At 38.7% G+C, this 288,358-nt stretch overlaps 4 protein-coding genes and 5 non-coding genes across 12 annotated transcripts; 5 read left to right on the top strand and 4 right to left on the bottom strand.

Moving 5' to 3' along the window:
- Window positions 1-14,791: 14,791 nt before the first annotated feature.
- On the top strand, window positions 14,792-14,864 carry TRNAP-GGG (transfer RNA proline (anticodon GGG)). Its single transcript has one exon. It is a non-coding gene; the product is annotated as a tRNA-Pro (tRNA).
- Window positions 14,865-84,895: 70,031 nt separating this feature from the next.
- On the bottom strand, window positions 84,896-88,668 carry LOC139697939 (achaete-scute homolog 1-like). The gene is made up of 3 exons (XM_071596799.1): window positions 88,295-88,668; window positions 86,706-86,823; window positions 84,896-84,958 (listed from the first exon to the last, which is right to left on the bottom strand). The coding sequence occupies exons 1-3, from the start codon at window positions 88,666-88,668 to the stop codon at window positions 84,896-84,898; spliced, it is 555 nt and encodes a 184-aa protein (XP_071452900.1).
- Window positions 88,669-94,123: 5,455 nt separating this feature from the next.
- On the top strand, window positions 94,124-115,847 carry LOC139697937 (regulator of telomere elongation helicase 1 homolog). The gene is made up of 14 exons (XM_071596798.1): window positions 94,124-94,303; window positions 94,380-94,596; window positions 94,709-94,910; window positions 95,026-95,248; window positions 95,324-95,437; window positions 95,841-96,281; window positions 97,628-97,752; window positions 101,992-102,198; window positions 103,802-103,964; window positions 105,328-105,447; window positions 113,446-113,589; window positions 113,733-113,981; window positions 115,183-115,698; window positions 115,842-115,847. Exons 1-14 carry the CDS (start codon window positions 94,202-94,204, stop codon window positions 115,845-115,847), a joined length of 2,829 nt encoding a protein of 942 aa, XP_071452899.1. The 5' UTR covers window positions 94,124-94,201.
- A 4,328-nt stretch (window positions 115,848-120,175) lies between these two features.
- LOC139697572 (T-complex protein 11-like protein 1) lies at window positions 120,176-154,791 on the bottom strand. Of its 3 annotated transcripts, none has more exons than XM_071596332.1 (11): window positions 154,667-154,791; window positions 137,093-137,332; window positions 134,991-135,194; window positions 133,554-133,674; window positions 132,360-132,473; window positions 132,146-132,265; window positions 131,855-131,978; window positions 131,605-131,762; window positions 129,324-129,496; window positions 127,252-127,418; window positions 120,176-121,356 (listed from the first exon to the last, which is right to left on the bottom strand). In XM_071596332.1, exons 1-11 carry the CDS (start codon window positions 154,675-154,677, stop codon window positions 121,157-121,159), a joined length of 1,632 nt encoding a protein of 543 aa, XP_071452433.1. In that variant the 5' UTR covers window positions 154,678-154,791; the 3' UTR covers window positions 120,176-121,156. The 3 variants fall into 3 exon arrangements, with proteins under 3 accessions (XP_071452433.1, XP_071452432.1, XP_071452431.1); XM_071596331.1 differs by lacking the exon at window positions 154,667-154,791 and adding an exon at window positions 138,935-138,978; XM_071596330.1 differs by lacking the exon at window positions 154,667-154,791 and adding an exon at window positions 137,634-137,715.
- On the top strand, window positions 125,868-126,022 carry LOC139698197 (U12 minor spliceosomal RNA). Its single transcript, XR_011702875.1, has one exon. It is a non-coding gene; the product is annotated as a U12 minor spliceosomal RNA (small nuclear RNA).
- A 1,544-nt stretch (window positions 154,792-156,335) lies between the features above and the next one.
- Window positions 156,336-214,299, bottom strand: LOC139697966 (ciliary microtubule associated protein 1A). Of its 2 annotated transcripts, none has more exons than XM_071596821.1 (6): window positions 214,135-214,299; window positions 171,411-171,570; window positions 169,144-169,263; window positions 166,079-166,255; window positions 161,861-162,123; window positions 156,336-156,990 (listed from the first exon to the last, which is right to left on the bottom strand). In XM_071596821.1, the coding sequence occupies exons 2-6, from the start codon at window positions 171,532-171,534 to the stop codon at window positions 156,907-156,909; spliced, it is 768 nt and encodes a 255-aa protein (XP_071452922.1). In that variant the 5' UTR covers window positions 171,535-171,570; window positions 214,135-214,299; the 3' UTR covers window positions 156,336-156,906. The 2 variants fall into 2 exon arrangements, with proteins under 2 accessions (XP_071452922.1, XP_071452923.1); XM_071596822.1 differs by having other exon boundaries at window positions 171,426-171,570.
- A 48,555-nt stretch (window positions 214,300-262,854) lies between these two features.
- Window positions 262,855-262,928, top strand: TRNAN-GUU (transfer RNA asparagine (anticodon GUU)). The gene has a single exon. It is a non-coding gene; the product is annotated as a tRNA-Asn (tRNA).
- A 4,171-nt stretch (window positions 262,929-267,099) lies between these two features.
- TRNAN-GUU (transfer RNA asparagine (anticodon GUU)) lies at window positions 267,100-267,173 on the top strand. Its single transcript has one exon. It is a non-coding gene; the product is annotated as a tRNA-Asn (tRNA).
- Window positions 267,174-269,002: 1,829 nt separating this feature from the next.
- Window positions 269,003-269,076, bottom strand: TRNAN-GUU (transfer RNA asparagine (anticodon GUU)). Its single transcript has one exon. It is a non-coding gene; the product is annotated as a tRNA-Asn (tRNA).
- Between the last annotated feature and the right edge of the window lie 19,282 nt (window positions 269,077-288,358).

Genomic DNA, 288,358 nt, shown 5'->3' with positions numbered 1-288,358 from the left:
ATTATTTTGCCTCATGCCTGCGAAATAGGTCGTTTTTTATCAATTCCACGTCAACCTACCCTCTTTCTTGAGAAAACGCTCGGACGAAGTGCATACATGTCAACGGATCGAGCATTCTAGACGCGTTTCATCTAGTGATCTTCGAGTGGAAACGCTCGCCTCATCCTTTAAGGGGATCTCTGCTACGAGAATGTGGTTGAGGACTGTATTGGTGTGGACGAAAAACATCGCAACAACTCTGAGAGGAAGGGAGCAAGCGAGAGGTAGGGAGAGAGTGGGTACATCGGCAGATAGCAGGGGAGAGATGGAGCGTGAGAGGTGCGATATTTGAGAGGCTGGCGCGTAGAATGAGGTCGCGAGTCAGCAGCGCCTGGGGAATTATGGGAAGGCCGACCCACGTCTTTCTCTCGCTCGCAGGAAAAGGCCGATAGAGCGAGAGAGAAAGAGAGAGGTCGCCTACTGGCTACGAACCTGTGCGCCAGCGTACGTACGAGTCTCTCTGTACGCGGCCCTACATCTTTTTAAAAAAGGCGATTGGGGAGGGAAGCTGGCGAGGTTGGCCCCGAAACTCATAACCATTTTCAACTGCCAACCCCTTCCAGCTCTTTCGATAAAAAAACAAAGAATCCGACTATCCGAAGTTCCCTTTCGGCCTCCCCCTTGAAAGAAGTTTCTCTCTCGGCGTCTCTCGCCTTTTCTCTTGTCTGCAGCCGAAGTACCTGAATCCCCGGCCGTCTGCCGTTCTCCCCTCCACACACGTGGCCCCCAACCCGGAAGAGAACCCACGGTCGCCTGGGAGACCACTTTCCCTTGTTGCGCAATTCGGCCCTCCATCTACCGGGTCGCTCTGCATCTCCCCCTTCCCACCCACAATCCTCCCCTTTCTTACCGCTGGCTTCGGGGCTGCGGATGAATTCCAGGTTAGGGAGGAAGGGGATAACCGGGGAGGAGGTCTGTGTTGCAGATCTCATTCAAACGGAAACGGCATGGCAAGTGGACGCCTAATGATCGTTTTCCACATTGGGGGTCGCAACATTACTTTTTTGGGCTATGGAGACATAGTTCACTTCCTACCTGCACTGCGACTCTGGAGCGAACATTATTTTCCCTTAATCTGGACCCAGATTTCAGTTAACCTCACTATTTAAGGCTTCCTCTAAGGAAAAAAAATTTGAACCAATTGTGGACATACATTCATGCCGTATTACGTTTCCTTTGAACAGTTTGAAATACTAGCAGAGTGAAATGTTTTCCAAGCAAGACGTATAACTGAGCCTATATATATCCTACGGGGAGATGGGAAGATCGCACGAGAATACTGAGTGGAATGATAACTCTTTTAAACATATTTATCTAAAGTTAAAAACCTTTTTAAATATAGAAAACCATATTTACAATTTAAATGACTACAAATTAGAGTGCATAGTTAACGGAATACTGGAGAAGAGCGGATATATAGCACCAATTTTGGTGCGTTGGATAGCTTCGATATATTTTGAGCAACCTCTTTTATTATTGCGAAGAGAAAATTTGGCCCTGAAATATTCATGTGAATAAAATCGATATAGTGAGGGGGATGATGTGTATAATGAGGAGTAAAAAAGATACACAAGAAAAGCTACAAAAGAAGTAAGAAATAATGGGACGAACGCGAGAGTGCGAGGTTATGGTCGCAGCCTCGTTGAAGAATCTTTTCCGACACTTTCGCTCGCAAGACTAAAGTTGTGCATCGAAACTTGCATCAGATGAAGCTGAAGTAATGGAACAGGATTTATATGCGTATGCAAGAGGGGGGGGTTTATGACCCTCCAGTTAATCCTCCTCCAAATGAACCCGCTCAAATTCACTCCGCGTTGGGCACATTGCCCTGGAACTCGAGTTCATTTTGTAAAGTTTTGTTCGTTTAGTGTTTTCTCTTGCATGCACCGAATAAATATTTCGCAATTTCGGTCTGGAACACGTGCAATTTCTGTATTTTACATCCCCCGTTTTCACGGGCTAACCACACCTTCCAAATTGGTGACTTAATGCGTGGATGGTGAAATGGTGATGATGACGTCAATTCTATGAGACAGAATCAGCAAAGAACCCTTACTACCACAAAGTATACCAAAGAACGAAAATGCAAACTTACATGAGGCAGCATAATATTCATCTCGAGTACCAACCGACAGTGAAAATTGTATATTTTTTAATAAAAACATCCTGTTTTTGTAACTTTTTCATCCTTAAAATGGCGAGAGACCACAAAATCCGTATCTAACTAGTGCTCTCAGTTATTACTATACTCTTTCCCACCTATCTTCCTCCCTTACCATTATGATTCGAACCACGCTGTTTAGTAAAAAATGTGTGGGTGACTTTGGATACCCAATTTTGTTGAAAACAATCGCATATCCTGCTAAGGGCATTTGAAATGTATCAAGCCAAAGTTCAGTCTTTTAATAGACAAATACAGTGAACGATATTTCTCAACTTCCGTTCATCAAGTTAAGTGCCTTTGAATGTTTTAACATTCCTCCAGGATCTCGTTGCCAATAGGTTCATTCTCCACCCTCCGTCTACTCAAAATTGCAGATTGAAACTATTAATAATGGCTGTTGTAAAGTGGCGTGTCTGGTGTCTGACCGCGGCTTTTGGTTGGGATGGAGGTAATTAGGGCAAGGGTGGGCTGATGGAGAAAGTGAAGGGTGGGAAGAAGAACACGTCGCTGGCATTTGCCTAATCTCAGCCGAAGGCTCAAAGGGCCCAACATTTTAACGCCCTCTGGAATACACCTTTAGCTGAGATTTTATCTATGTTCTTAAGACAGTAGGGAAATGATAGCACACGATTTATGCCGGGAATAATTCCAAAGCCGTATACTAGTAACTGCAGTTAAACACCTCATCATACGTACCATGCCAAGGTAACACATGTTTCCATTGTCATATTAATTGATCTGCCATTGAGACATTTGAGTGGCTCTGATACTTCAACTTTCTAAGCTATACTTTTGACTCGCTACGAGCCACGACATATTTCCGTACACGAAAATTCACTTTTTGTAGAAAATACTATAACCCGGTTTTTGGAGAATCGTTTTAGATTTGAGTCAATTTTTCAAAGATCCTGAACAAATGGCAAACATCTTGCTCATTCAAATTTCTTGGTTCTTTGAAACACCCTTTAGTATTTCATATTGTAAAAGAAAAATTTCTTTTCAATATAACTCATTTTCGCACTGTGATAATCATTGATTAATTCGGCTCTAATTGCTCTTCAACTTCTTAAATAGATAAATGACATTAAAGTGATAATACTAATTGATGTTTATAATACATACATAATATAATTTATTTCAATGCCACTTTCTCACTAAATATTGCCGATAACCATTGCATAACTATCTCTGTTTTCCACTAGTCAAGTCACGTTTTTAACACTTAATTTTGTTCAATCACTGAAATTCTTCATCCATGAGAGCAGTTTTGGCATAATCTTTCCTCCAATTTTCCCTTAATATTTAGCTGAATATGTAATATTTGTTTCGTAAAATGTATCCAAGATATTTTTTTTTAAGGTAATCTACCGGTTAAGGTAGGTTTTTCGATGGACACAACCACCAAACAAATATTTTATTACTCCTAACAAAACACAAAATCCATCATCCTACTCTATATCAGGTCCCTCTTCATCTCTGAGTACTTTCTTCCTCCCTTCATCCCGTCCAACATCCCTATCCTGTTCCTTCCCTTTCCTCTTTTGCCCAACATTCTACCCTCTATCACAGTCTTCAACATCCCACTGCCGGTCAACACCCCCTTCATCCACTTTTCCTGCCTCCATAGGATTGCTCCCAACAAACCCCTCTCTTCGCCCACCATACCAAGTACTTCCTCATTTGTTTTCTTCTCTGTCCATTTCACCTTCTCCATTCTTCTCCACACCCACATTTCAAAAGCCTCCAGTCTACGTCTATCCTCCTGCTTCAATGACCACGTTTCCGCGCCGTACATAGCTACGCTCCATATCAAAGTTTTTACGAATCTTTTCTTAACATCCTTACTCAAAGTACCCGTCATCAACTCCCTCCTCCTTGTGAAAGCCTCTTTGCCTAGCGCAATTCTTCTCCTTACGTCCCTACTACTTTGACCGTGTTGGTCCAAAACACTACCGAGATACGTAAACTGTTCTACCAGCTCTAGTTTTTGTCCTCCTATTTTAATGTTAAGCTTGACCTTTTTCTTTCTAGAAATTCGCATAACCTTTGTTTTATTAATATTGATTCTCATCCCATACCTGGCGCACTGAATTTCCAATTCACTCAGCAATGCTTGCAGCCCCTTGGCTGACTGACAAACTAAAGCTTGGTCATCAGCAAACCTAACTGATTTTACGAATCCCCCGCCCACTTTCATTCCTACCTCGAGTTCTTCCCATGCCTCTTTGATCATTTCCTCTGCATACAGGCTGAACAGCAACGGTGATAATGGGCAACCCTGCCTTACACCCCTTCCTAACACTGCCCATCCTGACTCCCCGTTTCCCACCTGCACCTGAGCAGTCTGAGACATGTACAGGTTGCGGATTAACCTCCTTTCCCTCCAATCTATTCCTATTTTCTGCAATATACTCATTAGTTTTTCCCAATTCACTCTATCAAACGCTTTTTCGAAATCTACGAAACAGGCAAATACCTCCTGGTTGTGTTCTATATTCCTCTCGATTAATAATCTCATTACTGCAATGGCATCACGCGTACCTCTCCCCTTCCTAAACCCAAACTGATCATCCCCTAAGTAATCATTGGTCCTACTCTCTATCCTTTTGTTTAAAATCCTGAGAACAACTTTAGTTGCGTGGGATATCAAACTAATTGTCCTATAGTCCTCACATGACGTGGCCTTTACCTTTTTCGGAATCGGAACTAAAACTGATCTCACAAAGTCTTCCGGCCAGATTCCCTCCTCATAAATACTACGGATCAGCCCATATAGCCTCTTCCTCCCACATTTTCCTAAGCATTTTAAAAGTTCCACGGGAATGTTATCTACCCCCACGGCCTTATTTAGTTTCATCTCCCTTAATGCCCTTTCTATCTCATTGTCTAGTATGCCTGGACCTAAGCTGTCTTCCTCTACGTCATTTTCTTTTTCAATGTCTAACTTTGTTGGTCTGAGTTCTTTACTATACAGTTCTTCCATATATTCCTTCCATCTCTCTTGGATCTTCCCTGCCTCAACTATTACCTTACCCGCCTTATCCCTAACTGCTATCGTTGATCTCCCTTTCTTACTTCCCGATAAAGATTTAACTTTGCTGTACAGCGCACCGATTTCACCCTTCCTCTGCAGACTTTCCATATCCTCGCACTGCGTCTTCCTCCATGCGTCTTTTGCCTTATTTGTTGCCCGCCTCAATTTATTGTTCAATTCTTTGTACTTCATTTTGCCTAATTCTGTATTTATATTCTTCCATTTTCGCCGCTCATCCATCTTTGAAATCATCTCATCCGTGATCCATGGTTTCCTAGTCCTTTTAGCGTTAACGGTTCCAATAGTGTCTTTTGCGGCTTTAGACAACCCTTTTTTGATCATTTCCCATTTTTCTTCGATAGTTATAAGCCCTTTACCCTCCTCCATGATTTTCTCTACCGCCTGTTTGTATTCCTTCCTTTTCAACCCATTTAATGCTTCTACATTCCATTTTCTAACTCGCCGCCCCTGCCTTATCTTTTTGAAACGTACGCTACATGTCCTAACAACTAAATTGTGGTCTGAGTCCGCATCCGCTCCCGGGAAGCTGTGCGAATTTATCACACTGTTCCTAAACCTGTGTCTAACCAGGATATAATCTAGCTGATACTTTCTGAGTCACCTGGCATTTTTTATGTATACCTGCGTCTTTTGTGGTGTCTAAACCAAGTGTTGGTGATGACTAACCCCTGTCTCCTGCAGAACTCAACTGCTTTCTCCCCGCGGTCATTCCTCGTGCCTAAACCGTAGTCCCCCACCTCATCACCATCTCTTCCTTCGCCTACCGTCGCATTCCAATCCCCCATCACTATCAAATGTTTCCCTGCATGAACACACGCGATCATGTCCTCTAACTGATCGTATATCCTATCGACCTCTTCTTCCTTATGGTTGCTCGGTGCCTGTATACCTGAATAATAACTAAGTTCGTCGGTTCTGCTTTTATCTCCACTAGTAGTATTCTATCCGTTACCTGCTCTATGTTGACTACGCTTCTTCCTACCTCTTCATTTAATACAATGGCAACCCCTCGTTGGCTCTCGTCCCCACCGCTGTATATTATTCTATACTCATCACTCCAGTAATCCCCGCTATCTTTCCATCTCACCTCGCATAGACCTAAAATATCTATATTTCCCCTTTCCATCTCTCGCTTAACATTCTCCAATTTCCCTGTCCGCATCATTGTCCTAACATTCCACGTTCCTATTCTAACTAATTTGGTTTTCTTCTCCTGCGTCCTCTGTCCTGCTGCTGCTGGTTTTCCCTTGCAAGGGTTTCGTGGGATTACGACCGCGGAAGCCTTGCCTCCCCCGCTGCCGGGCACGACACACGGCCGATTGGGCCGAGCCCCGAGGTTGCCAGGACTCAAAATATCTCTATTGTCCATCATATTTTTCTAGGGAATGATAATTGAGGTGGTTTCCCGTTGCCTTCCTCAATAGTGTTTTTAACGTGACACCATCACTTACTGGCCGCCCCACTGGGGTCAGACGCCATTGCAGCCGCCTCACTAAGGAACAGACGCTGCGTGGACTACCTTTCGTCTGGCTCCTAAGCTTCGACCTATCTGGCATGGGTGACCCTACCAGGAGCAATTTTTATTACTCCCGCCAGCACAGCTCTAGGGGTCATCGGAACGCACAAGCCCTTCCACCACGTCAAGGTTGTAGTCCGGGGAGGGATCCAAGATATATGGTTTTGAATACGAGGAATGTCTACTTCTAGATCTAAGGTTTTGGCGATTTAGCATTTTAAATATTTTAATTTTAACGCTTCGATCCACTTATCTTTCATTTAGAGTGTTTCTTGGAATACTTATCGTTCTTGGGAACGTCATGGCTGAAGTTTGACGACTGATCAATATTCTTGGCTCTTATAGGATATTTTTTGCCGCAATTTTGATTTACTATATTACCTAGATTTTTATTGGTATTTTGAATGGTATTTAAAGTACAATGTACATTACTGGAACGCGCTTTTTAGTTCACCACGTCTACTTTCATTCAAGGTATAATACTCGTACGTCTTAATTGGTATTTCATTGGTCCACTTCTTTTCAAAATGGTTTCCTATACATTCCTAGTATTTATTCGTCCTGATGGTTTTCTTTCTCAAAACCATTTTCATTATCTTTACTTTGTATTTAACAGCCGACCCACCAACATAATTATGTTCCTGAAAACCACATTGGTTCTCGGGAAGTACCCAATTTGTACATATATCAGCATTTATTTCCAAACACATATACTAAAAACAACACCGTAGTGTTTTCTAAAAATATCGACATAGGCCTCGGTTCCTAATAATTACTCCATATCAAGATATTTTAAATAAAGTCTTATCCCTATTTAATTGCAGTATATAAAAATCCGTGAATCAGGAAGCTCTAAGGCCAAACCAAAACTTTGATTCCGTCGCGAAATGAACTAAAACACTAATACGGTCGTATAGCTCTGAGTGCAAACAGATTTTAATCTTTAATTACGTACAATTCCCTTTGCTTAACTTAACGTTGATGTATTCACTCCTCCAATATGTTTTTCAGGGGCCAGTACTGAAAATATGTTGAAAGAAGGCCATTTAATGACTTAACAGCGGTTGGTCCGTACCATGATCCGGAGACAGGAAAAGTGTAACTATTGTATAACAGGGAAGCCTTCGGAGTTGGTATTTAAGACAGTTTTCACTTAATCAATGCCAACCTAGCTACCTTTCGTCGAAACTTGTTGCTATTTCGAATTGAACCTTTCTCACCTTGAGTCCGTACACTTGACGTGCTCTGTATATGGTGTTCCGCAGGTCAGATATTCATGTTCTCAAACACTAATATTCCTATGAACAAAATTTGAGCCCATTAATTGTGGTACGTAATTAAACGTCCAGAAATTAAATCGCAATAATATTGTAATCTGGGCATAAAATCACTTTCTCTCAACACTTTTGGTATTCCTATTTCAAAATGTATCCCTAAGCAATTTTGGACCGAAATTGATTGAAACTAGGTATCCATTATCATAAGACAAACAATAATTATATCTGTTGGGAAAGACCCAAAAGATTAGCAGATAGTATATCTATCTGAAGAAGTAATACTTTATCATTCTTGCTGGGTGGGTTAACTGTTCCAGTCTTAAATTTTTCACTCTTCATGACGATCTCCGAAATATCATATTCGTTCCACAAAAAGAGGAAAAATTCAAAATATTGGCATAAACGATTTGTATACAGGAAAGGTTTGTAAAACAGAACCTGAACAAACATTTTTAAAATGCAATATTTAATAGTAACTTTTTACTCCACATCCCAAAACAGTAATTTTTGGCCTTAATGTCGGACTTTTTAACAATGAAACAGCATTACAAACACCCAAACCACGAAGTATACCCATTCAAGCAGGAATCGACCCCGAGACTTGTCTGTTGGTGAGGCGAAGACGTTACCCCGCTACCACCGGCGCCAGCTATTAACGTAACATCGGTAAAGTGCTAAATAACTCAGAATAAGGTGCTAATTCCAACGATAGAGATTCAAATTCTTCAAACCTTTTAATAATAATGTTAGATGATAAATTTCTCTTCGCTAACATTAACTATTTCGGGGTTATCATGCTGATATAATTCCAATTAATGCATACGAGACGCATTTACACACATATGCATACATTAACATGCATGTAGATACGTATTCTCTCTCTGCCACTGACACAAGTACTCACAGTTATCGTCGTTAAAATATTTAAGATGCGTAAAGATAACTCAAGACATATTATTCCCATTGAAACCCTGACTTTGAGTTTTTTATGTCGGCTTCGGAACAATTTTTACTATGAGATAAGAAATAACATATTGATTTGCATTGCTTTTATGTATCTCGGTTGCTATTGTGTTGATTTCTGTAAATCTACACCATTAAATTAAGGTGTAGGATAAGTAAGATTACTCTAAAACCTCCATCTGACTTCAGGAGGAATGACCTGATGATCCTTATTGCTTATGACAAGAAAAAGAATGTGATGATGTCCACTTATTAATACTTTTGTACCTATTAACGATTTTGGGAAAATTTAATTGGTCATTAATAATTTGGTGAATTTCATGCTCATGGAGGACTCCAAGCTGAGTTGTTAGAAGCAGTTACCATGCTCAGTTGTAAGAAGCTGTTAAAATGATTTTTCGAAGAAGAAATTGCTTAGCTAGAAAATGTAAGATGCCAATACGGCCATTTTCCTACTGATTATACGAGGGTAATCACAGAAGTACCCGACCTATCAAAGAAAACACAAATATTTTGGAAAATAATGTATTTATTTTCAACATTATCTCCTTCCAGCTCTTTAAACTTTTCCCAGCGAGGTTCAATAAGTTCTATACCCTTTTTATAATAAGAACTGCCTTGCTCCTCAAAATAGCCATTACCTACCGACATCACTTCTTCATGATTGGAAAATCTTTGGCCACCGAGCCATTTTTTCAAGTTTACGAACAGAAAATAATCTGAGGGGGCTAAATCTGGCGGTTAGAGTGCATGAGTAAGCAATTCAAACTTTATTCATGAATTTTGGCCATTGCAATAACAGATTTTTGAGCTGGTACATTTTCTTGATGAAACAACACATTCTTCTTAGCCAAATTCGGCCGATTTTACTTGATTTCTTCGGTTAAACGTTGTAATAAGTTGGCATAATATTCGCCGTTGATAGTTTTTCCTTTTCCAAGATTGTCAATAAAAATTATCTATTGTTTTGATTGCTCTTTTGTCTCGGTTGTGAAGTAATGGACCCATGTTTCCTCCATGGTTATGAAACGGCGCGAAATCTGATTTGTTGGGGTGAAACTTTGCTAAACTCTTAATTTTAACGTCTCCACGGCACTGGAGACGTGAGCAAACGCGAGTACCCATCTTGCACACAGTTTTCTCATGTCCAAATGTTTCCTTAATATGCGATTCTCCGCACTTTTTCGAATTCCCACTATACGTGCTAGCTCGCGTACTCTCAGTCGACGATCATCCAGTATCATTTCGTGGATTTTCTTCACCATTATTGAAGTCGTCACCTCATTTCGTCGACCAATGCGATGCTCGTCTTGACAGCTAGTACGGCCTCATTTTACCTCTGCTACCCAATATTATACCCCTGTAAACAAAGGAGCAGACTCACCCAGAATAAAATCCAGTTCAATTTTTATATTGGTTGGGCTAAGGCCTTTCAAATAAAAGTATTGTATCACATAACAAAGACCAATTTTCTCCATTTTCACAAATTCACCGAAAGTGTTCACTATTGATGCCTGCCAAACAAATACTAAACAACGTGGCGTCTTCAAACTTGAAACATATGCTTTATACATTGCATGCTTTCTAATGAAGTGATATTTTTCAAACAACTACCGCCATCTCTAGGTCAGGCCGGGTACTTCTGGGCCTTCCCATGTTATTGCATGTGTCAATTTCTCACAATTCAAACAGCACTGTATTACCGAGTCGATTTCATGAAGTTTATCAATTACGTTGCTTACCATTTACTAGAAAGTACGCGTAATAATTTAAAAACGGGCTGTTAAATATGACAGCACAAGCCCAGCATAAATTTTTTACAGTAATTTAAGGCCAGCTCCAAGACGAATAATTCCACGTTGGAGTTAGTCATAAACTGGAATTCATCCTTTTTTTAAGTCTATCCCGGCTTCCCGTCCGCCAGAGCATTGCCCAAAAACCTTTTTGGACACTTGAATAGTAGGTAGCCGGTTCGCTAATTGAGAGAGATGAATATTTTGGTTTAATTACTAGTGAGACAAATTCGCTGACCAAGGTGATATTATTACGGAGCCGTAGGGGAACGAACAGTGAGCAAAGAAAAAACTTTAGCATGCACGTGTTGTTTGGTCAGGCATTAAATCCGGAAAGTATATAGAGAGAGCCATGCCCACCATAAAAAGCTTCGCACTTGAATTCAAAATACTCGCACCTCCACCTGCTCAAAAAAAGTGCTGAAATGTATTGCCACCATGGAATTAAATGGTTGGCTACTCAAAAATTCCATTTCCCCCAGAATAGACATGCAAGTAGGTTTAAATATACTGGAATAATTATTTCTAATTTACACGGTTCCAAATGTATTTAGTTAGCCTTAGGTCGGTCAAAAACAAAAACCTCTCCGTCAATCATAAGATTGACAATTATAAGAACTTTGTCAATTAAAGGAAATTTTCTAACTAGACGATCATAAGAAGTTTTCCAGCTGATTGCATCAAGGGAGGGATTGCAAATCTTACCGCCACAAATAACCACTTTTCCCAAACCTACGTACTTAAAACTCTCTTCCAAAGTGGGCTCAAGTCTTTCCCCGACTACATCAAGTGCCCATCCAAACACGGCGAGAAGGAGCAATAAATTACGCCGGACGACGGATTAACCTCTTCCCTTCCATACGCATCCTCGATTCACGAAGCCAATATAATGACAATTTTGAAAAAAGTCAAAAGCGGCAAAATCGAAAAAGAAGAAACTCCTCGAGGGGCTGGAAAGGAGGCTCGGAGGCGCGCGTGCCGATGTGGCAACCGCCCCCCGGGATGGCGAGGCGACCCACAGACCGACGGGGCGGACACGTCGAACGGGGAAGGGAGTCGGCGCTTCATCCTCCCGCCCGCTGCTCCTTTCTCCTCCCCGGAGCGGGATGGAGGCCGACCGGGGAAAGGGAAACGTCTTCAGACGCGCACTACTCCGGGCGATGCGTGGGAACCCGGCGGCAGCGGGACTTATCGGTGGGAAGGTGGGGGGGTTGGTGGTGGTGTTAAGATGGGGAAGGGAGAGCGAGGAGGTTTATGTGGGAGTTAAAGAGGAGCTGGCCGGGGAGAGAAGGATAAAAAAAAGACGATTGCGATCCGGTTGCTTAGCGAGGGATGGCAAAATGAAAGGTGTTCTATGCCTACTCCGGAGGGATGGGGGTGGGAGGAGAGGAGGAGGGAAATTAAAAGAAGTCTTGCAATCTCTGTTCAATCCGTCGGACGGGGCCTTATTGGCCTCTTCTCCTCAGATCTCCTTCCCATCCGAGTCCGCATGGAGAACTTCCTCATTGCTCAAGTAACGCGAAATATGCCATCAATGTATCAAAGGTCGACCGACGGGTCGACTCTTCCCAAATGAATGATTCCGAAAGGCGAGTGGTTTTTTTTGTGACTCTCTTTCCCCATTGCATCCCTCGGCTCCTTCGACTCAAAGACGTGCGAACGCGGGAGAAAGGCGTGCGTGATCCGTATCTTCCGTAATTGATTTCTTGTACCAACGGCTAACAAGTGATTTGTACATTTTTTTGTATTTTTCTACATGTTTCGCGGAAATGATTTTTTTTTCATTCCAAAGAAACACTCATTTTCACGCCGCAAAATTATTTACTCCACCTAAGTGCGATATAAATTTAAAAACTGGTCAATATCGCTGTAATAATCTAAAAGAGAATTACAATAATATAACCTTCCTAAAACCGATGTAAAGATTCCATTTCTCTACCTTGGAACAGAATCATCACTGCATGCATGCAGCGGCACGAATTTAGATAAAACATTCGGTGCATGCAATGCAATTAATAATTGAAGAAATTAGGATTGGTAAAAGTGATTTAAAGAATTTAATTTGGAGTGCGGACCAAAATTTCGCGATTCAATCTGAACAGTAATAATTATTGCTCACGAATGAATTGTCACACAACACATTTCACGAATAGTCGTTAATTTATTTAGCCTCGTCGAGTGATTAGTAAATATACGCTATGCCACGAAAAATTGGTCTAAAGGTAATGCGCTGGTTAGGTCATATTGAGATATTTGATGACAAGCTCATCATCGAACAGAAAAATGTGGGAAGATTACATAAATGATTTGAGAGGAAGAAGTAGACCGAATGCGTAATGGGAGAATTTGGTTGAAGCAACTTTCAAGAGGATGAATATTAGAAGTCTTGGAAAATAATTAATGTGCAAGAAACAATGCAACAATGCAATATTATAGATGCAACGGAGGTATTAATGGAAATGGCAGATGGAAATAAATTAGATAAAGGAATTAATTTACATGAAATAACTTAATACGAAGGTTTCCTTATTTAACCACTCCAAAAGAAAACGAAATGAAAGTTATTTATATATGTGAGAATAATTAATTAATATCCAAATGAAGCAGACCTCTAAATTTCTAAATTATTTCAAAATAGCGTCAAATTCTTTCCCGGATGATTCTCAAACCAACATTCATGACAATAACAAATTTCCTTTCTTCGAAATCATTACCGAATGTGTCAGGATTTTCTGATTTTTATCTATTTTCGGTATCACGTCCGAAAAAAAGCAAAGTGAAGAATGGAGCCAAGAAAGCCAAGAAAGAAGCCAAGAAAGAAGCCAACAATCGTACTATTTAAAAAATACAATTTTCACTCATATGATCTGCGCAAAAATTTGAAATATTTTTATGGTGTTAGATTTATTGGAATATATTGCCTGCTAATTGAAAAAAATATCCCTGTCACTGATAACTCCTGAGAAAAATAAATGGAGGAAAGAAGGAAAAGTACTAATCTTTTAAATCCTGTTACGAAATATTTTGTATCACATTGCTCCCGTTGCTAAGACAAGGAATATTCAGCCTCGTTCCTTTTTAAGTTAATGTCTCCCACTCTAGGATACTTCAACTCCCCTTCCATCATTGACCAGTGAGTCGCTTCTGAAGTCGCTTTCGGAAAATTAAAGTTTGTCGGATTTATACCAGTTTTATACTGGAATGGTAAGAATTGTCTCCCATGATTCGAATGTGCAAAAAAATCCGTTTATTTATCTTTTACTTTTATTATCCCAATCTTTAACTGCATATAGTTTTAATTAATTGGCGATATGGAGCCTCGTATTTATTTTTTTAAATCGTTTGTTGACTTGAAGACTGGTTCTCGTGTCACAAATTTGAAGCTGATTTCACATTTGCGTAGGCACGCCCATCGTAAATGTGGTGGAAAGATTTTTTTGCCGGAAGAGATTAGCAGACCTGACTTTTTCCCTATCAAATATCTGATTCAATTCCGTCTCGTTGGATGACGTCAGAAGAAAGTTTACGGCATAGCTGTGTGACACTGATAAATATCTGTTCCTTGGAGGGATAGCTTGAAGACTTGAAAAAGCTGAATCGAGCAATTTTGCGTACTTGACTCGACGAAAAGGCTACAATAAATGTCAGTTGAGTTCTAGGTGCAAAAAATGGCGTAAAAGATGCAGCAGTTCGTATCTCTTGTAGTTTCCTGAGAGTTTTTGGACATCCCTTATCTGCGTGCACCCGCGAAATTTAAAAAAATAATACCGTTTGCATATACTAACTACAAAGAAACTGCGAGAGAAGACGCAACAATTACTTTTAACTGAGTCATCCGCTAATTTGCACTTCAATGCAACAATTTCAGTGTAAGAATCATTCACCTTAACCGGGATTCGAACCCGGATCCTTCAATATCCGGTCGAATACTTTAGCCAGTTAAGCTATCGAGGCGCCCTCTTAAAGTTCAGATTTTAAGAGTACGCCTGGATAGCTTAATTGGCTAAAGCACTCGACCGGGTATTGAGGGACCCGGGTTCGAATCCCGGTCAAGGCATTTGCATTGAAATTCATTCGCATGTGTTTGATGAAATTCTAAACCTATTCCAAATTCACCGTACGATAGATAAGCCATGTAGAACGCGTTGAAGATTCGATAAATATAGCCATAACTGAGTAATTACCAAAAAATCTCGATTCTAACAGCTCTGTGTTGGTCATAACGAGTATCTGACCCAATTATATGACTGGCATATTAAAAAGCACAGTTTTCACACCCATTCTACAATTACAAATAAACATCAGAATTTTTATTTTATATTATTTTAAAACATTATTCACATGTAGCAGTGGCGCCAATTTACAGTGAAAAATATAAAAAACATGAAAGAGGCCAAAATACAATAACAGCATAACAATAAACAACGAGAACCGAACATGGAACGGGGAAAAATTTAGTTTGTTGAGAGGTGGGATAAGGCTTTGGTGGTGAAATTGTTGCTTGATAAATTAAAAGGATCGACAGTGTGAGGGAGTGAATTTAGAAGGGAGGAGAGGCAGAATAAAGGGGAGTGCTTGGTGAGAGATATCCTAGGAATAGGCAGATTGAGTGGGGAGTGGGTGAATTGAGTTGGTATCTTGAAGTTGAAGAGAGAGTGCATTTTAGGGGAATCAATAGTCGACTTTAGGGTGTCGTGGAGGAGTTTTAAATCAGCTTAAAGTCTGCAGTTTTGGGGACTAGAAATGGACAAAGAAGAGAGAACAGCATTTGAGGACATATTGCGGAAATGTGGGACTCGGGTGTTTGACTATTTTGGCAAAGTAGTGAGAGATACAATCGAGGGATTTAAGATTAGTTGGGGATGAGGTGGACCAAATTGGGGAGCAATATGATACTATGCGAAGGACGATTAATGATAAGTACGTATGAAGTGCTATTGGATCTTTAATTTCTGTGAAGCGGTAAAGAAGGCCTAGTAGGGACATTGCTTCATTTTTTACAGTCTGTATGTGGTCGAAGTAATTTAGTGTATGGTCAGTAAAGGTCTTTCATGGTTGTTACTCTATTAAAAGGAGTTGAGTTAATTGAGTAGTTGAACATCAGGGGTTTTTGTCCAGAGCAAGAGTCATGATGTTGCATTTTCCAGGGTTTAAGTTTAGCTTCCAGGTATCACACCATAAGGAAATTTGATGTAAGGCAAGTTGAAGGTGGATACAGTCAGAAGTGTTATTAATTTGCTTGTAAATCTTGCAATCATCAGCATAGAGAAGGTTATGGACCTGGAATGAAAAGAGTCGGGAAGGAAGATCATTAACAAATAAATTGAAAAGATATGGCACAAGTACACTGCCCTGGGGAAAACCAAAGGTCACAGGAGACCAAGAGGAAGAAGCATCCGAGAGTATTTAATGCTGGGTTCTGTGGGTGAGAAAGCTGGAAAGAACGCTTAGGAACATACCATGCATGCCGAACTATTGACTGAGTTAATGAAGGAGGAGTTTATGATGCAGGGCGTCAAACCCAAAAATCAAGGCAGATGGCATCAAGTTGACATGATTTGTCTATTGCCATGACGACGTGGTGCTGAAAGACAGCAAGATTTGTCAGGCATGATCTGCCTGGGAGGAAACCATACTGCTGGGAAGATAAAAAGGGAGAGGTGAAATAATAAATCACGTTGAGAATAATACGTACATAAACGGAAGACAGAATTGGAAGCAATGAGATGGTGCGATAGTTTGAAAATATGGACAAAAATCCCCTGAGATCCATTTTTGTTTTCATAAATCGGTAATTAATATCACCTCCCAGTCTTTCATGGCAGTTTTGATAATAAAAGTTAATAATTACATTAGTTTTCCTAATTTATTTAAAAACGCTTATTTTATTTCATATATTTTAATAATATTTTTATGAATGAATCCATTTTCTAGTACCAGATTTTCCTTGAAAGCCACCAGGACAGCTAGGGAGCAAAGGAAAAAGAACTAGGCCACCTATCCAAATGTGTGTATGTCACACGCCATTAAGCTTAAAGAGAAGTTAGTTTAGCTCTATTTTCACCAACAAAACCAATCAATCGTATTGATTAACGTAGTTTAAATAACTCTATAATTAGAAATTCTGAGATGAGACGGTTTATTTCTTCAATAAACAGTCTCATGAGAGGACTGCAGTCCTGCACTAGATGGATAAATGAAACTTCAGATTTATGAGAAACAATGACGAATAACATTAAAACTAAATGTTTAGATTGAGGAAAAAGGATGTTATAGTGTTATCGAGAATTAGATATAAATCCGCATTCTTTAATTCTTTACACTTTGACTCTCTATCCATTATGTTTGGGCAACGAGGAAGATTTTCTAACCTTCCTGCAATCCCTATTTTGGTCAGGTTAGTAACGTGGAAAGATCCGCGGGTAGATCCATAGTTGCTGTTTACTAAAGAGTTATGAATTTCGTTGTAGGCATGAATGTTTTTTGGTCCTGGTTTGGTTTAGGTCTCCCATCACGTGTCGCTGCCTCTAAGGGGAAAACCAAACCGAGCCAATTATTACAGCGAGAGGAAAAAGCATAAAGGTTGCCAAACCAATCCGACTTTTCACAGTCTACTATTCGGCAAAAATGCTACGTCACCAAGGCTCTTTATTATAAATTTCTCATGACATGCATGAGGAAATGAACTGCTCTCATTTTTTTAAATGTCATATAACTACATATCCTTGCAGAAGGTAATTGGTTGACTAGTTAAACAGTCCAATGAAATTATTACTGTAAGCTAAGAGGTTTTTTAGATAATATTAGACAGACCTGAATTCTTTCAAATAACAACACAGGCGTGAAATCACCCATTCAGGTTTGACCAAAAGCTTTTAAAATGCCAAAAATTGCCTTGAATATTCGAATATTCAGTAATCCTCCCAGCTTTTTGGTTTCTGCATGCAGCCCTGAGGTCGTAAGCCAATTGCGTACAACGTTTAACCGGTTTACGCACACATAATGTTAATCCGTTAAGCATTGCCAAGACAATGCATGCTTTCTATACATGACTAAAAGTGCCCTCCGCTTGGGCTATTTTGATCTATGTGAAAACGCTCAATTGTATTATTTGAATCTGCTTTATAGCAATAATAATTCACTTAGAGGACTTGAATATTTGAAAAAATTGTTTACTTTATCTAGCAACAAGTTTGTTTTGGTATCTATTCAATGTTCTCAATGTATTTGATTAAACGAAACACACTAATTAAAACCTGATTCGGAACCATCATTTCAAAAAACGTGTGAGTATTTCATTTCACCCATGAAGCGGTATAAAATGTGATGGAAGAAATCCTATGGATACGAAGCTTCGACCCGTCGAGAAGGCCTTTAACTGAATGAGTCCACTACTTTTCCTAGGAAGAAACGATTGCAAACGAGGAATCAGTCTGTGCAAACATGTAGAAACATGCAAAGACATGGTGGAGTGTCAAACTCTGAAGATACTAGTGACTTGGATCTTTAGGAAAGTAAACCAGGCAAGAGGAGAGGCCTTAGAAACCTGATGCTGGAGGCGGTTGCAGATGATGAAATGGACAGATAAGGTGAGAAACGAGGAAGTATACATCAAAGCAAAAAGAGAGTATGGAGCATGACCAGGAAGAGAAAGGCGATATGAGTATGGCGTGCATTTAGAGACAAAAATAGATTATTTAGGGACAAGGAAAAGGAAATATCCAATGAAGAAGACCACGTAGACCAAATTAAATAGGGGTGTAAGACGGAGATCAGGAATAAAGAGAGCTGGCAGTCTCTAGGGAATAATAGAGACTTGCGGTCGAAAAATATTTACAATGAAGTACTAATTAATGACTAAATTTGTTTCAAAAACCAATTAGTTTTCATCAAGAAATGAAATAAACCTTCGCTAACCTACTCGACCTTCCTACAAAGGCAAAGAGGTCCTTGAGCTCTGAAAACCTGCAGAAATTATATTTGGCTAACTTGCCAACCTAGGGCTCAAAGCAACTGTGAATAAATGTAGCGATAAGTTTTTGTTTTGTTTTTGATTTAGACTAATTAAATAAATTTAAAAAATAAAACAAAACGATGGTTGAAGACAATATAAAATACTTATTCCATGTTCATCCACTCAATTTATTATATAATATGAGCACTGCATCATAGAATTATCGTATTACACGGAAATGCAAACGACATTATTTATTATCAATTCCGATAGCTGACCAATTAAAATATATATAGTATTCATGAAAATACGCATGCAGATAATTTTAAGTTGTATACAAATATTTTATCACGCACATGAATTAAAAAACGAAATGAGCTTCACCAATTATTATTTGTTTAGATGTAATCTTTAAATCATCGTCATTATCAGCCGTAGTCTATCGGTTCTGCGTAGATTTTTTGATAAATCTTTGAGTTCCTCAATATTATATACTTGTATTCCTAATCTGTCACTAACAAGACACTGTCCATGCCCATCTATTAATCTCGTATTATACATTACAATAATTAATTCTTTAGTATTGCATAAGTTCTACCTCCCTTGATTAAATCCAAATAGCTATTCATTTCCTCTCTCCATCTCTGTTAGCGTTCTCTCTCTATAACCGTCTTCAGTATTTTATCGCCTCTGTCTCTCCTTCATCCACTCGTCTCGCCTTCGTCGAAGTTCTCCCAACAACCTTAATTCCCCTACTTTTCCCAGAAATTCGTCATTGGTTTTCCTTTCCACCCATTTTATATTGACCGTACTTCACCGCACCCACATCTAGTAAGCCGCCAATCCATGCTGATTCTCTTGCATCAACGACCAAGTTTCCTAGCCATACAAAACCACGCTGTACAATTAAGTTTTCACTAATCTTTTCGTTACGTCTTAAGTGAAAGTGCCTGCCACTAAATCCAACTCTTTAAAAATGATTCCAAACCTAATGCATTCTTCTTTGAATATCACTAATACTCTTCCCACCCTCCTCCAAAAAACATAGAAAATAACTGAAATGTTTCACCTGCTCCACGTAGTTTATACCCTTCAACTGTGATGTTTACCTTAGCTCTCCTACTTCTTGAGCATCTCATTACTTTAGTTTTCTATGATTTATTCTCATCCCATACCTATCACACTGCTTCTAAAAAAAGTTGAGTATAAGCCGAAGAATCTCCTTCTTTGGTGATAATCAATTAAGGTCTCTTAAAGAAGCTACAGAGCCGGCAAATACCATCATTCGGGCGAATTCCCCTCAAAGTAGAATAAAGTGATCGAACTCTCTCCTTATCGCGGCAGTGGCTCCTCTCAGAAATTCTCGATTTCCCTCTCAAATGGGAGTGTCACTCGCCACTTGTCCCCTCTCTTTCAATCATTCATCTTAATCGCCGGCTTAGAGAGCAGTCAACAGGCATTTCCTTCGCCTCGTCTCGGCTTCCCGATGTCGCCTTCGCGAAGAGGGGGAATGGTGAAAGGGGAACGGTGCCAGAAGTGGCAAAGGGGAGGAGGACACTCGTGAGGAAGTAAGGGGAAGGAGTGGGAGGTGGTAATTGACCACCCTCCCGCCCCGGTCGAAGTGTGGGTGGGTGGATGGGGGGGTGGGGTGGAAGAGCGTAGAAGTCCGGCGGAAGTGGGCGGGAGAGGTGCAAGGGGGTATAGTCAGAAGAGAGAGGCGGGAGGATCTAGGAGGGGATGCGGGGGACACGGGACGAGGCGATGCTAGGAAGGGATGAGGTCACACAACACTCTCCGCTGAAAGAGAGGGGCTAGGGGGGTCAATTAAGGACAAGCCGGCCAAGACGCCTCGTATCTGAGAGAGAGGGTGGGGGGGGGGAATGGCGTAGCGGAAGAAATCGTGAGAGACGGGGATCTAAAATAATTCATGACCCTCATTGACCGATCGGGCACCAGATACAACAAATGCATTCAAAAATCAGAGGATGCCGAGAACCGATTTCGTATTTGCACGATTGCTGGTGGTGCTCTATTGATATTTATTGTGAGAATAACGTTTGCAAAACAGCAGAAGGGTTACGACTAGTGTCTCTATACCTTAGCCATCATAAGCAGCCGGCCCCGGTAGCGGCGGGGTAACTTCCTCACCTACCAATCCAGAGATCGCGGGTTCGATCGACTAGGTGAGTTTTCCAAGTCTCAATTTCGTCCCATTGAATACCACAAATAACCATAGGCACAGTAATCAACCCGAAGGTCGGTTTAGTAAGTGATGGTAGAGTTCACCCAGTACTAAGCCCTATACGGCGTGTGAAATTCACGCATCAGGGTAGGGGGGGCCAGTTCCTTTCCCTGTGATGGGTTATGGTTTCCCAGAAAGATCTGGTACCCGAAAAATCACATAGCTTGGGTGGAGCATTGAATACGTTATATAAAATAAAATACGAGTGTGAATCAAGTGAAACCCTTGAAAGTGCACTAAAATTACGAAATGGTGTCCCGCTGTCCTGTCAGTTGGCGATAGTGATAGCCATGATTTGATGATTGGTCCACAGTTAGCACCAAGATGCAAGAAAGCAACCAAATGGTGAAACATTTGTGTAAAAATGGCAGCTGCATTTGCAACATGCATCGCAAAGGGAGAGCATACTCTCATTTTTTTTTTGAGTTGTTAGGAGAAGAAACATAGAAATTCATCAATGAATGAAAATTGTTGATTCATCTCTGTCACTTTAACAAGTTTACATGTGAACTATACAGTTTCTTAACTGTATTACTCCTCTAAGAGACTCCCCTTGATCAGGTCAGGCACACCAAGTATTAAAAATGCTGACATAAGTAGCATTTAAAGCCATGTTATTTATCGAGTAATCGTGAACTTTCAAGTGCTGGAAAATTTCTATTGCGCACCATGGAGAGGACATGTGAAAATAATACTGAACTGAGGCTCTTTTGTGCAGAGGAAATTACGAGGCTAAAAATATATGTTTCAAGGTTTTCATTTGACTCTTTCTAATAAAAAAGTCATCAGGCCTGAATAATTGTAACCTGTACAGCAAAAAGATATTTTTGTCATTCTTTGAGCGTTATTCTGGACATCAATTTAATTCTGAAAGACCAAAAAGTTATCCGAGAACAAGTTTCATTTACTGTGTTCGTTTCCCTCTCCTTAGATTCGACTCCAGGTGGCGGTGGGTTTCTCAATCGTTTTTATCATCGGCGTGAGGCATAATGTACCAACAGGACACGCCACTGTCCACCGGCATGGGATGCTAAGACGTGACCGTACCAGTGCATATACATTTATGGTAAAGAGTGGTTGGTGTCGACATTAGTCTCCGCTCTTTCTTCCCAGGACAACTTCGACCCGACCTTAAATAACTCTAATGGTCCTTAATCACTCGTCGGTCTCGTGTTTGTCGCCCACAACCATCAACTATGACCGTAAATTGATGAATTCGAGGAACCGTGAGGCATTTCTCAGTGAAAAAATAACAACTTACCCGTAAGCCTTGTGGACACTTTTTTTTGCCTTGTAATCTGGAAATTTTGTTGAATCATCATGAATGTGCGAAGGCCTCCCGCTTATAGGCGTAGGTGGAATTTTTGAGCCCATTTGTGGAGCTTAGTAATGGGCACCTTCAATGAACAGGCACAGAGCCCAGAGTTCTGGTTAGCAATGAAAGAGGACGATGCCAAAGCAGTGCCGTGTGTATCGAAGAGAATTATCGCTCATAGCGAATATGTATTCAATAGTCGATCTAAATTTGGATTCGTATTTAATGTAACACCAGAGTTTGATTTGTAGGTAAAATTTTACTAATATATTCCTATTCTAGGGCCGTAGATTTAATAAAGAAACACAATCTGGTTAACGATAAACGTCTTTGCCCTGAAAGATATTGGTTGTAAAGAGCAGAAAATCGCATCATCGATCGATCTCACGCTTATAGTGTCGATCTGCAGAATCTCGATTGCATCAGATCGTTTGCGGAGTAAAGACTGCTGAATTTTGGCAGAAGAAGAAGTTATGGTAACACAAATTTAGTACACTTTATCAATGAAGAAATCGGACAGTTATAAAATTGCCAGACCGATTTTTCGAATCGGCGATCAAGAGCGTGACATGGATTGAAACAAGGAACAAAAGGGAGTCTTTTAGAAAGGAAGCCTCTAGGGTAACTGCGGGCAATGAACTATGGAAAATGATATCTCGCATCGTAAAAAAATGACTTTGTCGACGCCTTTAGGAGAGGATAAGACCTGATTGTATCAAAATGCTGTAATCGAGTTGAGATGAATTTTTTTTTCTTACCGAGAGGAACGAACCAGTCAAATAAAGAGAGAGTTCAGAAGAGAAATAATCAACAATGACTACAAGAGGCATGCATTGGTAATTTATTTCGAAAATCTCCCGTAATAGCTCATTATAATGACATTAAGAGCTAATTTTTCTTACTCTCATTGTTTCGGTATTCGCCTGACGTGCACTCAGCAATTTTGAATTCATGTAGACATCCATTAAACTTTTTCATTTTCCAATACCATATTTGTCTTTCAACTAATGTCGAAAAACAGTTGACTAATATACGTCGCGAGAATCAAATGTATCATGAAATTCTAACATTTTATTGAAATACTTAATTTGTAAAATTAGATATTTCAAAGCAGCCAGCAACTATGTTTAACTTTCTAAAGAACTTTACGGCTATCATAGCTAACAGCGTCGAAGAATGAAAATGTTCCCCCAATTCAAGGTACAAATTACGAGTAGATAAAAAATAGAAAAAAATGAATACTCTATTTCACGGTTGTGATGGACTACGAATTCTCAATTCTGAAGAGGGCAAAGATCGCTAGAAAGACTAAGAGGTTAAATGTAATTGAAGTGTACGGGAAAGAAAATACTCGTAGCTGCGAACGTGGTATATTGGTATATACAATGAGCTGTTTGCTGTTTGCAATACTGTTTAAGTCGCGACCTTATGATTTATTGCATTCTGAGACAAGAGTTTGACATATTGACCACCCAAGGCAGCCTTCACGCCGAAAATAGGATGGATAGTAAGGAGTAAAAGTAGAGTGCAAAAGATTAATTTGATGAAACCGTTACATTATTGAAGAATGCATAGTAAACTTGGTTTAGTTCCCTAAAATGTAGTGCTTAAAACTGTACGACAAGTTTCACCTCAGGTGTGTGCATACGATCGAGATAATGCTAGCCAACAAAAACAGAGATAAACATATACAAAAGGATTCTCACACGCATTCCAAATTTTCGGTGGCCAAACCACCTTCCTCTGTGGAAAAAAGGAACAGTTGGAGTTACTTCTTTCCCCAGAGGAAGTTGGTTTTGCCACCGAATATTTTGACGTATGGGTGCACTTTTGTGGCTCCTTTTAAATTATTATTCACATCCGTGAGACTTGCGTACAAGACACAGTCATACACACGTAACACACACACGCACACATGTGTGTGAGTATATATATATATATATATATATATATATATATATATATATATATATATATATATATATATATGTATATATACACACACATGCATATAAATTGACTAATAATAAGTACTTCACAATCAATACGTACATTTGACCTGTTACTAAAATTAATGTACAAAGACTCGTGAAAGATTCGGATGTTTCGGGGCCAGGAGGCGGCCCCTTCAACCACAAAGGAAGAATTAATTGAAAGCGTACTATTCTATTGGGGCTGGTGCATGGAGGGTGGGGAGTGCAGGTTAGGAGAGGAGAACGGCAATAGTGAAAAAAGGGGTTTGCTACGACGAAATGGGGAGGAGCGAGATATAATTTGGATATGAGGAAAGAGTAATTACCTAAGTAAGAATTAGGCCAATGCTGGGGAAGGGGAGTCATGTTATTTTGATTAAAATTAATATGTATGGGTGTATGCGTATATGAGCATGCACACAGTGATGAATTCGTGTGTGTGAATGCTTGACTGAGTTTAACTTTGTTTACCTTTTCAACTGACGATAGAAGTTGATGGCTAACCTTATGGCGTGTGAAAATAGGTACTTAACAGGGACTTTCTTTCCCAGGGCGGCATTTGTTTTTCAAGTAAACTGATTCGCCGTGAAAAACATGGTTTTTGCTTGTAATGGCCAGAAATGATACACGAATGTGTACCCGGACCATTTGGTATGTAGCCCACCGCTTTCCAGACCGGTCTGTTTGATTTGCTATTAGCTAACTCGACATAAATTGATCTTTTTGAAAAACGCTCGCCAGTCTTCGCGAAATTATTTTAAGAAAACGACAGTCGAGGAGCTCAGGGAGAATGGAAACGCTGCTGGGTGGAGAAAGGGAGGAGGATCGGTCGGAGGTTTGGATACGGTGGAAACGGGCAGAACCCCTTTCCTGGACCAGTTTCTACTTCATCATTGACGCATTTGATTGGGAGTGATTGCGTCATTCACCGAGTGAGAGAAATATAGTAAAGAGGGTGTAGGGAGGTAGATCGAGGGAGGGGCCGTGGAGATTGGAGGGTGAGATTCATGGGAAACACCAAGAGGATTGGTAGCTGGTGGACGAAGGGGACAGCAACGTTTGATAGATGCGTACGTACTTCGATGCGGAACTAGCGCACACTTCAAAAAAATCAAGAGAAGACATTTAAGTAGGGCAGATAAAAATAGCATTCCAAGATATTTAGGTATTAGAACTTACAGAAAATAATGATATAGATTTCACAAAGAGATGTTGGGAAGAAACCGTAAGTATGAATTCCGTTGCATGGTTACCATCCTAACGTTGGAAATACGCGGGGACTAATCAAATGTAGGGTGGTGTGAGGATAGCCCTGACAATTGGAGGTGGATGGTGATTGGAGGAAGGAAGGGTGGACTAAGGGATTGAGACAAGGCGCATGGGATGTAGGGGAGGAAGGAAGTCGTGAGTGGGCACCCCGGGAGGTGCATTTGAGAGAGGTGGGGGAGGAGGGGAGTGGTGCGAGACGGGAGGCGAGGGACGGACGATCGAGAGTGGACTGCACGGATAGGCAGTGCGCGTCCTTACTCTATCGGTCATCGCATCGTGCACTCATTCTCTCTTTTGTGATTTGTTGTAATGCACTGTGATGCTCCCAATTGAAGATTCCTGTGAATCGATTCGGTTAAATTTTACTCCCTCCCGATTAATTTAATTTTACTAATCTTAATTAAAAAATAAATTAATAACATTGGTATGCCGGTTAATACAGGTTTTTGACTGGCCCAAATGAAAAGCACTGTCTCATAAACTTGATTTCGGTACTTCGGCAGAAACATACGATATAATGTCAGTTTTTAACGTTTTTATTATTTCCTCGCCATTCGCTGCGTAGACACTTGTGTTTATTGTTGTAATAAGTGGTTCATATGGCTAGTGATAGGTGTTAGATACACCTTGAAAGCCATACACAGTGAAGTACTACCATTTACTGCTTTATTAGCGTTTCTATGACATGCTGTAAGTAACTGCTTATTCTCCAACCCTTTCCCCCCCCCTAATCTATTAAATCGGCTCTTCTACTAAGTCCTTTTCCTTCAATTATATGCTCGATTTCCTTCGATTGTATTATATTAACGTCGATGGTATCATGCACTCTGACTAATAACGTATCTCTCTTCTGTTTAACTCAGGCTTCCGAATTCTTCGACATTACGTTATTTGCTTTCTTAAGATTCACACTTTTACCCTAAATTCATCTCTGTTTCAGCATGAAACGTTCTTAATACATTCAAAAATCATTGTAACGCCTTGGCTGACTGGATAACGAAAGGTTTACTTCACGAAAATCTAACCAATCATATCCCAACTTAGTTGCAATCCTATCTTCAGCACTCCTCATGCCATTCAGTATTTCCATGGATTAAAAGTGGAAAACCATTGCCGATAATTGAAAATCCTGTCACAATATCCTTCACTTCACTCTTCATTTCGTTTCCTCACCCAATGGTTATGCGTACGTATATTGACTGAATGAATGAAAAGGTTTCGGGAATACAGATTGCTCACCGGCCTACTTCATCGTTATGCTCTCCTAACTAATGTCGTCACACGCCACCCTCTCTTTCAGAATATAATCTTATCTTCACTTAGGTACTCGATTCCACCGTTGAAAAAGTACTTCGCAATAGTATTACCTTTGTCGTGTAAGCAAGTAAAATTTTAAACCCAATCTTCATTACCGCTCACGGTAATTCTTACCTCACAAATACTTCGAATAATCAAAAAATATTCTTTCCTCCATGTTTCCCTTTCTCTTTATATCGTTTTTGTTGCCACATGGCTCTATGTCGATGAAGTTCAATAATCCACTGCCATTTTGCTATACTCCATAACTACTCTGCAGTGGTTGGATCCACGAACAAGTTGGTGGATCAATCAATGCAAGTCTCCTCCCGCAGTAAATTGGGCAATGGACAACCTAGCATCGTTGACTGGGAAATCGACAAAAAAATCGGGATAAAGATTTTCAATGTATGAAAATATGCAAGCGTTAATTCTAAATATGGGAATGTTCTCACACAAGTTTAACGAGATTCGAAGTGTATGTATCGGTTAAAAAAATATATATATTATTCGGATTGTTTCACTCAGGTACTATTTTACGTCCAATACATAAATATATGCATAAATTTAAAAGAAACTTCGCTAGCTGGAACAGACTAACGACACAAAAAACCGGATTTCCGCAATTTATACGTCACGTTCTAAAATGATGATGAGGACGATAAATCAATGAGCACTTGCGAGAAATCGGACCCAATTTCTACCTGCTTGGATATAAATTCTATAAAAACAAGCACACAACGACTGAGTTCTACAAACCTTTTGTAGTACACACCGAGTAAACGTCTAGGTGTATCAAAAAACACCAAATGTTCACTTAATTAGAGAAAATGGCAGTCCAGCAACAGCATTTGGTGTCTTTAAAATGTGTGGCAGAGAAGACCATGGTTACATTACACCATGATAAATTTTCAAAAAAGAATTAATTTTATTTCCTTATATCAAATGTTTCTAATTCAGTTGATGTGCATTCAAGGGGCATGAGTTTGATCAAAAGCTTCTTAGATATGTATTCACAAAAGAACGATATTTTCAAGTTCCTTCCCTGGCTCCTGATTCTCTGGCTACTATGGTGATTAAACATTGCCGCACCTCGTCAAATTTTATTCTTCACACAGTAATACTCCAGATAAAATAAAATCCTATGACCCTGAAAAGTTACCTCAGAAATTTATACGAAGCAGATTTCTCAAGGATATAGAGCTAAGTTTTGAAACTAAGTTTTAGTACCTATCTTCTGAAAAAGAAGAAGGTTTTATCGCATACGTGGGTGATGAGAAAACTTTCCGACCTACACAGGAAGATAGCAACAATATTCGGGGAATATTTTTGCGCATGTGTTGAAAATTACACACCAAACATCTAACCATTTTGGACAATCAGTTGTGGTTTGACACTCGTTTGAGTGAGTCGTTGAGAGGGTTTTTGTGAAAATGGAAAAAATTGAGCTTCCAGCAGACATTAAATGCTTGTTTTTGAAAGGCAATACGCGCGCGAAAATCAAGGAAGAGTTGGACGCTGTGTACGGAAACTCTGCATCATCATTAATGAGCGAGAAATTTGTGATAGCTAAATGTAAACATGGCCGCACCAGCTTGGCTGTTGATGAGCGTTTGGGATGGCCAAAAACTGCGTAAACCACCGATAATATCGAAATCATTTCTCCAAATGTTACTGGATGATCGTCAGATTATGGTTTGAGAGGTTGGCAGAGGCTACGTACATATCAAAAGGAACGCGTTTGTCATATATTAACTGAATAATTGGACATGCACAAGCTATACGCGCGTTTACTCACTTTGGACCAAAAACGCATTCGAATGAACATTTCCAAGGAAGCAGCGGAAAGTTTTAGCGGTTTCAGCGAAGGTAGTCAGATTTTTTTGCATCGATTCATAATTGCAGAAAAAATTTGGAACCACCGCTACACCCCTGAGATGACAGAACAGTCCAAACAGAGGACGTCAAAGGATGAACCTGCCCTGAAAAAGGCGAAGCTGGCTCCATCAGCCGAAGGGGTGACGGCGACTATTTTTTGGAATAGTCACGGAACCGTGTTTATCGATTATCTTCAAAAAGGTAAAATGATTACGGGAGAGTATTACGCATTAATTATTGACAACCTGAAGGCAGATATTGCAAAAAAACGACCGGCATCTGAAGAAGAAGAAAATACTTTTCCATTAGGGCAACGCACCTGCTCACACTTTGGCGGTCACCATGGCTACAATTCAAGAATCGCACTTCCGAGTTGGTTGACCACTAGGCGAATACAACAGATATGACTCCGACGACGTTTTTCAGTTTCCTAACCTTAAATATTCCTTGGAGGACAGAGATTTTCATCTGACGAAGAGGTTATCGCGTACTTAAACGCCTGTTTTGCGGAGAAAGACACATACTACTATTTGGAAGAGTTGGTATGAGTTAAAAGCATCTCTGGAAAAAGCGTTTCCACTTAAAAGGAGACTGCGTTGACAGTAAAAATAAATTTGAAGAAAATAGTTAGGTGTGAAATTATACGTTACTTCACGTAAGCGAATTCTTCAACCACCACTGATTCTACGATTTGTTTTATCAGTAACCATTTTGACTTAAATTATACACTTAAAGATTTATATATATTTATATATGAATATACAAAATTTTTATCAGGAAAATTGATAATGATTGTTACATTTTACATGGGAATCATCATTTCATATGGGTGCGCATTCTCACTTCGTCAGTTAAAACTGTTTAACTACTAGACTTTTATATGGATTTTCTCATGGTCATTTCTACCGATGGTTAGTTGTCGTTATGAATCAATTTAAGTAATTCAAAAATATGGTGAACAAAGCACTGCAATCCTTTTTATCCAGCCTACGCATATTTTATGATAAATATTTGTAACCAGTGGAATTTTGTCGTTCCTTTTATCAATTAATACGAGGGTCATCCGGAAAGTAGTACCCGTTCGTGCCGCATGAAGTGCTGACGACGCGAGTAGCCGCTGGACGAGGTCAGATAGCTTCAGTGGCTTGTCTGCCTTCTCTGAGCCAAGTTGCGTGACGCTAGCATTGCCTGTGTTGTTTTTGTGATTGTTTACAATGTTTAAAAAAATTGAGAACGCCGCCAGTTGTGAAGTGAGGGCAGTGATTAAATTCCTCAATGCAAGAAACGTTCGCCCATGTGATATTCATCGCCAATTAAAGGAGGTGTATGGAGACAATGTAATGGACGAGTCGTCTGTTCGGCGGTGGTGTCGCAACTTCAACATGGGGAGGGGGAACACACACGACGATGAGCGTTCGGGGAGACCGTCTGTCATTACAGACCAACTGGTGAGCTCAGTTGACGAATTCGTGAGGAACGATCGGCGCGTCACAATTGATGACATCTGTGAGCATTTTCCCAATGTTTCTCGAACAATTGTTCATGAAATTGTTAAACACCATCTGCATTATGCAAAAATTTGTGCAAGATGGGTCCCTCGCGTATCTCAATGAGCTGGCGGCGAAGGACTATGCAGCAGGAATACAGAAACTTGTCACACGTTATGACAAATGCCTTAATTTGCTTGGAGATTATGTTGAGAAGTAGTTTAAAGTATCCTCTTTCAAATAAAATTTTTTATGTTTGTTAATATTTACTTTTGTGTCTTTATTTCACGAACGGGTACTACTTTCCGGATGACCCTCGTATTATCACTGCCGTGGTAATAATTAATAACATTTGCCGAAACGCTGACGACGTGAGTGATTTCCACGCCAAATCTTCGATAAATTTCCATAGGCCCACCACTACTTGTGAGTCTATCAAAGCATTCTTTTACCAATCTAGCTGCTCTTCGCTGGGCCAAAGTTTAATTCTGAATTCAATCCTAGTCCATGTTTGAGAATCCCTTATACTAAGAGCAAATTATAATAAAGATATCTATTAAATGGAAAATAGCAATGCCCTTTTATCTTCTCACAACATTTTACCGCTTTTGACACATCCTAATTCCTGATCGTTCCTGTCTTAGTTCCGCTCGATGGTTAATTCGAAATTTACCGCTTTTCAGTTGACTATACCAATAGATACGTGTTGAAGGAACCCAGAGGTAAACCCTTCCGGTTCGTAGGATAATCTGCATTAGTGGAATTTCAACATCTGCCGTAATCACAGGAAGTGTTATTTTCAGCTTGGTCCCAGATTTTCCAGAAAAGGTCATAACTGGAAATGTGTCATAGGTATAAGGATATGACCCTGAAACAAAAACCCAGTTTTCCCAACAGTTGGTTGACGAGATAAAAGAGAATACGACGATGCAGATGATGGCCATTCTGAAAAACGACTTTGCCAATTGTTTTGAAAAGTGGAAGAGACGCTGGGATGTGTGTGAGGTCCCAAGGGGAGTATTTCGAGGGGAACTTTTGGGTTATTGTTCTAGCCAGGCTATCTTTCTCAAAACATTGTATTACTGGATCCATTCCGGACAGACTTCGTATATGAACACACGCATATATTTATAATTATACCTATTCTCATATTTATGAATGACCGAGTGATGTCCTAACACCCCACGCGAAAACCCTTTGCGGCGGATTGCGGGTTGTATATGTAATTATGCGCAATGTTGTGCTAATGAAATACGAATGAGGCTAAATGGCACCGACATATTATCATTTATAAGTGTTGGAGAGCGGGAGAGGAATAAATCCGAAAGAAAAACACTACGGTTTAAATTAAGGGTCGATGGAAAAGCTTGTTCCTTAGAAGTTAGTGTAGTAACAACACCGAAGGTGGGATGATTTTGGAGAAGGATATCAATTGGACGGAAAGAAGGGATTAATGGGGAAGCGGTACGAGAGGAATAAGGGAGGCAAAGGTTATGGAGGACGAGGAAGATATGTGAGGTGAGGTGTAAAGAGAGTATATATTTTTTCGAATGCGTGGGACTCAGATGCATCCGGAGCCCCTCGTCCTCAACGCGGATGGAAGGGGGGCGGTGAGGGTGGAAGGAAGCGGAGTGGGAGGGTTAATAAGAGAGAGAATGGAGTTAAGCGCGCAGAGGAGAGGAAGAAGAAGTGTATTATATTTCTAAAATTTTCAAATCCCTATATCACAAACTTCGCGGAAAATTTTGCCCGAGACTTCTCCTTGAGCATTATTTTTTCTGACTTCCATCCCACTCAGAGAGTGAAGAACATCTCAACCGTAAAAATGATAAGAGTAAAAGCCAAAAATAATACCCAAAGGTGGAAGACTAGAGTGACACGACAGATTAGCCTTCCAACCTGATCTAAAATGAGAATATTTCTTTTCGAAACTTTTGGTATAAACATTCTACGTACCTTTAAAATATATTGTCTTTTATAGCTGCAGTTATTACTCTCTTGAGCTGTGGAGGAGCTACGTTCATAGATACCTTACTAAAAGCAATGTTTACAGCTCCAACCGCAACTTTTTGTCACTTGGCTTTATGGACTATCGCTACAAATACGAGTGGATTTTTGTGTTATTTTTTATCGATTACCGAGTTACCGTGTTTTTTCCAATTCCAAGTAGTGATTTTATTTATTAAATTATGAATAAATAGAGATCCCATTGAAATTAATGGATTCCTTTCCAATAAGTACATCAAAGTTGATTCACTTCCAAAGAAAAACTTGAAAATATCAGAAAAAAGGAGTAATAAATATTACTTAAAAATTTATCTTATGCAAAAGCACTCACGAGATGTGTAATAACCTTTAATTTCAGGACTGTGTGATATTGTAGCCACATGAATTCGCCCTCAACAAGAGAACACACACATCAAGTCTACCGTTGCAATCTCGACCCTGAAGATGAGCTGTAATGCTGTTTACGTGAAATCAGATGATACGAATAATTATACAGTATAGTATTGATAGATAGCTTTCTTTACGTGCAAGGTGCCGGACAGCTTGGCAGAATTCTAATTAATCGGCAGAGATTTGTCAAAGTTGTTTCACCGTCTCGTAACATGTTGGCCTAGTGCCTATACTTTTCCCCGCTAGACTTACTCCTCGCCACGCCCTCGACTTTCGCCTTCGGGGTAACTTGTAGCCCCTAGAAGGCTCGTCCCCAGGTGACCATTATGGGATAGAGTCCCAGATAGAGGGGGTGGGGGATAAGGAAAATGAAATGCCTCCCGCGGACCAACAGGCGCTCGAAACTAGTGACCCACATTGGGCAGCTTGTAGGCAACGACTGTTCTCCTTGTTGGGAATAGCTGTTTAAGAAACATTCACAAGCTAAGTATAAACCACTGTATGGACTCTTCCACGAGAAAAAAGTTCTGGATGTAAGAATGAGTATTTTTTTTATTAACTGTGGCACTCGGAAGTCAAGATACGATATGCCTATGCCATAGACGAGGAGTGATCTCGCACCAGGGATGAAATGTTCACGAACTATTTTACTAAAAGCTTAGGAAAAGAATTAAAAGTTATGTATTCCAAACGATTGCTATAACTGAGGTTCCCTGCTGTTAATATTTCAGTAAGTTACTACAGTTTCCACTACTCCTCTGGGCATGCGAGACGAGATACAAGTCGATACTAGTAGATCACAGTATGTCAAAATGAATCATAGAAAATAATGACTAAAAACTGAACCATATATGGTAGTCTACAGTTATCATCATAATGATATACATGATCATATTACCATACGCATTGCTCGCACAAAAAAGAGATTTCATGTCCTGCAGTTCTACCTCTCTAGTCAAATCTGCATAGTAACTCCTGCTATAGTAGTCAGTAGGCGGTTATAATACATTTTAACATAGCCCAAAAGTAACTTTATTTACGTGATAATTTTAGCTTGTAGTTTAGCCTTCGATCTTATCAGCCTAGTTTTTCTAGCACTTAAGTGACAGCAATAAGTTAGTCAAAACACACATTCGAAGTAACGTACTGAATTTACACCAAGACGCAAGGGATCGATGAAACTAATGAATGCCTACCTATTTTATCTCCGTATACTGTTTGATTATTTTTAAAAGCCTTTTTCCGGGAGTCATTCTTTTTTATCCATATATCAAGAGTTACGAAGCTTTCTACAGTTTTGTCCTTGGATCTCCACTCGCAAAGGTCATCTCAGAGGTTTCGGGTTCGATTCCTGCAATTCGGATTTACCTCATTTTACGGCTCGCGTCTTTGTAAATGTCATAACCATTTTCATTTGATTTCGTCCGGCGAAATTGGCTCTGCGCTTCGATTGGACTGATTTAATAACAAAATAATGTTCAAATTCGAGATTACTACGTCGCCCATGCGCAATATACTCTCGAGATTTACCGATAAATGAGTATCATTTTTAACTTTCCCTGTAACAGCATTATCAATAACTATTTTTACAAAGGAGTACTTTCAGACTTCAACGCCTGTGGACAGGACGAGAGATCACCTGCAATTTGCTCAGTTGATCCGCACCATTCAGCTTGATTGTTAACCACCACACACAGGAATGGTACCTACTGTGGAGTCAATGATGATCAAACCTACGAACAGGGATTCAGGGTAACCCCAACCACACTCTCTTTGTTGGGCCAAAACACGACTATCACCTTATTCGCCAATGGTTTTATATTGTCATAACCTGGGATTTTATTGGTGATGGAACTGTTTTAGCGATATAACTATCAATTTCTTTCATAAATTTATCATTGTCAATCTAGATGAAATTTTAATTACTTATAAATGGATAAATATTTTAGAAAAATGTACAATTCAGCTAATGAGTTTGTCTTTGATTAAAGCAATTCTTTGATGAAGTGTTGAAAGCTGACGAAATCCTCCGCTGGCAGAAAACCGGAAAGCAAAAATAATAAAATTGATTCTCACTAATGGGTCAGCAATTCATGCTAATGAATTCCCTGATGATCACACCATTTCTCACTCTCATCTCAATGTTGAGAGAACTTCTTATGAATAATGCGGAAACGCCAAGTAAGGACGTTCCCATTGGATATTCAAACCTGTCTCCAACAAAAGACTTTCCCACAAGCTATTTTATAAAACTTCTAAACCTCACGGATTCACTATTAGTTATTTGAAACATATCTTCGCTGGTTATTATTTTTTTAGACATACTTAGATGCTGAAAAATTTTAGTCCACTACACGACCGTTTTTATAAGTAAAAGGTCAATCCGCAAGTCCGATTAAACAAAATTCAGAAAATGATATTGATTCATTTTCACTAGTGACCGCTGGTTGTGTAAACTACAGATACTAGGATAATAGTAAGAGCTGCAGACCTTAATACAGTAGTTCTTGTAACAGCAATCTTAAATTTTGAGAAGCTACCACGAGGATTAGAAAAGTTGAGTTACATGTCACTTGTTATTTACAACTTATAAATATTCTACAATTACCTGTGTTAACCTAATGGAGCTACTAAACGAAGCAAACCTTGTTGATGCCTCTGCAACCCTCAGCTAAACCATGTTACAAACTCTCCGAAATATTTCCGGGGGTGCAGGGTATTATTGTTATTTGTGAATTCATGCACCATAGGACTAATAACGAGATTAGTTTTACGCACATTTATCTAGCCTTTGACAGAAAACAGCAAATTTTGGCCTCTAAATCGGACTATTAACATTGAAAACAATGGAGACGATTACAAGCACCCTAACATCGATCGAATTGAGCTTCAGGATGAATACTTTGATTAGATTGTCTTCATCATTCCTTCCACTAGCGACCACATTTATCAAGCAGGAAGTTTTTTCTCCTGTTCCAAAGCTTTCTTAGGAAGTACTGGAAGAGAAAGTCGCAACAGTTGAAATATACGTATTAACCATAACAAATCCTCCTGGCCAGATTAAATATCAGCTCATATATTTAAGAAAACAGCGAAGGAAATTGCATTGTATCTAGAAATCATATTCAAGAAGTCTCCAGTAGACGACAAGGTTCCCAGTGACGGGAAAACGGCTAATGTAACACCAATATTTAAAAGCGGAGCAAGGAGGAAACGAGTAATTACTGACCTAGTTCTTTCACATCATATCTCGATAAGTCACGGAACATATTATTGTTACTTCGATAGTGAGACAACTAAATAGTTGAGATTTAATGACGAAAAATCAGCAGGGTAATTCCTGTTAGACACAACTTGTGTTTCTTGTTCATGAGATCTTTGGTTCGATAGAGAGGAAATTGTAAAGGCAAAAGCTCACATTCATTTCTTAAAAGGTTATGGAACATATGTAGAGTTGCTAGTTCGATCATGAGATACCTCGATAATCAGGAGTTATTAATGAAAAATCATCATGGCTTCCGAAAAGGTAGATCCTGCGAGACACAACTTGAGCTTTTTGTTCATGATATTCTTACTTCGGGAGAGAGCAATGTTCCAGTGGACGCGATTTTTCTAGATTTTAAGTGAGTCTTTGACTAAGTACTGTATAGTAAACTAGTAACAAAGCTAGAAGCATATGGCATAGATTAAAATATCCGGGGTTGGATTAAAGACTTTTTGAATGGTCGGGTACAAAGAGTAGTCATATGCAGTGCTAGCTCAAATGCAGTAAAAAGAGTCATCGGGCCTCTTTTATTTCCTTCTTTACGTTAACGACATTAACTTCGCGATCAATAGTGTGATACGTTTACTTGCCGACGATGCAGCGATTGACAGAGATATGCGTAGTCCTGAGGATAAAGTAGCTTTAGTAGATGAATTTTTGGAAAAGAGCTGTTCCCTACCGAACGCCTTATGCATCAGGAATACCGAAATGGAAAGTGTGGACTCGATCAAATACTTAGGCGTTACCCTCACTCACGAACTGTCCTGAGTAAAGCAAATATGGAGAATATGAAGACAAGCTAACATAAAATTGGGATTTATTCGACGAGTAAGGGAAAAATGTAACGAATGTAACGAAATTGTTGAAGAGCAATGTTATCTTTTGCTACTTTGGCCTCATTTAGAATATGTTGTCGGTATGATCAGTACAAAATGTTGTTATGATAAACTGAGAAGCTTACCAAAATTATTAAGGGAGCTAGGTTAGGAATCACTCACGGAGAGAAGGTTAGATTAAAGATTAAATATCTACCATAAATTGGAATCATATCTCTTTAGCAATTATGTTAAAAATATATTATTAGCCCCATCGTACTGCGGTAGAAGAGATCATGTAAATAAAATTAGAGGGAATATGTGTAAAACAGATTTTAAATGTAATACTTCCCTCGAACGAGAAGGGAACAGAAAAACGTTGTCCGGCCGCGGTATGGGTAAACTTATTCCGTGTCAAAAGTTGTCACTCCCTGCCACACTCCCCAGCGGTGGCTTATAGGGCACCATGCATGTACGAGGGTCATCCGGAAAGTAGTACCCGTTCGTGCCGCATGAAGTGCTGACGACGCGAGTAGCCGCTGGACGAGGTCAGATAGCTTCAGTGGCTTGTCTGCCTTCTCTGAGCCAAGTTGCGTGACGCTAGCATTGCCTGTGTTGTTTCTGTGATTGTTTACAATGTTTAAAAAAATTGAGAACGCCGCCAGTTGTGAAGTGAGGGCAGTGATTAAATTCCTCAATGCAAGAAACGTTCGCCCATGTGATATTCATCGCCAATTAAAGGAGGTGTATGGAGACAATGTAATGGACGAGTCGTCTGTTCGGCGGTGGTGTCGCAACTTCAACATGGGGAGGGGGAACACACACGACGATGAGCGTTCGGGGAGACCGTCTGTCATTACAGACCAACTGGTGAGCTCAGTTGACGAATTCGTGAGGAACGATCGGCGCGTCACAATTGATGACATCTGTGAGCATTTTCCCAATGTTTCTCGAACAATTGTTCATGAAATTGTTAAACACCATCTGCATTATGCAAAAATTTGTGCAAGATGGGTCCCTCGCGTATCTCAATGAGCTGGCGGCGAAGGACTATGCAGCAGGAATACAGAAACTTGTCACACGTTATGACAAATGCCTTAATTTGCTTGGAGATTATGTTGAGAAGTAGTTTAAAGTATCCTCTTTCAAATAAAATTTTTTATGTTTGTTAATATTTACTTTTGTGTCTTTATTTCACGAACGGGTACTGCTTTCCGGATGACCCTCGTATGTATGTATGTATGTATGCAACGCCTTAGCTGGGTTGTCCAATGCGGACACGGTACGCTTTGGTCAGTAGCTAACCGCTGTCCTTTCAGCTATAACGCCGCAGTCGTTTTAGTTATTGATCTACTAGTATAATAAAATAGTAAATATTTAAGAATTCCCCTCAAAGCCATGGTTGGAGATTTATGCAAATATAAAGGTGATATCCTCCAAAATAGCATCGAATCCATATTTGATGAACTGAAACCTCATACTTGGGCGCGATATTTATTGGATATTACCATTTGCGCATATTTGCACTTCAACAAAATTTGGCTTTTGAAATATGAATTTTATTCTCCGATATAAGTCGCGAAATGTTTCTGTGGAATTGGACCTAGGACCGCTTCAGTGGATTGGGACAGGAGATTTTAGGACGCCAGTCTTTAAAAAGGAAAGGGAAACATCCGAAAGAGGGAAATGTGTTTCGGTGAAAGTGTTTCCTTCTTTTCGCATTATTAACAAGGAATTTTTGAAAAAAAACTGATTTTTGAATACACCTGTTCCACATTCTATAGATGTTGAAACACTCAAATTTTGTCACAATTTCCTAACCTTCCATCATAGCGTGGAACTTGAATTACACATTAGGTATCTTAAGTACAGCCACTTGAAAAATAATTCTACCACTTCCCCTTGCAATCCGCTCCAACTTGCCTGATTCCTCAGGGATGTGACCGCCCTGTGGCCTCAGTCTACATAGTTTATTTTTCAGATGGTTTCAAGGACCAAGTTGATTCAGCATCTATAACTTAGGCGACTGTTCATTATTAGCAAAAACGAATGTTACCATTGCAGATTATCACTATCAATTAAAATTATTTTAATATTACGCAGATTAGTTCGTAACGATTTAACACGTACGAGTCATATGGAATCCTTGGAGGTAGTCATTTCGAGTACTGGTAATTAAGATATTTTTAGATATTTTAATACCCTTCAAGCGACCACTAGGGTGTGTGGCAGGGGGTGAATGCACAAAATACTAATTTCAACCCGAATATGAGCCTACCGCGGCCGGACAATTTTATTCTGATCCCTTATCGTTCGTGGAAAAAAAGACTTCTAAAATATATCAGTTCTACACTTTATCTCTCCAATTCTATTGACATGATCTCTCCTCCCGTAGTACGATGGGGATAATAATACATTTTCAACATCACTGCTAAATAGACGTATTTCCAATTTATGCAAGAGATTTAATCTGCAATTTAACCTTCGCTCCGTGAGTGATTCCTAGCCCAGCTCCTCTAATATTTTGGATTCGCTAATAAGTTTATAATAACAACATTTTGTGAAATCCAGCTCCTCAGCTCCGGTGCACGTGATCCGATTCGTCAATTAATCCAACTTCGTGAGGATCCCATATACTCGTAGTTGCAGCATGTTCTAAATGAGGCCTAACCAGCGAATGATAACATATCTCTTTAACATTTTTATCACATTTACCCACTACTATTCTAATAAATCCTTATTTTTTTTTTAGCTTGTCCACATATTCCCAGCAGTGGAAGTAAAACATGGTTTTCCTGAAATGGCTCGAAACTTCCGAGTGATACTCTTAACCAATAATCATTGGCTGAGAGACGATTCAATGCAAGATTGAAATTATTACATAAATTCAGATCCGCATGTTTCAGCACCGAGGTATCGCAAATTATTCGTACTCCTACATACATTGGTCGCTTGGATCATGCATATAAAATTCGGGAAATAGATGCCAGAACTAGCCGACTCAAGGACTCCTCCTTCCCACGGACAATACGGGATAGCAACTGCAGGGTTATAGATAGCAAAAATTCCACTTGCCACCCTCAGCGTCTAAAAAATAATTAGTTCTACTTAAATGCATGCTCTTCCACTAATCTTATGTGTTTTGTTATAATAACCCATTCTTTCCGAATGACCTCATTCGTGTTCTGTTCATCTGTTTATAAGTTTCCCTTTCAATCCCTCGTCCCTCTCCGCGGGGGGAAATTCCTGCTACCTGCAACGTTGGGTCGCATTCCCTGCCATTTAGAGACTCTTTGGGGGTAGAGTGTTTCGTGGTGCATTTTCATATGGTAGTGATGTTTCAATTTCTTGCTTGTTGTGTCCTGGCTTCCATGCTGTAGGATGGCTTTCGTGCTGCATCATGGGGTGCAGTTTTTTAGTTGTTTTGCGGTGTGTTTACATGAGTATTGGATGAAGGGGTTTTTGCATGAGTGTGTGCGCTGCTGTGGGTGTAACTTTCCGTGTTGTTTTTTTGCATGTGGTATTGTTCCTTTTTACGGTTGGTGACCTAACACCCCCCGCCACACGCCCTTGCGGCGGCTTGCGGGGTATTATGTAGATGTAGATGTAGATAATGACAGGAGTTCATTTTGAGCAGTGAGCAATGGGGTTTATTGAATAAATCGGCAAAGATTTATTCACGATTAGTTCAGTAGGTTTGTTGCATGCATTGACTCCGCCTTGATTCAAAAAGCTAAGAGCGGCGCTTGTTTCGTCAGTCCCTGTCGGGGGAGACGGGGTCCCATCTATACGTCATCACTTCCTCCTCGCCGGGTCAAAAAAGTATGCCATCTAAATGAGTCAGATGATTTACGAGATGCAGAGGAAACGACAGAAGGATGGGCTCTGAGTCAACGGAAGAGGGGGAGGAGATTTTGGTCGCCACTAGCAAACGGAAGGAAACTGAGAAGCAAAAAGGAATGCGGGAGAAATCATTCCATTTCCAATATTTGAAAGACGACTCCTAATGCAGTGAAAATCATTGGAAAAGAGCATGGTATATTGTAGAAATGAATCACTTCGCTTTAAACTTCACCCTCGACAGAATCAAGAGGCAACAAAGTTGACTGCTTCCATTTGTCACCCTAATGCTGGATACTTTTTCTCGCAAAAGGCATTCATTTTTGCTTTGTTATTACGATGCTTTATTAAGTTATGACATTAACGATGGGCCACAACTCAGAAGCATCGAAAGTAACAAAGAAATGTTAAGTTAGAGGATGATTCAGAGCAGCAGTTAGTGTGTACTTGGTCCTCTATGGGTGACGTGGTGGAAGGGCTTGTGAGTTTCGATGATCCCTAGAGCTGTGCTGGCGGGAGCAATGATAATTGCTCCTGGTCACCCATACCAGATAGGTTGAACATTAGGGGCCAGACGAAAGGTAGTCCACGTAGCGTCTGATCCTAAGTGAGGCGGCTGCAATGGCGTCTGACCCCAAAGGGGCGGCCAATAAGCAATGGTGTCACGTTAAAAACACTATTAAGGAAGGCAACGGGAAACCACCTCAATTATCATTCCCAAGAATACAATGATGGAAAATATGGAGAATATGAGTCCAGGCAACTACAGGACTCGGTCCAATCAGCCGTGTGTCGTGCCCGGCAGCGGGAGAGGCAAGGCTTCCACGGTCGTCATCCCTTGAAACCCTTGCAAAAGAAAATTGACTGCAGCAGGACAGAAGACGCAGAAACAGAAGACCACAGTAGTAAGAATAGGAACGTGGAATGTTAGGACAATGATGAGGACTGGAAAATTGGAGAATATTAAGCGAGAAATGGAAAGAAGAAATATAAATATTTTAGGCCTGTTTGTAGAACAGTTTACGTATCTCGGAAGTGTTTTGGACCAACACGGTCAAAGTAATAGGGACGTAAGGAGAAGAATTACACTAGGTAAAGAGGCTTTCACAAGGAGGAGGGAGTTGATGACGGGGACTTTGAGTAAGGATGTTAAGAAAAGACTCGTAAAAACTTAGATATGGAGCGTAGCTATGCACGGCGAGGAAACGTGGTAATTGAATCAGGAGGATAGACGTAGACTGGAGGCTTTTGAAATGTGGGTGTGGAGAAGAATGGAGAAGGTGAAATGGACAGAGAAGAAAACAAATGAGGAAGTACTTGGTATGGTGGGCGAAGAGAGGGGTTTGTTGGGAGAAATCCTTTGGAGGCAGGAAAAATGGATGAGTGGTGTATTGATCGGCGGCGGGATGTTGAAGACTGTTATAGAGGGGAGAATGCTAGGCAAACGAGGAAAGGGAAGAAGAAGGATAGGGATGTTGGATGGGATGAAGGGAGGAAGGAAGTACTCAGAGATGAAGAGGGACCTGATACAGGGTAGGATGCTGGATTTTGTGTTTTGTTAGGGGTAATAAAATAGTTATTTGGTAGTTGTGTCTATACAAAAACCTACCTTAGCCGGTAGATTACCTAAATCAATAATTCCTATTATTAAAATAACTATCAATAAAATACCTATCATTAAAATACCCTAGATATTGACGGTTAAATTGATTTATGAGAAGTAGTGAACGAATTCAATTTAAATTCAAGCCTATGGTGAAAGCTGATGACGGTATCCTAAGGCTAAAATAAGGTTTACAGTATAACCTTCCTTTCTTTAAGCTGAGATAGGACAAATTTTAGAAAATTGTTTCGTCTTTCGTCCACACATGATCGAGGAGGCTTTTCAAACATGGTGTAAAATGATTTCAAGCGAGGTAAAGATCAGACGTTTGGCATACGCCAATGAAATGGTAAGATAGGTTTTGGGAAGATTTATAGGGTAGGAATGAAAGTGAACGGGAGGCTGATTGAGTCAAATTTGCGTATGATTAAATTTCAGCCAGCCAGTCAACCAAAGAATCGCAATCATGGCTGAGTACTATATATGATTCCATCAGTGAGAGAATTAATGAATGAGAATCAATCATAAGCAAATTATGATAATGGGGTTGTCAAGAAATAGGAAAGCTAACTATAGCCTTAAATTTGGACGGCAAGAACTGTGGCAGATATTTCAAATTATTGGGAAACATTTTGAACGAAAGCGGAATGGGTAGGAAGGGCATTACAATCAAAACTTGGGTTAGCAAAATAATTATTGAAAACGAGGAGGAAATGGATAATCGGAACAGATAGCGTAGGTAAACATGGGAAATGCCTGAGGATTCATGAAGAGATCAGTTAGAATATATAATGGTCAGGCACAGATTTAAGAACAGCGTCATTAATCCGTACAGTTTTCCGGGAGCGGATGCCGACTCCTGACAAAAATTAGTAAAGATGAAGTGTAGCGTCCGATTCAAAAAGATAAAACAGGGAAGATGGTTTATGAAACGGTAGCATTAACAGGTACGACAAGGAAGGAGTATTAGTAGGATTTAGAGAAAATTATGAGTTCGGACACGGAGCTGGGTACTTGAGAGAAAAATTGGGAACACATCAAAAAAGGTATATCGAACGCAGAAAAGGTGTAGAATGAAATGATTTCTGCATGAACGTATGCGCCACTGTGGGTAATGTTTTGCATGTTTGTGTTGATTTTGCATGTGGTATCGCCCCTATTTACGGGTGGTGACCTAACACCCCCCGCCACATGCCCTTGCCGCGGCTTGCGGGGTATAATGTGGATGAAAACGAAACGATTGAAACATTTAATAGGACAAGAAAGCCATGGATCACGGAAGATATGATCAGCGATATAGACGGGGGATGAAAATGGAAAATGTAAATACAGAAATAGGTAAAAGGAAGTATTAAGAGTTAAATGATAAACTGAGGCGGGTCACAAGTACGTAGGTCGAATGAAGCGTGGTGGAAGACGCAGTGCGAGGACAAGGAAAGTTTGCAGAGGAAGGATGGAATTGGTGCGGTGCAATAAGGTTAAAACCCTATCAGTAAGTAAGCAGGGAAAGTCGTTGCAGACAATCAAATATAAGTTTGTAAAAATATTAGTTGAACCAGAAGAGAACCAAGGGAAATGGAAGGAATACATATAATAAGTGTTTAATAGAACCATTAGGACAGCAAGGTTAGACACAGAAAGATTGAATCACGTAGACGAGGATAGCTTAGTCCCAGACTCAAATGATGGTGAGATAGAAAGGGTATAAAGGGAATCAAAATCAAATAAGGCCTTGGGTGTGGACAACATTCCCGCGGAACTCTGTAAAAGGTAAGGAAAATGAGAGAAGAATAGTTCGAAGATTAGAAGAATAGAATCGAAGCATTTATTAGAGAGGAATTCGGCTGGAAGACTTTGTGAGATCAGTGTTAGTTCCTATTCTAAAAAAGGAAAAGGCATCCATAAGTGAGGACTACAGAGCAATAAGTTTGATTTTGTACGAAGCTAAAGTGGTTCTCAGGATCATCAAAAAGAGAATGGAGAACAGGGCAATTGATTCCTTAGGAGATGATCAATTTGGCTTTAGGAAGGGGATTGGTACGTGTGATGCCATAGCAGTCATGAGATCTCTGATCGAGAGGAATATAGAGTACAATCAGGACCTACGTATTTGCCTGTTTCGAATATTTCTAGGCGTTTGATAGAGTATATTTTGGTAGAATTGATGAATATATTGCTGGAAATATTAATAGATTGGAGGGGCAGGAGACCTAACGGCAACCTGTATAGTATGTCACAGACCGCTCAGGAGCGAGTGGGGAACGGAGAGTCCGGATGCTAGGAAGAGGTGTAAGGCTGGGGTGTCCATTATCAATAGTGCTATTCAACGTTAATGTGGAGGAAATGCTAAAAGTGTCATGGAAGGAACTGGAGGTAGGAATGAAAGCCGGTCGGAAATTCATAAAACCAGTTTGGTTTGCTGATGACTAAGCTCTAGTTTGTCATTCAGCCAATGGGTTTCAAGCAATGCTAAGCCCACTAAAAAGTCAGTACAATAAGTATGAGATGAGAAGAAATGTAAGCAAAGACGAAATTAAGCGATTTCCCAAAGAGAAAAGGCTGAGCTTAACATTAAAATAGGAGGGGAAAAAATAAAGAAAGTAGAACAGTTTACGTTCCTCGGAAGTATTTTGGACCAACATGGTCAAAGTAGTAGGGACGTAAGGAGAAGAATTCCGCTAGGCAAAGAGGCTTTCACAAGGAGGAGGGAGTCGGTGGCAGGGACGTTGAGTAATGATGTTGAGAAAAGGTTCGTCAAAGCTTTGATATGGAGCGTGCTTTTGCACCGCGCGAAAACATGGTCACTGAAGCTAGATGATAGACGTAGGTTAGAGGATTTTGAAACTTGGCTGTGCACAAGGATGGAGAAGGTGAAGTGGACTGAAAGGAAAAAAAAGCGAGGAAGTGCTTGGTATGGTTGGGGAGGAGAGGGGTTTGTTGGAAGAAATCATAAGGGGGCTGGAAAAATGGATGCAAAGCATATTGATTGGCAGTGAAATGTTGAAGACTGTGATATAGAGGGGAGAATGTTAGGCAAACGTGGAACTGGGAGGAATAGGATAGGCATTCTGGACGGGATGAAGGGATGAAGGAAGTAGATAGAGATGAAGAGGGACTTGTTGTATTGTTGGATGTCTGATTGTTTTCTCAAGAGAGAGACAAGGTAATTTTCGCAGTACCGTTTGGCACCTTGGGCCTATGCAAAATCCTGCCTTAACCGTTAGATTACCGATAGTAATAATCAAAATGTTAACAATTCAATTGAAATAATTCACTTCTACCAGTTTTCGTCCATGAACATATCGACAATTCAACAATCACATATAGGCAAGGCTGAGTACTCATTTGCAAACACACATTTGGTGTGCAAATGGCTCATGCTAAGCCGGTACACGCCACATAAACAGCGTGTAATCTTATCCTCACGCATCCTCGATCGTTTCCTATCCCTCGTGTTTAGGAGTTGTTTAGCAGTTGGTCCTCGGCGTCACCTTCCCACCACTGGGTTTTTATCGCCAATACCATTTCCCCCACCACAAGCTATCGAAGGTGCTGAAATCAGATTCTCCCTTGGCTTGCTTTCATCCCTTCTCCTCGCCCTTCCCCGCTCATCAACCGCCACGCGTTGGAGCTTCTTGTCACCCTCACCCTGGCATTACTCGAGTGTGCCTGCGTGCGTGTGTGTGGGGGGGGGAGGAGGGTGGCATGCGAACCCGTGTATAAATATCTGCATATAAATCCTCACAGCTCTTCGGGCGATCCTCCATAAATCTTACGGACGCGGGATCGCACAAACAAACGCCGCCTGAATCGGCTACCACTGCCGCAAACTTAATAGAAAACGGTGGCGCGGTGATACGTACTGCGGCAAAGGGAATGAGAATGGAAGAAACGCCGGGACGTAAATAAAAATAAAAAATGAGGAAGAAAGCGAGGAAGAAGTTATTGGCAATGTATAAATAAGAAAAAAACGAATCGTCGCGGTGTACCAAAATCAATCGCTTTTTTTGGAGAGATGAGAATTTGTCCGAAGGGGGGGGGGGCGGAGGGAACCGAGTCTCTTATGAATATTTCATGTATTGAGGCTTCTGATATCTTGCGCCTTTCGAAGGACGGAGTGGGGATACTTGAACACGTGTGTGTGTGAGGGAGAGTGAGGTGTCTCTTCGTTTTGTAATGCCGATCGGATTTTTCATCCTCTTAAAATGTAAGACTGGACGCTATCAAATTATAGAATAGTCTTTTTCGGTAACATCGTAGGAGCTGGGAAATGTTTTACCCTCAAAGGCAAGCTCTAAAAACAGGGAAAAAATTGGTTATCATAAAACTCCTTGCATTTTTTTTTCACCGTAAGGTTTTTATATGCATTGAGCGATTGTTGGCGTCTTCGTTAGTTTGATCATTTTAAAGAATTTAGAGGTTCTGTTTACGTAGATTTTATAGGACTTAGATTAACAGTGCACGTCCATCTGTTCTCCTCAAAGAAGTTTTTTGTTCGAGTATTGCTTTTATTCATTTCACGCAGTTTATTCTCATAAAAAAGTAAGATAATTAAAAGTAGGCTAGAGACGGCGAGAGCTTGCCAAATACGTACATTTGAAACATAAAATATGAAAACATTTTGTCAGCGAAACTGATTCTCAACATAGCTATCAACTTTCAAAATTGCATGAAAATTAAAAGTGCTAAGAACTCACATATTTGATTATTTGATTGAAGGGCCTCCGGGTTGATGGATTGTATTGTTTTAAAGTCTCCATTATTTCACAATAACAGATTGATAGTAAGAAAATCATGTGATCGTATTTTTTATTTTGATGAGAAAGAATGTAACGATTTATAAACTTTCGAGGTAGGTTCCAGGAAAATTATCTCAGGTATTTTTTTCAGGAAAAGTTCCATATGAGTCTTTTTTTCTAAAAGCAGTATCAATATTAATAAGATTATGAATGCAAGGACAGCACTCCATGTGATTGACCACACAAATTTCCACAAATGCTGAAAATTTTCTCACGTATATTGTGAATTGTCTACTTTTTTCTCCCTCCGAAAGTCACTTTTATTACACTTGTAACTCTAGTTTCATATATTTATCCAATCGAAAGCACATGTTTACTCAGCATTAGGCAGAATAAAAATTTCAAACAGAATCCACTCGTCTTTTCAACAGTATTAATGTGAGTATATAATAATCGTCATCTATACAATTCGGGAGAACCCTTTCTACTCTAAAACCGTTTCAATCCTAATCCAGTTAAAGCACTTTTACACTTAACTCGTGTGGGGAATTTTAACTTCACCCTGGGCTCTTTAAGAGGCAGAGACGAAATTTCATCTTCCCCATTGTTAGTTGCATCTGGGATACATGCGTAACATCCGATTGGTTCTCTTTAAAATTATAGAAATAGCATACATCTTTTAATAGATTTGAAATATACTTTTGTAATTTTGAAACGGCCGTCTTTATGATCACCATTTTAACAATCACTGCCAAAGAACTTTTTAATTGGTTCGAAATTAAATACAAAAATTCAGATTATCTGTATCATTGCAGTATCAATTCATCACAGACCAAAAATAAAAATACCACCATTACTCCAAATATTACTCGAAAATATTCACCCTCAATCAATTTCAACGAACTTGGCTCGGTTCATATAAAACGCTCATTCACATAGTTACTACGCCAATCATTTTAAAATGCACGCACAGATTTATTAAGTATAAAACTACACTCGTTTACGGATGTAAACATTTAATGCAGCCCGCGGAGGTATAGTAAGTAGTAGTCGTAGCAGTAACTCAGGCTGTGAGATTTTCTAGAAATATTAAACTGATAAAAAAATATGGTGTAGTTTCCAAATATCCTTTATGGAAGCGACTCAGAATTCAAACGAATAAACTCCGTATTAAAAACTAGAGCAGGTAGAACAGTTTACGTATCTCGGTAATGTTTTGGACCAACACGGTCAAAGTAGTAGGGACGTAAGGAGAAGAATTGCGCTAGGCAAAGAGGCTTTCACAAGGAGAAAGGAATTGATAAGAGGTACAATGAGAAAGGATGTTAATAAAAGACTCGTAAAAACTTTGATATGGAGCGTAGTTATGTACGGCGCGGAAACGTGGTCATTGGAGCAGGAGGATAGACGTAGATTGGAGGCTTTTGAAATGTGGGTGTGGAGAAGAATGGAGAAGGTGAAATGGACAGAGAAGAAAACAAACGAGGAAGTACTTGGTATGGTGGGCGAAGAGAGGGGTTTGCTGGGAGTAATCCTATGGAGGCAGGAAAAGTGGATGAAGGGGGTATTGACCGGCAGCGGGATGTTGAAGACTGTAATAGAGGGGAGAATGTTAGGCAAACGAGGAAAGGGCAGGAACAGGATAGGGATGTTAGACGGGATGAAGGGAGGAAGAAAGTACTCAGAGATGAAGAGGGAACTGATATAGAGTAGGATGATGGATTTTGTGTTTTTTTAGGAGTAAGAAAATGTTTGTTTGGTAGTTGTGTCCATCCAAAAACCTATCTTAACCGGTAGATTACCTAATAATAAACTCAACATATCGTATTTCAACATAAATTATATACTTTTAGACGAACTAGGTTTCAACTTGTAGCGCCATCATCAGGTTTATAATAAATTAATGATAAAACAAAGGAAAAGCATTGAACTGGATGAAGAAGGTGGTCCCTTTATGTGTAAGACCTGATGTCATCCGCAATTGAGTTAAATACGAGATGGCATGCGCCATTTCTCTTGATTCAATCTTCTCGTGGATGACTGAAATTGCGACTAAATCCCTCATGTCTTTTATTGTTTTAATAATTTTAAAACGGTTTTCATAATTATTATTTTCTTAGAATTATACGCACTGTATCCACGGCCGGTACACAACATAAAACGCTCTAGATCTTGACGAATGTTGAAAAATAAATTATCCTTTGATCTTTATCATTTGAATTTTATTGATTCATGAATTAATCACTACTAATCCATTTAAGGTCCAAATCTGTTGCGAAACCACAGCAAAGTTTTTCAACTGACACTAAAAGTAGAACGTTTATAAAGAGCTATAAATCCAAATTAACCTCGCACCCTCAAAGGGCTTACGTTTCCATGCAAATGTTTGTGTTGTTGTAAGTTAATGTGAAAATCTGTGTTGTTTGAAACCACAAGATTGGTTTCGGTTCTAATCAATTTACATCCCAGTCATCTCGCCTCGATACATCTGGTTAATTGCTATCGTGATGGAGTTCTATCCGCACACGAAGATACAATCAATGCGCCCGCCACCGAACAAAGGTCGTGGACGGTGCTGCCCTGTTACTAAGACGCCACAGCACAAACATATTCCCTAATTCGGCATGTAGGAAAGCATCGCAAACTTACTCACTCTAAGACTAATAACTTGATGTAGAGCAATTGGGAAGAGACTCCAGATAATATAATCACCTCCCTGGGCAGTGTCCAAAATTTCAATAGGTAGCAACATGAAACGAAAAGAGCAATAAAATGATACTTTTGCTGCATCCCGTCGGACAGTGAGCCTAAAAAAACATCGGATAAATGCTTCCAATTTAAAAGTTCAGGTTGAAAGTGGTTTAACCTTTTCGATAGAAAAGTATAGAGATAAAAAATATAGATAGTCAGCCATATTTTTTTCAGGTGAACTATTACACTCTGATTCGTTTTAAATTTAAAAAATTGCACTTGGAGCTATAACGCTGCCCTTTTGTCTTTAGATTCGATCCGAGAAGATATATTGGTGCTACAGTCGACTAAGTTTTTGAAATAAATGGGTTAAAGCACAGTTGGGCAAATCCCTCACATTATATAAACTCATTTAAATTGCTTCCTATTAAGTAACTTCGAAAAAGTGAAAATTCTAAATATTAATTGGGCAGGAGACACATTTGTAAAAGCAATAAACAGGAGAGGCTTGTACGTCGCGTTGGATGAAGGCTAAGGAGAGCTACCTATGGTTCGTGGACCACGTGTAGTAATTAACCATTCCGGTTTAATTTAGATAAATTCATTTGATAAGCGAACATAATTAAGACACATGGCAAGACTTGGTAGATGGTATGATGTGATCCATCCACGACAAGATCTCGTAAATCGCAACGCTTTAAAGGAGATCGTATCGGGAGAACGTTTCAGAAACCAACAAGATATTCAGGCTCTGTTCAACCAGGAAGTCAGATAGGAATGCTGAAACAAGTAACAGGGGGATGCCGAAGCATATAATTGACTAACGGAAGTTGACGATGACCTTTGTTCTCCGCACCATCTCATCCCGTACGCACACATAAGTATTTTCTTTCCTAAGGATCGAAAAAATATGCAGGTGTGAATTTGCTTATGCGATATAAATATATATATATAGTATATATGTGGGTCGCGGTAGTCTAGAGCGTTGGACTACTGACCGGAGGGGCCCGGGTTCAATTCCCGGGCAAGGCACTCTGGGCACCTGCAGCTCCACCCGAGCTAAGTGATTTTTCGGGTACCAGATCTTGCTGGGAAACCATAACCGGCACAGGGAAAGGAACTGGCCCCCCTACCCTGATGTGTGAATTTCACACGCCGTCGGGCTTAGTACCAAACCGACCTTCAGGTTGATTACTGTGTATATGGTTTATATATATATATATATATATATATTTAGTTATTTATATATATATATATATATATATATATATATATGTATATATATATATATATATATATATATATATATTTAGTTATTTATATATATATATATATATGTATATATATATATATATATTTAGTTATTTATATATATATATATATGTATATATATATATATATATATTTAGTTATTTATATATATATATATGTATATATATGTATATATGTATATATATATATATATATATATATATTTAGTTATTTATATATATATATGTATATTTATATATACATATATCCGGATATATATATATATATATATATATATATATATATATATATATATATATATATATATATATATATATATATATATATATATATCCGTTGGATGAAAATGGGGTCGCAGCGTGGTCTCCGATGCGAAATCTGCAACCGGTCTCCGTCGGAGGAGAGGAAAGACCACGAGGACTGAACCACGCCATAACTCATCGCCCGCGTTCTTTGTTTCGTGTTGGCGCGGGATAATGAAACAGGGAGAGTGGGTGTGGAGGGAAAATAGAAAAGGAAGCTTAGTCTCCCCGGTGATGTGTTCCTGTTTTGTTCTGTGTCCGTTCGGCGTATCGCGCAATAAAGTAAAAACGAGTCAGGTTGAGAGGGCGTGAATCGAGTGATGGGGCAAGAAGAAGAAAGTTTCACTTTCAGCCATCTTTTGTTCCGTCGAAGAAAATGATCGCCTTCATTAGTATTCCGGAAAACCAGTTCCGAGTGATTTAGTTCCGCGATATTCCCACGGCTGTTAAATAGTATTTGATATGTCTTTATTCCTGTGAGTCATCATATACAAGCTCTTGAGCGCTATGATTCGCTATGAAGCATTAATATTGTTTGTAGTCATTTTAGATTGAAGAAATCAAAATTATCTTGAAAAAAACCGGTGATTGAGTTAAGACAATTAAGTTTTAATCAATGGCCCTAGCAGCTAGCTGTCTACCCATATAATGAGGGAAATATTAATTGAAAACTTGTTGAAATAATTACTGATTGTGGTCGGAATTCCATTTAAATACGAATTAGGTGATATAAAGTGGTGAAATCAGAAAAAACTCTTGATTTAATTGTTCATGCAGCGTAATACATGGCCCTTGATAAAAACTTCAAATCTTTGATGAGTAATTGGAAATATTAAAACTGAGTGTCAAATAATAATGTCTGATCGTCAAATTCCTATTGGCATAAAATGACAGCGGAATCAACGTACAAATCAGAAAAATGCACAGATTCTCGGTTTCGAAAACTGGAAGAAAGATAAAAGAAATGGATCTTTTTTTAAGTCTTTTCTAATTACATATTTGAAAAAGGAAAGCTTTAAAATATGATGTATTTGTATAGTCAATATTTTTGGGCAAGACGATACTAAGAAATGTATTCTTTGAAATGAAAAATATTTCCAATAAATGCGCTTTCTACAAAGACAATTTATTATAACATTGAAGATTGAATGATATAAAATAACATTAGGTTTTTTCAAATCGATGGGTTTAGATGAAGATGGATACCATTACTGGGTAAGAAGACTGACCCTGGAAATCATTCATAATATCATCAATGAAGTACTGGTAGAACACGCAAGGATTTTGTTCCAATAATTTGCGGAGGAAACAGGAAATTCCTCTACATTCTTGAAACGGCATTTATCTGTCGATTTGAGAATCAAAATGATTGAATAAAGCATTAACGAAAATACTTTCAAAAGTAAAAATTGATGAAAAATTCATTTAATTTGAGTATGAATGAGTTTGAATTTATATATATATATATATATATATATATATATATAACTCTTTTTTCTTAATAATATTCATAAAAATAATCACTGCGGTAATAGCCCATATACAGGCCTGTATGTCCTTAATTCGGGACCAGGAATATGCCAGAAATTCGCACAAACGTTATTGAAACGATAAACCATTGTTACAGAAGTCCTATTTTTTCTTAATTTAGCATTTTAAGAATTCATAAAACAAAGGCGAGTTTAAGTCTTTAAATGCATGAAAAATACATGACCAAAAAGAGAGAACGATTAATATATTTGAAGTACGAAGGATAATTTTAACTAAATACATCTTAGAAGCGCCCACCTTGTGAAGAAGTAGGTAATTTGGTGAGCGCAATTATTTCTCGGCATTGTTACAATTACGTCGTAAATAAATAGTTAAACATGGAGTTGAGATGCTCTCCCTGTAAGGCATAATATCCCACCAAACTCCTACACCTTTAAAAACATTTTCCTAGACTTACGATCGCATCAATTTCAAATGCTTTTATCTTGGGGACCACGCACGTTAGTCCACGGAGACACGCTGAGGATGCTGGCGATTGGTTTTTCTCCTCGCTGTCAAAGAGATACAAATGGTTTCTTGGTCGAAATTCGTCCCGCTGCTAATGAGATCCAATCAAATCTTTCTCCCATGGAAAACTTTGAGACTGGATGGAATATGAAGAGTTCGACTATTCAAAAACAAAATAATAGACACAGACCTCTCTAAATTTAGTTAAGCTCGAACATTCGCTGCCCTCAGCGGTGTTCTTATCGAGGTGAACGCTAAAACTCAATGGCCCAGGGAAGTGGAGGGAGTGCTGCTGAAATTACTTGGCCGAGGTGTGGGTTCAATTTCAGCCGGGCGATCTTCTCACTCTCTTGGCCGTGGTTATCAGATGGATATCATAAAACGATATTATAGCCGTCATACGGGACGCCCGAAGTTCTTGATATCTTAATTTAATTTGTATCGAGGATTAAACCCAAGCCTCGCACTTCATCGCCTGGTGAGACAAAAGTGGGAACGCGGGGGAGATTGCCAACCAGATGGACTCAAAGAGTACGTTTTTATTTCTCACAGCTCACAAGCATCTAGGGAGGGTACCCGAATTATCTATCCCTTTGATAAAAATATCTCAATTTTCCTTCTAATTTCCTAGCTGGTTTTTTTTAACTTCCAACTCTAGTGTGCGCAAAACCCCTTATGGAGTATTAAATGTATTCAGGCTTCCATTATACATAATTAATGAATAATATGTAAGCTGGTGCTACAGTTTTTGTTGCCAAGCCCTTATTTTATTTCAATATCTTACCGACATCTCCAGGCAGTATCCCAGGGTGGCCAGGAATTGAAATTACTTTGATTAGAGGGTTCTTTTTTCAAATTTTCAAGTAAAAATATTTTTTGCAATTTAAATAAATAATTCCTGAGGATCAATAATACCTTTTCTTGGATGTTATGAAAACGATTACTCACCTCTAAACTGAATTAAAATAAGGATATGAACGGAGTGTGTATATATATATATATATATATATATATATATATATATATATATATATATATATATATATATATTTAACCAGAGGAAAATCGTGCAAAAAACGGGTTTTCTCGATCAGTTACCGGTAAGAAAATTAATTCGCTAAGTTTAAAAAGGTTGTAATAGAGCACCATGATTATTTTCCCTCTTTTCAAGATATCATCATGTCTGGCCACCTTGAGCCATGAACCCACACGTTGACTTGAGAGGTGAGAAAGGTCCACCCTTCACCCCGAGGCAATTGAAATTCACACTTGGCCGTAGATTGGAGACCATTTTCCAGTTCCGGGGTCGCCAGCTCAATTCCCAGAAAGTTCTCTTGATCAAAACATCGCACAATTATGCTTAAGCTGGGGGAGATCTAAAGGCATTACTAGGTTTTGAACCCGAGACCCACTTATAGTATATACAGCCGAGCGCCCGACACACCAGATCATCACGTCACATACTCAGGCGCATGCAACAATTACCACGTAAAATATACAGGGTTATTGAATTATAAACGCAAATCATATAATTAAACGTTTTTCACTAATTTCAAATAGTGTTATGTTTATTTTACTTGCATCGTGAATACATGCCACAAACTATTGAGCTTGAGTGAATTTACAGTTTTGAAAATTTCTCCTTGTATCTGAAGATGAGGCAAAAATGATGAATTCCGTAATGTTTGCCATCTTGAGTTGTTTTGAATTACTATTCCGCCACGTCTCACGACATTCCGTTTCCAGGGATCGTTTTCCTTTTCATGTAAAAGCGGAGGAATCGTTGAAATCAAGGATTTAGCGAGTGCACTAACGAGAAGCGAATTCCACGAGCTTTCTTTTCGCCGCGAGGGTTGCCATCCCAAGGGTTGCCATGTCGGGCGGGGTCCCTCTAACCTCAGAGTTAAATCCCCACCGCTGGAGGTATCACGTCTTTCCTTTATCGCGAATACTCCGCCGAGCAACAAGTCACGACAGCGGAAGTGGGGCTTAAAACCACTTCATAACTTCAGATGCAAAAAGCGACGGAGGTTTTTATGCAAATTATGAATGGGACTCGCGTCACAGATTGGAACGCGTCCAACAACTCGAGGTAAGAGGTTGAAAAAGAGTCGTGCTCGTTTTTTTTTCTTTCTCTCTCTCTCTCTCGACTTTGGGTGAGAACAGTTTGTGGCTTGACACTGAAGAGATATTCATTTTGAAAAGTACGTATCTCCTTAAACTACAATTAGAGGACTTCATTTTGCTCAAAACATGTCTCCATATGCTTGTACGGACATCCAATTGCTGGACAAAGTCCTCATTTACGTCAAAGGAAATATAATTTGCATAATAGCACCTACTGCATGATTTACGAATGTCATAGCTACGGTTTCAGAGATAAAAGAAGAAATTGCAAGAGGAAGAAGAAGAAGTACAACCTCAGCTTAAGATAATGATAAGAAGCCGAAGGGGGGAAGAAAAAGATCAAACATAAACAAGGTATGGACTTAAAAGAAAACTTTACGAATTTTTCTACTCAATTGGTAATAAAATCAGCGATGAAAGAAGAAAGAGGGAGATGGGAAGTAAAATTCTGTAAACGATCAAGCATTCCTTCACAATAAGCAATTAATAACGGTGAAAAAATCTGGCATACATATGAAGTAACGGTTCAATAAGAATGATATATGATTATCACTTTTTCCCGGCTGAAGTAGGCAATTCCAGCGGAGAAGAAAAGTAATTAGACGCAATGGGAATGCAGTGCTTCAGTAAAATTATTGAAACTTAAGTGCGCCAAGTTGCTATTTAAAATTTATTTGAATAATGGGAAAAAAGAACCCAGAGAAGATGCCTAAAAAATAAAAGAAACTAGTACGTTAAATGAATAACACAATGTATTTTTCCACGGTTCTTTATTTTGGTTCTACCAGTTTCAACGCTTGTGTCATCATCAGGTACAAATTGGTCAAGTTACGGTCCATTTATATACCGTTCTTGTGGTGCGGTGCGGTCCATTTGCACACCATTCTTGCAGTGGGGTCCATTCATGGACCATTCTTGTCAAAATAAAGAACAGTGGGAAAATACATTGTGTTCTTCATTTAATGAGTACGAACTTCCAAGAGTTGACCGAGAAACCATCGAATACATAAAATAATAGTTATATGTCCATTGAAATGTAGAATGACTCTTAATTCCGTATTTTACGGGACATTGCAGTGGCAGGAATCACCGAACAAAAAAATACCCATTGATGCAATTCAATTCATGAGGATAATAGTTCCTCGATAATCGCAAATTAAGTTAAAATAATTAAAGTTAAATTCACAAATTATTTTATGCATTGCTGGCATTTCAAACTTGTTTGAAATGGATGCATTACTGTATCCCTTCAAGCGAAAGCATTCTGAGAGTCAGCTTTGGAGAGAGAGGATGACAGGCAGTTCATCGGTTGTATTAAGTTTTGAGTGCTTAAGGAAGATCGAGTTTGTGAGTTGAATTTTCCACGCGGAGACATTAAGAGTTCCAAGCTGATTCTTTTTTGTCATTTCCAGGCTTTTAAGTACATGAATAGTTGTATAGAAAAGTGTTTCTTCTGAAAGTGTTCTTCTGATGATAGCGCGTCATAACTGATTTTTGCGCGTGGATTCCAAGTCAGATTTTGGTTTCACTATTGCTAATACTTCACACGTCCATTTCGTGATCAGGGTTATGATTGCTAGTGTTTCTTGCTATGCATGGCAAAAAGCTGGGGAACATATCCGGGGACATCCAGATGCTATGCTTACGCCTACGGTAACCAGACTTCGCGGCTTGGCTTAAAAGTTATATGGAGTATTTATTAAAACTATTGAATGTTTTTTTAATGTCTTAACAACTGGTAAATTCCTTCTTTATTTTCTTTAGTTTCTAACTTTCTTTAGTTACTTTCTTTTCTTTTAGGTTTCTAAAGAGGTTGGAATATGGTAATTATGGTGTTTGCTCGATACACTGCGGATTATCAAAAGAAGCATAAGTATATACTCGTGGATATGTTGGGCAGGCTGGAAGGAAAGGGAGTTTTTCAGAATGAATGAACATTTCAAATCTTTTTAATAATTGCAAAAATAAATCATGAATTACGAAAAATTTAATTGATACATCCCATTCGTAAGATTTTTGAGCTCAAGATTTTGCATTTGTGTGACAAAGGGATAAGACTAGATTTTTTAGGATAATTTTGAAACATTAACGTATTAAAATATTTTGGGTTCCAATCTGTGTAATGACTTCGTTCGTTTGAATCCATTGTTTCTCTTAACCGCTCGACTGTTCCCTCCAACTCCTGTCCTCCTTCCAAGATCTTTACCTGATCTTGAACATCGCACTTATTTTCACTTATAAATGCTTCTACGTCCCTTCTTTCCTTAACATATCTACTATGAATTTTCAAGACCAACGCCAGTGAAAAAACGTAAAACCTTTTGAAATTGACATTTCTGCTTTGAAACCGGCTGAGGTATTAAAATATGCATTATTACTAAAAGAATTTTCAACGCCACAATTCTATATTGTAAATTAGCCTACAATCGCTTGGAAACTGGTAACCTCATGTATATACAGGTATATAGTATATAATGTTGAGATACTCAAGAATACGTATGCACAAGAGGACTGTAATTCTAAAACATACTTTTTATGAAATTTAGAACTTTTTCATATTATTAAGAAAATAAACATTAAAAGGCAAAGAATATATTCAACAAAATCCATTATTTATTTTAAAATATTAATTAAATAAGATAACATTGGGTTCACTTTTTCCCTTTTCGGATTTTTTATCAAAAGAGGAAGAATTCATTTTTTTAGGTGATGCATGAATCAAATCACAATATGTTGTTGTTCATTTTTTAAATTTTTTTCTGTGTAGCCAATATGGGGCCAGAATACCAAGTTGGCAAGTCGACTCGCTGAATAAAACTATCATCCATACGTACTTTGTTCGTGATAGTGAAATGCTTGCTCAAAATCCGCAAATAGAGGAGGAAGTGACATAACTCCGAGTTAACATCGGTTTCAGTAATTCTGGAGCACGGGGTCCACCATTTCGAAGGCAATCCCTAAATCCTAACATGCATTCTTCACCTAAAACTAACTTTGAAAAGAAAAATAGGTGTTTAATTTGCAACGTCCTCTCGGTGCACCTCCAGAAAAGAGAAGAGGCTGGTTGGTCTAAACACAATAGAGTGCACGAGAAGATAGATTCATGTCCGACTCAAGACTACCTGTAACCAATTATGATACCATTTGGCTTAGGCGTTGCGACGCGTAACCTCACTCGGTGACTTCCGATCAAGTGGCCATGTTAGTATTACTGATATTACCTGGGTCTGGTATACAAATTACATTTCGTTCAGAGTACGTTTCTTTAAAATTACACCACTGAGATTCCGCCCCTTTGTATGAAGGGAGAAAGAAACATTACCTGTCCCATCCTTCGTGATGGATGTCTTCTTTTGGGTCTGGAACAATGAAACTCATTCAAAAGTTATCGGTGGAGAGGCAACGAATCTGGCGCTGGGCGAAAGACGAAACTCCAACTGGATGACTGAGTCACGTCCAGTGTGCACGGGAAGAGATAGATACCCAGTTTAGTTGTCACTTGCTATTTCTATAATCTTTTACCTCATTACATGCCAGTACGGCTCAATTTTTTTGCACTGCGGGACACCTAATTGCTTTTAAAAAGTACTCATTACGCATACGAACCAATAAAAAGTATTATTAAATTTTAAAATAAAACCTTTATCTCTTATTATTTCTAAATTTTACGCCTATAGCTTCGGAAATCATACGCTCTCAAAGAAATACAATTTCGTCCCTACTCTTCCCCCACAGTCTTTCAAGAACTAGACGGAAGGGCTTTTAACCGATCCTAAAAAGCCCCTTGGGCCTTATGTTACAGGGGTAACATTATCCTAGGGTCTCTTCACGCTAGGCAATTGAATAGACGAACTAGTAATCTGAGATAAGGGGTGTGATGTGCAGTTCCGCTCTCTTGAAGAAGAAAATCAGAAAATTTAGAACGTGATTTAAAGTTTCTTTTGACGTGGCCAGGTGAGGTCTACGAAGCGTTTTAGCCTCCTTGTAGTCCGGCTAAGGTGGGCCAGGTCCTGAATACAGATCTGACCCCAAGTTACTCACGTGTGTACCAAGACGGGAGCTGACATTTAGGATTAGCCAGCCAGTCACTGTGACTTGAGAAAACCTCTATCTCTGTTCCGAAAAAAAGCAAAGTGGACAATCTGTTTCTTCCTTAAGATAAAAGATTGGTTCCTCAGATGCGAGTTTAAAGTTTCCTTGCTGTCCGGAGATACAGCAATGATAAGGAGAGAAATTAAATTCTTATCCTAGCTTTCTGAGGAGGCCATCACGACAAGTGATATTTGCACAATAGTAATTTAAGATAGCACGTCAAATGAGTTAGGATTGACTTGGCTAGGAAATGAAATTTTAACTCGGTGCAAACACCAGTGGAGAGGGTTTAAAGGGGTTTCATTGGACGAGTGATTAGATTTGTGTGGATTAAGAAGGGGAAACTTGAAGTTGGTGTTATCACGCTTTCTCTTTATCAGTGAATAATCTCTTCGACTGCTAGTTCTGGAATTAGTCTCGAATTTATAGTTGTCCGACTGCCAGACTAGAGCTCCTAATAATTCAGTGCACTACCGATATGAACCTACCTATCATAATTTTAGCATATGGTTAAAGCTTATTTTTTTATATTATCTTTAACCCGTCTTCAAGCATCGCAGTGGCGCTTTTCATTTCATCATAACAGGTTTTACGGAACCAGGTTGCCCCGCGTTGAATCTTCTCCACGAATGAGACTTTTCTCTGTCCGTTCTTGTTATTGGGCGCTCACTCTAAGTGAGACCTGGAAAATATATGCGTGAAGATTTCGCAAGATTTAATTTTTTTAAGCCGGTAGACGCATCGAAATTAAAGCTATGTAATACGCACAAATTATGGAAGGAGGGTGAAACAAAATGGAAATAAAAAACTTTTCGAACTCATGCAACGATAGGGAAAATTGAACACAAGACCCTCTACGTGAGAGACCAGGGGCATAAGGAACTTCCCCATTCAATTCACCAGTGTGAGATGGAGATCTCGATTTGCACAAGATACAGCGAGTACTTGCATTCCAGATAGAACTATTCGCTGAATATACATCAGTGCAAACTTGGACTGCACAAAGACAGGCGAGATTTTTGTTGTATCCGAAGCCCTAAACATATGGAACCTACTGCTGAGCAAACGCGAGACTTGAGCGCTTGCGGAAGACACGAGGAAAATAAGATTGGAATCAATGGAAATTTACTTCAGTTGGATGAAGATGAAACGGATATCTTAAGTGATCAACGAAGAATTCACACGAAGACCGAAAGAATAAATAATTCTGTGGAAAACGCAGTAAAGTAGAAGGGACGAAGTCTCAGACCCAAGATACTTGCTGAAGATTTATGGAAATTATATTGAACGGGAAGGAATGCAGAGGAGGCCTCCGGATTGATACACGAAGCAAATAATAATGGCGGGCGTGAAGGCGAAGGTACATGAAGAGGTGGATCGACAGGGAAAATGATTGAAGAGTTAACTACAATCCATCCCATGGTTAATGATTATTGATGAGTCTATTCCGTCTCACATCCGGTTCGATTTATGGAGATGGGTGGTATTTCCTGTGCTTATCCCGTCATCCCGGGTAGGGCTGATATTTTGCAGAATTTTACGACCGCCAACCTCAAATTTTGGATTATTTCATCTTTCCAGATTAATAAAAATGGCCATTCGAAAGAAAATAAGAATGTTTGGACGGAATGCTTGAGAAATTGGTTCTTTCCACTTTTTAAGTCATACTTTTTTTAGAGATGTAGTGTAAACATGGGTTGTTTCAGTGCATTACTGACCAAAACCATATTTGCGAGTGAAACAAGTATTTAGAAGGGTTTATTCTTATGTTTGTTTAAATACTTTAACTCTTGTTCTAAATGAATGTAACTGTTCAATTAAAATATTATAATTAAAACAACTTTCCGCTAAATGGAAATCCAATAATTCTTCACAGGTGAGACTATTTTGGGAAGTTTAAGAGAATTTAAAGAGGCTGAATAATAAGATAGGTAATAAAACAATTATATGTTACTTAATTTTATCGACTACACTAACAACATAAAAGAAGGGAGCCTCAATATTTACTACGAGTCGACCTTAATTGAAAATTGCGAGAAGAAACGAGCCTAAAAGTTAAAGCGCTGCAAGGAACCTCAATAAAAACAATTTAACTCGATGTAAACTTTGAGAGAGAACAGAATAACATTTTTTAGGAGAAAATAGTATAACGAGGTATTATTTTCATATTCACCAGCAAAACAGTGGCCAAGGGTCAATTTTGCGATTGATAATGAACGGTAATATGAGCCAATTGATTGTATTACTGCGTTATGTTCTGCAAAAAATGTGCTTGAAGAAGAAATGCGGATACCTTTTAAAATCTTAAAAAGTTAGTACAATGATAACTCAAAGTCTTTCTTGAACCTTGATGTACTCCAAAAGGAAATCAGGACATTTTTCGAATAATTCTCTTTGATTTTTTTGTGAAATATATATTACAGAAAATGAAATCGAAGGTGATTATTCATCCTATATATTTCAGTCAGAACCAAAATCAAAGAAGTCAAACCAGTATTTTGCTTCTTTAATAAACTTGACGCGTTTAGGCGATTAAATGAAAATTTGCCATGACTTTTATTTCCTTGACTGGACACAATCTACCCAGTTCGGAGAAATTCAGGTTGTGATGAGGGAAAAGAGGTCACTTACTCATAAGGCTAATTACGTACTTTGTTACGTACATTTTTGTGTATTGTACACGAGGGAGGAGCTCAAGCTGTTAAAAACTGTGTTTATTAATGAGAAATAATTTGAAAAATATGACAAATTTTGCCAGTTTATCGAGCAAAAAATTCTCATATCAATGTAAAAGTTTCTTCCAAAATTGGAAATGTGTTTATTCGATATTTTGTTGCGAGAAATGAAATGGTGCGTTTTTCAAGCAAGGAAAATTAGGGATTGTAATGTTTAACAATTAAATAACATGCATGTTTAATACTTAGTGTAAGTTTATGAAACGTAGATCAGGTGACGTTGGTCGATTGCGATACGTTGCTCAATGGTCGATTCCATTTTTTTAGTGACACGGTCGGCGCGTAGAGGTTTACAATAACTGACGCCCTGCCGCTTCCACAGCTTGGAGAGCACTGAGACTGATTTCGCGGCAAAGCTAAGCGTCCATCCCCACCTACTCCAAGTCGTTTGATACTACTCCAATCAATAGGAGCGGCGCGGGAAATTCAACTGAACTACTTTCAGAACGCACCCTGTGTATAAATTTTTATTTGCTAGCTCGTCTAGTAAATTTAACAAACCAGTACGATAATAAAATAAATGAATTTTCCAGGTGGCTAATAAAAAATGGTTTAATTGCACCAGATAGATTCGATGTACGTATTATAAAGAAAAATTATATCGAACGCTGAGAATAACCAATTACCCTAATGGCTGGTGACTTTAATACCTGTTATCGCGGAGTTTGGGAGGGTGAGATGAAGAAGAGCATGTTATGAAAAACTTCCAAATTGAATGACTTGAATGGATAAGAGATCATTTTCCTTCCGAATTGGTGAACGGTCATATTTTAAGTAAGAGCAAGTGATACATTAAGTCATAAGATGTCTGCTTTACCGAGAGTCTACAATTCACATTCACGCGCAATCAGCTCGCGCCCGTTCTAGAACTTCTGTCGGTGACTACCGTCACTTTGGATGAACTGTAATAGTGATTTCTGCTAGGGCGAGGAAACTTCAGATCAAGGCTTTTAGAATTCGTTTCATTGATGAAATGGCAGGTTAAAGTTCATTTTCAATTTCTATTCTTAGGCAATCCTACGATGTCATGTTGGCTTCCAGTGGGAACTCCAATTTTCTCGCAAATATGAAGTTTCCAAGTAGGGACCTAAGTTTCCTTTTTCTAATAAAGCAGGGTAAAGCAGCTTTCGGCTTACAATATAAACTGAATAAATCGGCAGAGGTGTCATATACGTATTCAGATAACATTCTTCGCTTAAGGCTGAAAATGGAATATTTTCAAAAACTTGGCACGGTTGAAAATAAATCGAAACAGTTGACCTACCAGCATCCGACCCGAATTCCCGAACTTTGACAGCTATCATTTTGGTTCAAACAAAATAAACACCTAGCTAAATTTTAGATTGCAAAGAACCCCGAACATTTGTGGCAAACTCATTTGTGAAGTTCAAAAATATGAGATCACATCTTTTTTATTATAAGAAAGAAAATTTTCATATATTTAAAAATAGGATGGCTCATGTCATCGTTCATCTGTTTGATTAAATCTTCAAAACGCCAGTATGCCAATGTAAGCTATTAACATTCTCTAGTAAGAGGTTAAATGCACCTCTTAATGATCTGCATCTTCCAAAGAGCGGAAATAAAGTATTACAAATTTCTGCTGAAAATACAAAAAGATCTTCGTAACAAATCAGCGGCAAAAATCATTGATTTGCACATAAATTGATTGAAAAATAAAAATGGTGAATATTTTATAACAGTCCAAAAATATAAGTTTAACTCATTTCCTCTGTTTGTATCGTATTATATATTAAAAATATGATCTGGGAGTATCGATATAAAATCATTACTAAAAATGTTCATTAATGTGTAATGGTTCGCCATTTGGTGGGTTTACGCGCGCGCGTGTACTATCATTATTTAGTAATCTACCGGTCAAGTTAGGTTTTTGATGGTCACAAATGCCAAATAATCTCATCCATCTTTGTAATCATCTCATCCGTGATTCATGGTTTCCTAGTCATTTTAGCGTTAACGGTTCCAATAGTGCCTTTTGCGGCTTTAGAGAACCCTTCCCTGATACTTTCCCATTTTCCTTCGATAGTACGAGGGTCATCCGGAAAGTAGTACCCGTTCGTGAAATAAAGACACAAAAGTAAATATTAACAAACATAAAAAATTTTATTTGAAAGAGGATACTTTAAACTACTTCTCAACATAATCTCCAAGCAAATTAAGGCATTTGTCATAACGTGTGACAAGTTTCTGTATTCCTGCTGCATAGTCCTTCGCCGCCAGCTCATTGAGATACGCGAGGGACCCATCTTGCACAAACTTTTGCATAATGCAGATGGTGTTTAACAATTTCATGAACAATTGTTCGAGAAACATTGGGAAAATGCTCACAGATGTCATCAATTGTGACGCGCCGATCGTTCCTCACGAATTCGTCAACTGAGCTCACCAGTTGGTCTGTAATGACAGACGGTCTCTCCGAACGCTCATCGTCGTGTGTGTTCCCCCTCCCCATGTTGAAGTTGCGACACCACCGCCGAACAGACGACTCGTCCATTACATTGTCTCCATACACCTCCTTTAATTGGCGATGAATATCACATGGGCGAACGTTTCTTGCATTGAGGAATTTAATCACTGCCCTCACTTCACAACTGGCGGCGTTCTCAATTTTTTTAAACATTGTAAACAATCACAAAAACAACACAGGCAATGCTAGCGTCACGCAACTTGGCTCAGAGAAGGCAGACAAGCCACTGAAGCTATCTGACCTCGTCCAGCGGCTACTCGCGTCGTCAGCACTTCATGCGGCACGAACGGGTACTACTTTCCGGATGACCCTCGTACTTATCTCTTTACTATCCTCGATGATTTCCTCTACCGCCTGTTTGTACTCCTTCCTTTTAAAACCATTTAATGCTTCTACATTCCATTTTCTGACTCGCCTCCCCTGCCACATCTTTTTGAAACGGACGCTACATTTCATAACCACTAAATTGTGGTCAGAGTCCGCATCCACTCCCGGGAAGCTGTGCGAATTTATCACCCTGTTCCGAAACCTGTGTCTAACCAGGATATAATCTAGCTGATACTTTCTGAGTCACCTGGCATTTTCCATGTATACCTGAATAATAACCAAGTTCGTCAGTTCTGCTTTTATCTCTACTAGTAGTATTCTATCCGTTACCTGCTCTATGTTGACTACGCTTCTTCCTACCTCTTCATTAATTACTATGGCAACCCCTCGTTGGCTCTCGTCCCCGCCGCTATATATTATTCTATACTTATCACTCCAGTAATTCCCGCTATCTTTCCATCTCACCTCGCATAGACCTAAAATATCGATATTTCCCCTTTCCATCTCTCGCTTAACATTCTCCAATTTCCCTGTCCTCATCATTGTCCAAACATTCCACGCTCCTATTCTAACTAATTTGGTCTTCTTCTCCTGCGTCTTCTGTCCTGCTGCTGCTGTTTTTCCCTTGCAAGGGTTTCGTGGGATGACGACCGCGGAAGCCTTGCCTCCCCCGCTGCCGGGCACGACACACGGCCGATTGGGCCGAGCCGCGTAGTTGCCACGACTCAAACTCTGTGTATAGTCCATCATGTTAATCTTAGGAATGATAATTGAGGTGGTTTCCCGTTGCCTTCCTCAATAAGGTTTTTAACGTGACACCATCACTTACTGGCCGCCCCACTGGGGTCAGACGCCATTGCAGCCGCCTCACTGAGGAACAGACGCTACGTGGACTACCTTTCATCTGGCTCCTAACCTTCGACCTATCTGGCATGGGTGACCCTACCAGGAGCAATAACTATTACTCCCGCCAGCATAGCTCTAGGGGTCATCGGAACGCACAAGCCCTTCCACCACGTCAAGGTTGTAGTCCGAGGAGGGATATACAGGGTTCGTCAGGAAAATAAGTGTACTGAGCTCGGGAAAAAAAATTTATTACACTTTTACATATCTTAAGCTAATATTCCTCAAAATAGGACCCTTGTGAGTCGATACACTTGTTCCAGCGGCGTTCCCATTCCTGGAACGCTCCCGCGAAGGCATCATCGGGAACCTCTCGAAGACATGTCGTCACGGCCTCTTTGACGGCGTCCAAAGTCCCGTATCGCGTTCCTTTCAAACTCCTCTTTATCTTCGGGAACAGAAAGAAGTCCGGTGGTGCCAAGTCCGGGATGTAGGGCGAGTGCGGCAGCGTTGCCACGCCGTGCTTGGCCAAGAAGTCCGACACGACAAGCGTGGTGTGAGACGGCGCATTGTCGTGATGCAGCCGCCAGATGTTTTTGAACGTTGGCCGGACGCGGGCGACTCGTTTTCGACTTGTTTTAGCACTTGGACGTAAAATGCAGCATTTACAGTTTGTCGTTCAGGTACAAATTCGTAGTGGACGGCTCCCCTTTTGTCAAAAAAGACAATGAGCATCGCCTTGATCCGAGATTCGCTCATGCGAGCTTTCTTTTGACGGGGTGATGATGGGGTGTGCCACTCCGCACTTTGTCTCTTCGACTCCGGGTCATACTCAAAGATCCACGTCTCGTCACCCGAAACAACGTTCTCTAAAAAATGTGGATCATTTTTGCAGTGATCCGCAAGTTGTGTCGCGATTTCCAAATGATTGAGTCTTTGATCATCACTGAGCACTTTCGGCACCAACTTTGCACAAATTTTTCGCATCTGTAATTGCTCGCTAATAATCTCGTGCACTATTGTTTTTGGCACATTACACTGCTCTGCTATCATCCGAACACTAAGACGACGATCAGAGTTCAGTACATCGCGAACTTTTCGCACATTTTCGTCGGTGAGTGTCGTTGATGGGCGTCCAGGCCGTGGTTCGTCGTCGACCTCTTCTCTGCCCTCCACGAACATCTTGTGCCACCGAAAGATCATGTTTCTGGACATGGCTGACTCCCCGTAAGCCTGGTTAATCATACCGACAGTTTCGGTAGACGATTTCCCAAGCTTTACCGCAAATTTGATGGAATAACGCTGCTCCAAAAACTTCGGCATCGCGTTCCGTGACGTGGGTCGAGCGTGGAGGTTCGCGTTAACAGAGCTCCTCACTACACCACAGCTCAGAGCCGACTGCCTTTTTCAGTGTCGCTTGCCAACATACCCCCCTCCAATCGCAGCCCGTCAGAGCGGTGCTGGGCGCGTCTGGAGCGGCGGGAAAAAATCAGTACACTTATTTTCCGGACGCACCCTGTATATAGATCTTTGACAGCAACAAGCAATATAAGAACACATAAAAAGATCACTCACACGTTATTTCTTGATCATTTCGACGGATATCAACTCCGTCTTCATCGGAAGAAATAGAAGTAATGACTGCTCTTTGGAGTTGAATTCCGTCAAAATGATTAAGAAATAACGTGTGAGGGATTTTTTATGTTGTGTTCTTATATTGTTTGTTGCTGTCAAAGCTTGTTATTTAACACTATCGTTTTTCTTCGACGAAGTCATCTATATATATATATATATATATATATATATATATATATATATATATATATATATATATATATATATATATAGATATATATATATATATATATATATATATATATATATATATGTATATATATATATGTATATATATATATATTTATATGCATACATATTTGTTTAGTCCAAAGGTAGGGAGTTGATCACTGACCAGAGGCTTCGTGTTCGATTCCCTCAAGCTAGCAGGCAGCCTCTCTGAGCATCATCAGCTCATCCCAAGCTACGTGATTTTTCGGGTACCAGATCTTCCTGGGAAACCATAACCGGCCCACAAAAAGGATCGGGCCCCCCTTCCTGATATGTGAATTTCACACGCCATATAGGGCTTAGTACTGGGTGAACTCTCTACCGTCACCTACCAAACCGACCTTCAGGTTGATTACTGTGTTTGGGTTTATATATAATTTACAGCTTTAATATTTAGTTCATGGAATATTCTCGCATTGAACCTAATCACCTTATTTTAATTATTTTATATCCCTGAGCATAGCCTGCAAGACTAGGTTCTTAGAAAGAATTATTATAGTCTTCAAAAAAAAGATCCCAAAGACCGTACCAGGCTATGGCAGAAAAAGGAAATATATAGCGGAATGCGGGTAAAGTTCCTTTTATCCCCCAATTGATTTCGTCGTCTGCATCAAGTAATCAATTCTTACTTCCCCATTACCAATTGCTAGTGCTATGAAAAGTGGATAATTAATGCCTGGCGTAGAATCGCACCTTAGCAACTACCTGAAAGGATACATTGAGGATGTAAACGAAATGATGAGTGGCAATATTCGTGTGTTTCCCAATAGGAAAGAAGGACCTCAAACCGGGAGGGGATACAGGAAAGACGTGGTCACAGAAAGGGGGGAGAGGTAAAAACCTGGATCCCATTCGCATGCATTGCCCAACAAATTCTAGGGTGCCGCATAACCTTTGATATTTAAATTATTACAAGGGAACATGAAAATGCCAACGTGGATTTTGCGGAACAGGTTGAAGAAAATTAGGCAATGTATACCAAATGGATTCTAGCGGGTTCTTAAATATTGAGAGTGCTTGCAGGACGCTAATATGGACTTCCACGGCGAATGGTGGGAAGTAAAAACTTCCATGACGCTTTCGGGAAGACGAACTACAAAAACTACCATGAGAAACACACGAAAGGAGATCCCTGATGTGTGCATTTCACATGTTGTTGGGCTTAGCTCTACCCTCACCTATCAAACCGACCTTTGGGGTGACAACTTTGGCTTATTATTAATACTTATAGCGCATTTTTAAGATATTAATGACAAGTAAAGGTTCAATTTTTATTATTTTCAGTCTAACAGATATTGCTCTGTTTTGTAAATGGTACTTAGAGAAATAAGTTTTTTATGGCTCAGAGAGAACAATACAAATGATTGAGAGCTCTCAAGTCATATTGGCCTTGAATATTAATCTGAATTCCTGGTTAATAAGTCACTTTTATGTAAATCAAATTCATCTCTCGCTTTTACGGGATAATTTTGTCAATCTTTACGTAGGCACAAGAACACTTATTTTAGGATGATGGCATGATCACCAAACCTAAATGGAGGAAAGAATTCACACGGTTTATGATCCCTAAGATACAGAGCCAGAATTAATATAGAGCCAAATAGCATGAGACGTGAAAAATGCTATCTCAAAAATTAAATGACGTACAGATGCAGCAAGTTATCAACTTTGCCAAGAAATGCCCGCATAAATGTTGGAAGGCTCCGACCGAAAATACTGCTGACCCAATACAGGACAACTCTCTTCAAGCGAAATATCCGGTTATATGAATATAAAAGGAACTTTTTATTCGACACAAGATCCCATCCGATTTTACGAAATTACCTGACATGTAATCCCTCGGTGTAATAATACCACTTCTTCTGGTTTATCAAGATGCGAGCCAACTTTGTGGGAAACGCCTCGAGAATTTAATTGGTTACGTCCTCAATTTTATTCTACATTCACTAAATGGTTTTCACTCATATCCATTGATGATTCTTAATATGCACGCATGCGCCAGAGATGCGTGTATGCCTAGCTTTTAATTTAATTTATGAACTGAGATATCAACCGACGTGAATTAGATTTTTGTTTTACATGCCAAAATTAATAGACATACTTACTGGGGAAACTAAGATATCGCCCTTGAAGTACTGAGAATGATTCTATTAATTACCTCGTCAATCAAAGTGAATACGAGGAGAGGCACTGACTAAACCGCCATGACTCATACCGACAAAACCTGAGTCTATTAGGAGAGGTAACCCTTGAGAGGGAGAGCTAGAGATGGCTATTTTAAATAATTCAAATATGCAATGTCACAAATATAGGATTCGACTCGGAATCAGAACCCAGGGTGTAAACCCTGGGCATGTGGCTATGAAAGCATGAATTTTGTACTAGATCGCCAATCCGTTTCTGTGTCATGGTTGGAATAAATACCTCACATTCATTGCGTGTTCTATCACCTGGGAGTGAAAACGGTGATCTGGATTTCAATACGTTTTTATGTGATGGTTCTTTGAGAAAAAATACGAGTGAAATGCGGTTTCGGTTGAACGATTTATGGAAGGAGAGATAATTGGAGGAGAATATCAGAAACTTCAAACCACCATGCGATATCATTCTGACGGATTCCAGTCATGGAATAAATCTATCTCTCAGATCAAAATGTACTCGAGTGTCGTGGTTCAAGATCTTAGCTGCCTTGCGAGAAGACTGGTCCGCATCGAAATGAGTGCTAAAATACATACGAAAGAGTGGGAAATATCAGAGGGGATGATTGAAAGGAAACCAATCACAGGACTTGGACGCGCTGGGAATAATAAGAGGGACTTTATTTTTTTCTCGACGAGTTCAAAAAGCACGCATGAAGGAATGGTCTCGTGGATTCCCTCATATATCACGCCGTGAAACACCGTTGATGTAAGGAAATATATTCATCTATCACCCTCCTTCATTCAACCCCTCCAGAAGCCACTCCTTCGATCGGCCATGATTATGAATGCAGAATTCCTTTTCAAAGACGGATGAGTACCAATTTCCTCCAACGAAACGCATTTTTTCAATTGACATTCATCGCGAATAGTCGAGTATAAATTACAAAAGGAGTGAGATCAAAGAATTCGCAAGATGTATCTTTATTGTACGCAACTGGTGTTACAGGGATGCGAAGGAACTAGTGAATATGGTAATTTTAGTAGCGGGTCGGAAATAAAATATCCAACACGATGGGATTCGGTTGCACGCGAATGAATGATTCCTGATTCTTGAGGCAGTCGAAGAAATCTACAGTTACGCATTACCCCTCAGAGGCACACGCCAGAGGATGTCAAGAAATAATTGAGATGCGCTTGTGATCTGATGGTGAAATTTAGAAGAGGATTCGATGCCTATTTTTTCTTTTACGGTGTGATTGTTGATTTTTGTTACTTTTTCCAGAGTTGCGAAAGCATTTGTTTGAGAAAAAAATAATTCTTGATTCGAGTTTGCAAAATCATTTCCATTTACCCAATTATTCCCACGTTGTCGGAATAAAGCTTGAACAATTTGTATTTTTACGAATCTTGAAGTCTATCGCCTTACATTCTATAATGGAATCTTGTAAATTGTTCGGTCGAAGGCTTCACTTTGTGGAAAATTCCATTATTGGAACAAGGATAGACAAAATACTTGTGATTTCCACTAAAATATCATTACTAAGAGCCGGTCTTTGACTCCTTCAGTTACCTTCAGATTCCTGAAGATGACTCAAGAGGTCAAAATCCAGATCGTAATGATAACATATTATTGGAAATTACAAATTTTTTATCCATTACTTTCCCAAAATTGTTAACTTGCATTTTGCAACTTCCTTTGTAGTTATTTTTCAATAATCATCAGGCTCTTCCTGTTGGTCCATACTAACCTTTGACGAGTCGGGCAGATTTACTGCGTGTTTTTTTATTTCAAAATTAATCCTCTCTACGATAGGTCGCAAATTCTGGAGGCGTTTAGTCTGTCGCAACAACACCTCATTTCGACGTTTTCCTTCTGTTATTTCCCTATTGTTCCCGGAGGTTTTCTTTAAATGCGACGCCGCTGATATTTCCAGCGTTAAGGCCGATAATGGTGACACCCGCAAGTATTTAGTTTCGCTTGCTATTCCTACCTCATGCAAGTTGTAATGCATGTGGATGATATGTACTTTTCTGCTAGAACTGCTACACTGTTAGTCATTTGCATTTAGAGGGAGACCGCACTTGTAAACCCGGGTATTTTTCAGACTCAAAATAGATCCCTCAAAAACCTCATGGCTGTTTCAGCCTCATGGTTTAACTGATCACTTGACCTTAAATTGATATTAGATTTAGAATTAACACAATTAATATAATTTAGAAATAACAGGATATTTCTTTAATGGAAGGATAAGTACAATAATACTTTCAGGAATAGTGTTATTATGCAGAAATAATTTACAAAGTGAATACTGAAATAAGACGAGCAAGAATTTCACGGTTTAAACCGATAACCACGGCGGTGGAAAAAGTTCCGAGCAGGTTTTCTGGGGCACAGCAAGATACGTAGTCACCTCCCCGATCGCTGGGAAGTCCGCGGCACGCAGATGCAGCTGCCATCTGTGAGACATTTCGTTACTACGTGGGCAGCAAAATGTCAAGGGGCGCTAAATTGAAATTAGACATCCGGCTTAGACGCAATCCGGTTACCCGAGATATGGATAATTATAGTTTTAACTAAGATAAAAAGTATTTTAAGTCTGCAAAGGGTCAATTTTTCTTTGTGTTTGTGGCAAAATGAGAATTGCTTAGCTAATTATTAATATTATCTAAATTTATATAAATATTTAATAAAAACTAAGAACAATCATATTTACATTATATTATACGAAAACATCCAAATATATAAGTTATATGTGACAAAATTATTTATCCGATGTCATGACAGTGGATATAATTATATTTATTGAATGCTATAAAACCTGTTGAAGTCATAAGCAATCATTGGTAAGATTAAGAGTCAATGAAGAAATGATATCACTGTTAATATGATGGTTATTCTGCAATAAATAGAGAATTTGAGGAGCTAATTTTTTTCACGTCTATACATTCGGATATTTAAATATAAATTATTTATCAAGATATAACGGAGAGTGAAGTGGAAACCGTTCTATTTAAATGATAACAATGTTTTCCACGTTGGCACTTGGATATTTTGAGCATTTATTCAGAAAAAAAGAGCTCATGGCCCAAGAGGAGCCAAAAAGCCAAGAAAGGATCGGTACAAAGGACAGGCGAGCAGTAAACATTCTAGCAACCAACTACGCCTTACGATACTGTTCAGATGCGCCTGCATCTTTTGCTCGGAGCCTAGGCAACTACGTTTTTGGGTGCCATTGCTGTAGCCTGGAACCAAATTAAGATTAATAAATTATTTCCCTTTACCCTACTCTTTCATAATGGATTAACTGGAGTGGTGCTTGATTAATGTCACATATCTATAGAGATACTTTGTTTACTTTGAAAATTGTGTCAATTTCATGAATTATTTGGGACTGAATTATTCCTCAAGTCTTAGGCCATTTGAGAAAAGCATGGAATTATTTAAATTTAAACATTATTTATTTATTCAGCCATTAGTCCGAAAACAGCACTCTGGCCTTTACATCGGACTATTAACAAAGAATAATAATGGAGACGATTACAAACACCCAAGCCCTAGGTGGAAGAAAACCCACCCAGGCGGGAATCGAACCCGCGACCCATGGATTGGCAGACGAGGACGTTACCCCGCCGCCACCGAGGCCGGCATTATATTTGAGAAGAACCGGAATGATTTTTGATTTTAAATAATCACTAAAATAATTCAAAATATTATAAAAATAGATTCAGGTAAAAATTTGGATGAACTAAAAACTTCAGGCAATTGTAGTTTAATGTGAGATCAGCCCCTACAATAAAACCCCCTCCAATTCCCTTTGCGCACCTAAAAAAGGAGCAATTCGTCCTAGAATAGAAGAATCATTTATTTTCCAATCACATCACGACGGAGGTTATCCATCCTTCCATCCTCTTTGGCCGGAATTTCGATGAAAGGGGAGACGACATCTTGCAGCTACATCTAAAATATTAATAACGCTCGGTATTTCGTTTGTGTGACAGTTTATATTAACCTGCGGACTGCTCAATAAGTCATGCAGGGCTGTTTCACCTATTCATCAATATATCCTATTTATTCCAGCGTATTACATCTGTATTCAATCGGGGATCAAAATGTTGCGGTGGCTACCTTACTGGCTTCCCACCCAGAAGGCCCGGGTTCAAATCCCGGCGGTGTTATGAATTTTTTTGAATATTTTTCAGAGGTATCTAGATCCCTACTTGAAGTGCTTTGTGGAGGGCACTTTGAGTGAGTACGCCGTCCGTCCATTGGGACGTTAAGCTGCGGACCCCTTGGCGCCTTTCGCAAAGAGTAGGCTAATGCCGACGCCGGGTTTCTCTCAATCCTTCATCCTTTCCTGTCCATCCCCTATGGCGCAAATGACCTCAGCTGTCGGTCGCCTCCCCTAAATACTACTACTAGCATTCATTCACTAAATATAAAAAAGAGCATGCAAAATACAATATACTCTTTGCTTATCAATTCAAAAAACGCCATTTCATGAAAATCACACTTATCCATCGATTTTATGATGCCACATATCATCATGCCACAAATTTTAAATTTATAATCCAGCCTTAAAAACACTTCAATGCTGATTGTATTTTTCCCTGTCTATGGAGCGTGGGAGTCCTGGTGTAGAGCGTTGGACTACTGCACGGTGGGCCCGAGTTCGATTTCCGGACAACTATTTTGGCACCCACAGCTCCTCCCAAGCTATGCTATTTTTCGGGTGCCAGATCTTCCTGGGAAACCATACCGGCACAGGGAAAGGAACTGCCCCCCCTACCCTGATGTGACTTTCACACGCCGTCGGGCTTACTACTGGGTACTCTATCACTACTACCAAACCGACCTTTGGGTTGATTAGTGTATTTATGGTTTATTCACTGGCTAAAAATAAGTCTAGACAACCCCGTTTCGGTGCAATGAAATATTTTTATCTGTTGAATACGATGGATTCGCTCATAATTACCGCTCAAAGCATTTTTGGATGAGGATCAATAAATAATGAATACATTTTCTAAGATATAAATTAGTTATATATTGTGAATATATGGGACGAATAAAAGTGAGCTATAATCACTTCAATCAATAAGCTTTAGAAACTCTGATTTCCATCACATTTAATTGCGCTGGAATCTAGCGAAACGCAATGCGCACGTACTTTTGTTTCTAAAGATGGGTCTGAGATTGCCCGAAACCTTAACCTATCTTTAGTTTATTTTGGGTGTAACTACTCTCTGAAAGTACCATATCAATAAGTTTTAATTGTATCAGCTTTCCCGTTAGACAAGTAACTTGAATAACACACCACCCACGCTGTTTGACCTTTATCCGGTAGTGTCCCTCTGTCCCGGAAGTAATGTGAAGGTACGATACCCGAAAAACGGTTGAGCGAACGAATTAGTGGGTGGTTTCGGCTGGTATCTCGAAAGCCTTAGCGAGGCGTGGCTCAGGCTTCTCCCGAAAGGTCAGAGCAGGATTTGAGGGAGGGCTTGGACAGATCGGGGCGACAGATAAAGCAATCCTTCTTTTATGTTCGCTGGTCGGGTATTCAGATGACGAAATTCGTCTGCTTGACGCCGGAAGAGTGTTCTCCTTCAACAAAGCTGGGGAGCAAATGGAAATAACTTACCATGTATAAACAAATTATCAAAATAACGCGTACATACGATACCACCATCGGCGTCCAGCAGGTTAAAATATTAATAATGTGATAACTATTAAGTGACTTGCCAACAGAACACCAAGCAAGTATTCCCGTTTGATTCCGGGTCGACCATTATTTTTCGGAATTTTTTCAAACCCAAATTTAAATTTCAATTAGGAAAATATTGTTGCCAGTTTTTGAAGTTGCTAAGCTCATTTTTTTATGATCTCTTAAACAATTAAATACTCTTCTGACTCTGGTTTTGTTCAGAACAAATTGAACACATTTAACCATAAATCAATCAGATTTACAATTTCACACTCAGTTTCTCAATTTCCTTGAGTCTGTCAAAAATAATATTGCTCATCACTCTTTTCTTCTTAACCCTACGTTCATCTTTGTCACAGACTTTGGCCATAGCTCCAGTAACCTTTTGTCTACCTCATCAATTTCTTCCGCTTCCAAAACTTTCTCTCAACAACTTCCTTACTTCTCTAACAATATCCAACACTTCGTTTCTCTATCTCTATATCCAGCGTATTTCACCAGTTCAAAGATAATATTAAAAAATAAATCATTTTTCTTGAACTGCTTTGCCGCGAAATATCAACAGACAGTGTTGCCGCTAGAATCTCTCACGAAATTCAGTCAAATTAGACCAGAAACGTATTATTCTGTAAAATGGTGATATTTTTATTTTAAGCGGATTAAAATATCAATCAATGTAAGTGCTAATTTTCTTACTTCTCACATTACTCGTGGAGATAATATAACCTATTAAACAAGTTATTATTAAGTGCAGATAATTACCTGATCCTTAATTCAATGTTTTCATAGAACAATAAGAAAGATTGCAAAGTATTCCCGTTCTGTTGATTGCCTTCCTCAGGGAATTATCTTGACGAAAACATTTTTGATCCTTTTCCCGCCATGCGATTTGTATTAGGCATGCGTCTAAATTGTGGAAAACAGTAAATCCGCCATTATGGATTTCAGACTAGAACTAGGACGTTAGAGTTGCCCCACGATAATAGAATTTTCTATACTCTAAGGATATCGTTGCCGCCATCTTAGCGTAAATTTTAATTAGTATAAAAGTGTGAGACGACTAACGCCGCTATTACTTCTTAATTTTCGCGGTCACATAAAAATCGCACTCGTCATTACATGGTAGAAATACCTAGAACTTGGTATTTGGACGACTATGCCATGGAGTTAGACCGAGATAATATGTTTCAACGAAAATATCTTGACCGCCATCTTATTAGAACAATTTAATATCTATGAAATAGTCAGTAGCGAGCAATTACTGGTTACTATTGAAATAATTCACTATTGGTAAATTCTTTCTTTACTTACGATCTTCGACGCAGGACAAATGCATCAGCATTCACCGAAATATTGAGGATACGTGGCATCACTTCCTTAAGATCACTTGCATGATACTTGATGATGGCTTGCATGATATTAACCATAAACACAGTAATCAACCCGAAGGTCGGTTTGGTAGGTGACACGCCCGACGGCGTGTAAAATTCACACATCAGGGTAGGGGGGCTAGTTCCTTCCCCTGTGCCGGTTATGGTTTCCCAGGAAGATCTGGTACCCGAAAAATCACGTAACTTTGGTGTAGCTGCAGGTGCCCAGAGTGCCTTGCCGGGGAATCGAACCCGGGCCCCTCCGGTCAGAAATTCAGCGCTCAGATATATTATTATTAGGTAATCTACCGGGTAAGGTAGGTTTTTGGATGGACCCAGCTACTAAATAAATATTTGTGATTCCTAAGAAAACACAAATTCCAGTATCCTACTCTACATCAGGTCCCTCTTCATCTCTGAATACTTCCGTCCTCCCCTCATCCCGTCCAACATCCCTATTCTGTTCCTTCCCTTTCCTCGTTTGCCCAACATTCTCCCCTCAATCACAGTCTTCAACATCCCGCTGCCGGTCAATACCCCCTTCATCCACTTTTCCTGCCTCCATAGGATTGCTCCCAGCAAACCCCTCTCTTCGCCCACCATACCAAGTACTTCCTCATTTGTTTTCTTCCCTGTCCATTTCACCTTCTCCATTCTTCTCCACACCCACATTTTATATACCTTAATTAAACGGGCGGTATTTACCCCGAGAGGACCAAATACACACTAACTGCTGCTTCGGATCATCCTCTTAACTAACATTCCTGTGCTAACATTTTCGATGCTTCTTAGTTGTCTAAGGGTGTCTTACAATACATTTTACCCCGTAGGCCGCCGCGAAGTCGTGTGACAGAGTAGGGTGAGAAGTGAGGAATTTAAGTATTGCTGTTGATTACGCCGCCTTATTTCAGCACTTACTTTTTAGTTTCTACTGTGAGGCAGAATAAGCGACATCAATTCATTTCAGAAGAACCTAACCTCAACGTGAAGGGAAGCTACAGAATCAAAGTGCTCCACGCGCTCCACTCAATTGAAAGATAAATTCGGTCACACTAAATCCTACTACATCACTTAGGAATTTGAATTTTTAGAGTAAAAACAGAATTTCTACGTCCTCCTTTCATGTCTGCATTGACAGTATTCAATAGCATACCTAATCTCATTTGAACACTATACATTTTCCACTCACCTCGTAAATCACAGCCTGATGATTCGATTATCTGTTCCCTCACCAATAGAGAAACGGAAGAGGAAGGCGGGGAATATTTTGAACAAGACAACAAAAAATTAGGATTTATTAGAAGAGCATTGGGAAAGTGTGATGAAAAGGTTCCCTCGTTTAATAAATTTTTAAAATTTCATTTTATTAAAAAAATCCATTCTTCGAAAGAAGCCAATTGGGAAATTTTTCCCCTTATTTTATCTTTCGCTGGCTTGATCTCATTTAGAATATGCCGTTTTTATATGGGACGACATTAACTTCGTGGTCAATACTGAGATACGTTTACTGCGGTCGATGCTGTGATTTACAGAGATATGCATAGTCCTGAGGATAAAGTAGCTTTTATAGATGATCTAAACGCTATGGAACGTTGGTGCGACACTTGGCAATGCGAATTGAACTTAAAAAAGAGATGAATACGCTCATTTAGAATATGTTGTCAGTATATGGGATCCTCATGACGTTGGACTAATTGCCGAATTGGATCGCGTACAGCGTAGAGAAGCTAGATTTGTAAAACGTTTTCATGATAAGCACAGTATCGTATCCAAAATATTAGAGCAGCTAGGTTGGGAATCACTCACGGAGCGAAGGTTAAATTAGTGATTAAATATCATGCATAGATGGGAAGGGCGTCTCTTTAGCAGTGCTGTAGAACATGTATTATTAGCACCATCTTCCTACGGTAGGAGAGATCATGTGAATAAAATTAGAGAGAACAGAAGAGAAAATTGCATGCAGAACAGATGTCATTTTGCCCACGAACGATAGGGGATCAGAATAACGTTGTCCGACCGCGCCAGGAGGCAAAAAATTCAATCATCCTCCTTGATCATCCATCCTTGATCAACCTCCTTATTCGCCAGATCTCGTCCCCTGCGAGGACTTCCAAGGGTGCTTTAAAGAGTTGAAAAGAATATGGAATAAGTGCATAGCAACGAATGGTGTGTACTTTGTAGGGGACAACATCGATATAAGCTAAATTTTGCTAATTAAAGTTGTATGGCCTCAGTTCGCGTATTTATTGGACGGGGTAATGTACTGTGTCCACTAGCTAATGGCCATAGAAAGAAAACTATGAAACTAAAAGATCACAAAAGAAAAACCAGAATCACAATTGAATGTGAAAACTATGCAGAAGACACAAACAATATAGCGGCCATTATGAAAAACAGAAGATAGGAGAAGGGAAGGGCACAGAAGGAAGACTGAATTAATTGAAGATCACAATCAGAGATGTAGCAGAAGAGCAGTCACAAAACTGACAAAGAGGCGGTCATTGACGATGAAACAGACACAGGAAAGAATTCATTGGAAAAAGAATAAAAAATAGTTTATAGAAGAAGAAAAAGAAAATAAATCAAAGCAAGAAATGAAGAGAAGGGAATTTTGGGCTATAAGCCATGAAACTGAATAATGCGAGAGTATAAGAAGACCAAAGAAAAGTGGATCATCAAAAGCTACTGCGAATAAATAAAATAAACATGACTGGGAACGGCTTACAGTTTTTTGAAGAGTACTTTGAAGAAATAAAAACGAAATTCCTCAAGATCCTAATGAAAAGTCTTCAAAGAAGATAAAGCCGGAAAAAAACGAAAGTTGTGTATCAAAGAATAATATTAAGGACCAGAAAATGTTGAAAAGTATTACTAGTCCCATCTTCATACGGCAGGAGAGATCATGTCAATAAAATGAGAGAGATTAAGTGTAAAATAGATAGATTTAAGATGCAATTTTTTCCTCGGACGACAAGAGATCATAATAACAATATCCGACCGCGATAGGGTCATATTCGGGTCAAAATTCGTCTGGTGTTTATTCACCCCCTGCCACACCACCCTAGTGGAAGCTTGCAAGGTACTTAAATAAGTAAAAATAAAACCGAATAACCAAATTGCGGATAAAAAACTGCAGAAAGAAGGAAAAATAAATGTTATGGTTAGTCAAGGCATTAACCTCACGTCATCACTATTCAGCATATACTTAGAATGAGCAATCAAGCAAGCACAAAGAGTAGGCATCAAATAAATTAAGATGAACAAGGAAGAAATAAAAATGCTCCATTTAGCGGACGACAACGTAGTAATCGTATAGAACTCAGAATACCTTCTGGCATGATTGCATACGATGGAGCAACCACTTCTAAGATACAACATGATAGTAAACGTAAAGAAAATTCCGAGTCTGAGTATGCGGAAGAGTGAATGCGTAGGCAGACGTGAAATAAGTACAGGTAGATGAATCTCTGGCCTATCTCATAAGCACCATAACGAGGAATTGTGGGAGATCAAAGAAAGAGAGGGAGAGAGAGAGAGCTCAAGTTGAGATTAGTGCGAGCTAAGAAGGCGTTTACCCCGAAGAGGCAATTACTATGGTTGCCGAAGAGAAATTTGCATACAATGAAGCGAGACGTGAAAGCAATTTTTATGGTGTAGGGTACTCCATAGATCGATGAGATACGGCAGAAAAGAAATAGAAACCATCTAAACCTGATAGTAGAGGCTGATTCTTGGACAAATAAAATGGGAACTTGAGTCGGAAGACAGGAGAATAGAGAAGGAAAAGACAGTGGAGAGGAAATAAAGGAGAAAAATATATTGAAAACAGCATGAGATATAATGTGTTTGTTACGGCCTTAAAAGAAAAGAAGGCATCACGAGTAAGACCTAGACGTGTAGGCCAGGTAAAGCGAGATGATGTATGGACGACTTTTCAGGACGTTATGGAATAATCATTAGGAGGGTGTATAGGAAGGGAAAAGCGGATGGCTGAAGTCAAGCAATCTCTGGATTGAAATGCTGATGGTAAGGGGGGAAGATAAAAAATGCAAAAACGAATTGTAGTTAGAAATAAATCACATTCAACTTCACGACCCAATGCATAATTATTCCACCAAAAGAACATGAATATACAACAACAGACTTTACCGTAACACTATAATGTCTCTACCGATGAATCTTGCCATAAAACCCCTAAGATGTCTTCCTACGGAATCTTATTTTGAAACTACAAAATGTTTCTATTGATGCTCAGTGTAGTATTACATGCCAGATTGTGGCAGAGGTACCGTTTTGTATCCTGATTCCATCCAAGAACTAACTACCTTACCCTGTGGATTACCAGGTAAAATTAATAATTATTGGTGTGTGTTTGTAATTAATCCTTAATTAAGATAATTTCTTTCTACTATTTACCCTCTTATTGATCTTTATGGCATTCCGTTAGATTGAATATCGACGTCCCGATAATTCAGATTCAGACATCACCTAAAAATCGAAAACGCAATTGTAATATTCATAATGCATTGCCAATTCTCGTGGACGGACCCCCGTTACTCCGGTCGGGGCTCCACTGTGTTGCCTTTCCAGCCGCCTAGGCTTCTAAGGCAGGGCGTCGTCTTCTGCGTTGTCACGGCGTTCTGGCGATCCCTGCTACTGAAGCCTGGGCCTCTTCTTCGCTGGGAGGGCATCTTGGCGATCCATGCTCGCAATGGGGCGCTTATAGCGGTCCCACGTTGAAACCTGGATCTCTCCGAGGCGTCGGATGGTGGCGACGTCTGAATCCGCAGCCCTCTCGAAGAATCTTCGAGACAGCTCCGGAAGAAGGACGTTCAGAGGTTCCATGTTCCCGTCCTGGTGCATCTCTTCCACGCGGGCGTAGCGCCCGCATCCCAAGATGCACCGTAGCGCAGAGTTCTGCACCACTTGGATGAGAGCGAGGGTAGACTTCGGCACTCCTGACCATACCGGCGCTGCGTACGTGATGACAGGCAACACGCACGCTCGGTACAGTCGACGCTTCGTTTCCGAGCTCAGGACCCCCGGACGAATAATCGGCCGAAGCCGGTTAAGCGCCGCGAAGGCCTTCCCTCGGACACGTCGCGCTTGGGCGTTCCAAAGGAGTTTCCGGTCCATCAGCACTCCGAGGTAGAGAACCTCGGATTCCCACGGAAGGGTGACTCCATTCACCGACAGCTCCTCTTCTGTCGGCGCTCCTCTGCCGGTATGGAAGACGATTGCCTTCGTTTTCCCGGCATTGACTGCAAACCGCCAGCGACGATACCACGAAAGTAGCTCGTCGACGACGATCTGCAGCCTCTCCACGGCGAAAGATATTCGCCGGGAGCTGCACAGGAGCGCCGCGTCGTCCGCGTATAGTGACAGGACCTCGTGCCTCCCATGACTCCTGGGAATGTCATGGGAGAAGATGTTGAATAATACTGGCCCGAGAACCGAACCCTGGGGGACACCAGCGGAGATCCGGTGCACCCCAGAGAACGAGTCAGACCAGGAAACGACGAAGGTCCTGTCTCTTAGGTAGGAGCGGATCACCTCGATGATCCACGTCGGGAAGTGGAGTCTCCGCATCTTCAACAGCAGTGCCTGGTGCCAGACGCGGTCAAACGCCTTGCTGACGTCGAAAAATGCGCCTGCCACCGACATCTTCCTGTTGAAGGCGTCCGTGATGAAGTCCGTGGTTCTCACCAGCTGATGGACCGTGGAATGCCGCTCGCGGAAGCCGAACTGCTCATCCGGGAGGATGTCAGCCTCTCGGACGAAACCTACTATCGGCTCCAGCAGAAGTCTCTCGTACATCTTCCCGAATCCGTCGAGTAGAGAAATGGGCCGGAAGTCTCCGGGTCCCACCTCCGTCCTCGACGTCTTCGGGAGACATATGATCCTCGCTCTCTTCCAAGTGGTCAATAATGCATTGCGCCTTGGTTTAAAATATATATATTTCATCAAATAAGTTTTACATGTTGAAATATCAATATTATGTTACAATAAGGACTTAATCATCCAATATATCATAGTCTTCAAAAGTGCATATAGTGGTTGATAAATAGTGTATATAGGCTAATTACTAATATAATCTATTACACTTTGAAATTGTTGCACTGTAATGTCCATCAGAGGTTGACTCCGTTAAAAGTACTGTTGCGGCATCTACCGTAGTTTCATAGAAACTATAAAATCTATTATAGGAGGGACTAGATGAGACCAGGTTATTGTATCTTCACCTCGAATAAAATATTCAGCCACCTCTCCATGACTAGTACCAGATCACTTATTAACAGCTCAACTGTTCCATCGCTGTAAAAGGAATTTCTATTCTTCCTTTAAAATCCTGGGTTGAAAAGTACACCTGGAAGAGCTTCATCACAGTTGAAAAGTATAACTAGGGTATTTATAACTTAAAACATTATAACTGTCAAGTGTTTCTTCCTTTCTTCGTTGTAATATTCCACGTTTATGAACAATCTTGTATGGTTCGTATTAAAAATAGGCAATATCAACCCGCGTATTCCATATGTATGTACAAGTTTATGGAATTTGGAATCATTTGTGAGGTTATTCATACAAGAAAATAAATATGCGATATGCACATATATACCCACACACACACACACACACACACACACACACACACACACACACACACACACACACACACACACACACACACACACACACACACACACACACACACACACACACACACACACACACACACACACACACACACACACACACACACATATATATATATATATATATATATATATATATATATATATATATATATATATATATATATATATATATATATAGAAGGCACGCGGGATGGCATCGGCAGTAATGAGATCACTAATTGAGAGGAATATAGAGTACAATCAGGACGTATTTGCCTGTTCCGTAGATTTCGAAAAGGTGTTCGATTGAGTGTATTTGAAAAACTTATGATTTTATTGCAGAAAATAGGAATAGATTGGAGGGAAAGGAGGCTAATCCGCAACCTGAGCATGTCTCAGACTGCTCCGGTGAGAGTGAGGAACGGGCAGTCCAGATGGGCAGTGTTAGGAAGAGGTGTAAGGAACGGTTGCCCATCATCACCGTTGCTGTTCAACTTGCATGCAGAGGAAATGATTAAAGAGGCATGGGAAGAGCTGGAGGTAGGAATGAATTTCGGCGGAGAATTGGTAAAATCAGTTAGGTTCGCTGATGACCAAGCTCAAGTTTGTCAGTCAGCCAAGGGATTGCAGGCATTGCTGAGTGAATTGGAAATCCAATGCGATAGATATGGGATGAGAATCGATATTATTAAAACAAAGGTTATGCGATTTACCAGAAAGAAAAAGAGAATATTAAGAAAAGACTTGTAAAAACTTTGATGTGAAGCGTAGTTATGCAAGGCGCGGAAACGTGGTCACTGAAGCAGGAGGAAAGACGTAGATTGGAGGCTTTAGAAATGTGGGTTTAGAGAAGAATGGAGAAGGTTAAATGGACAGAGAAGAAAACAAATGAGGAAGTACTTGGTATGGTGGGCGAAGAGAGGAGTTTGTTGGAAGAAATCCTATGGAGGTAGGAAAAATGGATGAAGGACGTATTGGTTGGCAGTAGGATGTTGAAGACTGTAATAGAGGGGAGAATGTTAGGCAAACTAGGAAAATTCAGGAACAGGACCGGAATATTGGAAGGCATGAAGGAGGAAGGAAGTACTCAGAGATGAAGAGGGACCTGATATAGAGTAGGATGCTGGATTTTTGTGTTTTGTTAGGAGAAATAAAATATTTATTTGGTAGTTGTGTCCATGCAAAACCTACCGTAACCTGAAGATTACTTAATAATAATAACATATATGCACATATATATGCATATATATATATAATACATACGTGTAAGAAAATTGGTGAGGTTCTTTTTGCATGTGTGCATGCATGTATATATATTGGTAAATATAAATCAATGCAATCAATCAATTCATCAACGTGAAATTTCTTTTACATTATTTTTAGACCGAAGGTATAATGCCTCCCGATCACGAAGTTGTGCATGACTTCTCGACTAAGTTGTCTCCAAATTTTAGAACTCGCCGCGGTACGGCTGCAACATTGCAGAGTATTCCAGTTGCGAATTCCGATATCCCTGAAAATATCACAAAAGAAAACTTATTTAAGTATTATTAGCTTCCAATTAATACATTAAATTTCATTTTCAATTAGCAAAAAGTCTTATATTTCCTAGTAGGCATTTATAATTCATTTTATTTCATGGATAATAACTTTTCACACATTTTTAATTGTGTATATTTAAGACATATCTTAATTGGATTCCAATGTTTTCATTATTCTAGCAAAAAAATTTCCTATGTTAAAGATAATAATAATTTAACCATTAATTGTTGAAATGAATTACGTATTACTGTTAATTTAATGTAAATTCAAATTCGCATTCAGGGACAACTCTTAGTTTTCCTATGATCGTGGAAAACAATCCGATAAGTGAGTGGATGAAAAAATTTATTAGTGTCATATTTTAATTCTAGCTTGTGAGTAAATTGATGAAACCATCTATTTCAAACATCAAGGTAGGCTAGTTTTCTAAATATAATCAATATGTCAGTTTATTGATGCCTGAATAATATTTCGAAACATTTTCTTACGTTCTCGTACGCTCCGCGCCATCTAATCACGTCGACGTGTCCGTCGTGCATTCCCTCCCTTCCATCGGTGTTCTGCTGGCTGTCGTTCTGGAATAATAAAATCAAAACGGCATTAGTATAGTGGAACAAAGAATACTTGGATTCCGAACTAATTAAAATGAAATCAAATTCCCTTTGATTTGATTGCTTATGAAACTATTAATCTCCAACTTCTTCTTCGACCCCAACCGAAATTCGAATATTCATTTACTTCGCCATATAAAAGTTGGACGTAAAGGATATTTTAAATTTTCTATTGAAAGAAATTTGACGCGCGATATTTCTCAACACGCCATCCAAATTTAAAAAGTCGCAGAAATGTGAGCAACATTAAACCAAAGTATGAAATTATCAAGTTATTTTTGCATTAGCAATGCACAACTATGGTAAAAACCAATTGAGACAGACGTAGGAGACTATTTTACTCTTTCAGGCTCCGCCAGAAGGAATTCATTCGTGATGAAAGGCAAGTAAGCAGCATTATTTCAAAGTATAATTTATTAAAGCAAGACCATTAGTTCGATGCTTTCCGTCAACATCAGGTGCAAAAAGTGCATTCGCAAGGTCTTTGTGTTATCCTATGAACGGGACGGGAGGGGAGAAATGGGGTGACCACCCCCACCCTACCCTACCCCACCCCTTGGCTCACTTCCCTAGCCCATTTCCCCTCTCCGCACCCTCCCATTGAACACCCCTCTTCCCAAATTCATCCCGCTCTCCTCCTACTATTAAGAAGTATCTTAGTAATATACATATTTCCGTCACCTGGTGACGATGTCCATTAATAAAATCATCCTCCATTCGATATACATAGTTGCGGAATTGCTATTTCTTTGCCGTCCATCATGAGAGAACATTAGCCAAAACTGCATCACATGTACTGAACTCAATGTATTGATTGTATATTTTGCATTCCCCTCCGAAAACAATGGGGTGAATCACTACCATATAGACCGGACTGCAAAAGTCAAACTTTGAAGATAATGTGATTTTTTTATAAACAACTTTAGCGAGGAATGAAAATCTTTGACGAATTACAAGGTTATATCCTTAACGGCTGCCTATTCATGCCATCATTGATTTGGATTATGTGTAGACAGTCCAATACAGAATGCATTTCTGATCACAAAATGTCATTTACAGGGTATTCCAAATACTATGATTTTCCATCGATAATAGAAAGCACCTCACCCTGGGGCCGTAGGATGCCAAGGTAAATTGGCAGCCGGCATCTCTGAGGACTCCCTGCAGCTGCGTTATGTACTCGATCGCTCTATGCAGAGTCTTCACTTTCGACACCCGCTTGCCCCTTTGGAAAGAGCACAATTATCTATCACATTGACTAATTAATACATAACAAAAGGGACAGTTGAAGGGGAGACCCCGTAAAGGAAGATGAAGAGACAAGCACATAGGACCAATTAAATTGGACGTAAAACAGAAAAGCTACCAGAAGGTGAGGGTATAAACACTGAATGGGATAGGGAATAATGGAGAGTTACATTAAAGCGATCTAAGATTGATATGCTGATGATGATTAATGAATATTTGATAATTTAAACATGTCCAACAGAAAAAATATTAGCTTGAATTAAGTAAACGTACAGCCAAATAACCTTCACCGAAGGGGATACACATAAAGGGGAAGATCAGAGGTAAAACCTATAAAAGTAATAATTGAAAGATGACACAGTCAAATATTATTACATCATGGCGGATTACTGTGAATGAAAGAGCTTGTTATTTTGAACGACTGAAGTTGGAGGTTTGAAAAATATCCTGTATGATATATAGGAAGAACAACTAGTGCGCATCCATGGATGCATGAAAATCTTATTCCATATTTTAAATTTGAGATAGTTGTATTTTTGTGAGAATTTCTTCAATTAGTGCACTTTTTCAAAGAAATTGGGAATGGAAGTGGTTAATATGACCAATTTTCCGCAATAGTCAAATAAATACGTAAAGGCTTATTCTTGAAACTTATGTAGTAGTATTAGTATTTAGGGGGTTTGACGCTTAATCCAATCCTTTTTAATGGTCTGTCCTTATTCCAACCCTTTTTTATTTTACATACTATATCAATGAGTGTGTTTATATCCACTAATACTGCTCCATTTAAGCATCTAAACGCCTTTTACGCTTAATTACAATCATGACATTCACATCTCAAATAAATCTAGGGTTTCGGCATATGAATAATGTGAATACTTCATTTAAAACTATCATAAAATATTCATGTGAAGTCAAAAGAGATTGCTGCCCATTAATGTACCAAAGACCGGTTGACCGAATTGTTTCTGCATGAAAAATGTGGAGCAATGAGCTCTAGGTTAATTGATTAAGGCTTGGGATTGTTCATCAAGTTGAATATTGTAATTCGAACAACCCACTAAGTGCCAAAGATATTTGGTTTAATGGTTAAATATAAATACAAGGCATGATGTTAATTCTACAGGCATACTGCGTACTTAACTTCACACATCTTTATTTAATTATGTGTGGCAAGCAATGGTTGTGAGTAGAATCACGCGAATACTTTATGCAAGCTTTAATTATTATCAAGGGAAAAGATTTAAACCACACATTATCCTAAATTATCCTGATCATGAATTGTTACTTCTGCACTAACTTTATCAAAATAATGATAAATAAATCATTGTTAATGGTTTACAAACATTTTTGTCACGATGTTACAAATAATTTGGACTACAGGGCAAATGGTTGACAGAGGAGTCTGCCAGCCACTGCCTTGTGAACGTAAAACACTTTCAAGTTACCTCTCCGTGCTCCCTCCCGATGGCAGACCGTCCGGAGGCACGGCCCTCCTAAGGCGCAGGAACGCCCCGTTGACCGCCTCCACCCTCCGCCTTTCACGGGCGTTACGCCTCGCGACGGCCGTCGGTGCCTTCTCCCGGTGGGGGACGTGGCGGTAGGGCGCCGAGCGCCGCGCACGACACCTCCGGCGACACCACGCCTCACTTCCGACGACCCTACCCCCCGGCGCCCGACCCTGGGGTCCGGCCCCGACGTCCCGACCCTCGGCGGGATTCGCCGGTGCCGGAGACCATCGCTGCGACGGGACTGCTCCGACCCCGCGACCCCGCCCACCTCCTCGGCCGCCATCCCACGGCGCGGCGGCCGACTCCACCATTCGTACCCTCGACCCGACGTAAGGGCGACCTCCGCAGTGACTTGGACGGCTCATCCAGGGCGACGGTTATAATGCGTCATGTGAAGCGACCGCGCCGCGGTGCGAAAACCACCACCATCCGGTTTAGTTGTCGATGGGCAACGGAATCGAGCGAACAGTGAAAGGAAAATGTACTGGCAGAACCGTCAGTATTGGTCAATTTGTCCCCAGTAGATTTCACGCAGTGACGGTTATAAAGATTGATATCCTTGGAGCTCCCTTTAACGAATAGTAAAATATTTTCCACTATTCCGGAAACTATTTAGCAGAGTTGGCGTAACATCGTTGGCGCGTCCAAATAATGTCTTGATTTTCCAAAATACTACTCATTGGTGGGATGGCGATGGGGAGGGGGTTGATCTTCTTCCTTGAATCACACCCGACGATTGTAATTTAAATGAGTGTCTTTATCAAACCTTACCCGTTGGAACGCTGGCCCTGGTCGGACGGCCACCAAACTTAGCTCAGAGACTTCGACGCTTGAAGTGCGTGCACCTTCGTGGCCCTTGCGTGGATTTCTGGTGGTCCCGCAGCGCGGTCGAGTCGGTGGAGAGGTTATCATAGCGCTCTCTCTCTCTCCAATAAAACGTAACAAATTTGCCCCTCATCCCCGCCTCATCTCCCCCGTCCACACCTACCGACCCATCCCTGCTGTATGGATCGGAAAGTGTGGGACCCCCGTCACTCCATAAAACCTATCGCTTATCCCATATCTCCTCCCCCGCTTCCACCCAATGCACCCGCCTCAACCACCCGCATGGACCTCGACCAGACATCGACCCGGGAGCACCTGCCTTCCTCTCCGCCCTCCCCCCCCCCCCACCCCCACCCATTTGGCCCTCACCTGGAATTAACCCGTGGATGTTCATCGACTGCGAGCGGGTGCTTCACAAATCAGCCTCTGCTTATGAAAGGGCCGAGTAGTTCTTTTTTCCCTGGCCGGCGGTCTCCTCGAGCCTCAGTCGCCGTCCGAGGAAGCAATAAACATGTAATTTTCATGGTTTCACACCCTTTGTGCCGTGGTGACGGTCTCAGTTAAGTTTTACATCAAAAAGCAAATTTCGTAAGTACTTCAATTGAAGGTTTATTGTCTGCTTCGTGAGGCGACGGGCAGCTGAGTTAATTGGCGACATTAAGAGTAGGTGGGTGATTTCATAGAGATAGGTTTTTGGATAGAATAGGAGTGGTGTAGAGAACCATGGTGCTCGAGATAACCCTTTAGGAATAGCTAATTCCTAATACTTCAAATGGTAGTCGCATTACCACTCTTGAAATACATTGAGGTCAGGGTAGTAAATGGCTTATAATCTACTTATTGGGTCGCGGTAGTCCATGGGGTAGAGCGGAGGGGTCCAGGTTCGATTCCCGGGTAAGGCACTCTGAGCACCTGCAGCTACACCAAAGCTATGTGATTTTTCGGGTACCAGATCTTCCTGGGAAACCATAACCGGCACAAGGAAAGGAACTGGTCCCTCTACCCTGATGTGTGAATTTCACATGCCGTCGGGCTTTGTACTGGGTGAACTCTACCATCACCTACCAAATCGACCTTCAGGTTGATTACTGTGTTTATGGTTTTTTAAAATCTACTTATATGTTTTAAGTATTAACAGGAGGATATGACAGTCAAGGAAAAAACTTGAAACAAATGTAAAAAGCTTTGGTCTAAACTGAAAGATACTGAAAGAATTCATGTCCACTGCGTTATGTTGATTGAATTGAGCTCTTACGGCTAGCAGCAATGAATAAATGAAAAGAATTTACCTTTCTGAAGGACGGGAAAAAATTAAAATAAAATAAAAAATAAAAACAAAGTACGAATGAGGTTAATTGGCTAACGCCATAGGTCAGGGGATGGGTAAGGATAACAAAGGAAGGGATGAGAAAGGTGAATACTAATACGCGAATATCGCCCACAAAGTAGCCTTCTTAAGCGTACTGCAGATGAATCGTCACGACAACACAAGTTGAAGTGAGCTAATATCTCCTCCTTCAAAAAGGTAAACTGTTTACAGCTATTGTAGTCATTTCCTTTATTCTCTATCGCGATCATTGGTGTATATTCTCTAGGTTTTCGGCCAGTGATCAGGGGATGACAGGATTTAGGGGGTCACCGTCTTGAAAACTACGGATGGAAGTTAGTGTGTAGTATTTTCATAGTATACTGAATGTAATTATTTATTTTGTGATTTTTTTAGTCTGGTAGACTTATCAAATAATTAACATAGGATCATTATTTTACAGCAGCCTAAAAATATAGGAATTCTCATTTATTTTATGCCTTTTTGTGCTATACGCATTATTTTTTTATCTTTACATGAATTGAATTAAATTGAGTGCTTCCGGCAAGAAAATCTTTCAAAGCTTTTGGAGAGAAGAATAACAGCAATTACCTTTCTTTAATGACCGCAATTAAATTTAATTAGATTTAATTTCACGGTCGTATTGAACTTAAGTATTACCGTAATTGAACTAAAATGATGCATCACTTCCAAATTCCATGCAAAAATAATTTTGCTATTGCAAAGCCAGTAGGAAAGAGAATCAAGTGGATCCTCATGCCTTCCTGTAGCTGTTAATAGCATTTTACTTGACCCTATTTGGAATTAAAGTGTATTTTTATTTGAAACTATATGAACACCGACCCGAACTGCAAACAACTTTTACAATAGGCAATACAGGGAACGCCAATGTGGAAAGTAAGTTACAGCAAAACGCCAATTGGATAGGGGGTGCTCCCTGGCGGGAGGCCTGCAGATGTTTCAAAGAGCCTCCAGGGGCTATAAAAACCGAAGGCAGCAGTGGAAAATCAGAGTGCCCATCGGCACCAAATCGTTAATCATCAAAGAAGTTGGCATCTTCCACACACAAGTAGGCTTGTTATAAATGGTCCTCGCACGCGACCACAACCCGCCAGCTGCCCAGACATTTTGAGTGGGTTCATTACAAAAAAGAAATAATTTCCCCATGCTTCTGGTGCTTAGACCCTGAAAAATCTTGTGCAAAGTATTTAATTAGTGAAAATATACACCTGAAGGATGCGTCACTTCTCCATTTGTTTAGATAGAGATCGAATATTTGTATTCAATGTTATTGTAATAAGTTCAATAAACTGCTTTCATTTTATTTTTTTCCTATTACTACGTTCCATATGTTATCAAATATTTATTAATAATCTTCCAAATTAATTCGTAGCAATGATAGTATTTGTAGTCATTGTGAATTGTTTCTTTTAAGCCCATCTGTAAAATTTCTTCGGCGTTGCTTGGTAGAATGGGGAAGAAATTCTAGGGATCTCATTCCGCTTCCTTATCTTCATCAAAAAGCATCCAATGCACATGGTATATTGTTAAATTTCATCATAATAATTGAATACCAATAAAATTCCTCTGAAATTATCATGCAATTCAAAGTATAAATCGCAGTTACTGCCTAATTTGAATGTGTGATGGAGTTGAATGAGTAAGATTGTTAGATTAAAATCTATGTGTATTGTACTGAGTAGTTATTTTAGTAATACCATCAGCTTATTTATCCTAAGCCCACAGTCGTACTCAATCTTGCTCGCTAAATATCAGACTGTAGGCGATGTAATTTTTGTGTGCATATTCGCATCCACTACGGCGGCTATATCCACGAGCTGTGTACCTTTGATCCTCTTGCAGCGATATCCGCGAGGGAATGCTCACAAAAAGTCCCCTGACTAAGGGATTAGAACTTGGAAATGCCTATCTTTTGAGATCAGCAGTACTGCACCAAGAACTGATTTTACCTTTGTAGGGCCTTTAGTGTATTATGCATATAAAATATGCTCCGAGTAAAGAGAGAAAACAAAATATTAGCTGATAACAAGGTACCTAGTTCATTGCTAAAGAGAAAAATTCATGACGGCGTTGTAGAGAGCTATTGACTTTTCATAGTAGCAGACTAAATTTGCCCCCTGGTACCTTTGAGCCCTCTTCACCCCCTCCCCACTTCTTCCTCCTGAAGGTCAGTGCCTATATGCAGTTATCCAGATAATTACAGGCCTGTATGCCAACGACTCCGGAGAATATACCCGCAAATAATTCGTGAGCATTTCAGCGCCCGGTTTCAACGTGCAGTCCCACCATTTTCAAGTGAACGGATGTATCATTTCTCGCAAGCATATATCTTATACACGGGCGTACTTACTTATAGGGTACCTATGTAATGGCAGGGAAGTGGGGAGGGGGGAGAGTAGCTAGTGGCAGAAGAGCAATTGTAAGTAGAAAACAAAGGATGGGGCAAGGTCACGTTAAGTCCGTGGAAGATGAACCTGGTGGGATTGGGACGATGGACGGTTGACGAGGAATTAAGGATTCAAAAGAGCGAAATCATAAAACTTTTTGACTCCTTTAAAATTTCGAAATTTCATAAAATACCAGGTTTACCACCATATATGCAATACCTTCGGCTAAAAATATGATAAATGGGATCGCGACGATTATGTAAGGATTTAATATGTTCCTTCATCCTGACACTTTCTTTGGAGTCTGGCCCACATACATACATTTGATGTTTCAGATGATCCGCTTTGTAATAGAGAAACACCTCTTTTATAATTATCTTTAAACCGATCATCATAATTAATGAGGAATTTTCCAACTGTGGATATAAGACAAAAGAAGGATCACATACCCTAAGAATCATTCTGCAAAATTCAAGTCAACTTCTTTACAGGGGAAATTTACTCGTGGAAAAACGAAATAGCCAATTCGTTTTACGTTTAACACATTCACACGTCCACTTTTCAATTGAAGTGGTTCATTTTCAACTCATCACAATTCCAAATAGAAAGTTCGCTTACATTTACTTTAATGCGAAAGAAGGTAATGAAAAACTCCTTCATCGTTGCTCAGATAAATTTATTCTTTAAAAATATGGATTAATTCCTCTTCTGGGTAGATATTGCGTAGCTTATCATATTGCAACTCTATATAACGAGGGCTCCCTCCCTAACGAAAAATCTAAATAAATAGCTGCATTTGACATAAAATTCTAGGAATTGATGGAAAAACCGAGTTAATTTTAGCTTTAATTTGTCTCTGAAAATTATTTTTCAACGTAAAGTATACAACGCTTGATCGCCAACCTTTCTCTTGCTAAATAAGATAAAATCTTTTTCCAACGTGTCCTGCCTAAACATCATTGACAAACCTATGGAGGGCTTCGTTATTCAACCTATGGTTACATAAGTAAAAATCAATCAATTAAAAATAAAATTTAGTTTAATAAGTATTTAAACAGAGTAAGTTTAGACCATAGAGTGTTAATCAATTGTTCGCACCATGGCATTCGCGCCTATTTTCAAGTATACCGATTGGACCTCCGCTGCTGGTATATTCGCTATGCAGTTGTTTTCCATTTCCTTTGCCACAATTGAGCGCGGGAGAAGAGTCCTGAATTAATGTTGTTTATTTTAATTTTTTATATTAAGTTCTCCCGTCAAGTTGTCACTTCCTGAAAGTTAGTTATGCCGGAAGTTATAATAAATGGAGTTCCAGTTAATTTTCCATTCCAGCCATATGATGTCCAGGTAGCATACATGTCAAAAGTCATAGAATGCCTCCAAAAGGTAAGATCTTTTGATTGCGGTATATCAGACTATTTAATGTTTGCGAAGGATTCATTCTCACCTTTCATTTTTACAGGGACAAAATGGGATATTGGAGTCACCGACTGGAACTGGAAAAACACTCAGCCTATTGTGCTCAGCCTTAGGGTGGATGATGCTCTCCAAAGCTAGAATACAAGCTCAGAATCTCGGAATTTTGGATGGTGATTTACCTTCTGGAGAAGCTTATTTAAGAGACGTAAAAAGTGGGCTATCTGCTTCAGGGAATATTAAAATAGAGCCGTATGCTTGGGGTGAGATGAAATCATTACTCGTGTCAACCGTTCTATTCTTGCAGTTGTGAATGTGTGGATTTTGAATTATAAGATTAATTTATAAATGGAACTCTGTGCTGTTTTGTTATAGGGGGTACTCCTAAAGTGATATATGCATCCCGAACCCACTCACAACTGACACAGGCCATACAGGAGTTGAAACGAACAGCTTATTCCCATGTGAGGACGGCGGTACTTGGCTCTCGAGATCAAATGTGCATACATCCTCAGGTCTCGCAGGAGCCAACCAACGCTGGTAAAGTTCACATGTGTCATCACTTTGTTTCCACCAGGTATTAAAAATTATTTCCTCGTATTTGATGGTTTAAACTTTCGTAATAAGTTATATTGTGGAAACCAGTAGGTGTTGGAGGCCATTCTAAAATAAGTATAAACATTCTCTCATAGAACTTGTCACTTTTATAACAATGTCGAGTCAAAGAAGGAAGATGTGATTTTCCGAGAGAGCGGTCCAATGGATATTGAAGATTTGGTAAAAGCAGGGAGAAAACTGCAATGTTGCCCGTATTATGTTGCAAAAGAATTGAAACAAAATGCTGATATTGTATTCATGCCTTACAATTATATATTAGACCCCAAGTCCCGGAAGGCAAACGGCGTTGAATTAGAGGTATTTGTCAATGGTATGTTTATTTTGTGCATGCATTCAATGCAGAAAGTGTTATTTTCCTTTTTCCCATTTCAGAAAAAAATTGTGATATTGGATGAAGCACATAATATTGAAAAAATGTGTGAAGAATCTACGTCTTTGGTACTGAGGAGTACTGATGTAGCGATGTGCATAGATGAAGTTACTAAGGTAATGATAACTATTCATAAATCGAAATGACTTTTAATGAGAATTATATTTAAAAAGCTTACATTCCTGAAATCCCTTAATATGGGTTGCTGCCAACTTAGGTTAATGGGTTATGCTCTGCATCAGTATTGACTCTGATTTTTAATCTTTGCAGTTAAATCTTAATTTTAAATGATAATGATTTTATTGTGGTTTGAGCTAATCAAGTGGAGCTGGTAATGCCTCCACTTGTTGAAAGGTCTATTGAGATTTGCTATTTCAGCCACAGATGTTCTGTAAGACTTCTGTTCAACCTCTGGAAAGTCCAATAAAACATCATAGTGGCTAATGAGGGCTCTAAATAATTGTTGTATACACAGCAGATTTAGTTGAATTGTTCTTAATGAGCTCTTTTTCTGTTCAGGTGATGAAAGACTTCGGTGATCTGTCCCAGATGAGTGCTCAAGTCTTCAATGGGGAAGATACATTAAAAGACTTCACAATGGAAGAATTATGCATTTTAAAAACTTTATTTCTTACACTTGAAGATGCTATAGATTCCATAGAAGTACGTGAAGGGGCTAAAGATGAAGATAAAAGTGCAACACACCCTGGCAGCTACATGATTGATCTCCTGGGTAAAGTAGGAATTACTATTGAGAAAAAAAATGTTATCCTTGATCTTTTGGAGAAGATTGTGCAGTATCTGACTACATCTGCAATGGCTTCAGAAGGAGGCAGTGGATCTGCTCCCTTCCAAAGACGTGGGAATGGTTTGCAAATGTTCTCAGACTTGCTAAAAGTTGTCTTCAGTCGTGAAATGGATTCAGAAAAGCATATTGAGAGTGTTAAACGCTGCTATAAGGTATGTTTTTTATTGTTCTTATTATGTGCTAAATATTCTCCCTGCCATGTGAAGTTGATGTTGAGAAATTGGTTTTGAGAAATTTTGTTTGGTCGTTGTTCTTGGGGATAAAACCTAAACATAAATTGTTGTGAATTTAAATTTTGATCACACATTCGGTCCTTTTAACATTCTTTACTTCAAACTCCATTATTTATGTCTTAGATCCTGAATTCTCAGGTACTAAATACTTAGGTTAATGCAACTTAGGTTGCTAAAGAATAAAGTTCAATTGAACCGGGAATTGCACCCAGGCATTTTCCATGGAAAGAAAGACTCTTGGTTCAATTCTTGGCTCAGCTGAGCTTTTCTACATGGTGGCTCATGTATATACCAGTGTGCCACTAACATATTGGCCCTAATGTAAGAACACTTTGAGTATTATATTTAATGCCTCCATTAAAAATTGCTCTGTGTAAAATTTATAATTGACAAATATAGTGATGAAGAAATGAATGGGCTACGCCTTTTCTTGTTAGTTACATAATTATATATATATATATATTTCTAGACATATCTTTGGTAGTGTGTATGGGTTTTCCTTTCTGAAATCCTCTAATTTCTTTCAATTTTAACACCCATTTCAGCCTGTCTCTTAAATTTTAATTTCTAATGCTATTGGGAAATAATTTTGGTTCCGCAAAGTGGCTTAATTTTTTAGCCAAGTGACTTTCTTATTTTCTTGCAAGTAATTAATTTGGCTGATTATTCTCTGGCTCATGATGTTCTCAATTATTATTAGCTCTAGTCTATTGACTTTGGATATTTTTCGATAAACCTTGGAACTACACACTACTTACACTCATAAGCCCTAACTAACATGACTCAAAAAAATATGTATAATTATTCCATGCAAAGTAAAATGTAGAAGTCATAGATTTGGAGGTAAATGGTTTATTCATGACTTAAGTTCTTTTTTCCGTTTAAAAATGAGTTTACTTTACTAGGCCATTTAGAAACATAATGGGATTAGAGCATAATAGATTTAAAAAAATTTAAATTAAGCTGATGCATGTACATAATAGAACATTATCAAGGAAATAATTCACTTATTAATTGTGAATATAAGGGGAGACTTTCATGCACTGCTTTACTTTTATTAAATAGACTGTATTTATCATTTAATCACTTTTTTAACAAAGCTTAGTTATAGAAAAAGAAATTTCCATTCAATGTACTTATTATTGACCACTAATGAAATTTAGTCATAAGCATTAATTACAGATTCCCACGAATTAAACATGTGCAATTTGCATTGAAGTCTTAGTTATGAAAGTTTTTCATTGTCTTCCTCTGCTTTCAAATAGGTACATATAACTGTCGAGGATCCCAGAAAAAAGAAAAAGGCAGACTCCTGGGGTTCACTGAAGACCCTGTCAGTCAAGTCCACAGGGAGGGTCATTAATTACTGGTGTTTGTCGCCTGGGTTTGGGTATGTGGTTCTAATAGGTTATAATCAGTTTTGTGAATTACTTGCAATGTGATTTAGAGCAAGACTTAGACTGATGTCATACTTTTCGCTTGTGTTTGGTATTTAATTGCTATGTAATCTCATTCTGCATTGAATTATCTTTATTGTGTAAACTATATTCAATTTTAAGAATTAATGGCAAATTAGAATAGTCCTTAAAGTAGCCTATTTTAGATTTATAATTATTTAAATTATTTTTTCAGATATGCTTGTAATCATAACAAGGTAATGAGATGATTGCATTTTTTTACAATTAGGATGTAATGTTATAATCAGTTCATCATCTCTTTCAGTCATAAGCCAATAATTTTTTTAAATGAACTTGTCATACTTGTCAGCATATCTGGTAACCACTAAAGCAAAAAACTGCTGCCTAGTTCCCTTATAATTTTATGTTTTAATATTATGTAATAATCATGGAAAATCATGGAGGATGGTAAAGAGCTAAGTACTATCGAAGAAAAATGGGAAAGTTTCAAGAAAGGGTTGTCTAAAGCCGCAAAAGACACTATTGGAACCGTTAACGCTAAAAGGACTAGGAAACCATGGATCACGGATGAGATGATTACAAAGATGGATGAGCGGCGAAAATGGAAGAATGTAAATACAGAGTTAGGCAAAATGAAGTAAAAAGAATTAAACAATAAATTGAGGCGGGCAACAAATAAAGCAAAAGAAGCCTGGTGGAAGACGCAGTGCGAGGATATGGAGAGTCTCCAGAGGAAGGGTGAAATCGGTGCGCTGTACAGCAAAGTTAAATCGTTATCGGGAAGTAAGAAAGGAAGAGCTATGCTAACAGTTAGAGATGAGGCGGGTAAGGTAATAGTTGACGCAGGAAAGATCCAAGAGAGATGGAAGGAGTATATAGAAGAACTGTATAGTAAGGAGCTTAGACCAACAAAGTTAGACATTGAAAAAGAAAATGACGTGGAGGAAGACAGCTTAGGTCCAGGCATACTAGACAATGAGATAGAAAGGGCATTAAGGGAGATGAAACTAAATAAGGCCGTGGGGGTGGATAACATTCCTGCGGAACTTTTAAAATGCTTAGGAAAGTGTGGGAGGAAGAGGCTATATGGGCTGATCCGTAGTATTTATGAGGAGGGAATCTGGCCGGAAGACTTTGTGAGATCAGTTTTAGTTCCTATTCCGAAAAAGCTAAAGGCCACGTTATGTGAGGACTATAGGACAATAAGTTTGATATCTCACGCAGATAAAGTTGTTCTTAGGATCATAAACAAAAGGATAGAGAGTAGGGCAAATGATTACTTAGGGGATGATCAGTTTGGGTTTAGGAAGGGGAGAGGTACACGTGATGCCATTTCAGTAATGAGATTATTAATCGGCAGGAATATACAGGAACAGAACCAGGAGGTATTTGCCTGTTTCGTAGATTTCGAAAAAGCGTTTGATAGAGTGCATTGGGAAAAACTAATGAGTATTCTGCAGAAAATAGGAATAGATTGGAGGGAAAAGAGGCTAATCCGCAACCTGTACATGTCTCAGACTGCTCGGGTGTGAGTGGGGAACGGGGAGTCTGGTTGGGCAGTGTTAGGAAGAGGGGTAAGGCAGGGTTGCCCATTATCACCGTTGCTGTTCAACCTGTATGCAGAAGAAATGATTAAAGAGGCATGGGAAGAACTGGAGGTAGGAATGAAGGTGGGCGGGGAATTGGTAAAATCAGTTAGGTTTGCTGATGACCAAGCTTTAGTTTGCCAGTCAGCCAAGGGGCTGCAAGCATTGCTGAGTGAATTGGAAATTCAGTGCGACAGGTATGGGATGAGAATCAATATTAATAAAAAAAAGGTAATGCGATTTTCTAGAAAGAAAAAGGCTAAGCTAAGCATTAAAAAAGGAGGGCAAAAACTAGAGCAGGTAGAACAGTTTACGTATCTCGGAAGTGTTTTGGACCAACAAGGTCAAAGTAGTAGGGACTTAAGGAGAAGAATTGCGCTAGGCAAAGAGGCCTTCACAAGGAGGAGGGAGTTGATGACAGGGACGTTGAGTAAGGATGTTAAGAAAAGACTCATAAAAACTTTGATATGGTGCGTGGCTATGTGCGGCGCGGAAACGTGGTCATTGAAGCAGGAGGATAGACGTAGACCGGAGGCTTTTGAAATGTGGGTGTGGAGAAGAATGGAGAAGGTGAAATGGACAGAGAAGAAAACAAACGAGGAAGTACTTGGTATGGTGGGCGAAGAGAGGGGTTTGTTGGGAGCAATCCTATGGAGGCAGGAAAAGTGGATGAAGGGGGTATTGACCGGTAGCGGGATGTTGAAGACTGTAATTGAGGGGAGAATGTTAGGCAAACGAGGAAAGGGAAGGAACAGGATAGGGATGTTGGACGGGATGAAGGGAGGAAGAAAGCACTCAGAGATGAAGAGGGACCTGATATAGAGTAGGATGATGGATTTTTTTTTTGTTTTGTTAGGAATAATAAAATGTTTGTTTGGTAGTTGTGTCCATCCAAAAACCTACCTTAACCAGTAGATTACCTTAAAAAAAATATATCAAAAAGAATACACTTTGCTTTTCCGCGTAGAATGTTTTCATTATGACCTAGGTTTCGTTACAGCGTAACATCTTCTGGTTGCCACTCGGTGCTTGACGGTCAATTGCCGGTAAAGACTAGCCTTGGTTGCGTTCTTGGCGCAATAAATAAATGACACAGTTTCAGGTGTAACATGGTGAAAATCCTTCATGATGAAAGAAGACAGTTTGCTTTTCCACTTAGAATTTTTTCATTACAACCTAGGATTTGTTACATCATAGCATCTTCAGGTGACTTCAGGGACCCGAAGATGTTACGCAGTAGTGAAACCTTGGTCGTAATTAAAAAATTCAATGTGGAAAAGTAAAGTGTCTTCTTTCGTTATGAAGGATTTTCACCATGTTACACCTGAAACTGTGCTGTTTATATTGTCAACTTAATTTATAATCCAAGGTACGAAGTATGAATTTAATTGATATTGTTGATGGACCCTTCATTCTGATCTGTAAAAAGGGTGCACTTAAACCTAAATGGTAACTAACAATGCAGTTGTTGGTGTGGCAATTGCTCATATCGTAGCATATAGACAAATTTTAAAACTTACTGTGGCATAAATATTATTAATTCTTGTGGATGAATCAATTTATGCCGACTAGACTTTGAAAGCAAAATTAAAAGACAGTTAAACTTATGCAATTCTTGCCATTTGCATCTATCACATTAAAAATAATCAGTCTAAGTAAAACAAATTACCTTTCATCCATATTTCAGTCCAAGTCTCTCTGGTGTTGGTGTAAGTGTAGGTAAATTCAATTTCCTTTTTTTTCATGTGTTAAAATATTATGCATTGATTTTAATTCTTATAGTTTTCAATATGGGACCACAGTTTTTTCCATGGTAAAACTGACTTACTGGAATTGTTTATCTTTTTAGTTAATCTTATTGCAATTCCGGCCATCCTACAAAATTTCAAACTTGTAGTCTACCCAAAACTACCTTAATATGTATTAGGGACAATTTTCCAAGTCAGATTTAGTTTTTTGCTAATTACATTTGTTAATAATATTAATGTGCAAAAAATATTGCCTAATACTTGTTCATGACTGTAAACTCAATTTGATATACTTGAAATTAGTAGCATATCATTAATGGCAGTATTTCATTCCCATGCCTATTAGTGGATCCATGTTTTTTTGTTAATTCACTCAATTCATATTTATTCAGACCTAATGGCCCACTTATATAACCATAAATTTACAAAAATAATATGTTTTTGATGCTCTAAATGATGCAAAGTGCTAAAAATACTGTCCTGTCTACAGTCATAGCTGTACTAAAATATGATGAATTATGAATACATGAATGATCTCAATAACAATTGTCATGCTTTGAGAAAGTGACCACTTAGCCACTTTATACAGCCAGATAGAATAGCTTGAGAATAGTGTGATTCACCATATCTGCCGTCAATGGTGAATTCTGTCTGGCAGTCCAGTGATAATGTCAGCTACGTACAAAATGCTCATTTTCAATCAACTTATTACTGGTATTTGTCCAGCAAGGTTCTTATTGAGGCTCATTCACTGTAGTTAGTAAGGAAATATTAATTGCATGTGCCTATGTTGTTAATATTCCATCATGTTGTTGCTTCTTCCCTCAGATTCCATCATATTCTCTTGAATTGAATGGAGTTAATATTCTTGTTACAGAATGCAGTCACTGATAGAACATAAGGTCCGCTCACTCATCTTAACGAGTGGAACGTTGGCTCCCTTGCGTCCCCTCATTTCTGAGCTCAGTATTCCCGTAAATGTGACCCTGGAAAATCCACACATCATCAAGCCCTTCCAGGTGTGGTTGGGGGTGGTCAAGAATGGGCCAGATGGATTCTCATTGAGCTCATCTTATGCCACGCGGTAAGTCCGTACATACCATAGTAAGCAAACCAATGACCCAGGTTGTAATTCTCCACCAGCAAATGAACACAGTTATGTCTGAATTTCAGAGTGAGATGTGGTCACCTCTCTACCCCTCCTTCAGTGTATATTCTGCTGTGTCATCCTTAATTGTCACGTGTTAGATTTATTTTGCCAATTTGTTTCACTTCTTCATTCCCTTCCTTTCCTATTCAGATCCCCTCTCAATCAGGTGCAGTGCAATTGCACTTCTTCACCTATGGAAATATATAACCTGAAATTTTTATTTTGAAATATTATCTCATGCTTAAGTGATGTGGTTTATTTTTTAACAAGAATAATAATTTTTAACAATTGATATTCCTCAGCAAGATATGAATATTTTGTGTCATTGAAAGGGTTACCAAAGAGTGATAATATAGGAGCTCTACGGCCATCCTAGATTAAAAGAAAAGAAATCCAATGGCTATTACAATATGGAACATGAAATTATTATTAAGTAATCTACCAGTTAAGATTGGTTTTGGATGGACACAACTATCAAAAGAATACTTTGTGACTCTTAACGAAACACAATCCAGCAACCTACTGTGCATCAAATCCCTCTTCATCTCGGTGTACTTCCATCTTCCCTTCATCCCGTCCAACATCCCTATCCTGTTCCTTCCCTTTCCTCGCTTGCCTAACATTCTCCATTCTATTACCGTCTTCAACATCCTACTGCCGGTCAATATGCCCTTCTCTGTCCATTTCACCTTCTCCATTCTTCTCCACACCCACATTTCAAAAGCTTTCAGACTACGTCTATCCTCCTGTTTCAATGACCACGTTTCCGCACCGTACATAGCTACACTCCATATCAAATTTTTTACGAGTCTTTTCTTAACACCCTTACTCAACGACCCCGTCATCAACTCCCTCCTCCTTGTGAAGGCCTCTTTGCCTAGCGCAATTCTTCTCCTTAAGTCCCTACTACTTTGACCTTGTTGGTCCAAAACACTACTGAGATACGTAAACTGTTCTACCTGCTTTAGTTTTTGCCCTCCTATTGTAATGTTTAGCTTATCCTTTTTCTTTCTGGTAAATCGCATAACCGTTGATTTATAAAAATTAACTCATCCCATATCTATTTCAATGAATTTCCTATTCACTTAACAATGCTTGCAACCCCTAGGCTGACTGATAAATTGGGAACTTGGTCTTCAGCAAATCTAACTGATTTTACGAATCCCGCTCAGACTTTCATTCCTATCTCCAGTTCTTTCCATGCCTCTTTAATCATTTCCTCCACATATACGTTGGACAGCACCAGTTATAATGGGCAACGGTGCCCATCCAGACTATATAGGCAGCAATTATCCATAGCTAATGGCTTTTGTCAATTCACATGTAATATATAATATGGGAATTCCTTTTATAAATAGTTTTATTTGAATTATGAGTTATTTGACTAGTGCTGTAAGGCAATTGTAACACATTGTTGGTAAAGGCAGCAGCAGTAGTAGTTTTCCAAAATTAAGACTCCTTATGGTTCATCCTATACCTAATTTGTTGTAGTAATTAAAGGCAGAGCTTTTCTTACATGTTATGTATCTCATTCTAGGAGTGATCCCAGGTACATCTCATCACTTGGACAGACCATTGTGAATTTTAGTAGGATTGTTCCAGATGGACTCTTAATATTTTTCCCATCCTATCCTATGATGAATTCTTGTAGAGACAATTGGCAAGAATCAGGCATATGGAGTCGGATACAAGAAAAAAAGGTATAGTATCACATTGCAAAAAGAAATACATCCATAGAACTAGATCATAAAAAATTGCCTGAAACTTCACTGTGTATTCGAATAAAGAAAACAAAAATAGAAATGTGTTTGATAAATAAGTACAAATCATGAAAATTAGTTCTTTATTTTTTTTTAATGGCATCTGTTTGATGTTTTACAAGCCCTTGTAAAATTTAGGTAATATTTTTTGACCTCTCAGTATGCTCCTTATGCATTCCAGTTAAAAAAACAATGCATTTACCTACTCAGTCTTGCTATTTTTTTTGCATGTATAAGTAAATGAATTATTTTTACAGTTTTCAAATCAAAACTAAGCAATAGCTTAATTGATCTATATCATAAGTTTGTGAAATTTATTCACAATACCAAAACTTCTTTTTCCTTCAGCACAAATGGTTCGTTTATTCAAAACCTATTTATTTCTCACTGTAATTCCACTTTATTTTAGCTGTTATTGATAATTACTACTTTGTCTGTTATTTTTCTCAAAGGTGATTCATTCTTACAGTATATACAGGTATTCTCTTTCTTTGTATCCCAAATGAGGCCTTGGGCTGACTACTTACCCAGATTTGAAAGAAATCTGGTTTGAACATCGTTGCCTATATTGTAAGATGGTTTTATTCTCTTTCAAGCGAGTAATATACTACTTCCATAAATTTTATGTTGAAAAATTATCAAATAAGTAGCTCTGTGCGAGTTTTATTATGAATATTGATGATTGGCTTGGGAGGCGCCAACATATATTGCCAGGATAATAGCAAATTTCTGTATCTCATTGTATAAAAGTTCCTTGATATGCTTTTTCAATGACCTGTGCTATCTCTGTAGGACCTGAAAAGTTAATGAAAAAGTGGTATTGTCTCACACAGCAACTTATCATGGAACTATTATAATACACAATCTTTGAGTTGCTTAATGAGCCATTTATTCTTGTCCTCTACAGTCAATTGTCACTTAAGGATTATATTATAATACACAATCTTTGAGTTGCTTAATGAGCCATTTATTCTTGTCCTCTTCAGTCAATTGTCACTTGAGGATTAAATAGTAAGTATGAAATTGGTTGTTTCTCCCATTAAATCACATGAATTTATGCCCTGTCTCATGTAATAATAGGGATTTCGCAAGTTGGTGAAATTTTTTAATGATGATTTTTTATTTGCAAAGGTCATTTAGGATACTTTCTTTGTTCTGCATTATAGCAGTAGCCGAATGCATTAGTTAATTGTTTAGTCCAATTGACCCTCTTTTCTTACTGTTTGTGGTTTCAGGGTAACAATCATAGTAAAATTAAGATTGTCTATACTGGCACATGATGCATTTTTATTTGACTTTTCAGCCGATATTTGTTGAACCTCAAGGAAAGGATGGACTGAACAGTGCAATGAATGAATTTTATGCCAAGATCAAGGATCCTGAGTACAGGGGTGCCTGTTTCATGGCGGTGTGCAGAGGGAAGGTATGATGTGGATATTTTCATCATTGCATTATAACTTAAACCCAAAAGCCTAATGCCATGCAATACCCAAAGGCCATGCAATGTGATACGTGTTGGGTTGTTTCCTTGCATCTCTCTCTCTCTCTCTGGGATCAAGATGGTGCGGTGGCTATTGTACTGGCTTCCCACCCAGAGGGCCCTGGTTAAAATCCCAGTGGCATCGAATATTTTTCAGAGGTATCTCGATCCATATTTGGGGTGCTTTGTGGAGGGCACTTTGAGTGAGTACACCGTCCAATGGATGGGACGTTAAGCTGCAAACCTCTTGGTGCTTTTTGCCTAGAGTAGGCTAATGTCGATGCCAGGTTTCTCTCCACCCTTCATCCTTTCCTGTCCATCCCTAATGGTGCAAATGACCTTAACTGTTGGTCACCTCCCCTAAATGCTGCTACTACTACTCTTTCTCTCATGAGCCCTTAAGAAGTAATGAGGATATCATTGTGCACCACAAACCGGATGCTTAGCCACAAAATGGACATTGCAACATGGGAAGACACGTCAGAACATAATCATCCCTCTTGCATTTCTCTTTGTGTGTTTTCTGTGGTGCATGCACCATGGTATTTTCAAGGTGCAAGAATTGGGAATTTTCAGTGTATGAAATGGAGCGGCTAGTAGAAATAGTAAAGAAATATCTGTGCCCCTATGATGTAAGGTGTACGTAATTCAGGGTTCCAGTAAGAAAAGACGTGCCCTGGGTGAAAATAGCCACAGATCTAGAACATATTGTGAGAAGAAAATATTTTTTAAATTTTTTATTGTTAATCATTGGATATTATACTTGAAAGACTCTCCATTCTCGGGATGTCACCGCGTAGGTTGTTTTTCGGACAACAGTTTCGCCCGTGTTTCAACGAGCGTCTTCAGGACGAAGACGCTCGTTGAAACACGGGTGAAGCCATTGTCAGAAAAACAACCTACGCGGTGACATCCCAAGAATGGAGAGTCTTTCATCTGAACGCCATGAAAATCTACAATTCCATATAAGATATTATACTTATTTTACTTTCTTATGATTGCTTCCATTTTAATGCATTTAAGAATGAATCAAATTCAAGAATCTATGTGTATATTGACATCCATCAGTCCTTGTAATTAAGTGTCATTTATGTTATGACAATGTAACTCATGAGTAGGCCAATGTCAATGAGTTCAGTTGCCTAATGATAAATCAGGAACATTGAACGTGTGTCACCTCAGCATACTTATCTTCATTTTCCAAATTGATTTTTTATAATTTATTTTGGTAACTGCAAATTGTTCCCATAAAATAAATTTCAAGGACTGTACATATTTCAATGTCAGACAGTTGATTTAGTCCCAATGCAACAATTTCAGAGACTAAAAATCATTCACCTTGACTGGGATTCGAACCCAGATCCCTCAATATCTGGTCGAGTGCTTTAGCCACATAAGCTATCGAGGCGTCCTCTTTAAGCTCTGAAATTTTGGGGCTTTTTAAAGGAACTAGATGTTGTGACGAAATACTGTACATACAATGTCACAGGCATTCCGAGCCCCAAAATTTCAGAGTTTAAGAGGACGCCTCGATAGCTTAAGTGGCTAAAGCACTCGACCGGATATTGAGGGATCTGGGTTCGAATCCCAGTCAAGGTGAATGATTTTTAATCTCTGAAATTGTTGCATTGAAATGCACATTAGCGGATGACTCCGTTAAAAGTTACTGTTGTGACATCTCCCGCAGTTTCTTTGGAAGTTGATTTAGTCTTTTATAAGACCATGTGTCTATCTGTTTCATTTTAATTATGAAAAATAGGGATAAGTGGTTGATCTGTTATTATTCTTCAAAAATTCCTTGCAGAGAATTATATAATGTAACATGGCCGAGATGACTCCACACACACATATGAATGAAAGAAGGATTCAATGCATGAATATGAATTTTAAGCCAATCAATGGTCACAATCTTTAAACTGAAAAAACTTAAATTCATTTATGTAATTTAGCCCAGCAGCTTATCCATAATTTAACTACTGTTATAAACAATTTTTTGGGCTGACCCGTAGTATTTATGAGGAAGGGATCTGGCTGGAAGACTTTGTGAAATCAGTTTTAGTTCCTATTCCGAAAAAGGTAAAGGCCACGTCATGTGAGGACTATAGGACAATTAGTTTGATATCCCACGCAACTAAAGTTGTTCTCAGGATTTTAAACAAAAGGATAGAGAGTAGGACCAATGATTACTTAGGGGATGATCAGTTTGGGTTTAGGAAGGGGAGAGGTACGCGTGATGCCATTGCAGTAATGAGATCATTAATCGAGAGGAATATAGAACACAACCAGGAGGTATTTGCCTGTTTCGTAGATTTCGAAAAAGCGTTTGATAGAGTGAATTGGGAAAAACTAATGACGATATTGGAGGGAAAGGAGGCTAATCCGCAACCGGTACATGTCTCAGACTGCTCAGGTGCGAGTGGGGGACGGGGAGTCCGGTGGGGCAGTGTTAGAAAGAGTTGTAAGGCAGGGTTGTCCATTATCACCGTTGCTGTTCAACCTGTATGCACAGGAAATGATTAAAGAGGCATGGGAAGAATTGGAGGTAGGAATGAAAGTGGGCGGGGAATTTGTAAAATCAGTTAGGTTTGCTGATGATCAAGCTTTAGTTTGTCAGTCAGCCAAGGGGCTGCAAGCATTGCTTAGTAAATTGGAAATTCAGTGCGACAGGTATGGGATGAGAATCAATATTGATAAAACAAAGGTTATGCGATTTTCTAGAAAGAAAAAGGCCAAGCTTAACATTAAAATAGGAGGGCAAAAACTAGAGCAGGTAGAACAGTTTATGTATCTCAGTAGTGTTTTGGTCCAACAAGGTCAAAGTAGTAGGGACGTAAGGAGAAGAATTGCGCGAGGCAAAGAGGCTTTCACAAGGAGGAGGGAGTTGATGACAGGGACTTTGAGTAAGGATGTTAAGAAAAGACTCGTAAAAACTTTGATATGGAGCGTAGCTATGTACGGTGTGGAAACGTGGTCATTGAAGCAGGAGGATGGACGTAGATTGGAGGCTTTTGAAATGTGGGTGTGGAGAAGAATGGAGAAGGTGAAATGGACAGAGAAGAAAACAAACGAGGAAGTACTTGGTATGGTGGGCGAAGAGAGGGGTTTGTTGGGAGCAATCCTATGGAGGCAGGAAAAGTGGCTGAAGCAGGTATTGACCGGCAGCGGGATGTTGAAGACTGTAATTGAGGGGAGAATGTTAGGCAAACAAGGAAAGGGAAGGATCAGGATAGGGATGGTGGACGGGATGAAGGGAGGAAGAAAGTACTCAGAGCTGAAGAGGGACCTGATGTAAAGTAGGATGTTGTGTTTTGCTAGGGGTCACAAATTATTTAATTAGTAATTACGTTCATCCAAAAACCTACCTTAACCAGTAGATTACCTAATATATATAAACACTTGTGAAATTGAATGATTTTGTGATTTACTAAAAATTCAAATAATTGGTAATCCACGGCTAGAATTTGTCACGTATAATTTTGTTGCATCCCATCCGTACGTGAGGAGCTAGTTAACTACTACAAATTGATAAAATTAAAAATTTTGGCCAAGATTTGGCGAAAGACTTTTATTATATTGAAATTTAAGTAGCCTCCTGCTCTACACAATAAAACTGCATTTCTTTCACAATCCTGTTAATCGTCTTGAATCATTTTATAATTAATACCAAATTCTTTTCGCCCATACGTAAACACTTGTACTTACTGCATGTAATCAAAAACTTCCCTGTACCCTCTCCTTTGTGCCATTACCAACATCTCTAATATCATATGCTGTGTTAATTTGAACCAGAAATTGGTCAGTTGTCTGAGGGCTCCTCTTCTGTCATCAAACAGCCTCCCACTTAAGCAACACTTAAATTCTGGAAATATAAAATTAGCAGAAGTATCCTGTTCAAATAGAATAAATCAGGCATTAAAGTGTCCTCTCTATATTTCAAACCACTCAAAAATAGTGAATAATTATAATTATCCCTAACCCTCTGCATTCCATCAGATTTTTTTCACCACAGAAATTACAAATAGTTAGTATTTCATTTCTGCAGAAACCTCAAAGGATAGCACGAAATTATTACAAGTAAATAAAAGAAGATTGTTTAGATATTTTTTGAAAAGATTTTGTCAGTTTATTTGTGCTATTTACCAAGATACTCTGACCTCTTCTAATGAAAATAATTTTCCAACTTCTCTGGTATTAATAGTATTCCTTGAGGAATTCAGTTTACACCTTTGGTGCACCAATCTATTACAACACTTGACTGCTTCCCTGTGCTTTTTCTGCCTCTCAATGATTTCTCAAAAAATTATGAGGTACTCATGTTGTTTAAATGATGCCATCCACTAATTCAACTCAGTATTGTAGAGGTCTCTGGAAACACTTCCAGTTGATTCAAAATAACATTTGCTTTTTCAACCTCCCGTCTTGAAATATTTTTTCAACTTTAGTTTTATGACTTTAAAAAAATGGTTGCACCAAGTATTTTTAAAGGAAATGCTTTATCTCCAGCAATTACACAGGGTGACACCACATCTAGAAGAATTTCAGCTAGTGGCATGTCAGCCAATTTAGTTTTGAATGTCTTTCCTAACTTCCCTTCCAAAAAAAGACCCCTATCAATATTATGTCCATGTGAACCTTTGTGAGTAGCTGTGGATTTATATTTGTCATCATCCAGGGCTAGTAAGATCACTGAAAACTTCTGAATAGTTAAATTATTTTAACCTGAATTAGCAGGTGCTTGGATATATTTACATGCTTGCCATATAAAAAAAAAACATGTATGCGTTTGGTAAAGTTCCATCTCAGGCTCAATTTCTCTTCAACTGCCTGTCACATCTTTTCATTCATCTGTGACATACTATTGGATGGAGATTTTTCCATTAAGCTTTGCACATATCTGTTACAGTACTTGACACTGTTGAAGTGCTAACTCAAAAACTGAATGCTATGGTTTAAAATGTATCTCCTGTGGCAAGGAACCATAAAAAAACATTAATAAGTTTCAGTTTCTGTTCACAGTGCAACATTTGAAAACGTTAAAACCTCTAGTAACATTGCCACTCCCCAAGAAAAGGTAACTGGAGGAAATACCAACAAATTGGAGTAACCAATGAAACCAAAGGACCTGAAGAAAAAAGCCAACTTGAAGGAGAGTCCAGTGGAAAAATTGTCTTTGGAAGCTCAAGGGCCTGATGAAGCGGTTACTATTTTCACAAAAATAGTACCATAATCATTCTAAATGAAGAGCTGATGCATTGTTTAAGATGGTTGTGAAAGCCAAGGAATTATTTGAGCCTGGAAAAATAAAGAGTGACAATGCTAGTCATGGTACAATGTCCTGGCTTGTGATTGTTCTCATTCAGTTCATGGACGGACCCATAGAAATCATATGGGCTTATAAAATTAAAGATGCTATTAAGGTTAAAATGTGAATAATGATCAATGTCGATTGAGAACCTGCCTTAATCATATTGCAAGCCTTTCCCCTGTCATTATTGCTGTAAGCTAGTTCATGTCAAGTTTATGTATTTTATGTCTCTTCATGCTTAGAATTTCATCGAACTATTCAGAAATTATTCAAAAATATTTTCTGATCTTTTCTCCGTATCTATCCATTTCTTAATTGATGTGATGGAATTCTCCGAAATCTTCCATGTTGGTATATGTAATACAGTATAATCTCGATTAACTAGCACCTTACATTGTTAGTAATTCACATAATGAGCAAAAATATTATGCCCAAAAATTACTTAACTCAATGAGCAAATTTTCACGTAATGAGTGATGAGGAAAGGGGAATCCATGAAATGATTGCAAGCCTTCTACTTCAGTTTATGTTTAGTTCTTATTCCAGCGGCATCTTAGTGCTACTGGTGATCACATATTTTTCTAAACTTGTGCGCAGAAATATTATTTGTGATGTTTTTGTACAAAGTTTAATAATATTTTGGGCATAGTTTTAAAAATGTCCGCAAAGAAAAAGTCACAAGAATGCAGCCGTAAGAGAATAAAAATAACTGAAATGAAAAGTAAAATAATTGAAAACTGAGAATAAGGTGTGTGTGCAGCTGATCTAGTCTGCACATCAACAATTGGTTGGCATCAACGATTTGCACTATCCTCAATAACAAGGACAAAATTAAGGAGATAGATGCTTAAAAGGTAGTGACAAGGATATCTACGCAGCGGTTACATGTTCTCAATGATGTTGAAAGATTGTTTCTCATTCAGGTAAACGAAAAGCAATTGCAATGCGGCTCTATTAACAAGGATATCATTTGTGAGAAGTTGAAAGTGATTTTGCCGACCTCATTAAGAAGATGCCAGGATCAGCAATGGCTAAAAAAGTATTTAAAGGAAGCCATGTGTGATTGAAGAATTTTAAGAGAGGAACGGATATCCAAAGTGTTGTGAGGCTCACCATGCCTCCAAGCAGGAGGAAGTCTAAGTCAAAGAGGGCAAAGAACTTCATCAATGACTTCAAGAAGCTCATAGGTTCTGAAGGTTACCTGTACAAAAGGATTTTAATGGTGATGAGACGTGTCTCTTCTGGAAGAAGATGCCAAAGCAAACTTACATATGTACACACGGCAGCAAAGGAGAATGAAAGATCACAAGCCTATGAAAAACCATCTCATGCTGCTGTTTTGTGCCAATGCAAGCAGCAATTTGGAAATTAAACCCCTGCTTTTGTTTACCGTTCAGAAACTCCACTAGCCTTCAAGAAGTGTCAAGTCCAAAAGAGCAGGCTAGATTTGATGTGGAAGTAATGGGAAACGGTTGAATCGTACCATGGGTATGAAGCATCGTCCTAATAAGGCAGTAGAAATTTGTGCTTGAAATTTATTTAGTGATAATGCTGAGTTGCATTTTAACAAAAATTGAAGGGTCAGCAAAATCAAATGTCTCCAGAAAGCTTTCTTGTAAAAATGGAATTAGAAATATATCATAACTAATAAACTAATTATTTTGATTCTTTTTTGTTTTTACAAATCGAGTTTGCATTCCAGGTTAGTTCAATCCACTAAAGACAAAAAGATGATGGTGATCCATAATCCTAATCAATGTTTATATAATTTTCTTTAGGTACACTTTGTACATAATTAATTTTTTTGCATGGAACATTACTGCATCTGCATTTATTTATATGGGAAAAATAGTGTCGCCAAATGAGAGATTTTGCTTTATGAGAAAGTTCCTAGAATGAAGTGTGCTCATTGTATGAGTTTCCTCTGTATTTATTCACCCATTATCTATGACCTTGTTTTGCAAGAGAAAGAACTAGCAGTAATTACTCTCTGCCACAGAATTATGTATGAGGGGTGGTCAAATGAAAACCAAATCTGCCATAACACACAGACTGCACGAAAAGTGGCAACACTGTTGTTATGTATCGATACTACCATTGCTGTGGTAGGAGAACTGCTTAGCGAAAACTCACGGTCCATAATGGTCTTGTTTGGACCTGCAGTTCAAAACCATTCCATGATCACATCACGTGGTAGAGGGTGTTCAGTTTTCATTTGACTGCCCCTTATAGAATTTATGTAATATATCTACTTCATGGCATTTTAATGTTGACTACTAGGCAGCTTGAATGGCCAATAAAAAAATATACATAAGTTTGAGCACATGGTTCAGTGTGGTATGTCTTCTGGTCTGTCGTGGTTCATAATATGGTCCAGCATAGCATGGTGTGTATTTCACCGTCTGGTGGGCATAAGTATATATTTTCAACCTCAGGGGAAGTCCCTAATATGGAAAAAACCATATTTGCTGAAAGCAGAAAACTTCTGTTTGGTAAATGGAAACCTGCAGATTATTGAAAGTTAATTCTGTAATTTGACCTGTCATGATTGTTAAAACTTGCTGAGATCTGTTTTTGTCTTTGAAAAAAATTTGTTATCTCTTCCAATTTGAAAATTTTGTTCCCATTTGTTGTAGGTGTCCGAAGGATTGGATTTTGCTGATCATAATGGAAGGGGTGTGGTGGTGACCGGGCTTCCATTTCCTCCATTCAAAGATCCAAGAGTTGTCCTCAAGAGAGCTTACCTGGATGAAAATAGGAACAGCAAGAAATCTGAGGAGGTAGATACTTATTTGTAAAATATCTGCATTTATAACTTAATTTTTGCTGACCATTTATTTACCCAAAATATTCTGATGTAAGATCTTACACCATTGACGCTCTCATTTCATTTGTTAACTTGAATAATGCTGATAATCATCAGAGGTCGATGTGTCAGACGGGCCAGGATTGGTACAACCTTGAGGCCTCTAGAGCAGTGAACCAGGCTGTGGGGCGTGTTATACGCCACTCATCGGACTATGGTGCCATTCTTCTTTGCGACAAGCGCTTTGACTCACCCTCTTTCAAGCGAGAGCTGTCAGCATGGCTTCAACCTCATTTCAAGGCTTACTCAAATTTTGGGGAGGTCATGAAAGGTGTTCGTGATTTCTTCCGACAGGCTGAACAACTTGTAAGTGAGAATATTTTATATACAAGAACAGATAGAAGAAATATGAACAGAATTATGCTTCTATTCATTAGCCTGAAACAAACTTGATTGAAAAATTTGTTAAGTTTTTGCAAATCAATATGTTTAAATGTAAATTGTGATAATTTTCCTATAACATTAACGTCATTTAAAAGAAATACCCATGTTATGACTAAACAAATTTGAACATTTTCTTATGTCCATATGTAAAGATCCCTTCATTTTTAAGCATTCCAATGTTTAATTTCACCACTCCCATTTTCCTGAAGTGATGCTTTTAGTGGAAGGAATCTCCCCTCTCTTCGTTCATGAACTCCCTGGAATCAATTGTGTACAGAAGTTAGAATGTCTACATTTTAAATAAAAGACATTATACTTTTCATTTTCCTACTATTCACCAACTTAGCATACTGCAATACTCAGCCTGCTTCTAAAAAATGTTGATTGTAGCTTATTGTCTTTTTCATATGCTCTACCCTGGTTTTTCTGAAATTATTCAAGTGAAATCATAATACTATCCACAATGTGCACAATGGTTAATGAAAGAAAAAAAATAATGAATTTCCTTTAAGTAGTAGTGAGAGAATATTTGTCCAATTTAATCATTCATTGGTCATGCCATGCCTGTAACTGATTTACACTGACCTCACATTGTTTTTTGCTTGACATGCAAAAAGTGTGTTTTCCTGTTATTAATTTTTCAATTGATGGTGTAAACATTTGATTTGCCATTAGCTGTTATTTTCCAAGGTGCTGGTTTGTGAAAATTGTCTTATGGCTCTAGATAACTTTTTATATAGCTTTAGTAAAACCCATGCACTCATGGAAATACTTCATTCTGTTAATAATGGTTGGTGATAACTTAGACAACACCTTTCTGCTAAACGGCACATTTTCCAATTGGGTCTAATAGAAAGGGAAATGAAAGCTGTGCTCAGTACATGAAAGCTCTGCAATTGCATAAAGATGAATCATATTGGCAGTGGGTAGTAATTTGTAGATATTGCATCGTATTTCTTTATTGATTAAAGAATTATACTAGCTGTATTGATTTTAAATGTGGATTGTTATGTGCGGTGCAATTCATATTCATTGCATCTCCTGAGATACTGATATTTTTTTCCTATTCCATGAGCGCATTTTTAATGCAATTAGAAGAATAATCAGATGTGTCTGCTTTCAGTGTCCCAGTAAAGTTGTACGACAGCATAAACAACAACCTCTTTGTGCTGCTGGAGCGTCGTTTGGCTACACGACTTCGAAAGTGATTCCAGGAAGTGCAGCACTCGCAAAGGAAAATGAAGTACCCACTCAAACTATCTCTAGTTGGTCACCGGAAGATTATGCTCCTAGTACTTCCAGTGCCCAAGGACAAAGTAAGACAAAGCAAAACTCTTGTTTTTTCACTGCCCTTGAAAGTTCATCAACAGCGATAGATTTTAATGCTGCAGTTGAAACTCCCAGTGCTAAAAGACCGACAAAATGTGATACCCAGAACACTAGTCAACAAGTGAGGAAAAAACTAAAAATTGTCCCATTAAATTTTAACCTGAGTGAACCATCAGAAGATACCCTTTCCAGAGACACAAAAAGTAATGAGAAGAAAGTGAATTCTAGTGATAAAGCTAAATTGGGAGAAAAAGATAAAAAAGAGCCAAGAAATGGGAAAGCAGCAGAAATTGCAACCTATTTGAAGCAGGTAAGAATTTGATGTTTAAATCACTTTGCATGTATACGAGTAGTAAAACATTACTGGCTGATGTTTGAAGAGCTGTCATTTGGTGTTTTAGTTAGTGCTCATATTTCTAATATTGGTTTTAATATTTACTTTGACTCTTGCAGCAGTGATTAGGGAAAAAATTCTCATTGTAATCACTGAAACTTTAATGCATCTAAAGTTGCATATATAAGTCCTCTTTTCCTTTCCTTCATGTTGTTATTTTATCAGGGTCTTCTTCCTCTTCCCGTTTTTGCATGGATGTTGCATTTGACTCTCATTTAATTTTGAATTAATTTTTCCAGACCTCCCATACTTACTTTATATTTAACTAGGGTTTATTTACTTTAATATATTATGATTATTATTTGGGAGTTCATAATTTAAGGTAGGTTTTGAATGGACTCTGACTACCCTAAAACTTTTCCAAGCCTTGCTTTTCATGATAAAACCTAACATTCTACTCTATAATGAGCCCCTCTTCATCCCCATTTACTTCCTTCCTCCCTTTATTCCATCCAGCATCCCTATCATATTTCTGCCACTTCCTCATTTTTCTGAAATTCTCCCCTCTATCACAGTCTTCAACATTCCCTTGCCAATAAAAATGCTGTTCATCCATCTTTCCTGCCTCCTTAAGAGTTCTTCCAACAATTCTCTCTCCTCTTGTGCACCCACATCTCAGAAGCGAATCATCTGGCTTCATTAATCAAGTTTCCTCTCTCTATAAAACCAGATTTCATATCATTCTCAACATCGTCATGTCTCGAAAACCTTGCAAAGGAAAACAGCAGCAGCTGGACAGAGGATACAGAAGAGGACCAAACTAGTTAGAATAAGGACTTGAAAATGTGAGGTCGGTGTTGAGGGCAGATAAATTGGAAAATATAAAGTGGGAGACGGAGAAAGAAAACATAGATATTTTAGGTCTCTTCAAGGGAAGATGGAAGTATAGCAGGGAATAGTGGAGTGATAGTTATAAAGTCATTCGTACAGCAGTGGGGAAGAGGGCCAGTTAGGGATATCTGTTGTATTGAACAAAAAGGTGAGAAGAAGCATTGTAAACATAGAGCTAGTCACTGATAAAATATTTTTAATAGAAGTAAAACCTGAACCAATGAACTTTATCATGATTATTTCCCCTTTTCTTCATACTTTCATTGATGATCCTCGATAGTACCATGTTAGCTGCATGTTAAATCAAATTTATTGTTCTATAGTCCTCATAAATGCCTACATATCTTCTTTTTAAGATGGATACTGACACTGATCTAATGAAATCTTTCTGCCACATTCCTCCCTTATAAATGCTACAAATTAACCCATTAAATCTAATCCCCCCACATTATCTTTGGCAGCACCCACAGATTTTCCCTTATTACTACCTGATTGTGGTTTCACCTTCCTCTAGAGTACACTCATTGCATGCATTCTCTGTAAGCCCTCCATATCCTCGTACAGCATCCCCCTCCATGCATCCTTGCCCTATTTGTTGCGCACCTCAGTTTATTATTTCACTCTTTGTTCTTCATCTGTCTATTCTTCTATTTCCTTTTCTCATATATCGTTGTAATTATGAAACTCATCTGTTATCCCCGATTTCCTTTTCACTTTCTCATTTACTGTTCCAATAGTTTTGTTTGCAGGTTTCAATATTCATTTTTTCTTCTACTTTACCTACTTCCTGCCCTCAATCATAAATTTTATCATTGCCTTCTGATTCTTCATCCTTGTTGTCCCATTCAAGCGTCTACATTTAATTTCCTAATCCTTCTTCCTCATTTCATCCTCTTGAAAACATTAAGTTAAAATGGTTTTTAAATATTTCAAAGGAGATAGTGGCTGACTTTGGGGATATCTGGAGGTGCACTGGTACAGCTAAGTTGGAAATTTAATTATGACATAGAGAAAATGAACCATTTGTATCCCAAAATTAGCAATTTTCACATTCTCATAATTTTTCCTTTAATTTATTTCAATGAAAACTATGAAGTCCTCTTCACAGTCCAACTGTGGGCATTGGTATCATAATCTGTCAGGGCAGCCCATTTTGTCGTAAATTGTTACGATAAAACGAAAAGCGTCAGTTGTTAGAAGTTAGACGATTCAATGCTAGGTTGAGATACTTAATAAATTCAGATCCGCATGTTTCAGCATCGAGGTCTCGCAAACAATTTGCACCCCAACACACATTGGTCGCTTGGATCATGCATATAAAATTAGGGAAACAGATATCAGAACTAGAAGACTCGAGAACTCCTCCTTCCCTCGTACAATACGGGATAGCAACTATAGAGTTATAGATGGAAAAAATTCCACTTGCCACCCTCAGCGTCTAGGGAATGATTAGTTCTATTCAATTGCATGCACTTTCATTAACCTCGTGTGTTTTGTTATCAAAACCCTTCCTGCATTAAAATGCCATTTTATAATGTTGTGCTCTTGACAGTATTGCTTTTTCTATTTTTAAGTTACCTCTTCCATCTCTCATCCCTCTCTGCGGGGGGACCTGCAGTGTTGGGTCACGCTCCCTACCTGTGCCCTTGGGGAGGAGAGCATTTTATGTTGCATGTTCATGTGGTAGTGAAATTTTGCCTTCTTACTTTTCAAATTCTAGCTTGCATGTTATTGGATGAATTTCTTACTGCATCCTAAGATACAATTAGTTGTTAGATGATAGTATTCAGGGTGCGGTGCTTAAATCTGGACAAGCACAGTTTCCTCGAATGAGATTTCCTCGCCGGGTTAGTGAAACCTTCCCCAGACTTCTCCGAAGTATTATACATAGCCACAAATTCATAAACAGTTGATATGGGGTAGCAGAAGAATCTAACTATTTCGAAATACAACGCCCAGCGCAAACACTTTCGATAAAAGCGGCTCTTCTATTGTAATCCGCACTTGTACTGTAATCTCGGCCATTTCGAGGTTATGAATGTTTACTAGATGCCTATAGCTTTCAAGAACGCCAATCGCGACCTCCAGTGGAACTACGATATGGCGGGAAATTCAAATTGAAATTTGTCTGGACCTAAGCACTGCACCCTGTATGTATTTGCATGCACGTAGAATGTATGTATATGCCACTATGGGTATAGTTTTGCATGTGGTTTTGTTTTTTTTGCATCTGGTCATGCCACACGCCCTTGGGGTGGCTTGCGGGGTATTATGTAGATCAAGATGAATCTGTTTTTGTGCCAATGGCTGTATGATACAGTGGCCTTCTTAAAGATGACTCTAACTTGGGTACTTAAAAATCCCTATCATGGCTTGAGCTTCTTTTTTGCAAAATCCTGTATTTGAAAATTTTTAGAACTGAACCTGGAACACTACCTTTATGGAAACTGATGATAGTGTTGCTGTGTGTCATACCTCTTGTGGAACTGTCCTTTGATTACTTAAAGACTTCAGGGGTTAAGATAGAATGTGCCGTTTCATTTTATCCTCTAGATTTTGGGGGAGGGTTTAAGATGCATCTCTGACACATGGTTTATTATTGCATTATTTCTGGCATTTTTAATAAGAAATATTTAAATTATCGTTAATCATCAAAGAGCACATTGTGCAATAAATTTCAGGGTGTTAACTTACTAAACAATAATTCAAAGAGTAAATGAGATGAAGAGCATTGAACAAAGTCATCAATGCCCTTGTAAAATGGCATTCGTGAGAATATCTGGACTGCACTTAGGAACTTCTTTTAAACCCCATTGATGATGTCTTGTAGATGAGGTGGGAAGAGATGGTACAGTTTATTGCAAGATGAGGATCATGAAACATCTAATTTTTCAAAGAATTCTGTTAATGAATTGGTGAAGGATGCAATTAAATATTATCGTTGGTATTGTGCAATGAAGAAACTGGTGTGGGGACAGTAGAGAAATGCCAGGAACTGCCAAGAAATGAGTTTGACCAAGAAAGTTTTCATGTCCATTGAACGTATTAAATGAAACATGTAAAAGGTGAAAAGAAAGCGAAACATGAAGATGTTTGTTTTTTTTTTTTGGGGCCTAAAGCATTTTTTTTACTTCCAACAATCCTTAAGACGGGGAAATTAAATGTGGAAGTGCTAGGGGCATTATTAATTAAAATGGTTTTCTCCTGAAAATTTTTAGGAAAAATTAGATATTTGTAGAGAAATATTTTATACCTAAATCAGTCTACATATTCTCAATTTGCCAACTTATTCATCACCATTAATGTTGAATCTGATTTTCATGACTATAACTTTTAATCAATACTTTGTTGACTTATACAGTGCAATATGCCTTTTTAAGTGTTGACATACATACTCTGGAATTTCAAATAACGGTAAATGAATTTTAAAGGTTAGAAACTTACCTCTGTCAATAATTGTCACTTCTCCAAGATCTACAGGATGTGAAAATTACATTTTCCAAATGCCGAAGTGTACACTGAATGCACTTCACAACTGGTCACAAAAAAACAGCTATTTATAGATAACTTTTTCAATGCGAAAGTTTTATTGAAACAGACATAAAGTAGCACTATAAAGGTTTACATATAAAATACTTGTATTCTAACTAATAAAGAAATGACGTCGTACATTAGTCAACAATATATTAATCAAAATACTTTAACTGAAAACCCAGGTAAAGAAGGAGCTGGACACATCTAAATACAAGATGTTTGTTTTGGGTGTTCAGAATTACACAAAGGAGCAGGATTACTCGAAGCTCATTAAATGCCTTAAGGAAGTGTTCATTCCGGATCCAAAGCTGCATCATTTGTTCAAAGGTATTTTCAATTTGGATACTTCTTGTTCCATGCCATTTTGATCCAATAACATCGATTTAACTGAATTTCCTTTCTTTTAGGTTTTTATAGGTTCCTTAAACAGCAACATCAGGAAATATTTAATTGTGACTGTAATGAGCTGACAGGAATATCATGTGAGGCCTGTTAAAATGGTCCACGTTCATAGCATTGTATCTGATATACTTATGTTTCATCGACTACTCTGATGTATTTATGTGAAATATTTTTGATGGAATACTAACATATTTTATTTTCCTCTATTTAATTCATCTGTTAATGCCAACAAATACCAAAGCCTGGGTTTAAACTTGAGTTACTTCAGTCATATGCTAAATGATTGAAACATAACAAAGTCTCTCATGTTTGTTAGTTCTAAGTTTTTTTTAGTACAATATTTGGCGAGAGATGAAAATGTAGTGCAAACAGGTGGGTTACAAAAGAGCTCTCTGAAAACCTGTTAAGAGAGAAAATGCATACTCATCTCTTGTTCACTCAAATGGTATACATCGCCTTACAATAGTTACCCCACAGAGGCCACAAAAACCAGTCTTCTATCAATGGTGAGTAGACTCAAAGCTCTGAAACATGTAAGCAAATGGTTCAGAGCATGGTGCAACACCATTACCTGGTAATCTATGTCAAGACACCAGCTAAGCATTTCTCATGATTTCTCAGATAAATCTGTGATAATAGTTGCATAATACTCTCCAAAAACAGAGCGATTGTGAGAGACAAGCCTAAGGAATGTCCCAGCTATTGATGAAATTTCTTCTTGCAAAGATGATAGTCCTGGAGGAATCTGAACTGGGGCTGCCGTTTGTGAGCTGATTACTTGCCCCAAGAATTCAAGCACACGGGATTCTGTAAATTTGAGAGAATGTTTTAATTAATTAAAATCTTGGAAAACATAATTGTTCCTGGATAAAAGTCATTTCAAGTCAATCAAGAGAATTAAGAAATTAATTAAATGAAAGAAGGCTACCATTTGAAATTACCTCAATTATCCAGACCAAAATTCAGATTTTTCTAAACCTAAGCTAAAAATTGAAATTGAAAAGTAAACAAGTTGGCTTTTCCACGTAGAAAATTTTTTATTCATGACCTACGTTTTGTTATGGTACAACATCAGTAGGTCCTGAACCTGAAGATGTTATACCAAAATGAAACCTAGGTCGTAAATAAAAATGATTTTCTATGTGGAAAAGCCAAGTGGTTTATTTTTCAATTTCAAAAAATAAAGAAGAGGAGTGTGCACTCCCCACTCTTCTGTAGGGGTTCAACTTGGTCCTTCATGTGGTATTTTTTTCGTGGAGCATTTTCTTCATGTGGCATAAAAAAAATTTTCTACGTGGAAAAACCAAGTTGTTTATTTTTCAATTTCAACATGAAGATTTTCCACCAAGTAATGCCAGAAACTGTTTTATTTACTAAGCTAAAGAGTTAATTTTTTGTTACATATTTACATGGAAATTAATTTCCTCACTGCCTGAAAACTTATTAATAAATATTTCTTTGTATAAATATTTTTTAATCACGTATTATTGTGACTACATGATGAGATGTCATTCCTTCGGCATTAGTGTTCTTTTTTTTCAAAGCTAGAAGTTTTATGAGAGTGATGTTTAATTCAGCTGTGTTAAAAAAACTTGGCTTTGTTTTGAAGATAATGGAAATCCAACAAAAGCAAACTGAACCATGTTATTGTTAGCTTTCTTGAATGAAGTGTTACATCCAGAAGTCAACATTTTAGTTGGGTGTAAATATTGAGTGTAAAGAAAATATGTACTCTGGCTTAGAAATAGAAGAGTAATTCAAGTGTTAAGTAGTAATTAGCACGCTTAAGTGCCAATTAACATGGTTGAAAAAAGTAATATGTATCCTTTTGACATATAATTGGGAAAGTACTGAAAGTAATTTTCTTAGATGTCAAATTTCAAGATTTTTTAAATTAATACAAAGAATAAAAGTATATTTTGGAAAACTGTTACCCTTCATATCGTCCAGTTAATGATCAACAGGTACTGACTCAAAAAAATATTGTCAATTAAAGTTCCCATAATTTCAGAATTGCCAGCCAATATATCTTTTTTCATAAATAAATCAATAATGCAGGAAACAGCAGGGAGTATTTAAGAGTTCAAGCTATTAAAAGTAAATGAGAATATTGGTTCAGAAGGTGAAATGTTTTATGCACAAATAGTGCTTGAAACCTTATATTCTCAGAATGATATAAATTTGAAAGTCAATGCATTAGCAAATTGTATGAATCATAAAGTAATGCTTTAGAAAATAATATCTGGTCAGAAAAAATAATTTTTTCTCAATGCCGACTATCCACCATAATCCAAGTGTACCTGTGACATTTCGGAGAGTTTAGATCATAAAATTTCCTGAAGCAAGAAGTAGGCATACTTCAAGCTTTGTTAAACTGCCAACTTGTCCAGATTGCTTAATCAATGAGGAAAATACACCTTGTAGTTAAGTTCATCCTTGTGATAGAGCATCTATTACTCGTATACATACTGCCTTTTGGGTCAAGATTTTCTGGCGGTGAGCTTCACATCTCATTTACCAATATATCATATTTAATCGTTTTATTGTAATTTCTCAGATTATTTAAGCACTTAAGAGGGCTCTTTGAGCTAGTTTTAATGCAACACGGAGCCATAGGCTGAAGAAGTAATTTATCACAGTTAAAATTTTAAGATAGCTTATTATTGTCCAATTAATAAAATAAAATGAACTGTTTTAGTTAAATTGTTTGTTTTTCAGGTAAACACTAATAAATCCAGCCTGAACAAATGAATTAGTTTCCTGCATGGATTAAAAACACAAGCATTTGTGAATATCCAAAAACTTAAAGCCTGTTGTGCTACTGCAGTCCATTGATTAAGAATGAGGCTAAATTCGACCATTAGCACTACCCTAATTTTTACAGTACGCGATCTTAGGAAACTGCATGGATCACTGTTTCCGAGGCTTAAGGTAGGCTATTTTAATGGCTTTTCATATTTTTTGGTTACCATCATTACTGTTTTCCTCTAAATGATTTGTGCTAGCATAAAAATATTATTGGGCATTATAGTCATGATTGCTTGCCGATAAGAGCAGTTGTTCTATTGGCTTGCTCAATAAACTAGGGGCTAATGCATTTTTTAGGCTTTCAACATGATAAATCTAACATTTGTGTTAGAATTTAGATAACCTCTGTAAATTATATTATTGCCTTCTAAAGCAATTCCTCCCAGCCTAAGCTATTATTCCTAAAATGATTTCAGTATTAAGATCCTAATATCCCCCCTTCAAGCAATCCATAATACTACTTCTCTTAATGACTTCCCTATACCTACTATCACAATCTTCTCAAGCCCCCAAAAATTTTATTTCTTCTCTGTCCATATTTGATGCTTTCCTTTGTGTCTCCATTACTGCCCCTTATACTTTCTTCATTCATCCTCTGATCATATTTTAAAAACTTCCACTTTAAGCTCATATTCTTTCAGTAATCTTTTCTATATCTTTTCTTTAAATCTAGCCACCTCTTCCCTCCTGTTTGTTAGTGTTACTTTTTCATTGACAACTCTCTGAATATCTGCATTATTTTACCCATTTTTGTCAAAAATACCACCAAATTTGTAAACTATTTAACTTGTCTAAATTAATATCCCCTTCCCCTCTTCATTTTATTTTTTTCTAATTCTTGAGAATATATTATTCTTTATCCCATCCCTCATGCCGTGATAATGCACTCATTAATTGGTGCGGTATCTGGCCTACCTAGCTCTGTCTCCCACAAATCTTATGGCTGTCCATTATATGCCTTTGGCTCTGTCTTTCCTGCTTATCATTGCCCATCCTCATCTCCATCTCATTGTGCAATACCTATGATGCATGCAGTGGTTTTTTGTTCTTTCTTCCTTGATGGCATTAATACTAGGCTTTTTAAAAGTAAAACTAAAAAGTAAATGTGAAAATTTGCTGAGGAGAAAGGTCAACACCTCAAGCAAAATTATATTAGCTTAGATAATCAGGAATACCTAATTCAGAAATGGGTTCAAGTGCTTTAATTAGCAAATATCAATGCAATTATGTTCTTGAAACATTTTTCATGGCATTCTTAAGACATTTTTGGTTGTACAAGTAACTTCATGTTTAAATTTTAGTTGATATGTGCGAGTTTAATTTTGGACAAGCATTTATTTGCTTGAACACATTGCTGGAAATCCTAATTAAGTTTAAGCAAAGTGATTTTTTTTAAATCATAAAAAGAGCCAAAATCCACTTGCTTTTATGCAAAGCACTTGAATAATTCAACTTGGTTAAGTTTAAAATTGAACTCTCTTGGAGAGAACCTATAGTATGCATTGGTACCACTAACTCCAGAAAGTTAGGGAAAATAATGAGGTATGTGTGACATTATAATCCAATATACCCTCCATAATATGAATAGTTTAGAGCTGTATTGAAATCAATCAACTCTCTAACTTCATGCACCTTTAGGTATGTAATCTGTTGTTTTTTTACTGTTGCGATTATTTTTCCTGCACTGAATTAACTAATGTTGGCTAGGATGCATCGAGATATCTATTTTTCTCCAGATTTAGTGTATATGGGATGTATAATGTAGGAAAATACTAGATGAGAAAATTTTATTTCGTCCGGAGAGTTGGCGTACATTTTCGAGCAAATGGAGGATTGCGTCATAATAACCCAGTAAAGAATAGAAGTGTTAAGTAATATTGGCATCGTCCGTCGACACGCATCGGGAGTAAAACATATCGTTTCATCTAGTTTTCTTCTGGATCTTTTTCGCGCAAATATTTAGTGTAATTTGACAGGACGATTGCGCTTTTAATATAAGCTTCTCAAAGAATGAACATTTACGAAAGCTCGGAACAATATTGAAAAATCAATAAATGCGTCCCTGAAACTTGGATGCACACATCACGCTGTGTGATAGAATTGGCGTGATTCCTTCCCTTAAATAAAATTTAGCATCACAATTGGCGATCTCGACACAGTCCATTTTTTCATGAAATACGGTGCGATGACTTCAAATGTAAAAATCCGCGCGGAAATTGAAAGGGCCGCTAAATCGTACGCGAACTTACGTAGTTTACTTGGAGACCGCTAGATGTCGTATGTAGTCAACGTGGAAATACAACATTATAAACACTTAAAATCACGATTTATGGTTACGCTTTGATAAAATGAATGCAAGGATATACTTGTCTCGATAATAAGGGTCTTTGTGGCGTTAAAATCTTCGTTCAGAGATGTTAGCTCATCCATAGAAAGACTCGTTGTATTAGTTAACGATGTTACCGTGAGCTCAAGTACCGTACAGAATCCAAAACTGCTCTTAATCTGTCGTGCCTTAAACTAATGAGTAAGGAAAATACAGAGCTTTGGTGACGCTTGGCTCAAGCTAGCAAAGTCCCTAGCATTTGAAATTTTTGAAGAGGTACAGGTCGTCCCTTCGAGTATCTGTCTACTTTACAGGTGCTTGGGTGAAGCGATCTACCTCAAATAAACTCTTCCATTAACAGCAAAACCACCAGATAAGGGCTATCTTAAACGGACTTCATATAATTGCGGGTACTTTAGTATCAATTGAACCTCGGGCAACAATGCTACAACCGTGCCTAGTTTTCAATTGCAGACGATGTTGAAAACATTTTCTGTAGAACGGAAATGTGTGAAGTATTATCCTAATAAAGACAGGTAAAGGGTAGTCTCAATATAAACCATATTTAGATGCCTTGGATAAGTATACAAGTAAAACGGGCTTGTTTCTGCTAGCCCTGGGTTATACATCCAAATTGGGTAATACTGCATACTATATGCTCTCAGAGTTCTATGTTAGAACATTCTAATGCATCTAGATAAAATCATAATAGCAATTAGAATATTAATATAAACATAGCCATCATATTGAAAGGAGAATGAATGGCAGTATCACTGTTATATATCAGTCTTTTGAATATTCACACCCGTATATAAATATACCTAATAATATTTTGTAGATTGCTTTTCTATTGCTGAGCATGAATCTAGGGGCTATAAATGCATAAATATATTAACTCTGGTTATTAACATGAACAGAGTTGTTATTTCATGATTTTTGGAAGGAATATGAAAACGTATGTGTTACCAGAGGTAGGGGGAGATTGTAGGGCCAGTTACGATTTTGAATAGGAATTTCACATAAGCATATTGTCTAAGAGATTGAGGGAGAGAGATAATTGTTGCACATAATTGTAAAATATGTAAGAATTTATTAACCCTATTCAATGTACGACATTATTTGAATGCTCTCAGTACTTCTGTTGCCAACCTGAAGTAAGTCGGCAATAATATAGAGTGTACTTAATTACCTACTTACTCAAAATGAAAGGCAGACCCTTTGATCATTGAGAAGATAAGAACCCCGTCAACCTTCCCAAAATTGTAACAATATGAAGTGGAGATAAATTTTAGTTTGAATTTTGAACCCTCAATGACAAGATATAACATGGCTTGTATGGTTCAATCCATTACAAAAAATGAACTTTGTATTATTAACTTAAACTGACCAGTTTTCAATTGAGATCTCATTCTTTATCTACAACATCTTTGTATGATGAGAGTGAGAGTATGCACCTAAACAACACCATCGTAAATATATTGCAGTGAATGTTACAATATGGTTTCTTCTTATAAACATGCAACTATATAACAAAGAGCCAATCCATAAAACTACTTTTATGTACTTACTGACTAATTGTCGGATTCTATGATCTGGATTAGAAACTTCCAATATCTGCCCAGTCATAAGCGATTCCACTTCACTGCTCAGCTGCTTGATACCATTCTGCTTCAAGGCATCACTAACTTCTTTCTTCACCTGGTCAGCAATATTTGGCAAAATCTTCTCCAAATCACTGAAAATATGTTGTTTAAATGAAATTCAATAGAAAATTTCAATTAAATAATAAATGCTCCATAAATTTACATTTTAGACCTTGAACTTAACAAACTCCTGATATTAGAAACCAGTGAAACACCAAAAACTTCCTGAGTGAAAGCCGTTACCTCTAATCCAGTCTCCTGAAACTCAAGGTAATGGTAGTTACTCAGTATTTCCCAGCACAATGTAAATGCTGACATAAGTTTCATCACACCATATGAGCCTGGTAAGTACTATGCACATGGGTATTAGGAATCACGGGGAAGTGGTTTGAATACTAAGAGAAATTTCGTGACTCAAATTATATCAAATCCCCACCAGGATCTAAAATATATACAATTTGAGGTACTAGATGTCTACAAAGTAAAAAAATTGTGCTATTCAATAATATGAGCGATAACTTCCTCGTTTGAGCTAAATTTTTTTCCCACGAGCCATTTCTTCATGTTAGGGAATAAGAAAAAGTCGCAGGGAGCCAGATCGGGTGAATACGGGGTGTGCGGCAAAAATTCATAACATAGTTCATGCAGTTTGGCGGCGACAACTTGGGATGAATGTACTGGTGCGTTGTCGTGGTGAAACAGCACCTTCTTTTTCGCCAAATATGGCCGTGTCTCCTTCAATTTTTTGTCAAAGCGGTCCAATAACTCACTGTAGTATTTCCCAGGGATCGTTCTTCCTTTTTCTAAAAAAATCCATGAGGATGACGCCATTTGCATCCCAAAAACTGTCGCCATGACCTTTCCGTCCGTCAAACATGGGTACTTATTGAATCGCTCTCGTACTTCTTTTGGTAAGATACTTCTCATTTAATGGAATGGAATTTTGCATTGGTCTTCTGGAATGGCAGTATGTTGAACAGGGTTCTTTCAAAATTAAAATGCAGGTATCCATTATATTTTAAGTACAACTAAATCAAGTACTAATGCTGGCATTTATTCATGGGTTTATTTCTCTTTATATATGTGAACTAATACATTTATGTTGCCTAGAGGTGAATGGGATGATGATTGGTGTCACCCATAGCAAACTCATGAGAGGAATTAAATCATCTAAGGGTGAAATATATTGTAACAACTTTTGAAGTAACAGATGAATGCAGGCTGAGCCGCGTAATGATTACTGTTTCTGTGATTGAACATTTAAGTATTGAATAAATAAAAAACTCCAATAGCTGTAAACCGTAAAAAAATAGCCATAGCTGACGGCTATTGGAGTTTTTCAGTTAGCCATACTAGCTCACTAGTTCTCTAGCCGTAAGAGCTCAATTCAATCAATATGAACATATTAGTGTTTCTGTTTATATCTTTGTTTCAACTAATTTAATGATAGGTCACATGACAGGGGCAGTAAACAAATGCAATAAGAAATCAATGCAAAATCCAACACATTCTTCCTTGAATGCTGATATTTCCTGATATCTAAATGAAGAATTTATGTAAACGTATCTATGGTACTTTGAATTTTAAAATCCTGTATTTTCCCTGATAAATGTACTGATTGAATTGATATCATGCTTACTCCACCTATCATTACAGGCAATAATTCCCTTGTCATGGCTCATGAGCAGATCATAATCTAGCCCAAAGATGCACTGGTTTTATTAAAATCATGCATCTCCTAATTCCATGTGATGAGAGAGAACAGATTCTGGAGTCAGATCCTAAAATGATGCTAAAATATTAACAATTTGCCAATAATTTCAAGTTTTAAGACTTACCATTGATTTTTCAAAACTTATGACTCTTTTTGGATGTAGGCTCTTCATCAAAAATGTCTGCATGAGAAATTTTGATATTCAATTCGCAGGCGACTGTTGCAAATTATAGCTAGAGGGTCGGTCCCCTGATTTGGAAGTGAAGGCATTCCCTCAACTCACCCATCATCTATGAGGAGCATAATGTGGTCCTTCAAGTGGTTTTTGAATGATGGCATTCCTTGAAATGGAGATCCAACTGCACCAGCAGTGACAAGAAGCACAGTTCCAACCACAGTCGCCCTCTGCACTCTTACATTCAAGTCTGAAAATCTTGACTGGTCCATCAACACAGTCTGCAAATAGACATCACATGCAGTAATGGTGAATATAATTACTATAGGTGAGGTATACATTTACTTATTCTAAGAAACTGTGGGAGATGCCCCCACAGTAACTTTTGACAGAGTCTTCTGCTAATATGCATTACAGTGCAACAATTTCAGAGTGTAAAAATCATTCCCCTTGACTGGTATTCAAATCTGGACAGGGATCCGGGTTCAAATCCCAGTTAAGGCAAATGATTTGACTCTGATATTGTTGCATTGTAATACATTTACTTGTTTAGTTTTAGTGGTAGAGCCACATTTTGGGAAAGGCAAGAGTCCATTTTAGACTTAACTAGCCTTTTCAATTGACTTCTATGTTGAGCTGACCCTGGCCATATCAAAGCCTTTTAATAACATTATACTTATTTAAGATTTCTGACATCAGAATCCTTATAAAAATAAATCAGATGACCCTAGAAAATATAAAATTTCACCAAACCATCACCAAAGACAGTTCAATCCATTGGAATATTTATTAAGTGCACTTGTCATGTTAGTTACCCTGTAATTGGACCTTCAAAAAGGCACGCTTAACTTGGGCTCTCAAGAACAATACTGTTAATAAAAAAACAATTAAATTACTCAAGTTTTTAGGAATACTCCAGCTTTTAAAAAATTTCCTTTAGTAGATAATTCTACAAAAAGAGAGGTGTTGATGAAAGGCACCTCAAATTAACATGTAAAAAAAAGACTGATGAAAACTTAAATATATATCATAGTTTTCCATGAATTGGCAACCAGGTCAATGAGTCATGAGGAAAAGCATTGATAAAAGACTTTTGAAATGTGGGTGTGGTGAAGAACAGAGAAAATGAAATGGGCGAGGGAAACATAAGAAGCATTAGGCATGATGGGGGAAGAGAGAAGACGGTTGGGGAAATTTGGAGGAGGAAGAACAATTGGACGGAAGAGGTGCTGAGACACAATGGGATGCTGAAACCGAGAATAGATGCTATAGATGGGAGGCAAGGTAGGTGGAAGGAAAGAATGAGGATTTTGAATGCATTCATGGGAGATTGAAAATATACTGAGTCGAAGAATGATTTAAGATAATATTTAACATCGGGTTTGGGGATATTTTATGCCATGTTATTCAGGGCTTAGTAGTACAGTAGTGCTATTGTTTAGGCCCATCATAAACCTATCAAAAACAGATGTACATCATTCTGGCAGGTTACTGAATAATAATAAAGGAACTAGTTTTTATCTAGGCCCCACTAATAGTTCTCTAAGACCTGGGATTGAGTCACTGCATATTTTTCTGGTAGAACATCATCACAGACATGTAGGGTCAGGCATAATGTTTTATAGGGAATATATGTCACTATAAAATTCTTACTAGTCAAAATCTGTTGTCTAAAAAATAGTTATGATAAAAGGGAATATTTTTCATTTGATCTCATTTTTGTGTTCCGCATCTCAAATAAAAATTCGTAATGATGTCAACAAGTAGCAAATAGTTAAATGGCATTTTGAAATAGAAAAGGCACAGTATGACAGGTGTTGCTGCTATCAGAGGCACATTATTGAAACCTAATGAGTATTATTAAGCTTTCCACTGGCAATAAATCCATAGTGATAGTTGTTGAGTTTACATCTCAAAGAACTTAGTTCAGATTACATGTTACTATTACATTTTCAATTTTTTTAGAAAGTTAATAGACATAATTATAGCTTTGAGAAACAGATTATAGGACTAAGAAAAATTTAGAAATACACTAAGCGGTGGTAGTAGATTTTGTGAATTTTTGTGATTTCACTCTGTAAAGAGAGATAGATGATTTTATCATTTCTCACATGAAAAAAATCAATTGATTAAAATTAGTTTTGTTGCCGTCTAGCATCTGAAGTTGCATTAAAATGCCACAATGCAGCAAAACTAGATTTAAGACATTTATTTTGTTATTTCTATGAGAAGCATTTGATCAGTATGAGCATTGTCTAAAAAATAGGAATCTTACTCCCTTATGTTTTCAATATGGCATATAAGCAGTCAATGCAATAAGCTACAAAACAATCTATGCCTTATAAGAAGTGAAAGAATTGCCTTAAAAGTAAAACCAAAAAATGTCTACCTCTGGATACAGTTCCTCTTCATTCCACTCAACTAGTTCCAGATAAGCTTTAGTGAGGACCTGGTTGATGACTGCACGGATGTTAGGTCCCTTCTCACCCTTTTCCTCCAAGGCCCTGAGATGCCTCCCCAGCCACCTCTTTGTATACTCCAAGCCATCTAATCAAAAGCCATAAGTAATACCTCCATTCAAATAATTCTTCCATTAGAAAGCCTCAGATTTTTGGAAATATAGCTTAGGGTTTACTAACCTTCCTGTGATTTTAAAAATTCAGCAAATTTTTTCTTCTCATAGTCCACACTCTGAGCCATTATGTGCGGCCTTATTTGTTCAATGGCAAAATTTGCCATGTCGAGCTTCATCAAGTCTAATGTCTGCGTAAGAAAAAAAATCTCCGTTTACCAGCTGTATTTATAAATTCATTTTTAAAGAAATAAATGACTCTTACCTGCTGGAAATTAATATAATTCTAGAGGTAATGTCCATTTCATGTTTTATTCATTCTTTCTAAATTTACATGTGAATCGGTTGTGAATTTTACCTCAAGGATTCCTTTGAAGAGTGGGATTATCTCTGATGTTTGGGTCAGCTCACGAATTCTTTCATCGCGGACTGGTGCACACAGCTTAGCCATGAATGAGATAATATACTGGGCATAATGCTGGAATATACAAGATAAAAATTAGTAAATGTGACAAAAAGAAACAGCTGCAAATGCTACAATGTATCATGAATCAATATTTTGCAATACATACTTGGAAATCAAGAACTTCAGCTTCTGCTTGTTGCCTGACCAAGTCAATGTCCAGAACTTCAGATACCTCATCCCTTATCTTTGTATGATGAGGAAGTAGCACAGAAAGCATCATCTGTAAAACATATTACCATCACCTGTAGTATTCTGCCAACATAATAGATACAGATACATGACAATTTCCATGACAGTACACATTTAACTATTATCATTAATTTGATTAAAACAATTAGAAATGTATCATTAATAATAAAATCTCCAAGCTAACCAAGCCGGAAGAGAGTATTCTAACATCACATGAAAAAAAAATCAGAGCATTTGTTGCTGCCAAATGATCAGTTGAGTTTTTCATCAATATCAATGGCACCAATTCTTCTGGTGCAGAGATGTACCTGCAAACATTCAGCAAATGGGTGGGAGATCAGGCTAGGAAGAGAAAGAAAAGTGGGGGAAAGAGGATGATAAATGGAAGGAATCCAAGAAGTGAAGACGAAGGTGGTGACATGAAATGCGGGGATTTTGGGAGTATGAGGGATAAAGATGTACACATTTTACCACTTGAAGAGCCAAGTTAGATGCCACTGGAAATATACCTTCTATCTTTCCTCCTTAAGCAGTAAAAGACAATAAGCTCATGCCTTGCATTTATAAAATATAAGATGAAAGCAAGTCTATGATGGGCTGAAGTGTGAATTGAAATATGATAACAACCCGTGATCAGATGAGTGGCTGATGGTAGGTGAGAATAGAACTTGTCTGATACAGAGTGGTGTAGGATGTGATATTCATACATTTCGGGTATGTATGTTCCTTTTCCAATGCTATCAACTATTTATAAGGAAGTTATTTCATCCAAAGAAACAGATGGCTTGGGTTTAGCTCTGTCCCGGAAGGAATTTAACCATCCATTCCACTGGAATTGAAGTCCAGTAGTCAAAGCTCCATTCCATTAGTTGAATTCAAATTGTATTCTTCTACCAGTTCAATGTTGAAGTATAAAGAAGAGAGACAACCACAGCAAACATCGTTAATCAATAAGGGAGACATCTCTTAGTAATGAATTCATTCTAGTAATTTAAAGCATTTGTGATTATTAATGTTTCTGATGTCCATATGTTTATTGCAACTATACCCTGCACTGCCCACCATCGATTACAGTTCCAGAGGCTTTCTTTTCATATGATTTGCAACTTACATTTTTAATATCCTCAAGAAGAACCATAGCTTGAGTGTAATTGGGAGGATTTTCAGCAAGTTGAACTGCTAGAACGTCCCAGAAAGCACGATGCACTGTATCTTTGATTTGTTTCTGCAAGCTGTATCAGAGTAAATTATATTTTTATTAAACATTCATAGCCTAATTTAAAATATTAGAAAAGATAATAATTAACATGCACCATTCTCACAAAAATATTCCCAGCTATTTTTTCACTGAGTGTTTTTAGTTTTTTGTGAGGTAAATTAGTAAATTCCACATGTTTTCTATTTTTTAGCACATTTTTAGATATGTGTATTGACTTCACAAATCTTAAAGCAGGTTGGCAAAATTGCTTTATGATCAACTTTGGTCCCAAATTGACTTGAAAAGATGTAGTGCTTTAAGCTTGAGTGCACACTTCTAATTAGTTTAAAATGGTCAATGCTTTCACAGCTAGAACAAGTATTTAACTCTTACCTAGTTTTTTAATATACCTAGTTTTTAATGTTTGCATTTTGTGCAGTAAAGGTAGTCTCCGATTCACCAATGCATCAAACATTAAGTTACCACAGTGATTAAAAATGTAGCTCAAACTATTTATCTCGTGCTCCCAAGGGAATTATGTGGGTAAAATGTATGAGAGGTTGGGAAGTGATACATATATAGTAATTCATGTTATTAGTGTGCTTGTCACAGTGTTAAGCTTAGATATGTATCGAGTATTAAGTCTGCGTCCATTAAAAGTGACTATGACTGATGGACTTCTGCCAAAAATATAAATTTATTAAAGCAACAGGAGACTCAAAATAATTCACTCATTACCAGTTCATCACACACATTCAGGTATGACATGGTGGTATTGGAACATATTAATGACGTAATAAGAGTACTTTTGCTCTGTTAAAACTTATTATGACCAGGTTTTGATGCGTCACGTCACCTTCAGTTACAAAATGATTACAAGTGCCATTTTGTATACCCTTGCATTTGGGAACAAAGGAAGTTGGTGGGATGGGGCTGAGGTTGGGGATTTGATTTACCCCTCTTTCCCCTCCTCTTATTACAGCATCTCCCCTTCCTCCCAAATGTAAGTCATTATAAGATGGCACTTCATAATTCTGTTGCTAAAAGACTATTTTTTTATATTTTAGCAGTGTAAAAGTGCTCTTATTTGATCCTTAACCAGTACCTGCTCCTTATTAAGTGTCTCAGACAATGGGATTTAGTGATAAAACAATTTTATTTCTTATTTTTTCTTTTCAGTAATTTTTTAAAATATTTTGTCTCCTCCGCTAACAATTATGTATTTGCCTCCACCTGGAACTTCAATGAACATTTAGGGAAATATATTTTTATTATTAGAAATACTCTTGCTCTGCATTTTAGTGCACACACAGTGATTTTAAATCATATATTAAATAACAGGATAATCACCTGTTTTCTGGAGGTTCCAGTTTCTCGAGCTTGAAGTCCCGATTGACTGCAATCTCATGAGCAAGAGCCATGTTAGTGACTCCATTGGCAGCTTGCATTATTTCCTCCAAAGAGACAAACTTTGGTGGTGAGGCGGCCATCACACTAGGAAGAACAAAACCTCGCTGAGGCCTTGGGGGAGATCCTGACCCCCCTGTGCGTTGTCTGTGCAAGCCATGAATGTTTGTGGCGTAAAAAATGAAAGCGCAGTCAGCAATCAGAAATAAAAAAGCAAAGCATTATCATGCAAAAGAATAGATACGGGAAGATAGCATATATATTTAATCATTCAACAGCATTCAGTTTGATCAAAGTTGTCGAGTTGATTACAGGCCACTGGATATGATGACGTGACTCTCTTCCAAATTAATACTAATGATAATAATAACAACTTCCAACTCAAAAGTAATAATGTTTAGTTTGTTTTGAGCAATTTGTTTTTTATCAATTAATTTATATGGCAGGCATTCCAATAAATAGTTAGAAAGTGTCGGGAACACCTTAGAACTAATTATTAATTGCTTCAAATGGAATACTTCATGTTATTTTTGTGAAGAGTTTATATGAATTCCATTTAATAATTATGCATTTTAGGAAATAATTCTGGGACAAAAATTTCAAAATTCATTTCACATTGAGTGCCCTTTATAGGTGGTTTTCAATTCGCATGTCATAATATAAAAGTCAAACTGTTATTGTTGTGCACCAATATTCACACTGATTGGTGAAATAGTTGTTGTCCTTCAAATATTTTCATGTAATGTGTAGTAAAAAGTACCCAAGAAAGATACATTTTTCATTTTACTTAAAATGTAATTTTTTATTCTCTTTTCTCAATTGTTGTAATATTTTTCAATACTTTCAAATATAGGTGATATTTCTTAGCATGAAATATTCTGTGAATTCCAATCATTAAATTGTCTATAATATCTGCATGCTTAGTAGCTCTGATATGAGAACTAGTTTCGGTGCAATATTTCTAATTTACGCAGCCTATTTCTGGACTGAAGAAACGAGTTCTTCTTCATAAGTATTAAAAAAGAAAAGTCCCACTAAAATTTGTGGAGAAACTTTGATAAGTTTCATCTTTAGTGAGGTTGAGTACGACCACGAAAAATTGACCACTAAAAGAATATCAATGGCTAAAATCAAAGAGAGCATTCTTGAATATGAAAGCAAAATCCTTTTCCAGTGCAAAAAATTTGAATTGGGAAATATTTTTATGTGCTTCAGCAATTCAAATTCTTACTTCACACATTGTGCGAAAAAGAATTCTCTACACTTTTAGATAGACATTACCATTCTTTGCACATTGTCATTTCATAAAAAAATGAGAAAACATTAACATTTTTGAAACTGTCAATTATTGAGGATATTAAATTATAATTAATGAAAGTACAAATGATTAAGTAATCATTTCTAAGTGTAGGTGACACTACAGTTACCAATATTTATTTACATTTGAAGATAGAAAAATAATGTAATTTAGAAAAGTGTTTTCAAAGGGCATTTCATGCTCTTAGTTACCTTTAATTTTTTTGCAGAAGAATAGGCTAGTGATAAAGTGCATGTACAGCAAGTGATTCTCTTCTCCTGAACATTATTTATGTGCCATCATAGCAGGCATGTTGTGCTGATTGGTAAGCTTTAATTTTTGTGCATAAAATCGGAATCCACATGCTATTCCAGTTATTTTATTTTTAATAACAAATTTCATTCAGTTGAGTATGTTTTTTTTTCATTATTGTCGCCTTTCGTAAACATGAAGTATTTAGCAACAAGAATTTGTCATAAAGGTGTGAATTTAACTGTAGATAAATACGTTGCTTCCCATTGGCCACCTTCTGTGAGGGATAGACCAGCAGAAAGAGTTTGAGTGCTATTGGCCTTAGGGAAAGTCTCTTCCGAGAGCTAAAAGTCGTGCGTGCACGTTGCGCAAAGTGGACGTCACCACGTGGTGGAAAAAGCGAGCCGAGTATAACGTGATAAGAAGGTTGATTAAATTCCTCCGTGTTCTCCATTGTGGTAGCAGCATTGGGAACTGGGTGAGTGAGAGTTCTCACCTTTTCCCCTTGTCCTCATCGCTTCCCGAGGAAGAACCTTCACTTTCATAGCGCTGTCTCGCTCCCTCCTTGGCGCCGCTGACGTCCACCGGGAGACTGGCCTCCGGGCGCCCGCTCTCACCGCCCAGTAGCTCGCGGGACGCGGCCTCTTCCGCCACCGCCGCCTCTTCCTCCTTGCCCCCAACGGCCCCCTCTGCCTCCGCGGTCACCTCCTTCCTCCGGTCCATCCCGTGGGGAGCCCTGCGACGATCGGAAAACAGCACCCGTTATTTCCACCGGAAGGTCATTGCTTAGGGTGGTACGCCAAATCATGGGGTAAAGCGGGGAGTTTTTTGTAATTCTAAAGAGGACTAAGGAACAGTGCCATTAATTCAATTTTTGGAAATGCATTCCTGGTTAAGCTGCAAGGTCCTAGCGTTGGGGTACAGCCAAATTATATGCATTCCGTTTCCCATATTACATACTTAATATCACGTACCCTGTCGAATTTCGCCATAAAACTTAATATGATAAATATGGCAACGAAAACATTAATGTTTACCCTAATTGCAGACCAGAGAATTTGGCAGTTTTCCAGAGGGATTTCATGCACCTTCCTAATGTGAGTTGTTTCTTTTGTAGTTTTTATCTTGAATTCTGAAATAAAAAATACACCTAAATCTAACCAAATCATGTAATATCCTGTTAATTTGTTTACGCACATAGTATATCTATTGTATCAGCGTCAAGTAATATTATGCCTTACGGTCAAAACATGGTATAATGTAGAGCATTAACGGGGAGTTAAGTGGGAAAACTAGTGTCTTGGAAGAGCTACATTTCCCATTTACCACAGTGAAGATTTAGTGCCCATTGTCGAATGAATTGGACCTCTTTTTTCTTTCTATTCTTCCTTTGAATAGAAAATGCAGAATGGAATGTTAAAGAGATTACGAATATCATCAGAATATGCTTCACTAGGTTAATTCGCATCTGTGTTGACAATGAATACCAGTGAGGACGTATTCCTATTAAGAGTTTCACGAAAAACTCACGTATATTAATGCAAACAAGAGTTAATATTTCTTACAGACAATTTATTGATGACCCATGTTAGAATTAGGAGAGCCTTACTAACATAGATATGTTTTAGCAGAACTTACTCAGTAAGAGGCAATGGAAATTACCAGTCAAACGCAGGTTTAAAGATGACCCAGTTCAATGTACACAATCGAATCGGTAGTAAATAGCCAGCAGACTTTTATTCCAGGGAAAACTAAGTACGATGGGTTGCAATTATATGCGACGTACTCATTTTTTCAATGAAAACTGGAGGAGGTAGCCGCATCTTTTCCAACTTAAATGTGTGCATAATGTATCTTCTGAAGTATATGTCGATGTATTTTCTTCTGAAAAACCATAAGTATTTTTATTTTGGTCAAAAGGACTAAAAACTGTGGCCAACGGTGGGATAAACATATTTCAATCCTGGGGCGTGATACCTTTTATGGCCTCACCACTTCCTTCTTAAACTTTTTGGGTTTGATCTGGCAGTTTTCCACATTTCGCAATATTTCCGCCACGGTGAGAATTTTGACACTTCCAAACTTAGCGATTTAGCACTAAGGCTTTTACGCGAAAATTTCGATGGGATTGCCGAACAAGCATGGCTGTATTTACATTTCAAAGCTGTGTAGAATTAAATCGTTTACTCATGATTGTAGGTCCTGCTATCAAAGTCACTCATTAACTTCAAGTCACTATTACTTTCAGTCACTATTAATTTCAAACAATTACAGATACCGTCATGATGAACTGCAAGTTCAAACTTCTTCAAAAAGAATAACCTTGGAATCTGCTTACCTTTTGTCTGAATTTACATTCCGAACCATTTTGTTTGCTACCACTTTGCTACGGGAGATGAACAAGCTTATAATCAACACCCAACGGGATAGTTTCCAGGGGCAACGGCTAAATTAGGGAACGTGCGGCTGCTCGCGCTAGGCACGGCGGTGCGCGAGAATAAGTTTCAAATGATGCGCTCCTAACAGCTGCGCCAGTAAGCCGCGTAACGACTAGTATGCCAAACATGTATGGAGTCTGTTGAAGGCCTTGATCGCAAACAAACTTTACCGAACGATTGACTAAACGACCAATAATAAGGAAATCTACTGCAGCCTATTGAAATAACACATAATTCGACAATATATATTATGATTTCTATTATAGCGAATGAAACAATATAATAAAGGAAGGCAGTGATCTCTGAACCCAAATATAGTAGGAAAAACAAAACAACAATGAATAAATTCAGCGGTTAAAAATTCCTTATCCGACGGACTAAATTTGAATGGTCATGGTATGGAGAACCAAAAAACCCTATGGGGCCTACATTTGCAAGAATAGGAACGGAGGTGATTTGTGAGGCTCAGGGTGAGTTCTTCTTTCCCCAATTTATTTTATATTCTGAGCCACAAATTGCATATACATATTATATACAGGGCATTCTTAAGGTTTTCACTATGGATTTGCGAAGAATATTCTCTGCCTAAGCCTCTTCTTCTGCATTGCATTTCTATGGATTTTGGTGACTCGACATTAAAAATTGTTAAATATCCGTAGAAACTGAATTTGAGCAAATTCCAACAGTCTAATTGATTGGTATTATGAGAATGGCTTTGGATCTGAGACATGACGCACCTCGCTTGTAATTGCGTGATTGTTATGGCAAATGAACATTATTTTACTGCACTCTAATTTAACCAGTTTGAAGCTAGTTCACCAAATAAATGATCTACATTTCATTCCAAGTCACTTGCGCAGCTTTTGAAACAGCCACATAAGATGGGGAGCCTGGATTGTGCGTCGAATAGTAGGGGTCAAGCATATGCAGTCGCACTTAAACAGCTGGCATTTGCAATAAGGTAAGAGGCAGATTCCCTTCTCGAAGGAGACGTCTCGTGAGTCATCGTCCCTACGTCTTAAACTTCTTGTCGGAACTTGTTTTTTTAATGGGAGAGATTAATGAAGAGTGTGACTCACAATTTCTGCACGAACGTTATGCGCAGCAAGGTTGCTTCCTCGTACAATAAACTTTCAAGGACACGAAGATAAGCAACCCATCGCCGAAGGTAATACCGCTTTACACAAAGATCGCGATAAACGGGCGAACGCTTTCAAGGACAGATTCCGGTAAATAAATAACAGGAGACTTCAGCTCCTGGAATTGAAATCTTTGATTAACTTGATTGGCTTTGTGACGTCTTAATTTTGGTGCATTTTCTCACAATCTATGACGGGAGTTTGTATCACACGAGGCGGGGGAAATGCACCGGTGATGATACTGCAAAATATTGGAATGATTCGTAAAAATATGTTTTAGGAATCTAGTCTCATTACTAAAGTTAATTGTTTAATATATCATTGCAATTGACCAGTGCGATATTTCGATAATCGATACCAGAAATAATACACCAAATTGAATGGAACGAGTGAAATTTCTCGCTCGCCCACTGTATGAACCGTCCTTTCCACCTATGACGATAATCGATTCTTGGAATTAAAACGTAGGGCAGACACGAAGCCATTTGTTCAGCTTGGAGAAAGAAAGTTAGGAATTGATAAAAAAATTTCATAAAGCGCTCCAGATTTCGAACGATGAGAGAGGCATTGCTCCATCCTCCGCCGATGTGTGGGAGAATGGCAAGGATCAATGAACTTCTCTTCCAACTGAACGTCCGCCGCCCATTTGAGTGGGCCGCTAATCCCGAACGGTGTGTCACCCACCGTCTGAGAACACGAGGAAATAGCGCATGCATGAACTGAAGGATATCTCACCATCATGTGATTTCTTCGAGGTGACAGATAATGTGAATCATAATCTAACAAACAACACCCAAAGAATGGTACCACAAGTTTGTGTAATTGATCGTTATATACGCCGAGCATGAAGAGCCTCCTTTGTCCATGTCCCCAGGCAATAAGTACTTTTTTTGTACTTACAAAACTTAAAACACCGATACATTTGTATGCTTTTCCCACGCTGAAACAGAGCATTTGTTTTATTTAAATATGAATGCCGTAGAGACATTGTAGCAAAAGGACAACTAAAAAGCGAATAGTAATAACTTTGTAAATTCCATTGATTTTTATTTTTTAAAACGACCGGTTTAGTCGAAAAGTCGACATCATCAGGTGCAATATACAGGACTTATACAGTACATCAACGACCGGTTTCGACGAAACGGGTCGTTTTCAAAATAAAAATCAGTGGAATTAACAAAGTTATTATAATTCATTTTTCATCATGAAGTTCCATCAAGTTGAGCCGAAAACCATAGCATTTAAAGAACAACTAACTCTATCCAACAGACTTTCTCGGGGTAAACTGAAGTTCTTCCTCCTTCCATATGGTAGTCCTGCGATTGCATTGCAAAATTCTGCAATCAAGTTGAATTTTGCATGTTTCCTAGTTGAATTTCATTTGGATAAATGAAAATTTTCATCGAAACTTAAAGCTTACTTTCTGATTTTCCCTTTATTTATAATTAAAAAGGGCGTTTCCTTACACTTTGGCCGCATACATCGATTTTCCAAAGAGGTATTAACCCCGAGATTTTATTATTAGTATCACCGGTAATTTACATGCCATGCACAATATGACTGATTTATGTAAATTTAAGTTTATTTACCCTTTAAAGATCATTTTAATAAGATGCGAACGTCTCGGTTTAAGCACTGTAGAAAAATTAAATATTTTCTTAACCGCAAACAGGAAGAAAGCCCAAAAGCTTTACTGCCTCGGTTCAGCTCTTATTTTTTTCCCTAATCTTCATCAGCAGAAAACGCGAAAATGCATTAGCATTGTTTCCGATTATCTTCTGGAGTGGAGGAAAGGCCAAACAGAAAGAAATATATCATGCAATTCGAGTTTTTCAAGTCATACGCCACTGTACAGCTGTGATGACTAGAGTAGTTTTGTTTTACTTGATTTCAGACTTACAGAAATCTTTCGATTAAATCCGTTCCATTTTGAGTAAGAAGCCAATGATCGTGACAAAATCAGGATTTTTCGCCGAATATTATTAACAAGAGGGCCGTGCTTGCACATTCCCTCTTTCTTAATAGTTGTTTTTTTTTCTCTGGAGATAAAACAAAATTGGAATTATACGAGGAAAACTTTCGACGAATCTCATGTACTTCAAACAATTGAGTATCTATGTACTTGATGTGTTCGTATTTTATTTCTTTTTTGTATCCAACAACAGCCTCAAATACATAGGCTCGGTCCTGGGTTTCTTAAAAATATAGGGAAGCGCTGGAGTCGGCTAAGTTTCGTGAATTAAATTTCTCTGGTTTCAGTTCGATAGGAAAATGAAGACAACTGAATTCGGTTATCACGATCAAATATGCTACCGAGATAAAATAAATTCGCAATGATTTCCACAGAAAACTAATTCGTTTAGTAATTCACTTTCCAGTGAGTTCCGTCATCTCAAATTTGGGTGAATGATCTAGCTATCGCAGTCAAATGTGCCATTAGGGTTTAATAAATTCACAATAACTTTATCAGAAAATTCATTAATAAAAAAGACAGCTTAAACAAGCTTCCGTCGTCTCCTTGAATAAATAATTTTCTTACGGAAAAGAATTAGTGCCAAGCTACCCAATCCTATGCTTCCAAATATTTTCAAGTGAAAGAAAAAGAGTTCCACGTCAATCCCCTAGCTTTCTCCAATTCTCCTCGCTTCAGCCGACAAGTTATAATTATTGGAATCGTGATCATCCACAGGCGGGGATCACCTCTCCCCCTTATCCACGGGGGAGAGGTGATCCCCGCTTGTACTTACTTCCAAAACAAGTGTACTGTCCGAACTCCTCCTGCCCTCGTATTATCCGAAATCTTCGATTAAAATAAAACCTTAGGGCGGTCGTCAATTTCGAGAACGCTTTCTCTCGGGACGCGTGAGTTCCTCTCGATCGAGGACTAGGCACGTGACCCGATCAAGGGAACAGAGGAAGGAGCAAAAAAATATGTTATAAAGTGTGCAAAAATATTAAGGAGACGAAAGCGACAAAGGCGCTTGATGGACGAGAAAACTAAGTGCGTCGAATGTTTTGAATGGACACGAAGAAAAAATCAAATCTGGAAAAACGCGGGTTCCGTTAGTCCAGGTATACATCGGAAGGGAATGAGTCAACTTCCCACTCGTGTGATGAAACGGCGGAGGGGTATTGCGAATTCAATGAATCGCCAGCACAATCTTTGGCCGATGAAACAATAAAATTGAAATGAGGGGGAAAAGCGCAGGTAAGTGAAAAACCTGCAACTTCCCATGGCGATCATGTGTTAGAAAACTATTCGGGTCCACCTTAAATAAACGGCTTTATCTGCATCGATGGTAGAAAAATGTACCATATCAATAAAGGAGAGGCTTATTAGTTAGATCATATTTAGAATACACGAGAACCATTGGCGCCAAATTAAATACATTTTAATTGAAGGAATTAGAATTTACTGAGATCCGCTTCGTCTGTAAAGGTAAGAAAATGAATATTGCAGGATAGTTGGAGGAATTTGTGCGGTAATTCTTTCAGTCACGAAAACAGAGCAAGCTAGATTAAGGTTTTTATAAAGGTAGACGGCGCTTGAGTTACTCCTACGATTAATAATGGCCGCAAACCATTATTTTTAGCTATCCACTAATGAGCGATAAGTTTTGAAGGTTTCAGAGTAATTATTGTTTCGCGTGGATTTCCTCTTCTTTTCCTCGATATTATTTTCTTCAATTCTTCGTACCTTCTTCATGCGGCCTTAAAAACCCATTCTCTCCCTCCCTCTACCCCGCGTACTTAACATTCTGAATTGCGGTCTTCCAACATCCCACTTTCTTTCATTATGTCCTCCATCCATTATACTGCCTTCTAGGTGTCTTTGTGGGTGTTTTCCCGCGTGGGTTTTTACCAGGGTCTTCGTGTGTGAACTCCCTAGGTTTTCCCGCAAAATCACATCTATCACATCGTCCATTCATTCTTTTATTATATATATGTATCTATATACACGTATACCTGTTTATAAATATATATACAAATATATGTGAGTGTACACACACATACTCACACAAACACACACACACACACATATATATATATATATATATATATATATATATATATATATATATATATATATATATATAGTACAATACACAGTAACACACAATATAGAAACACAAAAAAAGAACACTCACACGTATTTTCTTGATATTTCGACGGAAACAATCCGTCTTCCTCTGAAGATATAGAAGTAACTTACTTATAGTAAATACGTGTGAGTGTTCTTTTTTTGTGTTTCTATATTGTGTGTTACTGTGTATTGTACTATTCGGCACTTCCGTGTTACGTCTACGAAAGCATATATATATATATATATATATATATATATATATATATATATATATATATATATATATATATATATATATATATATATATATATATATATATATATATATATATATATATATATATAAATATATAAAAACACAGATGTAGATTTTTAGAATATAGAGACACAAAGAAAGGACACTCACAATTTGTTATTTTACGTTTCGACAGCACGGCTGTCGTCTTCAGAATCATCTGTGTTTTTATATATTTGTGTGTCGCCGAAGAGCGTTCCATTTCGAAGATATTTTATATATATATATATATACATACGAGGGTCATCCGGAAAGTAGTACCCGTTCGTGCCGCATGAAGTGCTGACGACGCGAGTAGCCGCTGGACGAGGTCAGATAGCTTCAGTGGCTTGTCTGCCTTCTCTGAGCCAAGTTGCGTGACGCTAGCATTGCCTGTGTTGTTTCTGTGATTGTTTACAATGTTTAAAAAAATTGAGAACGCCGCCAGTTGTGAAGTGAGGGCAATGATTAAATCCCTCAATGTAAGAAACGTTCGCCCATGTGATATTCATCGCCAATTAAAGGAGGTGTATGGAGACAATGTAATGGACGAGTCGTCTGTTCGGCGGTGGTGTCGCAACTTCAACATGGGGAGGGGGAACACACACGACGATGAGCGTTCGGGGAGACCGTCTGTCATTACAGACCAACTGGTGAGCTCAGTTGACGAATTCGTGAGGAACGATCGGCGCGTCACAATTGATGACATCTGTGAGCATTTTCCCAATGTTTCTCGAACAATTGTTCATGAAATTGTTAAACACCATCTGCATTATGCAAAAATTTGTGCAAGATGGGTCCCTCGCGTATCTCAATGAGCTGGCGGCGAAGGACTATGCAGCAGGAATACAGAAACTTGTCACACGTTATGACAAATGCCTTAATTTGCTTGGAGATTAAGTTGAGAAGTAGTTTAAAGTATCCTCTTTCAAATAAAATTTTTTATGTTTGTTAATATTTACTTTTGTGTCTTTATTTCACGAACGGGTACTACTTTCCGGATGACCCTCGTGTGTGTGTGTGTGTGTGTGTATATATATATATATATATATATATATATATATATATATATATATATATATATATATATATATATATATATATATATATATATATATATATATATATATATATATATATATATATATATATATATATATATATATATATATATATATATATATATATATATATATATATATATATATATATATATATATATATATATATATATATATATATATATATATACTCATATATACAGAAACAGATATAAGGAAAAGGGATAGGAACACATATAAAGGACGAACACAATAGAGGTGGGGAAGGCGGAATCGAACGGATCACAAGAGTAAAAATATTTCCTCAACCGGGACTCGAACACCGGATCTTTCCACTAGCCGGGCGGATGCTCTTAACCACTTGAGCTATCGAGGATAGTCAATTTACCCTGAGATCCGTGGGTCTAATATGTCGCCAAGCGCCCCGATTCTTTCAGCCAAGAGATGGCGTCAGGGGGCTGTTTCACCCACCAAAGGAGAAATAGACAATACACAAGGAAAGGAAAGGACAGTGGGTTAGAATTCATACAACATCATACAGGAAAGGAACAGTGCGTTTCGTGGCACGCATAGCCAGAAGAAAGAGATGAGCCACATTGGCCAAATACACGTGTTTGAATGTGTATTTGGCCAATGTGGCTCATCTCTTTCTTCTGGCTATGCGTGCCACGAAACGCACTGTTCCTTTCCTGTATGATGTTGTATGAATTCTAACCCACTGTCCTTTCCTTTCCTTGTGTATTGTCTATTTCTCCTTTGGTGGGTGAAACAGCCCCCTGACGCCATCTCTTGGCTGAAAGAATCGGGGCGCTTGGCGACATATTAGACCCACGGATCTCAGGGTAAATTGACTATCCTCGATAGCTCAAGTGGTTAAGAGCATCCGCCCGGCAAGTGGAAAGATCCGGTTTTCGAGTCCCGGTTGAGGAAATATTTTTACTCTTGTGATCCGTTCGATTCCGCCTTCCCCACCTCTATTGTGTTCGTTCTTTATATGTGTTCCTATCCCTTTTCCTTATATGTTTCTGTATATATGAGTATTTATTCGCCGTTTGGCGGGATTTCGTGTTTGAATGTATATATATACATATATATATGTATATATATATATATATATATATATATATATATATATATATATATATATATTACTTTACCATTATTTTTATCTTCTTTTATATCGCTTTATATTTCCTCTTATTATGATTATTATTGTTTCTATGCACTTAACGAAGGGTTTAATGAAAGAAGGGGCCTTATGGTCTCAATTACGCCCGAATAAAGACGTTTATCTATCTATCTGATTTCATCAAGCAACTTCCACTCTTTCTCCCATCATATGTCAAAGTTTGGTTGTAAATATTCCTCGCAATCAACTTTCCTTCATTCTTGTCAATATTCTCAACCTCTTCTTACCTCGAAGACCATATGGCTCATATCCATACAGTGCTTGGCTAAACATGCTAATCTTTTCTTCATCTCTTCATTCAGCCTACCTGTTATCAAATCCCTTCTTGAAAACGACAGGAAACTATAAATGCAAATTAGTGCAATCAATCGCATTGAAAATATTGAAAGCGGCTCCAATATAGATACATTTTCAGCAAGCACTTGTTATTCTCTCGCCAACTAGGGATCACATAAAAAATTAGCAATAACATTTGAATGGAAACGCAATGGTGAGCTGCCATTATTTGTATGGAAATGTCACAAAACGAACTCCCTCCCAGAGCATTGTATCAGTAATTATTAAGGTTTGGTTTTATCACACGAACTATAATATGCCAGAGGAGGAGAATAAATGAGTTTCAGACGCCAGTAGTTTTCCCGCGTCTCATATTTATATCCTTCGAAAGTTTTCTAAATTAATTACGGCCGTCGAAAGTCACGACGCCTAAATTCTTCCTTAAAGCTTGATTTTGGATGCGTGCCCAAACGGGACCCTTTATTTTTCGTTCGATCGAAGAGATGCCGGAGGAAGTCGGGAAAAACCCATTTCGATTGGAAAAAGGAATCCGCCCTCCAATCCCTAGCAGCTCAAAATCTTCAGTCGACCCTTCCCTCTTCTACGCAAATAACCAATTAGCCTGGATCAACACGTAAACTTCCCCATGACGACAGCAAAAAATGAACCATGATTTTTAAAATGCACTTAGCTCTCATTAAAAGTTTCATTTCCTCGAAATGAAAATAGTACCGGGTATTACCGCGAGTCGCGCTCTCCAGTTGCTTCGCTGAGCGCGAGGGGAAAATTACAGAAACGAAAAGCTTTTCTATGGTTTCCGGAGCGTGTCATATCCCGTGTCGGAGTCCAGCTCCGATTTCTCCCAATCACGAAAGAAATCTTTTCCGCACAACCAATTGTGGCTAAGGTGAAGGGGACAAGACCGCACTCTAAGACCTACACGGATTGCATCAAGGCCTCCCAGCAACAGCGATTTACTCGGATCTTGTTTGTGCACTCCAACGCTGGCTTCAATCCTTCCTCGATCGTGATGCAAGACTGGAATAGAAAATATTTAAAAAATATTCTACCCTAAGATGAGAGTCAGTGCCTCCACAGCTTGATATGAAAGTTTTTTCCTTCAATAAAACGCATGTATATGTGTTTGTGTGTATGTATGTTTATGAACTCTGCCATCATCTACCAGATCGACCTTCGGGTTGATTGCTGTGTTTATGGTTTATATGTATATATATATATATATATATGTGTATATAAACATTGATATAGGTTTTTAAAACACAAAAACACAAAGTTCACTGCACATGTGAGTGTCCTTTCTTTGTGTTTTAAAAATCTCTATCAATGTTTTCATACATTTTTGCGTCGCCGAAGAGCGTTCTATTTTAAAGATATGTATGTATATATGTATGTATATATATATATATATATATACATATATATATTTATATATATATATATATATATCTTTAATGCCTCTTTATTTCTCATGCTCGTTGGCCTCCACGTTTCTCTCATTGCCTGTTTGATTCCTCATTGTTAATAGCATTTCATTCCCTTGGCTTTTATTTAAGCTTTTGGCCTCATATGAGTATTCTCGAAGACATTTCCCGTATTCTACATTGCCTTTAAAACGCCATTTATGTCTCCATATACACGTATATACGTATGTTGCGAAAAGGCCATTATTCGTACCATTCTAATTGTATCAGCACTCAACTACATGCTGTTTTTTGTACTGCCTGACATCCGCAGTTTTTTTTAAATATGTCACCATGAAACTTCTTCTTCCGGCACAAAACATTCTTTGCACCTTCAGCTACGATCACCGAATCCTCCCCATTTATGCTCCCCCGCAGTGTGTACGCGTAAATGACGATGGCGTCCATATTACTTAACCTTTAGTCGGGAGTGTTTTATCGGAAATTTTAATATACTCCGAAATGGAGTGCGACCTCTTATTCTTGAGCTCAACGTTCTAAAAATCTGGCAAGATGGACCTAAAGTAGAACTACTTCTTCTTCTTGAACGACGAGGACCAAGTTTTTCTTGTTCTTAGTTTTGGCTAGCGAGGCAGGGTGGTCTCCTTTAAAGAGAATACGCTCGCAGTTGGGGAGCCACAGCCTTCGTCACTTATTTACTCGAACCACGGTCGGCTTCGATCTTGCTTCGCGGTCCAGCATCGTCTCACATTACCTAGCCCCGATAAATATGAGAGAAATTCAATTCTGGTTGCTAAGCATCTCATAGTATATTTTTGTAGTCACGACGTATAGAGGCGTTATACATATACTAGAAAATCATTTCTAAAGTGCACAAAGAAATAACACTACCCAGAAATAACGAAATATTTCTATATCTATGAGGCACCCTTGTCTATCGTATGGTTTTACGGAATGATCTGGTCTCATCTGAACCTCAAACGGATTATGCTCGCGAAGGGCATGCGGAATTTCTAATCTTTAATTGAATTTAAAATCAATTAAAGTGTGATTGGAAGGAAATATGTCTTTGCCGAACATTAAATACTTAACCCTAAAAATAATACGGTGAATATTCAAACATGGAAATCATTACTTCATGACGTTCGTATCTAAATTAGTATTTTTGAGTATTGCAATTATTCTAACATTCAGGTTTTCCGTTGAGAAGGACGCAACATTTGAAATGGCGAACAGCAACATAAACAATAATGCTGCGAGGTGGGGACGTTCTAATTAATTCATGAGAATAATTATGTAAATACGGAACAATACACCGACGCTTGTTCGGGAGTGCGGTGAGTTGGCGGTTACTAGAGGATATACAATGGAGCTCAAAATTCCATTTCTGTTTTCATCATCTCTCCGGCAGAGCCGTTGATTCCGTTGATTACGCCAGAATTCTCACAGATAACCTGTTGGCTGCAGTGGGAGCATTCCTAGTCGCCCGCCTCGTCTTCCACTCACTCAATCCCCACTCCATTTCCGTCCGAGGCGCGTGCTCTCTAGGCGGGTATTAATTCTCCATGGATGTGACAACCGCGTTTGCCTCTTTCGGTGGTTTCACGGCTGTAGCCTTGTCCAGGAGTTGCAATCTCATATGAAAAAACGACCCAAGTATAGCGTCAAGGTCTCTTCAGTGCGTCATCCGTCCCAGTCCATCCGAAGGTATCGTCTGATTCCCTCGATTGACTCGTATACAGAAATTAATGGGAAATTAGGTCCACATTTACGGAACATGAATAAGAAGTGGACAAAATAAATTCGCCTTTATTTTTCAGGGCGAAATTTATACTTTCTCGAGGAGTCTTAAATGTAGAGGCAAGATCAAATGAAAAATAATTTCATAAAAATATCATGTCAGTACCTGTATACCAACTAGCGGTCTAAAGAATTATTTCAGTGGTTGAAGTAAAATACTTCATTAAAAATTTAAAAAGTCAGCTCTGACCAGAACTCATATCCATGTTCGACTACGCCTTGGAAAGGCTCAATAAAAAAAGGACTCAGGCCGGACGAGATAACCGGAACTCGAACTTTGGCCGAGGACGAGGGTTTATTTCGTCTGCAATAATCAAACACACTCATATCCTAAGACCCACCAATCCACCATCTATAAGAAATGTGTTTGAAGATAAGTATTTTAATATTTTTAATAAAATTTAACAAATTTAGTACACGAACGTAGTTCAATTATAATGTATCGTTCATTAATAATACGTTGTTCAATAATAATACACAGTTCAGCACGAAGGTGATTTCATGATGAGGACCCATCAAAACTTTTATTTTACTAAAAAATAGAATGCACATAGGTTAACTTCGACCTCGAAACGACGAAATCGGATTTTTAATTCGAGTAAAAAATTAACCAAAAATAATTGACACGACTTCTAAACCTTCGGAAACGTTACATACGGATAAATAAAACAGTTTCTGTCGTCATTTGGTGGAAAATCTTCATATTGAACTTGAAATCAAACCACTTGGCTTTTCCACGTAGAAAAAATTTTATTTACTACCTAGGTTTCGTTATGGTATGAACTGATGATGACCTGATGATGTTATACCATAACGAAACCTAGGTAGTAAATAAACATTTTTTTCTTTGTGGAAAAGCCAAGTGGTTTAATTCCAAGTTCGTTACATACGGAGTTTTTCAGCGCGTTCGGATCATTGTATCAATTTTCCTCGCGTAAAGATATATTTCCTCGCCCAACCTACGGGAAGTTATACTAATGTCTTTTAATATTCTCCGTTGCGACCTTCATTGATAACCTTGCGTTCGATATTCACATTATTACATGTAAAGATGTACTTCTGATTGTAAGACGACAGCCATTTGAATTTATCTCATCTCCTTCGCAAATGTGAAATAGTTTCGAGATATTATATTTAATAAATTTGACATTTTTCTGAATTTTTTTTTCATAATTGACTGGATCGAAAAATGTGGCAAAATAAAACTCGAATTGTGTTTAACATCCGCTCTGAAAATTCGTCATGGTGATGAAAATCACTGTTAAATACGTATATTTTCCCGTATGCATTATGAGAGGTCAGTTGCTCTCACACTGCCTCGATGATTCGTCCTTATTCCCCGGGACTTGTTGGTAAACATATACGAGACACACTTCCGCACCCGACACGCTCCAGTGTGTACGTTACATTGCCAAAGGAAATCATGAGTGGCCTTTCTGCGACGCGAAGCACACAAGCTCCGCTTACGCCAGGGGAAGGCTAGAGAGATAGGGTGAGCGCCTGTTCTCGAAATTAGGGCAGCGTCTATCAATGGTCCACGACTGAATTCCAGAGAAAAGGATGCTGGCGGAAGGGAGCGTTATTTAAGACAGCTACCCGGGGATCCAGGTGGACCCCGTATACGCTCTTTGAGGGTTGGGAAAGACATGTATAATTTTTGAAGAAGTTATCGCTTGGTAACAAATATGATTCCACCGCAGGATTCAAGGAGGTAAGTTAATTCGAAGAGCTCTGTGAATTAGAAATTTCCATACATGACTTTAAACCCTAGCCAAACTGTGGAAAATATGCATATGAAAATTAATATATTACAGTTACTATGACCACAATTTCACGAAATGTATATGAATCAAATGCGACTTAAAAAATCCACTCGTAAGTTGATGTCGTCATTGTAAGTTGCGTTTTTTCCTGGGACTTAATATTTCGAGTCGACCTTATAAATACTATTCAAGGAGGGCTAGAAAATAAAGATTTCGCCAAAAAAATCACAATTTTCCAGTCAAGACACTTATGACGGACCAATCAATGCGAAGACGCTGAAAGAGCGGTCTAATTTTAAATACCGAACGCGTGGCAGCGTAAGGAATAAGGCGATTCTGCAATGAAAAGAGAAACTTGGCGTCGGACGAATAATGGTGTAACAGGAACCTGGTTGGGCAACTATCCTTACAGACACTGTGAGAACATCTTAAGGGTTGCAAAAGCACAAAGGATCTCTGTGACTCGATGAGGAATAACTGGAGTACCGTGAAGACGTGAACATTTTCCTCGTTGGTTTTTTTTTATGTTGCACCGAGGCTTTTATTTTACTCGGGTCAGTTGATATTCTAGACACGTGTGCGATTCCTTGGCGCAGGGCTCAGCCCTTCCTCGGAAGCCTATAAGGGCGTCGACGCGCTCTTTGCGTAGGCTTTTAAATAGCAGGGCACGATAACAGTGACGGAGTCACGTGAGTGCGCGGTTACTCAATCATGGGTAAAGGATCAACGTGCAAATTCACATTAATGTCGAAACCGACAAAATTAGTTTCGGATTAAACTTTAGGATCGCCGTCCATCAGTCAATCCAATTGTAATTGAACGGAATATTTCCTATACTTTAACCTACATGGACCAAATGGGAAACTATGATTAGTTCATCTTGAAGTCATGAAATCCATGCGCAACACACAGAAATTCTTAACTAACGGAAGAAAGGAAATGGCAGCTAAAAGATAACAATTTCGCGAAGATAAAACGACAACAACTGTCTTTTCAGAGTTCCAAGATTGGATTAAAGACGAAGGCACGAATGTCGAATGCCCCCAGAATCGTGCGACAAATGTTCATTTATCATTCGTTTCCGATGAAGTGAATTTGATTTCCACGTGATCCATCCACCATTCTCCCATCGTTGCACTCCCTCCTCCGGGCGAATCCAGATTCTAATTCTTCCGAGGAAGAAACACGAACCGAGACAGTTCCGCGCGAAGATATTCGCATGCGATTTCCCCCTCTTGAGCAACTGACTCAAAGAGAGGCCTTCTCTCGCCCACGTCGAAGCAGCTGAGCGAGGGAAAGATGTGGACGAAGGAGGTGGGCGAACTGGTAAAAAAGTTATGCGCCGGGGGGACTGGCAATGTGAGTAAGCGACCGGGGGCAGATGCGATGGTGAGGGAGCGTGGTGGAACGGGAAAGGGGTTAGGGGCGGGGAGTAGGGGAGCGTGGGCAGAGAGAGAACGCGGAGAGGTGTATCCAGGAAAAAGGGGGGGGGTTGTGTGTGGATCGAACGAAGCAGGGGGAACCAAGGGCCGGAGGGGAAAGAGGTATACCCACCAATGCCTCCAGAAAACTGACGCGAAGGACGCCCGTCGTTTAGCGTCCCTCATTGTTGTCATGTGCGGAATTGGAATGGTTCGCTTTCAAAACAGTAAACAAGTGACTGCACCGTGAGCTTTCCAATTCCCTTTCTCTTTCCCCCGGGGAAGAGATTACGATTATATCTATTTCGCCGTCACCATGCGTAACAATATTCTTCCTCAGCGAAATGAAACCATAGCCTTAGAGCCGACGCCGTGTCGTCTACCATGAGCCAGAGTCGGCGATCATCTTACGGGCACTTCTGCTTTGATAAGTCCAATCCCAATAGGCCCAATAAGCAATTTTAGCCTCTCCCGCAGCAATAAATCTTGAACGAAGAATGTGCCTGGACTGCGTTTTTTTTGGGAAAATTAACACGTCCTTAAAATCCTCTATGGAACCGAACTACGGTTTTTCACCAAAGTAGTCAATGCATTAAGGTCTGCATTGCAAATAAATGCATTTCAACCTAATTGTTTGTCCCTAATATTTGCGCCAACTATCGGCGTTCTTTATTGTTTAGAATACCCAGGAAATATCTCGGAGACTGAGGTCATGAAACGCAATGCTATTTTCCGGGGAGCGCGTATTAGCACGGAGGGATCAAGAGCGAAGCGCAGAAATTGCGACGTAAATAACCACGCATGGTTAGCCTATTGAGCAGGCTGTACGGACTAAATAAATGGAAGATCCCATGCGATTTTCAAGCTCATTCAACTATTAAACATTTTTTTAAATCTACTGTTGACAACGTCAAGACACCAGAGAACAATAGAGTGATAGCATGATAAAAGTTAATAAAAATGATTCACAAATAATAAAATAACTTCATCATCACTAAAATTTTGGCGATAAAGATAAAAATGTAACATGTTACTTTTGCCTAAAGAATTAAATCCATCTGCGTACAAAGAATATAGCCACAGGAAATATAAGCAAATTTCCTCTTTGGCGATGCTGTCAGTTTATCAACAATGCAAGCAAAAATGTCAATCTAAAAGTATTAAAATCGTGATGCTAACTCACCTATCAGGCATTGTCGAGAGATTCAAGTTCAAAAAATGTTGCAAGTCCGAACGAAACAAAAATGCCGATTGATTTCCTCTGTAGTATTCCAGCGACGGAAAAGTCCAAGCGTACTTCCCGCAGCGTTGATAGACGGAAACTGAGGTGATAGCTTCTGCTGGGAGGCCAGCTGATTTAAAAGCGACGTTGCCACGTCGTCAACCAAAACATCGTGTCCTTTAACTTGGTCATTCTCTTAAGAACTTCCATCCATTAAAAATTGAACGTTTAGGATATGAAGCTGTCGTAAAAACGACCGAAGTGAATTAAAAAGCATTAATTATTCCTTAGGGAAATGAAACGCGATACATTAATATATATATGTGGCACTCTGGATGAGTGGAATCAATGCCAAGCGCTTCCTACGATCGACCAGTCAGCTGGTTGCTTATATTTCCCCTTCCAGGGTCGCAAGAAAACGTGAACGAAAACAGTAGGTGTTGAGAATCTTTGGAAGAAGACAATTTCAGAGTATGCGCATAATTGTTTGTTTGATTTGCAAACAACTCATTATTCAACTCAGGAAGGTTATCACAAAATACCTGAGAATGCAATCGCTCTCTTCATAAATTAGTGAGGAAGGACAATAATCTTTACGGATGCGAAAATTTTGGCCAGTTATTGAGAAAAACGCTTTTATTGCCAAAGTACTTGATAAGATTACATTGCCAATAGAAGCCTAAAGCATTTAGAAAATTCGATAGATTAGGACGGGAATAATAAAGCAAATAATTCGTATGCCTATCGATAACATAGCATTTTTGACTCTAAAATAATAATAAAACTTTAATAATCGTGTTTCCCGCGCGTAATTCTCTTCGTACACGTTATTCGAGCTCGTTTGCCCTGAAACCGAGGTCAACTTCTACCAAGATGGAGTGAAAGAAGACGGAAGTAAAGAAAGAAGAAATGACACTTCGGAGAGAACGATAACACGCAAAGGAGGAGAAAATTTTCTATCATTCTGCCTCAACTACAAGTCATGTACAATTATACAGGCAGCAAACTCGTCTAGGCAAAATTTACTCCGGAACCACTTGTGGACCTTCGTCATGTTCTCTGCAGCTGCGATTCATTATTTCCCAGAAAATATAATGGCATATATACGCAGAAACACAATAACGTGAATCAGATATTTAAACAAAATTCGGCTGATGGGGGAGTGGCATTAGAAAATAATCGCTGAAGTTCCGTTCAGTTACATTACAGGAATTACAGGAAAAAGTGACATAGTGCTTGAATTAATTGAAAAGTTAGTAAATATTATTTGTGTATTTGAAATTTGTTTCATAGATTAAGGCAAGAAAGAGCTTTTTTATTAAATTAACTACTTACCTAAATTCTGTAGTGAACTCGGCACGCTGTGATTTTCAACCTTGTTTATTAAAATGGTGCGGCATTTGCCCTGTGGGGGAAGCACTTACCGTCAACAAACGTTTCTCGATGAAACTAGTTGTCAGATTTTCCTGTCCTTGGAAAAATCGAGGTATTTCATGGCTCGCTCTTGTGTTAGTGATAATGGTGATAATTTCTGGTGATGACATTTCTCTAACGAAACCTTGCATTTATAAAATTGCGTGGATTATTAAGAATTTATTCAAAGATTAGATTGGGATAAATAAGTAACGAATTCTTGAAAAGTGGCCAAAGCCTTTATTGGAACTTTAATGCGAGGAACTTTCACATTAGAAAGAAGTCGATATAATGTGAACAATTTAGCCAGTCTATAATGTTCTCGTTAAATAAATAAGCAAAAATGAACAAAAAAGCGTTTTGGTGAGCAAACGTTTTGTTAATACAATTGCTTGCTATGATAATTAGTGTAATTGTTCCTCTTATTTATTTGTGAATTATTGCCATATGAGAACATGAAACATTTTTACATTACATACATTTCATCGATGTATTTAAAAAAGAAATACCATAGTAAATGCAATATGCCTTTGTATTTTAGATACAACATTAAAAATGACAATTCCAGCCAATCACAAACTTATGCTATAACAAGAATAGTAATCTTATTATTACAAAAAGTTCAAGGCCCATAAAACATCCCTTCAAATAGTTACAAATTGCAGAATTGGAAAGAACCTCTTTATTCAAGCATAGAATATTACTAGTACTTAGTTGTTCACTCTCAAGTACCTTCGATAAAGTCGAACATTGAAAAAGATTCTTTTCAAAGGAAGAACAATTTTAGCTTAATGAACATGTGCCTTCAGTAATCCAGTAAACGGTGAGTGTCTGATTCCGAAGGTATGAGCTGGGGATTCATCAATCTGATTCTGAAAAAGGAAATTAGTGATAAGTAGTGGCTTTTTGTTATGCTGCTATGGAGATTAATCATATGTATACTTCATCATCATTTTGCCATGTTTAACCTATGAGTTCAAAGCAAATTATTTTATTTTGCTGAAATATGTAAACATTCGTATAATCTGACAAAAATACTTTACCTAAATATTAATGCAAAGTCACATGTTTATATGAATCTAGGGGTTGTAGCAAGGTAAGGAGAATGTCTGATCCCAAAGGAATGGCTCGGCGCACAATTCTTGTTTATTGTCACCTGTGGGTGAAAGAGCCATGCAGGAAAGAAGCTGAGGTTATAGTTAAGCCAAAGCCAAATAATTCTCTCCACTTGACAAAACTAGGTAATTTTAGTTCAACATGAATATTAATACTGGTAATTTCATTTAAGCACTCTTCTATGCTGGCAAATGAATTGGATTTGAAGGCAGTTTTATGTATCAACTGCACCTGATCAATGATGAAAGTTTTCAGATATTTAATTTACTTGCTCACATTTTGTCAACATTCACTTCCCAGGTGCCCTTGTTTCCAAGTGTATCCTCGGTGGCCTCATAACTCTCCCTGCTTGACCATGGTCATTGTGTCATTTTGATCATTATTGCATCATTTTGTTTCTTTCTAGCTTGTATTTAAAGGTTTCATTGTTATGTGAGACTTGAATGGGAAATATGATAGAGAAATAAATTTGTCACATTAATTAAAGCAGAGCATTAGGTATAAAATCATTGAGGTATTAAAATGTAGGAATTACGAAGTGATGAAAAATTTGAAAATTTTAGAGTTAGACCTGATTTTGAGAATACTGTGATTTTGTTGAAGGGAAGTGCTCCTAATTTTGTTTCTTAATGATTAAGCCGTATAGTGTTATTACCAGTAGTTTACCAGAGTAAGGTAGGTTTTCAATATATCCTGGCTCTACTTGGAAGCCCTGACTAACAAGACATGATATCCTTAAACTCCATACTACATATTATAATAACTTGTTCTTTAGTAGTTTATACTTTCTACCTCTTTTGATGCCATCCAAGATGTCTATTTTCCTCCTCCCTTTTCCTTGCTTTCCCAAAATTATTCCCTCTATCATTGCCTTAAGCATTTTATTGCCTCTTAATATTAACTTCACCAGCTTATCTTGCCTTCAAATTTCTCCCAACAACCTTCTCTCTTCTTCTACCAATTCTAAGACATCATATGTTTCCTTTCATTCCATTTTATTTTCCCCATTCTTCCCCAACCAGCTTCTGAAAAACCTCCTATCTACGCTAATTGTTTGGCCACAATGACCCCAGAAAATGAGCCGTTCAAAACTACTTTGCTCCCATGTTAAAGTTTAGACCAATCTCTTTTCTGAGTCTTTATTTTAGGTGCCTATCAACTTCCACCTTTTTGTGAATGCATATTTACCTAATGCACTCCTTTTGTTGTCCTTCCTATTTTTCAACCTCCTAAAACATTTCCTAAGTATGTGATCTGTTCTAGTCCATGTCCCAAAACTTAAATGTTTATCTTAGCCTTCCTATTTCTGGATAATCTCTTTGCCATCATTTACTTGTGATTAATTCTCATTTCATAAGTATGTATCACTCTTATTCAGTAACATGCGACATAATGATTGTAACCCTTTTTCTGACTGGATGACTTAATGCTTGATTATTTGAAGATTTGTTTTGAAGGATTACCCAACCACTTTAACTGCTGCCTTCAGCCCTTACCACACCTCCTGTATAATTTCCTTCACATATATATTGAAAAAGAAGTAATAATGGACATTCCCAGCTTACTCATCTGCCTAGCAATACCCATTCTGACTCTACCTTTGCCATCCTTACCTATGCCGTCAGACAGAGATGTAGAAAAAGTGTCCGGATAAGCCATCTGTGTCTCCTTTCAACTGCTATCTTCTGCATATTGGTAATTAATTGTTCCAAGTGTATCCTGTGAAATACCTTTTCAAATTGTTAAGCTGTATATAAATGAAATAATTTGCTCCCCATTTGCATTAACAGTTAATCTTTCCTAACTGAGTAGCAGATGCAAATATTTAGAAATACTTCCCAGCTTTCTTTTTAACAGTAGCATACTGGTCAAGTTAATGTTTCAATGAAGTCAGGGACTATGCATGGCTACTTTAATTATCCCTACATAACGAAGAAACCCTAAAAATATGTCACAGAATGCCATTTTTTAGGCTCATAATTTTTATTTCCTTTCATCCCATTCAACATGTCTACTCTTATTCTCTGTGTACCTAGCTTACTCAACATTCTCCCCTCTGCCACAGTCTTTATAATTCCCTGCATCCATTCCTCTTTCCTTTGAATATCCCACAACAGCCCTCTCTCTTCTCCCATCATGTCTATCACTTCTTCAATTGTTTTCCCTCCTGTAATTTTATTTTCTCCGCTCTAATCCACACCCAGATAATCCCAGAAGGCTCCAATCCACATCTTCTCGCTTCAGCATTTAAGTTTCAGAGCCAAATCTTACTGTACTCATGTAAAAATTCTCACAAATATTTCCTTAACTCTGTACCCAAGTTCCTTGCCGTCAAATCCCTCTTCTCCTTCCTCCCCTAATGCGATTCTTCCTTATAACCTTTATTACATTGAACATTTTTGTCTAAAAGATTTCTTCCATAAGTTTTCTCCCAGTTCCCATGTATGTCCTCCAATGTTAATGTTGACCTTAACCTTCCTATTTCAAGAAAACCTCAATGCCTTCATTTTCCTATGATTACTTTCATTCCGTAATTGTTTCTATTGTTTCGTAATGCACTTCAGCATTGCAAATGTGAAATATTTGTGAAGGAGTGAGTTAGTGCAAAAGCTCATATTTAATAGAACTTCATATAGCAGCCAGTGGCAGCGTTCTGACTGCTGTTACTTCTTCTTATCACGTATAATGAATAAATTGAAGACCGGTTTCATTGCCTTTATGTAGATGTACATTTGCTTATTTATGTATACTGTTTATCCAATTTATTTACCAGCACACCTTGCTGTTAAATATAAGCATACCTTTTCATGGCCAAATGAAAATGGAGTATTGTAATTAATATATTAGAAGAAATTTAATGCTGTTACCTCAATTAATGGCTTTAATTTGTGGCAAGTAAAAATTAAGTTATATAATTACTCTTCATCCAACAAAATATGTTTAAGTAATGGTAAAACATGATATGCGTTATTCTGTGACTCCATTGAAAGAGGATTGGAGATCATAATAACACGTTAGGAGAAAATTTTTTTTTAATATCATGATGTAAAAAACTGACAAAATATTAATTAAATAGTAATAAATCAAACATAATTCCCATACATGTTAATATTAAGGTATCAGCTAAATGAGAAACTATTACCATGTATATCTAAGAATATGAGCACTCGGCATACATATTATATATGCAATTATAAAAAAAGTGGACAAATGTAAACAACTGCTTTGTTATTCTTTACACTAACAGGTAATTGGTATCTAACGTCATGTTTGTAATATTGATGGCAATGTATGTTATACTCTTGTTTGGAGGTTATTTATTGAAGATTGTGTGACTAAATAGGTATTATTTGAATACCATTGTTATAAGTTGAATGCTACTGTTTTCGCGTTCATATATTTTAAGTGGCTTTTTTTGATGACATAGTCTTAAGGTGATTTATGTAAAAAGTGTGTCAAAAGGCAGATAATAGATGTAGTGTCCCCACCTAGCACATATGTATCCCACTACTGTTGCCCACTGCTCATCAACCACTTTGCCTACCGTCCCCTCAAGGGAGATCAACTGGACCCACAGTATGAAGTGCCATTAAGCAGTGTCACCATCAAATCTACAAGCTTCATTCCAGGTCTCATCTTGTGTAATTTTTTTCCATTATGTTTGAATCTAGCCAAATAAATATTATGCAAACCATACTTCTTTTGCTATGTTGTGAACACAAAGCATTTGGATGATGTTGATATCAATTATTTCATAATTTCTTAAAAATAGTGTTGTATGATTTTCATATATCACCTAGTGGTTCTCTTGGCTTTATCTCCCAGGGACCTATTTGTGTGATGAGGCTAGTTTTTCTCATTTTGAATTTCTCAATATGCTGTTTCTAGACTCTGTGGTAAAATGATCCCTTTTTGAAAGCAAGTGTGCCACTATATTTAGTTTTGCCTTACAATAAATGGCTTCAACTTTTCAGCCTAATGCCCTGCCTTAAGGCATAATTGACTTATTCCTAAGAATTCCCCTGGCTCTTGGTAGGTTAGTATTGGCTACGTAGTATTTAAGTGTGTAGTGAACATCCAAATGCTAGTTTGGTCTGGGTCTTTTGGAAGTTGTTTTGGTTTACCAGTGAGTTGACGGGTACCATTTCACAAGTTTTGCATTATTTTAGCAATTGCATGATATGTATGTGTGATCTTAGGCTCAATCAAGTGTATTGTTATGTTACCATAATACCAAACCAGGAACCACTGTTAGAAATGCATATAATGTTATTAGGAATATAAAAGTTACTCATGACATGTTTTATACTATTTCTCTCATTTAAACATCTTTCCAGCTCAATGGATCCATATGGAAGAGATTAATCAATAGGCTTACATCAATTCAATCAAATTCAATGCAGTTTCCAGATAACATTTAGCAGAAAATATTAATTAGTATCCCAAAACATTTAATTCTACTCATGAAGACACCAAATTTGGTGACTCTTACATTATCTGATAAATGTATTGGTTAACTTTTTTTGTTAATAGATGTATTATTAGCAGTGGTCTCATCTTACTGAGCCAAAATTATATTACACACATGCCACTTTGAAGTCCTATATTTTCAATTCATATTCTCACCTTTTCCGGAGAGTAAACACCAGGGCCAGGCTTTTGTGAGTGATCCGTGGGTAACTGGTAGCGTGCGCTGATTGAATATGAAGGTGAGCGACGAGCCTTATAGTGTTCTGGGGACGAATTGTTGTAAGTTCCTGGTCCTGGGGTCAGAACACGGTCATCAGTGAATTCCTTTTGGCGTCCAGAAATAGTGAATGCTGGGGCAGCCTTTTTGTTGCCCTCCTTGGTAGATCCCATTGCCGGTGGAATGTTGTAAACATTTGGTGCTGGTGTGGATAAATAAGTTCATGCATATCTATGTTAATATGATTAAGCATAGTATGATGGTGGTCTGAAAAGTTTCCGAACTCGAAAATTTCAGAAAAAATGTCTTTTATCTTTGTTAGGTTGGAAACTTTTCAGACCACCCATGTAATATATCGATGTGATCTGATGAAAATATTACTGTAAATTACCTTCTACAGGCTTCTACAATACTATAACATTCCCTACCATTACTTTCTACCTTCTTCTACAACAACTTTATGAAATGTGTTGTTTTTATTACAATGTCATTTTCAACAAATAAACTGTGTGTGCAGACATATTGACTCAATCAGTAATTCTACTGTGAAACTTTATACATATGCCCAAGTGTCTGCATTTACGCATCTAGTTAAACAGTTGTGTATTGTGGGAGCAGTACTCCCATGTGGCATAAAATACATACTGAACCTAATTTGTATTGTGACCATATCTATTGTCAATGACTTAATAGTTATTCAGGAGCCAATCCCAGTGCACTAAGGCAGCAGTTATATTTTTCAATATAAATCTGTATAAAATAATGAATTGGTTCTACCAATGCTATAAATATGTACTTTTGCCATACCATTGTTACTGCTACAGTTAAGTGCCGGGCAATGTGACATAGAAATGAATAGGTAATATAGAATTCATTCAAGGTATTCTAACTATTTAATGGTAGCTTATGAATCACCGTTGATAACCATTTACTTATAAGAATCATGAGAACTTTCTCTTTCTTTGTCCTCTGCCTACTTATATGCTTCCTAAAAAGACGGCTTAGTCCGTTCCTCCTCCCTGCTTTCTCAGCATTCTCCCCTCCATCATGGCCTTCAGCATATCATTAATTAAAGTTTTACTACTTATTTCACAGTAGGAGTTTAATGAGTGTCCATATCGATATTTATCATGAGAATGATAATTGGGAAGATTTCTATCCTCAGTAATGTTTTTAACATGACACCACCACTGGTCTTAGATTATACCAACAAAATGAAATATATTATTGTGGTTGATCCAAACTCAAATTGATATTATACATGACAATTTTGATAGGTTAATTTTGCTCATTATTTTACAATTTGTAGGCTCTCCATATTTATTATTATTATTAGGTAATCTACCGGTTAAGGTAGGTTTTTGGATGGACACAGCTACTAAATAAAACATTTTGTGTCTCTTAACAAAACACAAAATCCAGCATCCGACTCTATGTCAGGTCCCTCTTCATCTCTGAGTACTTTCTTCCTCCCTTCATCCCGTCCACCATCCCTATCCTGTTCCTTCCCTTTCCTCGTTTGCCCAACATTCTCCCCTCTATTAGTCTTCAACATCCCACTGCCAGTCATTACCCTCTTCAGCTACTTTTCCTGCCTCCATAGGATTTCTCCCAACAAACCCCCCTCTATTCACCTACCATACCAAGTACTTCCTCATTTGTTTTCTTCTCTGTCCATTTCACCTTCTCCATTCTTCTCCAAACCCACATTTCAAAAGCCTCCAATCTACGTTAATCCTCCTGTTTCAATGACCACGTTTCCGCACCGTACATTTAATGTTTCAATAATATTACATCTGTTTTATTATAATTGGTATTAGCTGCATTCCTAATTTTGTAACTGTTCTTATATGTAAAATCACCATGTAAAATGATTCTACCATATTTTTATTACTTCTGCCCTCTTGCAACAGGATCATTTATATCAAATACGTAAGATTTTTTTGGCCTAAGCACTTAATTTATACACGAGTTTCATAGTTGATGCAGCAGTGGAATAACATTATGATTATGAAATTAATTTAATGAGGCCTTAAAGATTTTTAATTTTTTCAGTTAGTTTTTTATGTCTGAAAGGGTATGAATTATCAGATAATGAAGCATTTGTGCAGGCCAACCTATTCCATGATGGTAGCTCTAATTTAATGGTCAGGTGTTAAGCCCCCATTATACCATTGAAATGAGCCCATCTATTTGAGTAAACTGCAGCTTCCCCAAGCAATGTGATTTTCAGTTCATCTGAAGGGAAACCACTGGTGGCATCTAAAAGGGAGCAAGGCAGTCATGAGGTTGTGAACTTTGCATGCTATGGGCACTATTATGTGTTGAATTATGCTGTTACCTTTAAAAAACAACAAATATGTTGGTTACTAGTATTTAATATTGGCTGCTTACAAACAGCCAATGACCTGAACTCTGCCTAAAATGTATGAATAAAATTTCTTAACTTCTCCATGCTCACATCTTTGAAAGTTTCTGATGAAGATTACAAAGCAATCTGTTCAAAATTATGTGATGAACGGAAAAAAATTGAGGAGATGAGAAGTTTTCTGCACTAACTAACAGTTCTACTTCTTGCATGATTGCTCGTAAGCATTATTGAATATGTCTGATGATTTTATAATTATTATCCTATTCAAGTGAAAATATTTATGCCCTTTGAGAGCTGTTCAAGTGTCCCCAGTTGCATATTTATTAAATGCCTGGTTTTATTGAAATATCTTTGCCCCTGATACCAAAACAAATATTGGCTTGATCAATAATTTGCCCAATACTTAATTCTTGTGTTGCTCCATATGGCCTTCACAGGGATTATAGCATTGGTTGCTGTCGCTGGTCTTCCTTTGCTCACTTCAGCCCCTCATATAATCCCAGATCACCTTTGCACTATTTGATCATTGAAAATCTGGATTTTGATATTGCTCTTTGAGCATCTGGTGAATTTCAGACCCTTGTGCATTATGTTTTGTAATGAATAGAAATAAATTTGCCAAAAATGTGATGTCTCTCACTAATAGAAACACCTGCAGGGGAATCTTGTGCCATAGTAGCCAAATAGATACTTAAAACAGCATCTATAATATATGCTGTGTAGTGTACTAAGTTTAAATGATTACTACCCTATATTTTTTTAACTAATGCTCCAGTAAAATTTGAATTACTATTTCATAGCTTTTTCCTATTACCCTGTACTTTTTTGATTGTAAATTATGTCACTAGGGTAAAGAGAAGAAAACTTTAATAAACTACATTCTTACTAATGCACGAAGGTACACTTGGACCTTTTATCCAGCTTAAAATATTCAATGATAGAGAGCAGTGGGTTGGTTCACAATCATTTTCAATTGAAGTTTAGGGTCTTATACTGCTTACTTCCTCCTACCTATGCATAATATAGTTTTTCTGATTGTTTCTATAGCCATGAAAAATATGCCAAAATGTTTTAGTAGAATTTTAACTTATATCAAAACTTTCAGTATAATTTCCCTGCCATTAAAGTTGCCAGTAAATTCATAATAAGGTAAATTTTGTGCCCATAGTTCACTTATACGTATGACATATGATAGGCTTTCAGCTAGAAGGGTATACTTATCCGCCAAAGCAAAATCTATGAGGAATTGAGAAGACCAATTCTAAGAATATTTTAAACTAAAAACCGCTCTAAGATATGTTAAAGCACTATATAAATAAAATAAATTATAATGGAGTGATTCTGAATAACCTCATTTGCATTGTAAATTATCACTCACTAAATTATTTTAGCATTTTGATCATATTTTGAATCTTTTACAGTTAATGTCAAATAAGATCTCAAGTGCATGCAGCAAAGCTCATACTTTGAACACTAGATGATGTTGAAGTTTATGTGCTAGTTTTGATCATGAAACGTCCAATGTAAGTTATTGATGTCTAAATGCAGGTCCACATGTTTTAAGGCCGTGGCTGAAAGTAATAGAAACTACAGCAGTATTTATGATGATGGTACATAATTTAATTAGAACTTCATAGAAGGTCATATCTATAAAATAGGATAATGGAGTATCATGAAGAGCATTATTATGATTGATACCTGATAAACCTTGCAACTTTTGATAAGATAAAGAAGACAACTTAATTACTTTGATAACTAGTTTTTTAGCACTCATAATTAGGCATACCTGGTGTGTCACTTGGCTTTTCCATCAGTGTTTTATGACCAAAGGTATACATAGGAGAATGGTCATGTACAACTTTTTCACATTTCTCTGGATTGTAATCTCCGGGCGCTGGTGTTTGGTCTCCCTTTGGGTCTTTGGGCCTTCCATGGAGAGTGGAAGCTGGGGGACTGTCTCGTCCTGAAAGAGAACATCATTTACTAGAAAGTTTTCTGCGCCAATATGAGCAAAAAGTATTGATTATGCTCTCATGCAAAGAAGTAATACCAAATGAATGCTTTTGTATAAACAATACTGACTCAAGAGAACTTTCAACAACCACCAACTAAGAGATACACTAAATTTAATATCAATGGATGTTTCTTAGAGCTGTCTCATTAAAAACTGTACAAATTAACTATATGAAGTACCTGAAATGTCTGCAATGGAATCATTTAAAGTAGTTAAGAGGGTAATGTTATTACATGAGAAGGTAAGATACCACGTGTGGCAGCATAATTTGCTGATTTGAGTTGAAATTATGTTCAAATTAAATAGTTGTACTGACACACCCTGTATACTGTTTTACATGGGTTCAAGAGTATTTTGAGTTCATGCCAAAATTTAGGAAATGATAACCAACTTTACAACATGTCATGGCATCATTAGTGTGCCTACCATGGAAATACTGGAGTACTTTTATTCAACGTATCTCTGGTATAAGTTTACATATTCAATCTTATCATCAGTTTCATCATGTCAGAGCTCCTGAATAAAACACTCCAGAGAATTCTGCTGTAGATGTAAGGGCACATGACAGCAGCAGAAAACAGAGAGATGAAGTGAAACTAGGTTGCTGGGTAAGAGAACCAGTGGAACAGGTTCAAACCAAGCACAGGTGTATCTGGCAGGCTTGATGAAATTAAAGATGAATAAAATTATATTCCATTAACTAATTTAAGTTACATCAACTTTAATGAAAAAGTGAATCATAAAGTTAATGGGACCAAAATATTTGGACTCCTGCAACACCTCATGTCACTAAATTTGCCAGTTACTCATGGGAAAAAATAATCACTCTAAATGAGGTGTATGGAAGAGCCTTGTTGAAATCTCCTTGTTCTCAATCCTTTTGTCTCAGATGAGTACTGGCTTAAAATTATTCTTATTAGTATATAATTTCATCAGACTTAAACTTTTAAGCTTATTCATGGCCAGTTTTACATTAATGCTTTCTGATAAACTAAAAACTCTTTCTGATAAACATCTGCAATGTTAGTGGAAAATTATGTATCCACAGATAAAATTATCCTTTTAAATATATGTGTAATGTATTACTACACAATTCTGGTATTTAATGTATGAATTCAACGATAGAAATTATAATAAAAGAAAAACTTTGTTCCAATCCACCACTTTATTTCAGGTACTGAAATAAAGTGGTGGAGTGGAGCAAAGTTTTTCTTTTTCATTTATTAAATTGAACTTCCACAAAGTTGAGGCTGAAACTATTGAGATAGATAGAAATTATGCCAAAAAGTATATTAACCATCATTAAAGGTGCTCAAATGTCAAATAGGGTCAGATAAATTCAATTATCCCTGAGAAGTATTAGGAGAGTGGAAATGTGTATGAAGAAACTAAGGTGAGAGTTTCTGCAGGGGAGTAGAAATTTGTCTAGTGAAAAGGTGTCATGTAAGGTGGACTTCTCTATAGTAAAATGTTTAACTCTACAAAACTATGATTATACCTTGTGATACTGGCTTGATAAAAGTTGCTCTAAAATGTGATTTCATTCTAGTGTAAGTGGGTTAGATAGACTAGATGGAATAGGTTTTTAATGAACATGTCTGAAGGATCCTAAAATTACCCTCATAACTGAAAAGTCGTGGAAAACTCATCGGTGACATATTAATTTGAAAATATAAAACTGTAGGGTTGGGCACTTAGTTCTCGCAGGCGTGGTATAAATATTTAAAGAAGATTTTGAAAGACTTGAATAGTGCATATATGAAAAAATATATAGTTTAGTATGGAGTAAATGAAGAAACATTGCAAATTGGAAGAAGGTTATCAAACGTGTTAACCCAAGTTAACAACGTGAAAGGGACATCCTGGGTGCGGCAACATAACTTTCTTTTTTATAAAGCAAAACCACTTTAAAAAAGATGGTTGTGTTGCTGCACCATGTAGTATATTCCAAAAAGATGATTGAAGTCCTTTCAGCGGACAATTTTAAGATTAAATAAAGTTAATTAAAGAAAAAGGGAAGTACATGCAAACATTTCACTATTTGCTTATCTTAGTTATCCTTTTTTAAGGTAGTATCCTGATTTCAATTTAGGATCATACTGGTTTTTTCCTGGGTGTTCAAAAAATATCCAAAAACATGAGTGTTTATTATTTTGAGTTTTTTAGCAAGAATTATTGTTACATTTGTCCTGAATTTAATTTATCAAAAAAATTTAGCCAGGAATTTATAAGTTGATGTGCCACGATATATGGTTTACCTATTTAATTTGGAAAAAAATTCAATTTTTGACTACAAATGATTATCATACCATGAGCATGTGTGGTATATGAAAGTTGTTCCTCTTTGATCGAATTCTCCATGGTCACTTTACTTTAAAAGCGTACTGATTTATAAAATAATGGAGAATAAATTGAAAAAATTATATATTCATAGATTCATTTATAAGCTCAAAAGAACAAATGAGGTCATCAAGTGTTACTGACAGAAAAATCTTTGGAAGCCAAAGTGCAATTTATCGAACAAAAATTGCATTATTGGAAGTGCCAAATTTGATGGAGACTTTAGAACAAAGCATTAACATTTAAACATAGCAAGCTTGTTCATTGAAGAGATAAACTTGAGTTGGTCTCTTGAATGTTTATTTTTCTGTGTTTGGAAATGGTGTATTTAAAATTAATTTTTATCAATTTTATGCAATACTAAATGCTGGCTTAGCCGAATTTTCCACTCAGGTCATGGGAATCAAAACATGCACATTCATTATTTTTCTAATTCAGTATCATAATATCAACCAATTTTGCATGTAGAGCCATCCATGTATATTAAAATAACTAACCCTTTGAACTCAGCCCAGTCACATTGTACTGGCCGGGTCCTGGCCCAGGACTGTCACTCTTGTTGTTGTGCCTGCTGCCAAAGCTGAATGCAGGTGCTCGGACTGTTTTTGAACCAGGTCCTGCAAGAAAAATTGATGGCATGTCAATTGTTAGTATGTTTTCATTATGGCCAAAACTAGCGACTAGGTAGTTTCAGAATATTTCTGAAGCATTTTATAATTTTCTGAAACGTTGTAAATCTATCTGTTGTGTTTTGCCTTTTAACCAACTAAGGGAAGAATTGGTTAATCCATCATTGGTGAATGAATTTTTTACATGCTTTCCAACTTAATTTGTGTCATCCATGGATATATATCTGATGTTATGTACCCATCAGATTGTGATTGGTTCCTTGTTTTTAATCAGGTTTCCCTGGGACTGAACGACCAGAATGACCATGTCACTCATTCCCAAGACAAAACTTGAATCGGTGACCTTTGGGTTTGCAGGCATAAATGTGTTTCCCACCCAACAAACCCAGCTAGGTTTGTCAGGTGCGTTAACTTCTATAATGAATTTAGGTACTTGTAAACACTCTTCAGAATACACATGTAATCAGGCAGATAAGTCTCCAAATTTAATGAACATTCCTGCTATCTTGTGTATTCATGTTCTCTAAGTATTAGTAATTCCTTGTGTGCTCTAAAACTTGAAAATTATTTTATCTCGAGATATAGATATTATCTAAAGTTAACTTCTCTAGTTGCTTGCTAAAATTGCAATTAAAAGAATTACATTATCATTTATATTTGTTAGATGATTTGTTATATTTTAGTTATACATGTACAAATTAAACCTTGTTAGTCTATCCAAAATTTGGTTTGATAAGTGAGATCATGAGCTGTGTGAAATTTAGATGCACTAGTTGTAGTTTTTCAGGAAGATATGGTTCCCAAAAGATCTCATAGCTTGGAAAAAATTTAGGGCCAAAGGCATCACCCAAACTAGCACCAGGCCCCCTCGCCAGTAGCCAAATACTTATCTCATTTTTCAACGTACCCCAATTTCATATAGAATGCTGATAGATATTGGTTTGCAATCTGTGTAGGAAATCTCAGGTTCATTGAAAGAAGATGAAAGATACATGGGGATAGATTTGACAGAAAATTTGAATATTCCAGTTGATCAAGTAACATTAAAAAGGCATTTAAGCAAGTCATTGGCAGATGAACTGTTTTTCCTGATAAGTAAAATTTAGTTTTATTTTATTTAAACTCAAACATGGTGTAAATCTCATGAGAGTTAATGCATCTCAGGACTTGGGATAGGATTCAATAATTGGATTAAGTCCATCAGTACTGGATATCAATAAATTATTATCTCTAAACTTTGTTTTGCATTTTCCAATATTTTGTGTTAATTACAATCACCACTATGCTTGACTAAATCCAGGCCTTTGACGTAATAAATTTAATATTCTGTCTATTTAATATATGTCACTGAAATTATGTCTTTATTATTATATTTAGCAATATTGTTTGGAATTGCAAATTTCCAAGCAAATCATTTTTATGCAATTATTATTATTAAAAGTCCTGCATGTCGATGCACATTAGTGGATGAGTCCATTAAAGAAACTTTTATTACTTAATAGAGGAATCCATTGGAGTCATAGTTCTTTGAATACTATTTTGATTTGGAGTAAATTTTAGTCAAAAGAAATGCCATATTGAAGCAGATAATAATCAATGTATATCACGGTAGTCCAGGGGTAGAGAATTGGACTACTGACCTGACTAATGGCCTGGGTTCAATTCCCGGGCAAGCCTCTCAGGGCATTCTCAGCTCCATCCAAGTTGGGTGTTTTTTTGTGTACCAAATCTTCCTGGGAAACCATTGCCAGCACAAGGAAAGGAACTGGCTACCCTACCCTGATGTGTGAATTTCACACGCCGTCAGGCTTGGTACTGGGTGAACTCTACCTAACTGACCTTTGGGTTGATTACTGTGTGTATGGCTTTTTTATAGCTGGAAGAGGCAAGCATGACGGATACAAGGCAGACTCCTGGGGCAAATGCCAAAAATTGTTTCTCTTCCTTAAAATTGGTTGTTTTAAAAGTATTCAATTGTGGGAAACAGAGTATAATATTAATCATATAACATGAATCACAGGAATAGTTTTGTTGATCATAATCAGCGATGATTGGGTACTATCTGTGGAATATAAATCCTCAGGAGTTTAAGATGGTGGTAACTTAGGGTTGAAAATAATGTTTTAATTGGCTACCTATTTGACATATACCTATGCTAGTAGGTAATGCCACACATGCTGGTCCAGGACTGGAATATTCCGCAGCAATGGGGCCCCTTCTCTTTGTTGGAGTCCAAGGGCGCTGGGTATGTCCTCCCATTGTCCCAGCACTTGTTCTATTATTCAATTGAATAATCTGAAATGAGAAGAACATAAAAGTTTTAACATTACATTTTTGAACATTGTAGGAAAGATGTAATGATTAGGTATGCTCTATTCTCTAGTCTAAGTTTATTTGCATAATATGTAGTGAGGACTTCATTTTTCAGAGAGACATTCAATTTCAAGAAAGATATGACTACACAGCTCTCTGATGTACGTAGGCATTAACTTTACAGAATGTACTTTGGTTTATTTGTTCAACTTTATCTCTAGGATGTGATGACTTTTTGGAGTTATCATTATAATTAATTAATTTTATAAATTTTGAAATCAATTTTAAAGTAATTATTATTCATTAATTTGATTCAATAAGATTAATCATTGGTGAAAATTAATGTCTAATGAAATTTTTAGAAAGGATAAAATCATTTAGCCATATATTGGAATAGACTTTTATTTAGTGTACCAAAGAAACTTTTGGCGAGAGGTACATACACATGTAGTTTTAGTCAGTGATCCATTAAGCATAATTTTTCCTGATAGGTCTTTAGTAGAAAGATTGAATGCAGTTGATGATGTTTGGTTGTTTTTGGTTCTGATGAGTCATGCTACTATCCATACAAGTATTGAAATAATTAATTGCATATTTAGCTCCAAGCTCTTACATACTCTAATTTGTTCAAGACTTAGCATCATAGTATGCATGCATCAGGAGAGAAGATTTTTGCTACTGTGACTGACAGTATGGCAGAGCTCAAGTTATAACTGTTTGAACCCAGAGTACTATTAATCTATTATTAATCATTATCCTAATCATTATATTATAATTATTAATCTATATCCTAATACAAAGCCAATGATTTAACAGTGACTCTGTAATTTTCAAGATTGAACCTCTGTGGACACCAAATAAATGCTGTTTCTGATTTAATAAGTGCCTATCGCAGCTGAAATAATCAGAAATGAGAAACCCTTTACCAACTTCAATTCATTGACGGTTTCAGTGAAACTGGTTTCCAATGTGATTTCATGCAAGCCCTTTCATAATCTCAGGTATGTAAAAAAGTTTTCATGGAGACATATTGGAATGTTTGACTAATATTCCCTTTACTACTTGTAATTTTCTACATGTTCATAATTCATCATAATTTAACTCTACAACTATAAATGTCACCCAAAATCACTCATTATCAAACATGTGGTGATTAGGATGTACAATGTGAAATTTTCAGTCTTTATGATAAAATATAATTTATTTCCAAGTAAATAAATCCCATTATTTCTGTACTTCAATTTTGATTAACTTATCAATATGGCTGTAGGGAGCTACTGAAATAGTTTAAAAAATCTCCATCAGAGAAGTGCATTATTACATTGCTTAATCAAGTGCAAGGGAATCTATCAATATTAAAAAAAGCCTATACAAATAATAAAGTCATACAAATGGCATATGCATGACACAATCTGGCTTCCTAATTGATACTTGAATTACCTTGTTTAAAATCAAAATAAATTAGCGCTACACATTTGATGAACAAGCTAGTTTTTGAAAATAAATTTAGAATAGGTTGAGTGATTAGATATTATCTGGATTTCGAAAATGAAATAAATTTAACTTATGATTTTGACCAAGAAAAATGGAAATATTTGTTAAAAATATGCAAATTGCCTTAGTTAACTGAGTGAAATTACTAAAAATAAGGGCTGAATTTCACTAAACTCTTTTCTCATAACCTCCGTGGGATACAAACTGCACTGGATACCATATTGCAAAATTGTGACGGTTTGTGGAAAAAATGGAAAATGATAAATTATTTATTAATTTTTTAGGAAAAGGTTAAAAGCTTTGGGAATTTCCCAATAGTTCCTCCCACTCCATTTCAAATTTCAATATATATGTATCTCAAATCTCTAGTATTTTTATGGTAACAGAACTTGCAAAGTGATTTTATCCATAGTCAGCACAATAATTGTAGGAATACTAATCGTTACTAACTAAGGATTTGGTACTGTATCTTTAGTTATATGACGGCGATGAGCAATAATTCTATTCATTACATCGGAAGTAATGCGATTTTTCTTATTTTACGGAAAATGAGTGGCATCTATTCGTCATGCCGCGTGCATTGGCTGTCAGAATGACATCTTCTAAAGGAAAATTGACCAAAGTAGGTAGATATTGCATGAAAATGTTTTGAATGGGGTTTCATTCGTCCTGTCGTTCCCCCTTTTAATTGCTTATAACGCCAGAAATCGGGAAGGTTGATTTAAAGAGGTAGCTCACTCCTCACTTCACTCATCGCGCTATTTCTTAAAGTTTAGTCCGAATTCTCGAATTCGTTATCGAAAATACTTATTTTATTCCGTGACTTGTTGTCTTTGGTATTTTAAATGATCGGAAGTATTCAAATGGCACCGAGAGTATTGCGTATACTGTTGTGTGTAGTAACGAGTTAGTCGATCTAGCCGCGAATTCTCTCGATGTTTTATATGCCCACGGTCACCAGTGCTCACTGTAGCCAGCATTTTGGGCTACTGCTCGTCATATTCAGGTTTCCTCGGATACTTTCACGCATTTGAGGATGATTCATGAATGCTGCTTACTGCGGCAGCCGGCTTGCAAGTAGGTAGGTACGCTCTGCGTGCCGGGGAGCCGTGCCATCCTGCGCCTTGACCCGCGACCTAGGACATCGATCGAGGACTGCCGAGGCTTTGTACAAGGGGGGGGGGCGATTACACCTCGTTGGTGAGATGGAGGGAGTTGTTTGTACCCCCGTGACAGCCAGCCGGCATGTGCCTCAAAAGTCATTCGTGAGAAACACCAGGGGTTGTTCTGGAACTCGGGAAAGATGTACGGGAGCTTCTACCAATCGCTCGCTCTCTATCTCACTCTGATGGAAAATATGATCGATATTTCATGGGGGGGTAAAAAGAAATTGCCAGACCATTTTCCCCGAACGCATGGGAATAACGTGGCCCGAGGAGAGATGGAATGTACCCGTGAAGCGGTAAACCTCTTCAATATTTTTCCTAAATTTATCGAACTGTTGTCATTTTTCCAAAATGGCCCATTACCCGTTTATTTATACACGTTCCTTCCTTGAGATTAAGGGAAATGAGGGTGTTTATGCTCTCGACGTAAAATCTTGAGCGAATTCAAATAAAATAATTCTAAAAATAAGTTAGTGACATTAATTTCAGGAAATTCGCATTTAAGGATTGTGGAAAACAGGAGTAATTTTTTACCAGATTGGTTTTATTGTTTAAAATCCTTTCTCGAAATATGCGTTCATTTAATCAAATTAGTTTTAACCGGACGATCCATTAGCAGAAAAGAACATGCTCATGTATAAATTATTGTCATCCATTCTTGCCAGGTGATGGGACTTATTTTCTTGGTTTCCGTTCATCTAGTGTAAAATTAGAAGTGCAAATATTAGGACTTAGATACGTTTATTTAATATGACGTCAGATGTTGTTTCCACTCATTTCGCGGTTAAACTTTCTTGAACGACGCCCGAATTATAGTAATATCTGATTTTCTGTTGGCGTGGTTTATTTCCATGAATTAATGATAATGAGCTTTCTTTTCCTGATTTCAGAGGATGATAACACACTTACGACGAATGAGAATACCCCAGATTTGACGGGCGCGCCTCTGCCGAGGACTGACTCGGAATTGGCGGGTGGTTCCACATGTCACGGGGGAGAGGGGAGGAAAAGAAAGCCAGGACGGGTCACGCGAGAAAGCAGGAGAAATTAACCTACGGTTGCGGTCGGTCGCCGCGAAAAAATACCAAGATCGTCTTACGCCGAAACTCGGCTCGCACTGAAAAGAAACGATAAGAATCAAGGGGGAAAGACGCGAAGGAACGGGGGTAGGCGAGGCAGGTGAAGGAAGACTGTCTTGCTTGCATTATTTTTGTTCTTCGTGGATACTCGGGATGATCTAATGAAATTCAACTCAGTGGTTCGCCCTCGGATTCGGCATGTCGGATTTTCATTGTGAAAGTAATAAATTTAACGTCAGGTAATTACTCTGTGGGACGCAGGTACTCATTTATGGGATATGGTTTGGATGAATTTGTCATCATGTGGAAGACATTTTTTTGTATCGGATTTGGCGGCTCGTCTCGGGAATTGGTATTTAGTGACGCGTGGTCTGAATTGAAGCCCTAATTTTGCCTGGTTCAATCATTAAGTATATAAACCATAAACACAGTAATCAACCCGAAGGTCGGTTTGGTAGGTGATGGTAGAGTTCAACCAGTACTAAGCCCTATACGGCGTGTGAAAATTCACACATCAGGGTAGGGGGGCCAGTTCCTTTCCCTGTGCCGGTTATGGTTTTCCCAGGAAGACCTGGTGCCCCATAGCTTGGGTGGAGCTGCAGGTGCCCAGAATGCCTTGCCCGGGAATCGAACCCTCCGGTCAGCAGTCCAACGCTCTACCCAATGGACTACCGCGACCCCATTAAGTATAAATGCCTTATATATTTACCTAGACGTGTATATATACATATATACCTGCTATGCACATACATATGATTTTCTTTACCCTATGAATATGCATTATTATGTGACATTTCTTAATTGATTTGAAGTTAATTCTAATGAAAGTTATCGGGAGAAGTAATGACAAATATTAGTGGTATCCCTAAAATAAAATTTGAGCTGAATGGTTCTTTATTCTAGTTATAATTGTAGTAATTTACGAGTTACTCGTCGAGTATTTTTTAAGGATAGGGAGCTGGTTAGCAAGTAGAAAGAGCAACTAGGAACAATTTCTCTATTCTTTATCCTTTTCTGATTATTTTAAATTTCAGTGAACTGAAAAAAATGAGACCGTTAAGATTTCGAGGTAGTCGTCGGAGATTTATTTAAAAAAATCATATGTTCCACCGTTTCACAATGAGGGGTTTTCATTAAGGTTCCTCCAGGAAAAATGAAGATCGGAATACATTTGGTGAGCTATCCAGCTCGCCTCTGTAAAAGCTCTTTGCGCACCATTGTTTTTTTCCCTGGCATTCACCAGACTTAGTCCTCACGGAATCTCCCCCAGGGTGTCGGCATCTTCGAAACCCAGTGTCGTGTTGTACTCGTATATGCATACACCCGCCAACGCTCCCCGCATCAACGCCGCCTGCATTTACGGAGCATAGCCACTTCACCGGAATCACACTTCGTGGTACGCAATCATAGAGAAGAATGGTGTTGGCCTTGACACGAAGCGAGGCGTTGCAGCCCAGCGACCCCGTGACAAAAAGGGTCGACATCTCGATCACTCTCCCCTTCCACCGAGTATCACCCCCCTCCCCTCCTCCACCTCTACCTCCCCTCTCCCTCCCCGAGACCCTTCACTCTTTGACGATCCGATCGAATGTCGACGATCGGTGTATTTGGATTGGTAGCGAATGCATTCACATGAGAAAGGAAGCAGAATAAATGACTGCTGGTTCAGTGAAATAAAGGGGAGAGGGCGTATTTAATCTTTTCATGGCAGGTGCTTGAAAAGTTCTGGATGCCTACAGGCCCGCTAAGCCGCTCCCTTTCTGGGAATTTACTATCAATTTTAGCATGATTTTAGGTTACGGCTGACAGCGAGCTCCTATATTTCTAATGTATTCCATACCTTCGTATTTTTACGTATTATCTTCGCCTCTGGCACATCAATACATTGTTTGATACGTGATATTCCGTTCCTGACCGAGATTCCTTGTCTTGGTAATTTTCTTGAGAACATTCACTCGCGGATCCCTCGATGTACTCCTCCCTCCCAAGCCATACACTCTTCTTTCGCAAATCTGTTTGGTTATTCTTATCTTTACTACTCTCTTAAAATAATCGAACTAACGAAGCGTACTTCGTCCATGCACTAGCCTGTTGCCGGTGCATCCCATCCACATGCTTTCATAGCCCACTCATTCCTCGCTCTATCTCTCCTATTTTGCCGCAAACTCATCGAATAACTTAATCCATAACCACTTCATTTATTCGACATATACCCCGACTTACTCAAGTTTCACTCACAAATTATAATGCGGGGAGGAGAACACGTTTACAAACTGAAATATTGGCTGCCTAAGACAAACAATCATACTTTGAAATACTCGACGCACTATCAGAAAGGATTTTTTTTGCTTCATGTGAATATTTTAATTCATATTTATTGATATTTGCTCTGTCAACGCTCCTGTATGCAATAGGAAACCTTGGGTTATCTACTTCTGAAAAGGCTTTCTTCTAAACGATTGGTAGGCATACAATAACAATTTCATTTATTAAATATATCTTTTCTGTATGAATACGTGTGTTTCTGCTAGAGTAAGATGGATGATGGGTTTCGCGGGCTGAACAGCGTGGTCCCTGTATCAATATTCCAGGGTTCTTTGTGCTTCTTTCTCGAATTTTGAGTTAAAAGTCTTGTCTCACCCATAATGCTGCAGATTATTCTAATAATCCAGCATGTTTCACGCTAGTTGGGCGAATCTGTTCAAAGGATAGCAAAAAAAAGAATAAATGTGCGCGTTATCCCGAAACCGTACATATCAAAAGCGATTAATATCGCCTTGTGTAACAATGGATCTATGAATAAAGTTCCAGAAAATGGGGAGAGAATGAGGTTCATCAATACTCTCGATAGAAGGGCCTTTTCTAATCCATTTTTATTAGTGCAATGGTGTATTCATACAGTGGAAAGGATTATTCTTCGTAAAATTGGATTAGCAGGTATTTTTTATGTGCTCATGAAGTCGATGCGCGCCATTGAAACATAGTCAATGCTGTTCATGTCGTTACAAGTAAAACGTTTCTTTAGAAATAAACAATAATAGGAATAAATAAATAAATAGGAATAATAATAAATACGAGGAATAAATGTTGGGCAATGAAAAAATACGTGTATCATTTACAGAAAAGCTGTCATCTGGAGGAAAATCCCTAAGTGAACTCAAATTTTCAATTCTCAGTCACTGGAACCAACTGCAGCCTATGCTTATTGACCTTATTTATCCATTTGCTTCATCTTAGTGAGGCGTGCCAAATCAGGGGGCGCATCTCCCCAAGGTACGATAGGTCATGGACCATAGAAAAGATGAGACACAGTGTACTGAAAAGCTTCTACTATTTCCATTATGCACTAATCGATTACCCAGGTGAAGAAATAATAATTTTTAAGATACATTGAAATTGAGATCACCCTCATCAGGTCAATAATCTCTGCTTTATGTAATTCTTAACTGGCGTGAAATGTATCATTAATTGACTTACTTCACTTTGGATCAAAGCGTGGAAAACTATTTTCAAGTTCCTCGATTTTGAGTTGATACGCGCTCAGAAATTTATGTGAAATCGAAAGTTATGATGGCGTTGAATCCATTTCGTAGTTTTTTGTATTCTATTAAACCCATATTCTTTATTTAAAAGTCAGCATTTACGTAAGTCTGTGGCCCAGTTCGGATGAAATCGAACCCCACCGTTTGCCCGTCCCATCCACCCTCCTTCTACCAATTAAGTTGGAGCGAACGAGGCCCATATAAATAGAATTTATCATTCGAGGTTTCTGCTCAGCTTGTGTGTCCCTGTCATCTTTTGAAATATATCTTATTTGACATCATCGAAAACTCTGTCGATTCCACCATACAAGGAATCATTCAGAAATAGCGTTGTTCTAGCGGTGTCGAAAGTTTTGATGCAATCTAATTTTAGGTAAGAGAAATTGATTTTTCTTTGGTGAGTTTTCATGTTTTTTATAAGGATTAAATCGAAAATTATTTAAAAATATTCATTCGTGTGTGTGTGTGTATAAAGGGGAAAAAAACGTGCCACATATGTAGAGGTTCCGTTTCACTTTACAGTGTCATATCACCACGATCGATTTCTACTTCTTTCCTTTATAAAATGCTGTATGCGTAAGCTGATATTAATCATTCAGTTGGAAAGTCGAAATCTGAGGGGAATTCTCTGGTGAGAGTTTTTTTGAGGAAAACAGCTGGAGGTTATCTCTTAGTGACGATATTCCGAGTGAGTTGGAAGGTACTAAAGCGGAAGTTTTCGACTAACTTTGACAGGACTTGTATTGAAAGAGGATCTATAAATAATAAGAGAAGCTTGAACACAAGTATTCATTGATGCACAGATTAATGTCATTATGTCATATAACGTCAAGTTTTTGGTCCGCCGTTTACTACACATTTTAGTTTCATTTACTTTCAACTTTCAATCTTACTTCATTGGTTTTGCTAAAGCATAACTTAACGTCAACATTCGCAAGTTAACTTCGAAGTTAGTTTGTTTTTTGACATTTTACAATTATAACTTTAATTTTTCCCTTAATTATCCCAGTCCAAATTTATCAGGTTTACGCCACTAAATCTAATGATATAGACCGTGAGAAATAGAAGTTTTAAGAAATAATTGTTCTATTTTAGTACATGATTTTACTTTTGAGAGATCAAATATTTTAAATACTTTATATTTTTTCCTTGCTGCTTTCATAACCTTAACTTAATAATGGAATTCGAGTAATTAATTGTAAAAACCGTTCAATATGTTTGAAAATCAAATTAAATATTAACTGACTGTGAATTGGTTTAAATAGTAGTGTTCGATATTGCTCTTTATAACTTGTTTATTTGACATTATTAATACTAATACTGTGCATTACATTCGGCGATAAGTGATTTCTAGAATGAACTTGGCAGCTCATTTTCAAATTAGTTTTAGAGACTTTAACTCATTGAAATTATTTTACGTTAATTCACTTTTAATCCAAATGAATAACAATTTGGCATATTACCATTACATAGCTGTTTCGTTTATTTTAAACCGAATTCCCTAAGTCTGTGGATATACTCTCAGTATCAACATTTCTCTAAATATGTCACCGCATGAATTCTATAAATATCCATACTGTGAGATGATGCAATAACTCCTCCCAAATATGACTTAATGAGGTGAAAAATTTGGGAAATATTTAGTTTGGAAAATAAGTATTCCACGACAGACTTTGTTTGGAACATACTTATTTCCATTTGTAGAAATATGTGGTAGGAGGGTGCATAGAAATATTAGGTCGCCAAATTCGGACGGAGTCGCAGTTATAAACTTAATTGAACTCCAAACATGAGTCAATACATTCTTTCCCCATGCCCTCACCCTAAGGATCGTCTAACCGGGCTATTCTTCGCCGTAGGCGTCCGACCGCGGTGGCCAATGGCGCTCTTCCTCTTGTAATCGCGGTAATGGGTGGCGATATGAGTCAATGGAACATCGATTCATATCTACTCTCTTTTGGTTCATTACGTCATGTCTAGGCTTAAGTGCACAATGAAAATGAAAAATTTCATCTATTAGAGTTAAATGCTGAAGTTTATTTAATGTATTCATAACATCTTACATGCATTTAACAACTTAAGCTTTTTCTGTTAACTTAGTAACTTAACGAGTTTTTTTATCGACAGGAGAAACGACAAATTTTTAATTCGTGAGGAGCAGCCAATTGAAATTTCGTCCATCCATATCAGGCACGGCGGGCTTTAACAGAAAAAATGAAGGGGAGTTTCCCTACCTCTCACTGTCACAATAGCAATTTTGAGTTCTGCGATGATATCGGTGGCGGTAAATGTTTAATTAAATTAAAAATACTTTTTATTTTAGCATAGAACTTCCTCATCACTCAGTAATGCAGATAAATAACAAGTATCAAGACCGTGTAAAAGATATTGGGTATACGTTTCTCTAAAGAATTTTACGTAAAAAATCACAATTTATCCTAGATAACTTTTAAATGGGTACCATTAGGTGCAGCATTATCCGTTATAGTTGGACACATGCCCGAAGTTGTTGAGCTGAGAGGTAAATCAGGACGAAGTAAAAACTCTCTGAATAAACTTGTGGTTTCGTCGTGAAATGTTATTTTCATTATCCGTTTTAAGTTTTAATGAATGGGACTATATATATACATATATATTCCCATTTAAAGTGTGTGTATATATATATATATATATATATATATATATATATATATATAAACAAATGAGGAAGTACTTGGTATGGTGGGCGAAGAGAGGAGTTTGTTGGGAGAAATCCTATGGAGGCAGGAAAAATGGATGAAGGGCGTATTGATCGGCAGTGGGATGTTAAAGACTGTTATAGAGGGGAGAATGTTAGGCAGACAAGGAAAGGGCAGGAACAGGATAGGGATGTTGGACGGAATGAAGGAAGTACTCAGAGGTGAAGAGGGTCCTGATGTAAAGTACGTGGCTGGATTGTGTTTTGTTTTTTTAGGAGTCACAAAATATTTATTTGGTAGTTGTGTCCATCCAAAAACCTACCTTAACCGGTATATTACCTATTATATATATATATATATATATATATATATATATATATATATATATATATATATATATATATATATATTTATTTATTTATATCTTTGAACCTGAATAGCGTGAAAACCGAAAAATCCTACGTTATTCAGAGAATAAAGAAATACAGAGAATACTGGAATGTAATTCAGCGCACCAAAGGGTAGGGAATGCATGTGAATATAAGAGCAGACAATCTATCAAATAATTTGAGTGGTAACCAGCCGAACTTTTAAGTAATTTTAGGAGGGACGTATTCTGCGTATTACTGCGTGCTGTTACTTTTTTTCACAAGAAGGTATATTGGAAGTGTTGAAGTGACCATATATGTAATACTCTCGCTAACCAGCGTGGCTGAGAAGGAGCGCCAAGGCAGAACAACGAACGCTGTGTCACGAGCCGTCTGGGAAAGGTCATGGATTGAACGGATCCTCGGCCGTGGGAGTTGAGTGGACATTATGTGGATGCTGGTCTTTAGCCGGTCAGGCGTTGCGTGAAATCACCGAGGGGTGTGGGTGGGTAGATTTGGGAGGACTAGAGTGAGTGGCTTGTATTCCGAAACTTGTCCTCCCACGGATCTCGGGGCGGAGGGCCAATCGGATACCGCCGGCGGGAAGCAGTGCTGCCGGTGGATTGATCGCGTCGAACTCTGTGAAAAGAGGGGGATGGTGGAGGAGGAAGGAAGTAGAGGGCTGCCTCGGGTGGACTAGTCCCCCGATCGACCCCCTTCCGGAGGACCTTGCGCCTCTGTGAGGTAAAACAATCACGGGGAGTCGCGTCGTTGGCAAGACCCCCGAAGGAGTAATCAGTGTATTTTAAACGCGCAAAATGTATGATATATATTCTTTCTCATTCTCTGTTCACGCTGTTGGAGACTGGCGGTGGTAGCCCAGGCGTGCTCGTATGATTCATAAGTTCCTTGCCGCTACCTATATTTCGACTGCCTAATGTACCTCATAATTTCTGTCTAACTCTCATATAATCCTTCCTTCAGTGCCTGTTTTTTAAAATCTAGGGTGATTCAGGTGCCTTTGGAGGAATCCAAGAGGCGTCCAGCGGACTTGCCGCAATAATACGCCAGTGTGACTAATTTACTTATCTCGGAAAATCCCTCAAATTTCCTATAATCTGATCATAGTTATATATTTCAAAACGAAAGTTACAAAATAACTCGGAAAAGGTCAGATTAGCATTACGTTGGCATTGGCGGCGCTTAGTTCAGAGACCGGGATCGGTTTAATGGTATGGCCGTGAGCGATTTTAGACCTTCAATACTAATTGGTTTTCTGAACTTCATGTTTTCCTCTTCAAGCCGAATCACTCTTTGTCTGAAATAAAGCTAAGCTGCATGATATAAAAATATAATTTGCATATGATATTATGACTTAGATTGAAGATATAGCAAGTTAAGGGTCAACTACAAAATTTGATAGAAAAAGCATTGAATTAGGATTTCCTCAAATTTATTCTGTGATATTATCCCGACGGATGATCTTTTTTTATAGTTATTTTAGTATCCGGCAACTACCGCTAGGGTGTGCTGCTGCATTTGAATTTGCCATATGCTCCGAAAATACTGAGTCACACTTTCGATATTTTTATTGGCCCTTCTTAAGTTATCATTTCTTTCAGAAGTGGCCCGTGCCTTTACAAAGAAACAATACAACTCAAACTACAAATCTAGATCCTTCTACTGCTTGCTATTGGGCATTTATCCGAATGCTAAATGCGGGCGTAGAGGGATGATTTTCCTTATTTATTTACTACGTTTACTCTTTCCCCAGAAAATTTCTTTTTTATCGCGTATTATGAGATACAACTCTTAGAACACCTCATGTGCATATCTGAATACACATAAAAACGATCCTTTCTTCTGTAAACTTTACTAAATCTATTCCAAAACCGAATGTACACAGTTCTCATTACCGCGTTTTCCATGCATTAATAGTTTTCCTAAACCTTGACTTAACAATCAGCTAAGAGAGTTGGCGTTTATCTTTTCAGAATTTATTGTGATTTGGCGGCGAAAAGCGATCGGAAACGCATTTTTTTTGGAATTGATCCAAGGTTCTCGTTAGGCTTACTCTCGCGCCAAATAAGGCGTGCTGGACGCACGTGCCCACTCTTGCTCTAAGATACCTGCAGCTCTCTCACCTTGGTACGATTTTACCCGATTCCTTGCTTTATTATTCCCCCACCTCTTGCTGCTTTCTGATAAATACTGATCCCAGATTCATTTACACACTCTTTGCCGAATGCTTAAAAAAAATCTCACTTAAACTCCCTTCAGATGGAGCCTAGATTAGCTTACGATAATCATGGACGATGGCGCCTATTGTTTGATTTTACGTCCGTGATGACAATGAAGAAGAAACTGCCCATTCGACGTAGCTCTGCATCCGGAGTGTTCAATTTCATCCGCCAACGTGTTAAGCCATGCTGTAGTATGACTGACCGTTATTGATAACGCATTCAGGAGCGCCCACGTATGGTGAATCGCGAAAAGAAGCTCCCATCCCCAATTCGAGCGACCGGTTCAAATATATTGCAAAACGCCCCCTCGGAATGCATAATTTAGGATCTTCTTGGTAAATCAGACACCTACTGATTTCATCCACGACTATTCGGAGGGCAGGTAATAAATGTAAATGTTCGTATAGATTATATTAAGAGAAACATGCATAACGATCGCTAAATAAATGATATTTAATAAAAGATGAACCGAAAGTGGAACGGAAAAAATATATTTTTTATTAAGATTCTGCGATAAAAAAGTAAGCCATAGAAAATAATAAGTACGCAGGGTTTTAAAAGCCGCATAAGTTAAGATATCGAATGGAGATAAAGGAGTAGGCGGGAAAGAGGCAATCCAGGAAAGGGCAGGGAGTGAGGACGCCCCAACTTGAGGATAATCGTGGCCTCTGACGACAGCAATCATAAAGTATTGATCCTAATGATTTGCATATACAGCAATGTAAATAAGCATTATTTGGAGTCACCAGGGGCAACGCAAGAAAGTACTTGCCAGCGATTATCTGTTATGCATCAGTTAGTCTAAATAAATATTCTTGATAATTTAATTACGCGTGACTAATTCACACATTGTACTTATGTTTTCGAGGAAATGTTTCCCATTCGCAAATTAAGACAAATCAAGACGCAAGTTGGATTGGGCAAAATTGCCTCTCAAAATTGAAGCGTAGATATAAGGAAAAGGGATAGGAAAACATACCAGTCAGTTGTCCAACGCTCTCTACCTCTGGACTACCGCTACCTATATATACGAGTGTAGTGTCTATCCGACAGTCATTTTCAGGGGAACGAGGTAGGATCTGCTCCTACTTTCATTACTCCCGAGAAGTGTACCTCACATCAAAAAGGAAAAACCTGAAAAGGAGGTTCTGTTGTGACTGATGTCTGCAATTTTAGCTACTGAATCGAAACAAAGGTAATCACGTCGGAGAATTTCTTTCAATATTTACGTAATGCTTTGAAAACAAAAGTCGCATAATTCATATTTTGTACACACTGTTGCGATACTGAAATTGCTTCTTAGCCTGGATAGTTGCTTCGTCTTGATTCTCCAATTTTTCCTAAATGAATCTCATCAGAGTTTCTTCCCTTCGGAAATAGGTTGCGCAGAGAATAATTTTTGAAAACACCTGCGTTCAGTTGAAGGCCATGGTAGAGGGGAGATGGTTAGACAAGAAGCGAGGTAGGGATTGGAAAATGATAGAAATGTTGGACGGAATGAAGGGAGGTAGAAGGCATGCGGAATCGAATGGTGTATCGTAGTGTATGTTATCAGGTTGTGTCTTGTTAAACGGGGCCAAAATAATGGTGTTCAGTCTATGTCTATCCAAAAACTGGCTTAAATGAGAAACTGCCTTTTCATTTAGTATTAGCAGCAGTTTCAGTCACGAAGATAATGACCTCACCTTCAAGTAGAAGTTGAAGTAAAAAGAAAACATCAGTGAATACGGATAGTTTGTCGGTATGTAACAAAATGATTTCGATTCTTTCCATTCCACTGCACGAATCTACTTTAACGATCGTCAATTTCAATGCCAAATTCAAGTCATCACGAGTGCTGTGGGTTTACAGACATCGCGAAATCAATTTCAACTTCACAGAATTGCTTTATTTATTGATGAGCAATAGACCAATACGAAAATTACACTTGTTTCATCCGCGATTAAGGTTGCGTCTAGTGGTTGGTTTGAAAAGCATTTGTGCATCCATTACCACTGGTACTTGCACCATTTATCAACAGTTGACAGCACATCAATATGTATATGAATTATGGATAGACAGTGTCTAAGATTCCCTTCTGCTGATCCACTTTACGTGTGAGAGGAAAGGGTATAAATTTTGTGTAGTTCAAAGGTTGGATAATGTGAATACTCCAAGAATAAATTGGTTAGCTGACATTATTTATGACTGTTCGCGTTGAGCTATATTTTTTCATGAATATTCTATTGCGTCAGGGAAAAAATTATTTGAGGAAAACGGCAATTGTCCCAAATTTATAAAAAGGCCATTTCTCATAATATCGCCTGCCATGTAGCCATTACCGCCATTTCATATGCGCTTTATTCCAACATTTGATCTCGACATTTTTGTGGAGTCGACGAATTCGAAGCTAAACGAATGTGATCAAAAGGTAAACCATATTTACTATGGCGAAGCGAATGAACATTTAAATAAAAGCATTAGTAATTGCCGTAAATTTTACATTAAATGCTTGGCAAATCTTGTATTATGTCATGATAGAAAATAGAAAATTTTATCGAATTTTATCATAAAAAAGTTTTCACAAACATAACAATTCAAGCCTCAGTAACGTTTAATTTTTTAAATAATATTCGTTTGTATCTAAAGCAACCGACAGACAATGCTCTGCCATATAGCGTCGAGAAACAAAAGGAGATGATTTTGATGACGAGATTCATTGGTGTTCAATTTTGCTCTTTTGTTTCATTATTTGTTTTGACTCTAACGTTTCCATTTCTCGTTAATCCACATCAGTCAATCTTGTCGATCTCAGCAACCATTTCTCGATACACTAATGTATATACGAGTTTTATATATAAGGCAGTTCTCATAGACTCATCGCACTGATAAAGAACCAAATAGGCCGAAGGGTTTCAGTTTGTGGTTCCGTCCCCATTCCTCAATGGGAAGACGCCTTTTGTTCTTGAAATAATTAAGTGGGTGCACGCACGTGCGTGCGTGCAGTCTTCGGTTTGATGAGCGAAACGAGGGCCGTGGAAAAGTCGAGATTGCGTACGATATTTCATTCATTCGCGTGTGGGGGAGAGGATCGCCGATGACTCACTGCGTACTTAAAAAAACATTTTTTCTTCCCCATCGTTGCAATTTGAAGGAGCCTAATCGAATGCCCTGCACGGCAAGTTAAGCAAGATTCGTCGCGCTATCAAAGACATAACTACTCGATTCACGTCGCACAAATTACTTGCCAAGAGATTAGGAATTCTTCTCATTTATTTTGTGGGAAAGTGCTGATGATTGGGAAGGAGAGGTGGAGGAAGTCGGGTGAACGGAATAGTGTTTAATAACGGGATTGCTAGGGCTCATCCTTCGTCCGAAATTCTACTGTTTTTCTATGCCACCGAGACTACTGGTTGGCGCCTGAGTTAGCCCATAATAGATACGTACCATTTGACATTAACCTTAGGCATAATTTTCTATTTTTAATGATCTCTGCGAAATTATTGTATTCCATAGCATGAATTTTTACAACACACTTCTGCCAATCTTAGCCATACCTCGTGATGATTGGAGTAAATATTCGCATTTATCAACCATATTGTTGTGGTTTTATGACCCTACTTGAATATTACGATAGCGTGCGTAATTTACCCTGGAGGTAATACGCATTTTGGTCAATTTTCAAGGACAATTTTAACTACGCTTCTTTCGTCTCGTGCGCTTGCCTAGGAATAATTTACATGTCAGATAGACAACGCCATTTCAATTTCTTGCACACGTAGAAGTAAATGTTAAAACAACATCGGGCAAAGCTGATATTGAGGCGTTAGAGAACGAGGATTCAAATAGTTCCGAGTGAAAGGAGGGATATGCGAGAGGAGAGGAGAGTGGTGTCCGAAGATGAGGAAGGAGGGAGGGAGGAAGGGAGTGGAGTGGAGTGGGAGGGTTAGGAGGAGGAGAGGCGAGGATAGAAGTGCGTGGATGTGTTGGAGGTTAACCGTATCCCCCCTTCCCTTCCCCCAGACCTCCCCCTCCCTCCCCGCTCTTCCCTCGGCATCGCCATTTTTGGTGCCAAGGAGTGGCTTTCGTGTTGCTGGAGAGTCGGTGGGGGAGGGGGGGTGGGATGTGGGACTTTGGGCGTGGGAGTTTTCGATGGAAGGGGGTTCGATCGAGAGGGAGGGGGTGGGTCTCTTTATTACCGGGGTGGGTGGAAGAGAATAAGGGACCGAGGCGATCCATCTCGTGTCGCTCGAATTAAAGAGATTTCGGGAGGAATGGGTTATGGTGGCTTCCCATGCCGGCGATTCGTCTTTGACTCCCACTCCCTCACGGGATGTTTTTCAAACTGACTGAAGTTTGATAGTCCCTGGACTATGGCAACAAGCATATTACACCGTATCAGTCAGATGAGACGCTGACCTGTGCAGCCGCCTGCGGCTTATTATTTAAGGAGTGTGTGTACGCATAGAAGAAGAGTTTTCACTCAACCCTTTTAACTCTCCCCCCCTGCATCTTCCCTGATTACGGATCTATACGTAATGGTGCGGATGATCTCAGCTGTCGGACGCCTCCCAACAATGATTTACTAACGAGCCACTCTAAGGGAAGGATACGATTTTACCCGTGTCCAGGAGGGCGCACCTGGCCTTTGCTTTTGGATCGTGCTGAGGTATCATGTAGTAAGCTAAAATCTACGACACCAAAAGCAGACGGCATTTGAAAGCTCTCGTTAAAGTTTCACAATAGGGTTAATTTTGAAATAGATTCTTAAGGGATGTATTAGCACTGGGTAAATAGTTTAAAACCCATTAATAAGAGTCGGCGACAGCGATATTTTGAGTCATAGTGGTACACATCACGTGTTGTCAACCTATTTTATTCGAATTTAGTTTATCGTCAATCTAAAAAGCAAATGTTTGCACATATATTTTGGAGTATCTCTTATATAATCATGGCTGTGAGTAACTTTACGGTTTTAAATAAATTTTACCTCGTGAAATATTATAAACATCCACGAATGTTGGTATATTACCCTCCAAGCCACCTGGAAGTAGCGCTAGATGTTTGATGACACCAACCAATACTGGAAATTTATTTTAGTGACTATGTAACTTTTAGACAGCCTTAATGAATAATTATTTTGTTTTGTTTTTTTCCTGCTCACATCTCGAATGATAATTCGCCTTCTTTCTTTTAAAAGTGACGAGTCTAGTACGTTAGTCACATAACCATAACATAACCATACGATTTGAAGTTATTTATATCCAACCGAGTTTGAAGGGAATCATACGGTATGACGTTATGCAACCAAAAATAAGAGCGGCTTTCAAGTCTCGTCGTCGAGTGCTACTCGGCTAAAAACTCCCCGACCATTGAAAAATATGCCTTTAAATTGCTTGCAAACAATAAAAAAATCCCAATTGATGTTTTATGCGGCGAAACACGAGCGTGTCCGAAGTAACCATGAAAGACAGTCATGCCAGATGATTAAAAGGACTCAGATGTAAATCAGTGAGGGGAAAGGGTAGAAGTGATATCGCAGCCGACGACTACATAAAAATAATATGATCGATTCAAATAAAAAGAAAATTACGAAGCCCGAGATGGACTTTGCACTTCGAATTTATAATATTAGAGTATCGAGGAATAAACGACGCCGTCGGAAACCTTCTCCTTTATCGCGATGCGATGTCATTCAATTAGAAGAATGGTCGGAGATTATGATGGGATGAAAAAATAAACGATGCTGTGAGTTTGCTAATTTCGATGACGATAATGGCGGCGATTATTCCACGCCGGGAGTCGGCACGGGCGCTCTTCAAAGGGGATCCGTTGTTCGATGTGGCACGCGTGCCGACGCAGTGGATGCGAAATGCCCCGAGCACGCTCAACCCTTCCTCTCCCGCCCCTCCTCCCTCCCTCCAACCCCACCGCGCGCGAGTACGAATAAGGAGAAGTCGACGCTTTTCCCGAGAAAGGTGACAGCGAAGCTAGCGCTTTCGTCGGAAGCGAATGCACCAATTCTATCGACGGTTGCCTGGCGCGAACGAGCGGAAGACGATAAAAAAATTTCAAACACAAATTCGCGTAAGAAAATTGGTTCAAGTATTATGTCTCGTTAGAAGGAGCTTGTTTTATTATTTTTCTAATCGTAAGTATCTTTAATGGGTGAAGGAAATTGAGATTTATACGTAGTTTTGGTTCAGGAAAAGCCATTGACTTATGTCTCATACTTAATCAGTTTCTCGATATCGTCTATAAAGACATTTTTGGCGACTAGTTACCGTCTAATATACTCGTAACAGTAATTGAACCTTAAAAAAAAAAATCTCACCGTTTGTATTTTATCAGAAGAATAACCATCTTACGGCGATGGAAGTCCATAATATGCCCAATGGTAAATCAATGTATCCACGTTCATATTTTTTTGCGAAATTCATGATTTTGAGCCCATCATTCCATGTCTGTATCGAGAAGGCGAAGCCTTGTTTATGATCTCGTCTTTAGGCCCATTTGAAGACTAAGAGAGTTTACTTTCCAGAGGCATTCTTGAAACTTGAAGGATGAGTTTCTAGATCCAATGAATTCTTTACAAATACGTAGTCGTACGTTTCGGGCAGAAGAAGCAAATGAATACGAACATTTTGTCAGTAACATTGTGAGCCCTTCGACACCTCGGGTGAAGCTTTTTTTTGTCAGTCTTTTTCTTTAAATTGCAACATTTAATATTCTCTCATTTCGATGAAAAAAGGATGATAACCAGCTATGGATCACGCAATATCTTTTTTGTTTTTCCACATACCTACAGGGGTGAATTTTAAAGAAGCAAATGTGGGTGTTTTCTTACACCTGCTGATCGTAAGTAATCTATGCTTTTCAGGATTGCGTATAAATTTGTGCGGTGGTTTCTATGCTGCTGAGGAATTTATTTCGGGTTTCGGATTTGACATGTTGAGTTGCTATCTCTTCACTATTGTGTTAGATACCTCAAGGCAATGCTAAATTTTTTGCAGCACGTCCCCTTTATTTTTGAAAATCATTGCCTAGATTATTCTTTTCTATTATATCTGAATGGGCTCCCATCTCTCCGTTTTCATCCGTATCCCCGTTATTCCGAGTTAATTTTCTCCTCCAAAGCGAGGAGGAGATGGTTATCAGGGCCGTGGATGATGACTGCAGTCCATCGTGTGGAGAATCCACTCCTCTCGTTCTGTCGCGAGACAATGAGTCCGCCTCCCTCGTCAGAGAGGGCGGGAGAGTGGGAGGAAGCGAAAGATTGCGTGGAAAGTAGGCCCCAAAAAGGTCGTGGTTCCCCCCTTAAATTCGAGCCTTCTTGTAACCTTGGCTTGGGTGTCTCTTCCCTAACAAAATCCGGTTTATGAAAAAAAATGTCTCGGGCAGAATTGACTCGAACTTGTAATTATCGTGGTATTTCCATGCCCTCCCACCCATGACATCATGTTACTATTTATCTCAAACGATGACTTCAGTAACGTTAAATTTTTTTCGTGGGGCACGCTTGCGTTTGAATGAGCGTGAAATTGAATCGAAGTCGTAGCTTCTTAATAGTCAGGTAATTCGTGCTTCGCTGCAGTCAGTTGTTTGACTGTTATGAGGTCTCGCGTGCACTATGGGTATTTCACCTGGAAATGACGGGGAATTGGAGATCTCTAACCTCATGCTTATGAAACTGTCTCCATCGTCAATCACTCATACAGTCAACTCCAATTTCGATGAGCGAGATATTTTGAAATTTTTCATGAGATCAAATTAAAGATTGTTAAAATGATATATTAATCCACTCCAATTTTGATTCTTTGCGGCCATAAGCAGTTTATTGTCTTTGAATTTAAGTTTCAAGATGCGATTAAGTATAATTTCTAGAGACTTTTTGTGCTTCGGAAGATTTTTTATTTGCTTCGATTTGTAATTACTGCGTTCATCCTTACGTATCACATCATCTGGGAGAGGTAAAGAGACAGAATTAGAGAATAATTCTAAGAGACTGAGCTTTCTAGTGGTGAACCCGCTTGCATATAATTATTATTCTATTGAAACCTCTGTAATATAATTCTCCTTTGGTAACTTTAGGAACCTTAGAAGTTCGCCGGTCACTGGTGGGGGGGTCAAGAAATGGTCAAGAAATATATTTTTATAGGTAGGAATTTCAAATTATTTCCGTGAAGTTGGTAAAATTAGTAAACTTTCAATTTTTGAAATATTTATATTTCGATAATAATAATAAGGCACTTATTTAAGTGAGATGAGGAAAGTAAATAAAATGATATTTCGTGAAAAAATAGAGTGAAATAGTTTATTATTTTGCCAATGCTTGTTATTAGCAAATAGATAAAGTATTTGTAAGTGATTTTGTCACGTTTTAAGGATATCCTGTAACTAAAATTTATACAGGTTTATACGGTATCTACATCTGGTGCTTGATTGAAGTTGGGTACTATTATGCTTTTCGTGTTATGCCATTAATTATATTTTCTTAATTGGAAAGTTTAATGATACTTTCTTGTTGCCTGTCTCGTGAATGGTCAATAAATATATTTTGATAGAATTCCTTCTCCACCAGTTGGCATACCGCTAACCGATACCATCTGTGTGATGTGTTTTCATCCCCTTCTGTACATCTCAAATCATAATTCTTTCCCTCAATCTGCGCGAATTCCCATACACTTTTCCAAAAATCAAAATCTTTTAGTGTAGTACTCCTCCTGATTGAAATTGAAGAAATATGTCGTTGTTTTCTCGAAAGAAAGAGTTTAGTGAAATCCATAGCATTTTCGTTCAATTTTAAGGTGCTATTTCACGAAGTTTATCCTGCGACAAATGCTCCTCCTTAAAGTTGTCGTGAGATCCCATGTTAATTCATCCTTCGCTCATCAATTTCTCGTGAACTCAACAAAAAATCATAGTCATCGAAATGGTACCCACGTTTCGCGCAACCAACGCTTTGTTCATTCCCAAATCGAACGATGGCGATGGGGAGATGCTTAGCGATGGAAGCTGTGGAAGGCGGAGGACGCTGTTGAGAGAGGGTTGGGCGAAAAAGACCGAGGCCCACGCGTGCTCTTTCGGACCCCTCCCCCTTTCCAACTCTCTCGAAATGGGACAGGGACGAGGTCGACCTCCGCCCCATTCGGTCGGGACGTCGCCTCCGCCCGCCTCCGCATTTCTGATACAATTATTTTTCTCACCTTCTCCATCCTTCCGTCCCTCCGCGACTCCTCGGAGAATAAATCAAAAAGGAAAAGTTTTCCCATATGACTCAACGCGCGGAGAGCGATGGGAGGAGAATTTCGGTGCTGGTTTGCAAGTGCTGTCTGTGTCTCTCTCTGTCAGCTGCAACACTGAGGTATCTCACTCTGTAGCGGATCCAGGAAAACCTTCGAAGGGGCGTTAACTCATTTTCAAATGTGTAATAATATGATTTTACGTCAATTTTCTCTCACAGAGAAAATCGAAACTAATCGAACTAATTTGAAAACCACAATGCAGCCTTCGGTAAGTGATTCTAGCCGCGGTGGATATGTTTCATTTAAAAGTAGTATCGGACATATGCAATGCTCATTTTGAACTTCAGTTAAACCAAATATAATCCCTAATGGGAAGGTCACCGTAAGCCCCTATATCTGCATCCGTGTATCTCCGATCCAAGGATTGCTCCCACTCGTCCTGAAACTCACGGCGGCGAAGGGTGCAAACGCCGTGGCTTGAGAGAGTGGTCAGCAAGGGGTAACACGGAGTCGATCTCCTTATTTTTTAATGGGGAGAGGAACAAATCAGGTAATATAAGAGGCCGAATGAAATAAATCTCCCCTTTCAAGGCGGAATTCGATGACTAACGAATTTGGAAGTCGAAGGATTTTAACTCGACGTGGCTTGGACCGCGAAGGCTGTCGTGGTTCCCCGGTTACCGTCTCGTTTGACTTAAAGCACCAACAGAAATAGCGGCGAAGCTATCCTCAACTCCCTAGTTTAAACTCCTTAGAAACGAACGCGGTGATAACATGAGATCCATCCTGCTTCGCTGACACTGATTGTCAAAGAGAGTTTTGGGTTAATCCATTTACGCCGGCCGCAAATATGGCCGGTGACTACATGTAGGGTCAGCAGGATTCAGATACCGGTACACGTGCGTAGTTACATCCCTTATCAACTGATAATAAAAACCCAGCATCTCCTTAAAGTTATACAAGTGTAATAGACCAGTGCATAGTGTGAGATGTAGAACGTTATTGCGACTGCCGTGACATCAATGACTGGAATCATTTCTCTAGGCAGTAATATTTGGGATTTTCCTTTTGTGGAATCCCAAAGATTGCGGACTAGGGCAATCAGCCCAATCCACGAATAATGAAATTAAGCAGGCTCAAAATTTTTCATTTCAACTTATACTGCACTCTTTTGAGGGGCAGAATTTCGAACTGGAATGGAATATAAATTACATTACAATTTATGTACCATTTATAGGGGTACAACCAATAGGGGTTGAGTAAATATAAATTAAATAGGTGGTAACGGATAAATGTCTCTTCAAATCTTCTGTAGGTATTTTATATTATTCGCGCAGATATTGCCGGAAGTCATAAAAAGCAGGTAGTTATTGTGGAAAAAATGCGATATTTGCCATTTTTTTCCAATTGAGACAGATTAAATATAAATAGTTTTATTCAAAGGAAGTCTTAAATAAAAATTCATCCAATCTTGATGAATCTGGAGACGGTCACAACTTCCATCTGTCTGGAGAGGGTCACTTCCATCCATCAATTTGGAGAGGATCACGACGTCACATCCAACGGACGTCACGAGTGGTGTATGCTTAATTCGAAAGGGTGCACCCCAAGGTATGCGCGCTATGGCAACGGAGACATAAGCCGAAAAAAGTATACCTCTACGGGACCGAATAATCCCAATGCGTGGGAAGCAGACGAGGTTTGATTTCCGCTGACTGAATGTACGCGAAATGCATTCCATACTATTGTGTAAGCTCCTGCACCATTTCATGAAAATCCCAAGGCTATCCGATTCAAATCCCTAGCGTAGTAAACACAATAAAATTGACTGAGTCCTAATTGTCATTTTCAATAAATAGTGGTGTTGTACATTCGAAGATTGCCGCATGGTGTTTTTCAGTAGTAGTAGTATTTTAGGGGAGGCGACCGACAGCTGAGGTCATTTGCGCCATAAGGGATGGACAGGAAAGGATGAAGGATTGAGAGAAACCCGGCGTCGGCATTAGCCTACTCTTTACGAAATGCGCCAAGGGGTCCGCAGTTTAACGTCCCATCCGACGGACGGCGTACTATCTCAAAGTGCCCTCCACAAAGCACCTCAAGTAGGGATCGAGATACCTCTGAAAAATATTCAACACCGCCGGGATTTGAACCCGGGCCCTCTGGTGGGAAGCCAGTACGTTAGCCCCCGCACCATCTTGATCCCAGTGTTTTTCAACCAGGTTGGAAGTCTTATCTGTTGGGTCTATGACAGGGGTCGAGGAACAAAGAGGACAAGTGCCATAGAATGCGTCTCGGTAGGCAGAAATTTTAGCGCAGGAAATATTTATTTAGATGGGTGTCTTTTTTTAGCCTTCAGTTTCTTTATGTAACCAAAAAAGTTAAGTTAATTCTTTCTAATTCTTTTTATGAATGCAAAGTGACCAAATATGGGTTAAAGATTTGTTGGGTGAAATTTTCAGTTACCGAACGTGTCATGAAATATGCTGATTATAGCACTGCATTTATGTGCAAGTAGATTTATGATTACGCGAAATAATCTCGTCTCAGCTTTATACTTGACGATTTCCATTATAATATTTTTTCCGAGTTTTTTTAACGAAGAGCCTTCCGAAGAAAAATGCAAATAGTCGAGCGCTGACTTTTTTCGTGCGGTTCAACTCGAGAATGCCTTTAATTTAAGACCATTTATTCCATTCGTCGTTCACTAGGACGGATGGCTATTACCCTGAATAAAAAATTACAAACTTTCGAATGCTCAAGAGAACCATTCCTTAGCCAATATTGACTCGGATCGCGTGTATGGCCGTGCTCGCTTTAAAGGTGGAACGAGAACTTTTGGGAGGTTTATATCGATTCTTGAAATTTGGGAAACCTTAAGCCAGTGGAGTCTTGGTACTTGGGGAATAGCTCTTAAATTGATGACCGACAGATTTCTGGAACTTTCCTCGCATTTGGAAACACTTATATACATGCTTCCACAGGATAAAAATGCCGAAAATGAGAATGCTAGAAAGCATTCGAATGAGCGCAATTACCTAAGTACTGAGCCTAATGCGTAAGTACAGTGCTTGAGGATTATTGCGACAGCCCGGAAGCGTCGTGATCATTTGGAGGATGAGACTCTTTGTCTGCTTAGTTTACGTTGAAGGAAATCGTTACTATTGCCCATATTTTTGCAGATTAAACTTAATTTTAATTTCATAAGTAAATGCGATAGTTAGATTTTAAAAAAAAGCTTAACTTTTGAGTGGTTATATGAATAATTATCCTTGACCCTCTAACGAAGATGTGTTCTTATTTTTTAAAGCAAAGGTCATTTTTCTTTTAAAAAATTTAATTTTATTGGGATTATTTATTTTTTGGTTGGCATTTGTGACATTTGCGCACTAACTTTTCAACCTATTCCTGCATCATCAGTTTGGCTGGGGTAAGCACAACGACAGAACAGGTTCATTCATGGTGCTTGCTATCAACAAATTAAAATTGATCAGGTCGTGAAAATTCTTCAATCCTTCAAAGCTAAATGGCAGGCTTAGGGAAAGGTTAGAATTATTTTCTCACCAGTCGGGAATATACGCAAACACGCTCGTAAACCAAAACTTCAGAATTGAACTGGCTTAGCTGGCTCAGTTAATAAATTTAATTAATTAGCCGACGAGTAGGTCAATTAGTATAGCATAAGCCGCATAACGGGGTTAGTTGGCTAATGCCCTAACCAAGCTAAACAAAGCACCGTTACCTTCTTTTAACTTGTATTTTGTGTCGAGAAATCGCGCATTTTTTATTGCATGAATTGCATGTAGTAAAAGTTCGGAAGGCTGGTTTTTTTTAATGTGTTCAGCACGTTTACCGCCAAACCCAGTAAGACGAATTAACTATTAGTCTGGTGTACCATTCTAAACGCTTTAACTTACTTAAACATACTAAATCGTATATAAATAATACATACTATTATTTATCGGACGAGTGAACTAAGTGGGCTTAAAGAAGATTGGAATAATACAACAATTCGGACAAACTTTATTATCTTGCTAATTTTGGGTGGTTAATGTGATTTTCTTAGTGAATTGTAAAATTTTCACGTGAAAATTTAACGGAATTAGCTTCCGGCGTTTAAATCTGCCCATTTTCCAATACACGTTGAACCAAAATGACCACGAGGAGTGAATAGCAAAACAAAGTCAAATTATATAATATCTTAAAATTTTCTATGGAAATATTAAGTGTTATTTAGACTCCCGCGGAATTTATTCCACTCCTCTTTGTTGATTCGCGCCCTATGCTCATTGAGCAGATTACAAGGAAATAACCGGACGAATTTGGATGATTTCGTTGTGGAGGAGCCGAAAAATTTTAAATAATATTTTCCAGTGTCAATTACTGATTGCCCCTACATGGTTGACTTGCATGCAAGAAACATTCGGTTTCATTTTTAAACGAATCTTTGGCCCGTTTTCGTATAGATGTAATTCCTTTATCATGAATATTTATCACACGGCCATTCATTTCAAAACAAACAATCGTAGAAACTTTGATTGACGCGACCGCCATAAATAATGAATACGTATTAACGGAAATAATTAGCATAATTTATTTATTTACAGAACTGTCGATTTGTCAATCCAATGACCCTCATGTTTCTGTTTGAGAAAATAACTTAGAGCACAATGTGCATTATTCGTTGATGTAATTAGTTCCTTGATGAGGAAAATAAACGTTCGCCATCTAAATTTAACTTGGAAGACGTTCTGCGAGAACTGCAGTCCTCTTGAAAAGAAAATTACTCTCAAAAGAATAAAGTTGACATTTAAAGTGCTGACAGTTAAAAAAAAATACCGGCAGTAAATTTTTAATCTTCTTTGATCTAATTATATAATTACGTTTTACCCTTTACAAATCTAAACGATTCAAATTAAATTAAAATTCAATCAAATTAATTTAAAATTAAATTAAATCAATTCAGCTTTGCATATAAATTTAAAAAATTTTAATGCAAGGAGACACTGGTAAAGATCTCTAAGGCAAGAAACGGTTTAGATTTAAGGCAGAATTTATTTTCAGTATTACTAGGTTCTTAAGACAATAAGCCATTATATTGGAGAAGGCAACATACCATACAGCAGAGTTTAACACACGGCCGACTACCTCCGCACGGATGTGATATGAAACATCTAAATTCGTATGCCAAATGATTTATTCCTCGTATTAAATATTCGAATTAAACCATTTGCAATTGTTAATAAATTGAAATAAACATGCGTTGACATCGAGAGCACCGAAATATCAAGTTTGGTTTTAAATTTCTTTTCAAGGGATACGAAAATGTGTGCATGTTTATTTTGAGAACACGACCAACATTTTCAGACGTTTTCTTTTAAGAAATGATTCCAGGGAATAAGATGGACGTCTGAGTTGTGGGAGGAGAGTCTAAAAATACGAACTCCTTTCTTCGGGTATTCCTTCTATATTAATAACATTTTATATTTATCCACCTGGAATCGACCTTCCTGGGAGAAACTGCTGTTATTCTTTCCCAAACCACCTCCAGATAAGCCTGAGGTTTGTATTTTTCATTGGGACGCAGCATTAAACTACCCGGTAATTCTGTGAAAACGACCGCGGGGTCCGTATCGTATGCATGAGGACGCATGTTTGACCACACCACCACGTTCTATGACCCCTCTCACGCATGGGAGCGCATTTGAGATCACCATTGCCCCCACCGTTGCCGTAACACCCTCGCCGTCTGCCTTTCGTCCGTCGTCCGCATCGCGCGTCTCCGTAGTGGAAGTGCCCCCGGGGGGGGAGAGGGGGGAGGGGAAAGAGTAGGAGGATAAATCCTCCTTTTCGGTGCGTGGGACCGACGAGAGTCACTAGGTCACGGCAGCCACGGTGTTCGTCCCTTTGGAGCGCCGCAGATCGTGCATTAACGCTCCCGCGTTCTCCCTCGCTCCATATAAGAGATACGACGAAGGCGCACGCCCCCCTTGAGTTTACGAGTCTTGTGTGTTACGGTCGAACGCCTTTGAAGTGAGCTGCCATTGAGGCCCCAAAGATGGTAGAGATTTGCACACACACACACGCACACACACTCGCCTGACGACTCGGGTCGAATTATCAATCATTATACGCTTCGATGTGTCATTTTTCACAGCTTTAAAAACTAATGGGATGGGGATGAAATTAAGGGAGTTCCGACGCAGAAAGCACGATTTTTGTTTTAAAGGCGTGATAGCGGAGCGGCGTTGAACTGAGCTGCTATTAGAGTCGTATGGGTCGGGGGTACGGCGTTAAAACCTCTCCTTTCAGGTCGCCCCAAATCCGACCGAGAATTCTCAGGAAATTTATTTTCGTTCTTATTTTTGTATGCATTAGTTGTTAATTGGTGTTACGTTCCTCGAGCAGTGGAATTATCACAATTTTATCAAAAATTCTCATTCCTCGAGGTTTTGAAGATGGAATAAAATAAAAATAATTGTGTTTGCATCCAAAAAGATTAACAGTTTAAAGGAAATTTTCTGTTATAATATTTAATTTTGGGTATAGAACACGTCGAAGTATGTTGCTGGGACATGATTATGCTAAAATTTCTTTAAAATGTTAAATAAACAAATTATAGAGTGGTATCAATGGTATATTTTGATATTAGATATGAAAGGAATATACATGTGTTTTATAAATTCCCACACTGTGAATCCGTATGAGCTTCCAGTAAGCACTTTAGTCTGGACGTAATTATTATTGAATTTCCAAATATGCTGAGTGAATTACTCACATCTTTTTTTTGTCTGAGAAATTGCCCTTTCCCTTTCGACTTGATGCGCAATTTCCCACCATTTCATATCAAAAACTAAAAATATGGGGAAAATTGAACGAATGCCCAATAATAAATTGATTTTTGTGGAGCGATCGGCTGTTGCTGATGTCGGTCAGCGCTTAAGCGTCGCTACTCCAGAATTTCAGAGGAAACGTAATATATTATTAACCCCCAACCTCATTTTATTTTGCCAGGTCAAGTCCCGTGTTCAATCCGAACATAAATATGTGACCTTAAATTTACGTTAGTACTACGTAGTACTAACGTAACGTAGCACTGCAGGTACCGAGTCAACTTTCCTTTTGCTTTACCATTGCCGTTGGTATGAAATTAAAAAAGAACCTCCTTATTGAAGCGAACATACAGTATTTGGAGCAAATTCTGTTTACTAATGAGACAGTTGAATAAAACATTATTTCTGCTGTTATCATTACACATTCGTCATAATATTGTTCGTAGTATTGCGTGGTAATCAAGCAAAATCTTATAGTTTGTAATTTGACGATTTTCACAACCTTAAATTGTTGCCTCCATCTTATAAATGATACTAAAATAATTGTCGTGACGATGCCATCAGTGCATGTCGTTGTTTTCGAGATTAAATCAAACTGCACTATCGTTGCAAACTATCGTAAACGGCAGGTGAAGTAAAAACGAAAAATTAAAGACCTTTAAGCTGCCAAAGATTAGAAATTGAAATGATTTAGACACTTACCTACTTATAAATGGATTCCTTCATCAGGGATCATTTACTGCAATATGTGGCGTCTTAAGAATCAATCTCCGAATAAAGGAAATGAAGTTGAATTTTAGAAGAAAGCAACCCCGAAGAATCCTAAATCGCCCTCCCGAGTAAACAGCTTGAATCGAACCATAATTATCGGTGATCGTCGTTGGTCAGATGATTTAGTACCCTTTATTCCGTGTTTTTCGCTACGAAAATAAAGTCAGATTGCACTCTGCCTAATTAAAGTTCCCTATGGAGAGATGAGCATTTGAAAAAAGCAGCAACATTGAATGAAAAATTGCTTCCTCCATCTCTGCATTGAAAGCATGTTGTCTCTTCCCAATTTAATTGGCAGTTGTCAGTGCCAGAATAAATAACCCGCCGCACCGCAAATTGAAGCTGTTTTTTTAAAGGTGACAGTTAATGCTAATAGTTTTAGGAAATGGCGATATCACGACTGAACCACGGCAGTCTCGGGAAAGTTATTTGTTTGGCTCGAGAACAATGGTTTTGCTGGCCGCAAGAGTTCGTTTTATTGGGTGGAAAACGCGATGAAATTTCGTGCAATACTGCCACATGTTACAAAACTAACGAGCCAGTGGCATGTTGGAACTGCGTACGATAGAAAGGTATAGTCGGAACAATCGCTCCCTCGCGCGGATAACAAAGAAAGTGATTGATTATATTCCCCATGAGCCATCATTCCCCTCCCTTTCCCCTCTCGCCTTATCCATTCCAAACCACCTACGCCCAAACCTCCTCTCGCTCTCTCGCCTCCTTCTAAGGTCACTAACTCGTGAAGGTCGTCTGGGTGATATTCGTAATTAAGTCAGGAATTATGTTTGAGGAGGCCTGGCTAATTCTAACGACCGGAAATGGCCCTACGAATTGTAACGTACCAAATTACGAATATCCCAAATAGGTGAGACTCACATTGTTCACGCTTGGCTCTCATAATCGCGTGCCGTTGAGTGGAATTTTTCTAAGAAATACAGAACTTTGAATACGTATTGCATTATAACTTTTGAAGTTTTAATGCAAATTTATTTTTTTAATGGCGACGTGTGTAGAATGTTCCTGTGCTGTCGAAAGATCCAGAATTAAAAAATTCGGGCTATATCTTTGGACGACCCTAAAAGACCGTACGATATTTCTCGCCACCAGGACTTCCGAGGCGAATTACACGGTAAACTTCGGGTACCACAGGAAAATAGTTGTGGTTGCGTCCCTACAACCTGCCTTTGATGCGTTAATTCAACAGAATTTAAGACTTAATATCGATCTTCGCGTCAAAGAATGCGCTTTTTCCTAATTTAAAAATAAAATCATTCTCAGCGATTGCGTGCCAGCGTGACTCTCACGTACATCTGGAAGTCATTCCAGTTGGCATTCCTATGCTTCAAAGACACCGAGCATTACTATTACACTTGTCGCATGAGTAAATCAATGAGATGCACACCTGCAGCAAATTTGTTTCTCATTCAGAGCATCAATGCAGGATAACTTACCCTATAAAAATAGGTGGGCACAATAAGCTCATTCTTCGGATATTACTTTTTTCGGATCGACTCTATTTCGTTTCCATGGTCATCAGATGTCTTACTTTCACGTTACTCGAAAAAATAAATGCCTTCTGGAAAGCGAAGCTGAGGTAAAAGTTGGAAGTGACGTGACGGTTGCGCATGCTTTACGTTTAAACAGCTGTAAATTTTGGTTTTATTTATTATTTTGTGTATTATCATCGGGTCATAATAATATAGGGCTCACGAGATAAGTTGGCCCACTGCCATGAAGTCGTGATGGGGAGCCTTTCTCGAGTTCGCGTGTCAGAATTTTAAGCAGAGCAACAGCAAGAAAAAAATATTTTCGTCTTCCATAACCTTGGGTCTTTTGTTCTTGCATAATAAGAGCTGAATTACCTCATTCCACATTCAGAAATTTGAGTTCAGAACTGAGGTCTCGAGAAGTGACCTTGATATTTGCATTTATTTTTCTTCCACCGCATCTTGTATCGATTTTCAGAGAATTAATTTGAAAAAATTGTAACTTAATCCACTCCGGGTGCGCTGTAGAATATTGCCCTCTAACCATGCTACCGTCATTCACGCCTTATATTAATATTGATAGCCTGTCATTATTTCCGATTGTGAAGTTTTAATTAATTTGGGTGGAACATCGGCTCCTGAATGAAGCGAAAATGGATACACCATGGGTAAGTGAGGCGTCTGGACTCCCGGGTGACTTGTCCAGTAAGGGGACTTCCGATCACTCTTTCCACTTGTGAAACATCAGAAAAAAACATTGAATAATTACTCTCTTAGTAACCAATTCGAGATGGTGCGGTGGATATGGTGCTGGCTTCCCACCACGAGGGCCCGGGTTCAAATCCCGGTGGCGTCGAATAGTTTTCAGTGGTACCTCGATCCCTACTTGAGGCGCTTTGTGGAGGGCACTTTGAGTGAGTACGCCGTCCGTAGGATGGGACGTTAAACTGCGGACCCCTTGGCGCCTTTCGTTAAGAGTAGGTTAATGCCGACGCCGGGTCTCTCTCCACCCTTCACCCTTTCCTGTCCATCCCCTATGGTGCAAATGACCTTAGCTGTCGGTTGCCTCCCCTAAAACTGCTACTACTACTAGTTTTGGCTGTATTGATGTATTCTTCGCGACATAGTTTTGCCTAGAAACCGTTGCGTTCGATCCGATACTTTATTCACGAAAAAAGGTCAATGATGAAAAATGCTAAAGCACATTACGTGACAATAAAGTTCTTTCCTTTGAATCGAGATCCTCTTTCAATTCTATCTGCAGTTAGAAGACTGGTTTCATTTTTGGCTAGCGCCCTTGAAAGAATAACTTTTGTCCGCAAGTTACCTCACTCTTCTTTTATAATGTGCATCAAAGTAAAGACAACTCCTAGCTTATGCACGGATCCAGTGCAATGAGAGAAACGAAAAACCTTGGAAGGTGTTTGAAAAGTCCCAGTGTTTCCTTCAACCCGAAGCCTAGAGATTACATCGGGGTTGTATGGGAGCTATTGCATTGCACCGGTGGCATGTACGAGGGACGAGATAGGAATCGCCGACGGAGAAAAAACGAAGAAATCGCGAAAGAGGTGCGTGGTGCGTGCTTTTCTTTTGTCACGGGCGAATGCGACGGAAGCAACCCTCACCAGTCTCCCTCTGGCGTGGGTGACAGCAAACACGAATCCGATCCTCCACACGGGGTGGACACCACTTCGTGCCGATTCGGAGAATTGGATGGAAACTGATTGATTTGGGGCTGCGGCCCGGTGGCCTTTGAGAACTCTTCGATTGTATACAAAGGGAGGTGTTGGGTGAAAAGATATCGCTAAATGAGGCGAAGCATGCTAGAGCCTCTTCCAAAACAAAAACATTTCCTTTACCGAATGCATACGTGGAGGTTTTTAAAGCTGGATTCAATGATAACTTCTTTAATTTTTACATGCGCCCATTAATTTACTGCTTTACATCGGTGATGCCCAGTATTAGTTAACTTATGTATTGGTTATGCTTTGTTTGACCATTTTTAAAATCAATTGGCTATGTTGCTTAATATTAAAATAGACCATCGCTAATGCATTTTTATACTGCACTGAATATATACACAGAAGCGCGTGTATTTTTACTGATTAGGCACATATCTAATTAACATTTTGAAGATCTTGGTTAAAAATAGCTCGAGATCTGTGAATATGAGCCAAATATTTAAAACGCTCCTATAGATATGCACCCAAATATGCGCAGGTACATACCTCAATGGAAAGTATCTTGACTATTCGTACAGTATTCCTTGGACCTTTATTTTGTAATTGGATCAGCTAGGAGCAGTACTAAGCACAGGAAAAAATATCATACGAGTCGCTTCCAAGAAAAAATACGCAGAAGCGTCCAAAAGTTACGGTTCATGTTACCTTGGTATTACTTTATGGCCGGAGGTTTGGATGTAATCATGACGGAAAGAATGATTCGTTCTAGATTCCTCGGGATTTTTGTTCTTTGATTCATTTGTTATTCCCTGTTATATTAAACCAAAGTTTTGGGCATTGCCTCTAACTTTATCTGCATCATATTGCTGTTCCGTCGCAGAGATCGTTAACAGCGACATCACCTTCAGTTGTTTGCCATCGGTTCAGAAACCACTCAAGAAAGTGTATTTGAAGAATGCTCAAAAACCAGAGAGTGTACAAACAGAGGCATGGGCAAAGAGGTACGAGCTATCTTTCTTAAAATGCCGTTTTCTCGATTCGGCATGCATGTAGGATGCTTTTATCGTCGAGGTACCAAGGCGAACTCCGTCATAGAAATGACCTTAAGGGTAATAGAGATTCAATATTCGTGCGCTGCAGCGTACCTAATGCTCAAATTACCCTATTCATCTTTTGACGTCATGGGGAAATGATTTATCCGAATTTCTTGGGAAAAAAATTACTATAAAGATTTGTCTTACGGTGACGTGGCATGGCGACAAACATGGTTTACTGTGGCTCATTCAGTCTTTATTTTTTATGATTTAAGATTTTGTCGATAATTAGGAAGGATGACACCGAAAACATACTCTTCGATAGTGTATAGAATATACCCTTATATCAATATCAAGTAGGTACTACTTCATTAAATGACATTATTACACGTAAAAACCAATTTACTTCAAACAATAAATTGAGAGCTGAGTAAAAAAATATATGTTACTTGAGTGCAAGGGGATTCACATCACATGAATTTAAGGAGGCTGTATGCATACTTTTATGAAATTACCACTTTCACCGATATCTTTTTAACACTGTAGCTCAGTTATCCATATTTATGTTTCCACGAAATAACATTAATCTACTTTGTATGTGTGATCCAACGAATATTTGGTCAATTCCACAGCGACAAGCAAATGCTAATTGTTATATTTTTCCGCATCCGCCCTTTCCATTTGCAATAGTGATGGTTGACTACTCTCATATGCATTGTGTAATGCTTCAGTGCTTTTCCTATGCAAGGAATGCTCTCAGGTAGGTTATCTAATTCAGATCATGAAAGCAGACAATTTGTAGGAGCATATCCGCGAGTTTCATCTCTGTTTAACTTGCGAACCCGGCATACGTTTAAAGATAAGAGTCCGCGGATGTCAGTCACGTCGATGCATCGCGATGGCAACGGAGAAGTACGTGCATGGACAATGTTTTCCATTAGGTGCAGGGCATGGCGTCCTTCCCACCCGCCTCCATCACACTATATACTGGTCGCGTGAACAGATTGGAGGCGAGCACAAAAGTGCTTAATTTGTTCGCAGGGAAGGGATTTTATTCGCGCCCATTCAATGGAGGCAATGCTTTCAAAATGAGTTGCCGTTTGATGGGCGTTAGCTAGTTCCACATACCTCCCCCTTGCTCCTTCCCTTTCGGATAATTTATTCGTGGAGACAATTGAATCGGCTGCATTTCAACTCATTTAGAAACCTTTTGATGAGATAGTTATCACGTCAAATGATCCACGCTGCTCGTGCGTTGAAACAAAAAAAATGCGTGTTACGCCGAGTAGTTTTTCATGCCTTCTCCGAGGTCATACGGCTCCCCACCATGAAATAACATTCCCACAATATGACGCTAGTTTTTCATTATTTTGAAATGCGCCTTAAAACTTAAAATCAATGAACGAGGGCGTAAAAATATTTTCGTGAAAATGAAAAGCATATATTTATTTATTTATCGAAAAAACCTTCTCATGTTGACCAAGCTCATCTATCACCAATAGTGTATGTCTCTGAATGGCTGGACAAATGTAATTGACCGCAGGCTTTCCCGATAACCCTCAGGACACTGTTTTTAATTCAACTGACTGCAGTCACATGAGTATCTGTTGTCAATATAATGCTATTGTAGTCATACTTAGCACGTTCGGGTATAGCCAGCTACATGGGACGAATTAATGTCCATGTTGGTATATTTTCCTTGTATTTATCTGCAGCGTGATCAGATGGCACTTATTTGTGAAATTGAAAGAAATAACCTGGTCGAAGTATTTTCAAATTTAATTTAATAAAAGTACAAGTATTTCGAATCTACGAATGTCAGTAAGATGTAATCTGTAAATTACGAAATGACTTGAGTAGTTTTCTGGAGAATACCTCCATTGCTACTGATTGATATTATTGCTACTACTGATTATTTGTTGATTTTCTTAGTAAGCTCAAACTGCAATCGGTTTCAAGAACTTCCTCACAAATTGAGGGGATGAAAGTATTAAAAAAAGTGTAATTACTTAAAATCCATATCTAAGATATAATTTTAACCCACAAACGTTTCGGTACTGCGTTAGTAGACTGCTATGCCAAACTGACGGTTTTCTTAGTTTCCTCCACTCATTTTGGCGATAAAATATTGCTAAAACGATTCCATTGGACATGATTAAATGAGGTTTATTTTCCCTGCAGGCTTTATTCCTCTTGATATCAAGTAATCATTTGCCGGACAAGTGTTTGTAGGAGAATCGTTAAGCTGTCATCACCGGAAAATAAAACTTACAGCCAGGGTATGATATGTGGTAAACATAACTGAAGCACATCTGAATGCCTTAAAACCCTTAAAAAACTTTGCCGAAGCCGAACTTGTTTTATTTACCCTATATACTATCCAAGATTGACAGTTGGTTTCAATTGTCTAAGAACAATAACATCGTTAAGAAATTCCAAACAGTAAACCCTAGCAGAGTGCCTTTCAATTTGAATGTCGTTTTAAATGGTTGACTTCTCTAGGCATTTACATATACTCAAACAAATAAATATATGTGCCTCCTTTTGATAGGTTATATTTCCTATTTGATTCATTGGTATCTGGTATTGGAACTCTGGAACTTGGTTACGTAGGTTAAATCCCAGTTGAGAACTGTTAATACTTAACCATAGAAGTGGTTTCACGAAAATGCCCCTTAGGATTTTCTCGTTTCTCGGGATTGCTTAAGTACGTACATACTTCAGAGTCAAGTGTAGCGAGGTGGAAAGATCGCAAATTCCAAAAGCATGTTCTCATCCTCAGGGGATGATGCTTGCTTAAAACGAGTTTGCATTGTGCCCGAAGATTATCTTACCTCCCCAGCCTCTCTCACAATACCCGAGTCGTACATGTGGAAAAATTACCTCATGCTTAAGGTTCAATTCACCGTTAAATTTCGCCCTTCTCGACCGCAGCACTTCGATGAAGCATTTTGCCCTCTTGCATCATTTCAAGTGGAACTAAAGCCCAAGCGCTGTTCGGGATGTCGAAAGGTAACGATGATGGGGGCGTAAAAATGGAGATAAATGAGAGAAGGGCCTAATGGAAATCTCTCCACTTAAGTTACACTCAGGGAAATCATTAGCATCCTTCCTGCGGTCTAATTTCGACCATCGAGCGGTTTGGACGAGAATCTAATGCAGAACTGGCGGGGCATGATAAACTGCTCGCAACTGCCACGCACGTTTAAGGCATTCATGGCAATATCGATTAGATTGGACGTAACATTGTTACAAGAGACTGAGACTGGAAAAAATCTTCAGATATATTGACTTTTAACTACAATCCTGTTGTAGATATGCAATTTATGTTAGCACTTAAAAAACCATAAACACAGTAATCAACCCGAAGGTCTGTTTGTTACGTGATGGTAGAGTTCACCCAGTACTAAGCCTGACATCGTGTGAAATTCATACACCTGGCTAGGGGAGAAAGTTCCTTTCCTTGCGCCGGTTATGGTTTCCCTGGAAGATTGGTACCCAAAAAATCACATATCTTGGGTGGATCTGCAAGTGCCCAGAGAGGCTTGCACGGGAGTCGATCCCGGGCCTTCCGGTCAATTGAGTCTACCCCTGGACTACCGCGACCCCTTGTCAGCATCTACTCGTATGCAATTAAATTCAAATATTGCTCTTAATCGGTGTCTCGATTGCATTGAACCAACTTTTTACCAAAAGTAACTTCTAATGATTTTCTGGCGAAAGCAGACAACTTGAGCAAAAAGCGGAAGTATTTTTAATGGGGGAGGAGCAAGTAAAGTCAGAAAGTAAGTTCAAGTTTTCCTTGGATGCTACTCCTTTTAAAGCCAGTTTGGATTGAAAGCGAAAAAAGAAAAACAAGGAAAGTATTTTTCCTGAGTGCACTTTCATGCTGCAAAGACCTTCTTTATACCATTTTCTACCGTTAAGGAAGGGGGCGTCATCGCTGCCTTTAGGTGCTCCGTACTGGCTATCCTGTTATCTCTTGGGCGGAATGCCCACGCCCCTTCATTCCTCAAGTAAAGTAACGGTATGAGCCAGTCCGCCGAACAACGCCGAAAAGTGTCTTCACACAAAACAAACAAGCTAATGTCGACGGGGGCAAAGGGTAGCATTAATACTTCGTCACGTCTTCCTCATTCGCAACCTCTCAGCAAATGTTTCTAAATAGAACTTTACTGATCAATAAAGTCGCGCATAGACTATTCGAGTCAAGATTACTCTTTGTCTCATTGCAAAAAGTGTTAAATGTAAGAAATTATCGTTAATTTAATGGTAAAACTCCGTTTAAATGCTTAGCTAAACTTCTCATTGAGTCTTAACATTCAAAAAACGATGAAATGCCAACTGTGCTAGGACTAGTACCTTTTACGCAGTAATATTTCTTAACAGATAGAAGTAATGGTGCTCTCGTTAATATTTACCATGATAACAACATGTTACGTTATCCTCTATCACAGTTATAATTTACCGTTTGCCATTTCTCTCGGACGTCAGGTGAACAAGAATTCAGACACGCGGTCAAGTTTTTTCGATGACTTCCACCTACGGTTTTTTTAAAAAAATGGACTGGAAAAGCGGGTGCATTAAGCTGCAGGTTGACAATCATGTTTCTGCAGGGGGGGAGGGGTTCAATAGTTTTTTTTTATTTTCGTGACGGCCTCAAGTTACGCAGAGAGAGAGAGAGAGAGAGAGAGAGAGAGAGAGAGAGAGAGAGAGAGAGAGAGAGAGAGAGAGAGAGAGAGAGAGAGAGAGAGAAAGGGAGTGATGATAAACGGAATCTAACTTCACCGAAGTCTGGTCTCTCCCCACGGAAAGAGAATTCCGAAAGAAGAAAGAGAGCGGTGTGGGAAGTATGCATAAAAGGAGCTTGATTTGCGAGCTCCTTAAATTGGAGAGGGAAGCGTTTCGATAAGGAGAGAAGTGATCTCGCCGTCATTTCGCTTAATCTGTTCCCTTAATGCATTGGGGATGTAAAAAGAGAGATTAATTCCCCGTATCTGAGCGAGTTCTTGGTAAGAGGAAAGCTACCACCGCGCGTATCTCACTGTCTTCCGACTTTCATTTCCCCTCCGTTAAACCTTTCAGACAACCGAATACCTGTTGCTTAGCTTGATATGGTGCCAATCATGGTATTTAAAGGCAAATATTTGGCATTAACTGCCACACTTTCGTCTCCGATTTATGACTTTCTTGATAAACAAAACAGACTTCCAACTCCGGCTGATATCGAAGAATAAATTAACTCGGAATTGCACTTTTGTTTACGAAACGAGCAGCTTAGAGGGGGAAAGGGTAGTCCAAAATTACCTTTCTACGATATGTACATATTTCCGAGCCAGAAATCGTGTGCAAAAATTTTGAAACTCTTTGAAAAAGGGCAATTGTCAGGAGACGCTTTGCAACTGAATAATTGGCTTGTACTATGATAGATTTAAGCAAAAATTAGAGTTTCACGTCGCAATGGAAAATTTTATATTAGACGGCCAATTAACATTCCCAAACGCGATAAAACCGATCTCTCATCCGCTCCTGCTCTACATTGGAGTTTGAAGGCCGTAAAATAATCCGTTCCTTAATTCATATCATAAACTGCAGACTAGGCGATCGAAAGGAAAACGCACGTCTCAAACTGTTAGATATTTCTTCAAAGCGCACGAGCTTGGCCAATTTCATGCATTCGGTAACTTAATGTTGCTAATCGTGCGTAATTTATTATCTCTTTCCGTGCATTGAACTTCCCTTCCAATCTCGAAGTCATTTCGCCTTAGCCTTCGCCTGAGTAATGATGAAAAGCAAATCATCGTAATCAGAAATTACAGACTCTGAAGTATTGAACAAGTGTGGTTGATTTGAGTCTAAATTTTATGAATCGCAGGGATTAAACCAATTATTATTGGGAAAATAAATGTTTATGCAAATGCCACGTAGACCATTTCCTCAAACAACTTAAGGTGATTATGAAATGTCACAAAAATTACCGAGGTTTTTCATTGCACGGGTTTGCAGTGCATTAGAGCCCGCAATATGTACACGATTTAAACTACAGTTTTCGCAAATCCAGTGTTTGACACTTGGAGTACTATCAAAAAAATCTAAGCAGAAGGAACGGGATACGCAAATTGTCGGAAAATAAGTTTGGAAATTGGGGATTCAGTTTTATAATTAGTCTACTGCAGCGTTTGTTCAGGCTAATTGACTAACAAGGAGTAGGTGCAAAGCAGTTTGCACGATATGGTGATTGGCAGTTTAATACAATTTTTTTTAAAGAGTTTCCTTTCGTGTTTTGAAATTCGGTTTCTATTTAATATTCAGATTCCCTATTAGGAATTATTTAAATGGACGGCTACCTTTAAATGCGAAGAACTAAATAGATGTGTAAATAATGAATTCGTTCCCCTTTGGCCAGTTATAGTTCTGAACTCCACTCGATGAATCCAAGGCCAGAAGGCTAATAAACGACAAATCGGTCGATTGGTTTTGATGTCGCATTCTCGCGTAATACGAATTTCATTCTTCCGAAGACCCTGGCACGTAAACGTCCTAGTTTCACTCCTTTTGTCTACCAGGCTAACCCAGATGTTTGCGGAGACTCCTTTTAAATATTTTACAGTGTGAGACACGTTCAACAACAGAATGAGATCATGTAACTACATATCCCAGAAAACCTTTGTCGATGTTAAATTTCTTTTCGTGACACTCGAATCTATTTAACTTCCAACCGCCATCAACGGGTATCACTCAATCCTACACTCCCATGACACAGTGAACTTCCATTAGTCTTGACAGGATGTTATGGAGGTCATGTTAGCATTGACTTCAATTTACCGGATATATATCTGCGAGGAGAAATTAAACGAACAACATATGTAGGTGTCACCACTCGTGTGAATGAGTGGTGAATAATTAATAATGCTAATTATTTTTAGAGTCATCGAGAGATTATTTTCTGACAAAATTTCACGACGTCTCTGTAGTTTTGCATTGACTGTCTAAAGTTTTTTAGATGAAAAATTGTAAATATGTCAACCGGGGGTAATAACAACCAGGGGTCAAACAACCGGGTGTAATAACCACTCAAGATTTCTCCTCGCTCATTCCCCCGTAAACGCATTTCCTTAAATTCTTTCAACGTTTTCCCCACCAAATTAGCGCACGAACAATTTCAGACCTGCAAATGAGTTACCAAGCAGTAATGTCCAGCAAGTGAAAATTGCATAAAATCTGCGGGGGGTCAGAGGGCAGGTGGTAAACTCGTTTTGCTTGACTGGAACGTAAGTAGTTTTTAGTGGTCGTCAGTCGGTGGCGTACGTAAGCCGCACGTGCTACCGGCGGAATGCGAGTGAAGAACGCTTGGCACGCAGTCCGGTGACGAAACTCCACTATGCTCAGCGATGATGCGGCAAGGAAATGGGAAAATAAGAAGTGGAAGATATTTATTGCCTCTCAAAACAGCGCGTTCAGCGTGTACTGAATGATGAGAACGGTGTTTGTTTTCGTGACGCGAAGGAAAATATTCAGCTGCCTCCGTAGCCTACAAAAGTTATACGTACGTTTGAATGTCCGCGTTTCCAGGATTCTTTAACTAAGTAGTAAATGGTAAATAGTTTGGGAGTCGAGAAAACAGCGGTTTCTAGGGAAAAATAGCGAGAAAAGGTCAAATCGAGTCTAATTATCCAAGCCTGAGAGAGCTTATCACTCTTGAATTATAATTTTGACCGATTGAATATACATTTTCTTATTTTGATCGATTGAATATATTTTTTCTTGAGACATACGTTTGAGGATCGATTTTGTGGACACGCTTCATCAAGAAAAAAACATTCGCTTTGTGTTTTCAGATCAAAGTTTCAAAACCAGATTTCTGTTTCATTTCTCCAATATTTTTGTGTGTTTTGTTCCACTATGTGATTGTTTCTGTTTGGAAAACCTCAGAAAAAATAAATCCACTTTCTCCTAAGCGGAGGCATGCAAAATAGTTGAGAACCTCAAACTCTTTATAAATGACGGCAGTTGAGGAATCCAAAAATCAGATATACCGACTTGAGAAACCGCGTTACGTGCCAAGAATCTCTCGCGTCGTTCTCCAACAAATATTCCTCGATCACACTGATATTTGATATTTTATTAAAATATTTTAGCACCATGCAAGCCACCGCTAGGATGGGTAGCAGGGGTTGAATACTCACAAGACTAATTTTGACCCAAAAATAACCCCTACTGCGGTCGAACAATGTTATTATGATCCCCTATCGTTCGTGGAAAAACGACATCTTAAATCTATCTGCTCTACACTTAATCTCTCTAATTTTACTAGCATGATCCCTCCTACCGTAATACGATGGGGATGATTATAAATTTTCAACATCACTGCTAAAGAGACGCCCTTCCGATTTTGCAAGAGCTTCAATCTATAATGTAAGCTTCGCTCCGTGAGTGATTCCCAGCCTAGCTGCTATAATAAATAATATTTTGGATACGCTACTAAGTTTATCATAAAAAACGTTGAACAAATATAGCTCCTCCACACTGCACCCAATCCAGTTCGGTAATCAATCCAACTTCGTGAGGATCCCATATACTTGCAGCATATTCTAAATGAGGCCTAACAAGCGAAAGATAATATTTCTCTTTGACCTTTTTACCACATTTACCCATTCAAGGAACGCGAATCTGCGATCAGCGGGAGAGGGCACTTACGGAAATGGTTTCGAATGGAGTGGATCAGTCTCGGAATAAAATATCCTCAAGGCGTCATATGATCAGTGTCCTGGCGGACGAGAAAGGTTTCCCCGAGAGTGGGTATCACGTTCTTCATTTCGCATGTCCCGCGAGCGAAGCGTACATATCTATACAATTGGAGCACACGCCAAAAATGCGGAGGCATTTCCGCGAAACCCGATCGGAAGTGGAAAAGGAAAGTCGGAGGGCACTTGCTTTCTACTCACCGACTGACAAAGGTGGCGCCGGTCGTCTCTCGGTCCACTATTCTCGAACTCCTTTTCACCGCGGGTTGAGCCGACACAAAAAAGATACGGGTGATGCGAAACGGAACGAAAGAAAAGCGATGTCTGTTATTCCCTCCTCGAGAAGACCCCACTCGATGCTCTCCTGCCGCGTGCCTTAACAGTTGTACGAGAGCTCGGCGTGTTCCCTTCCCTTATGAAACCTTCCCGCCGCCTCCGCCCACCTTCCCCTCCACGCATTCCCCCACTCCCCCTCCCTCTCCTGTCCTACCTCCCTATCTCCCTCCTTCTCTTCCATCAGACGCCCTCTTCGGAACGCCGTCTGCGATTCGATTCGCCCGAAAATCGATATTATCTAAAACCTGTTCACGATGTTTCAGTTTTCGGCCCATCGTTTCCGTGGTGATTTCCTTCCTATTCTCACCGTTTCGTCCTGTGATTTGGACCCGATTCCGTAGCGTTTCGATGGATCCCACATGATAAACTTGGACGGGTTGTCATGAAGTCACCAAGGGCATGAGTGTCGGGGAGGAGATGGAGGTGTACGGTTGAAATTTGCCGACCAACAATCGGAGGAATTCCGATCAAAACATGTCGCTCGGAATGCAAGGGAGTCTCGGCCAGTAGTTCAAATTCAAGTCTAGTAACTAATCGACGGCATTAAAATGGCATCTACAGCTGTTTTGTTAGCAAGAAGATAGTCGCAAAGCCATCTATATGTATATTTATTTGCTAGGCTAATCAGCGACGTAGGGTATGTTTATCACGTTAGAGCGGTTAACATCTGAGTCGATGAGGGTAGATCCCATGGTTTTTGGTTAGAATACCTCCTTGTCCTCCACTCATGCAAGTTCTCCGGCGAAGGTGGATGGTAGATCGCCGCATTGTATAAGGGCTTGTAATCCCTAAGCAAAAAAGGTCTCAGAATTTCACAGAAAACATCCCTTTATTGTCTGCATGCTGTGATATTTTCTTGAATTCTCATACGTAATCGGTAGAATTAGAGTAGGGAAAGGAAGCATTTCAAGGAAAAAGCATCACTCTCCTAGTTTCATTAATTAATGCCTCTTTTTAATTGATGTCATTCGGCCGGTACTAAATGTTGTTAATTTGATGAAGGCAGCCAAGAGGTTAGAGCGTCAGACTCTAGACAGAGGGATTTCATTTTAAATTGCTATATATATATATATATATATATATATATATATATATATATATATATATATATATCTGTGAGCATTCCCAGATGATTCCATTCTTTGTGATAATCTGGCATCAGATCTTTCTGGGAATCCGCGGGAGACGTGAGGAAAAGAATTACGTGCACACAGGTGATAACATCCTTCTCTCCACTGGAGATGTGATTTTCACAACCATAGGGCCTTAAAATGCACGGGAGTTTTACCATCACTTTTCAAACCTTCATTCGGGTGTACGAGTGTAATTCTCAATTCGGTAATCTATATTGAAACACGATTTTACGTCACGTAACTAATTCGTCTCCTTTGAATCAATTCTGATAAATCTCTCATGGAAATCGACTCTTAACCTTAGCCGATGTCTTCCGCGTTTAATGCCCTGTTCCTCTCACTTCATCCTCCCGCCTCCTCATCATCCCTCATCGAAGGATGGGGCGGCATGTGATACGGTGATAAAGTGAAGATCTCACGTCTCAACTGGCTCTCCAGCAGCATATTCCGCTGGCGCTAATTCGCCTCTTGCATTGCTCTGAAAGTGGCTCACGTGCGCTTGGAAGTGATGGTGGCATACAAGATGCAAGCGGGTTTTGCGGGTGAACCTCCGGGATCCAGGAAGTTGGGCATTGTGCCGGCGAGGAACAAGAGGAATACTTTGCCTCTTTGATGAACTCCGCTATAGGTGTAGTTTGCATCTCCAGTATTCAGGCACGATAGAGTATCGGAGAGAATCAATTCCCGGTGACTTGAGAATGTTGATGCCCTGATAACTGAGCAAAATTTTAAAATCAAGGTGATGGTTTCCGGGCGTGACTTTATGGAACTTGCTACTATTCATTTCGAATAAAACTTTGTACTTCGTATATTTACACAATAATATATTTTACACGACCATGGCTTCGACGAATAACGTTGTCTTCAGGTGCAAATACAAATTGTGAGGCACGTATTTACAAATATTTTTTCGTATATAAATGCCTCACGATTAGCACTTGTACCTTAAGATGACGTCAGTCGTCGGAATCATGTTCGTGTAAAAATATTTTTATGTGGAAATGTACAAAATACGAAGTTTTATTCAAAATGATTTCTAAAATCAAATATATTTCAGTAGGATTATTGTCATTCATTCATACGAGATGAAAAATTCACTGATAACCTGTTACAAGACGTTGAGAATGACTCTTTCTGAAAATGATTCTGTACAAACACGGTCAATTTTTGCGTAGTGATGAACGTAAGAGAAAAATACACATATGTATACATATTCCCCCTTAGATATTTTATCTCGACTATGTTTCAAACAGTTCACTGCCACTTTTTTCACTTTGAAAATCAATAAAAATGTTCGTAATTATTGTCGGGATTGAAACTTAATTAAGGTAAAATCGTAGAATTGGTTTTTGTAAGTTATGAACGTTTTCAAAAAGTTTAGCCAGAATCAATTATATCATCATATTTTTAATTGCGAAATTCGGGGGTGTAAGATATTAATTTTCCTCCAATTTGCTATTTATGTTAAAACAATAACGTTCCCAGGCTATTTACGCGTGAAATACATGCTTGTTGTTCTGGCGTGGTGTTTTTCGAGAGCATGACTGGAGAGTGAAAAACTGCCGCACTCTGGCGAAAGATTCAACGAGAAATTTTAGTACTCGAATTTAAAATGTTACTACGTTAATCTGAGTACAGTTATAAGACTTACAAAGCAATGCGGTCGCAAATACAAGTCTAAATGTGTTGCAAGAATTTTGAGAAATGCGAAGTCACATGACTGTACGGTCGCCCCATGCTGTGCCTGTGAAAGTTCTGTAGCCTCTTCCAATCTTTATGATTACCCATTCGGAATGGTTTCGGGGCCACCCGACCGTCGCCGCTGCTAGGGAATGGTGAGTGTTCCTGGTGGCATTCATGAGGAATGTCACCAGGTGCACTGTACCCGGAGTAAGTGATCCGATGATTACCAGCTTGGGTCATCGTTTACAAATAGGTCACGAAAATCCTTACGAGCAGCAAATTCGTTTGGAAACAGAGCAAGCAAACTCAACCGTCGCTCGAACCCGATGGGATATGGGGTCGGCCGAAGTTTACCCGTCTCGTGTCGAGTAAGTTTTCCTTATCATTGAATGAAGATATTTGAAATATACTTTTACCATAGTGAAAAATGGTATTGTGTCCCAGTTCACTTAGAACCTGTTTCTAACAGGTAGAAGCCAAATTCTCTGAAAACAGTCGCAAATGTAGTACAATACATTTTTAATCGCTATATCCTGGGAAATGTGTGCATGATAAATGTGATGATTTTTGTGCTGATAGTCATAGTGTTGTCATTATGATTCTATGTTTATAGTGATATAATTATGTAATTCCGTATTATCCAGGTGAAAGGATTTAGAAAATGCTTGTTAACTTTGAGAAGCCGTGCTGTGAATGATTGAAGTTCATTAAGGCATCCGCGAATCGGGGAAAACATCATTATTTCTCAGATTGGCTGGATGTCCCCGGACTAACTCCAGGATTTCTTGCCAGGCTACTTGTATTTTTTTACAAAATCGGTTGTTACGTCGCCATTTCGAAAAATTCTCCCCAAATCTCAAATTTTTACACTTAATTGAAAATTCCGTGGCTTTGCGTGAAACAATCTTTATGAGGTCTCCAGAAGAAAGCGTAAGTTCTGATCAAAACACAGATTTTTGAAACGCCAGGTGTCAAAGGCATTAACGATTCCGTTGACATTCTCCCATTATGCCTACGCAGTTTCAGCTTCCACAGCACGAGTACGTGCGGAGAATTCGCACCAAGTACGGAATACATTTCCCAAAGCCTCTTTTACGTTTTATGACCTACAATCAAAAACAAAATTTTAACTCAAATTTGACGACATTGGTATAATAAATTTCACATATTTCACGAGGCGTGAACATTGACACGCTCCAGACTTGGGAGAGTTTCGTTTCACTCAGAGTTTTGGAATGAATAAAAAGAGAAGTATTATCTTATTTTGCGCCGTTGCATTTATCTATTCTTGATGTTTGGCATAAGTATATTTGAGTCTGTGTCAATTGATATTTGCAACGGTTGAAACAAAAGGTTCAAGTTTCCTAAGGAAAAAATAGTTGAAATATTTGTTAAGGAATTGCAATATGTTTCATTTGACTAATGGCAGAGTGACTGATACGTATATGGATTTACTTTAGAGATCTAATGAATCGCAATGCCGAATTTAGCATGTTATGAATAATGGGTTCAAATAATTGAGCAAAAACATTTCAATCGGCATAATTGATGTGTTCTATATTTACAGATACCTTACAGTATTATTGAGGAGAAAATGGAGAAATTCTAGAGACAAAATGGACCTACGAGAAAGATTATTCCTTATATATCCGTGAGTAATCCGGCTTTATTCCCGATGCATTAGCGAATCACTAAATGCAGATCCAGTGCAACCCTTTCAACTGGGTAATTGTATATCCATGAAAGTAGAATAAGAAGCGGTATTGAAATATTTTATTTCTTCCCCGCAACTTTCTCCTCGAAGTCTCTCGTCTTCTCTTGCCAGTGGTGCAGGATAGTTCCTTATCAATCCGTCATTCCCGGTAAATTCCGAGGGCGCTCAAAAGGAAGGAAAAGCAAGGAAATGGTTGACGGGCGGGCGTTAGTGTGTTTGATCTTCTGGGCGAAGACGCCAGTCCCACTCGAGACTCCTTTGTTCGTAGGGACGTGGAACAGAAATGATGAGACTTGAAGTTAAGTAATCACATCCGGTAAACAGTAAAAGTGGCGATGCCGTATACGGACTGTGTTTTTGCTGGCCTATAAACTCGTACAAAAACGTAGAGAGTTAATTGAATTAGATATCTTCTTGAACACGCTTCAGTTTGTCAGTCAGTCAAGTTGTTGTAAGTATTGCTGAGTGAATTCAGTGCAACAGATATGGGATAAGAATGAAGATAAATAAAACGGAAGGTTTTCCAGAAAGAGAGAGGCTAAGGGTAACATTAAAATTGGAGGGCAAAAACTAGAGCAGGTGCAACAGTTTACGTATCTCGGAAGTGTTTTGGACCAACACGGTCAAAGTAGTACTAAGGAGAAGAATTGCGCCGGGAAAAGAGGCTTTCAAAAAGAGGAGGGAGTTGATGACAGGGACGTTGAGTAAGGATGTTAAGAAAAGGCTCGACAAAACTTAATGTGGAGCGTAGTTATGCACGGCGCGGAAAGATAGTCACTGAAGCAAGATGATATGTGTGGATTTGAGGCTTTTGAATTATGGGTGTGGAGAAGGATGGAGAAGGCGAAATGGACGAATAGGCGAACAAACGAAGCAGTAAAAAGCATGGTGGGGGAGGAGAGGGGATTGTTGGGTGAAATCAAAAGGAGGCAGGAAAGATGGATACAGAGTATTTTGATTGGCGGTGGGATGTTGAAGATTGTGATAGAGATAGAGAATATAATGTTGAGAAAACCAAGAAGGGGCAGGAATAGGAGAGGGATGTTGGACGGGATAAAGGGAGGAAGGAAGTACACGGAGATGAAGAGGAACTTTTGTAGAGTAGGATGTCGAGTTGTGTTTTGTAAGGAGAGACAAAAAAATGTATTTGGTGGCTGTGTCCATCCAAAACCTACCTCAACCGGTAGATTACATATTATAATCTTCCTGAATATACTCACTTGATTTTTTGAGGTTCGGTCAATAAAAATATAATTGGGAGGTTAGCTCTCATTTTTCATGCATCAAAAGCGAAATATAATTAATATATAATCATTAAAAATAAATTATAACCACGTCAGAAATAATTGTAGCAACGCTAGTGTGGTCAGGTTGAGTGATAGGCTGAGAGTCGAACCACCAAAAAGAACAAGTGAGAAAAACAAGTGGCGAGGGAGAAGAAGGGGTAGACCAAAATATTCATGGGTGAGTGTGGTCAAATGGGCTCAAAGCCTCGAATTAGGAAGTCCCAGTAACAAAAGAGCAAGAGTGAAACGATTTTAATATTGCCAGATGCGAAAGACAGTGCGCGCAAGGGTAGGGTAATATGGAAGAAATTTGCAAAAGGGATTTAGTCCCATGAAATAACGTGCGTTCAGAATTTTTTATTCTCCCATCCTCCCCGGAAGGGTGCCAACCGAAGGGCTTGTTCACATTCACGGGAAAGAGTAAAGGAGCAAATTCTGTCCCAAAACTGTGTTGATTTTACTCGAAATTAATTGGCTTGCTTGGAAGATTTGCTGCCCGTAAATTTAGATTTCTATGGAAAATGAGTTTTGCTCCTACATGCCATTACAAATAAGTACTTAAGGCCAACTAATAGTGACTACTTGGCGGTGGAATTTGTATTTCGTTGAAGCAATAAGGGTTAGCTGGCTACGTTAATTTTTCTTCGGCTAATCTGAAAGATATTGGTCCAAATCGTATCCAGGGATAAAATGCTGTGCCATCGTGTGGTGGATATTTTACGGTCACTCTAAGGGTCCCGATAAAACCAAACCTGTTGTAAAAAGCAATTAGCACTCTGTACTAACCAACGTAAAACGTGACCTGCGAATCAGCTGGGATGTTCGTTATCTCAGACGATATTAAAACGGGTACTTGTTTTAATATCGTTAACAGGCAATTTACCATTGCGAAAATAGGAATGCAGTAGAATTGACAATTAGCCTGTGTAAAATATGGAAAATTCCCTGAACAAATCGGTCACGGTGATCCGCTCTTGGAACGTAATGGGAAATTGTGTCATTTTTGTTTTAAAAAAGCGCCCTCTGAGACTTCCAGGGCCCTTATTGTATTGCTACAGAGCACACAAAACACATTCGAATCAAGGGGTGAAGTGAGAGAATATTTCTCTCAACCCTTGATAAACCACATCGACGATATTGCCAATTCATGATACGAAAATAGGTGTAACCACGCAGTAATAGACACCAGGAAAGGTCATTTGCACTACTGATCAAAACATGGAGAGCGTAAGTCGTCAATTGAGATGGGTAGAAAATTGGAGAGAGGGTGGAGAGTAACACGGGAGTGGACTGAAGGCAGTTCTAAAAAAAAAGGCACCCAGGAAGTACAGTTAGATGCAGAGGGACGGAGTAACTGTACTTAAAGCGCGAGTATTTTCCAAACGTCAACCGCCCAATTAGGTATCCATTGTTATTAATGAGAAAATTTGAGTACTCAGAATCTAATGAAAAATTAAAAAAAAACCTTTGATACTGCGATTCGAATGCTGGGTCTCATCGGAAGTTGTCGTTGTACTGTTTCGATGGCATCATCAACTTTTGGGTAGCGGGATAATGGTTAAAAAACTGAAATTCCAAAACATTTGAATGAAAATATATACACATTTAGGTTTTTTATCAAAACAAGAATAGTAACCCAGTATACCGAAAGAAACAGGCGCAGAGAGAGCCTACAGTAAATCTTGTCATTTTTATTTCAAATGATTGAAAATTGCGCGATAGCTTTCATTAAAAATTCCTTCATTTACATTCTGTGGTTAAAATTTTAATTTCAAAGTCTGTGTTTGAGAATAATAAGGGAAGAGTTTGGATTAAGAATTGGCCAACTAAACGATACGTCCTGTACTATATACTGCGAATGGGATTCATCATTAAACTATGCCATTGACTACGAGTACAATTATTAGATGGTATGAAGCATCGTTTTAAGGAGGCTGCATCGAGATGTCATGCGAAGATGCCATTTTGATAAAAAACTCTCAAATTTATAGTCATAAGTGCACTTTATTTAGTAATTATGATAAATCAGGGACTTACCATGCTCATTCTCCTAGAAATTGACTTCGGAAATCCTAGATGTTATACCAACTGTTATACCTGGAGGTGGCCCTCCACCTGTATGAGTGGAGGACTACCTCCAGGATAATTTTAGATTAATGGTGCAAAAATGCATGTCGTTTCCATGAAAAACTAATAGCATGTGCGCAATTATGAGATATTTATAATGGTGTTATCATAACTCTTCCTACTCGCCTTTGTTCAAATCTTTGTTCGGTCGTATTTGACTTAATCCGAAAGTGTAGGAAATATTTTGCTTAAGGTCATTGAGAAATCGCAGTTGAAAGGAAATTCACCAGCACTGTCGAAGATGTTGCCAGAAGAAATTGATCTATAGATATTATATTTTTGTATTGCAAAAATTTCTAAGCGTTAAAATCATTCGCCTTGACCGCAATTCGAACCCGGATCCCTCGATGTCCTATTGAGTAATCTAGCCATTTAAGCTACCAAGGTATCCTCTTACATTCCGATAATTGTATCAATTAATTTTACCGAATCTATGGAATAATGAAATTAAAAATTAAATAAACCAAGACTACACGTCTTCCAAGGAGCAAAACAGACTCCTTTAGAGTACTACCAAGAGTACATCTGACTTCAAGGTAATTTTTATAACTGTGTTGGTTAAGACTATATTGGTAGAATAGAACGCCGGAAAAAATTAAGGAAATAGACTCGCGCACTGATACATTTAAATATTGGATTTTCCCTCGCACAGCAAGCGGCACATAAAAGTAAAATTTTCCAAATTAAGCCATTTTGACAACAAGCCTGATCTCTTTATTAATGCCTCATAAAGCAAGCATATAACCAACCTTCCATGACTCTCATGGCTAGATATATAGATGAATAACCTCGTCACGACAGGAATTTGCTTCACAATTTACACGTGAAGTGAATACAAACTTTCAAACGGTTTTTCTCCCCGGGGAAACCTTGGCTTCAGATCGTTGAGTTTTGAATTTTAATTTCCGCTAGGGACACTGACTTGATCTTTTGCGACTTTTTTCCGAGCCGAGAAGGGCTGAATCCAATCGTGAGCAATGTTTCCTCGACGCGCAATCGTACTTGACCGGAGATTCGGCATTTCCACCTGTTTAAACGACAAAAGATCAAATTTTTGCGAACATCTGTGCTTTTGTCCCATGTTTCCAACCCCTTCCTATCGGACACGCTTGCATTTTTTTTTCACTTCACCCCCCCTTCCCCTTTCCATTCCTCCTCCCCCCAAGTCGCCCGCGTCTAACGCCCAATCTCATCTGCGCATGCGCCGGAGGGTCACACCGTGGGCGTCTTATGTGGTCTCCCGTCCACCTGACAATCAACAAGTCTCCCAAGACACCCGAGATTTCCCCGCTCACGCCCCCTTCCAAGTCCAAGATCGTCTGACTCACGCTCGCGCGCGAACTGGTGCGCGATTGCAAAACCCAAACTGTAGCATTAGCTCCTCTCACGGGCATGAGAAACTCCCACTCCCTCCCCTACCCCACCATTCTCCGAAACGGAGCCACAAGGAAGGCGTTTATACGAAAATAACCTCTTTTGAACTTCACTCGAGACACGAACGTAGTACGTTTAAACCAGCTGCTTCTCGGTCAAGGCGATCATTCATATTTTTTAAGAGGCCAAGGTCCTTCCCGTGATCCTATACTGAGGAGTGATATTGTGCCCGACAAGATCAAGAATTATGAAGTATATTGTGAGAAAATCATTGATTGGCCAAGTGACTCTTGCATTAAAAAAACTCGTCGACCCAGCGATATCCAACGGTGCTTTCAGTTTTTCCACGTAGAAACTAAGGGACGTTTCATTATGTTGCTCCTGTAATGCCTACCCCAGGGTTTTACCTAGATAATCATTAAATTCTTAAAGAATTTTATTGTTATATTTCATTGGTTCTTCAACGCGCCAAATTTATTCTGGATATTACTGTAAACCTTAACTCGAGCGATGATATCTAAGGCGCAATCACCCCCTGGAACTCCCCCTAGTGGTGGCTCGCAGGGTACCAAATGAAAAAAAAATTTGGCTAAAATTGTGGTTCCGTGCTGCTATTATAATGATTCACTCGCCAGGTGTGCTGAATTCGCTTCTAAGTTATGATGCGCCATAAAAGTTCTGAAGTATTAAAGTATTAGGTAATGGTAATTTTTGTGTCAAGCATTGCTGTCCAATGAAAATAGTAACCCTGACTTATTTTATCTTTATAATCAATTTATCGTAAAAAATCTTGCTACGCTTATATTTGAGAGTTGTCAGTTGAGGAACTTTGGACAAGATGATGGGAAAAGGAATTTTGTGCCCATTAGCATTCATTGGAGAAACTGCATTAATGAGGAATTAAAATCAAAATGTTGGAATTTTGAAATAATACATTTTAGAGAATTTCTCTCAAATGATTAATTATAGCAATTTTATACATGTAGCTCATTCAACTAGTAGCCCATACAAATTTCAGTCGTACAAAATTGTATATCTATTTCCAATTTTTATTTCGGTATAAAGTGTAATCTGGGGAATTTATCTCCGGTTTACATAAGATCAGAGACGGTCCTGATCTACCCTTAGTTTTCCATTGGGGTAAATAAGTGGTAATTTGCCCTCAATATTTTTTGAACACATTTATATGGAGAGGTATTCAAAATGTAATGATAACACTGGACTGTATACAGGAATACTGGACATGCAATTTAACCGGAATCAGGTGTAAAAATAATATTTCCTCTTGCCTCGCGCCTACAGGACACTCAAAAGCCTATTAATAGCTTGTACCAAAGGAATACCTTCTCAAGGTCTGTGAACCATTTTATCCAGTGTTTAAAAATGATGAAAAAAATTTTCATCGATTACTTATACAATTGACATTTTTTTCGCTTTTATTTCCTGTGGTTAATTTAAACCTAGTTCTTTAGATTTTAATGTAGAAATAGCTATATCTTGTCTTTCAATTGCTCGGCACAAACTCCATTCTTCTCATTGCATTGAACTTGTATGCAGTTTTTGCTGCCTTAGTTTCTTGTTGACCTTGCCTCCTTGCCATCATCCATGAGAGATTGTTTTTATATTCTATTGATCTTCAGGCTGTATTTCTTGTTTTTTTCCTTTCGTTTTATCCTTGGTGGACGTAATTTCTTCTATAACAAAATGTATCTATACTAAGTGTTGCTTGTTTTGTATCCGTGTGTACGAATTCTCGATTTTGACGTCTGCCTCTTTCCTGCATTCGCTTTACCTCCTATTCTCGAATGTCTTCCATCAGCGTTCTCTCTTCGCATAACATGGTTTGCACTTCATCGTTTGCTTTCCTTCTCTATTTTCCCTTGGAGGAAAGGATATGGACGGATATCTACCATCCAACATACGTAATAATTATTAAATGCAGATTCCTTGCCTCGCTTCACTTTATTTGTGGAAAGGCAATGACTACAGCAATAACAGTGAAATTAAATATATATATATATATAATAAATTGGACAGCAACAAACAATATAGAAACACATAAAAAGCTCACTCACACATTGTTTCTTGATCATTTCGACGGAGTTCTGCTCCGTCTTCATCAGAAGATATAGCAGTAATAATATATCTTCTATCTTTATCGGAAGATATAGAAGTAATGATATATATATATATATATATTATATTTATATAAATATAAATACATATATAACGATTGTACGGAAAAACTCACACGAGCGGCACAATAATGGGATGGCACAATAGAACACAAATAGAATAGCAACATTTAAAAGGACACCCACACGGTAAATAATTCGAGCTTTCGGCCCTCTCAGAGGCCTTCTACAAGTGAGACTCTTGATATATACATATATATATATATATATATATATATATATATATATATATATATATATATATATATATATATATATATTAAATTTGAATTTATTGAATGATTTATTTCGACAGGTGGGGCAGAGAATAACTGCCTTGAAAACCGACACATGAAAATATCCAGTAATGAAAAACAGGAGAGCTTTTATTATTGGTATTAGGAGTAGTCTGCCGGGTTGGAATCGGTATTTGTTGGACGCTGGGACAACACACATCTATGTTAAAATAGCTTATTCTTCAGCTGTGGATACTATCTGCCCTCTTTCATTCCATTGAAAATGTCTTTTCACTTCCTGCCTCTACTCTCTTTCCCAGCATTTTTCTCTCTGTAATCTTTCAGCATTCCTTTACCTCCTCCAACTGTCCCCTGAATCCACTTGTCTTGCCTTCTTGGAATTTCTCGCCTCTCTTCCTCCACCATGCCTAGAACTTCACCGTTTTTATTCCATGGCGAACGAAATTTCGCGGCGGATGGATAATTGTAAAACGTTCACAAGAGTACATAATCGAATAAGAATTAAACATGTGAACATGCAATTAATCAACAAATCTCAAACTAACGATGGAGCTATGATATATCCTTTCTATTTCATTCTTGTATTTCCGCTTTGTGCCACCTGCTCAATGATGTCATAGTCACTACAATATAAATTACTATTTAAGCACCTACACCGTGTCACATACATTTGTGGTTTGTATACGTTACACCCAATCGGTGAGACAGTCATGCCCATGACCATGGTGATCTTTACTTACGTCACTCGATTTAAGGCCTTTATTTTTAAATCTCCTCTCTTACAATATCCAGCTCTCCAACCAAACTTCTAAAGATGCTACCCTTCAACCGACGGCCATCTCGCAATTTATATTAACTTGAATTTAACGCTTTAAATATGGCCTCGAGCCACTTTGACTTCCAGCTTGCCGAAAACTGATTATAACTAATGATCTCAGTGACGCCGATTTATTTGGAAAAATTAGTTTATAGAGCATGCTATATTCTTCTTCTATACGTTGCATTACTGAAAGTGATTTTCTCATTTCGGCATTCCAAGCTTGCATACAATTCGAAACCCGGAATAAGTCATTTGAGTAGAATGGAGGGCTGCAGTAAATCCTATCCTAGGATTGAAATACTGATGTTGATGATGGAAACAAACGGCGCAGCTCTTTATATATGCCTAAGTTATCCAGTATGCGGAATTGAAAGCTTATATTATGTATAGAACCGTTTTAGGAGACATTTGTAGCTTGGAGTAACGGACCCGACATGGAGGCTGAGTTTGGATATAGAAAAGGAGGGAACCGTAAAATTAGGAGACTTATCAAGCAAAGGAGACCAAAGTACTTATGCCGCACTCCCAGAAAATACCTTCCACAACTTACAATGGGACCACAGGGAAATCCTCCCTATATATGCCTTCAATTCCTTCATTCCGCTCATAATGGTTTAGATGAAATGAGAAAGTAGACCTCATTTAAAATGTGCTGCCAGTAAATGGACTCTTCATGAAGTTGGGTTGATTGCCAAATTGAATCGCAGGCAGCGTAGAAGAGTGAATTCGTGAAATATTGCTATTATAAACTTAGTAGCGTATCTAAAATATTAGAACAGCTACGATGGGCATCACTCACGGAGCGAAGGTTAAGTTGGAGGGATGTCTTCGTAGCAATAATGTTGAAAATGTACTATTACCCCATTGTACTACAGTAAGAGAGATCATGTCAGCAAAATATTAGAGAGATTAAGTATATAACAAATATATTTAAGATTTCATTTTTTACACGAAAGATAAGTAATTAGAAATTAGTTGCCCGACCGCAATAGGGGTAAAAATATTCAGGTCAAAATTAGTCTGGTGTGTATTCACCCCCTGCCACACACCCTAGCGGTGGCTTTATGGCACTGAAAGAATTAGTGGGGAGAAGGATTCTGGAAGGATGGCGAGTACGCCAAATACACTTCGGGAATGGCAGAGCAATGCTGATAGAGAAAATGCGCCAACCTAGATGCTGACGTGCGCGCTCATTAAGAGCGATGTAATTCATTCAATCACCTTGGTAGTAAGATACTATCTGGTGTGAGAAGCAGTAGAAAAGTAGCCGTCACTCTGAATACACATGAAATCATCCCTTAGAACGGGAATGAACAAAAGCGCCGCTTTGTGAGGAGGCGAAATTCAATAGTGAAAATGCGTGGGAAAGAGGTGATTAGGACGCTCTCGAGACCATCAATTGCACCAACCTTCTCAATACGTGCAATAAAGATTAATTTTAGGTGAATAATTCACGAAGGACTTCGTCGGTATGTCTCAGAGCACGGAATTAGACGGGAGTACTAAAGAGGGTGAATGGCGTTTGGCCTGCATTGAATCTGCATGGCTAACAGATTTTTATTTGCGTGTTTATTGAATGTTCACGGCCACCGAGATTTTAATTTTTATCCCATTTAGGGTATTTACTCCCGTTCTACGACCGCGGAGGTGGAGCGAAAGTGCCTCCCACGAAAAACTCCCGCCGTGGACCGACCGACCCCTCCCAGCCACGACGGTGCATATGGGGTAAAAAGCGGCTCACAATAGAAGACCCCAATCGGTACCAACTTTGAGTTGAGAAAGTAAAACCATGGCATTCGTTGCTTGGGGATTTCTATTGCACTTGAGTCAATCGCGAAATATTGGGAAATACTGGAAGATACGGATTGAAGCTTTTGAGATGTGGTGACGTAAGAATATGTTGAGCATTACAGGTGTTGAGACGTTTAAGGACGTTTAAGGATAGGGAGGTTCTAAATAGGGTGACAGATGGAGGATTTTGTGGTCGGTGTTACAGAAGGAAGGGTTACTTGAGTAGGGTACATTTTAAGTGATGACAAAGTGGTACATGAGTGATCATAGGAACTGCATAGTAGGCCCAAGGTATCAATCTACGTGTATGAAACAAAAAGGCATTGATATCGATTTACCGGGTTACTTTGAATAGGCACACTCATAACAGGGATTAATGGAGGGCTGCTCCACACTAGTTATTTTTAGTTATTTCAGTACCCTGCAAGCCACCGCTAGCATGTGTGGCAGGGGGTGAATTTGACCTGAATATTTTTACCCCTACTGCGGTCGGATAACGTTTTTCTGATCCCCTATCGTTCGTGAAAAAAATGACGTATGAAATCTATCTGTTCTACACTTGATCTCTCTAATTTTTTCGACGGTTTTATTTTCTCTCCCATTGTAGTACGATGGGGATAATAATACATTTTCAACTTCACTGCGAGGCGTCCTTCCAATTCATTCAAGAGATTTATTCTGTAATTTAACCTTTGCTCCGTGAGTGTTTCCCAGCCTGGCTGCTCTATTTTTTTATAGTAGCAATAATAATAATCATATTAGTAATAATGATGATTGTCTACGGATTGACAGCACAAGAAAAAGATTGCGTTAAAGGGAAGGAGCGTATGAAGGGAGTCATCGTCATTGGCTTAAGTGACGAGGCATTTGTCCATTTTTGACCATCTCTCCCTCTGCGTCCGATAGCGTGTGGAGGAGCTCGGGGGTTCCTTTGAAATCGTCCGACTCTCAATCCCGATGTGAATTTGGTACGCTTTACATTTAACTCCTTGTGTCTATGCAGTGATTCTCTCTTTCAAAGGTGAACTTTGAGCGTTGGAACATGACGAAAGGTATCTTAAAAATAAAATTTGTAGACCGAAGAAACAGGTGATTTTCCTTTCCTCATTAGTACAGCGTTTAGTTAAATTTGTCTGCAGTATGCGTATGTGCCATTTTGACTAGCAAATCAAGTGTTACGTGAGTTGACACGAAACCTCCCATCCCCATACATGACACGAAGGGACAATCCGTCATCAGATTTACTCTCTTCCGTAAAGAAAAATACGCGGTTAGTGGGCGACACCATAACAGCATTAATTTACAAAATGTCCGGTTGTTTTCTGAAGAGGAAGGGCGGTATATGGTTCTCCCTTCTTGGCGCGCCATATTCCGTTCAGGGGATGACTTAACACAACATGAGGACGTCATCGATGAAAGAATATACTATATTCCAATCCACGAGGGGGCGATTTCGATCGACAACCCTCGAAGAGGAAACGCACGAAGGCGTAATGGAAAGAAGAAAAAACTCGGGGATGTCTCAAAAAGTGCGTGCATTCTCTGAGAGAAATGAGTCAATTTCCTACTCTGTGTGTGTGTGTGAACGGGTCGTAGTCGCGTGCGAGAGATTGGAAAATGCAATCGTTTCATTCTTTCGGAAACACCACCTACTCGGCGCAAAATATGCGTGCTACATAAATGTGGCAAGGCAAGACATGCATGCCTGTGCGTGCGGCAATAACCGAAAAGAATCATGGGAAGGTGGTGGTGTCGTAGCGGTGGAGAAGAGGGAAGATGGTGTCTTTAAAGATGGTGGTAAGGTGAGCCCTCGATCCACACATGGCTATTCGATGGGAGGGAACTTCTGCTTCGTCACTGTTCGGGGTTGAAAACGCCCCTCTTTTTCTCCCCCCCTCCCTCCTTCTCTTCTCCTCCGACGTAGTACAACGTTACGTGCTCCCCGATGTCCCTTCTCTCCCCTCGCCCCACTCCACCCTACATCCCGTGTTCGCCTCATTCGCCCACGTCCGCCCTCCCCCGGACGCGCACCTAACAGCCGAACCCACCGCCTTCATTCTCCATCTATTCCTGCCCCGGGATCACGAAAGCGCCACGACCCGCGGTCAATCCCACGCTGGAAAGTTAGGGGAAGATGCCTTCTTCCTCCACTCGAATCGAAACGTACGTACGATTCATTCCTCCCCTCTCCTCAGCATAGGCGAAAATTGATGCGAACGGAAACGACAGTAGGGAAGGATGCAAGTGCATTTACGATTTATTACAATTTCTGACCCATAACTTCCGAGCGCGGTTGCTTTGATATAGCTTCCGTTCTCGACACGTTCATTAGGTTCCCACTCTGTAGCTCGCATGATTCCTTTCGGTTATTACTGCACGCACAGACGCGCATGTGCCTTGCCTCATTAACTAAGCACACGTTTATGCTTTATCACTGTAATATTCAGCTATATTCGTTACAGCGGACCTTGCACCATGCCAATCGCACGTATCAAATTCACAGGAAATATCTATGTCGTGCCCTCAGCTCTGAATTAGCGGAAAATGTTCATTGAACGCGTTCGGAGGAATTGGAATTTTGAATTTTTCAGGTTTCGTCTCACACTACTTCAATTGCCGTATTTGACGAAAATATAAGACACTTTTTTCCTAAAATAATTGCTTAATTATCATACCCGAGCCTTGTATTTCGGTTTTAAACTGTGAACTCTTATGTCTTCGTTCCTCAGGTTTTTTTATTAAGGCCCAAATGCAGGAAAATTAAGGCCTGAAATGAAAAATTAAAGCATAGGGTTACATTTGAAATAAGAAGTAACCCATGTTTCAGATTGGAGGAATAACCATGGCTCTTTTGCTGGACTGAACTGTACGAAAGTTAACTATTAGCTCTCTATGAAACTCATTTCGTTGGAAAGTCTTACGGCACATCAGATCACTGTTTCGTCTTCTTGAAGACGAAACAGTGATCGATCGTTCGGACACATTTTTTTATCGTCATCCGATTGGAGACTTTCCCTGCAAGGTCAAAGACGGCCGTTGACAGCTTTTTTTCTAAAAAAAGCGAGCCACTATAGTCACGTCTTAGGGTTCGTTGCATCGCACAAAAAATAATGTTCACTCCCAGATGTAATAAATCAAATGGAACCAGGAAACACAGACGCAGATATTACAAAAAATAGGCTTGAGATGCGATTGTACAATGCAATAGAAAGTTTAGCATTCCTAATTAAAGAGCTAAAAATAACAAATGTATTTGAATAAATGTAATAAATGAAATTTTTCGGGAACAATATTTATCTTTAATAGCTTTTTTTATCGTTTATCTGCTTTTACAAGTATATTTCGGTATCAGGGTACGTCAGAAACGCATTTTAACGTTGACTGTGCGACAATTTGTTATAAATGAAAATCTATCTCAGAAATAGACTATGCAGTTCTGTGCGATCGGGAGAGAATAGCATCTAAAATGAATTCGAATAAGATAAAGTATTTAGAAAATATATACACCTTCGCTGCATGTTATAGTACTGCATGATTGAGTTATTGGGTAAGCATAATGATTTAGTTTACGGTAAGTGATATTTTATTGCACGCCTAAATGAGGAGGTACGTCTTCGGAGTGAAATATGAGCAACTATGAGTTTCTAGGCAGCCCTTTTTTCGGATTTAAATCTATGAGAGACTTTATAGATTTAAATTCTTTATTAATGCTATAAAACTTTTAGTAGCCTTAAAAACTTTGCATAATTTACCAAAACCCCGTGGCTGTAAATTCAATGCGAAGATAAGATCATCTGGTCAAAATGGATAATGCATATAGTATGAATCTCCATTTTTTTTCATTTACTTCATTAAAAAGAACTTGAGTCGTTGAAATCATCTGCAGTCTTTGATAATTACCGATTTTAAAGAAGCAATCATTCATATGCGTTTTTATTCGCTATTGATCAGTTGAAAAAAATTGAATTATCAAATAATATTTTCCTCGATTTTTTAATATTAATTTTATTATTGTGACTATCATGATATATCTTCTATTCATTGGTTTAAACGTGGCACGTGGAAAAAATATTGAGTATTATTTGCCTATGCTGCTAAATATTAATAATTTTAACAAACTGCTTGCAAATGGTTTTTATTGGAAGGTATATAGCATATAAAGGTTTCGAAAGAACGACACATTGATTAATATTGTATCGTAATCATCTGAAGAGGCTTTGATTGAGACTTAGAGACACAATTTTGAAATTATCGAAGTTTTTTCATTTAGAAGTTTTAGGCTGATTTATTTAAACTTGCGTCGCATTTTGTTATAAATTTCGTCGGTAGATGGTTCTTTTAATTACTTTTTTCTTTTAGCCGTGCAGTGGAGTTTGGCCGTATTTCCATTCGTTATTAATGATGCCCTGTTCGTTCTTTTTTTTAATGTCAGTTTAGGAAAATTGGTGTTCATTTTCTTTGAGAAAAAAGCCAGTTCCCCTTGCGTTTCCTCATACCCATTTGGCATTCACAAATATTACAACTAAAATTGATTTCGTGACTTTTTTGCATCCCTGACTGGTCGGCTAATTGAAACATACGGGTGAATCTTCAATTCAGTAAAAAGTGCTTTTACTGCCTCAAGCACCAAACGTAGTGCCGAGGAAACAGGAAACCTTATGAAAAAAATACTGTCAGTTAGAAAGAAAAAAATGAATGACACCTTGTGAATGAGATATCATCTCCACGTACGGACATAGTGGCTAAAAAAACGATGGCATAATCCATGGTTAAGGAGACGAGCATTCATCATACAACCGCCAGAGTCGAAAAATAACGAGAGAAAAAACGGACTGTCTTCCGAAGAAAAAAATGTTAAAATATTGGCGGGTAAAGTACTAAGACGCTGGACTTATTTCGTACACTATCCTGATTGATCTCATTGCGCCAAAGTCTGCTTCATCTCCCTCCAACCTCTCTCCGCCTTAGATCAATCACTCTCCTCTCCTCGCCCTTCTCTTCCGTTCCTCCTGCGTCTCCTCTTCCTATAAATGGACGTGGAAAGGTAACGTTGAGGGTTGCAGAGAAATGGGATGTTAATACCTACCTTTGACTATGGCCCCAAAATATGTTCAAATCTCCCTTCACTTTCATACACAAGAGGCATAACATAACAGACGCATCGGGGAATATATAGGTATATAAGTATAACTGGGAAGTTCAAATAAATGTCCGTTCAGTGAGGATTTCATTTATACCCTGAGGTTCCCGTAAATTCAGTTTGATATGTTATTTTCTTATTTTTGTAAATATAATTGTTCCACAAAACCTTTTATGAGTCCACCCACGCTATTAGAAGTGTGTCGAGTAACTAAAGCTTGGGCACGCCCTCTGGTCTTCTTCTGTAGCCATCCAGTGCACTGGTCCGTGTCTTATGTCACCACTCTCCGAGAGCACGGGGAGAGGAGGGCTCGAGGCGTCCTCGTCGTTTAGGAAGGCTTGGAGGGCACCGCGGGACGAGGAAATCAACTGGGAGACTCCAACGCCCGAAACCGAAACTTGGGAAGACTCTTCGGGTGAGGGGATCGCATATGGCCATGGGTGGTTCCGGGATATTGTTCATTTGCAAGGCGGAAGGGTGGGCTGGGGCTAAATATAAAGAGGAAAGAGAGTTATTGTCTCCAAATACGTAATTTTCCAGCGTGGGATATTACTGAGACGACGGAAAGTATAATTAGAGCATACGCCTCGATTTAGCGTGCATAAATATTTTCATTGGTTGTTCCGGTGTGGTGTCTTCGCTTACTTCCGTTGCGATGTCATATATTTATTTCCTATCGATGAATTTTGATCGAAAATTGTAAGATTATGATTATTAGACTGGTATTTTAGCAGCCAAATTAGTGACTAAAAAATAATCTAGGAATTTAAGAATAGTTTTTTAGAAATTATACATACGTTTGAGAGAAGGTTATTGTATCAATTATTTTTTCACCAGTCTCTCAAATCTTTCACATTGCTACAAGATGAGTCAGAGGAGAGCTGACTTTAAAGTAGAGCGATAGTGGCCTGTAAAGTAGACATTGACATTTAATAGTTTGTTTTGAGTAGTGATCGTGAAATTTACGAGTAAAAATAAACCCTTGAACCTATATTTTCGTCAGTTTATCTCTCTGTCAGTATTTTTCAAGCTGCCAATGAGATGCGGGACATATTGTTTCATCTGTGCCAAAAGCGGGAGGGGAAGATAGTTATAAAGTTCAAAACAGAGTTGTCGTCAAGTCTCCTGAGTCATGCAGTAATTAAAAAACGTAATGAATTTCTTTCATGGTATTTATTCACTAACTGGTAACTTTTCCCCATGTTTTGGTCAGTCTTTAATCAGTGTTGTGTAATATTGGTCAAGTATGCTCACAGTAATTTTTACTTAAGCCCTGGGAAACAAGAAATACCACGATTCCTTCACGTCTTTAATTGCTATGTTTCTAAGCTGTCCGTTTCAGAATGATTACTTTAAGTCGACACGGTATACTGTGCATGATTCTTCCAAAAATTACGTAGGTCTGATGTGATGTGATACGACATCTGGTATCCGTTTATAATACAGATAATGTAATACTTTTCCCGACCAACCGTAGATACGGTTCAGTTAGTTGGGTTCAATTCCTGACTCGTAAACTGTTATTTGTCGTAATGACAGAAAAAGGATTTTCTATTTTAATTCGCCCCAAGACATGATCTCAACCGATAGAGCATTTTAAAGATCCCATGACTAATACTGAAAATATTTCTTCCTTCTTAGGAAGAGCGACACGCAGAGTATGTTTTATATTCATGACGCTGTAAAAGGACTCCAGTGTTTTTTTATTGCCTTGGGGATGGGAGACACTAGTACGACGAGTGATTATAACAGCGTACAATTTTGAATCCCTCATTCTGCGTAAGTACAGTGTGTTCGTGAGTGTAACGCCCACAGGTGAGCGAGTCTGGCCGTTGCCTCTGACTGCCCCAGTCCGCGGAGGCTGGTCTGTGTTAATCCCTCGGCCAGGCGTTCCGAATTCGGGGAGTTCCGTGACTGACGGTTAAAAATATTCCCGACGGCCTTAGACCACGGGCGTCGAATGGCTCGAGCATGACCGCGAGCCTTCCGCTTCAATGGCGATGCTTTATCATGAAATGCGGAGTAAAAGTTTAGAACAAATTTTCATCGCCATATTATATATGTCCTTTCCATGTACTCAACGCTTAAGTTCGAAAACTTAAAACGATTTTTTGTTCATGAACATATTGACTACAAATAGGCACTAGAAAAGTTGAATTTATGATGGATGGAAGAAACTTGGGATAGAACTGACTAAAGTTGAAATATAATCCAACGAGCGTCGTCATTAAGGATTTTCTTTGAAATAAGGGAACGCATTTCCTTTTGTAATAAGTGTTTTTCTAAAAGCTTCTTTCGGAAGAACTAACTCATTGTAAGCAACACTGTCGAATAGAGTCATTGTATTCATGCATCTGTAAATGATAAGAGAGAGTTAATGAAGTGAGGTTTAATAAAATTTAAATCCACATTTTTAATTAACTCAATTTCACGATTAGTTTTCATTTATCAGTTCCTTCCGTATTTTTGCACAATGTGTTGCCATAGTGGAATTTGCAAAGAAATTCCAAACTGTGACTGTATTCTCATCACGTTCAGCGTAGAACTATGAATCAGAACTACAAAGTCACTCAGGGAGACTATCAAGGGACAGTATAGTAATTTGTTCTAAATATGCACGACTATATGGGTAATTTGATTTATCGGGCTAAAGGAGAATGGTGCCTTCAAAAAACGTTCCTAAAAGATGCTAAAGATAAAATTGGCAGGTAAAATGAGAATACAGAAAGTATTCAAAGACATACAGGCTGTAGCTGAGTTGAAGTCCTCATGGAACAGTGTACGAAAAAGAAGAACGATATGGATTGACTACACAAAGCATAGTGCATTTATCAGGAACATTCATTAGGCCTAAGTGTTATTTATTAGGAACTGGCAGAAGGAAGGCCCCACGAGGCACACACGAAAATATTTCTTGTACGAAATGCAGTTTTTAAGAAGTAAGCGGTTTCGTAAGAGAATTATAATTGAATTCTGAAAAATGAAGGACCGAAGTCAACCAGTGTTCAAAATGAATGAGTGAATAGAACGAACTCTCTGCCGGATTCAAAATCAAATACCTCTTCTTGAATGTGTACCGATGATTCGGGGTCTTGTTCCAAGGGTTATATTGGTCCAGTGGCCATTCGATTGCTATTATTTATACGCTTGGAGACTGGGTTCGACTCCTGGAAAGGGTCGGATTTTAGTGTGCCGGTTTCTTTATTTAAGTTAAATATAGGATTCACCTATTTTACCTCAATAACATTTCAAACTCCATGTATTTTGTCGAGTAATGACGCCAGCCCTTTTGGGCCGCTGCTCCCCCGATTAAAAGAAAATTGTTCCGGGGGTTTCAATGCATTCCTACATATCTCTCTTATTCGGGGTTAGATGGTCTTATCCATCAATCCACCTGCCTTATCTACCTTGGCGAAAGAATTTGTTCGACGTCGAGGTCACAATGAGGCGATGGTGCCGACGAGCATATAGTATTCGCACGCGACAGGAAGACGCGGAAACATGAATCATAACGAAGGCAACGCAGCACTCTAGCGAAAGCGACCGATTAGCGCAATCTTGACTTCGCTCTCCCCGCTTCCTTCAGTCATGCACTATACTCTTTCTTAGCTTCAGCGATATTGCTCTTCCAAAAATATCACACGCTGCTGTAATTAACGAACATTGACTCAGTAGTGTTGCCATTAAATGATCTCCGATGCCACTTGACAACGAAGTGCTACGATACCGACGTCTCTTCTCTGTCCAACCCTTTACTCTCCCCGCTGATGGTCACCGGCCAACCGAAATAACTTATTTTAAATTTCCTATCATTGGCTATAGGAATTAACTTCACATTCACAGCCAATAGCTCACACGTCTTCTTGCAACCAGGAAGATGTTTCTGAATCTTATTTTCTAAGCGGCTATTCTAGTAACTTTTTAAGCAAGAGGTTGAATGAAAGTATTTTGAAGGTTTTTCAAATAATGACGAGGGATCCGGGTTCGTGTTATGGTCAAGGTGAATGATTTTTACGGTCTGACATTGTTGCATCGTAATACAATAAGGTCTCTAGTGATGGGACCTGCATTCTTGCCAATAAAATTTCAGTTCCACTAGGCTGCTCATTGGATCAAATTTCCAAAAGGGGATTACTTGTGACTTTCATTAATAGTTGAACAACAATAAAACCCTATTTGTCTCCATCCATCACCTTATCCGTCTTTTGTTGGTAGTTTCAGCAAATTTATGCATTTACTGAAACTTCCCAGTCATCGTAAAAACCACCGCAGTAATCAACTCGAAGGTTGAATTGACAGGTGAGGGTAAAAAGTTCAATCTATATTTACAAACGACGTGTGAATTCACACATCACGGCCAGTTCCTTTTCCTTAGCTACGGGTAGTTTCCCTGGTAGATTTGATACCCGAAAAACAAAACAGCTTGGGTGAAGCTGAGTGTTCCCAGATGCTTCCCCGTGAATCGAACCTGGGCTCTCCGGTTCGTAGCCCAGCGCTCTGCTAATTGGACTACCACGTCCGAGTTGATATAAGTATTAGACATTAATTAACTCGGTTTGCATTCACTTAGACTGACTAATAACACTTTTTTTCGTGGGAATGTTGTATTTATTCTTCAAGTAGAACAAATGAGTTCTAATCCTCGTGGAAGTAGGCGAATATGCTTAATGCTTTTTTCTGAATTGAAGACGTTTCTGATTACATTAAATTGCGTGTAGGTAAATAGCGTAATCGTAGAAAGCCTTTTATATTGCATTTACAAGAAGAGATGTGTTAATATTAAATAATGGCTATGGACGCGCTTCGGAAGTGATCTCTGGCAATGTTGCGCCGTGTCAGTCGTCCTGACTGAGCCGGAGACGGGGCCGGGTGTTTGAAACGCTTCGAGGGCAGGAGCACAGCATCTGCAAAGGCGTTAATGACCTCGTCTATGTGACACACCCTCGTAATAACCATGTCCAGCCGCCAATCGAATCCTTGATACAAGTCGGGCTTAGGCTCCACATACCAAAATATAATTTTGGAGACCTTTCCGGTTCTTGTTAGCGTGGAATAATAAGTTCAACCCACGGCTTTCGTTTCTTAGAAATGATCTTTTCCTAAGTTAACTTCAGCCACAGACGAGAAACACTTTATTTTTCATTAAAGAACCTTGAAATGAAAGCGTTCTTACATTTGCTACCTTTGGCAAAACCCACATTCATATTTCAAGGAATTTAATTGCACAGTGTACAACACATATTATTTGAATTTCCTCCAAATTGAGAACATTAGGGAAATTAATATGAAACGTAGGTAGATAACATAATTATTCACGTCTGTATTTTAAAATAGAATTGCCATTGAAAACATTTACGGTTGTAGCACAAGATACCAATTTGCCTCTTTCAAATCTTCCTGGAGAAAGTGTACAAGATTCAATTGATACCCAATTCATTACATTTTTTTAAGACCTACGCAAAATGGTGTTGATGAATATGTTTACATTCGAGGTTTCATCCACGTATACTGTTAGTTAAAACACGTGCGTTACGCCGGCGTTCCAACGATATAAAGGTTTACCTTCAAAAGTAGTTCAATCATAGCATAAGGAGGCGCTAAGGCCAGATATATTGTAACACTGATTTACAATAATCAATGAGAGGACATTAGTGGAGAGAAAAATACCACTGGCTTTGAATGATTGTGGCCGGGATATTTTGCAATTATAAATACACGTAAGTCCATGTACACTATACATCTTTGAGTAAAGAAAATCCTTCCCGATCAGTGGACGAAAATATATGGATGAACAATGACAGCTTGTTATCCTTCATAATTTCTATCTTTGAAAACTCTTTAAAAACCGTGAAATAGTTAAATTATCTTTTCAAAAGAATTATGACTGTCACGTGCAGCGTTTGGAAATGACATGCGTCGGGCGTTCCTGTGTAATTTTTAATCTCTCATTTGCCGATATCTCATCTTCTTTCCTTTCTCGAATCTCAGCCCATGCAATTTCAGAACGTGCCAAAACGAGTTGATCACACACACTATAGTCATGGAAAGAATGGTGATAATTTTATTGGGCAGGCGTATATGGGTAACCCCTGACACACATTTATTCATTAAACGATTTTCGACTGGATACGGACCCATAGCAATGGACCGGATTCCATTAAGGAGTCTCAGTTCTGGGAGAATTCTTTATTAGGTTCAAGATAATGACTATGCTCCCACAAGAAGTGCGCACTGAACTTGTTCAGTTTTAATTTGGTAGTTGTATTGTGATTAAAAGCTTTAAAAAATGTAAATGCAATTATGTCAGTCCAAAAGTGTGAAATGCTGACGCTTCAAACCTTTTATCACATTCAAATTGCTATGCAAATACATAAAAAAATAATTGCACCTTTCGCTGCCTGGTTGAACAAAAGAACGTTTCATTACTATTTTGGAGTTTCTTTCGGAATTTTAGGATGCCTAACAAGATCCTAATGAAACTGATAGCGTAATGCTTGTTAGGTCAAATAATGAATTAATCAAATTAAGTAGTCATGAATGAAGCAGTACTAACAATTCCTGGTTGAAGATCATATACGATTATGTGATGTGAAATATTTTTGGATTGCGTGAAATTTATGGTTAATTGAGCTGCCATTTTAAACGTTTGCAATCAATTGGGGAAATCCGTTGTCCTCTCTCCATTCTCCAGTGATTCTTGGAAAAAGAAAAGAAACTCTGGGAAATTCACATTAAAATCTCCGTGGAGAGGTATGCCTATTTGAACGAAGAGCCAGGATGTATCGTAGTTTCCTCGACTTTATTTGATGATTACGAGAAATAAACCGTGCTTAATAAAATGTATACCATTGCGCAAAAACTTTTACCTGAAGTTTTGTCGTCTCAAGATAAGAAATGAAAACACCGTAGGACTGTTTAGAATACTTCTATGATCATAGCTATGAATGATTATAAGACATTAATTTCATTTTCTTTTGTGGCAAAAAATCTATTTGCTGAATCAGGATTAATATTATGAAGTCAGTAGTATCAGTACCCAAGAATGATTAGTGCAAAAATAACAAGGTGGACCCTAAAAGAAAACTTGGGCGAAATTTAATGTACCTTTTGTTTCCCTTAACATTAATTTAAAAATCAAATGATAATTTTAATGCCACTCTGCTCATAATTTTTCTTTTCACATATTTTACATCACCTTTCTGAGTTTCCCCGTTTTCACCTGCAGTTCTAAAGAAATGCGTACATTATACTGTGCACCTTTACGAGAATATAGGCATTCAGTAGGAAATTAAAAAGTAAAACTAACGAATCTTAGCATTGCTGCTTGATGATTGTACGTGTTTTAAGCATCTAGCATAAAACATAATTTGATACCATTAAATTATATTTCCTTCCATCCATGTTATGGAGGATTCAGTGGTACAGAATTCCAAGCTTTGTACTTCACGAGGAGTAGATAACCTCGAATTCTGTGACACTGAATCTCGAGAAATTGGGTTCTTTGCAAATTCATTTAGATATTGTTGATATACCAAAGCGGTCATTTAAAATTTAATTCTTAATCACATGCCTATTGATGAATTTATGTAACATGCATGGAGATAACTCCCGAGTTTCCGATATTCTCCCGTGTTGATTCAGATACCGACTGGAATATTGTCGGTGAAACCGGTGAAAGTGTTATTTACCAAGTGAATCAGCGCGGGAGGAAACCGAACACTTTTGAGCCATTTTTTCACCCCTGCGGAAGATTTTGCAGCATCCAATCAAAGAGCGAAATACTCTCTCTTTTCCTTTTATAGGCCCAAAATTACCCCAGCAAAGTAGTATACTTATTAAGAGTTCATGAGGTCCGTATCTCACTTTCCATCAGTTTTTCTTAAACATGTCTTCTTCATCTCCCTCGGATAATTTTCGTTCGGTCACGCTTGAATCTATAGGACGTCAGCGACCTCATTCGATCGAACGAATGACAAATTAGCCGTGTGTCATCGTAACATTAGCGACAAGGCGGAGCGAGGAGATGAATCGGCACCTCTCCCGGTCGAGTCCTTGGTTCGCAGCGTAGGAGACTGAGGGAAAAATGCCCTCCTAGACCTCCAACCCCCCACGGCATAGAGGGGGCAGAGATCGTCATTTCGAGAGGATTCCACGCTCCTTCGACGCCCACTTACGGAAAGGAGCCCCGCCGACCGACCGGTCGGCGTTGAAGTCTCCAGCCGGCCGGCGGGGCGGTGTGGGCCGCATGGGGAGGGCTGCTGGGAGAGGGTTGAACGACGCTGAGGACGGAGAGGGCTCGCCTCCGTATACGGCGAGTGGTTTGGGGCCGAGAGTAGGCGTCACCCAACAAATTTGCAATCTCGCGGTGCTGGCATGCACGTTAGGGAACTCGCCGTCGATCCTAAGTCTCTTTTCGAGTTTCTTCGAGAGGAGGCATGATCCTCATCTTCAGGGAAACGAAAAATACAGAGATGAGAGGAATTTACTTAGTAAAATTCCCAGTTAAATGGAGGGGAGAGAAATAAAAAACTGGCAGCAACTATTCTCAAATGCGTCCCGTACTCAAACGCTCAAATACGTGTATTGTGAAGCCACGAGAATAGTTCGTGCCTAAGTGTTTAAATTTCTCGTCCTCGAACCGGATTCATAAGGTTAGAGATCTACTCTTAGAGAATTGTGACTAATTCCCGCTGTAATAAAAACAATAAGCATCTCAATTAGACCTCTCTAGGGCTTAGTATTTATTGCTTCTTCTCTATTTTTTGATTGTATTATTTTTTCAATTAGATACCGCATAATGATCACCAAAAGTAAAAAAAGCTATGGAAAAATACGAGTATCCTCTTACAATCCTTGGTTTTGAATACCTCTGAGCCGGGACTGAACTCTAGTATTTATGAAAGATGTTTTAAAAATAATGTCAACTAACTGTATGCGTAAAGGTCCAAAATGAAACTTTTAATCGTAATCACCGTTTTAGCTGTAGTATCTATCGGTGTACGATCAAGACGAATATGTCAGCTTGATAATTTTTGGAGGAAGCTGTATAAATTTTACGTCAGAGGCACCAAATAACTCAGCTTAGCTGCAATTTCGTTTGCCATAAGTGGCAGCGAGATTACACGAAACGCCATACAATCTGGAGTAGCTGCAATATTCAAGCTACCCAGTGTGAATTAAAATTTTCAAAGAGTAAGCATTTTCCGAAAATTTTAAGCAGAATATTACTAATTACTTTTAAGATGCATGTTCTAGTTTAATATTACGTCGTATTGCAGCAAATACATTACCGAACGTTCCAGATACCTATTTTGTAAAATTCTTCGTATTTTTGGCAAATTTTATTTCCTCCCACTGTCGTTTTCGAATACCGATATATTTCCTGTTCGTCTTCTTTTTCAATATTGATTTATGAAAAAGAGTTTCACAAAATTCATCATTTCATGCACGAATTAAATTCTCTTAGATTTCCATCGATAACTTATTTGTCTATCACAATATGTGTGATATTTAGTTTTGGATTAACAAGTGAATTAACGCATAATAAATTCATCGATTAATGATTTTTATTCGAAAATTATAAGTAAATAGCAACTCGTTTGATATTTGCCGATCCATATGCGTATTATTTTCATTGTGATTCCGATGATTTAGTGCTTCAATTACTAACTAAAAGTATGCCTGTGGGTTTAAAGCTACTTCCGTGGCTCTAAGCCATACGCTGTTATTTTACACACTCGCCGTGAACAAGTGGTTTTCCATAATCTCCTGACGCAACCCCTGTGATGGCTTGTAAAGTAATGCAGGTCTATGCACCTCAAGATTCGATACATTTTGTTCTCGTCCATAAATTATTGTCTACAATCACACAAAACGGCGAATTCGCCCAAGAGTGAGTTCCGGAAACGTGGTCAATGAGGCAGGATGAGAGGCCTAGATTGAAGGCTTTTAAAATGTGGGTTTGGAGAAGGATGGAAGAGATGATATTGACGGACAGGAAAACAAAAGAGGAAGTGCTAGGCATGGTGAAAGGGGAGGAGAGGGAATCTTTGGAAGAAATCCGAAGGAGGCAGGAAATATGGATGCAGAGCATTTCGTTTGGCAGTGGGATGCTGAAAACTTTGATAGAGGGGAGAACGTTAGGCAAAAGAGGAAGGGATAGAAATAGGAGAGGCATTTTGGACGAATGAAGGGAGGAAGGAAGCATGCGGAATTGGAGAGGGGCATATTTTAATGTCAGTTGTCAGGCAGTGTTTTGCTAGGGAAGCAAGTAAATCTATCGTTGTAACGTTGGATAAGATATGTAATTCCAAAACCTACCTTAACCTGTAAACACTAGTGATAATGTGGTTCTCTAGACTGCCTATGAGTGGCACCTGATACAGGGCCTGCAATTTACTCCTCTACTTTGGTTCTATTGTCGACTTGCTTCAATCAAGGTTTAAGAAAGAATACTTATAGGCTTGAGGAATTCTTAACATTTTTTCAGGCATAAGGAAATCCGACGTCTCCTAAAGATTAGAGATTATGATCTATAGGTGTGGAGTAGATTTTTACTTTCTTATCCTGTATCTGTCTTAAAGATTCCTTAGAGCAGCTTAGGGAAACTACTGAGGAAAATATATCAAAAATAAGTCGGCGATCTGAACAGAACAGGCCGGTGTTTTGTGGTAATTTTCGTAATTATATCTTAGGAATATCCACATCCATTCCTGTAGAATGAATATGAACTGGGTCTCTAATCTACTTAACACTTTCAGGCTTCACATTGTGGGATTGCTTGCTGTCCATATTAAATTAGTTTGTAATTTTCGGCCCATGTCTGTAGAAAACTACAAACTCATTCAATATGGGCTCGTCTCTAATCCCTCTCTCCCCTTCATTCCGTCATTGTTAACGCATATGCTACTTGCTCTATTCTATGTAACGCTTAGTACGATATAGCTTTGACACAACTCACATTCTTATTTCTGCCTCCGTGGCTCCCCTCTCTTCTCGATCACTCCAAATGGCTTCTTTGTTGGTTTCTCTCTGTATACGGTGCGTTCCAAACCATCAGTGTATTAATTTTATTTTGCAATTTTACAAACAAAAATTCAGCATTTAATCTATCGTTGACGTTTAAAAACGTATCCGTGTTTCACGCAAAAATCTTGATCTGCGCGTGTTTTTATCACGGAACGATCCATCTTTTCACCAAATTTATATATTCAGAACGGATGCCAAAAGTACTTTAGCGGTCAATCGATTTTTAAGCCATATCATCGTCCCATTATGCAGCTCTATGCTTAAAGTTTATTATGTTTCAGTTTTTGAAAAGTTCTCGAGGCAAAATTCCTGTAAAGAGTACATATTTTCGTCCGATACAAGATATATTGTTTCCCTGGTGCGTGATTATATAAATTTTGTGTAATATAATAGCCTAAGTTCCATACTTAACATTAAAATAGTTAATTGTTCATAGCCCTGCATTCTCCCCGCTATGCTGGGAGAGTGAGGTAGAGGGAGGAAAAAATATTCATTTTCATTTTCCCTGGAATAAAGAATAGTAGAAAGTATGCAGCACTGAAGAATAAGTTATTGTAACATGTAGAATTGCGCTTAAGAATATTTTGGGTCGTGTAATTTAGGGAAATATTGTCGATTAAAAAACTATCCTTACCCGGTAGACTACTCCCAATAATAATACATTTTATGGGTGTGGATCTCTAAAAAGAAATAGAAGCCAAAATGAAGAAAGGAGTAAGACAAGGACGCAACCTCTCGCCAGGGATATTCAACGTATACCTAGAAGAGGCAATAAAAGAAACAATAGAATTGCGTATTAAAGGAGTCAAGGTAATTGGAGAAGAAATCAACATGCTCCGGTTTGCAGATGACATCGCAGTAGTGGCGGAAACGCGAGAGGACCTACAAGAAACTCTAAGTGCTATGGATCAAGTACTGGGGGAATATAATATGAACATCAATAAGAAGTAAACTGAAATCCTTGTGTTCGGAAGAGAGAGGTTGAATCACAACTCGAGGGGTGAAACTAGATCAAGTGTAATCCTTCATCTCCCTGGGCAGCAGCATAACATGGGATGGAAGAAGTTCGACCGACATCAAGCGAAGAATAGCCCAAGCTAAGAACGCATTCACGAAGAAGAGGCAATTACTATGTTCAAAGAACCTAAGACTGGAAACAAGGAATAAATTCGTCAAGACTTTCGTGTGGGGCATGGCGCTCCATGGTTCCGAGGCTTGGAACATTGGAAAAGTGGACCAGCGAAGAATAGAAGCCTTTTAAACATGGTGCTGGAGGAGAATGCTTAAGATTAAATGGACAGACAAAGCAATGAACGAGGAAGAATAAAGAAGACAGGAAGAGGATAGGACCATATGGAAAGCTCTACCGCTCTAAGCTTTTTAGAGTAAATTTTATCCTGCCATACTTCATCTTTTATTTTCTTGTTTTATATCATGCACCCTGTCATCATGCCGTTCCTATCGATAAATAGTTTTGCATAGCAAAGACGTGACCACTTGGTGTTACTAGAGTGCTGGACGGAGTCTATATCATTGGTTAGTATTAAAAATTTCTTCTGAGCGAGGCCGTTAAATTGTGACTTGATGGTACCCATGAAGTTTTCAGCTGCCTTAGTCGAAATGATTTTGAAAGAATTTCTTATATTCCTCTGATATTTTAAAATTACATTCCCGCTTAGACGTGTCGAAATTTGTGGAACAGGATCGTGAAGTAACATCTGTACATAAACGTTAAACCATAATTCACGCTTGAATCTCGTCTCATCCACTGGTGGACATATATCGCCATCCCATCTATTTCAATATTCACCGAGCCATCACTTCTCAGTCTCTTCCTTGCTCACATTTCTTACCTTTTGCCGGCAAATATATTCTCAGTCTTACCTCCATCGTAAAATTATTCAATTTTACTCAGAACCTGTCATTTTCCCCATTTCTATTCAACTTACTTTCGCCGTATGCCTCAAAAGCTAACTATCGGAGAACGTCCTGCATCGCGGCTCCAAATGCCTGAGAAATCCGACTCTCCTCTCCGCGACCTTCTTTCAGTTTGCATTTCGTGCACCTTCCACCTTAGTGAGGTCATCCGTTCATTTTTTAACAGTTTAAGGAGACAGAGGTGGTTGACGGTAGTTTTAAAGGGGTGGTTAATAAAGGGAGAGAAAGAGAGAGAGAGAGTGTGTGTGGTATGCAGCGAGATACCACGATAATTACGAGGGCAGGCTGAAAAGTAATGCACATATGCTTGTAGAGCGCGAACAAAAACAAATAGCAAGATTGGGCAAGAAGTACATAAAATTAAATTTCTTTAGTTTCAAAATAATATATTTATTTTTCAACATAGTTGCCGTTAAGGCTAACACATTTCTCCCAACGTATAAGTTTTTTCATTCCGTCACTGAAAAACTCTTCCTACTTTTCGGGAATCCAGGACTCGACAGCTGCCTTCACCTCATCGTCCGAGGTATAATGATTACCCTTGAGGTGTCTCTTGAGTTGAGGAAAAATATAAATCGCAAGGCGCAATATCGGGGGAATAAGGAGGGTGTGGAATCGGTTCAAATTTCAGATTTCGCGGAGCCTCTCCAGTTGCGCGCGAGGTGTGTGGACGAGCGTTGTCATGTTGAAAGATGATTGGCACCAAGCTACCTTTAACACGACAAACTTCTTCCGTCGATATTCCAATATGGTTTGCGATATTCTTTTGAGTGATTCGCTGGTCATTTTGAATCAAATCCTCGACGATTTTGCGATGTTTATCGTCTGTGAGAGCGATTGGACGTCTGCTGCGTGTTTCATCAACAAACAAAACAGTGATACCCTGAAAATTCAAGTTATTTTTGGTTTCCTTTTCCAAAGTGAAATTAATGCTGGTGTATAAGGAACATAAAGAATCCAGGAAGTTATCTAATTATCTTTCCTTTCCGGTCCATACTGAAAAAGAAGCATTTGTACCATTTATAACATTGATTCCATTGAACACGTGAAAGAAGTTTAATTTATGTATAATGGAATTAATTGTAATGAAATGCACCTCTGAGCACACATGAAAGGACAAATCACTGGGGAGGCTGTGGGGGAAATTCCAGCGGGACACAATTTTAGCCATACAGGCATTGCTTTTGAGGAGGAAAGAAATAATAGGATATATTGCGTTGCATTATCAATTGGCTAATGCTTAGTGATTTTAGGGGTGAGATGGAGTGATCGGTCATTGAATCACATACATTCAAGAAGATAAACTAACTCATGCCCCCCTGAGATAAAATATTATCCAAGTAAATATGAGACATTAATTAGTTAGCAGTGTTCAACTGAACTTCAACGGAAATAACATTCTCGTATTTTTTTACAAAAATCGAAATAGGAAAATAATCTGATTGCTCATAGGAATAATGTCAACCTAATCCATTGAAATTTCACTTCCGCTCGGCTTTTTCTAATCCCTTCCCTCATTGTGTGCACGTTACATTTACGATTCGTATTCCGCTTTCCCTGAGTTCAACGTCGTCTCAATGACAGTTGGTTTCTGTAAGTGCCGTCATTTTCAGAATAACCTTCGTCGGATCGAGTTTCAAACACGTTACTGTTTGGTTTAAATCCAGCATTAAAAAAATAGTCGTTTAATTGCTGAGGAACGACATAAGAAATCTCCTTTAAAGGGTGGGGACTGTGTAAGATAAGGTCAACAGTCACCGTGGAGAAAACCGATAGGCAAAAAAAATGGCAACTTGATCGCAGTCGCCTCAGTTCATTGCGGGGGAACGCTGCTTTTCGACCTTTCCCGCTCCTCCTTGATGGAGCGAGCGTTCGCTGGGATCACATAGATCAAAAGAAAACCGGTGATCTCCCAAGATCTCCCTTGATGGCGCCATCGGAAACTGGACCTCCGAGACAAATGTTATTAAACATGTCAGGCCGCCCCGCAATGCATCCCGATCGCCATTGGCCGAGTGGAATTAACTCAAAAAGTTTGCTCTGATTAATATCTTCCACATATGGGCAGCCATTTGAATCTCCTTGGATGCCCCAATTTTCTTGATTTACACTCGGAATTTTTACAGCTGCCCGCCCTCCTTGAGAAGTAATCCCTAGAACAACGCGGGGTTTTATATCACGTGATCTGTTGGTACCCGGGTTTAAAAATAACTGGCCAGAGAGAGATCTTTTACGAAAGATCGTTCCTTACTTGGAAAAATCATATCAAATTTTTGTATGGCCTTAATGTCACAGCAACGAAGTTTTCGAGTTGAATAAAAAGTGATCGCTGCCTGATGGTGATCCATAAATATCAGAGGAGTTGTGTTTCCCAAAAGAAGATCGTTATTTTACCTCGGTACGCATTTAATGCTCAATGTTAAAACAATTACAGGTTCGCCCACGTTATTACCCAGTGCCTAAAGGTGAAACTTTGTGGTCATTTTTTTAAACCAAGTATTTCTTAGCATGTAAAAGTTGAATGGTGACCAGTGTACTTCTTTCAGGATTTCTTAAATAGATTTTTAAAATATTGACGAACAACTTTCTGAAACGATGGCATCTTGGAAACCATTTAGTTTAAGAATGATAATAGTTTAAAAGTGGCGTAGTTTTGGGCGTGTTATGGTGGAATTCGAACATAATAATGACCAATTGGTAGAATTTTACACTAGATAATGATTTGCTCGACAGGTTTCTATATGCTATTGTCATTAAATTAGCAGTTACATACATGCTCAAGCTCAGAACTCAAGACCACCACTTGCAGTTCAAACACCTCTAATACACGAACTCTTCCAATCATTTTTCCCATATATTTTTAATTGTTTGTAAGTACAGTTTCAACTTAGAATATTAATGCTAAAATCCTTATTGATATTTCACATGCAAATGTGCTCCTCAATCATTGAGTTGTAAATATTATGCAGGCATTTCTTTCACTTTTACCATTCTCTAATAAATTGTGGCCGGTGCTAAAAAAATAAAATTTATATAAAATTAAAGAACGTCACCCCACGTGGTCACTAAATATGATTGATCTTCTTAAGCAAGTCAAGTAATTATCACAATTTACCGAGAATCCGAGTACTTTCCAGTTCTAATTCTCGTTTAATTCTCGTGGGCGACTATGCAAATCAGACTAAGTTACTGGCATTGAATTTAAAGCCCGCGACTCAAAGCAACTCGTTTGATATTCCTGGTTAATGCATAATTTAATGACTAACTTTGTTTGACTCCAGAGCGTAGACCATTTTAGAGCAAAACCAGAAACTAAGTCCTTGAGCGTGTAGACTTTTTTTCAGCAAAAAGAAGAGAACCTCGTACCATATTGCACAAAAGTCTTACGAAACTTTGAATGAATCATTGGTATGGCACGAGATGGCTGCACGCTTACGTATTTTCATTTACTAGCTGATTTAAGCTCTCGAATCTGCCCGCAAATCTTCCGTTTTATATACTTGCTCGAAATCTTGTATGTGCTGCATTCGCAGACGAAATCGTCCTTACTTTATGTCTAATAAAAGAATTCATTAATGCTGAATTGAAAATTGGTGTTCTTAACGTATCAGCACGGGGAATGCTGCCTGTCTGAAAGAGTCCTCTCCAATAAATAAGAGAGAACGGCCTGGAACTGGAAACATATCTTGGATTTATTCTCGGAAAACGTTCCCATTTTCGTATTATGCCTATCTGTAGGTTTTACGTGGATTGAAGAGCCCATCAAACCACTTTTCTGTGGAATCGATGTAGATTTCATTAAATGGCGACGCACACCGTATATCAGAAAGGGCGTGGAGACATTTACCATGATGCTATTTTCTGTCAACCTCGAGAGAATGGAAAAAAAGTTAATTACGGAAAATTGGATTGCCTCTTTCGCAAAGTACCCGCGTTCAGATTCCATTTCGCTTGTTTTTTTCTCAGCAAATCTCTGCATTCGAAAATGTATCACGTGGAATACATAAATTTTATGGGACACTAAGCCATCGTTCCAACAATTGTTGAGTGCCAAAAGGAAATTGGGTTGATTCTTCCCGTCATTTTGCCCGCGATGGCTGTCAGGTAACAAAGGGAGCATTTTCCTTGGCCTACAACTCCCACGTACCTGCATGCACGAAAGGAAGTAACGGAATAAGCGAAAGAAAATTACGGGTATTCACGGAGATAACTTTATTCAGATATTAAAACAAGGAGCATATGTTCATGGTGCCAGGTTCGCCCTCAGCCAAACGTCACTCAAGTAGGTAATTACGTGTGTTCAAATGTAGTTTGCAATTTTTCTCGCAAATGATACTTTCCGATGGCACTTTCAGGCATCACTTCAGAGTAAATGAATGCATAAATAGTAATGCTAGCGATAGACGAAGAAACCTATCGCTGAAAATTTTGCAACTCCATTTTCTGTAACTTACATGTATTACCAGTTTTGCTATAAATTTACAATCAAAATATAAAAGAGCAACCTTTGAATTTTTAGGGAAGCCCCTTTATGTGACGAAATAAGTGACTTGTCGAGAATTATTTCTTTATTTTATGCGTCATTTCGCATTTTAGAACTTCATCTTCTTGCTTTTACACTCGTCCTAACCACCTTTTCCACGACCTAAATGCCCCATTTTTTTATTATAGGTGATTCGAGCGTGTCGGAGATCAATCAATCGCACGAATTTGCATTCGAATTAAAGATGACTTCATTCGCTGCTTATATCAGAGTCGTATCTCACCGTAGAGAACCAGCAAGTATCAGCATACAAAAATAGGCCGGACATCTGCTTGCGTCGAGTCATTTGGGCGGAAGCGTTCTATCACTTGCGTTGGCAGCCATACAAAGCATTAGGACTTGATGCGACCGTCTTAGCTGAGACTCGTCGAAAGCATTGCGGTTGCTAATGCCCTAAAAATTACATCTAATTGATTGAGAGAGACGCGAGGATGCATCAGAATAATTTGAGAAACCTTTATAGCGTTCAAGTTTTTCCTTATTTTTACGTTTTGCCGTTGTGCTAACGTTATTAGTCCTTCCACTGTTTAAAAATAATCCGAGAACGAATCGTTGGTTCTACTTAAAGTAATGCACAATAGTTATGTAGGGATCTGAATGAACCAGTGCGCCAACGAATTTGGCTTGTGACAAAAGTGACTAGGTAGCCTAGTAGGTAGAGCGTTCAGCTATCGACCTTAGGGACTTCGGATTCAGTCCGGATGATTGCTTTGGGCACTTCCAGAAAATCCCAGTGTGCTATTTTCTGAATACCAAAACTTGGTAGGGAATCACCAGCGGGATAGCGTAATGAACTGGCCCCACTATCCAAATATGTGGATTCCATATGACGCACCTCTATCCTCAGACGTTTTTACTGTAATGTTTCGCATATTGGTTTTGAGCAACAAATTAATGCCTCTATTTTTGTATTCCATTGTGAGGAGTTAGATTTTTGGCGACCTACGGAAAGTAATTCTTAAAACTTAGAGATAGTGAAAAATAGTTCCCTTCTTCAAAGTTGGCATACTCAACATATTATAATTACTGTTGCCCTTCATATATTATTGTATGCTTGATCTTCTAGTTCATCTTCTAACCTCAAGTAAAGCGTAATTTTGGGTCAAACACTTTTTCTTAGTGAATCAATGTTGCATCCCCTAATGCCTACCCTATCACTTCTTCTACCTCCACCACGCCTCGCCCTAAGGATTTTATTAAACTTATGGATGACTATGTTGATAGTTATTTTTATTTTACTAATATCTAAATATTTTTTATAAAAGGGTTTTCATTATAGTGTGTAATTTGTGTTTTCAATTGTATAATATTAAGGATTTTTGAAGTTGGAATGAGAAGTGAGGCATTGGCCATAGAAGCTAACAAATACAGTGATGCCTTTACATACATATATTTATTTTGTGAAATCCCAATGAAATTAACTTAATCTGGTGATCTACTGAGGTAGAATAACATTACTCCCTCAATTATTAAGTTCTGTAGAATTGAAATTGAGTGGTTACTTGAGATTTCGGAAGTTGAGTCGTCCTTCAGTTTTTGTCTTCTAATTTTTTTGGCCCATCACAATGTAAATTCGCAAATTATGTATCTTGCTGCCGCGCGCACAGTTTGAAAGCCACTGCAATCCATTGAGCGCAAGTAAAAGTGCGTCTCACGTTACAGTGATATAATATCTTCTCCATATTCACTGAATCCTTCGTCGCCCGAGTGCCATCGCTTCAGCCAGTAGGTTGCAAGTTACTCAAAAGATTTTTCATCGAGATCCTGCCAATGACACGCTTCAAGAAAGGGGAGGCAGTAGGAGGGAGCGTTGCGTGAAATTCGTTCGTGTCGTAAATTGGAATCAATTTAGTTCCAGGGCTTTTTATTGATGACTCTTACAAAGCACTCACTTCTCGATGTCAAGTGAAACAGATTATGAACTAATTGCAAGTGTAACTAGGTCACGCTAATCCTACAAAGGCGCACGCGAAAAGTTGTAGACTCTTGGAAAGGCATCAATTAGTGTTTTAATAATGACTTGAGTATCTTATTGTGGAAAAAATATATCGATATGAACCGAAGCGTTATGTTGCTGGCGGCGGTCGTGCAATACTAACCGACGTGTGACTCACGCACCCTCTGAGGCTTCTCTCTTGGCAAATCCTTCGTCTTTCTGACGTTCAGTAGACGAGTGTAGCATATTGGCGAATACTAATGAGCATTTACATCCGATTGTCTTGATGGAGTGTGTTGTCAGGACACGAAAGATCGAATTTCAGAAGGTTTAATGCAGCAAACACATTATTTGTTAGTTGCATTAAACCCTCTGAAATTCATATTTATCACGGTTTGATTATATGAAACCCTTATTTGCCATTTCTTTAAACAAAATATTTCTGCTAAGCTATAAAATACCTGTATGATTAGGAAAGAGATATTTGGGAAATATATTAGCATGTATATTTGGACTGATTTACGAATCCCCCAGTTGTAAATATTCTACTAATCTACTTATAAGGGCCGCCCAGCCTGGCTACAATATGCTTGCCATCGATAATGTCATGCATTCCAATAGATAGGAGTGAAAAGACATTTTTATAAGATTCCTACTGCCATTATCTATATCAATAAACTCGCTGGGTCTTATTGTACTATTGCTGGGTTGTATTGTACTATAGGTACAATAAAGCTCTTCTGTGGGATAACATAGTGTATTTCATTTTGATATGAAGCAATTCCACAAAGTTACTATGGATACAATTAACCAAATCGCTGGGTCTTGGTAAAGTCTTTTCCTAAGTTGTGTAATTAACCTAATTTGTGACGACCCTTTACTTAAATTAACAGCGATGAGGACTATTTGTTTAGTTAAAATGTGTACAAGGGCAATTACTGATATTCGGGTTCGAACGAGTCAATTTAATTTCAATCGCTATTGCGAGCACATTAACTGCTCTCTTAAAATATCAATATAGGCAATGAATAGGTAAGAATGCATAGTGTTAAATCATAATTCTTCTTCATTGGAACATTCAAATCATTTGTTCTCCCAAGAAATGTGCAAACATATAATGAACATGCATATATATAGTTGACTGACAGCTTACCAATCTATCCGTTTAACTCGATTTTAAATGTAATTGAGTTTTCCAAGTACACTCCTAAAAAATAACTGTTCTCTCCGAGTATGTTCGCCATAAGACACAGTTTACTGCGCTGAATACCGTGGATTTGCAGGAGTGAGCATTAAACTCTTTTGTTGGCTATCCGTCTTCATTATCTGTCTTTAAAATAATCGTTATGGCACTTAATAAGATGCTAGTTTACGTGTAAAAAGTGATGAAAAAGTTTCAGCTGCCCCGTAATAAAAATAAAACAAGGAATATAATTTTTCAGAAGGAAGAAGTTTATAATACAGTTGGATATACTAGAATTCGTGCAAGACTTTTAATTTGCTTTGCGGGTTTAAATAACGAAAGAATAAAAAAACCAGGTGGTGCTCGAAATAGCTTAAGAACTGATTACGCCTGGAAAACTGCTCACTTTCAACAATTAACACAATCCGTCGTCTAAGGTCATTCATCCTAGGAATGGTAGGAAACTTTCCAACAATTCTGCCTGTCAATCTACTAATTCCTTCATTATCTATTTTCCTTATTCTTTAGGCTAACGTCCTCCATCACCTACTTCTTGTAATTCATCTTTGACCATCTATTTCTTCCTCTCAGTGTTCAATTTACTTATGGCCTTCGATGGGCTATCGTTTCTTAGGATATGTCCAGTTAATTTTCAGCCGTTTCTCATGTCTGCCATATGATGATTCTCTCTTCACTCACGCTTCGAAATATACATCTATTAGTATGGCTCGGTCTATCCATTTACTTTGCATCATATTCCTGTATCACCACCAATCTTCCTAGGAAACAGTATAAATTTGGATGGAAGAAGTTCGACCGACATCCAAAGTATGGTAGTAAGATATTATATAAAAGAGCAGAAAAGAAAATGACCATATGGAGAACTCTAAGGCATTGGATTGGACGCACTTTGAGGTAAATGGATTCATTAGAAGCATGATGCAAGGGAAAATTTACGGGGAAGACCCCTCGAGGAAAATCAAGGGACAATTACATGGGACAAATTAAGAAGGAAGTGAAACAGAGAAGCTATCTGGAGGTGAGGGTAGCTGAGTAGATTAGAATGGAAGGTCGCAGTAAATAAATCTTAGGTTTGAAATACTAATGATGACGAAGACGAAATAGGACTGGAAGTGCAACAGAGGTACCTAGTTGTTGTACTTTAACATTTTACCTATGTCAATGGTCATGATGCGCCGCGTATTCAACCAAATAAAATGTATCTAGTGGAAATGCTACATCAGTGATTGAGGCAGGACACGAACTCTTGACCTTCAGGTTAGAGGAGGAACGCGACACCCACTACCAGGTCACCGGAAGTTCTGAAGAAAGGATACTTTTAAAGATAGCGTTAAGGAGAGGCCAAATTTATTGTAAATTAGGCTTTGTAGTTTTAAAAAATTACAGGGCGTAGTAAAAAGAGAGAGAGAGAGAAATGGAAGACAGAATATTAAATAATGAACATGGGGAATTCAAACATGAAGGTGAGTAGTGATGAAAATAAACCGATTCTAGCTGTTGTTTGTGAGTATTTTTGTGACTCTTGTAATGATTAAATAATGAAATTTATTCTTTTCAAAATAAGGAGCTCTAATATTCTAGGGGATGTAAAATTATCCTTTTCCAAGTTCGTGAAAATCTTTTAAACGTCTGATAAGAGCAGCCGAATCACTGCAAACTGGAATTCATCTGCAAGAGTCAAAATTGAAGCGTTGAAGCACGACTTAAACGTGTTAAGACGTTCAAGTCGTGCTTCCAGTTAAGGTTTAGTAGGAAACTGAACTGATTGTTTGTTTACTTGCATTAGGTAGGCTAAAAACTTTGTACTTGGAGGACCGGATACGTAAAAGTTATTTGGTGTGAGAATTCACTTTATCTCTTCTGAGGAAAGAGCCCGAATAATTGTCATTCAGGTCTTCAGTAGCAGTCATCTGTCCAAAGTTTGACTGGCGTCAGCTCTCCACTCTGCTCCTTTTGTAGATATCTTTGACACAAGTCCTAACCTTCACATATCTCACTCTCTTCTTCGTTCCGTGCGTTCCATCCATGATCGATGATCATTTCCGTCCATTTATATCTTTACCAATGTCTTCGTCGGGCTATTACTGCCTTTAATATGACGGATGTGTTTGCCCTTACTTCTAATAACCTTTTTAAGCACCCTTGTTGATGGAAAAAACGAAACTGCTGTTCCAGAAAATATCCACACGCTACAAAGTTTCGATTTCTGCCTTATGATCGTGAAGGAGATACGGCGAGTTGCGTCTCATACCATCGCAGACTCAAACATATCGCATCACATGCAAATTTTAAGCGCTTCATTGACGATTCAAGACGTCTATTAACGAAACCATCAGTACCTTTTACAAACCCACGAAGTTCTTTTTAATAATCTTTATCCCACAGCCGTTCATGGTTCATATTCCTGGTGATATAATATAAAAGTTTGCTCCAAATTTATGGTTTTTAATGTGGCGTATTCTCATTACCAGGCATGCTTGTTTACATTGCAGAGTAGCGGGTTATTTTCTAGGATAGATTCGGACAGGGCACGTAAATAACTGTTTTCTCCGAAGTCCTTTTCGATCAGGTCGCTTCCAGTTTATTCAGGATGAAATCGTGCGTTGCATGCGGGTGCATTCCACGCACGGTGCTCGAAGCGCGGCAAGAGGCCACTGTCGCAGCCTCCCGTCTCACTCCCCATGGGTCACGGTCGCGTCCAATAGCACGGCTGGTATAAAAAAACCGACAGCCCAATTGTGGACGTCCTGTCGAATAGGGCCACGAGCGCGTCTCTCCAATGCCACCTCGGCCTAGTTCCGTCGGTCGCTCCTCTGCCACACCGCAGACTTGTTGCGAAGCGACAGCGCGTCGCGACGCAACGCAGCGCCGTTTGGAAATCGCCCTCGGACGGTAAAGAGCGGGAGAGAGCTGCGGCTGATGAAGGGCTTTATTCGGAAAGATGGATTAGAGTGAGGAGAGAAGAGAGTAGGGAGGACGAGAGAGAGAGAGAGAAGCATGGGCAGAATGATACAGAGATTTAAAAGGAAGATGGATGAGGAGGGAGTTTTAGAATGGGGAGGGTCGATGAATCACAATCAACGGTCCTGGGGTCCCCCCTCCCGAGGAGGCGGGGCTGGGGTGGACGGAGGCGGAGGAATACTAGTTGTCCTTCCGAAAGCGCAGGCGCTAACGTGACGCGCTTCAAGTCTTCAATGAACCATCCCTCCCTCGGTTGAAGAAGAGCCCACGCCCTTCCAGCTTCCCTCTCGGCTGCCTATTCTCATCCGCTTCTTCCCACTCCCGGTGCTAACAAAGCGTTCGTCTCCCCTATGCAAAAATCAGCCCAAGGGTGTTTGACGGGGCGTGCCACGAGAAGGCTAATGATTTACGTGGGGGAAATGAGGAATGCGTTGGAATAATTAACACGAGTTCGTGACCCACCCGAAATTACTTGGCTTGTTTTGTTTTCTGAACTTCCCGCGATTTTCCAAGACACTCTGCATACTGGATTTCAAACCCATGCTCGGATGACGATTGAGTAAATGACGTTGATATCATGAGACTGCTTAAGTAAGTGAATCAAAAGTTGACAAACCTATAATGACAAGTATTTATGCATGTATATATATATATATATATATATATATATATATATTTATTTATTTATTTAAAAACAAACAAGTATAACACAGTAATCAACCCGAAGGACGGTTTGGTAGGTGACGGTAGAGTTCACGCAGTACTAAGCCCGACGGCGTGTGAAATTCACACATCAGGGTAGGGGGGCCAGTTTCTTTTCTTGTGCCGGTCATGGTTTCCCAGGAAGATCTAGTTCCCGAAAAATCGCAAATCTTGGGTGGAGCTGTAGGTGCCCAGAGTGGCTTGCCCGGCAGTCGACCCCGGGCCCTCCGGTCAGTAGTCCAACGTTCTACCCCCTGGACTACCGCGACCCATATATATACGAGTATATATAAACGTGTGTGTATGTATGTATATATATATATATATATATATATATATATATATATATATATAATCTTTCTTCACACTGACGTCTCACTTCATAATTCACCACTTCAGTACCTATCAAAGCCACAAACCAGAGGCAATGTCTACACTTCACCAGCTGTCACACTTCTCACCCCAAATGCTCGATTCTAAACTCTCTCTATATATCCGCGGACACCGAATTTGCAACACCACAGCCGCTCTCAACAAATACCTCCACAATGCACGTCATGCACTCCTGAAACGCGGCTACCCAGAAAAGCTCCCACAAAATAAAATCCTCCGCTCCACCCGACCACACACACCACATACAAACAAGCCCACATCTGACGCGGGACTCAACCTTTTCGTCACCTATTTCCCCGGAGCACATACAGGGTTCGTCCGGAAAATAAGTGTACTGACTCCTGGGCTGGGCGCGCCGCTCCAGGCGCGCCAACTCTCCTATGTTCGTCCTTTCTATGTGTTCCTTTCCCTTTTCCTTTTATCTATTTCCATGTGAATGAATACGTATATATATATATATATATATATATATATATATATATATATATATATATATTTATTTATTTATTTATTTATTAATAGGTAATCTATCGGTTAAGGTAGCTTTTTGGATGAAGACAACTATCAAATAAATATTTTGTGACTCCTAACACAACACAATCCAGCAACCTACTCTACATCAGGTCCCTCTTCATCTCTGGGTATTTCCTTCCTCCCTTCATCCCGTACATTATCTCTATCCTGTTCCTGCCCTTTCCTCGTTTACCTAATATTCTCCCCTCTATTAAAGTCTTCAACATCCCACTACCGATCAATACGCCTTTTATCCATATTTCCTGCCTCCATAGGATATCTCTCAACAAACCCCTCTTCGCCCACCATACCAAGTACTTCCTCATTTGTTTTCTTTTCGGCCCATTTCACCTCCTCCATTCTTCTCCATACCCACATTTCAAAAGCCCCCAGTCTACGTCTATCCTCCTGCTTCAATGACCACGTTTCCGCGCCGTACATCGCCACGCTCCATACCAAAGCTTTTACGAGTCTTTTCTTAATATCCTTACTCAACGTCCCCGTCATCAACTCCCTCCTCCTTGTGAAAGCCTCTTTGCCTAGCGCAATTCTTCTCCTTACGTCCCTACTACTTTGACCGTGTTGGTCCAAAACACTACCGAGATACGTAAACTGTTCTACCTGCTCTAGTTTTTTCCCTCCTATTTTAATGTTTAGCTTAGCCTTTTTCTTTCTAGAAAATCGCATAAACTTTGTTTTATTAATGTTGATTCTCATCCCATACCTGTCGCACTGAATTTCCCATTCACTAAGCAATGCTTGCAACCCCTTGGCTGACTGACAAACTAAAGCTTGGTCATCAGCGAACCTAACTTTCCGTCCACTTTCATTGCTACCTCCAGTTCTTCCCATGCCTCTTTATTCATTTCTTCTAACCCTAATATACCCATTAGTTTTTCCTCATTCACTCTATCACATTCACCTCTTCCTAACACTGCCCATTCGGACTCCCCGTTCCCCACCCGCACCTGAGCCGTTTGAGACATGCACAGGTTGCGGAGAAGCCTCCTTTCCCTCCAATCTATTCCTATTTTCTGCAATACACTCATTAGTTTTTCCCAATTCACTCTATCAAACGCTTTAATGAAATCTACGAAACTGGCAAATACCTCCTGGTTGTATTCTATATTCCTCTCGATTAATAATCTCATTACTGCAATGGCATCACGCGTACCTCTCCCCTTCCTAAACCCAAACTGATCACCCCTTAAGTAATCATTTTCCCTACTCTCTATCCTTTTGTTTATGATCCTGAGAACAATTTTAGCTGCGTGGGATATCAAACTTTTTGTCCTTTAGTCCTCACATGATGTAGCCTTTACCTTTTTCGGAATAGGAACTAAAACTGATGTCACAAAGTCTTCCGGCCAGATTCCTTCCTCATAAATATTAGGAATCAGCCCATTAGCCTCTTCCTCCCACATTTTCCTATACACTTCAGCAGTTCCGCAGGAATGGTATCCACCCCCAGGGCCTTGTTTAGTTTCATCTCCCTTAATGCCCTTTCTATCTCATTGTCGAGTGTGCCTGGACGTAAGCCATATTCCTCTAAGTCATATTCTTTCTCAATGTCTAACTTTGTTGGTCTAAGCTCTTTACTATACAGTTCTTCTATATACCCCTTCCATCTCTCTTGGATTTTCCTGTGTCAACTATTATCTGACCTGCCTTATCTCCAACTGTTAGCATAGATCTTCCCTTCTTACTTTCCGATAAAGATTCAACTTGGATGTACAATGCACCAATTTCACTCTTCCTCTGTATAATTACCATATCCTCGCACTGCGTCTTCCACCATGCTTATTTTGCTTTATTTGTTGCCCGCCTCAATTTATTATTCAACTCTTTGTACTTCATTTTGCCTTACTTTGTGTTTAAATTTTTCCATTTTCTCCTGTCATTCATCTTGGTAATCATCTCATCCGTGATCCATGGTTTCCTAGTCCTTTTAGCATTAACCGTTCCAATAGTGTCTTTTGCGGCTTTAGACAACCCTTTCTTGATATTTTCCCATTTTTTGTGGATAGTACTTAGCTCTTTGCCATCTTCCATGATTTCCTCTACCGCCTGTTTGTATTCCTTCCTTTTCAAATCATTTAATGCTTCTACATTCCATTTTCTAACTCGCCACCCTTGCCTTATCATTTTGAAACGGACGCCATATTTCATAGCAACTAAATTGTGGTCAGAGTCCGCATCCGCTCCCGGGAAGCTGTGTGAATTTATCACACTGTTCCTAAATCTGTGTCTAACCAGGATATAATCTAGTTGATACCTTCCTGAGTCACCTGGCATTTTCCATGTAATTTTCTAATAATGTTCGATCTGTTTCCTGTTCTATGTTGACTACGCTTCTTCCTACCTCTTCATTTAATACTATGGCAACCCCTCGTTGGCTCTCGTCCCCACCGCTGTATATTATTGTATAATTATCACTCTTGTCCCGCTATCCGTCCATCTTACCTCGCATAGACCAAAAATATTTATATTTCCCCTTTCCATCTGTCGCTTAATATTCTCAAATTTTCCTGGCCTCATCATTGTCCTAACATTACACGTTCCTATTCTAACTAATGTGGTCTTCTTACCCTGCGTCTTCTGTCCTGCTGCTGTCGGTTTTCCCTTGCAAGGGTGTCGTGGGATAACAACAGCGGAAGCCTTGCCTCCCCCGTTGCCGGGCACGACACACAGCAGATTAGGCCGAGCCCCATAGTTGCCAGGACTCATATTCTCTGTAGTATCCAATATTTAAAATCTTGAGAATGATAATTGAGTTGGTTATTTATGTGTGTGTGTGTGGGCGCGCGTGTGTATATTTACTCACACACCCACAAATGATCTCTAATTACTGACAGAAACTACAATGGAGAGTTGATAGCAATATGTCTCCTAATATACAGGTATGATATACCTAATCTCTTAAAAAGGTATCAAGTTTATTTAATTTACTTTTCACCATTTCACATGTATCGATACACCGTTTTGGAATGACAGTCATATTTCTTAACCCAGACGTCGTTTAAAAAAACTGTGCCGTGCAAAATAATGTGGCAACAATTCATTTTAACAATTTATAGATATTTATTCATTACTCTCCAGTTTATAATTACTTCTCTACTTATTGCCCCAAGATAATGTTAAGATATTCAAATACACGAACCGTACGCTCCGGACGACTGCTGATTCATTCTTTGTTTCCATTTTTTATTAGAATTCTAGATTTTTTCGTTCTTTTTTCCTTTCAATCTTTGGTTAATGTTTTCCAATATAACTTCAGGCCGTTGCCTACTCCACCGTTTGGCACCGCCAATTTTTTTACCTCTGTTTGCTTTTGTGTTTAATTGAAAAACCTCTACATGAACTACGTCATGCCAACTATTTGTGTGTGATGTATGCGCTTGTATCAAATTTTTCCACCCGAAGCTGGAGAATACTCCTCTTTTTTCCATATTATTTGTCTAGGCCGTAAGTTGTCCTGCCTGTCCTCTTATTATCATTTTTTTCCGTATAACTTACTTGCATGCCTGACATTAACTTTTTCTTGTTACGCCTCATGTTAGTTTTCAATATAACACTCTTTCCCTGCGTTGTGCATTACAAATGTTTCACATGTTGCATCTTCTTCCTTGTATACCATAATATTTATGGAGATTAGGCCCAGGGGAAGAGTAGCCCGATTACATCATCATGTCCAAGTCAAGTCACATCCGCTAATTCTAAGGTAATGAAAGAAATACTGTTCTTCTTGGGTTTGATCCAACGCTTATGAATAGACTACACATTTCATTTTTCGAGATAAATCTATTTATTTATTGATACGAGTACAATAAAGCCTGAAGGCTTGAAAAATTATCCCGCACATATCAATGCCTCCGTGGCGCAATTGGCTAGCGCGTTCGGCTGTTAACCGAAAGGTTGGTGGTTCAAGCCCACCCGGGGGCGGTTCTTTTTTACAAATAATTGTTCTGAACAATTTCATGTTACTTGCTCATTATTTTTATTGCGGCGCGGACTCTAGGAGCGTATTCACTGATGTATGTAAATGATGAATTTGCCTATCAATAACTGAAACGGAATGTGAGAGGTTCCTATATTAGTAACCAGTAGCTAATTTATACTGCTATTTTTTTCATTAAGTTTTCTCGGGTCTTCCACCGGGTCAGGGGTTCCATGTTGGCCGAAGTTTCGATTCCCGACTCGTGCATCGTCCTCAGGGTCAGCTACCCTTATATAACCCCTGGCCCGGTGGAAGACCCGAGAAAACATCATGAAGCAAATACGTCGGGAAAGCATCAGATCATGAAAAGCTCCTATTACAACTCAAGGATGTGGCAGGAAGCAATTAGTATCGAGTAATATAAGATGTGATAAGGAGACCACGTGACGCAAATGCTTCAGATCAGAACGATTTTTCCCTTTTGATAAATTAGGAATACGACTGATTAGGGTATGACCGCGTAGTGAGGAGCGCCTCAGGTCATGTATTGGTGACAAATGGTCAGAGTCGCGTACCTTTCTGTGTGGGCGATCGCGTTTACCCTCATGATGATTTAATAATAAATCTAGGGGACACACAATATGAGGGCATAATTGGATTGGATTTTGTGAAAAAGTACGGTGGTAAGATTTCCTTTGAGAACAATAATAATAATAATAGTTAATAATTGGGCCCGTTCGAGCAGGATCGGGCAATTTATTGTTACAATTTGTTTTTTGGGGTGCCTTATGTTTAAACCCCCAATACAATTTCGTAAATTTTACAAAATACAAAATATGAGTTACATGCCATTCCTTTCCGTTACTCTCCCCGTTCTTACTTTATCTTTTGTTAATAAATCTTTCCAATATTTTCCTAATCGGTTCCTCATGTAGGTATTGCCCAATTTGTTGGACGTTGTGCAAATACCCAAGGATAGCTTCCAGTTCGCGTCTTTCCTCGGCATAAATTGGGCAATAAAGGACTCTATGTATTGCCGTGTCCTCCTCCATCATGCATTCACACGTCCCCTCCTTTTTTTTCCCTATTTTCTTGAGGTATGATCTAAACTCCCCGTGGCCTGTTAAAATTTGCGTAATACCGTTGTAAGTTTTAAAGTTGATCTTCATTCTTTCCTTCACGCTAGGTAAAAATTGTCTGGTTGTTTTACCCTTTTCTAATGTTTCCCATTCCCGTTCCCACATATCCAGGAAATACGCTCTTATAAAATTCCTGTTCCTGCTCCATTTCTCAGTTGGAGACAAAGCTACATCTCCCAGAGTAGCCTCTTCCATCTGCTTCATCCGTACCTTGATTCTTCTTTCCTCTATTGAAAACGTTATCGGCTGTATCCCAGTTATTATTTGTAGAGCTTCATTACAGACCGTATTGTAGCTCCCGGATATTGCAATTAGGCAAGATCTTTGGGCCTCTTCCAGTTTTCTCCGGATTCTACTGTAATTGAGTCTCTCTCCCCACACCTCACTGCCGTATGCCAATATTGGGATGGTGACTCCGTTGTATATAGTTCTTAAGCTATTAGTGGTGATGCCAAATCGGTTTCTGCACAGCCTTCTTAAGCAGTTAAATATTTTCTTGACCTTGCCTGCTGCGTAATTTGCGTGCTCTTGGAATGTTAGTCTCTCGTCGAATTCAATGCCCAGGTATCTGAATGTGGAGGATCTTTTGATGTTTTGACCATAGATTTTTATAGTTGTGTTTCGTGACAATTTTTTCCCGAATACGACGTACTTAGTCTTATTCACAGAAATTTTTAATTTCACTTTCGTACTCCATGACTCCACTATATGGCAACATTCTTTTGCGAGTTTTTCTATTTCTCTCCTGGAATTTGCGGGTATTGTGATCACAACGTCATCAGCATAGGCTGTCCATCTGCAGTTTCCAGGAAGGGGCTGATTCAGTAAATCGTTCATGGAGATGTTCCAAAGAAAAGGACCGAGTATGGATCCCTGCGGTGCCCCTTTTGTAATGTTCTTTTCAACTTCCAGATTATTTAGTTGTATTTTGGTGGTTCTATTCAAGAAATAGTTTTTAATAAGTTCTACTATTGGTTCCGGGACTTTATACCTTTTGAGCTGGTTTATGCAATGGGGCCACCATAATGAATCGAATGCTGCTTCGTAATCTATGAATAAGGCCACCTTATACTTATATTTACGATTTTTGATTTCTTGCAGAAGTTTTATGGCCGCGGCTGCGGTGGATCCGCCTCTTCGAAATCCAAATTGGCTTTTGTGAAGTAGATCCTCCTCACCAACTGCTTCTTCAATTTTCATTTTGATGATTCTTTCGAACATTTTCCCCATTTTGGGTAGTAGTGTTATGGGTCTGTATGCCTTAGCATCAGAGGGATCCTTTTCCTTAGATTTCAAGATGGTGCATAGGACACCCTTTTTCCATGCCGCAGGGAAGTACTTGAGAACAACTCGATTAAATTTGATCATATGATGTCTTTGGAATCCGCATTCATCAAAGGTAATGAAGTAGATTTAATTTCGTTTGAGAATCCGCCGTTAGGGCCCTGCGAAGAGGCCGAGAGGCCAACACGGTGCTACGCAGTGTTTCATAACCTGAATGACTTCGTAGAAAATAGCGATGGGACGGGTTGGTGGACTTCCCATGAGTCCAGGTTAGCTAGGATCGAGGACGCGGGGACGCTGGTGCAAACATTGCTTGCATCCCATAACCTGAATGTCTTCGTGAACCAAGGCGAACCCGATGATCTCCTGTGTACTATAAATGAGCGTAATGAAGGAATGGACCAGATCTTAGAGACTGTATACGTAAAGAAGAGAGTCAAGGGGAGGAACTCAGTGAAAGTTTTGTGTGCATCAAGAGAAAAGTAAAGATTCCTCCGCTCTCGTACGTCATGCCAGACGATTTTAAGAAAGATTTGGCGGGTAAAGATGCGGTGATAGAATGGGAAGATGGGAATGTTTAAGTACCCTCAATGTTAACACGAGTTGAAGAAGACGGAACGATTCCTCTTTTGCTATGTAATATGGATAAAGGCGAGCAGGTCGTTAAGAGAGAAACATAAATACCAGTAGGGATGATAGAAAAGTGTACATTAGAAACTATAAATGAAAATTCGGTCGAAGAGGTAGAATTATGGCCCGAAAGGTGTCCTCAAAGTGACCTGTTATCTGCAGACTTGAGTATCCCAGTCACAACCGAGAAACCACCCACCCCAGGAAAGGATCTGTACTTGACCCTGACCCAACCCTTGATGACCGTGGCTGCCTTCACATGGAAAGAAGATGTCCGATGCACGGAAGACGAGGTACGCAATATTGGTGTTGCGACCACAGCCGCCTGGCAGCCTCCAACACCTAGGAAGGACATCGATTGGGCCCTATTGCGCCCACCCACTTCGGCAAGGCGAGGGGTTACCCCCAACAGTTACCCCTTCCTATCCAAAGGCCCCTTGCCGCACTCCCTAGCCACCCAAGAAACTCCCCGAAGGCATTTAAACCTCTTCGCCACGCCCACCGCTAGCACAATTGCAGGCGAAGGGCCGCCAACGCCGCCCGGAAAGCCGAAATCCAGAAGTGTCTATCTCTGCCTCTCTGGAATACCAGAACTTCTAACTTGCTGACATTCTTCTACGGCTTCATAGAGGAGTTCACGTGGTTAGTGAAAGACTAGGCCGGCTGGACTCTGCATGCTCCTCGCTCTATTGCAAATGGTGTGCATAATGCTCACGTTAATATTGGTGCAAGCTTTGAAGAAAGAGGAGAGGGCGTAAAAGTAATAAATTCCCCAGGCGCGAAGGTGGCGCCACATGAAGAAGACTTAGCACGACTGAAAATGTCGCCGTCCTCAAAATTAATTTCAAGTGCCGTTTTGTGTAACATCACCAACGACGGAGGTCCTCTCCGTTTTGATCTTATTAATATCTACTTATATTCTAATGTTTTCTATAATTTCACGACTTTTTCATTCACGCAAATATTTTAATTAAACGGCTTCATTCACTCATGTTGCAAGGTGTTCGCCATGGTAGAGGATAAATCATCTGCAGTTGCAGGGGAGATGAAAAATGCAATGCATCCCAAAATTTTCTAATTTTTCAATGGAAATCAGGTATCTATTCTTACGTGACAATTGGAAGCCTCCGTGGCGCAATCGGCTAGCGCGTTCGGCTGTTAACCGAAAGGTTGGTGGTTCGAGCCCACCCGGGGGCGGTTATTTTTTACCCATATTTGTTCTGAAAAATTTCATATTTCTTGCCCATTTGTTTTACAGCGCGATCATTGATATCGAATAAAATAAGATACATTAAGAACACTCCTTTCCACACGTTTCATAAATGAAATGTATGGTGATATTGGAAAAGTAACTGGTTTTGCATTGTCACTATGTGAGAACTCTGACATTTAAATATATTTTCACCCACACAGTCATGAATGTGTGTGCGAGATAGAGGGATAGAGCAAGATGCATCGCACCTGTCGCAATTCTTTGTATATCTCTGGCATTGTACATCCCTGTATTGCTAGAAGTAGACGATGTAGAATTCGATAAATAAATGAAAATAATAATATTCCGTATTTTAAACAGTCTATTTCTTTTAAATTCATACGTGCAATGGATTAAATACAAGGCAAACGTAAATCGTTTCCCTGTGGTGTGGGGTTCTCGGAAACCCCCATTAATGCTCATCTCTCCCAAGGAGGAGTACCCCCCCCCAGCCAACGAGACAGTGTCCACTACCAAATTCCCTCCTTATTGCTAAAATGTTGCTACAATGCAGCTAACATAAAGTCATCCGCCCTACCCCCGAAGGAGCGATGGACGCGCTACCTCGATGCCTCATAAAGCGAGGCGATCCTGGAGCAGGAACCCCACTCCCCCTTTATCCTGCCTCTGAGTCCGTCGGTCTAGCCTACGACCACACCAGAGATGCCCAGCCTTGCTCCCCTCACTCGTCCCTACTCCTTGGTGCCTGAACCGAATTGCTTGAAAAGGGTTAAATAAAGACTCATAAACCGAATATGACTCTCTCAATCTTTGCTACACACAATGATGTCGCGGCCGCCAACCACGCGACATCCCTGCGGGTTGTGTATTGTCCTTTATTACAGATAAAGCCGAGAAAATACAGATCTCGTAGTATCTGTTCGATACACTTTTCTTTATAACAATTTCAAATGAACTTAAGTGTCAGTAGAATAATTTTCACTTAGTAAATATACATTTAACGGAAGGTGGATTCCGCCCCGGGCGGAGAACAGGGGTTAGGTACTCTAAACGGGTAAATCAGAAATGAAAAAAATGGGAGTTGTAGTATTGGGTTTGGGTGGGCTGAGTTTGATTGAGGGGTTGCCGACTTACCGCTAGCTCAGAGAGCGGCCCTGGGGGACATACTACCTCATGTAACTACTACACAGTGTAAGTAAAGATTCTTATATTTCTTGTGAGGCGCTAATTAAAACTCGGGAGGATATCTAGAGGTCACACATATTTCAGAAGGGCCTGACAACGCCACTCCCCTTTCCCGATTACCTGAGTCCGTTGTTAGTATTCAAAACGTTCATAATTAAATGGAATGGGATTTAATTTCGTTATAGAAGCAATTTCTGGGTATTTCTCTTGAAATGATGAAGAAATTTCCTGACCTTGGTGGGGAAGCATTGATTGGATCTAAATACAAATGTCCGAGCTCTCGTTTAGTGACAAAGCCGAAACATTTACTTTTACAATATCACTATCAATTATTTTCTGAAGCATTTGTGTCACGTGGTCTCCTTATCACATCTTATTTTATTCGATACAAATTGCTTCCAGCCACATCTTTGAGTTGTAATAGGAGCTCTTCATTAAGAATTATATTAGCAGTATAAATTAGCTACTGGTTACTAATATAGGAACTTTTCACATTCCATTTCTGTTATTAATCGGCAAATTCATCATTTAAATGCATCAGTGAATACGCTCCTAATGTCCGCGCCGAAATAAAAATGATGGGCAAGCATTATGAAATTTTTCATAACAAATATAGGGAAAATAGAACCGCCCCCGGGTGGGCTCGAACCACCAACCTTTCGGTTAACAGCCGAACGCGCTAGCCGATTGCGCCACGGAGGCTTATACGATATCCTAAAATTAGATATCTAATTTGGATTGCGGAAAATAGAAAATTTTGGGATGCTTTAAATGTATTTTATTCAGTACAAATACCAATATTCTCTACCATGGCGAATACTTTACGACATGGGTGAATGTTGTACTGTAAACATGTGAAGCCGTTAATTTAAAATAATTTCGGGTAAAATAAAATAAGTATTTAAGCGTTAGATATTTATTGTACTCTTGTCAAGAAATAAGAAGAATTCAAGTGGATCCTTCGTCATTATTGGGTAAAAATGTTTCATTAAATGTGTGCGCCAGGAAAAAAGAATAGGAATAACTGTAAGCAAGCACTCAGCATGAACATTAGGTCACTCGGAGATACAAACACTGAGATAGTAGCAGTAATTACTTTTTTATTTTAGTTTTTAAAAGTATGCTCAATCAACTGAAAGGGAAAACTATCGCACGATTAATAAAAAGCCAACTCGCCGACCAAATGTGTTGTCAAATCTCCGACCCCAAAATGGTATTTTGAGTTCTGGGAACAGGAAACAATCGCTTGGGGCGAGATCTGGAGAATACGGCTGATGTGGCAAAAACTTCAAAGCCACATCGCTTTGATTTCCGATCGCACCCTGGTTTCGATAGTAGGTGGCTTCTGAAAAGTAGTCGTGGTACCCAGCATGATGATACCTTTGAAATGTTATAAGTCTTGTTAAGATGCCGAAATGTGCATTTTTTTACCAATCTGAGTTGAGTGTTTGTCTCCACAGTCCGTGATTTGGTCTGCAGTTAACTTAAGTGACGTTGCGGACAGGCGTTAGTCGTGAAACCGCGAATATTAATGGAGTCTAAGCTTGATTTGGTTATGAAACAGCCAAGAGTCTTCCAGCGAGGTGACGCGCATCAACCGACGACATGACACCCCTCGTCCCCGCTCGCTTCGACGGTACACCGATGGTGGAATGAATGAGGGGAAGAAGGGTGGGGCACTCGCTGCTCGGGACAGAGGGATTCGAGATGACGGGGGAGGGGCACCCCTTGATGGCCACCCTTGCGTCCAAACCGTCGGCGAGGGGGAGTCAAGTGCAGTGCTGTCTGGTTTTGACGCCCATGCGTTCCAAGGCTCGCGCGACCCAGGGCCTCTCCCCTCACCTTCCCCCCCTACCAGCCTCCAAAGACACGCTCACGCCTCGATTGTTGCCGGAGCGGTTACTTAACCCACGCCCTCTCCCGCGGGGCGTTCGTCGGGAGGGTTCGAACCCCACCCTCCTTCCTTCGAGGACAAAAAAAACCCGTACATGGATACGGGTTGGAATCGAGATTTCATTCATGAATCACCCGCAGAGAGCATGCATTATTAAATAGCTAGGAGTTAAAAAGATTAGTCCCGAGAGCTCCCTAAGGGTCGGTTTATTAAAAAAAATCGATGAAAAATTACCCGGGGCTTAAAAATTCAAATTAACCTAACAACCGAAATGTGTTCGCGATAAAAATAGTTCCGAGAGATGAATGTCATCCATTTATCTGTCGAAATTGGCAGAGAATTTGCGGTGATGGACGATAAGAGTTATAACTTACGATGCATTATAATCCTCTCCTCCTTGGATATAATTTTAGTTGAAACTTCGCAAGATGTACCCGCAATCACTTAAGCAAGCAAAGAGCCTAAGTATCGGCTACCAAGACACACCCAGGTTAAGTTCACGTGAATGGAAACAAAACGGAATATCTCACTTTTTTCTGTGATTCATGTAGATTTTGATTCACCTAGGGGAAGATATGACCGATTTTAGTTGAAAAAAAGGCATTTCTATGTCAAACTTGACGAAAATGAAAGTAAATTTGACGTTAATGACACGTTAATTAGGTAAAAGACCCGATTTCTAGTAATTATTATAAGATACATTGAGTTTAGAGCCACTGGAAGCACAAGGAATATCAAAGTCGTGCTGCATGACTTTAGCTATTTGATAAATACAAATCGTATTTGTTTAATTCTTCCACAGAGAAGATAAATATAGTCCCAATTTATATTGGAAGGCGAGAATGCTGCGAGTATTTATTAGAAATTGACTCGAGCAGACCGATGCAAAGAATCTTTTTCCCTCGCTCAATTCGTGGCCACATCCCAGCGAAGTACTTATCTCGTACTATCTGCAACAATTCTAATTTTCCGAAAGCAAAATGATAGCTAACGATAATTTGCTCTTACCATAATGGCTGATTACTCAACTTGGGTAGCAATACGTTGAGATAAAAATTTAATTTTTAAAAATAGCGCTTAGCTCTTATTTTATATTTTTGCCAGCTTTTGGACTTAAAACTTTATTTTATCACAAGAAAGCCAAACGTAAACATGACACGTTAAATGTCAATTCATCAGACAAAAGTAATAATTAATAGGCTGCTACACTTTTCGAGGCAAAGGGAGAACGAGAAGACTTCAAATTCAACCAGACACTTCTGTCTTATTTGAGGCAACGTATGCGTTCATCAATATCTCAAATAATTTACTTTTATCTGAGAAATGGAATTACTTTTGGCATGAGATTTCTCCGGAGTAAACCTATTTTTAATAATTTTACTTGAAAGTGCACGTAAAAATTGGTTTACCGTTAACTTATGTCAATTAATTTAATTTACGGGCTTTAAGTTTTAGCTTAACTCAGTCAAAAATATGAAACATTTAACTGAAATGAGTTATGAAATTTGTTATCTCCGGTGTAACTTAATGCAATTTACACCACACATTGAAATGAAATGAACAATTTTGCAATACCACCTACTCTTTATTTAGAACACGGCCCACGACGTTGGGTCTCATCAACATGACGATCATGACGGCCTGGGTTACGACGTTGGACGTCCTTATGACGATCATGATGATGACGTCCAACGTCGTAACTTCGTCGTTTTCTAAATAAAGTGTGTGTGGAATTACAATATCACTTAGTTCATTTCAATAATAAAGTTAATTGTCAAGTCAACTTCCAAAAGTCTGATATTAGTCTAAAATCCCCTGCCACACACCCTCGTGGTGGTTTACATTGTAAGATATAGTTGTAGAAAACGCTTCAGCTTCATACATTTAGTGGGTGAATTCTCTAGGTCCTGGCCACCCACGCCGAGAACGTGGTTACATTCCCCCTGGAGAGCGCTTGAAGTGCAGCCCGCCACCTGTCGAAAGAGAGGCTTATCCCGTGGGCCACACCTTGTGTCTATACGTAGTTGAGATTAAGCTATCGCCGACGCCGGGTTTTCAACCGTCCTCCCCTCAGTTCCTTTCGCACACGCCCACATGCCCTAAATTCACACCTGTTCTTAATGGCCCAAACGACCTCAGTTGTACAGCAACTCCCACAATATTTGCCTAGTCTGTTGACATAGACATAATTGATGAGCCGCAAGTTCACAGAGAAGGTAGCAGAGTAGTAGGATTCAATAAATCAACGTATTTTTTTACGGTTTTTTGTGCATAAAATTGCTGCCTTCAATCTTAATCGTATCCGAGCTTAAAATTACCGCAAAGAGCTTTTGCTCGAGCACCTTGCTATTGCGTTTGCCGTGTGTGCTGTTATTATTCCCATTTTGGAAAGACTTTTTACTTCGTCGTTGGTGGGTGGCGATTATCCATAGAATTAGACGACTTCTAAGAAGTGGCTCATGGAAAACACTTTCAATCCCTGCAAACTGCTCCGTTTCTTGAGATTAACCTTTTGCACTAATGGGGGTACGTATAGGAACGAGTTTAAAAGCTGATAGTGATACGTTCGAAAGTTTATTTTAATTAGGAAATTAATCTTTGTAAATCATCGGAGGTTTCACGATATGACGAATTCAATGAATCGGTTCTACTGTAGTAGGTGGAATTTCAGATGCCATGCACGATGTCATCTCTGGTTTAACACAAGACAAATATTTTAAAAGTCGCTTTAATTGAGGGACATATTTTTAAGACAACGGAATAAATATCTTGATTAAGAAGTTTTTGCGATCAATTTATTTTAAAGTTGCATCTTCTTGTGTGACATTCAGGCTATGGCTACGGACTGAGAAGAAGATACTTTTGGTGCAAAATATTTCACATTCAATTAGCAATAGAGACAAATCGATTATCATTTACTCAATTCTCCTCATTAATCATATTGAAATCATGATTCCGGATCATGCATTAAATCAATCTGCCATACAGTTTTCCTGAGTGTTGACCAGTAGCGCTGACCTCTAACGGAGGCTTTAGATCGGATAGCCTCCTTGTCTTGAGTGCGTGGGACGTATTGGGCAGTCTCCCGATTCAATGGCAATGCAAAAAATAATGATCGATTTTTTCGCATCAGCCCATGGGATCCAAGGTCTCGTTGGATATATGCCTAGAGATTAACGTCATTAAGAAAGCATTTCGTGATATCTCTATCGTGAGCATGTCACATAAAAAAACCGGATAGCGTCACAACTTCATAAAACCAAAACTAATTCAATGTTTAATTGAATTATTCAACAGGTTGATTTTTAAAACAGTTTTAAATTATCGTGAATAACACCATGCATATAACTTTTTCTCTTTGGAAAGTAGCCTTAATCATGTACCTAATCTGAGTTTCCATTAAACAGACGAAGGTTCTTGCGAAATCAAAGTGCATAAACTTTCTGACAACTTTGAGAAGTCAATGCGTTCCTACTTCGTCACCATCCGGTGCAAAAACTTGTTTCCAACCCGATCCATTTTTGGACTTCCACCACAGCGTACTACCATTTCTGCTCTTAAAGTAAAATGTATCCAGATTGGAATGAAAACGATATAGGTAACTTCCTTTTAATGAGTTATGGGGCCATTACGTCCTCGGTAGGGTTGATGACGTTCTCCAAAAAATTGAGCTTTGGTTGACCGTTTTCGGACAAAAGTCAATTGGTTCTCCTTTTCGTGGCTGTGCGAAGGTAAGGAAATTCAAAATTCACCGACGAAAGCCGGTCTTCTTCCGGTAATGCGAGTTTTTTGGATTAGAATATCTCTTCAAGCCTTCGTCAAACTCTTTGAGGTTCATATGGACGTGAATATTACCTGCTTGCTTCATGTTATCGGCCGGAATCCTTCGCGTCACATGGAAATTTAGGAACTCAAGTTTCAGTGGGAAATTTTCCATTTGGAAACTTAGTACTCTTGTTAATGCATGGAGTTAAGTTCAAAGTTTGTACAGATATTATTTAACTTTGGGAAACATTAAAATCACCATGGGGCATATTGTAGCAAATATCACGGAGTAAATTTCTTCTAATGGGGTGGGAAACCCTGTTGTTTAACAAGTAAAAAGTTTGATTTACCCCATCTCAATCCGTCGGAGATAGGGTTCCCACACGCATACATTATCATAAAATCACCCACGTTTTGAAAAATTGAAGCCTTACTAGGTTATCTATTCAATAAATAAATTTTCAGAAAATATATTGATTTTTCTTGAAATAAGGAACTTTTTATGGCTACTCTTTTTTTTTAGAGATTTAATGAACTAAGAGGGTTTACCTTGTGTATTGTTCTTAATGGTTTATGTAGTATTAATACTTCTGGCTTTATCTCCTGCAGCAAAATCCCTCCGGGTTAGGGCGAAAGCAGTAGAAGGTTCTCATAGGACGGGATATTTGCTTAATGATTCGTCCAAAATGGCTCCGTAAAACTCATCCCGTGCCCAGATTATGCCACTGAATCATTCCTTTTGCAAGCGTTAAAATAGACGGAAGGAATAGGTGTTCACGTACTTCATCGATGGTTGAAATTAAGCTCATACGTCATTGATTGCTATTAATATGTTGTGAATCTTCGGTGAAAAACTTAGGGACTAAGTTTGAGTTATTTTACTGGCGCGATTTGAGTATGTTGCTGGAAAAAGTGTTAAAAATACGGAAATCCTCAAATTATTGTATTTGGTCTTTAACTTTCAATTGGTTAATTATGCACTGATTTCACGACTTCTCAAAAATTTCTTTCATGAGTACTTGGCTTGTATTATCTTCAGTTTTTAATTTATTATTAACTATTGACCGCCAGAGATGTGAAAAAATGTGTGAAACCTAACTCCCCATTCAAGAATGAAGTTTTCTCATCACTTTTTATTGATAACATCAATGATTGTGACGCCATGTAAGTACCTTTTATGCCATTAATATCAGTGAAATCATTTTTGTCGTTTCAGTTTATCACAAGAAAGATTCCATACCTAAAAGTTCCCAAATCTTAACTAGGAGAAAGCATTTACTATTTACATGTACACGGGGAAGTATAGGCATTTGTCTTATCTGATTCAATCAGAGATTTAAAAAAAAGTTTAGATAGGATTAGTCTGTGGATGAAAGTGAGGAGGAACTCAAGGCCTTAAACGCCTTAAACGAAACCAAACATTTTGACTCTTCGCGTTATTAATCGACAATTTTTCTGTTTCATATATTTTTAATCCCTCTTCATGCCTTCCTAAATATCTTCTCCTTCCTTTTCCTGCTTTTCAAGCCCTCTTCCCCTCACTAGGGTATTCAACGTCCCATTCCCTCTCAGGTTCTCCTGCATCCACTATTTCTGCCTTTTTCTAATTTCCCCCAACTGCCTTCTCTCCCCCTTTACCACTTATTCGTTTCTCTTTCTCTCCTTCCATTTTATTTTCTCCATTCTTTTCCATTCCCACATATCAAAAGCGGCTGACGCAGGCTAATAATCTTCCCTTAAGTATTAGCGTGGATTTAATCCTTCTGGTAAAATGTAAAGGTTAATTCTCCGGGAGGATATATTCAAATTATTCGATAAAACCTCTTTCGGATAAACTCGAACGTGTTTAACAGGCAAAATGTAACAAATGCCCGGAGAAGAATGAAATGGGATTTCGAGCGCATCATCCCGCGACTGTTTTTCGACGACGCGAAGCGTTCTAGCTGGCGGTTCCTTTCTTTAAGCCCCCTGGTGACACATTGGGGCGCAACGCCGCTTCCGAATTACGCCCTTGCGGGCGACGTAAGCCACCCGATTATCATTTGCGGTCGGCGAACGCGTCTGTGCGAAGGTCTCGGGGAACAGCGTCGCAAAACTGACTGTTAATTGAAAAAAAACAATCTCCCGACGGTGTCGTCCCAGTCCCACCGCAATTTGATCCGTCCGTAAACAATCCCGCGTGCAGCACCACGGGTAACGTAATCACTTAAGTCACCATATCGTGGTGCGCGGGCACACGCGTCCCTCGGCGAGTGGTGAGGGCGACGAGAGATTCGTTTTCTGTGAGTCCATGCCCCACTCCTTATAGGGCGGTGTAAATGCCGCAGTTGCATTTGGAGACGGGCACCACCCTCGCGAAAACTCCAGTCCGCCCACTCGCGGGTGGCGACGGGGGGCGGGGGACACGTGGCAGGGGGGAGGGGAGTGCGAATTGAAATGATGGGAGGGGGGGAACAGACTCGGCCGCGGAGAGATGTCGATCGAGGAAAATAAAAAGATGCCCGGGCCCCACATTATCCTGGTGCTGTGGGTTCCGGTTGGTGGTGATGGCGTGAATACGACTCGTATTCGTCGATGTCGTGATAACGGCAGGTGATTGCTCGGTTGATAAAAATCGAAAGCCAGCATCGGTATGTTGGAACTCGATTTCCGAATGGATTCAGCCTCAGGGAAATCACTGTGGATAGGCGAGCTAAAAATAAGCCGCGGAACATTTCTACGGACGGCGTTCCCTGCCCTGTCGTACAGAATATTATTTCGAGGATTATTCGAGTTTCAAGGTTGCGAATCCTACTGGGCTGTCCTGAAGCAAGCATGAAAGTCTAAAATCTTGGATTAAGATCTCAAATGGTACACACAAATTGCTTTTTAAGGATTTTTCTTTTTGGTATTTGTTAAAATATCATTAAGTTCCTGGGAATCATTTAACTTGAAAAATTACAATGAAAAATTGAATAATGCTGAAAATTATTCTTGTGTGTATTCTGTGACTACTTGCACTTTAAAAATTGTTTTTTATTTGGTATTTAATGCTCGAGCACAATCATTATAGGGTACGATGTTTCTGCATATTTTAAGATGCAGGGTCTGTAAATAATTGGTAATCGCCAAAAGAATCACCTAAAATTGATTTTTGTCAAAAATTATCATTTCTACTCTTATTTTGGCTTAGAACGAAGTGGGTTTAGGATTTGCAGTTTAAGTTATTTCCACAGCTGAGGCCATTTCGCGTATTGAGTTCCGTTCTACAACAATATGTTTAAATAATATATACTCGTCCAAAGCGAGATTCGAACCCGTGATATTCCAGTTTTCCAGCAAGCGCGCTTATCTGCGAATTGATGTGATTGTGCAGATATTAATGTTATGCTTTTGATCACTTACCTAAAATTTGTCTTAAGAAAGTTCACTCCGCCTATGTGCTCCTAAATGTAACCCAGAGCTACATTTGGTGAGTACTGTTGTCTGAGGTTTCAGAAAATGTGGGATAAAAACTTGCAGTAATATTGCATGTTAAATATTGACTTAGCTGTATTAGGAGCTATTTCTATCTATTACACGCATATGCACTCTAAACCAAAAATATTACAAGTTTTGCGTACTTTGCTATGAGGGTGAAATTTGAGTAGGCGTCTCTGATTTGCTGTTTCTAAATTGCAACGAAAGTGACAATTAAATTTAAATCTAATATTGAGACAATTAGTTCAATTAAAGTTTTAATCGCACTATTTTGCATCAAGGTGCAATTCCTTGGATTCCTTAAGTCTCGCCATCAACTCGCACAATAGATATTTTTCTCATCGCTGTCATTTCATCGGTGTTAGTCCTAATTTTCAGTTCTTATCGTATTCGTTTTCTTCTAGTAAATTAAATGTTTTACCCTGTCGCAAAAATAAATGAACTTTTATCACCACCATCTTATCCTGTTTAAAACCCTTTGTTTTCACCACCTATGGGAGCCCACAAATATATTATTACCTAATATTTATTTGTAAGCTTTGTTAAAACTCTTGTGAATTTTTTTATGCGCGACACTCTCTAAGCATTTTAATTATTTCTTTTCTCTTAACCTGTTGATAAGTATATATTAAGGATTCGCATTACATAAGAATTTAACGAATAAGTAGTATTTTGTGAAAATGGATCGAAAAACGACCTTATACGTAATTATTGTAACTTTGGAGATTCCTGAGAAACTCTAGTATTGCGAGTTTATTTTAACTTGTCATTTCTTTGATCGGAAATGACATTTTCTGGATTTAAGAAAACACATGATGGCCAACAATCTGAAAAAAACGCGGGATCTAAAAGATACCTTTGTTACAAGAGAATGTATGGTAATTGTTCTCTTGGCTATCAATATTATCATTCTAATGCCAATATGATATACTTTTAAGCTTTTTGAAGAATGTGTGGTTAACTAATTTAACACTGCCATCTATTTGAATTTACATTTTTAAGTTTTAATTCTTAAGATAAACGACTTCGGAATTGGTACAAAAATTGGGATTTATCAAAAAATTTCATCGCATTGAGGACTTCTTTCCGAAATGTAAACATTGTGAAAACTTTATCATGACTAAATTCTTGATATTATTTTACATTTAAAAATTCTTTGAATCATTCTACGTATAGCAAAAAATAGATCTGGTCATTTTAACCACTTTTTAATGCTCTTCTCCCTACATACTTCTTGACAATGGGGTTGGGAATGAGTCGAGCGAAAACCCAGAAACACATCCCTGAGCCAAGCTGTCGCTTTCTTGTACCACAGAGGAATGTATTTTTCCTCTGATATTATTCTCCTCTTATCGTGGCGGCTATTGAAGGATCTAGATTATTCGTTCGCCGCTGGTAAAACGCCCTGGGGTTGCTTGGTGTCTGCCAAGGACGAACTGGGATATCGAAAACTCCCAGAATAATTTTCGGAGCTTCGTAGAGCAGGCAAGAGTTTGCAAATCAGAAGTAATTCTGTCCGATTCGATGCAGATGCATGCATTAAAACGCCCCGCACGACGGCATAATATTCATATTCTTTCCATGATATCTTTTAGATGGATTTTTTCTCGCTGGGTAGCCCTCCGGAGATGAGATTTGAAGATCTACAACTTGTCCTTCGGATCTGGCTTCCTGTGGCGGAGTTATCTTGCCCATCGGTGTGAAATAATCGATGAAGGCGCATTATCCTTGGTTTGCATCTCGAGGGTGTAGCAACACCGAGTAAAAGGTAAATGTTTCTCTTTTCCTGTTGTGTGGGTGCTTTAGAAACTTAAATGGCGAGGTCACTCACAATAGTTCTAGGCGTGATTTTACTCTGGCTGAGTGAAAACCCTCATTTAAAGTCGAGGCAAATAAAATCGCGTATGTTCACAAGGACCAGCAGTTCTCCATTTTAGAACTGAGAGATATGAAAGACCAAATAAAACGTGATGCCTTGAAGTGTCAGTAGGTGTATCTCAAGCAATCAAATATAATTTTCCAAAATCGCCCACGTCTGTAACCTATCTTGGATTTCTATATTGTTTATTAATATTTTTCAATGGCATAAATCTCAATTTGACCTAATCTATGTCTTCTCTAACTCAAATACACATTTGCCGTATGTTAATGCTGCATTGATTTCTGATGACTCTTTCATAACCTCAACCAAATAGTTTAGGCCGCACTTTCAATAAATTTTTCAATCAAGACAGGGTTACTAGTGAGTAATTGTTTCTGTAGTAGCTTACCTAGCACGAATAGTAGTATCTGCCTCACACCAAAAACACATTGGGAATATATTAATACAGCTATGAATTGAAACTGTTTTCTTTGAATAAATCCAAACGTAATGCCAACTCATTTCTTTGCCCAGTTCGCAAATGCTGAAAAAGCTACACATAGTATTTGATACTGTAGTTTGTTTCATATTTTAGGCAAAGGAACGTACACATTTTCGTTCGAGAGACCTAATTGAGGAGTAGTCATTTCCAACCTTTCTACAGAGGGATATTTTAAGGCATGAATCCTAGTTTTTTTTCATTGAAGTGATTAAAAAATTCAAACGATAGCGTAATTACTCATTCGGTTCATTCTTTTCTAATCTTAATAACCACGGACAAGATTCAAATGAACTCGCAGGCCGCGTGGTTTTTTTGAGCCGTAAGAACGCTGGAGAATTTAACGGCCGATTATCGGTAACATTTGGTCTAGTGAGTTGATATCTTCCCCTCCCACTGCCTTTCCGGTCCTCCCACGCGCCCTTAACACCCACGGCATCCAGCAAGGAGTCAAGGAAGACCTCCATCCACCTTTTATCCAGCGTCCCAGAAGCCACACCTCACGCAGCGCTGAAAACGTCACTTCCTGAGGTCGGATATATCTCCACCTCCTCTCTACAGTTGACTACCTGCACTGGATTTTGGAGCAGCGGGACGGATGACGGATGACGGATCACGATAGAAAGACGTGATACTCTCTCAAACTGGCGGTGGAAGCAAGGAGGCCAAATGATTAATTTGAATCGCGAAATATTTTCATATTGCTTGAAACTTATGCGAGAGTATATGGTCCAACTATTATTTGCCAATTGGACTACGAATGCAAAATTAATGCAACAGATGCCAAAACAAATAGATATACATTGCCATTTTTTCCGCGGAAAGTTTTATTGGTGGACCAATTCCTAACTAATTTTAACTATCCCATACTTAAGTTCTATTCCCGACTCCTTACTGTTGATGCTTTCACCCCATTGCCCATTGGGTGACTTTTTAGTGAATAATATTTTGGTGTATAATTAAATTACAATCTAGTGATGGATGCTTAGATATTTTAAATTGTAAGTAAATGTACAGCTATGAAGAAAATCTAAGTCTTACGGACCCACTTTTTCATACATGCTCTGAGGGGTATACATCCCGGAGCACCTGTAAACTTAGAAATTCTCGCGTCGGACCCCATTGTGGAATGAGCGTGTTTGGTAGGAGCAGAACCGCTTCGTGGAAATTTGAATTTTTCGAGCGCTTAATAGGAAAACCTAACGGCTAAAGAGTGAAAGGGACGCGCCAATTTCCTTTGTGGTCAGCCCGCACAATGAACGCCCCACTAGAATATGGCATCCGCTGCAGAAAGCTTTTGTCCAAAAGGGGAAAAAAACTACTCTTGAAATAATAGAGGGTGTTATTGCTGCTAGGGAATATATAGAATGAGGGATTAAAACTCATAGATCACGAAGCCTTATTGACACAATCGTACGATATCACAATAGTTGTGGCTTACATGTGGCGTCACTGTTATATTGATGCCTTTCCATCCCACCATGACATAACTTTGGAACAAGGAAAGAGAACGCCAATACAAATTTTAATTTTTCGTTCCATACTTTCCCCTACTCAGGACTTCCAGCGCTGAAGAACTCTCTTTGCCTTGCTGTTTTGAAAACGCTGCCAACTATGCGCAGTAATTCGGCAGAATTCTTTAGCCATTTCCCATTTTATTCAGTAATGCCTTGATATTATCATCCAAATAAGACTATGCATATGCTAAAAATTCCACTGTATCAAGTTTATTTGAGCTAACAATACCAACCCGAGCTCTTTTTGGTTTTATTCAAGGAAAGATTTAATCCCAATGAATAATTTTAAATTCTGGAATTCCTTTTATAACTATTATGAAGTTATAACACACTCCCGCACATCTAAGAAAGCTGATTTATATTTCCTGCACCATCCCTAAATAAATTTTTACTGAGCTTTTTCTAATATTTTCCTTTATAATACAACAATTTGCAAATTATGCATTTTCATGGTATGGAGTTTAGGTGCCCCACTAATAAAGTTGAATCTGATATCTCTGGCGGAAGGATGTCTTAAGGTTTCATAGCGCGAAAATTGAGATTCGACTGGCTGGGAGCCACTGACTCAAGGCGTTTTAGAATTATGCTCCGTAGATATAGAAAGTTTTTTCTGTGTCAAAATGCACTTTGAACATATTTTGGCGGATTTTACTGCATACCCAATTAGGGCAGTGTGATTAATTAATTAAATCAAATGTCATTATTCAAGGATTCAGTATAGTATTCAAGGTTATTCATTGTTTTGATTTCCTTAAATCCATAAGCTTAAATTATTCGCGTGCAATAAAAATCAATAAACGTACAAGCGGAATAAATTTGCTAATTAAAACGGACCTCTTATCTCGGTCATTTACCTCCTGTTGCTGAAAGAGCGCTAAAGTGATATTAAGGTATTCCAAAGATGATAAATGGAAAACACATTAAGGGGATTCACATTCATGTCCAACTAGACAGACGTGGTAAATTTGTTCCTTTTAAGGAGCGACCGGTTTGGAAAAAAATGATTCATCAAAGGAGATGTATGTTCGCGAATTTAGCTGAACGTTTCTTTAAATCGGAGAGTGCAACTGAGGTTGAGAAGTGGTGGCGAATAAATAGACGCTTAGGAACGCCACAGATATCTTTTAACATCAAAACTAACATTTACTCCAAGGGTTCTACAATTATTAATGATGACTACTTGATAAATTATCCACGAAACAAACAGCTCTCTCCTTCAATTTCTGAGTCTTTTATTTTTATTTGCCCCGAGAAATGTATGCCTTTACTTTTCAGCTGTTTCATTTAATGCCCGAAAAAAATTAATGGGCTTTATCAATGCATAATCGTTTAATATGGTTAAAAGTATGCTTAAACAGATGCTTCCGATAATCAACAGCGGCTTAATTTCACAATTTAGAAGTAAAAGCAATCATTTAATGACTTCAGAGGATTACATGAATTTGATGAAGAAATTTTATTTATCGCACGATAACAGCATTGGTATAAATAAATAGTTAAGGAACGTTTTGTACACAAAACGAGCGAAGAATATCCCATTTACGATATTAAAAATACTCGAATCCAAAGGGTAATTAGACGGAAAAGAGTTTGAAAATGAAATGGAACATTTATTATGAAATATGAGTAAATAATTTATGACAGCGTAAAAATGTACTCAAGTTTGGATAAAAAAAGAAATAATATGGATACAAACATCAGATGTAGATAGATAGATAGTGGTCTTTATTTGGGCGAAGATGTATAAAGTGTTAAAAAAATAACAGAATTATTCCCACGCTGTATTTCCCACCTTCTTAGATAATGGCATTTACGAGTATTTGGCGGATATTAATAATATCAGGATTTCAACTGTCGTAAGAGAATTGGATGTAGTTTTGAACGCAACATGTGATGCCCTAATTTGGATAGAATTTTCGTATGCAACAATAGAAATTACGATTAAGAAACGCACTGACTAAACGTGCGATTGACTTCCGACTCAGAACCCTAGATTTTCCAAAACAGGGAAGCGCTTTATCCCTCAATTATTATGAGCTCAGCGCGGTGCAGAGGTGCTAATATGGAGTAAAGGGAGCTAAAATAAAATCGAGGAGGATTTTCTCCGTGACGTCGCAGCACGTGGCGATGGGGGGTTGCTCTGACTAATGGTTTTGGGGAGTAGGTAGTCCTCGCCGCAGAGCGCACGGGTGGGCGTCCTGCCTTCGACTCGCTACAGCGTGCTCGCCACCCGGCCACGGCACTCTCTCTCTCTCTCGGTGGAAAAGGCGTGGGTGCGGGACCGGCCTCCTCCTCTCGCCCCCTCTCGGAGCCGTGCGCCGGGGGCCGCGTCAGCAGCCGCTCTTGCCCATATAAAGACGCGACGCCCACGGAGAGCCGCGGGGAAAGCACCACCGTCGACGGTTGCCGACGCCTCCGCCGGCCACTCCACCGACGGAGCCGCTCTCGAGGGAGAGAACGGAGCAAACCGTTGGGGAACAAAGTTAGAAATCATCTCTAGCCGGCCAGCCTGCCCGGAACCTTCTGGTGGGACCAGTCAAAAAGGCCTCGACAAAAAAGAAAGACGGCAAAGGCCGTGAGTGATTGGCCGGGAGGGATGCCGAGTCGGCAGTTGGTGCCTTTATTTTTTTATTACTTCTATTTTATTCGAGAGAATGGCAGTTGGTTGGGCGAAAAGGAGTGGGAAAGGTGACGTTTGCGAGTCTTCTGGTTTGGTGAGAGGCGTACAACAACGGTTAATATGCAGATTTTTTCTCTTCGTTTGAATCAGGGATGATGGTGGCTTTTTCTACCCAGGGAGTTCCTCGGGCGGATGATTAGAAAATGGAAATCGGGTCACTTCACGCTTTGCAAATGCAAAATAAAGCTGGCTTAACCGAAAACTGTTTATGCTTACTTATTACGAATAACAATAGAATCAATTATTGGTTTCGTAATTTGATCAACTTCTACATATTAGTGTAATCATGAACTTAAAGTACGAAAAAGTATTACCTTTGTATTCAAATATTTTTCCGAAAAATTCATCTGTGAGGGAAAAATAATAAATTGTTATGGTTTAAAAGAGGTTTTCCAAGGTCCCATGAAATATCTTTCCTATATAAAACCTACATTTAAAGACAAAAATTTTAAATATCTCGTTAGTGTAGAATCTGTGGGTTCTCTAAAACTCTTTGCAGTTCACCTGGCCTACTGTCTGGAAAGTCACAGATCTAATTGCATAGGCTAGGCCAATGATTAAGAGCTAAGCCAGCATATTCAGAGTTCAGCAATAAATGTATTGGAAAGAAACACGTAGTTTTTGGGTCAAACAGAGAAAGAAACTGGTCAAAGCCTTCCATCTATGGAAAGAAAATGCTTTTCAGCACATAAGTTCTTCCTCTCAAAATGGGTGGAAAAAGTTATTTGTATGTTTTTTCATTCTGAGGGAGTCACTGGAAGAGTTAATCAATGCACTATCATGCCTTTGCATTGGAGATATTAAAAAAATGTATCATTGCAAATGCTCTTCATAGACCATTCCTTTTCAGAACTGGAAACAGATATCTCCTTGTTGAGATACCCTGATATTCAGGTTGAGACATGTCAAAGTAACAGTTTCAGTTTTAAGGAAGAGATTTCCATGGTAATTACCTGCTATTCGGAATTCTAAGAAAGTAAAATAGTTGGTTTAGATTCTTCTCAAAATCCACACATACATCTTGGCTTGTGGAGCTCAATTTTATTTTATTATATGGGTTTCTTTGTCATTGAAAAATAGTGGCTGATCAATCACCATAATTTGCCATGAATCAGTAAGAAAGTAATATTTGCATTGAATATTGCTTTGTGTTTTAAGATTGCTCATAGCTGTCTTTGAATAAGCAAGTATGTACAGTATACTTGTCCAAACAGGCTTATTCAGTGCATGTATACACCAATATGTATACACTTCTAAAGTGGAAAATTGCAATTATTGGGTCATTCATTTTATTTAAAATTTACCATATCACCCCTGGATCTTCACAACTTATACTTAGAATTTGGTTTTTGATCCTGTTTGGAATACTTTTATGTTCATTCCTTCATAAACCATCAGCAAATTTTAGTTGCTTTCCTCTGTCATTATAAATGAGGCCTTCTTTGGAATTTCAAATGAATTTTTGCCAGGGCAACATTATTTTTTTTCCTATTTCACCCAAAGATTGTCACATTTATTTGTTTGTAGCCAGCTGTTTAATAATTTCACTATCTGTATTAATAGCTAGTGTCACCATAAACTAAAGTGGTGTACGATAATCTCAGTAAGTACCTATTTTCACATTAGAACTCCATATACTTCATTCTTTCCTCTATCTGAACAATGTCAAATGATGCAATGAAGTGCTTTCTACTTTTAAAAAAATAAAGAAACTAACGACATTTTTCAGGACAAAAACTACCTTCTTCAACCTAACAGTTTTCTCTGACATTTGCCTGATAATATGATTTATCTCTGACCATTAGTACTGAAGTATCAATTTGCTTGAAAGTATTATCCAATGCATTCCTTCATTTTTCTAGGGATATAGGCATGTAAAAACTTTGCAGGCCCTTGCAAAGTTATGTATACTCAATCTAATTGTCTCTTTAAAATATTAAAATACAGGATTACAATAGTTTTAAGTTTATTTTGCAGGGTTATTCATGTAGAGAGCTTGGAATAATATATTTTCTAAGCAAATGACTATAAAATTACTATAATAAGTCTTATCGGAATGTGTACAAATTTAAAGAAATATTCTAAATCTTAAAATAATGACTAGAATTTGTGCAGAAGGAAGCAAATGCATGGTACATGTAGCATCAGGAGGCAATTGAATTCTGGTGTTTGTGTTAGATCTGTCCTGCTGGCAAGTCAAAAGTATGGGATCAAGTGAGACAGTATTTGTTTTGGGCATTTGAATAGTGTCAGAGTAAATTTTGTATCACAGCTGCTGCAAATTTTATTGTAACTAAACAGTCAAATACCCAATAAGCATGATGCTGCTATGGACCCTGGTCCAAGGATTATGGTTTAATCCTGGTTGAGATCACCAGATTAGGTATCATGGATAGACATTGCGGCATTCATTATTGGCGATTGGGATTTATTATTTCATTTTTAATTTTGCCTGATTTAATATTGCTCATTCTTCATATTATTAAATATATATTTATGAAGTCCCTAAATATGGTTCTCATATGAATTGCACTTCCTCCTCCACAAATTTCACTGCACCTTTCTGAAGTCACTATTCAGACTGCTACTTTTGATTCTCTGGAATTGTGCCATCAAATTAAATTCCCTTGACAAAAAGAGATTTTGGCACATTACTATTATTTTGAGCTTCTTGATTAAATTTATTTTCATTCGTTGCAGATAAATTATAATCATGGTTCCCTAAATTTCATAAAAGGAATCATTGAAATCAATTTGTGCTATCTTGCAAAGCTTAACTCAAAAATATATCATTACCTTCAATGTCACTCTTTGTTCAACAGATGAGAAACAAACTAATTACATGCATTTGGATTTACACTGCTGTAAATTGGAAAGTTTTAGTTGAGGAATAAGAACATTTTATGGCCTAAATAGCACATATAAGTTGAATGGAGAATATCAAATTGCAGTATCAAAATTTATGAATGCCATCTTAATATTTAGCTTTGGAATGCCAAAGAGAGGAAGAAAAAAAGAATGTTTAATAGAAGTCTACTGATTAAGGTAAGTTTTTGATTGATATAATGACAAAATGCTGAGTCATGTGTATATTTCTAAGCCTCACTTAACACAATAATATGCAGTGTTGAAATTCATTAAACCGTTCGTCAATTTCATAGACTCTGCCTCCCTTGATTCCACCGAACATTCTGAATCATTTCTTTTGACTACCTTGCTTGCACTATATTCTCCATCTGACATGATTTTTAACTTTCCACTGCTGTTTCTCCAATGTACCTCCTAACTTCACTTTGGGGAAATTAATAATAATAATAATTTTGCCGGTTTGATTAGAATTGGGCTATGTATTGTAATTTCTTTGTAAGTTTTAAAGTTGATCTTCATTTTTTCCTTCACACTAGGTAGGAATTGTCTAGTTGTTTTCCCCTTTTCTAAAGTTTCCCATTCCCGTTCCTATTTCTCCAGGAAATTTGCTCTTATAACCTTCCTGTTCCATTTCTCAGTTGGAGACGAAGTTACATCTCCTGGAGTAGCCTCTTCCATCTACCGCATCCGTGACTTAATTCTTCTTTCCTTTATTAAGAACATTATCGGCTGTATCCCAGTTATTATTTGTAGAGCTTCATTACAGATGGTATTGTAGCTCCCATATATTGCAATTGGGCAAGATCTTTTGAACTCCTCCAGTTTCTTCTGGATTCTGCTGTAATTTAGCCTCTCTCCTCACACCTTACAGCCATATGCCAATATGGGATGGTATGTATATAGTTCTTAGGTTATTTGTGGTGATGCCAAATCTGTTTCTGCACAGCCTTCTTAAGTAGTTAAATATTTTCTTGACCTTGACTGCTGCGTAATTTGCGCATTCTTGGAATGTTAGTCTGTCATCAAATTCAATGTCCAGGTATCTAAATGTGGAACCTTTCCAATGCCCTGCTTTGATCATTGGTTTCCTTACTGAACCATATTTTGTTCTTTGTGTTAGAAATTATAGGGAAATCATAAAAACTTTTAGTTGCAACGCTGTGAGAAAATTGGGAAATCAAGAAGAATTCTGGAATTAGATCTTGATGATGCCACAGTGAAATTAGGTACATCTTTAGGGTTAACTGTGGCAAAATAACTCACAGTTGTTCTACGAGGCTTGATCTGAAATCCAAATTATGAAAGAAAAACAATTATTTATCTATTTCAGTGCCATAGCTATCACATCAAGAATTTAAGCCTGCAGCATCATTTTAAAGATGAGATATTTGGAGTCTCTGAGTAATATTTTCGCTATTTCATTCTGTTTTATGTGTTTCAT

Source organism: Hetaerina americana, unplaced genomic scaffold (genome assembly GCF_022747635.1).
Source record: "Hetaerina americana unplaced genomic scaffold, ioHetAmer1.1.p SCAF_8, whole genome shotgun sequence".
Classification (NCBI taxonomy): domain Eukaryota; kingdom Metazoa; phylum Arthropoda; class Insecta; order Odonata; family Calopterygidae; genus Hetaerina; species Hetaerina americana.
This window is presented reverse-complemented; position numbering and strand designations above follow the sequence as displayed.

Excerpts from the sequence above, each read along its gene's own strand:
- LOC139697939 (XM_071596799.1), bottom strand. The coding sequence starts at position 88,668 with ATGGTGGAGTCGGCCGCCGCGCCGTGGGATGGCGGCCGAGGAGGTGGG. Across the intron at positions 86,824-88,294 it reads TCGGGAGGGAGCACGGAGAG|GGGCAAGCGGGTGTCGAAAG; the intron begins GTAACTTGAAAG and ends CTCTTTCCAAAG. Across the intron at positions 84,959-86,705 it reads TGGCATCCTACGGCCCCAGG|GGATATCGGAATTCGCAACT; the intron begins GTGAGGTGCTTT and ends TGATATTTTCAG.
- LOC139697966 (XM_071596821.1), bottom strand. The coding sequence starts at position 171,534 with ATGGGAGGACATACCCAGCGCCCTTGGACTCCAACAAAGAGAAGGGGC. Across the intron at positions 169,264-171,410 it reads CATAGGTATATGTCAAATAG|GACCTGGTTCAAAAACAGTC; the intron begins GTAGCCAATTAA and ends TTTTTCTTGCAG. Across the intron at positions 156,991-161,860 it reads GTGTTTACTCTCCGGAAAAG|AATCAGATTGATGAATCCCC; the intron begins GTGAGAATATGA and ends TTCCTTTTTCAG.
- LOC139697937 (XM_071596798.1), top strand. The coding sequence starts at position 94,202 with ATGCCGGAAGTTATAATAAATGGAGTTCCAGTTAATTTTCCATTCCAG. Across the intron at positions 96,282-97,627 it reads GTGTTAAACGCTGCTATAAG|GTACATATAACTGTCGAGGA; the intron begins GTATGTTTTTTA and ends GCTTTCAAATAG. Across the intron at positions 105,448-113,445 it reads TGGCGGTGTGCAGAGGGAAG|GTGTCCGAAGGATTGGATTT; the intron begins GTATGATGTGGA and ends CATTTGTTGTAG.
- LOC139697572 (XM_071596330.1), bottom strand. The coding sequence starts at position 137,680 with ATGAAATCCCTCTGGAAAACTGCCAAATTCTCTGGTCTGCAATTAGG. Across the intron at positions 133,675-134,990 it reads CTGGAACCTCCAGAAAACAG|CTTGCAGAAACAAATCAAAG; the intron begins GTGATTATCCTG and ends ACTCTGATACAG. Across the intron at positions 129,497-131,604 it reads AAGAGGAACTGTATCCAGAG|ACTGTGTTGATGGACCAGTC; the intron begins GTAGACATTTTT and ends GTCTATTTGCAG.